Raw genomic sequence first — 288,358 nt, 5'->3', positions numbered from 1 at the left:
GGACTAGTCCCTGCGGATACAAGCTCCAGACCTGCCAAGTGCCAGGCCAGGCCCCATGAGCTAAGGATCAAGACCTTCCCCAGGCCCCAGACTGGCCCAGCACCATGCCAGCCTACACGGCCCCAGGCTTCAGGCCCACCCCAGCACCAGGTTGGTATTTGCAGACCCAGTAGATCAAAGCCCACCCCTATGGCCTCAAGAACCAGGCCAGTACCCTCAGACTCCACCTCCAGGCCTGCCCCAGAGGATACAGGTTCCAAATTCACCCTACCATGCCAGCCCTTGGGTCCCAGCTCCATGCCAGTCCCCAAGGACTCAAGCTTCGGGCCCGCCCTAGACTCCAGATCAGCCCAATGCCAGGCTGACCCCCATGGACACAGGCTCCAGGCCATTCCTTGTGGGCCCACACTTCAGCAGACCCAGAGCCCAGGCCCAGTAGACAATAGCACTAGGAAGGTACCTATAGACCCATCCTCCAGGATCATTTCTGAGTCCCAGTTTCCAGGCTGGCCCCAGTGGCCCCAGGTAGACTCTCACAGACCCAGCCTCCAAGCCAACCTAGAGCTAAGCCATCCCTCAAAGCACCAGGAACCAGCCCAGACATCATGGACCTAGCCTTCCAGCCAGTACCTACACAGCCAGCCTCCAGTCTGTTCCCCATGGACCCAGGGACCAGGACCATCCCCATGAATCCAGGCTCTGGGCCAGTCCCCAGGCCCTCAGGTTCTAATGAACCCAGGGTCCAGGCCCACCATATTAGACACTAGAAACAGCTTGGCCCTTGTTAATTGAGGCTCCAGGGCTATACCTGCAAACCAGGCTGGTCCAGGCCAGCTCCTGCAGACCCAGGATCCAGGTCCACCCCTGTAGACCCAGGCTCCAGGCCTATGCCTATGGACAGATGCCAGGCCTATCCCAGTTTCTGGCCAGCCCCTGCAGACTCAGGCTCAAGACCTGTCTCGGTGGCAGATTGGCCCCAGTGGGCTCAGGATTCAGGAAAGCCCCCATGGACACAGGCTCTGCATCTGCCCTCACAGACACAATATCTAAGCCTGTTGCAACAGACTCAGTCAACAGGTCTACCCCAGTGGACCCTGGTGCCAGACCAGCCCCCACAGACCCAGAATCCAGGATCATTCCATCAGACCCAAGCTCTAGGCCTGCCCCAGTGGACTGAGACACAAGGCCCAACTCTGTGGACCCAGATGTGAGGTCCTCCACCTGCTGATCCAGGCACCAGACAATACTACCCAAGGGCTCCAGCAGTAAGCCCTCTTACAAGCAACACCAGCTAGCCTGCCCAGAATCTCTGGGCAGGCTGACTGGTAAAGGGTTTTCCCTGCCAAAGCCAGTCTGCAAAAACTGGAATAAATCCCCACCTCTTTAAATGCACAGGCATCAACACATGGCCACAAGTATCACAAACAATCAGGAAAAACATGACACCACCAAAGAAAGAAAATAAAACACCAGTAACCAGATCTAACAGAAAAGGAGATTTATAAACTGACTAAAAAATAATTCAAACAATTGTCTTTAAAATGCTCGGTGAGCTACAAGAGAATACAAATAGACAACTAAATGAAATTATAAAAACAATACATGAACAAAATGAGAAGTTCAACAAAGATAAAGAAATTACGGAAAAAAAAAAGATGACTGAACTCTGAACTGATGGTTTCCATAAAGAGTCTTCAACAGTAGGCTCAATCAATAAAAAGAAAGAATCAGGTAGCTTGAAGACAAGTCATTTGAAATTATGCAGTTAGAGGAACAAAAGAAGCAAAGAAAAATAATAAAGCCTACAGAAATTATACAACACTATCAAGTAAACCAATGTAGACACATTCTGGGTGTCCTAAAGGAGCAAAGAAAGAGAAAGGGGCAGAGAAAGAGAAAGGGGCATTGCTATAAAGAACTACCTGAGATTGGGTAATTTGTAATGAAGAGGTTTAATTGATTCACAGTTCCACAGGCTGTACAGGAAGCATGGCTGGAGGGGCCTCAGGAAACTTACAATAATGGTGGAAGGCGAAGGGAAAGCAGACATGTCTTACATGGCCAGAGAAGGAGGAAGAGAGAGAGAATGGGGAGGTGCTACACATTTTTAAACAACTAGATCTCATGAGAACTCACTCACTAATCATGAGAACAGCAAGGGGGATGTAAATCCCTATGGTCTAATAACCTCCCACCAGGCCTCTCCTCCAACACTGGGGATTACAATTCAACATGAGATTTGAGTGGAGACCCAAATCCAAACCATATCAGGGCAAAAAAGCTTATTTAAAAAAATAATGATAGAAAATTTTTCAAATTTGGAAAGAGAAATAAACAACCAGATTCATAAAGCCCAAAGAGTCTGGGTGCGGTGGCTCATGCCTATAATCTTAGCACTTTGGGAGGCCAAGGTGGGAGGAACACTTGAGGTCAGGAGTTCAAGACCAGCCTGACCAACATGGTGAAACCCCGTCTTTACTAAAAATACAAAAATTAGTTGGGCATGATGGTGCACACCTGTAATCCCAGCTACTCGGGAAGCTGAGGCAGGAGAATTGCTTGAACCTGGGAGATGGAGGTTGCAGTGAACCGAGATTGTGCCACTGAACTCCAGCTTGGGTGACAGAGCAAGACTCCATCTCAAAAAAAGAATAGAAAAGAAAAGAAAAAATTAGCTGGGTGTGGTGGCACACACCTGCAGTCCCAGCTACTCCGGAGGCTGGGGCAGGAGAATTACTTGAACCCAGGAGGCAGAGGTTGCAGTGAACTGAGATCTCGTCACTGTACTCCCGCCTGGACAACAGAGCGAGACTTCGTCTCAAAAAACACACAAAAAAACAAAAAATATAAAGCCCAAAGAACCCCAAATAGATTAAATATAAAAAGATCTTAATGTGTCAGCAAGACACATTATCATCAAACTCTCCAAAGTAAAAGAGAGAATTTTGAAAGAAACAAGAGAAAAGCAACTTATCATATACAATGGAACCTCCAGATTTCTCAACAGAAACCTTGCAGGCCAGAAGACAGTGGGATGATATAGTCATAGTAATGAAAGAATAAAACTGCCAACCAAGCATACTATGCCCAGCAAGGCTGTCCTTCAGAACTAAAGTATAGGTAAGGACTTTCCCAGATAGACAAGTTGTAGGAGTTCATCACCACTAGACCTGCCTTACAAAAAATTCTAAAGATAGCTCTTCAAATTACAAAAAAAAGACACTAATAACAAGAAAACATACGAAAGTATAAAACTCCTTAGTAAAAGTAAGTATATAATCAAATCCAGAAAATTTTAATACTGCAGTGGTGGTGTGTAAATCATGTATACCTTTAGTATGAAGGTTAAAAGACAAAACTATTAAAAATAATAATAGTTTTAATAATTTGTTAAGGGATGCCCAACATAAAAAGATGTAAATTAGAGCATCAAAAAAATGTGGGGGAGGGGTATAAATGTGTAGAGACTTTTATGCAACTGATATTAAGTTGTTCTCAGCTTACAATAGCTGTTATAATTATAAAATGGTTCATGTAAGCTTCATAGTAACTGTAGTAACTACAAAGCAAAAATCTATAGTAGACACACAAAAAATGAAAAGTAAGGAATCAAAGCATACCACTAAGGAAAATCATCTAATTGCAAAGAAAGACAGCAAGAGAGTAAGAAAAGAACAAAGGATCTAAAACAACCAGGAAACAATTACCAAAATGGCAGTGATAACTTCCTACCTATTAATAAAATTCCCCAATCAAAAGACATAGAGTGGCTTAAAAACAAAACAAACAAAGATACCAAACTATATGCTGCCTATAAGAGACTTATTTCACCTTCAATGACACAAATACACTGAAAGTAAAGCATTGGAAAAAGACATTCCACACAAATGGAAACCAAGAGAGCAAGTATAGCTATACTTACATCAGAAAACATAGACTTAAAGTAGAAAACTGTAACAAGAGGCCGGGTGCAGTGGCTCATGCCTGTAATCCTAGCACTTTGGGAGGCCAAGGCAGGAGAATCACCTGAGGTCAGGAGTTCAAGACCAGTCTGGCCAACATGGTGAAACCCATCTCTACTAAAATACAAAAAATTAGCCAGGCATAGTGGCATGCACCTGTAGTCCCAGCTACTCGGGAGGCTGAGGCAGGAGAATTGCTTGAACCTGGGAGATGGAGGTTGCAGTGAGTCAAAATCACGCCACTGCACTCTAGCCTGGGTGACACAGCAAGACTCTGTCTCAAAAATAAATAAATAAATAAATATTTTCAGCAAATTAAGTATCGACGGAATGTGCCTCAACACAATAAAGGCCACATATGACAAACCCACAGCTAGCAATAAACTCAACAGTGAGAAGTTGAAGGCATTTCCTCTAAGATCAGGTACAAAAAGGATGCCCGTTTTTACCACTTCTATTCAGCATAGTACTGGAAGTCTTAGCCAGAGTAACTAGGTAAGAGAAAGAAACAAAAGATATCCACAATGGAAAGGAAGAGTTAAATTGTCTGTTTGCAAATGACATGATCTTATGTATAGAAAACTCTAAAGCCTCCCCCCCCAAAAAACTGTTAGAACTAATAAACAAATTCAGTAAAGTTGCAGGGCACAAAATGAACATATAAAAATCAGTAGCATTTGTATACACTAACAACAAACTATCCCAAAAAGAAATTGAGAAAATAATTTCATTTACAAAAGCTACAAAAAATAAAATGCTTAGGAATTAATTTAACCAGGAGGTGAAATATCTATATGCTGAAAACTGAAAAAAAAAATTGACAAAAGAAATTGAAAACACAAATAAATGGAAAGATATCTCATGTTCATGGATTGAAAGAATTAATATTGTTAAAATGTCCATACTACCCAAAGCAATCTATAGATTTAATGCAATCCCTACCAAAATTCCAAGACACTTTTCACAGAAATAGAAAAATAATCTTAAAATTCATATCAAACTATGAAAGACCTCAAATAGCCAAAACAATCTTGAGCAAAAAGAACAAAGTGGGAGACATCATATTATCTGATTTGAAAATATACTACAGACCTAATCAAAAGAGCAGAGTACTGGTATAAAAACAGACACAATTAGTGAGTACATGGTTAACTCCAAGATGTCTAATAACCACTACATTATACCATCTCTATTAAAATTTTAATTAAAAATTTTAAATTTGTATGCCTCATAATATAGTACAGTTATTCCTTCTATGTTATCTCTGACATCGACTTTCTGTGTAGAAATTTCTAGTAATAGAGCATTCTACTTTTCTAGGAAGCTGTAATTTGAAATGTAGGTAATTTTAATGGACTATGTAAGCATCTAGACAGAGGAGACCACATAGATTTAAAAAAAGGTGGGGTGGGCAGAGAAGGAGGATGATGGATAGGTAGGCTGAGGCCACATCAGTAACACCTTATTCATTTAACAGAGGTGGAATATTGAAGGTTATTGGGAAAGTAACGATCCAAGGTATGTTTTAGAAAGACAAATTGAATTGCTATAAGGAATATGGATCCTTTCAAAGTACTGCTCAAGATTGACATCACTGTATCTAAATTATCTTTCTTTTCTTTTTTTTTTTTTTTTTTTTTTTGAGACGGAGTCTCGCTCTGTCGCCCAGGCTGGAGTGCAGTGGCGCGATCTCGGCTCACTGCAAGCTCCGCCTCCTGGGTTCACGCCATTCTCCTGCCTCAGCCTCCCGAGTAGCTGGGACTACAGGCGCCCGCTACCACGCCCGGCTAATTTTTTGTATTTTTAGTAGAGACGGGGTTTCACCGTGTTAGCCAGGATGGTCTCGATCTCCTGACCTCGTGATCCGCCCGCCTCGGCCTCCCAAAGTGCTGGGATTACAGGCGTGAGCCACCGCACCCGGCCCTAAATTATCTTTCATTTGTTTTTAAGATGTTCATCTCAAGAACCAGCATGCTAGTACTCACTTTGTTATATATCACATATTACATTGATCAAAGTATTTCTTTTGGCTGGATCCTAGATTTAGCCTCAGAATTTTCCTCAACACAAGCCAGTCACAGTGGCTCATGCCTGTAATCCCATCACTTTGGGAGGCTGGATCACTTGAGGTCAGAAGTTTGATACCAACCTGGCCAACATGGTGAAACCCCATCTCTACTAAAAATACAAAAATTAGCTACATTAGCTGAGCATGGTGGTGCACACCTGTAGTCCCAGCTACTTGGGAGGCTGAAGTGGGAGAATCGCTTGAACCCACAGGCAGAGGTTGCAGTAAGCCAATATTGCATCACTGCACTCCAGCCTGGGTGACAGAGTGAGACTCCATCTCAAAAAAAAAAAAAAAAAAAAAAAAAAAAAGAATTTTCCTCAGCACAATTCTCCTATTCTTCTAGCAGCAATGATCAATTGAAGAAACTTCTTTGCAGGCCCAGGCACTGTAAAAAAGAACAGGATTTGGCCAGGCGCGGTGGCTCACGCCCATAATCCCAGCACTTTGGGAGGCCGAGGCAGGTGGATCACGAGGTCAGGAAACAGAGATGACCAACATGGTGAAACCCCATCTCTACTAAAAATTCAAAAATTAGCTGGGCGTGTTGGCGTGTGCCTCTAGTCCCAGCTACTCAGGAGGCTGAAGCAGGAGAATCGCTTGAACGCAGGAGGCGGAGGTTGCCGTGAGCCGAGACCGTGCCACTGCACTCCAGCCTGGGCCACACAGCCAGACACTGTCTCAAAAAAAAAAAAAAAAAGGCCGGGTGCGGTGGCTCACGCCTGTAATCCCAGCACTTTGGGAGGCCAAAGTGGGCAGATCATGAGGTCAGGAGATCGAGACCATCCTGGCTAACACAGTGAAACCCTGTCTCTACTAAAAAAATACAAAAAATTAGCTGGGCGTGGTGGCGGGCGCCTGTAGTCCCAGCTACTCGGGAGGCTGAGAGGCAGGAGAATGGCGTGAACCCAGGAGGCAGAGCTTGCAGTGATCTGAGATCGTGCCATGCACTCCACCCTGGGCAACAAAGCGAGACTCCACCTTAAAAAAAAAAACAGGATTTGGAATTAGATGTCCAGCATCAGCTCTACTACCTACGTATCTGTGTGACCTTAAACAAGGTACTGTGCACCCATAAGCCTTGGTTATAAAATGGATTGATAATACTTATCTTACAGAATTATACAACAGAATGTATGTAAAAACCCTAATGAGTACCTGCCCCATAATGGCTATTTAATAAATATTAGTCTACCTTTCCTCTATATAGCTATTCAAACTAGTACATAATATGGACCCAGCACTTTCATAATACTATTTTCAATAACTATAAATCCCAATTTAAAGAGATAAATTTATCTTAGGATGATAGTATACCAAATATACACTTCCCTTAAAATCTTTGCTCAAATGTCACTTTTAAGGCCTACTTTAACAACCATATTTAAAAATTGTGGCCGCGCCTGTAGTCCCAGCACTTTGGGAGGCTGAGGCAGGCAAATCACTTGGGTCCAGGAGTTTGAGACCAGCCTGGGCAACATAGTGAGACTCCATCTCTAAAAAAAACACAAAACTTAGCTGGACATGGTGGCACACGCCTGTAGTACCAGCTACTCAGGAGGCTGAGGTAGGAGATTGCTTGAGCCCAGGAGTTTGAGGCTGAAGTGAGCCATAATGTTTGCAATTCACTCCAGCCTGGGTGGCAGCAGGAGACCCTGTCTCAATAAATAAATAAATAAATAAATAAAATTACAACAGTACCATTCCTAGTACTCTTAACCCTTTTATCCTCTTCTTTTTTCCTTAGCACTTAACCACCTTCTAAGATAACGTATAAATGTTGTTATCTCTTATTATCTTGGTAGAAAGTGAGCTCCACTAGAGCAGGAATCCTATTTCACTGATGTACCCCAAGCACCTAGAACTGTGCCTGACCTACAACAAGTGCTCTATAAGGATTTGTTGGCCAGGCACGGTGGCTCATGCCTGTAATCCCAGCACTTTGGGAGGCCAAAGCGGGTGGATCACGAGGTCAGGAGTTCAAGACCAGACTGGCCAACATGGTGAAACCCTGTCTCTACTAAAAATACAAAAATTAGCTGGGTGTGGTGGCGGGCTCCTGTAATCCCAGCTATTCAGGAGGCTGGGGCAGGAGAATTGCTTGAAGCCGGGAGGCGGAGGTTGCAGTGAGCCGAGATCCTGCCACTGTACTCCAGCCTGGGTAACAGAGCAAGTCTCCATCTCAAAAAAAACAAAAAAGTGTTGAATTAATTATCTGAAAGTATAATATACTTAGGATTACGTTTATCAATAATGGTGAAGATAAATCCGTATTTCAAAACTTCTTGATAATTTTGAGTTTTTGTCCAATTTCTTGACAGATCTAATGATATCACCATTGCATTGTCTTTATTTTGTAATATGTTAGAGAAGAGCTCTAATGAGATCACCGTTATTTTCATCTGGTAATTGTGGCTGAGGAAGAACTCTATTAAAAGGAAAAAGAGTTGGCTTTGCCATTTTATCATTAGTACCATCTGCAAAACAAAATTTCTTTGCAAGAATCTTTTCAAGCTTAAATTATAGGTACAATTTTAAGGGTTATTTTAACTACATATTATAATCTATAAATTTACTTAACCCAAAAAATGCTAACTGCAACTACTGCTCAGTAAGCTGGAAGCAAGCAAAAGAATGAAAGATCCCTGAAAGCCTCTCTGTGTTGTGCAATTCCTACTCTTCTCTCAAAACACTGCATTTATCTGATTTATACTTACCACTACTTAGGAGATTACTACTTTAAGTAACCAATGCAAAATAAAACACAAATTATATAATTTGTCCTTAGCGTTAAGGAAAATGGCAAATCCGGGTACTTTCCCAATTCATGTCACAGACTATTATTAGGTTTTTCTGCCAGAGTAAAGGCTAATTGCATGAATATCCTGTTTAGTCCTGGTAAGGGAGGGGGTGGGTTGCATTCCTGAAATAGGTGTGCAAACTAAATCTGTATATGTGTAGTTGTTTAGCATAGCCCCTGTGGAGATGCTTTTGTAAGTCAGCATTGTTCCCTTCAAATCCCCTGAAGTCACTGCATCCCTTAGGTAACAGTCACCTCGTGCTACCATTCCTACAATTATCGGTCAATCCTCCAAGACTTCAGTAATGTTTATTATGCCCTTCATAATGTCAAAGAGCTCTACCAGTGTTGAAAGGGCTTCTGGCTGTTCCTGACTCCTTTTCCTCTACCCTTCGCTTGAAGACACCTCAAGCTGCCTTGAAAATGCATTTTAACACCCAGTATGATGCCCTTCCTTTGTTACTTTGTAACAAAGTGCTATTCATGTATGTCTTTTGTCAGCTATTACAGGTTTGCTAGAGCACAGGATAAATGGCAGGGAGAGGCTACAGTAGAGTAGATCCATTGCCTAACACACTCAACTCAGGAGTGCAAGATAAAGAGCTCTGAGGATTGAGAGTGGATGGCCAGAGTTCAGATGTCCTGAAAGTTCAAAGACCAAGAGTATACAACAGCTCAGAGAACATGATGGGTGTGGTATGTGTGTGTCAGTGGGGGCGTGGTGTGGGGATGGATACACATACACGCACACACACACACACACCCATATACACACACACATCAGTAACATACATTATGTTTATATGGGAAATATTTCAGATACAGAGATATAGAAAAATCGGTGTTGTTTAAAGCTGTTTTTCTTGCCCTGATGAGTGTTGTCTTTCTTAAACAACATTTTGGAAGGTTATAAACTTATTTTTAAATCCTCAAAGCATTTTTAGAATTCTGTGTGGAAAGGCCTTTGCAGACTAAAGCACATTCTATTGGTCATCCTTAAGGATGAGAAATTGTCATTATTTGATGCTGGCTCTAATTCTAGACAAAAGCCTCTAAAAGTGAGTTGTAGAAAAGTGGATAATTGGCCGGGCGCAGTGGCTTATGCCTGTAATTCCAGCACTTTGGGAGGCCAAGGCGGGGCGGATCAGGAGGTCAGGAGATCGAGACCATACTGTCTCTACTAAAAATACAAAAAGTTAGCTGGGTGTGGTGGCACATGCCTGTAGTCCCAGCTACTCGGGAGGCTGAGGCAGGAGAATCACTTGAACCCGGGAGGCAGAGGTTGCAGTGAGCCGAGATTGCACTATTGTACTCCAGCCTTGGCCACAAGACTGAAACACTGTCTCAAACAACAACAAAAACAAGTGGATAATTGAGCTAGTACTATTTAGGGAATCAAAAGTTGCATGTCACTATAAAGTAATTAGACAGATTTTCTTATGATTATTTATAACATCTCATGAATTTTATAATACTTCATAATAATTTTGGAGTACTTTAGAAAAGAGAACTCAGAAATGACACATGGTACCACAAAGAAAAGATCGTGGAGAAGGAAAAAACGCATTTAAATTATAATATTCATTATTTATGATGATCAAAAACCATTAGTAATAGCTCATTATTTTCAGCTATTGAACCAGTTTTATGGACCTATTCGTTTGGTCCAAAATAATGCAAGATTTAAAACATGTTATATACACATGTTTATATATACATGTATATATAGGATAATGAAAGTTTTGTTATATCTTAGAAAAATATGAAGTTGAGAAAACATTTATATAATTAGTATCATTAATGTTCTGTCTTTTTTTTTTCTTTTGGAGATGGAATCTCGCCTGTCGCTCAGGCTGGAGTGCAGTGGTGCAATCTTGGCTCACTGCAAGCTCCACCTCCCAGGTTCATGCCATTCTCCTGCCTCAGCCTCCCAAGTAGCTGGGACTACAGGTGCCCGCCACCACGCCTGGCTAATTTTTTTTTTTTTTTTTTTTTTGTATTTTTAGTAGAGACGGGGTTTCACCGTGTTAACCAGGATGGTCTTGATCTCCTGACCTCGTGATCCGCCCATCTCAGCCTCCCAAAGTGCTGGGATTACAGGCGAGCCACCGCGCCTGGCCAATGTTCTGTCTTATAGTTGGCCTTAAATACTTACATCTATAATTTTGTTATGTATAAAACTAACCCTCTTCTTAGGATGCCATCTCCAAGAAAGCTTACTTTCCCATTCCCATGAGACCATCTGTACCCAAACTTGTTTGATATTGGTAAATGCTAAAATTTTGAAATAAAAGACAAAAGTGTTTTCAATATACATTTTTAAAACCTTAAAACCTTTTTAAAAATATCGTGTGCATTAGAACGTAACTGCTAGGAACCCTGGTTTGGTATTAGGGTTTACTAACATTATTATTTTTTTTCTCTTGTTACTTGCCCATAGGGTTTACTAACATTTGAAGCGTCTTAACTCTGCTAGTAGTCGGCAAGTTCATTAGGTTAGGCTCCGTTTTTAAGCCACTTAGTGAATTATTTCTGAATGCCAACCAATGTATTATAGAGACAGTGTGGGAATAAAACAGTGGACATTTTCTTTTTTTAATAAAAACTGTATATATTTAAAATGTACATGGCTGTACACATGAGATCAAAATAAAATAAAATGTACAATATGTTTTGATATACATTAGCTTGACTACAGTCAAGCTCATTAATATGTCTATCTCCTCATATAGTTACTGTGTGGTGGGTGGTGGGGGCGGCGAGCTGGATATTTTCAAAAGGGAAATTACCAAAGAAAATGCATGCACTCTTGAAAAGGTGTTAGAATGCTAGATAATAGTAAAGGGAAACAGAGTAGTTTGATTAGAATATTGACATTTCATTTGATACAATAGGTTTACCAAGTATTCTAATTAAGAATTTCTCTGTCCGGGCGCGGTGGCTCATGCCTGTAATCCCAGCACTTTGGAAGGCCAAGGTGGGCAGATCATGAGGTCAGGAGATCGAGACCATCCTGGCTAACACGGTGAAACCCCATCTCTACTAAAAATACAAAAAATTAGCCAGGTGTGGTGGCGGGTGCCTGTCATCCCAGCTACTCGAGAGGCTGAGGCAGGAGAATGGCATGAACCCAGGAGGTGGAGTTTGCAGTGAGCCGAGATCATGCCACTGCACTCCAGCCTGGGTGACAGAGTGAGACTCTGTCTCCAAAAAAGAAAAAAAAAAAGAATTTCTCAGGCGGGGCTCCGTGGCTCACGCCTGTAATCCCAACACTTTGGGAGGCCAAGGCAGGCGGATCACCTGAAGTCAGGAGTATAAGAACAGCCTGGCCAACGTGGTGAAACCCTATCTCTAAAAAAAACATAAAAATTAGCCAGGAGTGTTGGTGCATGCCTGTAATCCAGCTATTTGGGAGGCTGAGGCACAAGAATCACTTGAACCCGAGAGGTGGAGATTGCGGTGAGCCAAGATCGCGCCACTGCACTCCAGCCTGGGCGACAGAGTGAGACTCTGTCTCAAAAACTATATATAATTAAATTTAAATATATATATATACACACACACACATGCATGTATAAAATCTATACTGAATATGTATAGATTTTCTCTTGTCATTATTCCCTAAACAATATACAATATAGTATAATAACTATTTACATAGCATTTACATTCTATTATGTATTATAAGTAATCCAGAGATGATTTAAAGTGTATGGGAGAATGTGTGTAGGTTATATGCAAATACCACACCATTTTATATAAGGGACTTCAGTATTCATAGATTTTGTTATGGTGGGGGGCGGGCCGTGAAACTAATCCACTATGGATACTATATTTTCTATCATAACACTTTTCCTTGTTTATCACGTTTTTTTTGGAGGTGTTGTTTTTTGGAGACGGAGTCTCGCTCTGTCACCCAAGCTGGAGTGCAGTGGTGCAATCTCTGCTTACTGCAACCTCCACCTCCCAGATTTAAGCAATTCTCCTGCCTCAGCCTCCCAAGTAGCTGGGATTACAGACATGAGCCACCACGCCCTGCTAATTTTTGTATTTTTAGTAGAGGCAGGACTTCACCATGTTGGCCAGGCTGGTCTCAAACTCCTGACCTCAGGTGATCCACCCACCTCAGCCTTCCAAAGTGCTGGGATTATAGGCATGAGCCGCCATGCCCGGCCTCTTTATCACATTTTGTACTTTGTTGTTTCTTGTCTTTTATCTGTCTGCTCCATCAGACCCTATGGTGGAGAGAGCGTGACCATGTCTGTTTGGTTACCACTACATATCTAATACCTGGTGTTTTATAGGTTCTCTATTCATTTGCCTAAATGAATGAAAAAAAAATGCCAAATACATGGATTTCAAACTGTAATGTATAAGGTGACTTCAGGATCTTTTTTTGCTTGTTTTTGTTTTTTTGTGTGTGTTTTTTTTTTTTTTTTTGTATTTTTAGTAGAAATGGGGTTTCTCCATGTTGGCCAGTCTGGTCTTAAACTCCTGACCTCAGGTGATCTGCCCGCCTTGGCCTCCCAAAGTGCTGGGATTACAGGCGTGAGCCACTGCGTCCGGTCTGACTCCAGGATCTTAATGAGCTTCAACCTCAAGTACTATTATGTTTAAAACATTGGACCTGGGTTCAAATTCCAGTTTAATTACTTACTAGCTATGTAATTTTGAGCTATTTACTTAAGTCCTCCAAATCTCAAATTCTTCCAAAAGGAGCTAAAAATAGTATCTGCTTCTCAGAGTTGTGAGAACTGAATGATAATATTCCTCCCTCCCTGTGAAGCTATTAAGTACTCAATAAATGGTTGATATTATTATTCATATTAGAATTTCTTTTGTCTCCCACTGGTTATTTGTTCTTCTTTTCTCTGCATCAATTGCTTCACTTAAAGCACCAATTCTAATTTAATGAGGTTATTTTAAATGTGATCTTGGCTCAAAGGTCTTCTAGACAATATGATAAGGAATGCTGACCTTATCACAGCAACACTGTATAACCTTCCATTCCATATGAATATAGCAGCGTCCCTGTTTGGGAAACTTTTAGGAAACTCTATGTATAGATTCACTGAACACATATTTAATGAGTACCAGGTATGTGTCAGGTAGTATTCTAGGAGTCAGGGATATACCAGTGAACGAAATACACAAAGATCACTGCCTTTCTGGAGTTGACATTCTAGTATTATTTGCTATAATGCAAAAGAATTTGTGAATTTTAGAAATTTTGTGAATTTTTTAAAAGGGGATTCCTTTAAATAGCTATAAACTATACTTAAAATGTAGCCGGGTTGGCTGGGCATGGTGGCTCATGCCTGTAATTCCAGCACTTTGGGAGGCCGAGGTGGGTAGATCATGAGGTCAGGAGTTCAAGACCAGCCTGGCCAACATGGTGAAACCCCGCTTCTACTAAAAATACAAAAATTAGCCAGGTGTGGTGGCACATGCCTGTAATCCCAGCTACTTGGGAGGCTGAGGCAGGAGAATCGCTTGAACCCGGGAGGCGGAGTTTGCAGTGAGCCGAGATCACCAGTGAGCCGAGATTGCACCAATTGTACTGCAGCCTGGGCAACAGGAATGAAACTCTGTCTCAAAACAAAACAAAAAGTAAGGCCATTCAGAAACATTAAATGTATCCTAATAAACATTTAATAAATACATTCTCATTAATGTATTTAGATAAGCATTCTAAAGACTCATCTATCACATAAAATAAGTATAGCTACAATAAAAGACTACCTCTACAGCCAGGTGCAGTGGCTCATGCCTGTAATCCCAGCACTTTGGGAGGCCAGGGCGGGCGGATCACGAGGTCGGGAGATTGAGACCATCCTAGCTAACACTGCAAAACCCCGTCTCTACTAAAAATACAAAAAATTAGCCGGGCATGGTGGCACATGCCTGTAGTCCCAGCTACTCGGAAGGCTGAGGCAGGAGAATCTCTTGAACCCGGGAGGCGGAGGTTGCAGTGAGTGGAGATCACGCCACTGCACTCCAGCCTGAGCGACCGAGCGAGACTCTGTCTCAAAAAATAAAAAATAAAACAATAAAATAAAAGACTACCTCTACAATCGGTTTTTTGTTTGTTTGTTTTTGAGATGGAGTTTCACTCTAGTTGCCCAGGCTGGAGTGCAATGGCACGATCTCGACTCACTGCAACCTCTGCCTCCCAGGTTCAAGAGATTCTCCTGCCTCAGCCTCCCTAGTAGCTGGGATTACAGGCATGCACCACCACGCCCGTCTAATTTTGTATTTTTAGTAGAGGTGGAGTTTCTCCATGTTGGTCAGGCTGGTCTCAAACTCCCAACAGCAGGTGATCTGCCCGCCTCGGCCTCCCAGAGTGCTGGGATTACAGGCATGAGCCACTGCGCCCAGCCTCTACAATAGGTTTAAAGCGCATCCGAGGCAGAGGTTGCAGTGAGCTGAGATTGTGCCACTGCACTCCAGCCTAGGCGACAGAACAAGACTCTGTCTCAGAAAAAATAAAAAATTAATAAAAAAAGAAAGTGTATCCGGCAAGAATCTGATAATCATACTCATGTTATGGCTGTTTCATTCATTAACAGATCATTTATTCTATAAGACACTTCCTGGCTGCAACTTCCTCCCCTCCTGAAGCTAGCCCTAATAAAAATCCTTTCTAGGCAACTATGGAGACAGCAAAAAGATCAGTGGTTACTAGGTTTTAGGGAGAGGATTAATATAGGTGGGGTACAGAGAATTGTTAAGGCAGTGAAAATACCTTGTATGACACTATAATGATGGAGATATGTCATTATGCATTTATGCAAACCCATAGAATGTACAACACCAAAAGTGAACCCTAAAGTAAGCTATGGAGTTTGGGTGGTAAGGATTTGTCAATGTACAGTAGCTCCCCCTTATCAGAGGAAGATACATTCCAAGATCCCCAGTGGATGCCTGAAACCACAGATAGTATCAAACCCTCTTTATATTCTTCACAATTTCACAGATAGAAGAGTTATTCTTACCATAGATCCTAGCAACATCAGCATGCAATTTTTTTTCTTTTTTATTAATTAGAGAACTTTCTCCTTTTCACTGAAAGATAGTACTTTATGGCTTCTCTTTGGCATATCCGAATTGCCAGCATCACTACCCTTGCACTTTGGGGCCTTTTTACTTTTTTTTTTTTTTTTGAAATAGGGTTTTTCTCTGTTGCCCAGGCCAGAGTGCGGTGGCACCATCATAGCTCACTGCTGTCTCAAACTCCCGGGCTCAAAGGATCCTCATGTCTTGGCCTCCCAAAGTGTTGGATTACCTGTGTGAGCCACCACACCCAGCCTGGGGCCATTATTAAGTAAAATAAGTGTTATTTGAGCACAAGCCCTGATATACTGTCACAGTATCTCAGCATAATCTGGTAACCGAGACCAATAGGTGGGGAGTGTATACAGCAGGGATACACTGGACAAATGGATGATTCACATCCCAGTCAGGATGGAACAGGACAGCACAAGGTTTCAACATGCTACTCAGAATGGCACACAGTTTAAACTTATCAATTGTTTATTTCGGGAATATTCCATTTAATATTTTCAAACAGCAATTGACCATGGATAACTGAAACTGAGGTTAAGATGGGATTTCTGTAGGTTCATCAGTTGTAACAAATGCCCCACTCTGATGTGACATGGTGATAATGGGAGAGGCTATGCATGTGTGCAGGCAGCGGGTATATGGGAAATCTCTGTATCTTCCTCTCAGTTTTGCTGTGAACCTAAAACTGCTCTAAAAAATAAAGTCGTTTTTTTAAATTGTCTTTCCATCTTTCTTTCTTTTCTTTTCTTTTTTTTTTTTTTTAAGACAGAGTCTTGCTCTGTCACCCAGGCTGGAGGGCAGTCGTATGACCTTGGCTCACTTCAGCCTCCGCCTCCCAGGTTCAAGCAATTCTCCTGCCTCAGCCTCCCAAGTAGCTGGGACTGCAGGCACATACCACCATGTCCAGGTAATTTTTGTATTTTAGTAGAGACGGGGGTTTCACCATGTTGGCCAGGCTGGTCTCGAACTCCTGACCTCAGGTGATCCACCCACTTTGGCCTCCCAAAATGCTGGGATTACAGGCATGAGCCACCTCACCTGGCCACCTTTCCATCTTTCAGTCTGTAAAATCCCAGATCTGAGTATAACATGTGAAGAAAATAAGTAGGTAAAAATGTGGAGGGCAACATAAAGGAAGGGAGGTTTTATTTCGCTTTGGCATTCCCCAAAGTGAATAAGAATATGCTTCTTTAATTCTATTACTTCTTAAAATCTTTTTTTTTTTTTTTTTTTTTTTTTAGACAGAGTCTTGCTCTGTTGCCCAGGCTGGAGTGCAGTGGCGCCATCTTGGCTCACTGCAAGCTCTGCCTCCCAGGTTCACGCCATTCTCCTGCCTCAGCCTCCCATGTAGCTACAGGCGCGCACCCAGCGATTTTTTTGTATTTTTAGTAGAGTCGTGGTTTCACTGTGCTATCCAGGATGGTCTCGATCTCCTGACCTCGTGATCCACCCGCCTCAGCCTCCCAAAGTGCTGGGATTACAGGCGTGAGCCACCGCGCCCGGCCTTAAAATCTTGATAGTGTTTTATCACACTGTTAGTCCCAATTCATTAGTGGGCCATGAAATCAATTTTGTGGGTCTGACTAGCATTCTTTTTTTTACTAGAATAGAAAAAAATGTGGTATTACACGATGTGAATTTTGTCCTGTGAAACTTGTGTTTCATGTATGTATATACGTAGTTACATGTATTTTATATATACTGGGTCATGATATAAAATGTATTTCTCATCATGAGTCATGGTCAGAGTTCGAAATATCACAGAAGCTTCATGTGTTGGGGAGGAGGAAGAAGGGGTCACTCCTATATGCAAGAATGAGAGAATAAGCTGAGTTTTATGAATCAAAGTTCAATATTAAAACTTCTCCAAAATGGTAGTTTATAGATTTCTGTTTTAACTTTTGTTGTTGTTGTTGTTGTTGTTGAGATGGAGTTTCACTCTTGTTGCCCAGGCTGGAGTGCAATGGCGCGATCTCAACTCACTGCAACTTCCACCTCCCGGGTTCAAGCGATTCCCCTGCCTCAGCCTCCTGAGTAGCTGGGATTACAGGTATGCACCACAACACCCGGCTAATTTTGTATTTTTTTTTTTTTAGTAGAGACAGGGTTTCTCCATGTTGGTTAGGTTGGTCTCGAACTCCCAACCTCAGGTGATCCACCCACCTCAGCCTCCCAAAGTGCTAGGATTACAGGTGTGAGCCACCGCGCCCAGTCATGTTTTAACTATTTGAGAGGAGAGCAGGAAACATTATGATCAGATGCATTCACTTTTAATTCAGAAAATCGGTGCTAATTTAAAACAAACTTTTTTTTTAACCTCTTTATATAAGGCAGAAAACGTTTCGTTCAGAAATAAAAGAAATATGGTTATGTTGAGTTCATTTTCAAAGTGCTGTGATTGCCACTAAGATCTAGCAATCCAAGATTCTCTGGGGTTCTCCTTAAGCCTGTCCTCTCCCTGGAAGAGTTGATCCTTCCTTCCTTTGTAAAATAACATGTGAATACCTAGGGCAAGGATAAGCCTCTTGGAAAAACAAAACAAGACAAAGATGTTCCTACCTTAATAGGTGGTAAATTCATGCTTCCCAACTGCAGGTTTCTTCATTCTAGGCTGAAAATTATAAGCAGTACCTTATAAATATTACTTGAAATAGGAGCCCTTAGATCAGGAAAGTCATTTTCTTAGGATATTAATTTACATCCTTTGAATGTTATTTATTTACAGGGCTTTAAAAGTAATTAAGACATTTAGGGAACACATTAAACCACAGATGAATGTGAATTTTTCTGTTGGACTATCTATCATTCAAAGGCTTACCCCTACCCTTTTCCACCCAGGGAGATAAATGCTTCAGAACCAAAGAGGCATATTTCCTTTCTGTCTGGTTTCTTAGAATTCATTTAAACATGCTTATTGAAATCTCCTGTCATGCAATATTTTAGCAAGATTCCCTAAATATATACTGCTTGCAGACTGTAAATATTGCATGACAAGATTGTTACCATGTTTTCTTCCTTAGGCAAACAATACCACAGTCAAAATCCTCTATATAAACAATTCCAGTCAGTATGTACATTAATTTACATAATAAAAAGTAGGTATAGCTGTTTTCCTCTAAGGCTTTTAAATAAGTAGAAGTGAATATTCAAAAACTGTAAATGCCTTGGGACAAGAGGACTGCCTACCTCCAAACTAAATTTCACTTTCTCTAAACAACACCCAAATCAGATCACAAAGAAAACATTTTCCTCTTTAAGGCACTGTCTTCAAAAAAACTTGAATTCCTAAGAAGTCCCAATGGGTTATAGACTGATAAGATCACCAGAAACAGAAGACTCCATAAGCATTTTTGAGACCAATTTCCTATTTCTAAAAAGGAAAGATACTTGTCAAAACTAAATATGATTCCTATTAAACAACTGCATAATCAGGACACTAGTAAACAAAGATTCATCCCCTTAGGTCTCTTGGCCATGGCATGGTGTAAAGTATTCTAGGAAAAAAGAGAAATGTCAGAGGTGGTTGCCACCCTTTTAACAGTTCATTATAGGTGGGGGTGGGTGAGAGGATCTGGGACTGAAATTTTACTCATCTAGCTACCTAAACTGTAGCAAAATAATCGGGTCTGTACGGAGGCAAACAACCGGTTAGAGAAATTAGAATCTTGATCTTGTTTTAAACTTTTGGGTTTCCATTTCCTTCGTTTTAAAGGAAAATAACCATTTAAAATTTGATTTTTTTAAAGCTACAATGTTGACTCCCACAAGAATTACAGCTTTGACCCTAGTTTTCTGTTTATATCCACCAGTTAGGTATATGAACTTAACCAGTTTAACACGGACAGCTAGCAAATTGTCCTTCTTGTGGAAGAGTTCCTTTCACTCCTGCATAGTGGTTAAAGCACAGACTCTGGAATCACATAGGCTTGAGCTAGATGCCTAGTGGCCACTTTTTAGCTGCATAATTATGACCAAGTTGCTTAATCTCTCAACTAAATACTGAGAATATTATCTGTACCTATTAGACAGGGTCTTCATGAGAACTGAATAAGGCAATGCATACAAATAAATGGTAGCTCTGAGACTGAGAATAAGGAAGAGAAGGAGGAAGGGGAAGGGAATATTGAATGAGGAAAACTGAAAGGGAAGAAGACAGGAGAGAGGAGTAGGGGCACAGGGAAGAGGTGGGGATAGTGGAAAGGGGTGAGGGGGGAAAGGAAAGAGAAAAGAAATACCACAATTATAGTCCCCTCTTTGTGAAGGACACCCACTGTACTTGGCAAACACTTAATCACATAACCTTGCTTGTACCTCATTATCCACTTTCTCCATCTTCACCTGAGCAGTTGGCTCACATTCCCCCCAAAAAACAACCATACAGCCATACTGACTAGGTTTCACTTGAAATTCATGTCCACAATTAGCAACTGATTTTTTGTTTGTTTGTTTGTTTGTTTTTGAGATGGAGTTTCGCTCTTGTTGCCCAGGCTGGAGTGCAATGGCGCCATCTCAGCTCACCGCAACCTCCGCCTCCTGGGTTCAAGTGATTCTCCTGCCTCAGCCTCCCGCAACCGATTTTAAAATAAAGAAAATTTCGTTTTCCAGCATTGATTAATTCAGTCGCACAATTATATAATGAAGAACCTAAGTGCTTTCCATCTTTTTCTTCTGCCAGACTCAAAACCATGAAATGACAACTATGTTATGCAGGCATACCAATGTCTACTAGAAGAGAGATGCTTTCTTCCCTGGAGATCCTTTTGTCAGAAAAGAAAACCTTTCACAGTAACCCCTAAACAATCTTCCCCTTCTGTCTCACTGGCCAGATGGCATCACTTGACCAAGTCTTAATCCTTGGCAAGGTGAATGAAACTATCATGTTTGGATTAAATCAGCAAATTCCAACCTCTGGAACTGGAATGGGGCTCATTTCCAACAATATACATGGCCATGAGGAAGACAGGAGATATCTGGAGAATTATATTAGCAGAAGAGAATTACAGTGGCAGAAACACTTACCAGCTTGGACTGAAAGTGACATAGACAGTACAAAATGAAAAGAGACCTCTGGATCCCCCACCTTGAAACTTCTACCAGCAGAAAGCAGGTTAAAAAAAAGCTACTTGGTTGCAAAAACATGTTATCTTTCGTGAAAAAAGAAAGATGACTCAGAGGGTGGAAATAAGAGCCAAGAAGGTAGAACATTATTCTCAGGCTTTGAGACCTAATCATGGAAAAGCCAATCAGTGCTTAACTGAATTTCAGAATTGCTAAGGACCAGTTACTCTTGTGTGACTTCCCTATTCCCCTTTTCTGAATAGGAGTGTCTGTGTAGCAGTTAACTTATGCCTGTCCTACCATTTTATGTTGAGTATGCATGGAGGAAGCTAACTTGTTTCTTTAGTTCAAAGGTCTTCAGATCAAGAGAAACTGTACTCAGGGAGCTGTGCTTATGAAACTAAACCTGAGAAGTCTCATTTACAGCTGAACCTGATTTATACAATGAAATTCTAAACTTTGAAGTGATGCTGCAATTAAATGGGACTTTTGAGAATCTTGGGGGAAAGTGAGTACATTTTGCATGTGAGAGCAATGTTAATATAGGGTAGGTTGTGGAAGCTAGCCTCCAAGATGGCTCCCAGTGATCCTTCTGGTATCCTTATCTTCTGGTATTCACATCCTTATATAGTGCACTCCCACATTGCATCAGGGTTGGCTTGTGTGACCAACAGATGCTACAGAAGTGATAGTACATGATGAAACTAGGTCATAAAAAACTTTGTGATTGCCGGGCGCGGTGGCTCACACCTGTAATCCCAGCACTTTGGGAGGCTGAGGCAGGGGGATCACCTGAGGTCAAGAGTTCAAGACCAGCCTGGCCAACATGGAGAAACCCTGTTTCTACTGAAAATACAAAAATTAGCCAGGCATGGTGGCATATGCCCAAGGCTGAGACAGGAGAATCGCTTAACCTCGAGAGGCAGAGGTCGCAGTGAGCTGAGATCTTGCCATTGCATTCTAGCCTGGGCAACAAGAGTAAAACTCCATCTCAAAAAAAAAAAAATGCGATTTCTTTTTTCTTTTTTTTGAGACGGAGTCTCGCTCTGTCTCCCAGGCTGGAGTGCAGTGGCGCAATCTCGGCTCACTGCAACCTCCGCCTCCCAGGTTCAAGCAATTCTCCTGCCTCAGCCTCCCGTGTAGCTGGGACTACAGGTACTGGTCACCACGCAAGGCTAATTTTTGTATTTTTAGTAGAGACAGGGTTTCACCATATTAGTCAGGCTGGTCTCAAACTCCCGACCTCAGGTGATCTGCCTGCCTCAGCCTCCCAAAGTGCTGGGATTACAGGCGTGAGCCACCATGCCTGGCTAAAAAACTTTGTGATTTCTTTCTTGCGCTTCCTCTTCTATCACTTGCTCTGGCAAGTCAGCTTCCATGTCATAAGGGCTCTTAAGCAGTCTTATGGAAAGATCTATGTGACAATAAACTCAGGCCACCTCCAAAAAGCCAAGTAAGTGAGCCCCAGTCAAGGCTTCAGATGACCACAGCCCCAATCAACAGCTTGCCTGTAACCTCATGAAAGATGCTGAGCAAGAACTGCCAAGATATGCCCCTTCTGAATTCCCGATCCACAGAAACTATGGGAAAATAAGTGTTTGTTATTTTAAGCTGCTGTATTTTGGGGAATGTAGTAATAGATCATAATTATAAGTAGTTACTAAAAATTCTGTATTCATTTTTTCCCCCAAAAACTGTCCGTTCTGAGAAGGCTCTCAAAATGAGTTATCAAAAAATTATTATGAGGCTGGGTGCAGTGGCTCACGCATGTAATCCCAGCACTTTGGGAGGCCGAGGAAGGCAGATCATGAGGTCAGGAGTTTGAGACCAGCTGACCAACATGGTGAACCCCCGTCTCTACTAAAAATACAAAAATTAGCCAGGCGTGGTGGCACTCACCTGTAATCCCAGCTACTCGGGAGGCTGAGGCAGGAGAATCACTTGAACCTGGGAGGCAGAGGTTGCAGTGAGCCAAGATCACGCCACTGCACTCCTGCCTGGGTGACAGAATGAGACTCCATCTCAAAAAAAAAAAAAAAAAAACTATGGCCCCTTTAAAAGAAAAACACAAAATCATTGACACATCTTCATCTCATAAAAAAGCGAAATATCAAATTCTGCAATAATGACTAGATAATAAAGATCTCTTGTTGTTCTTTGTATATCATCTTCCATAATTCAAATAATTAATACTGAAATTATAAAAACAAACAATATTCCCCCATTGAAAGGTTTAATTCAGTTGTAGGTGCCAGTGAGAAAGCTACTGGAGATGAGAAAGGGAAGGAAGGGGCATGTGAAAAGCAAGATGATATTACAAGGCAGTACAAAGTCGTGGTGAAGAGCATAGGCTCTGAAGGCAAGCTGCATTGGTCCAGATCCTGTCTGATGACCTTCCTCATTTGTAAAATGAGAATAATTAGCACTCCTCCTTCGTAAGACTGTCATAAGTAGTAAATAAATACATGTAAGTTGCATAGGAGATCATCTGGCACATAACAAGTGCATCATAAATCACTTTCATCATCTTCATCATCCTCGTGGTGTGGATAGGGTGGGGATATATAGATGTATTTGGGGTCACAAAGAAGATTCAGTCACAGTCTTATTTGGCAGATCTTGCTGATTTAATTTCCCTTCAGAAAACATCAAGAGAGTGAAAAGAGAAGCCCTGACCTAGCTGGGAGGCAGTTAAAACTATAGTAAGTGGTACCTACATTTGTTTCAAGCACTTCCCTAGCCATTAGTATATCCCGATGGGCAGCTTCACAGTTGGGCTCTAAGTGTTGAAAGTTACATCAACGGCTGGTCACGGCGGCTCATGCCTCTAATCCCAGCACTTTGGAAGGCTGAGGCGGGTGGATCACCTGAGGTCGAGAGTTCGAAACCAGCCTGGCCAACGTGGTGAAACCTTATCTCTACTAAAAATACAAAAAATTAGCCAGGTGTGGTGGTGCATGCCTATAATCCCAGCTACTTGGGAGGCTGAGGCAGGAGAATCGCTTGAAGCCGGGAGGCGGAGGTTGCACTAAGCCGAGATTATGCCATTGCACTCCAGCTTGGGCAACAAGAGCGAAACTCCATCTCAAAGAAAAAAGAAAGTTACATCGACTACATATGGGGTAGCCAAATAATTTCTTATCCAAACTGGGACACTTCTGAGAATTAAAAAGGCCATAGAAAAGATTATATTTGAAAAGCAGGCTTAAACTGGAATTGTTCCAGGCCAGTCGGGATAAATGATCCCACTGTGACTGTGGGATAAGTTCATAGAAAAGCAATACACATAGTTTGTAATGAAATTGAACAATAATATTTTACAACTATGCACAGAATGAGGAAATGGTATCTACTCCCAATAACTACCTCACCAGAAGCAATCCACTTATATTTAAATAATTCCTATCATAATAATTTTTAAATAAGCAATTTACTTTACTTAAATAATTCCTATCAGAGGTGGCCAAACCCTTATCATAATATCTATATAAATATCACGTATAGCTGGGCAAGGTGGTGTGTGTCTGTAGTCCCAGCTACTTAGGAGGCTGAAGCAGGATTGCTTGTGCCCAGGAGTTTGAGTCCAGCCTAGACAACAGAATGAGACCCTGTCTCTGGAAAAACAAATTCATATAATAAATATATATCTCAGAGCACCTGACCTTGTTGACTATTCTATCTTCTCAAAACTCCTTCTTCCTTGGTTTCCATGATAATACTTGCTCCCAATTTATGCTCTATTTATTTTCAAACTTTCTTTTACGGGCCTTTCTTCTTTCTTTTTTTGAGACGGAGTCTCGTTCTGTCACCCAGGCTGGAGTGCGGTGGCACGATCTCAGCTCACTGCTACCTCTGCTTCCCGGGTTCAAGAGATTCTCCTGCCTCAACCTCCTGAGTAGCTGGGATTACAGGCGTGTGCTACCATGCCCGGTTAATTTTTTGTATTTTTAGTAGAAGCAGGGTTTCTCCATGTTGCGCAGGCTGGTGTCGAACTCCTGACCTTGTGATCTGCCTGCCTCGGCCTCCCAAAGTGCTGGGATTACAGACGTGAGCCACCACGCCCAGCCATCTTCTTCTTCTTTCTACCATCTCTGATATTTCCTTATCCTTTTCCTTTATTCCACACCCTCTAATTTGCTGAGCTAACACACTCTCATTGCAAGACATATCACACTTGAACACTGATGACTCCCATATGTTTATTTGTAGTCCTGACCTCTCTCTTAAGGTCTGTATCTGAACTGTCCAATGTGATAACAATTAGTTACATGTGATTATGAAACAATTGACATGTGGATAGCTCAAATTGAGATACACACCATATTTCAAAGACTTAGTATGAAAAAAAAAAAAATAGGGCCGGGCGCAGTGGCTCACGCCTGCAATCCCAGCACTTTGGGAGGCCGAGGCGGGCAGATCATGAGGTCAGGAGATCGAGACCATCCTGGCTTACAAGGTGAAACCCCATCTGTACTAAAAATACAAAAAAATTAGCTGGGCGTGGTGGCGGGCACCTGTAGTCCCAGCTACTCGGGAGGCTGAGGCAGGAGAATGGCGTGAACCTGGGAGGCAGAGCTTGCAGTGAGCTGAGATCGTGCCACTGGACTCCAGCCTGGGCGACAGACACAGCGAGACTCCGTCTCAAAAAAAGAAAAAATCTTAAATTTTATATTGATTACATGCTGAAATATTAATATTTTTAGGTATAATAAAAATAAATATTTTTGGGTTAAATAAAATGTATCATTAAAATCAATTTTACTTAGGTTAATGGCATAACATTAGAAAAAATCAACTTTATGTGTTTCTGTTTAGTTTTTTAAAAAAACTTTTGTGGGTACATAGTAGTTGTATATATTTATGGGGTATATGAGATACTTTGATACAGGCATGCGATACACAACAATCACATCATGGTAAATGGGGTATCCTTCCCGTCAAGCATTTATCCTTTGTGTTACAAACAATCCAATTGTACTCTTTTAGTTTTGTTTTTTTGTTTTGTTTTGTTTTGAGACAGAGTCTGGCTCTGTCACCTAGGCTGGCATGCAGTGGCATGATCTTGGTTCACTGCAACCTCCACCTCCGGGGTCCCGGTGATTCTCCCGCCTCAGCCTCCTGAGTAGCTGGGGCTACAGACACGCACCACCACACCTGACTAATTTTTGTATTTTTAGTAGAGAAGGGGTTTCACCATGTTGACCAGGCTGGTCTCAAACTCCTGACCTCAGATGATCTGCCCACCTTGGCTTCCCAAAGTGCTGGGATTACAGGCGTGAGCCACCGCACCCAGCCTCTTTTAGTTATTTCTAAATGTACAATTAAGTTATTATTGACTATGGTCACCCTGTTGTGCTGTCAAATACTGTCTTACTCATTCTTTCTAAATATATTTTGTACCCATCTGTTTACTTTTTAAAATGTGGGTATTAGAAATTTAAAAGTACATGCATGGCTCCTTACCTCCTACTAATTATCTCTACTTAGAAATTCCACTAGCACCTCAAATTCAGTATGTGTAAAACTAAACTCATCTTCCCCCTTTCAGCCCATTGTCCACACTGATGATACAGTGATATTGCTAAAACACATATCCAGTTACATCACTTCCCTGCTCAAAATTCTGTAATAGTCACTTTCAGGAAAAAAAAAAAAAAAAGAAGAAAGAAAAAATCTAAGCCTCTCAGTCTCTACTTTCAAGGGCTTACAACATCTGCCTCTCTTACTCTTCACAAGTAAACTGAAAATTCCTAGAAGGCTGGGACTATGTCTCTTAATAAAATTAAAATAAAAATAAATAAAAAATAAAAAAACAGGGAAAAGCATTACAATCAATTAAGAAAAATTTTTGAGTGATCCTTAATTATGTGCCAACTCTATTCTAAGTGATTTGGATGTCCTTAATCCTTACAAAAACCCCATAAGGAAGATGCTATTATCTCCATTTTACAAGTAAGGATATGAGGCACAGAGAGTTTAAGGAACTTACTCAAGGTCATATAACTGGTAAAGGACGGAGGCCACAGTGTGTCCTGGAAATGCATTATAGTCCCATAGGTCAGGGGCATGAAGTGCAAAGGAAACTAGAAGGTATATTGGAGCCAGATTATGGCACACCTGAAGTATCTTACTAAAGGGTTTGGGTTTTCTTCTACAAGCAATGAGGTAGCATTAAACAGTTTTGCTTTTGTTTTGTTTTGTATGAGACAAGGTCTCTATCTCTCAGGTTAAAGTGCAGTGGCAGGATCATAGATCACTACAGCCTCAACCTCCTGGGCTCAATCAAGCCTCTTGCCTCAGCCTCCCAAGTAGCTGGGACCATGAGCATGCACCACCATGCCCAGCTAACTTTTTACTTTTTTGTAGAGACAGGGTCTTGTTATGTTTTCCAGATTGGTCTCAAACTGCTGGCTCAAGTGATCCTCCTGCCTCAGCCTCCCAAAGTGCTGGAATTACAGGCATGAGCCATCATGCTCAATGTGCATTAAATGTTTTTGATCAGAGGAGTGACTGGCGTGCTCCAACTGACATTTAAGGAAATAATTTGAGTAGTCATGTCTATGACTGAGGAACAAGGGACTAGAGAGTGTTTCTCCATCTGTAGTCTCCTCAATTAATGATAACACCATTTCTTCTAGACATGCAAATTTCATATCTGGGAGTTACTGTGAACTCTTTCTCCCTTAGCAATCAGACACTTAGTTCCATCCATTTTACTTCTTCAGTCCTCTCAAAGTCATCATCATCTCCTCTTCTCCAGTCTCACTGCCAATAATTTAAATCATACCTTCTTCATCTCTTACTAAGATAACGAAATAGCCTCCTTGCTATCTCCAGTCTTTTACTCCCTCAGTTTATCCTTCACATTCCTGCAAAGAATAGTTCCAAAATTTTATTTCAATCATGCCAATCAGTTAAAGACCTTTACTGGCTTCTTAATAACTTTGGGCTCTTCAGCCCAGTATTCAAGAGTCTTTATTATTTTACTCTGGCCATTCCCTTATCTCATTTCAGTTATACCAAACTACATGCTGCTCCTCGTGTCTTGCATAAATCTGTGTCTTTACTCGTGCTGTGTTCTCTTTCTTTTCCCAGAACTCTGTTCCTCTTTTTCTCTACCTAACTGCTGCTTATCATTCACAACAGCTCAAGTATTATTTCCTTTTTTTTTTTTTTTTTCGAGACGGAGTCTCGCTCTGTAGCCCAGGCTGGAGTGCATTGGCGGAATCTCTGCTCACTGCAAGCTCCGCCCCCCGGGTTCACGCCATTCTCCTGCCTCAGCCTCCCGAATAGCTGGGACTACAGGCGCCGGCCACCACGCCCGGCTAATTTTTTGTATTTTCAGTAGAGACGGGGTTTCACCGTGGTCTCGATCTCCTGACCTCGTGATCCGCCCGCCTCGGCCTCCTAAAGTGCTGGGATTACAAGCGTGAGCCACCGCGCCCGACCGTTCAAGTATTATTTCTTAGGGAAACCTTCCTACCCACCTATTCTCTTTCCCAGGCAGAGTTAGTTATGTTTCTTTTGCGCTCCTGTAACATTCTATCATGTATTTATAACTCATCACACTACATTTTAGCTATGGACTTCCCTGAATAAGTCCCCCATTAGAGTGAGAATGTGTCTTACTGATCTGGTTATTCAAGCAATATTTATTGAGCCACACCTCCACCCCTACACCACTAGTACTTGGCTGGAGGCTAGGGATACAACAGTGAACAGATAAAAATTCCTGCCCTTCTGGAATTAACATTCTAAAGGTGGAGTCTATCTTCTTACTCACCTTTGTGGTTCCAGTGTCTGGCCCTTGATGAATACGATAAGGTTAGAAAAACAGCTGGGTCTAACAACTAGCCTTTTGAATATTTTCTTTTCAAAGGATCTTTTCCTTTATCTATGTTCCCTTTTAAATTTCTTCCATGTGTTTGTTAGTCAAATACTTCCATGTAGTCTAAATGTACTATACCTAGACAAAATGTCTAAGCAAATTTCAATTTTTACATTTCCCTTCTCTCTTCTTCCATCCCTTTCTGTTTCCTTATCATACATCTATTGTCCATTTCCCTTGAGACCAAGTACTTTCTGGCTGTCCAGAAGTACCATTAGGCATCCAACTTAGCACTTTCTTTTCCCAAAGTATCCCGGGTTCTAACTTACTTCTCCCCAATCTCCCCTGAAAACCCCTAAAGTCAGAGCTAGCTGGTCAGTAGCATCTTCCGTATTGAAGGCTTCACACTTTCTCTATCCCTACCCAGTGAGAAAGGCCCTCCTCTGCGCTGTTTCCCCTTGCCATGGCACCTATCAACCTGCATGACAAACACTGATTCTCTTGCCTGGTTCTTCCGTAAGGAACCTTGGGTTTAATTCTTCTTTTCATTCCTAGTACTTTCCAGGTCTACAACAGTTCAATAAATTACTAATAAGGAATAAATGAGTAAATAAATATATATTGTATACTTATATATCCTCTCCCCCTGAATTCAGCTGTGGGTATGACTTAAATCCAAGAAATTTCGGATTAAAATGAGAGTTACCAAAAAAGGCAGCTTTGACCCAAGGAAAACTTGTTTCTTTAAAAATGTTAGAAGAATTTAAATTTTTAAAATGTGTTTTGGCCTGGCAGGATGGTTCACACCTTTAATCCCAGCACTTTGAGAGGCTGAGGTGGGAGGATCGTTTGAGGCCAAGAGCTTGAGACTAGCCTGGGCAACAGAGCGAGATCCCATCTCTACAAAAAATAAAAATAAAAAATTACCTGGGTGTGGTGGTGTGCATCTGTACTCCCAGCTACTCAAGAGGCTAAGGCAGGAGGATCACTTGAGCCCAGGAGGTCGAGGGCTGCAGCCATCTACAATTGCACCACTGTACTGCAGCCTGAGACACAGAGTGAGACCCTGTCTCAAAGAAAAACAAAAAAATGTGTTTCGATATCCGCGATCCATGTCACATCTGTTAGTGTACCTTTAGTACATGACTTCTGCATTGTTTGCTAACTGACATTCTGTGTGAATAAAGCGTGTATCACAATGGTGTTTCCGTATGTTATCCAAGTGGGTCCTTTCCCCAGGATGTGAGTGAGCCTTTGGCATGGTCTTTTTAAGATTTTGCCAAGGGAAGACTGGGCTGGAACTAAGGAGCTAACATACCATTGAAATTAAATATCCCGTTGGGTGCACTGGAGGGTAGAGAAGAGGGGATTCCTGCACTCACGCTAAATGATAAACTTTTCCAAGGGCAGGGTCGTGAGAGGTCTTCCAGGTCACCTAGTGTTCTGAGTCATGCAGAAGTAGAAAATGGACACAATACTCCCGGCAGAGAATCCTTCCCACAGGACTGATCCTGTCCCTTCCTCCCCTCCCCCACACAAGGCGGAATCCCCACGCAGTGCACTGCAGGCGCGGTGGCCACTGCCCCTAGAACCAGATCTCTCCCCCAGTCCCGTCCTCTCCAAGCTCCAGATATGTCAAGGATTCTTAAGCAGGGGTTTTCCAATCTGCCCCTTGAGGAACTAACCCTGAGGCAAGGCGGGCAGGCCGAAGCTGCGATGTGGAGAATTCGATGTCCGAGCGACCTCCTCGGAGGAGTGGGTCGAGTTAAATATAACCGCGCGAATGGAATGGCGCTAAAAATAAGGCAGCAGCTGGCCTGTCCACAGCCCTGTCCCGGGAGGGGCGGGGGCCCCAGTGGTCTTGGGCAGGAAGGCCGCGTCCGGCCCAGGGGCGAGGAGGCTGCGGCGTCCGCAGCCAGGGCTGGAAGGCCTGGGAGGCCGCGCTCTGTGGGCCCCGGGGCCTCCACTCGGGCTGGGTCGCGGGCCTGGACGGGGACTGTCCAGAGGCATCCGAAAGCCGGGCCAACTTGCCTGGACGTAACAAGAAGGAAGGGCTGGGCGCTGAGGTCCTGCCAGCCCGGCCGCCAGAGGGAGCTGAGCGCCAGAGGAGGACAAGCCGATCCCTTCAGGAGGCCGGGCGTCTCCGGAGACCGAAGCGCCGGGGGACCCGAGGAGGTCTGCCCTGCGCGCTGCTCTGGAGACTCCCGGGGCGGGTGGCGCTCGGCCTTTCCGCTCCCTTCCTTCCCACAAGTCCCTTCCCGCGCGCGCCCCACGGCCCTGCCCGCCCTCCCGCGTCAGCGCCCCAACCGTCAAGCCAGCAATTGAAACGTTTCCAAAACGGTCTATTTATTTGCTCCCAATAAATCGATCGGCGGTGATTAAAGAATCGATGTGGCCTGGGTGGGCGAGTCGCTTGAGGGGAGGGATTGGGGGCTTTCGCCCGGCGCCTGCAGGGAGGCCGAGGGCGGGCGTGGGCCTGAGGGAGGCGTGTCCCGCCCGGGCCACACCCGAGGACCCGACACCTGGGCTCGCAGGCCCCGGCAGGCAGCGTTCCCTCCGGCGGAGAGGGGCGCGCGCCCGCCGCCTGCTTTCCTCGGCCCCTCTCGCCTTTCTTTCTCGCGCGCCGGGGAGGCTGTGGCCGCCAGTGGCTGCGGAGCTGCTCAGAGGCTTTTGTTGCTCCTCGGCCGGCTGAATGAGGATTTTGTAAAGCGGGGCAGATAAAAATGAGCAGCATCATATTGTTTGACAGAATGATCTCGCATGATGAAGTGTCGGCTCCGAAGGGGGTGAAAATGGTGAATTCCTAAAAACCCAGCCCTGGGCTCCTTCTAGAGCTGCCGGTAGCCTGGAGGGACCCAGCGGACAGCCGGGCCTGGCCGCATCGCTCCAAACGGTGTCAGAAAGACTCCGGCTTTCAATGCCAAGTCATTTTTAAGCCCCGATCCTGTCCAGGACCTTTCTCCTCGTGGATGAAAAGAACAATTTTCGAGAGAAAGGCTCGTTTTGATTAAATCTGACATGCTGCTGATAACTCCATGCTAATGTGAAATAATTAACATAATAGCCATAATTAAAAGCACGCTAACAATGCCATAAATTTATCACACAATTTTACTAGCTTTCTGCCCCTAACTGCTCTCTCATCGTTAATTAAACGTGTTGCCTTTTACAGAATGGATGTTTATATATTTCCAATATAAATAAATTCGAAACCATCCTCTCTCTCTTCCTCTTTCTCTCCTCCTTTCCTTTTGGTCTCTCGCCATTTACAGGCACGCCTTGGCGTGGACCCTGAGTGGCAGACATCTTGAAAATAAATGAAGTTTTGAGATGCAAATCCAAACAAGAACATTAAAATAGCCTCTTTTTTTCCACCCCGAAAAGATCCGGAAAGGTATACAAGGGGGTGGTGGTGGGTAAGAGAGTTGAAAATCCCCCGCTTTGGGAAATGGAAGTAATCTGGGTGGGTTGGGGCCTTGGGTACCACCTCTGCCCTTTCCCACCTTCCTTGGTGGCGGCCATCCAGACAAAGAGGCCGGTAATAGTTTAACAAATCTATGAAGATTGTCAAGAAGCAGCAGACTTTGATTGTTGCGGGCGCGGGGGTGTTGGGGAGAAAGGAGGGGAATTTTTCTAATAGTCCCACCCACGTTTTGCTCCCTCTTGGACAAAGAGTAACTACTCTTGGTGCGGGACGCGCCCTTCACTCCGCGGAACCTGGTCCCAACTCCCCGTATTGTAAGAAAAGTGCACCCGCGCGCGGGCATGATGATTCTATCTCACATCGCGCCAACGATTTATTCAAGCCACTGGCACTGTCTCTGACTTAAAAGAGGAGAAAAGAGGCATATGGGTTCACTTGGGCCTGGTGAGGGGTAGGTGGGCAATTCCCGCCTTCCGCACTCTAACCGTGCCCCTCCTCCAGTGTTGACCACCTAAGAACCCAAAATGAGCTGTAATTAATTTCCCTTTCTCCATCATAAATTTTTCTATCCATTTCTTCCCCCCCATCCCCCCACTGGACGCACACACTAAATCTCCCCTCCCCTGGAGACGTCTCAATTTCCTTCCTATCGATCCGGACTCCATTCTTCTTGCCTCCTGTTGCTAGAACCTAGATCCCCACTCCCCGCACCCCTCATTCCCACCGCGTCCAGGTGGCTTTCCCAGCGGGGTACCACGTACTCTGCCCGCTCCAGAGGAACCGAAGGGGTTTCATTCCATTCTCCTTTGGTTGAAACATTTCAAACATTTGAGCAGGTGAGGCAGCTGGCTGCCATCTTCCTTTTCAAATCTCTCCTGGGAAGTTCGCTTGTTGAGACTCAAAGAGTCACTCAAACTCATAATTGCGTGTGTGTGTCTACTCATTCTCCCTCTATCTCTCCAATAACCCTTTGAGACTCAGAAACTTTTTATCCACATACACCCTTTATCACATTTTCTTCCCCCCACTACATGTGTCTCACTTTCTCTCTGTATCTGTCTCGCTTCTTCCGTCTCTGTCCTACAGCTTGGCGGTAACTGACGACCTGTGAGCTTTTAGCTGCAAACTGCAACTACGCGGCAAACTATTTAGCCCGACATCTAGCCGGTCTCCGGCAGGACCCTGCACCGCGTCGGGATCGGACCCTTCCGCTGGGGCGGCCTCCTGCGTCAAGGCCAGCAGGAACCTTCCTGTCGCCCTCCCCGGCCGCCGCTTCGCCTCCTTCCCGCCCCCGGAGGTTGTGCAGGCGCTATGGTCCGCCTGGAGGGAGAAAGCCGGCGGCCGGTTCCTGAGCCGAGAGCGGCCGCGGAAAAATCCTCTGCCTCCGCTGGAAATCGATATTAGGCCGGCGCGGGCGCGGGACGTCGGGGCCGCAGCCAGTAGGTTGTGCACGTCTCATCATTTAGCTAATCGAGTCGAAAAGTTTCTGTAAGGGCCGGACCCAGCATCAGATGGTAACACTGATTGAACAAGAGATTAGCACAATAGATCTCTAACCGAGGGGAAGCGTTGCTTTTCACGCTACGCGCCGTAATTAATGGTATGAATCAATTAATTTGACTTTTATTGTGTCGAAGGAAAAAAGCGCAACAAATGGAACCGGCAGCTGGGAGTTGTTCGTCTTCCACCCCCTTCCCCAGGGAGGTTCCAAGGAGACACCGGGGAATGGACGGATCAGGCTGGGCCGTGGCAGAGGGAGGGTAGGAGGCAGCGACCAGCGGCGTGGAGGGAGTCCAGAGAGCTAGCCTCTGCGGACGGCGGAATCGAAATTAGGCTCATTTGGAGACTACTTCGAGACCGGTGAGGGGAGCCTTGTAGCCACCATCCTCCGGCGCGCAACCACACATACTAGTCCACGCGGGTCCAGCCACCAAGGCCGCGGCAGGGCCAGCGCTGCGCCCCGGGCCCCTGCCTCTAGGGCTGGGCAACCCAAGCAGAGCAAAGGAGGTTCCTGAATGTGTAAATTTCCGCTTTTTAGCTTTTTTTTTTTTTTTTTTTTTTTGGACCTTCCGACACTTCGGTTGCTGAGGCAGTTGCAGACGCGACCTCTGCAGTCCTGGGCGATGGCCAGCCAGCTCAGCTCGGGTCGGTTTCGCGGAAAGCTGTCTAGACGGCATTGTAAACGGCTCGGAGCCTGCGGGCCACAAAGCTGTGGAGCTACGGAAATCAACTCTGAGATGCGTTTTAGGGCCGGGTGCAACCTCGGGATCATTTAGATAAAGAAAAACTGTGGAGGTTGGCGGGCGTCTCGGGATAGTGTCACCACCCCCTACCCTGCTCCCAGCCTCAGATGAGTAGTGTTATATCCTGGGAAACTGTCTAATGGGGATGAAAGTCAATCTGTGTGTCTCAATGCCTGTAATGAAGCAAGTTTACAGATTTTTAAATTTTTATTTTTATTTTATTGAATTATTTTTGGTGTGTCTAGGCCAAGGAAAGAGGAGATCGTGGGTGGGGAAACAGACTGAGGGAATCAGAAGCACCACTGTCCATCCGGAATTAAATCCACATCCCAGCATCTTCTGCAAATATTTCACTAATTATTTCCTCTCGGAACTCCTCCCCTCGTGCTCCTTCCTCTGGTGAGGCCGGCGCTCCCCTCCCAGGCCGCAGCGGACAGACAGGGATTGGGTTCCGTGTGCCTGCCACACCAGGCAGGCTCTTGCGGCTCCCAACTAGGCGGCCTAAATGAGGGAGGAAAGAGGAGGCGCATCGCTGATTCACCGGGTCAAGAGCACTGACTTTCCTTGGAGGTGTGAGGTCCACGCACCCCAGCCACGCACTTGGGGGTCGGTTTGCGGTGCCTCCCCCTCCAGTCCCAGTGAAATCCCCACAGTTTTTCCTACTATCACTGACTTGCCTTGCACTCCGCGTGCACTGGCCACACATCCTCGCCTCCTCCACCCGCTCCGCCGCCGGTTTTCTTGGAAGTTAAATCTTGGAGGATTTGTCCACACCTTAAGAGAAGAAAATCCACGTTAGCTGGCAGCAACGGAGATCCCAGCATGCTGGCATGCCCAAGTCTGCCCAGGTTCCCCCAAGGCCATGCCCGCCGCCCTGGAAGTCACTGCCCGCACCCCTCACGTTTCTTCAGCCGCCCCTGGGCGCTGCGTCTAACCTGAAGACACCAGGCCTCTTCCCGGATCCACTCGACTTACCCAGGCCGCTGCCAATCCCAGCTCCTTCCCCAGCGCCTCATTTCCGATTTTTTCATATGCTAAGTCGTTTAACAACTCCAAGTAGCCAGTTATGGCTTCTTTATTTGTAGGTTCCCTGTTATTTTACGTCGTTTTTATTTCTCTCGGCAACTATTCTAGTAGATTAATCAATAGCCATTTTCTGACCTTCGGGAACCCCAGCTGATGCTTTTTGTGGCCGCGCGAAAAAATACATACAGGAAAACACGCCCGCATCAAGCCGGGAAAGAGCAGGCAGGACCTGAGTGGTTTGGTTGGGGGAGGGGGAAAAAGACATCTCAGCAGGTGTCTTCCCCGGAATGAGTACTGAGGCCAGAGGGGAATCTGAAATCTAATTAGCAGGAGGGAGCCGGGTGCGCTGCTCTTACTCTTTAAAGCTAAAAACAATGAAACAAAAAGCAAAACAGAGACTAAGTTTTGCTTTTTAAAAGACGATATGGGAACCTCGTTCTAGGTCGCCCAGTCCCTGTCTAAGGAGTGTGACAAAGTGGGGGGGAGAAGGGCGGAAGGGAGAGGGGGCGGGGAAGGCAGGGCAGCGACAGTCGCACAGTCCCGCGGACGCTCCCAGGCCCACGCCCTGACTCGCTCACACCCACCCACACTCACACCCACCCGCTCCCTGGGCCCCAGGGCCCGGATCCAGCCTGGGTGGGGGGTCTCCGGGCGGGCCGCAGCGCCCTCGGTGCCCCGGGGATGCTGGCGCACAGTGCGGAGCGGAGTTGCGCGTCTCTCGTCCCTTTGTTGACAATTCCCTGAACCAACTTGAGTTTGGCCGGCTCGGCCGCGGCCCTGACGTCACGCACGGTCACGTGGCCCCGCCTCCCGCTGGATCTTTAAGTAGAAAGTAATCTATCAGGCCAGTCCTTAAAACGGGACTTTCGACTACCGGGGCTTCGGCGTCCCTGACACCCAGCCCCCTGCCCCCCCGCTACTGTTCCTGCCCGCGCCCTCCCGAGCTGCTCGGCGCCTGGCGTCCCGCGCCCGCCTGGACCGCTCCTGCGCCCCACGCCAGGGCCAGAGGCCGAGGAAGGCGGGTTAAGTGAGGGGGCGCGGCGTGGAGAACCGCCGGGGCCGGGAGCGGTAGCGAGCGCCAGGGACGGCAGGAGTTCGCGGAGCGCGGCCGCTGGGGGCGGACGGCAGAGCCCGCGCCACGCGATGCGGGGCCGCCGAGTGTGAGCTGAGCCCAGCGGGCCCCAAGCCACCTGCGGCCCCCTCCCCTCTCCCTGCCCCCCATCTTTCGGGGGCACTCAAACCCTCTTCCCCTGAGCTCCGTGGCAGCCCCCGACCACCCTCATCGCCCGCTGCCCCCTCCCCGCCGCCGCTACCAACCCCGAGGAGGGATGACCCTCTCCGGCGGCGGCAGCGCCAGCGACATGTCCGGCCAGACGGTGCTGACGGCCGAGGACGTGGACATCGATGTGGTGGGCGAGGGCGACGACGGGCTGGAAGAGAAGGACAGCGACGCGGGTTGCGATAGCCCCGCGGGGCCGCCGGAGCTGCGCCTGGACGAGGCGGACGAGGTGCCCCCGGCGGCACCCCATCACGGACAGCCTCAGCCGCCGCACCAGCAGCCCCTGACATTGCCCAAGGAGGCGGCCGGAGCCGGGGCCGGACTGGGGGGCGACGTGGGCGCGCCGGAGGCGGACGGCTGCAAGGGCGGTGTTGGCGGCGAGGAGGGCGGCGCGAGCGGCGGCGGACCTGGCGCGGGCAGCGGTTCGGCGGGAGGCCTGGCCCCGAGCAAGCCCAAGAACAGCCTAGTGAAGCCGCCTTACTCGTACATCGCGCTCATCACCATGGCCATCCTGCAGAGCCCGCAGAAGAAGCTGACCCTGAGCGGCATCTGCGAGTTCATCAGCAACCGCTTCCCCTACTACAGGGAGAAGTTCCCCGCCTGGCAGAACAGCATCCGCCACAACCTCTCACTCAACGACTGCTTCGTCAAGATCCCCCGCGAGCCGGGCAACCCGGGCAAGGGCAACTACTGGACCCTGGACCCGCAGTCCGAGGACATGTTCGACAACGGCAGCTTCCTGCGGCGCCGGAAACGCTTCAAGCGCCACCAGCAGGAGCACCTGCGCGAGCAGACGGCGCTCATGATGCAGAGCTTCGGCGCTTACAGCCTGGCGGCGGCGGCCGGCGCCGCGGGACCCTACGGCCGCCCCTACGGCCTGCACCCTGCGGCGGCGGCCGGTGCCTATTCGCACCCGGCAGCGGCGGCGGCCGCGGCGGCTGCGGCGGCGCTCCAGTACCCGTACGCGCTGCCGCCGGTGGCACCGGTGCTCCCTCCCGCTGTGCCGCTGCTGCCCTCGGGCGAGCTGGGCCGCAAAGCGGCCGCCTTCGGCTCACAGCTCGGCCCGGGCCTGCAGCTGCAGCTCAATAGCCTGGGCGCCGCCGCGGCCGCTGCGGGCACAGCGGGCGCCGCGGGCACCACCGCGTCGCTCATCAAGTCCGAGCCAAGCGCGCGGCCGTCGTTCAGCATCGAGAACATCATAGGTGGGGGCCCCGCGGCTCCTGGGGGCTCGGCGGCGGGCGCTGGGGTCGCCGGCGGCACTGGGGGTTCCGGGGGCGGCAGCACGGCGCAGTCGTTTCTGCGGCCACCCGGGACCGTGCAGTCGGCAGCGCTCATGGCCACCCACCAACCGCTGTCGCTGAGCCGGACGACTGCCACCATCGCGCCCATTCTTAGCGTGCCACTCTCCGGACAGTTTCTGCAGCCCGCAGCCTCGGCCGCCGCCGCTGCTGCCGCCGCCGCTCAAGCCAAATGGCCGGCGCAATAGGGACGCGCCAATGGCCGGGACCCAGGGTCCGGCGGCGGCCTCGAGCAACAGCTGCACCTCCAGGCTGCGCGCCCTGTCCCAAGCCCGGTCCGGGTCCCGGTCCCGCTGCCCAATCCTGGACTCTGCCTCTCCCCCATTTCCTTTCCCCTGAGCCCCCAACGCCTACCTTCCGCGGCCTCCATCCCCTCGCGCACACCTAAGCTGGTCGAGCAAACTCACCGCGCGCCCGCCGGGGATAGCTTTCCATACAGGTAAAACCGAAAACCGAATTTTCCAAAAATGCACCCCGACGGCGCCAGCTCTTAGTACCGTGGGGATGGGAGGGAAATTCTTTGTATATATTTGTAAAAAAATTATTGACTTTCCTTTTGGGGTTTTTATTTTTTTAAGAAAAAACAAATTCCGTAGATTTAGAGCTCTGAACTTTCATTTTTTTTGAAGGTTCACTCTCCGAAGTTTTATCTGAGAAAAGAATGTATAGAGACGTTGGGAGATTTTAAATATAAAAAATTTTCAAAAAGGCAAAAAGTGTCATTCTATTATAAAAGTCTGTTTATATATGAATGAATATATATGGTATTCTAAATGTTATTCCATCGTGTTGTACACAACTTTGTAAATAAATTTTTTAAATGCCCAGCCTAGTGTTTTATTTAGTTGTCTGAAGTAAATGGCAAGATTTTAAAATGGTATTTGCCTTTTCTCCTCCCCAGAAAATCAAGGAATTTCAAGTAATGACCTTTTCAAACTTTGTAAATTCATAATTTGAGTGTAAGAAAATTTTAATTGGAGAAAGGAAACAGTATGCCTAATTTAAATTGTGTTACTATTTTTCTTTTAGTTTTCACATAAAATCAGGATGTGAGTGATATCATTCATATCAACCCATTAAATCTAAATGACCAGACATTTCTGTAGATAAAGTAAGCTGTCATTTAAAAAAAGAAACCGAAACAACAGCAGTCTTTAAATTTTTTTTAAAAATGACTAGACTTGTATCTTCCACAATGAAAACTTCCCAAATGAGAGAGTTCTTGGTCATTTCAATTATCCTTTGAAAAGTAAGTAAATTCCAAACATCCCTCTTTTTAACATTTAAATCTTAGATTTTTGAAATTATTTCTCTTCATTCCTTAAGTGGAAGTGGTAAATAGACCCAGCTGGTTTTAAAATTTATGTTAAGGCACTTTACATTTTGCAGTGGGATTTTATTTATGTTCATCTGATAGATAATACATAGTTTTGTTTTCATAATATTTTCAAATAAGATATCTCATTTATATGGCAATAATCAATCCACAACATAATTGGATTTCTGAAGGGGTCCTATAGATGCTTCCTCTCCCTCCAACCCGAAGCCTTTCTGAAGGCCAAGGAATGGTGGCCTTAATACCCTTTTAAAAACAGCTGAACATCACCTCTCTCCCCTTTTTTTTCTTTACCTTAGGCTAGGTTAGTGTGAAATGCGACATCATAGGGTAGGAATGGGGAAGGTCCTTGTAGATTATTTTTAATTTGCATTTCAGCTGTTAAAAACCTTTTAAAAGAAAGTATGAAGGTAGAAATGAAACATCTTGATGTGGAAGGCTGGTTCTCACCACCATCAGCATATCCTCAAAAGGCATCAATTCTAATTATTTTGTAATTAATTTAGCTGTTACAATTACTTGTGCGAAATCGCTTTTAAAAACGGGAGCGAGTAGCAGTGCTGTCGGCTCGGCCCTGCGCGCGTCCTTTTGGTTAAACCCGGCCAGTCCCCGGTGTTGTCGTCCACTTTGCCTCCCTGGTGGTGGAGATGCCTCCCCGTCGCGGATCCCACCTCATTTCTCCGCTGTCGACGTGGGCTGGGGGTCGCTTTGAAAGACACTTCCTTGCAAATACACAATCTGTTTTCCTGGTAAACGGTAAACATTATTGTGTCTTGAGTAAACATTCCTTCGGGATCAGGGTCCTAAAATAAAACAAGCTGCCGGGGGTGAGATAGTTTAACTTGATAAACAAGAACCTGATAACCACCGCCGAGAGAGGAGCAATGGTAACCTTCACCGAGAGGAGATTATGGACCACACGGTCTCCGGGCGGGTCCCTTCTAATCTCCTTTTACAAGGAAAACTAAACGGATCTAATTTTGTTTGTGTGTTGCAGCTATAAAAGTAACAAGTTGTTTCACAGTTGTGTCTGGCTAATCGGTTTTTACACAAACAGCAAATGGTACATGATTTGTGCAAACACATAGAGAGGTTATTTCTAAATTTAGCTGACAGCCCCTGGGAAAAGGGAAAGGCAGGGCTTCTTGAATTCACTTTTAGCCTCAAGAAGCTGCTGATCCAAGGCTTCTAAATGACATTGGATAACAGGGGCCTCATTCCATCCCTGATCCTTTGTTACTTATAAAATTACTCGCTCATATTTCCGCGCATAGCAGCAATACCGGCCGAGCCTGCGCCAGCAGCGTGACACTCAGCCACAAGCCACCGCCAGAGACTCGCAGGGCTTTTTCCAGCGCTACATTCATTAGGCGGCGGGGTGAACGGGAGAGACCTGCCGGCAACTTTCCTTCCAGCCAGTTCTTACCCTTGAACGACGGCCTAAAGATGGTCCCCTTCCTTTATGTCGTGGAAGGCAGGAAACTCTCGGACCCAGACCCTCAAGCTGCCAGCGGTTGTTTAAAGTCCTGGCAGATGTCAGGAAGATGGGCCCGGCCGTCGCACCCTCAAAAGCTCTTTTTCGTTTAAGCTTTTTAAACCTCGAAGATTTAGCACAAAAGGGGAAATGCAAATATCATAGACAATGATCGCAAGCACTTAGTGGTGGGGCTGGGGGAAGCCTGAAACCCTTGTTTGATGTTATGGAACGCAGGCACCTGCGACAAACGGCACTGGAAACAGCTCTCTCGTTGAGATTTAAAGTCAACACTACTGATATCCACTTTTTATTCCACTTAAGAAAAAAAAACTAAAGGAAGGGGGGCAGATTTATTTGCAATAAAAGGAGAAAGCGGGTTGATTTTTATGGGGAAGATTTTAGCTTTCGGCTACACACGCATTTAGACGTTTCTACTTTCTCTAGCACTCATTCCTAGAAAAATCAATCCAGCCCTGAGGCCTGTGGCCCCTAGAGCGTTCTCAGGACCAAGGTCTGAGTTGGGACCGCCCGTATCTAGTTCCTCGGAGTGGTGGATCTGGATGTCCGGGGAAAGGCGAATGAAGAGTAGAGCAAAACATGTGCCGGCTGTTGAGGGCTGTCGATGCGATGGCAGATGTGGCCTGTAGGGGGCGACGAGCAGACGGAAAACTTCGCGGTTTGTCTGGAATGGTCCAGCCCCAGCCCCGGAGGCCTCTCCTTCCCTCCCAGGCTCTGAGCCTCCTGACATCCTTGCTTATTCTCAGGCCCCGGAAGCCTAGGTCGAATCTCGAGAAGCTGATTTCCTCCTTTCCCCCGCCTGTGTCCTGGGAGGAACAGAGTCCCGAGGGGAGTTTGTCCTAAAGATTGGGAGGCAATAAAGTTTAGTGATGAGGAAACATTGACTTGGAAGCAATTAAGAGTTATATTTGAGGTTATTTATTTATTTATTTTATGGTTTATAGGGTGAGTCTTGGTAGTGAGAACATGAAAGGCTGATATGAGTGTGTGAGAGGTGGGTATTTTTAACGTGAGTCTCTTGAGAAACTGTCCTGAGGGGTATGTGATCTGAAAGAAAGTGGGTTCCAGAGCCTTGTGTCCCCGGACTCCACCTGTGTCCCCGGTGGTACAAGCTGCAGAATAAAGTAGTGAAGGGAGGAGGTTGGAAGGGCATTCTGAAAGTGCCAGGCTGAACCTTGTGGGGAGCCGTCTGTTTCAAGGGAGGAGGCGACAGGAAGAAGCGGGATGAGAAAGGCCTTGCAGAAGGCGTTCCAACAGGGATTAGGCATTTCCTAACTGTGACTTTGGACAAGCTGCTTGGTTTCTTTCAATGTCTGCATTTCCTCGACCCTACAGTGAGAATGAGTCTGCCTGTCACCTGGGCTTACAGAATTAGGTGAGTTGGTGTCAGTGAAAAATGTCTTATAAACTGTAAAGTGCTGGGGGCATGTACAGTGTGTTTTTTAATGGCTTCTGCACGAAGAAACAACTCTGTTCTAAGCACTGGTACACGGCCAAATACATTGGCTCGGTTCTGAACCATTTGATTTTAGGTATGAAAGGTGGATTTTTCTAAGAGGGGTTGCAGAACCCATCCTAGGAAACTCCCACTCCAGAAGAGGCTTTTAAAAGGTGGAGCTTCCTCCTGGTCTGTAGGCCTTTCACTATGCCTGCGGAGAAGCTCTCGGTGCCCACCCATCCTTCAGCCTGCACCCCCAGCTCCAGGGGCAGGGCATACGTCTCTCTTCTCTCTGGCAGAGCGGCCTACTCTGCTGTTTGCCCCTATGCTTCCACTATCCGAGGCAAGTGGGGAAATCTGAGTCCACCGCTGACAGACTCCCATTAGTGCAAGATGCCGCCTGGGAGGCGAATTAAAGGTAACCAGATCCCAAACTCACTCAAAAGACCACCCTCCCCTTGCTGCCCTCCAACAGTTGGCAGAGTTACACCCAGAGCCAACTTCTCTCTTCGCCACTCCCCCTCCCCTTGCCCTCTGAGGAATGTACAAGCCATTCTTTGCTCCCTGGGGTACACAAAACAAAATTTGAAAAGAAATGTAAAACTAGCCAGGGTGTCTGTAAGAAAGCATAACCATCTCATTTTTATTTCCCGAAGTGCCGTCATATATTAGAATTTTCCTAAATGCAGAATTAAATTGGTCCCCTCCCCCATTTTAACATAAAACTGCTACCTAAGGCTCTTCTCCAGATCATTTGTGCTTTTGCACACAGCTCCATCCCATCAGGGGTGAGGCGGGGAAGAAGAGGGACACCTTCACTCTCTTGCCTGAGTCCTCTGGTGCTGAATTCCGAACCCGTCTTCAGAAAAACAGTCCTAGAATATCGGCATTAGAAGTGGCCTCCGGGGTCACCCTGGAGGCCCTCTTTTCACACAGGCCCACCCAGAAGGTTCTGGGACTTACCCAGGGTCACTCAGCAGCCCAAGTGCAAGCTATGGAAGTACTCGGAGGAGGAAAAAGTGTGCTTTACCCAGCAAGAAGGCGCCACTTGAGGAAACAAAAACAGCAGACTCTGGGGCAAGGAAGATTGGGGAGGGTTGAGAGGAGAAGGGAAAGACAGACACAGACGCGCCGGGCCGGTGGAACTCAGCTCCGGGAAGGCTGTGGACCTGGACCCTGGGACTCCCCGCTGCCTGGGCGCCTCTAGCCCGGCGATGAGCGGTTCTGCGGGGACCGACGGCCCCATTTCCTTCTTGCCTCGTGATGTGGGAGGGAAGAAAGAAGGCGGCAACTGCAGGCCCGAAGCTCCCCTCGCCCAGCGGCCCAACCACAGTGCTGTCGTGTCGGGGATCGGTCCCCAAGGGCGCCCCCAACCCCCTGCCCACGCCGAGATCACCCCCGTGCCAACCTCGAGGGCTCGGCCTGCGGGACTCCAGCTGCCCCTGCCTGGAGGGAGGGAAGGGAGAAGAGAATACGAATTAATTACGAAGGAAACCCAGGTGTGAAAGGCACCCGCCGCGGAGCTGGGCGTGCAGCGGGGCGCGCGGTGGGGCCTCTGCTCCCGTCCCCGTCCCGCGGCTACTCAGTTGCCCGCTCATGGGAGGCTCGCGACGGAAAATAAATCCCCTCAGAGTGAACCTGGGAGGCCGAGAGGACCCAGCCTGGGATCTCTGGGGGAAATAGGGGCAAGTTTACCACGGTTTAATTAAGCCACAGCCCTAGCGTGAGGACCCCGGCGACCCATCCGGGCTGGGGGATGGACTGGAGTGCCCCCCAGCCCAGGCCGCGAACCGGCAGCGAGAAGCACACTCTCCGCCATCCCCGGCCCCGCCGCTCCCGCCTCTGCGGACTCCGCGTTTGCCATGCTCCTTCCCGGGGTCCAGGGACCGGAGCTGCGGTGCACGTCTTATTGAAGGGGAGAGCTTTGGTTCTTTTCCTCCCTGCATCCCTCCCACTTTCCTCTCAACAGATAGTAAGCAAGACTCAATTTTCTCCAAAAAAGCCCGTTACCCCTTTCTGCAAGGGGCGCGTGCCTAGGTTCACAGGGAGCTCTCTTGTCAGCCCCAGAACAACCCTAAACTCCAAATGTTCTGTTTGCTCTCGAGGTACCCCTGGGATGCAGCGTCTCCTCCACGAAGCCTTCCTGAGCCTCCCTGCCCAGACCAGTTGCTCCTTCTTGAAGCTCACCGTGCCAATTAATGAGCCATTGTCATTAGTGTTGCCCTCTGAGTTCCTGGTGAGTTCCTGACCGTCTAGCATTGCTGAGCACAAAGGGGACGATCTAAATTATTTGCCTGAGGAATAACAGCTTCGCACCACGGGAGCGGGGATAGGGGATCTTGAAGGCTGTTAACTTATCAAATCCAGTCTTTCTCAAGAGTTTGGGGAACTGTTTTCTTCCCATTTCTTTTCTTTCCTTCTTTATAATGAATGCTTTTTATAAACACTTAATTTTTTTAAGTGAATGAATTTTAAGTCTTTACTAGAGGTCTAAAAAGCGTAAGACCCGTCAACTATGTATTTTTCTGGCATGTTTTCTCAGTCATTGTGAAATTAGTTGAAAACTTCTCCCAGCCTGAAATACCAGTAGCTGGTTCCACCTCCCACCCTAATGTAGAAACCTCTTCAGAACACCTCGGTTTTCAGCCAGCATCTGTTTCAATTTTTCCAGTGGAAGAGGAAGAGGAACCACTACCTCACAAAACAATCCATTCCACTTAGGGGCATCGTTATTTGTTCAAGGGTCTTTCTTTTCTAGAACTCCTTTATTTCCTTAGTAAAGGACAGTGGATTTGAGAGTCATTTGCTCAGATTTTCATATGAAAAATGGTCATATTTCCATGTGTTGGGTTTCTTTATCTAGAAACACAAATAATTCACTGTGCTTTAGCTCCCACATTAAAACTACTATTTGTGGGGGGAAACTGAGCAAAAGCTAAAGTTTTGAGAAAGCCTCTGGATTCTGTATTCATTACACACAATCCAGGATGGTCCACAGGCCTTCTTTTGAGACCCACTTGGAGAGCCTTGGGTTCAGACTACACTGGTGGTAAAACTCTTGTGGAATGGTTGTAAGAGTTTTGTGTTCCTGGTTTTTTTAACCAGATAAAAAGCTTTTTTTTTTTTTATTATTCTTTTTACCATTTTGTTTTTATAAGCTAAGATAAAAAGTATTTTTTAAAAAGTTAAATCATTTAATTCATCTTTCATTGTTGTATTCCTTGGCATAAAAGTTATGTCTTACCTATATTAGTCATCTAAACCACTCATCATATAAAACTAGGAACTTAGATGTCTTCTCTGGAAAATATTCATGTAGATTCCACTGTTTAATTAGAGAAGCAGAAAGAAGGAAAATCCCAGATATTTGGCCATTGCCTTCCAATTGGAATCAAGATAATGTGTTCTTTTGCATTACCCATCTAATGCATTTTCTGGCAAATTTATATCGCAGTTTGTGTGGTTCCCATTTGATTTAGTCTTTATATAGCTCTGTTAGCTTCCTTCTTTGCCATTGTTACAGATTATACTGGTAAAACTTCTTTCAAATTCTACCAGCTTGCAAATGTAAATGTTGGTTACAAGAGCAAGGTAGTATCAAGATCAGCACAAATTAATCACAACCACTGTGAAACATCTGCTTTATTGATGGTACTTCAACAGCATCATTTTCCACATATATCAGGAATTATGACTTTATGATAAAGTTGCTCTTGTTCCTAGAGGGAATCAAGTGCAAGAGTTAATAGACTGGATTAAAAGACAAGACTAATTGCTAGTCCTAGTCCTGACATTGAATTTAGAAGCCCACATACAGTAAAGATTACTAGTGAAAATTTAGCTGAGAGAAGGAAAGGAATTATAGTATAATAACTATCATTTCAAAGTTTTAGCTTTTTGAGTAACTATTTTAAAAATTTAGTTTTTTTACCTTGATTTTACTTTTATCTTGATTTAAGATATCTGTCATTCAAACCTCCAGCAGTTTGAGAACTTATTTACTCTAATACTGATACTATATACTACAGGTCAGGGTAAGGGATTGAATTATTCTCTGCTACCACCACCTATGAGGTCCAGTGAATAATTTGAAAAAGGCTTACAGGAGATTGTGAGCAGGAATCCGGGCTCAACTTTGGGAACTGGTATTCTAGTGCAGTATATTCAAAATACATACTTAATGGGTCACTTTTTTTTGTTACTTTAAAATAAAATATTCTTACACTAAATAAGATGAAGTTTGAGAAGCATATTATTAGTTGTGAGAGCTAAACACTTATGATGTGAGAGATATCTATATTGTATTTTTCAAACTGATTCCCTTACTTCTTATTTGAGACACAAAATGATATTCTAGAAGGAGCATAGGCTTTGGAATTGATAATCTTAGGGTCAGATCCTGGTTCTGCCATTTCTTAACTATGTGATCTTGATTAAAGTTACTCAGCCTCTCTGAATCTATGTTTCCTTACCTACAAAATGGGGATCAGAATATGAAGATTTACTGTCACGTATTTGGAGTGCTCAAATATGGGGGCTATTAGTACTACACAGTTTTGCTGTTACATAGTGGTCATATTTTCATGAGGCTACCTTAATTTTTACTCTGATATCATATACCAAATAGTTGCCACATTTCATATTTAAAAATGAAGTCATTGAGACCACTGTCCCTTCCATCGGTTTGAGCTAGGCATCATTTTTGTGTTCTCACAACTTAACGAATGTGAGACAATTTACTCTGTAGTGTTGCTTGGTAAATCACTTTTTCACTTTCAGGGTATTTTTCAGTCTTGTGGATGAGAGGTCTTGACAATAGTCATTAAAGATATGATAGCATTTTCACAAGAACAAGGACATGTGCCTTATGTCTCTTTGCTGAGATCCAGTCTGGGTGGACTAATTTTAACATTTTTCTAGATCTACACTAATATTTCACTAGGAGAAGTCACTATCTGCCTAGGTCAGATCTGATTAAGAGCTAGTAAAGACCACCTCAGTTATACTCTCTGGTAATGGGAGGATGTGATGTTGTGTAGTTCAAGGAGGATGGGATAGAAGTCAACCGGTTTGGGTTTGCTGGATGGTGACTTCGGTTAAGTCACTTGAAACTCCAAACTGCAGATTATTATTATCTAGTGGAGACATATTACATATCTGTTTAGCTTACTCCCATTAAACCAAACATCATTTAAAAAGCAGTGTTACAGCTCTTTTAGAATTAGTCTAGCAGGTTTTCCAGCTCTCACCAGAAAACTAAAGAAAAAATAAATAAATAAAAATAAGAGAGAGAGAGAGAATGAAAATCCACTTAAATGTGAAGCTACCCTGAATTCTACTTAATGGGCATGAGATGCAGGGAAGTGAAGCAAGGGTGGCACAAATTGCTGTTTCCATAGTTAGTGTCAGTTCTCTTATCCTTTTCTTTCTTTCTTTCTTTCTTTTTTGAGATGGAGTTTCGCTCTTGTAGCCCAGGCTGGAGTGCAATGGCGCGATCTCGGCTCACTGCAACCTCCGCCTCCCAGGTTCAAGCACTTCTCCTGCCTCAGCCTCCCAATTAGCTGGGATTACAGGCACCCACCACCAAGCCTGGCCAGTTTTTTGAATTTTTTAGTAGAGATGGGGTTTCACCATATTGGCTAGGCTGGTCTCGAACTCCTGACCTCAGGTGATCCACCTGCCTCAGCCTCCCAAAGTGCTGGGGTTACAGGTCTGAACCACTGCACTCGGCTCTCTTATACTTTTTACAATGTGGGTATCTTGCTGCCAAAAGTGTTGGTGTTTAAATATACTACCCTCAATTTTTGTGCAATATAGCCTCTAAATGCAAGTCAGCTATTTCTTTTTTTCTTTTTCCTTCCTTCCCTTCCCTCTTTCTTTCTTTCTTCTTTCTTTTCTTTTCTTTCTTTCTTTCTTTCTTTACTTTCTTTCTTTCATTCGTTCATTTCTTTTGACAGAGTCTCACTCTGTCACCCAAGCTAGAGTGCAGTGGCATGATCATGGCTTACTGCAGCCTCAACCTCCCAGACAAACAATCCTCCCAAGTAGCTGGGACAATACATGTGCACTGCCACACCGGACTAATTTTTGTAGAGACAGAATCTCGCTATGTTGCCCAGGTTGCAAATTAGCTATTACATCTATAGCTCAACCAAAGGAAAAGCTAGCTATTTAGATTAATGGAGATATGGTATGCTTGTATACTGTAAAGGCAAATTTTAAAAATTTTGTGGCTAATTTTTATTATATTTGAGTTTTACCTTACATGTTTCTTTAGAGTCTAACTCCTGCACAAGATGCAATTTCCATTGTAATATCTGCCTTACCAGGGTTGTTCTGAGAATCAAGTGATATATGTTTAATTGCTTTGGAAAACTTAACAGTGCTATGAAATGTAAATTGTTTCTGTCCTCTGGACAAGACTTGGCCAGGAATTCATTCTAATAGATTTGCTCTTATTTGTTTTGTGTTTTCATACAGAAAGGGAATTATAGATAAGTATAGAACAACAGCCATGATGATGATGATAGGAGCTTAGAAGACGAATTGACCACTTACCACATGCCAGAAAATGTGCTTAGTCCTGTAAGAAGATTATCTCAGTTAGATACTTCTTTGTGGGGAGTTCCTCCTCTAGATTTTCTATCATCTAGGCCCTCCTAGAATTACCTCACTCGGATTGGGAAATCTCCAAGTGTGTGTGTGTGTGTGTGTGTGTGTGTGTGTTTGTATGTGTGTGTCTAGTGCTTTTTTATTCTTACAGAGCTGAACTAGTAAGTGCTAGGCAGGGAAATATTTATTTCCGACTCAACATGTTTCCATGGTGAGGAATTTTTATTAGAAGAAGATGTGAGCTTCTTCCTTTCCCCCCACACGCTCCACTGAGGGCAGGAGAGTGACTTATCTGATTGAAGAGTTTGGAAGAGGGAATTGGGCATTTGTGGATTAGCCACTCTTGTACATTTTGGGCATGACTGCTTGCAGAGAGGATACATTCTGGTTTTCAGTCTCCACCATGCTACGACTTAGCAAAATATGCTCTATACCTGTGGGTGAGATATGCACCTGTTTAGTGCTGCCTATGGCTGGGTAGGTAAATCTGACTAGCTCAGCAACTATTAGCAAGTCCACTTGGTTGTATGTCTTTAATTCAACTTTCACCAGAAATAAAGCTAATATTTTCAATCTCTCACTTCTGTGTCTACTTTTAATTGGTTCCAAATTTAGATGGGAAAGAGAAGTGTTATGAATTAACTGCTTAAACACCTGATAAGGGGCAGTATAAGGGAGTGGTGAAGAGCACTGGTGTGGAAATGAAATTGCTGATTTCAAATTCTGGCTCCATGACTTATTAGCTGTGTTACATTGTGCAAGTTACTTAACCTCCTGTGCCTTAGTTACCTTATCTTTAATTAAAAAAAAATTTTTTTTTGAGACGTCTCACTCTTTTACCCAGTCTGGAGTGCAGTGGTGCAATCATGGCCCACTGCAGCCTCAACCTGCCAGGCTCAAGTGTTCTTTCCATCTCAACTTCCCGAGTGGCTGGGACCACAGGCACACACCACCATGCCTAGCTAATAAGACGAGGTCTCATTATGTTTCCCAGGCTGGTCTCAAACTCCTGAGCTCAAGCAATCCTCCCTCCTCAGCCTCCCAAAGTGCTAGAATTGTAGGCATGAACCACCATGTGCAGCTTAATTACTGTATCTGTAAAACAGGGACAATAATAGTCCCTATTTTACCTTCACTGAGTTGGTGAGAGGATTAAATAATTTAAAGCATGTAGAATGTTTCCAACAGTCCTGGGCACATAATAAGCATTAAAAAAAAAACTGTTAGCTATTCTTATTATTATATCAATATTGACAGCCCAAGGATATAATCTAAATATTTGCAAATAATTTGCACTCAGCTTCTTTTTTTGAGACAGGGTCTCACTTTGTCACCCAAACTGGAGTGCAGTGTTGCAATTTTGGCTCACTGCAACCTCTGCCTCCTGGGCTCAAGCAATCCTCCCACCTCAGCCTCCTGAGTAGCTGGGACCACAGGCTTTCACCACCACACCCAGCTAATTTTTTGTATTTTTGGTAGAGACAGGGTTTCACCATGTTGCCCAGGCTGGTCTCAAATTCTTGGACTCAAGCGATCCACCCACGTCAGCCTCCCAAAGTGCTGGGATTACAGGTGTGAGCCACCATACACAGCTGCACTCAGCTTCTAACTTTCTTCCTGCAGTGACTGAATGTTTATGTCTCTCCAAAATTCATATGTTGAAATCCTAACCTAGGGCCGGGCGCGGTGGCTCACGCCTGTAATCCCAGCACTTAGGGAGGCCAAGGTGGGCGGATCACAAGGTCAGGAAATCGAGACCATCCTGGCTAATACAGTGAAACCCCGTCTCTACTAAAAATACAAAAAATTAGCCGGGTGTGGTGGTGGGTGCCTGTAGTCCCAGCTACTCGGGAGGCTGAGGCAGGAGAATGGCGTGAACTTGGGAGGTGGAGTTTGCAGTGAACCAAGATTGCGCCATGCACTCCAGCCTGGGTGACAGAGCAGGACTCCATCTCAAAAAAAAAAAAAAAAAAAAAATCCTAACCCAATTCTGAAGTGATGGTATTAGGAGGTGGGGCCTTTGGGGGGTGATTAGGTCATGAGGATAGAGGCCTCATAAATGGGATTAATGCCCATAATTTGCTTGACTATAGTAACCACTATATATATCACTGTATATTGGCTTGACTATAGTAACCACTACATATATATTTTGGCTTCCCCGGGCCACACTGGAAGAAAAAGAATTGTCTTTGACCACACATAAAATACACTAACACTAATGATAGCTGTTGAGCTAACAAACAAACAAACAAAAAATCGCAAAAAAATCTCATAATGTTTTCAGAAAGTTTACAAATTTCTGTTGGGCTATATTCAAAGCTGTCCTGGGCCACATGCAACTCACAGGCCACAGGTTGGACAGGCTTGATGTATTTCAAAACATCACGTGGTATACCTTAAATATAATAAAAATAAAATATGGCTGGTCAAGCTGGGCATGGTGGCTCACGCCTGTAATCCCTACACTTTGGGAGAGCAAGGTGGGTGGATCACCTGAGGTCAGGTGTTCGAGACCAGCCTGGCCAACATGACGAAACCCTGTCTTTACTAAAAATACAAAAAACAAAACTAGCCGGGCTTGGTGGCGGGCGCCTGTAATCCCAGATACTCCGGAGGCTGAGGTGGGAGAATCACTTGAATCCAGAAGGCGGATATTGCTATGAGCCGAGATTGTGCCATTGCACTCCAGCCTGGGCAGCAAGAGCTAGACTCTGCACCAAAAAAAAAAAAAAAAAAAGGCTGGTCTCAGTGCAGTGGAATTAATTGACACAACCAGTTATTTCTTTTTCTTTTTTTTTTTTTTTTTTTGAGACAGGGTCTCACTCTGTCCCCCAGGCTGGAGTGCAGTGGCATGATCTTGGCTCACTGCAACCTCTGCCTCCTAGCTTCAAGTGATTCTCCAGCCTCAGCCTCCCAAGTAGCTGGGATTACAGGTATAGGCCACCACAGCCAGCTAATTTTTGTATTTTTTTGTAGAGACAAGGTTTCTCCATGTTGCTCAGGCTGATCTCAAACTCCTGAGCTCAAAGCCATCCACCTGCTTTGGCCTCCCAAAGTGCTGGGATTACAGGTGTGAGCCATCACACCCGGCCCAGTTATAGATTTATTTGTTCTGTCTTCACTCCCAGTGATTCACTTGACTAGACTTAAAATATAAATAGGCCAAGGGCAGTGGCTCATGCCTGTAAACCCAGCACTTTGGGAGGTTGAGGTGGGAGGAGTACTTGAGCCCAGGAGGTCAAGACCAGCCTGGGCAACATGGTGAGATTCCATCTCTACAAAAAATGTAAAAATTAACCAGTGTGGTGGTGCATGCCTGTAGTCCCAGCTACTCAGGAGGCAGAGGCAGGAGAATTGCTTGAACCCAGGAGGCAGAGGTTATGGTGAGCCGAGATCGCACCACTGCACTTCAGCCTGGGCAACAGAGCGAGACTCCTTAAAAAAAAAAAAAAAAAAAAAGGCCAGGTGCAGTGGCTTACACCTGTAATCCCAGCACTTTGGGAGGCCAAGGCTGGCGGATCACCTGAGGTCAGGAGTTCGAGACCGGCCTGACCAACATGGTGAAACCCTGTCTCTACTAAAAAATACAAAAATTAGCTGGGTGTGGTGGTACGTTCCTGTAATCCCAGCTACTCAGGAGGCTGAGGCAGGAGAATCACTTGAACCCAGGAGGTGGAGGTTGCAGTGAGCTGACATCACACCATTGCACTCCAGCCTGGGCAACAGAGCGAGACTCCATTTCAAAAAAAAAAGCCAGGCACGGTGGCTCACGCTTGTAATCCCAGCACTTTGGGAGGCCGAGGTGGGCAGATCATGAGGTCAGGAGATCAAGACTATCCTGGCTAACATGGTGAAACCCCATCTCTACTAAAAATGCAAAAAATTAGCCCAGTGTGGTGGTGGGTGCCTGTAGTCCCAGCTACTCGGGAGGCTAAGGCAGGAGAATGGCGTGAACTTGGGAGGTGGAGTTTGCAGTGAGCCGAGATCGCGCCAGTGCACTCCAGCCTGGGTGACGGAGCAAGACTCCATCTCAAAAAAAAAAAAAAAAATGTTGATTCACTGGTTATTACAATAGGGGGATTCTGTGAGCTAAATATGCTTTAATTATATAATTAAATGTAGTTTAATTTTTTTCTCCCATTTCTCTACTTGCCACAATCTGCAAAAATGAGACTCACAGTGACATTCCTAGGGGGCACTTATCAGGCTAGTCCATAGCGATCACCCTTATTTCAGAGTCGCATGGCATTTTGTCTGTCCTACACAATTTAGCAGTTAAATGTGTGCTGTCATATGTAGTAGGATGCTGGATAAGGTAGACTTTTGATAAAAGAATTATCTGAGTGGCTCGTAGGGTGCAAATATGTTGCAGTAGTATTTGGGGAATGGTGCTTAATATTTTATTATGAAAAATTTCGACACAGAAAACATGAATTTTGTTACAAATACCTGTATAGTTACCATTCTGCCATGAACACTCTAATACACATGCTTTTATTTATTTATTTATTTTTAGTTTTTATTTTTTGAGATAGAGTCTTGCTCTGTCACCCAGGCTGGAGTGCAGTGCCCGCAATCTCAGCTGACAGCTGACTGCAACCTCTGCCTGCCAGGTTCAAGCAATTCTCCTGCCTCAGCCTCCTAAGTAGCTGGGATTACAGGTGCATGCCACCATGTCGACTAATTTTTGTATTCTTAGTAGAGATGGGGTTTCACCATGTTGGCCAGGCTGGTCTCCAACTCCTGACCTCAAGTGATGCGCCCACCTCGGCCTCCCAAAGTGCTGGGATTATAGGTGTGAGCCACTGCGCCTGGCCTAATACATATGCTTTATTACATAACCGATCTATCCATTTATCATTTGATCCATCCATCAGTCCATCTTACTTTTCTGATGCATTTCAAAGTAGAGTGTTGCAGTAAAATTTTGAAATGCTAACATTCTTCTCGGTGTAGTGGCACATGCCTATAATCCCAGTGCTGTGGGAGGCCAAGGCAGGATGGTCCCTTTAGCTCAGGAGTTCCAGTCCAGTCTGGGCAACATAGAGAGACCTCGTCTCTACAAAAATTAAACAAAATTAGCTGGGTGTGGTAGCAGGCACCTGTGGTCCCAGCTACTTGGTGGGGCTGAGGTGGGAGGATTGCTTGAGCCCTGGGGGTTTGAGGCTGCAGTGAGCTGTAATCACACCACTGCACTCCAGCCTGGGTGACATAGCAAGACCCTCCAGCCTGGGTGACAGCAAGACCCTGTCTCAAAATAAAAGAAAGAAAAAGGCCGGGCGTGGTGGCTCACGCCTGTAATCCCAGCACTTTGGGAGGCTGAGGCGGGTGGATCACAAGGTCATGAGATCGAGACCATCCTGGGTAACACGGTGAAACCTCGGCTCTACAAAAATACGAAAAAATTAGCCGGGCGTAGTGGTGGGCACCTGTAGTCCCAGCTGCTCGGGAGGCTGAGGTAGGAGAATGGCATGAACCCGGGAGGCGGAGCTTGCAGTGAGCCGAGATCCCACCACTGTACTCCAGCCTTGGCAACAGAGCAAGCCTACGTCTCAAAAAAAAAAAAAAAAAGAAAAAAGAAAAGAAAAGAAAAAAAGAAAAAGAAAGAAAGAAAGAAAAAAATGCTAACATTTGATTCCTTTCTTGGAATTTCTTGTGACTCCTTGATTTCCTCTTGAAAGGCAGAAGCCATATGGTAGAGCAGACAAAGTCTGGAGCCTGACTGCCTGGGCTTGAAATCCAGCCCTGCCACCTACTAGCTGTGTGACTTGAGCAACCTTAGTGTGACTTAGTGTTCTCATCTGAAATGAGAGGATTATAACAGTTCCTACTTGTTGTGGGACTAAATGAGGTAGTTACAGGCAAGGCATCTGCAACAGTGCTTGGTGAACAAACACTTGTAGAATGCTAAGTGGCCCTAGGCACTTTATACGTATTAACTCATTTAATTGTCACCAAAACCTTATGAGGTAGTACTATTGTTATAAAATATAATGAATATTAAGCTATTATTGTTTGTTTTAGCAGAAATTCATAGAGGAAAAAGTATCTACTTAGTTTACAGTGGCACAATTGTCACTCGTTGTAACCTCAAACTCCTGGGTGTAAGCAATCCTCCTGACTTAGCCTCCTGAGTAGCTAGGACTACAGATGTGCACCACCACACCTAGCTAATTTTTAAATTCTTTTGTAGAGACAGGGTCTTACCCAGGCTGGTCTTGAACTCCTGGCCTCAAACCATTCTCCCACCTCAGCTTCCCAAAGCACTGGGATTACAGACATGCACCACTGCACCAAGCCTAGTTTTTTAGTTTTAAAACGGGCATTTTGAAGTTCATGACAAAGAGAATACTTTGGAAAGGAAGGCTTTTTGAAAGAAACGGCTCTTTGCCTGTCAAAAACCAGAGTACCCAGAGTCAAAGTTTATGTCATTAACAATTGATTTGGAACAACAGGTGAAGAGTTTCGCCCTATCAAATTATATAACGATGCCTGGCCTTGGGGAGGAGACAGAGAAAGAACCAGGGAGAGGCTGATGACAGTATCTGGAACTTGCCCTAATCCAGGCTGATTTCCACAGTTGGGATAAAAGTACCTCTGGATTTGACAGCGAAGGAGAATTGTGCTTTCCTGTGACTATTTGGACTGGGGCTTGGGGTTGGAGTAAGGTGAGGTAGCTCTTGATGTGCAATGCTTTTTTTTTTTTTTTTTTTTTTTTCACCTCATCCCTCTCTCCAGTTCAAACTGAAACTTGTCATCCACTGCCTCAGGAAAGGGAGGCCATAAGAAACAAAATAAGTTAATTTTTTGGCTTTTGAGCACTAAAAACTTTTGACCTGGCCAAAAAGTAAAAATAAAAACACCTAAAATCCCAGCACTTGGGGAGGCCCAGGCTGGTGGATCACCTGAGGTCAGGAGTTCAAGACCAGCCTGGCCAACATGGCAAAACCCCTTCTCTACTAAAAATATAAAAAAATTATCCGGGCATGTTGGCACGTGCTTATAGTCCCAGCTACTCGGGAGATAGAGGCAGGAGAATTGCTTTAACCCAGGAGGCAGAGGTTGCAGTGTGCCGAGATCATGCCACTCGACTCCAGCCTGGGCGACAGAGAAAGACTGTCTCAAGAACAAACAAAAACAAATGAAAAACATGTTTGATAGAGTTATTTCTGGTTCCAGAGAAGACAGAAATTCTCTGGACTGAAAAAGTCCCAGGCAAACAGTTGGTCACCCTACTTGGGAGGGTTCTTCTGTTTCCAATTATACTTGATATTTGTAAAATAAATGCAGTATTGTTATGTTATATTAAGAATTCAGCATTCTACTAATAAATGCAAGGCTTGGCAATCTTTTAGTGTCCCTACTACATATGACATAAATAGCTGGAACTTCCAAAATTTTTAGGAGCTGCACTTGCTGACTTGAGTTGACTGTAATTTTCAATAGTTCCCTTTTTATTTTCGAGACAGAGTCTTGCTCTGTTGCCTAGGCTGGAGTGCAGTGATGCAATCATAGCTCACTGCAGCCTCGACCTCCAGGACTCAAGCAATCCTCCCATTTCAGCCACCTGAGTAGCTGGGACTACAGGCATGTGCCATCACATCCAATTAATTTTTTATTTTATTTTTTTTGTAGAGACAGGGTCTCATTATTTTGCTAAGGCTGGTGTCAAACTCCCAGGCTCAAGTGATCCTCCCACTTGGCCTCCTGAGTAGCTAGGTCTACAGGCGGGCACCACCACGACTGGCTAATTGTTAAATTTTTTGTAGAGGTGAGGTCTCACTATGTTGCCCAAGGTATTTGTTCCTATTTTTTGCTTTTTAACTTAAAATTATTATTCTAAGCACTTTATATGAGCAAACTATGTAAAGGATAATTCATACATACCACTTTCCATTTGTTTTGTATAACCATGTTTATTTGCCCCAGGAAACTGGAAGTGATTATAATAAATATAAGCAACATGGAGTTATAGTTAAGAGCATAGGATCAGGAGCCAGACTGTTTGGGTTTAAATCCTAGTCTTGCCCCTTATTAGCTGTGTGATGTTGGACTAGTTCCATTTCTTCATCTGCAAAATGGGAGCTAAATCTTATTATGGTATCTACATAATAAGATGGTTGTGAGGATGAAATTAGTTAATATATGTAAGGTGCTTATAATGAATGATGCCAGGGACATAGTAGGCACTCAAGGATTGTTAGGTGATTTGCAAGTTTTGTTTCGTTTTGTTTGAGATCGAGTCTCGCTTTGTCACCCAGGCTAAAGTGCAGTGGCATGATCTCAGCTCACTATAACCTCCACCTCCCGGTTCTGGGGATTGTCCTGCCTCAGTCTCACGAGTAGCTGGGATTACAGGTATGCACCACCACGCCCAGCTAATTTTTGTATTTTTGGTAGTGATGGGGTTTCACCATGTTGGCCAGGCTGGTCTCCAACTCCTGACCCCAAGTTATCTGCCCACCTCGGCCCCCCAAAGTGCTGGGATTACAGGCATGAGCCACTGCGCCCAGCCAATTTGCAAGTTCTTTTGCCTTACTAAGAAACCTAAAAATTTATCCATAGTTCTTTATTTCCCTAATTAAAACTTCACTAAGAATTGAGAAGGTGAGAATATTTTCTGACATGACACATTGTTTTCCCCTTTAACTTTTAATAGGACTGTCCTATGGACTGAATTGTTTCTTCCCAGTTCCAGCCCCCAAAGTGACTGTATTTGAAGACTACATCTTTAGGAGATAATTAAAGATAAGAGTGAGGCCTTAATATGATTAGACTGGTGGCCTTATACGAAGAGGAGGAAATCTCTCTCTCTCTCTCTCTCTTTCTCTCTCCCCGCCCCCCGCTCCCCATCTCCCCCTCTCCCCCTCCCTCCCTTCCTCCCTCTCTGCATCCAGCAAGGAAAGGCTATGTGAGGAAACAATGAGAAGACAGCCTTCTACAAGCCAGGAAGAGAGCTCTCACTGAGGCCCAACCTTGCTGAATGTTGATCTGGGACTTTTGGCCTCCAGGAGAGTGAGAAAAGTAATTTCTGTTGTTTAAGCCATCCAGTCTATAGTATTTTGTTATGGCGCCAAAGCTGACTAAAATAGATTATTAATTAATAAGTAGTAAAGACCTGGGGAAAACTCTTAGAGTTGCATTTATTGGCCAAAGAATGGCCAAGTTTCTTCCCCTCCCTGAGCTATACAAATGTACCTGATGACTGGGAAGAATGATGAAGTGGAAAGAAGACCTGACTTCTTGGCCCAGCCCTGCCCCTCACCAGCTGAGTCATCTTGGGCATGTCTTGTAACCTCCACTCCTCAATTTTCTCCACAGTATAAAATGAGGCATGAGAGATTAATATATTGATCTCTGTATAAAAGGGTTGAGCTACATGTTTGAATTGATGACAAGGCTGAGATGAAAGAGGAGAAGCAATATAGACTAAAGACCAAGAACTTAGAAGACAAAGTAGTTGGAGCCAGAAGCAACTGCCATGAGAAGCCCCTAGGTCTTTCCAGAGAGGTTGAGAAGGGTACTGGGTTTTCCACAGGAGGTGGAATGGGGGATTGAGTCAATCCCACCAGGTCTTAAGAGGCAGGGAGACCTTGGCTGTCATTTGGGTTACCAAGAGGTTTTGGCTATATGCTTCCTAAATCATCTTCTATCTCTTGGGTTCTGTAATTTAATGATTAAGGGGAAGAAGAAGGGATGAGGAAAGGGGGAAAGAGGGAGGCTGAGGACTCATTTGTGCTAGAAATGAAATATATAGCTGGTCTCCAAATTCTTCTTTACTGCTGCAAAATACAGGGGTCTGTCTTCCTTCTTTCACATATGTATTTCTCTACCTGTCCATGATATTCATTTTAACTTGATTGGGGTGCCCTGTCTGGGTCTTCAGCACTCCCTTGGATAGCATTGGTCCTGTAGGTCACGGGAAAATGCTGTCCCTCTCACCTGTCTCATCTATACCTGCAAGGTATGTGTTAAATGAGGCTAACCTCTCAGATAAATGTCGGGTTCTAGCTCTGCTACCCACTACCATATGCCTTTGAGCAAGTCACTTAAGCACTCTATGCTACATGTCATTTTGTTTTTAAAGTCTATTAGGCAGTGATAAACAAAACACATACCTCATATGGTTTTGAAGGATAGTTAGAAATTCTCTTTAAATTTTGCATCCTGTGGGAACAGGGACCACGTCTTTCTTGTTCTCATGCTTAGCCTGTAGTAGGTTCTCAGTAATTGTTTTTTGAATGAATAAAAATGGCTTAGCCTGGTGCCTGAAGCATAGTAAGTACCCAAGAAAAGGTGTCTCTATATATCTCCTTCTCTAGTGGTTGTCAGTTGTTTTGCCTACCCAAAAGCTAGTGTAAGTTTATTCTATTTTTTTGAGACAAAGTCTCTATCTGTTACCCAGTCTATAGTGCAGTAGGGTAATCACAGCTCATTGCAGCCTCGAACTCTTAGGCTCAAGCAATCCTCCAGCCTCAGCCTTCCAAGTAGCTGGGACTAGATGCAAGCACCACCATGTCAAGCTAATTTTTAAAACTTTTTTTTTTTAGGGACAGGATCTCACTATGTTGCCCAGGCTGGTCTTGAACTCCTGGGCTCAAGTGATCTCCTGCCTTGGCCTTCCAAAGCACTGGGATTCCAGGTGTGAGCACCAAGCCTGGCCTGCCCAGTATCTATTTGTGCATTTTCTAGTCATAAGGCCTCCATTTGCCTTTGTAAAACTTCTCCTTTCTCCTCCTCAGTTGTTGTGATTCTGGGGGCTGACTCCACGGAGCCACTCTAGGAGGTGATATGCGGCCCACACCTGGCCCAATTGAGGCCAGTGAGAGGCCAAATGTTTTTCTGGATCTAATGTGAAAGGGACATTGTCTTTCCATCAAGGTTGCCAAGTTGGTAAAAGGTAGGCCTGAAGCTCCTGGTGGCCATCTCGTCCATGTGGGAGGAATCTGCCCAGGAGTAAAGCCAAGAGAAAAGAAAAGCAGACTTGAGGGAAGGAGGGAAATGGATTCCTAATGATTTCCTTTAGCATCTGAATTCAGCCAAAAATAAGACAGTCTCTGTCCACAAGGAGCTTACAGACAGGTAAAGACGATGTGATCAGGAGGGTCAGGCTGCCATGGAAACACTAACACAGGCTACATAGCCAGAACTTTGGTGAGTGTAGGTAGGCTTCTGGGCAGGCAGGGAGAGACATCTACAAAGAGATGGAAATGATTAATACGAGTTAGCCAGAAATGGGGCAGCATGTGAGAAAGGGGAGAAAGGAAAACAATGCAGAGATGAAAAACAACAAAACAATGGCTGAAAAGCAAAATAGTATGGTGCTTTCAGGGAATTCAATATGACAAAAGCATACACAACATTTTCCCAAATATGATCTCATTTAATCCGACAATTTGAAATCTTGCACAATAAAAACAATGACCAGTTAGAATGTGTTCAGGTGCAAGTTAATGAAAACCTGTTTACTAGTGACTTATACAATGAAGACATTTAATTACTTAGAGGTAGGCAATCCAGAGCTGGTACTTTGATTCTGTAATGTCATTAAGAAACTGGGGGCTGGGGGTGGTGACTCACATCTGTAATTCCAGCACTTTGGGAGGCTAAGGCGGGTGGATCACCTGAGGTGAGGAGTTCGAGACAGCCTGGCCAACATGGTGAAACCCTGTCTCTACTAAAAATACAAAAATTAGCTGGGCGTGGTGGTGCAGGCCTGTAATCCCAGCTACTTGGGAGGCTGAGGCAGGAGCATTGTTTGAACTCGGGAGGCGGAGGTTGCAGTGAGCTGAGATCATGCCACTGCACTCCAGCCTGGGTGATAGAGTAAGACTCTGTCTTAAAAAAAAAAAAAAAAATATATATATATATATATATATATGTACATATATGGGGGCTGGGTGCAGTGGCTCATACCTGTAATTCCAGCACTTTGGGAGGCTGAGGAGGGAAGATTGCTCGAGTCCAAGAGTTTAAGACCAGCCTGGGCAACATAGTGAAAACCCATCTCTATCCCCCAAAAAGCCAAACGAAACAAATTAGCTTGGTAGGGTGGTGTGTGCCTGTGGTGCCAACTACTCAGGAGGCTGAGACAAGAGGATCATTTGAGCCTAGGAGGGGAGACCACAGTTAGCGGTGATTGTGCCACTGCATTCCAGCCTAGGTGGTAGAGTGAGACCCTGTCTCAAAACAAGAAAAAAGAATCTGGGCTCTTCCTATCTTTTTGTTTCACCATTTTTGGCTTTTGGATGCTTATTATGCATTATACATATTACTCGTGGTATATAGAATAATGGCCCCCAAAAATACCCACATTCTAATACCCAGAATCTATTAATATATTACCTTACATGCCAGAAGGGACTTTGTAGATTTGATTGAGTTAAGGACATTGAGGGCTGGGAGCATGGTAGCTCACGTCTGTAATCCTAGCACTTTGGGGAGGCTGAGACGGGTAGATCGCTTGTGCCCAGGAGTTGGAGACCAGCCTGGGCAATATGGCGAAATCCCATCTCTAATTAAAAATAAATAAATAGGCCAGGTGCAGTGGCTCACACCTGTAATCCCAGCATTTTGGGAGGCCGAGGCAGGTGGATCATAAGGTCAGGAGTTCAAGACCATCCTGACTAACACGGTGAAACCCTGTATCTACTAAAAATACAAAAATTAGCTAGGTGTGGTGGTGCGCACCTGTAATACCAGCTACTCAGGAGGCTGAGGCAGGAGAATCACATGAACCCAGGAGGCAGAGGTTGCAGTGAGCCAAGGCGCCACTGCACTCCAGCCTGGGCAACAGAGCGAGACACCGTCTCAAAAAAAAAAAAAAATTAGCTGTGTGTGGTGGTGCATGCCTGTAATCCCAGCTACTTGGGAGGCTGAGGCAGGAGAATTTTCTGAACCTGGGAGGCAGACGTTGCTGTGAGCCAAGATCGTGCCATTGTACTCCAGCCTGGGCAACAAGAGTGAAACTCCATCTCAAAAATAAATAAATAAATTTAATTAATTAATTTTTTTTTTAAAAGAAGCAGAGGTTAGAGAAAGAGAAAGATTTGAAGATACTTGGTGCTAGCTTTGAAGATGAAGGAAAGAGCCATGAGCCAAGGAATGCAGACAGCTTTTAGAAGGTGGAAAAGTTCCGACCTCCAGAATTAAAATATAATATATTGGTGTTTTAAGCCATTAAGTTTGTGGTAATTTGGCAATAGGAAATGAATTTCTCACCAATGGTTGCAAGACAACTGTCACAGCTCCAGGTATTATTTTCATAGCCACTGCAGGAAGAAGGGTTAGGAGTTTAAAAGGCAGATCCACCCCACATTCATTCCTTTTGTCAAGAAAGCAAAAGCATTCACAGGCATCCTGCCAGCTGACTTTCCCTACAAATCATTGAGAACTTGGACAGAATGGCCACCTCTAGCTGCAAGGGAGGGTAGGAAAGTATGTCACTTTCCAGCCTGATTTGTTTGGTAGATGGGTCAGTCCCTTATTAATGAAAGCATAAGCAGGTTGTGCTGAGGTGCAGAACATCGGAGCATGTGACTGCGGGTGCCCTTCATCTGGGAGGAAGGGCTGTGGGAAAGTCTTGGTCCTATGTGCTAAGTGTCATTTGCCCTCGGCAGGCCAAGGCAGAGTGATTGAGTGCCTCAGAAACCGGGCTTTTCATAAGTGGCGGTTTTGGTATTTTTGGAAAGTAAGAATGAATATCCTTTTCTAAGGAGACCATCTGAGAGAGACTTTGGTTAGGGAGGGCTGATGTGCGCCTCCAACCAGAGTCAAACGGTCTCGTGCTCTCTCTGAGGTGATTCCTCCCTTCAGACACTTGTGGAGAGAGTGAAGCCTGCTCCAAAATGATAAGGAGTGAAAGCTGAGAAATTATAACCAGAGGAAGGCTCTAGAGAACACAAAAGAGGGCCAGAACTGGAGTGGAGAGGGAAGACAGAAGTAAAACCATGTCTACTATTAAGGACACAATGCAGAGAAAGCTAGGCATTATTTTTATCAGCATTAACCTGATTGGTAGCTCTCTTGTTAGGGGGCAAGCTCCCATCAGTGAAAGGCAGTGATAAGTTTGGTGATCATAGTCAGAAAGCTTGGGTAGACTCTTTGGCATAGGATAGACATCCAGGCAAAGGATCTGACAATTGCAGCTTTTGACAAAATATCAGAATCTTGCTGTGGTGAATCAGGAGGAATGCACAGCACTGGGGATAGCAAAGAGTGACTTTGGCAGGGAAACAAAAGCTAAACAAAAAATGTAAGTTGCCTTGTGGATAGGGATCACCCTCATTGATACTGTCCAGACCATAGGACTGCCCTGTTGCCCTGTTAGTTCTGGTTGTTGGAGAGAAGTTTGTTTGTTGGGGCAGTTTCTAGAGATCTTTGTGGAGGTGCACCATCCTTGAACCCCATCCCCACCTCCCATGGATTTACTTACATACATGCATAGATATATATGTGCAAAGATGATCACTGCATCAATGTTTAGAAATTTAAAAAAAGCAGAAACAACCTAAATTCCCATTTGAAAGCCTTGGTTAAATAAATTATGCTATATCCAAATAACAGAATTGTCTGAGGCCATTTATGTTTATATGACTGATGTGGAGTAAGTTCCATATTAAGGGACTTTAGCAAGATGCAGAGCAGTGTATAGAACTCAAATGGAACAGCTTCCATTGTGGGGGCTGTTGTCTCTGGAGGTGAGGACCAAGGTTTGGGGGAGGAAGGAAGACATATTTTTGCTTGTTTTGAATTTTGGTTCTTTTTGAGACAGTGAGACAGTCTCCCTCTGTTTCCCATGCTGGAGTGCAATGGTGAGATCTTGGCTCACTGCAACCTCTGCCTCCCAAGCTCAAATGATTCTCGTGCTTCAGCCTCCTGAGTAGCTAGGACTACAGGTGTGTGCCACCACGCTGGCTAACTTTTGTATTTTTAGTAGAGGTGGGGTTTTGCCATGTTGGTCAGGCTAGTCTTGAAATCCTGGCCTCAAGTGATCCACTTGTCCCAGCCTCCCAAAGTACTGGGATTACAGGCTTGAGCCACCATGCCCAGCCTGAAAACAATTTTTAACCAGATATATTGTGCCAGTTATTTATTGCTTTATAACAAATCATCTCAAAACTTACTGGCTAAACTAATATTGTATTTGGTTACAATTCTAAGGGTCAGAAATTAGAGCTGAACTCAGCTGGTCATTTCTCGTGTGCGTGCCTGGAGTCACTAATGTGGCTGTAGTCATCTGGTAACTAGATATGAGCTGAATGGCTTACGATGACCTCACTTAAATGTCTAGCTGTTGATGCTGGCTGTCACCTGAGACATCTGTCTCCTACAGGTTAACCTGGGCTTCTTTGTACGATGCCAGTGTTCAAAGAGAGCAAGAGCAGACGCTGCAAGGTTTCCTGAGGCCTAGACTCCAGAGGAGCTCATACAACACTTCTGCCACATTCTATTAGTCAAAGAAAGTCACAAGGCCAGCCCTGATTCAAGGATTGGCAAAATAAACTGCACTTCTTACTGGAAGGAGCTGCAAAGAATTTGTGGCCACTTTTAATCCACCACTTGCACATGTTGCTTTTTCCAATAAAAGGCTCCACTTAATTAAAAAAAAAAAAAAAAAGCTGGGCATGGTGGCTCATGCCTACATCCCAGCACTTTTGGAGGCTAAGGTAGGTGGATTGCTTGAGCCCAAGAGTTCAAGACCAGCCTGGGCAACATGGTGAAACCCCATCTCTACAAAAAATACAAAATTAGCTGGGTGTGGTGGTGCGTGCCTGTTGTCCCAGCTACTCCAGAGGCTGAGATAGGAGGATCAACTTAGCCCAGGATGATCAAGGCTGCTACTGTATGTACTCCAGCATGGGTGACAGAGGGAGATGCACACACACACACACACACACACACACACACACACACACACACAATGAATGCTATTTGTAATACATTCACAGGATCACAGGCTTTTAAGAATTGGGTAGAACCTTCGAGATTATTGAGTACGAAACCTCCAAAGTTTATAAGTAAGGAAACTGAGGCCCAGAAAGCTGAAGTGTTTTGGAGAAAGTAACACAGTCAGTAGCAGCATCAGGAAGAAAACCAGGTCTTCTGACTTCTAGTCTCGTACTTTTAATTCCACAGTAGAGTTTTCTTTTTCAAACAAAGCTTGTTAGTGATCTTTGATTAAGAAAACTTGACAGCAGTTTTGTAGTCCTACTGTTCTAGTTAATAACTTAAGATTCTATTAACTTCAAAGATTATTTTTATTACTATTATACTTTAAGTTCTGGGATGCATGTGCAGAACATGCAGGTTTGTCATATAGGTATGCATGTGCCATGGTGGTTTGCTGCACCTGTCAACCTGTCATCTATATTAGGTATTTCTCCTAATGCTATCCCTCCCCTTGCCCCCTACCCCCCAACAGGTGTGTGATGTTCCCCTCCCTGTGTCCATGTGTTCTCATTGTTCAACTCCCACTTATGAGTGAGAACTAACTTCAAAGATTCTATCTCAAACAAAGGAAAGAAACTAAAGAAATAGTCCAAGCAATTCTGAGAAAAGCAAAACAGAAATCTATCTTATCTAGTCTCAGTGCTGGTTTTTCTTTTTTTAGGAAATCTAGTCTTAGTGTATCTGTGGAATGAATAATTTACTGAATCATAAATACATTGATCAAAATTGCCTTACAAAATTGTTTAAATGAGTCTAGGTTATTTTTCCTTTTGGCATATTTTTAAATCCAAAATGTACTGTCAAGTATATTTAAGTAATCCTTATTGCTCCCACTGAGAACTTAGGAATTCTCTAACAGCTCTGCTTAGTCTTTAATTAATATAATCTTGATTATTAACTGTTGAATTAATGAACTTAAAGTAATTCAACAACTGTTTATTGTGAACCCACTGATTCAAAATACTGTGCTGAAAACTGTAAAGAATATAGGAAAGAAAACATGAACCCTCCTCTTAAGAAGCTTAAAGTCTAGTTGCAGGCAAACATGTATAGACCTAATTACAACACAAAGAGGAATGAATTAGATTCCATAAGGGAGGTATTAGCAAAGCGGAATGAGGGTATAAAAGAAAGATTATAGTAATGCCAACTGGGCAGGGTGGGAAAGGCTATACCGTTATTTGTGGCAGAAAGGAGGAATGAAAAGACTTTCTATAGTTAGTGTGGTCTGTAGGATTTCCTCACAGAAAGTTAAAGTTGGGGAACTTATACAGCTTAAATACTTAGGAAGCATGTCTGGGCTGTTGGAGCCCTCAGAACAGGTAGTCTCCCGATACCCATCCAAGAGGAGCTATCTTTGTGTTCATAAAATTCTGAATTGAAGAATCTATTTAATTACTACTATGTATGAGTATCTGGATTAGACGGAGCCTACCAAACAATTAAAATCAAAGTTTTGGCATGCCAAGTAGGCAAAAACAGGCAAGGAGTCCTTTGAACAGAATTCTCTTTTAATGAGACTTGCTTCTTTTTGGGTTTGCTGACAAAGTAGGATAGATATGTACTTTCATAAAAGAGAGGAATATACAGGAAAATCATTTCTTAATTTATATACATATATTTATTCATTTTTTTCTCACATTCATTCACTGACACTTTCTTTTGTGTTCAAAAACCACCTTAAAAGAAGGCAAAATGGCTAGGCAGAAGTTCCTCTAAAAAAAACAAAACAAAACAAAACAAAAAAAACCCTAAAATTTGCCTGAATGTCAGTAAGAATGAATGGTAAAATACCTGTTCTGTTCAGTTTGGAATATAGGTCCATAAACTACTTCTCTCATAGCCTTGAAACCCTGAGAACAAGTTGAGTCAATGCAAGGATGGAGTTTTAATCAGCTATTCTTGCTTTCTTGATTTAAATAAGACTCTTATTTTATGAGCGCCTGTGTTATTTTTCAACATCCGGTCACTTATGATATGCAGGTGCTAATGGAGCAAAGGATGTATATCATTGGATAAATATGAACACTATATTTTTCTTGCGGGACAATACATATTCTTAGGACTGTTACTGAATTACATTTTACTAGTCCTAAAATATTTAGAGTTATGTATTTAAAAGATACAGAGCATAGGTATTAGATCCACACAAAGTATTTTAGTCAGTGAATGTTCAATGTAGCAGGTAGAGATGAACTTAGCATGTCTCGTAGACTGAACTGGGAACAGACTCTTCAGCCATAAAATGCACTTAACAGTCTATTTAATAGTGGTAAGGTCCTTGAAAATGCAATATCCATGCTAATCTTGCCTTTTTCTAAATCACAGATGAAAAATAGGTCAGTTAGGTAGAGCCTTCTCTTTCTATTTAAAGTGTGACATTTAATCTATTTAAACAACTACCAAAACTTTATTAATTCAATGTAAGAAAAGTATGCTGAGAAAGTAGAGAACTTTATTAAGAACACAAGGTTTTCCAAAATTTGATTTGGATGTCTTAGATCTCAGGACTCAATAAAAATCTCTACGTGGGGGTTTCGATCAAATCAGTAGCAGCAAGTAAGGACCAGAAAAGAGCAATCCAGAATGTAATTAAATCTCACACTGTGAAACAGCTTAAAGGAACTATTTTACAAAAGGTAAGAGGCAAAAATTAGAAGAGGAGCCTCCGGAGAAAGGTTTTCTGCTTCCCTGATGCCTCTGGGGAAAATTCATTTGGGAAGTGAAGTATACACAACCAGAAAGCTTCCAGCAGAGAACAAACCAAGGAGTCAAATTAGTGTTTAATGTAACTAGATACCAGCTTTGATGCATTTCATTTAAACCACATCGTGCTGTAGAATTCTTTGGAGAAGAAAATGCAGAGTATCTGATGAATTGTAATTACGTTTCACTGGGGTCTATTTTGGAGAATGTTCACACTTTTCCAGCCCCTCTCATTTCTTTGAATAGGATTTAGTACTTTCTGGCCCCGCCCTTCCAATCAGCCCAAATGTTTACCTAGGGTAATGCAGTAGTTCCATCTTTCCCAAGAATAGTTATAAAGAACAAGCGCTCCAGTATTTGAAAAGTAAACACCACAATATTCCACAACAGCTTTGGATAGGGGCTTTGAAAAAAATTTTTTTTTTAATTTTTAAATTTCTTCTCACAGTATACTTTCTGTTTTTAAATTTTTTAAAATTTTTTTGTTTCTAATTTAATAGAGATGAGATCTCACTATATTGCCCAGGCTGGTCTCCATCTCCTGGCTCAAGCAATCCTCCCACCTCAGCCTTGCAAAGTGTTGGGATTACAGGTGTGAGCCACTGTGTCCAGCCATCATACACTTTCCTGGGTTGTAGATTTGGATGCTATAGTTGAAGGGAGAAGATGCTTTCCTCCTCTTAGCTGTCTTCTCTGGATCCTAAAGAAATCCTGGACGAGAAAGGGCACTTAGAGGTTATTTCTTTTGCTTAACTGACTACTGTAGATTCAATAACAGTTTAGTTTTGTTCAGTTCAGCTATTATTCCAGAAAACTAACTCCATCAATTATAGAAAATAACTTTTTATAGATAGAGTTTTTACAAACCTATCTTCACTACATATCCAGGAAGGATTATTTTCCTTTACACCATCAAAGCACCCAGGTTCTTTTCTTCATTTTATGAGAATCATTCCGGTGATATGTAGTAGCTACTATTATTGGGCACATGTGGTATCTCATTTAGATTTAAATCCATGTTTCCAGAGGCAGAGTGCTGTCTTGACAATATCTGCCGTCTCCTTTCTCATTAAAACCAAACCCCAAACCTACTATCAAACAAAATGGTGATACAAAAATCACATCCTACATATTTTGTGTCCTGCCCCTCTCCTCAGCATTCATTTTTAGTTTGGCAATCTTTTATAACTTTGGTGAACAAAAGCAAAAACTCAAGAAAGAAGAAAAGACTTTATTTTGTGTTTTACCCTGTTTCACTGGCATAGACTTTGATCCCTTTCTATAAATAAAAATCTATTTCAAAATCGGACTTTAAATCTTGATGTATTTACTGTAAATTTTACAAGTTGGAACCTCCTACTATCTTGATTTATATGATTTTAAAATGGAGTTCTTACCATTTCCCTCGGGAAGAATTTTTGGTTTGAATAGTTCTTACTGGCAGGTTGCTGCCTTTATGTTTAGCCCAAATTTTCATTTTCAAAGACCGTTTTAGATAAGCACCATGATAGCTCTAAGCCAATGGATCTGTGTGCCACATAATAGAGTGTGACAATCCACTCAGTTGTGAAAGACACTGAAGATAAAGCAATAAAGCAGCATTTGTGTTATCACATTGGCTTTACAAATCTACTTAAGCACTGACCCAACAGTGTTATTCATTATTGGGAATTATGGATGTTTATAATTGTCCAAAAATACATTGGGCTAAGTTATACCATATATCATAGATTTAAATTTAAATTCAAGATCCCGGGCTGAGAGAGATGCAGATTTGTCACACTCCTTGGAGGTTTGGGGGTCCATGAACCAATGAATACATTATATTGTCACATTAAAGAACTCTTTTTATCCATAAAGATGTAACTTTTATGATCCATATAAACAAAATTATTCTTATATGTATGATTATATACATATATATGGTTGAAACATCTGTATGTATGTATATATATGAGAATAATTCCAGCTGGCATCTGAAATTGACAGTAAAAATAACAATGATTATATTCTTCTGGACTGTGTGTAAATTACTGGTGTAAGCTCCTTAAGGGCAGGCTGTTTAGTCAATAAATATTTGTTGAATGAATGAGTATGTTCATAAGTAATTATAAATTTAACTTGATTTGCATCACTTAAACAATAGAAATCAAAACTACTCTATTCACAGTAGAAAACAATTCATTTTTAGGTATGGTGTGGTGGCTCACGCCCGTAATCCCAGGACTTTAGGAGGCTGAGATGGGTGAATCACTTGAGCTCAGGAGTTTGAGACAAGCTTGGCCAATAGAGAAACCCCGTCTCTACTAAAAATAAAATAATAAACTGGGTATGGTGGTGGGCACCTGTAATCCCAGCTACTTGGGAGGCTGAGGCAGGATAATTGCTTGAACCTGGGAGGTGGAGGTTGCAGTGAGCTGAGATCGTACCACTGCACTCCAGCCAGGGCGACAGAGCCAGACTCTGTCTCAAAAAAGGAACGAAGGAAAGGAAAGAAGGAAGGAAGGAAGGAAAGGAAGGAAGGAAGGAAGGGAAGGAAGGAAGGAAAGGAAGGAAGGAAGGAAGGAAGGAAGGAAGGAAGGAAGGAAGGAAGGAAGGAAGGAAGGAAGGGCATATTTCTTAGCTCTTTCCACAGAACGGACTAAAACCAAAAAGCACCCCAATAGCAATGAGCATCCTCAGCACATAGAATGTGGTCTTGAAATACCATTTCCTGCTAAAATGAACCAGGGTTCTTGAAGAAATAGCTAATTACAGGTTTGGAAAATAAACATACAAAAATAAACCTGGAACATCTTGTTATACCAGATAGCAAGGAAACTATGATCCAAGTAAAGACTGCTATGTCATGTCAAAAGGACTCAGGAGCCAACTTAAAGGGACTCCCACTAGCCATGGGACACACTGAGCACCAGTAAGCACAGTAACGACACTGGATCAAAACACATCGAACGTGAATTGTCTGTCACATTCTCCATGAGTTCATGATACATTTTTGAAAAATTGTCACCAATGGGGAAGCTAATAAACCAGCTCATTATTTTGAAACCTCTTCCCCTTCCCTTCCCTCTCCCTTTCTTTCACACACACACACACACACACACACACACACACACACACACACACGATCACCGTTGTTTCAAACCACAGAACAGACTTATAGATGAAAGGAATCTCTTTTGGAACTTCGGAAACCAACCTCATGTTTGGAGGAACCAAACTGGAATCAACTTAAAACTGAATTGGTTTTTTTCTTGAGACGAAGTCTCGCTCTGTCTCTGAGGCTGGAGTGCAGTGGTGGGGTGATCTTGGCTCGCTGACATCTCTGCTTCCCAGGTTCAAGCGATTCTCATACCTCAGCCTCCCGAGTAGCTGGGATTATAGGTGCACGCCACCACACCCGGCTATTTTTTTGTATTTTTAATAGAGATGGGGTTTCACCATGTTGGCCAGGCTGATCTCTAACTCCTGGCCTCAAGTGATCCGCCTACCTCGGCCTCCCAAAGGGCTGAGATTCCAGGTGTCAGCTTACTGTGCCCGGCCTACTTTTAATTTCCTTTCTTCCTCTCTCCCTCCTTCATTCCCTCCCTCCCTTCCTTCTTTTTTCCTTTCTTCCTTCCAGTAATTCTATAAAATAAATCCTGAATGTATATCAATATTTAACTTCTAGGCTGGGCGTGGTGGCTCAAGCCTGTAATCCCAGCACTTTAGGAGGCCAAGGCAGGCAGATTGCTTGAGGTCAGGAGTTTGAGACCAGCCTGGCCAACGTGGTGAAACCCCGTTTCTACTGAAAATACAAAAAAATTAGCCGAGGGTAGTGGTGTGTGCCTGTAGTCCCACCTACTCGGGAGGCTGAGGCGGGAGAATCGCTGTGAACCTGGGAGGCAGAGGCTGCAGTGAGCTGAGATACGCCACTGCACTCCAGCCTGGGTGACAGAGCAAGATTCTGTCTCAAAAAAAAAAAGAAAAACAAAGAAATATTTAACCTTATCTTTCACGTTTAACTCATTTTTCCCATGCCAAGAATCATGGTCTCAAAACACCAGGCATGATAGAATTTGAATAGCATATATATCTTCATTTTCTTTATCCCACTTTACACATAAAGTAGTCTCAGAATAACAATTCCAACCCTAATACACACAATATGATTACTAACAATTATTTAATTATTTTAACAGATTTTTTTTTTCCCTTAAGGTATATCAAACTAGGAATTAACCATCAAATTACTGTGTTTTTTCCTTTTCGTTTCTTTGAGACAGGATCTTACTGTGTCGTCTAGGCTGGAGTGCAGTTGCACAGTCATGGCTCACCTCATCCTCAACCTCCTGGGCTTCATGTGATCCTCCCACCTCAGCCTCCCAAGTAGCTGGGACCACAGGTGTGTGCCACCACACCCAGAAAATTTTTTAAATTTTTTTGTAGAGATGGGATCTCCCTATGTTGTCCAGGCTGGTCTTGAACTGCTGGGCTCAAGTGATCCTCGTGCCTGTGCCTCCCAAAGTGCTGGGATAGCAGGCATGAGCCACTGCACCTAGGCCCTACTGTGTTTTTTCTGTTTATTCTTCTTCTTTTTTTTTAATGGAGTCTCGTTATGTTGCCCAGGCTGGCCTCAAACTCCTGGGCTGAAGTGATCCTTCTGCCTTACAGCCTCCCAAGTAACTGGGATTACAGCTGGGCCATTATGCTGGCTAAATTATATGTTTTAAAGTCACTTGGAACAGTCTCTTTGTGTAGCTGAGCCATCAGCTGGATATATAGTTAAGTTATTTTATTTCACTTTATTTTTGAATTTTAGGAATTTATTTTTTCCATTTTAATTTTGCTTTATCATTAATTTAATCAGCAAATTTCATATTCTGACTTCCTTTAAATAGCCCTAAAAATGAATAAAAGTTAGCTAAGATCTATGTTCAGATACTTATCTGCTGTATCTCTTAGGGAAATTGTGCAGTGTCTCACACCAGCATTTCCAAAAGTGTGTTTCACGGACCATTCTTCAGGGCGAGAAGTGGGAGGTGGGGTGGGTGTGAAGATAGGAGTCTATAGTCACATGAGTCTAAAAATCCTATATTCTCTTGGAGAATCATGATGTACATAACATATAAAAGGCTTTGAAAGCCAGGTGCAGTGGCATGTGCTTATACTCCTAGCTTCTTGGGAGGCTGAGGCAGGAGGATTACCTTAAGCCAGGATTTTGAGGGCAGCCTGGCAACATAGTGAGACCCTGCCTTAAAAAACAGGCACCAAGAAGATCTGAAGTAAGGAAGCTTTCTTCCTTAGATTTGTGTAACCTAGTGTTTTAAAATTTATTTGTCTGGGCCGGGTGTGATGGCTCACGCCTGTAATCCCAGCACTTTGGGAGGCCAAGGCAAGTGGATCACCTGAGGTCAGGAGTTCGAGACCAGCCTAGCCAACATGGTGAAACCTCATCTCTACTAAAAATAGAAAAATTAGCTAGGTATGGTGGTGGGCGCCTGTAATCCCAGCTACTGAGGAGGCTAAGGCAAGAGTATTGCTTGAACCCAGGAGGCGGAGGTTGCAGTAAGCTGAGATTGCGCCACTACACTCCAGCCTGGATGATAGAGTGAAACTCTGTCTCAAAAAATAAATAAATAAATAAAATTTATTTGTCTGTATGAAGAGACTGTCCTCACACCTTTTTTTCTCTTCTTTTTTTTTCTGTTTTAATAAAGTTAAAGAGTAAAATAAAAATTCACAAGCTGCTTCCTTGTCCATCTGCCTACCTCCACCCCCTAATTGCAGTCTTTGACACTGGTTCGTTATCCGTCACCCCATTCACACAGACACTGGATGTCCAACTGAGAAAACAGAACTGCTGTAAGTACACGGAGACATGATGTGAATTGCATCCACATTCAAGATTAAACTGAGTGACTCTGCATTTTCTGGGTTCTAGGTGGTTGCCCTTCATTAGGCAAACAGAAAAAAATTCCCTGGACCAGACGCTTCAAAGCTGAAGCCCCAAGACCACTGAAGAATGCCTTGAAGATACTATTTGCATCAAAATCACCCATATTCATGCCCTCCTTGTCCAGGTCCTGTCCACTGTCCTAGCGAGTCTTTTTCTTGGGATCAGAGAAGATGGTAAAGGCCTCTCCAATTTCCTTGAACTTTCCCTCCTCCTTCTGAACCTCAGCACTGCCTCCACTGTGCCAATCTGGATGGTGCATCAAGGCCCATTTGTGATAAGCTTTCTTGGTCTCGTCCTCAGAGGCATTATTGTCCACTCCCAGAATCTTGTAGTAATCTTTCTTCTTACTCTTCTTCAGTTTCAGCTGTGCATTTTTTAGGAGCTGTTTTTGTTCTTTTGTTTTCTCTGTCTGATACACTTTTTCATAATTGTGCACTGCTTCTTCATACTGTTTGGTGTTCATGTAACACTGAGCTCTTCTCAAGCAGGCTTTTAAATAGGTGTCATTGAGCTTCACTGTATTTGTGCAGTCTTGTATTGCATTATCTAGTTTCCTAAGCTTAGAATTAACCATAACCCAATTATAGTAGAGTTTAGCTTAGTTTTTATATTGTTGGGGTTTATCCCCAGGGGTCATGTGTACAGTTCGTATGCTAGCTTGTAATTTCCTTCCTTAAATGCTTTATTTCTGTCTTCTTTCTTTGCTTTGAGTGCTTTGGGATTTCTGCAAGCAACGCAGGCCCTCTCATGGAGCCATCCTAAGAGCCTATACAAAAACTGAACTGACTTGTCAATACAATCTTCATAATAAAGGCAAAGACCTTATACATACAGAGGATCTGCATTGGTGGACTCCATTTGTAAAATGTCACTGGCCACAGATTGTGCTTCTGGATAATGACCCAGCATTACTAAATATTCTGCTTTGAGGATTTTGAAGCAATGGCAGGCAAGGGGCAAGTGCTCGGGCACAGTCCATGCAGAGAACAACCTTCCTAATATCATGCTTCTCAAAATCTGTTTTTGCTAACTTCTCATATTCCATTATTGAATTGGCATTCTTGAACTCCTGTTATTCCTGAGCATTTTTATGATCCAGTTCTAGGGCTCTCTGGAAACTAACATGTGGCCATGGCATTCTCTAGAGAGAGGGGGCACTTGCCCCCTCCTAGATGTCCCTGAACAAAACTGTCATTCAATCTCAATGACTGGTGTGCATCTCCAAGAGCTTCCTGGAACCTTCCAAGCATAATCGATGTGGCTGCTTGATTACTGTAGTAGCTAGCATTTTTAGGACATATGCCTATGGCTTTTGTATAATAATTATAAGCTTCGTTGTAGTATTTCTTGGCATAATATACATTTCCTTGTTCCTTGAAAGACTCTCCTTCCCATGGTGTACAGTTAGACTTCTAGCTTCCCTAGAAGTGAAGTTCTGATGGGCAGCCACCAAGTCTATCTTGTCTGGTTTCTATTAGCACATGGCTCTGCATCTGGCATAGACAGAGCAGATGCTCAGAAAACATTTGACGAATAAATGATATTGAGTAAAGGAAGCGTTACTTACTATGGTAGCCTTTAGAGAGAGATTTTGTTGGCCTGGCGTGATAGCTCATGCCTATAATCCTAGCACTTTGGGAGGCCGAGGTGGGCAGATCACCTGAGGTCAGGAGTTTGAGACCAACCTGGCCAACATGGTGAAACCCCATCTCTACTAAAAAGACAAAAATTAGCCAACTGTGGTGGCACATGACTGTAATCCCAGCTACTCGGGAGGCTGAGGCAGGAGAATTGCTTGAACATGGGAGATGGAGGTTGCAGTAAGTCGAGATCGTGCCTCTGCGCTCCAGTCTAGGCAACAGAATGAGATTCTGTCTCAAAAAAAAAAAAAAAAAAAGAGAGAGAGAACATTTGGGCATCAGAGACACCAGAACAGCAGTCTGCAACTAGGGAGCCTAGAACCTTCCTGTTTTTTGTGTGTGACAATAGTTATTATCTCACTGAATGAGAGTTCTGTAGAACATGCTTTGGGGAAATGTCACTCTCAAGTTTTCTTATATGTCAGAAGGGGATAATAACACCTGTCCTACCATTGTCTCAGAGTTACTGTGAAGATCAAGTGAGCTGGATATGAAAGACTTTGGCTAATGCCTATACTGAAACATGACAATGTAAGTTTAACTCTAACATTCTGCTACTCAGGTGAACTTATGCCCTACATGGGGCAAGAGTATAACGAGACTTGGAGGTTACAGAATAATGGAAAATGAGTCATTTTGACCCATAAAAGGGTCAATTAAGGAAGAGGTACTGATAAGAAAATAGATTCTATTTAAAAGAATAGTTATGATAAGGTGAATGGCTTTCAGTTAAAATCAGAGAAGATCTGAAACTTATATAGAAAAGGGCTTGTTTTCTTACTGAGTGGAAGTGATCTAGGAAAGGGACTAGAAACTATTATAAAAGTATGATTTGTGTGAGGAAGTTTGCCTAGCTGATTAAATATTGACAGTACCTTCAATAAAGTATATAATAGTTTGTTAAGGTTGCTGTAACAAAATAGCACAGGCTGCGTGGCTTAAACAACAGAAATTTATTTTCTCAGGGTTCTGGAGGCTTGAAGTCAGAGATCAAAGTGTCTGCAGGGTTGATTTCTTTTGAGGCCTCTCTCCTTGTCTTGCAGATGGCCCTATTCTCCTGTCTTCACATGGTCTTTCTTCTGTGTGCATGCATATCTGTGTTCAAATTTCCATTCTTGCAAGGATCCAGGCATGTTGGGCTAGGGCCCATCCTAATGTCCTCACTTAATCTTAATTACCTCTTTAAAATCCCTATTTCCAAATATAGTCACATTCTAAGGCACTGGGGATTAGGACTTCAACATATGAATTTTGAGGGCTACAATTCAGGCCAAAACAAGTTATATGCAATTTGTACCATGAGATTATCTTTACTCTACATACATGAAATGGCCACCAGAGGTTGCTCCTTTTGCAAAAGACATGGCAGAAAGACAAGTAAGTAAGGGGATTTGAACTCTGATTTTTTGGCTGGTGACAAATAAAATTGTTAGTTGGGCTCTTGCCCATTTCTAGTTTCATCCCAACTTTTCTGTAGTGGATTACAGATGGCCGGAAATTCTTTCCTACCTTCCTACTGAGAGGCAGAATCTATTTCCACTCTCCTTGTATCATGGCTAGGTTGCTGTGTGACTTGTAATGCTGGGGTGTAAGAGATCTGCAACTTTTGCCTTTGCCGCTTGGAATGCTCTCTCTGGGAAGTGAGCTGCCGTGTAAAAAGTTTGCGAAACTTTCTGAAGAGAGAAGCCCTGTGGAGAGAGGGCTGAAGCCGTTCACGGATGTTTCAGCCTGAGCTGATCTCCCAGCTGAATGCAGCCTCATGAGTGACCTCAGACAATCCCAGTGGAACAGATGAACCACCTACCTGAACCCTGCCTAGATTCTTGATCCATAGAAACATGAGCAAATAAAATCATTGCTATATAAGCCGCTAAATTTTGGAGTAATTTGTTACACAGCAGTAGATAATTGAAGCCATCCCCTATTAGTCAAACTGACTTTAGAGATTAATAGTATTCATTTCATATTCTTTCCCATCTGCCTTTAAAATGCACCAACTTTTTTTTTTCTTTTTTTTTTCCCAATGGAGTCTCGCTCTGTCGCCCAGGCTGGAGTGCAGTGGTGCGATCTCGGCTCACTGCAAGCTCCGCCTCCCGGGTTCACACCATTCTCCTGCCTCAGCCTCTCGAGTAGCTGAGACTACAGGCACCCACCACCACGCCCGGCTAATTTTTTTTGTATTTTTAGAAGCAATGGGGTTTCACCGTGTCTCCTGACCTTGTGATCTGCCTGCCTCGGCCTCCCAAAGTGCTGGGATTGCAGCCATGAGCCAGCGGGCCTGGGCAACAACAACTTTTTTTTTTTTTTTTTGAGACGGAGTTTTTGAGACACAGCTTTGCTGTGTTGCCCAAGCTGGAGTGCAGTGGCGCGATCTCGGTTCACTGCAAGCTCCTCCTCCCGGGTTCACGCCATTCTCCTGCCTCAGCCTCCCGAGTAGTTGGGACTACAGGCGCCCACCACCATGCCCGGCTAATTTTTTTTTTTTGTATTTTTAGTACAGACAGGGTTTCACTGTGTTAACCGGGATGGTCTCGATCTCCTGACCTCGTGATCCACCCGCCTTGGCCTCCCAAAGTGCTGGGATTACAGACGTGAGCCATTGCACCCAGCCAACAACTTTTAAGACGGATTATGCATTAGTGTAATTTGATTTCAGATAATTTTTTTTTATTTTTTTGAGACAGGGTTGTGCTCTGTCACTCAGGCTAGAGTGCATTGGTGCAATCATGGTTCACTGCAGCCTCAACCTCCCTGGGCTCAAGTGATCCTCCCATCTCAACCTCCTGAGTAGCTGGGACTATATAAGCACACCACCACACCTGGCTAATTTTTATATACTTTTTGTAGAGACAGGGTTTCGCCATGTTGCTCAGTCTGGTCTTCAACTCCTGGGCTCAAAGGATCTGCCTGCCTCAGCCTCCCAAAGTGCTGGGATTACAGCTGTGAGATACTGTGTCTGGTCGTGGTTTCAGAGAAAATTTTCAGATAAGAACAGTAGGCTTCTGGTGGGGATGTAAATATATATATGTATGGGCTGCTATATGGTAGGAGGAAGAAGACACTTCAAAGAAAGGCTATGAAAAAGTGAGCACATGTTAAAGACAAATGATAATAGCTATTATTTATTGATTGCATACTATATGCCAGGCAGTATATTCAAGTTTTATATGCATGATTTCATTTTACTCTCATTAAAATTCAAAGAAGATGACATTATTATTAATTCTTTTTTTTTTGTAGGTGAAGTAATTATGCCAGAGACATTAGGAGACTTTACCAAGTTCACACAGCTAGAAAGTAGAAGAACTAAGTAAGATTTAAATCCAAACCTGTTTGTTTTCAGAGTTAGAGACTAGTTCTTAATCACCTTTCTACACTGCCTCTAAACTTGATCTGCTCTACAATTTTGCTATGGCTTATCCTTTTTGCTTATAGTAAATGCTAACATTCAAAATGCATTTTCTGAACATCTGTTATGTAAAGGCACTGGATATTCACATGTGAAAGATGATACCTATTGAAGATAAAGAGCAGGAGAAGGTATATAGATGGCAGTGGTGAGACAATTCAGCTATGAGTTAGTGACTGTGACGTCTCTTCCGCTATTTATTCATGAACATTTTGAGCATTAACTTTTTGTTAAATACTGGGCCAGAAGCTGTTGGGTTGAGAACCAGGAAGGAGAGATTGATACCAACTTCCATCACTTTAAGATGTATACTTTTTACATATTAATATTTCTGAAATTATATGTTTTACAGTAATTACTAGCTTAAATGGTAGCATTGTTTTCTTCCTCAGTGGTACATAAAATAATGGTGCTTTTTACAAGTGGTGGAACTTTAGATTCAATAAAGTATGATTTTTGGTCTGCCAAACATGGTTCTTGTTCACCAGATGCTTAATATTTATGATCCTGCAATGTAATGGATTTCTCCCTACATTTGTAACCATGTAACATCCTTCACCAATGTGGCTTTCTAATTTGGCCTGAGATAATGCATTTATTCAAGTATGGTTGTTTATTTTCTCTCTATACTGTCTCCATCATTGTTCAGCAAATGAAACACTTTCATCTCTCTATCTTCACCCCAACTTCTTTCCTGGGCTCTGATTCATAACTGACACCTGAGTATTACAACTTTCTTGTCTTTATGTTACCGTGAACTCAATACAATGCACCATCTTTCCCTCCAAGCCAGATTATTCTCCAGGCTTCCCAAGATCTATCACTTCTTGGGAACTGTAATGCACACTTGAAACCTTGGGAGCCATCCTTGATTCTTCCCTCTCCTTTGTTTCACTTGTACATATCTAGTATGCTATTAAGACCTGTACACGAGGCCAGGTGCAGCAGCTCACGCCTGTAATCCCAGCACTTTGGGAGGCCGAGGCAGGCAGATCACCTGAGGTCAGGAGTTCGAGACTAGCCTGACCAACACAGAGAAACCCTATGTCTACTAAACATACAAAATTAGCCAGGTGTGGTGGTGCATGCCTGTAATCCCAGCTACTCGGGAGGCTGAGGCAGGAGAATCGCTTGAACCCGGGAGGTGGAGGTTGTGGTGAGCCAAGATCGCGCCATCGCTCCCCAGCCTGGGCAACAAGAGAAGAAGAGCGAAACTGCGTCTCAGAAAAAAAAAAAAAAAAAAGACCTGTACATGTTTCTTCTTGCATTGATCTCTCCCTTTGCAGTTCCACTATTGCCATCTCAGTCCAAGCCCTTGTCTAATCATGCATGGACTGCTATAGTCTCCCTCTGATTCATCTGATCCATTTTCACCACTTTAAGTTTTCTCTAACACTGTAACTGTACTGTATACTTGACTCCCTGCTAAAAGTCATTTAATAGCCCCTTACTGATCACTGGATACATTCCAGACACCATAGCCTGGTATTCAAGGCTCTCTACAATTACCAGTCCTTTCCAGCTTCATCACCCACCACCTAAACTAGAGGAAATGTTCTACACTTTTCAGCTGCCACAATATTTGGCTTGAACCATTTCCTTTGTCTAGATTCTTACTCTCATTCTCTGGGCTTATCCAGCCAGGCTTTCCTTCAAAGCTCAGCTGACTCCTCCAGGAAAAGCATTTCCTGATGGTTTGCAGTTTACAGTGAACCCTCTTCTCCTAACTCCTACAGTGCTTAGTGCATATGTAAGTAATGTAACATTTAGTATGTGTTTCCTTCTATAGCTTTTTATCCTTTTAGGCATAAAAATGTCTTTCCAATGAGAATTAAATGCCTTGAGGGCAGGGACCTGCCATATTTCTCCATATTCCCAGTGCTGATGGTCTTTTAGATATAATCATATTTTAGACCTGGAAGTTCACCTAGCCCTACTGATTCCTTTCACAGTTGAAGAAACTGAGGCCCAGAGAGAAGTTATTCAGACTCAGTAGAAAGCCATAGTCCTAGCCAAATATTTGCTAACACTTACAAATTATAGGGGTTGGCTTACGTAGAATGGCAAGATTCAGAAGTGGGGAATGAGGGCACTCTCTGAACAAAGGAAGGCAAGTAAAAATCATCACAGCCGTCCATGCGTGATTGGACAGAAGCCTAGACTGAGATGGAAATAGTGGAACTGGAAAGGAAGGGATCAATGCAAAAGGAAAAGTGTGCAGGTCTTACTAACTTACTAGATAGGTATTTTTGGCAAGTTTGGGACCAGGTGATTCAAGCTGCCCGCTGGGGCACGTGTAGTGGCTACTCGAGGGCAGGGCTGTCCTTTTGCACAACGCACAGGCTCTCACAAATGGTTGGATGTTCAATGTTTCTTACTTTAGGGGGCTGCCCAGTCTTCTTCTTCGCAGGCATGTGGCTGGAAGAAAGTGAAGCAGGTTGGCTTTCTGGCTCCTCGAGGGCACAGGCCCAGAGGAAGCCCTACTGCCCGGTGGTGAGGACCGGCCAAGGCTCTCTGCTCAGTGCAGCAAGCCAGGGCCCGCCCCTGACAGGAATCCGTTGGCTAAGCAGCCGCTCCGGCCTTGGCCACGATCCCAGGAAAGAAGAGCAAGGGGCTTTCCATCTGCCCCTAGCCTAACCCGGGGCTGGGAACCTCTCGGGTTCCATCGGCTCTTGCCCCGCCTCCTAAGCCGGCCGCCTCCTGTCCAGGCCAGGTTGCCCGCCCCTCCCCTCACGCTCGACGGGCTCGCTCCCGCACCGGGCGCGCGGGTGGTGCGCGGGCACACGGAGGCGGAAGGCCAGAGGGGCAGTCCGCCGCGGGGGCGAGCGCGCATGCGCCTTCCTGGGACCCACGGCAGGCGCGAATCCCAGCGGCCGGCGGGCGGCGGGGTAAGAGCATGGGATCCCGGGGGTTCCGGACCCCAGGCCAGTGTGGGGAGGTGCCGGGGGCTTGGACGCGCCACGAGGCGGCGCAGAGCTGGCGACCCGTCTCCCAGCTCCGCTCCACTCCCAGGGACGCGACACGAGGCCTCCCCAGCCCTTCCTGCAGGGTCGCTTGTGGGTCGGGTGAGGGGACGCGGTGATAGTGGTGGCACTTGCAGGCTGGGGCGGTCCTGGCACCCTTGTCCTTGCGGTTCTGAGGGCCTGGCCCTCAAGAGGAGGGGCGGAGAAACGCGAGAAGAGATCCCTTTCGCCCCATATACACGCCCGGGATAGCTGCACTCCCCGGTGTTGTGTCCACTGCGGTGGAAGGACCTTTCAGACTAAAAGGAGCAAAGTCGGCTCTGGGATGGGGACGGCGGGCTTGGCATTTGTCGAGATGCACCGTCAGGGCAAAGGAGGACGAAAAGCGCATCTACTGCCTGCCTAGCAACTTCGTGGCCAGTGGATGGGTTAGAAAATTACTGTTTTCTGATTTACAGGTGGAAAAAGTCGCAAATAACCCTTTTTCTGGTTTAAGCAGAAGAGAGTCGTTAAAAGCCTCGCATAATATCTTTAACCACACAGGGCTCAGTAAAATTAGGGTACCTCCCCGCTTCGTACACACAGACGCACACAGCTCCATTCAGCAAATACTTCTTGGGTACCTGCCTTCTGCTAACACTGTTCTACAAGTGGGGAACAGAGAGCAACGACTAAGACAGGAGGATCCCTGCTCACAGGGAGCCTTTAGTCAACACATCCAAGTAATTTCCTTTTACACTTTTTTTTTTTTAATTGAGACAGAGTCTTGCTCTGTCGCCCAGGCTGGAGTGCAGTGGCACGATCTCGGCTCACTGCAACCTCTGCCTCCCGGGTTCGAGCGATTTTCCTGCCTCAGCCTCACGAGTAGCTGGGATTACAGGAACGCACCACCACGCCCAGCTAATTTTTGTATTTTTAGTAGAGATGGGGTTTCACCATGTTGACCAGGCTGGTCTCGAACTCCTGACCTCAGGTGATCCACCTGCCTCGGCCTCCCAAAGTGCTGGGATTACAGGGGTGAACCACTGCGCCCAGCCCCTTTTATGCTTTTTAAATTGGAATATACCATATAGAAAAATACTGTACGCAAATTATAAGTTGTAACTTGTTAATTTATCCTAAAGTCAACACATTTCCTAACCACTACTCAAATCAAGAAGCAAGATTCACAGCATTTCAGAACACCTCTGGGCACCCCTCCCAACCACCATCCCTTCTTTCCTCCCCAAAGGTAACCTCTTTCCTGATTTTTAACACCATAGATTAGTTTTGCCTATTTATGAACCTTTCATGGAACCATATGATATGTATTCTTTGGTGTCCAGCATTTATACTGAAAATTATGTGTGTGAGATTGCACCATGTCATGTGAAAATACAAATCCTGTTAGTGAAAAGAATTAGGAAGCAAATTGAAGGTAATGATACAAACAGTAAGGGGAGGAAGCTTTAGTAGGATAGTCAGGGATGATCTTTCTGAGGGGATGATTTGAGATTTGGCATCAATGACAAAAGATTAGCCATTCCAATCAGTTCTGGAGTTATCCCGTGATGTTTTTATTTTAAATAAGAAAATAATTAGGGCCGGGTGCAGTGGCTCACGCCTGTGATCCCAGCACTTTGGGAGACCAAGGCGGGTGGATCACCTGAGGTCAGGAGTTCAAGATCAGCCTGGCCAATCTGGTGAAACCCGTCTCTACTAACAATACAAAAATTAGCCAGGCGTGGTGGTGGGTGCCTGTAATCCCAACTACCTGGGAGGCTGAGGGAAGAGAATCGCTTGAACCCAGGAGGCAGAGGTTGCGGTGAGCCGATATTGTGCCATTGTACTCCAGCCTGGGCAACAAGAGCAAAACTCCATCTCAAAAAAAAGAAAAAAAAACAAATAACATAAAATAATTTTAGATCATTAGGTGGAATGTACCAATTTTGCCCTAAATTTTTTAGTTGATTTATTATATTTTCTGAATATATTTAAAGTGTATCCTGTGGTTAAAATGGTCCAACATTTTTCAAAGAGAAGAGGAAAATGTCAATTTTGTCGGTTTGCTTTTTATTTTTTTTTGTTTGAGATGGAGTTTCGCTCTTGTTGCCCAGGCTGGAGTGCAATGGTGCGATCTGGGCTCACTGCAACCTTCACCTCCTGGGTTGAAGCGATTCTCCTGCCTCAGCCTTCCAAATAGCTGGGATCACAGGCGAGCGCCACCATACCTGGCTAATTTTGTATTTTTAGTAGAGATGGGGTTTCACCATGTTGGTCAGGCTGGTCTTGAACTCCTGACCTCAGGTGATCTGCCCACCTCGGCTTCCCAAAGTGCTGGGATTACAGGCGTGAGCCACCGCAATCGGCATCAATTTGCTTCTTACTTTAAAACCCCAACCTAAGGAAAACTGTAAAAAAAAAAAAAAAGTAAGTGGTTAATTGAGTTTTACTGCTTTTGTATTTTTTTCTCACGATTTGGGGTTATTCTTAATGATTCTTAAAAAGGCTCATTTCTCTAAGATGGAAAGTTGGTGTGGTTAATGCAAGTATATTTTGGAAGAAAAGTAAAAACCAAACTAGATAAATTGTTTATTGGAAGACTTTCCCAAACTAAATACAAAGACAAAATTCCTCTTTCTCGCTGTACCAAAGATAAATCATGCCTTTGTCTACGGTTGTGGTTTTATATTTACCTGTAGGTGAACGTGTTCTAAATAGAATTGACTGTGTCATTATCTACATATGTGTTGTTTTTCTTTTCTCAGAAATATTCCCTTGTGAGAGTAAATCTTTACTATATCTTTAGATGTATTGAGTCCCATTTAATAGGGAGATCCACCTTTTGATGTATATTCCCAACTAAAGGACTAGGGAATAAGGAACTTAAAATACCACCTTCCTTCACATTCCTTCCCACTACCCCTCCCCTCGAATTCTCTATCCTTCTACTTGGTTTACTGGGTTCATTGTTGTAGGTACTGTACTCAGCTGAATCTTGATATCTTTTTTTTTCCCCTTAGGATACTTCTACATAGACATAATCAAGTTTTGACTATTTGGAAACCAAGCATCATTAAAATTCTCTCAAACTCCTAATTGCGAAGAATTGATAACATTTCAAGAAGTGATAACATTTCTCTGAACAAGAAAAGAAGTGATTGACCACGTTTTAAAAGTACTCTGGCACTGGTGCTGTGTTTTCTTCCCCTCCCTAAATTTGAAGAACTATGGAGAAATGGTACTTGATGACAGTAGTGGTTTTAATAGGACTAACAGTACGATGGACAGTGTCTCTTAATTCTTATTCAGGTAATACATTTTTACTGGTTAAAAAAAAAACGAAATTTTCCTTTGAATAGGTGTTTGTTTGGGGAAAAGTTTGCCATTTTCTGACCAGTACAGAGAAGAATTTCAGGCCTTTTTGATATGGTTGAGAAAATACATTTAAATGTCCAGTTCTAATAGAAAGAATATGGATAACAGCTAAATAGAAGCATGCGCTTTGTGATGTGAGAAAGCAAAAATGTGTTCTAACAGGTAAGATGACAAATTGAGAAATGATTCTGTATTAAACATTGAAGAGGAAAATGAGCTAGCACTTCAAGGGAGGGGTGGAGTCTGTTTAGGGTAGAGAAGCATATTACTGGATTAAAGGGAAGCGATCAGTGAACAAGAATAAAATTGGGAATGAGAGAGGGGGAATTGATGGAGTATGGTCCTGGTGTGTTGGATTGGCTTAAATGTAACTCTGCAGGTACCTATTTAGCACGTCTCATGTTCCCGGCACTGTGCTAGCTTCTAAAAATACAAGATGAATAGCCAATACTCAGAGGGCCCACATTTTATTTTATTTTATTTTATTTTATTTTATTTTTTTGATACGGAGCCTCGCTGTGTCGCCCAGGCTGGAGTTCAGTGGCGCAATCTTGGCTCACTGTAACCTCTGCCTCCCGGGTTCAAGCAATTCTTCTACCTCAACCTTCCGAGTAGCTGGGATTACAGATGCACGTGACCATGCCCAGCTAATTTTTGCATTTTTAGTAGAGACGGGGTTTCACCATGCTGGCCAGGCTGGTGTCGAACTCCTGACCTCGTGATCCACTTGCCTCGGCCTCCCAAAGTGCTGGGATTACAGGCGTGAGCCACCGCACCCAGCCAGAGGGCCCACATTTTAATAGTTAAATGGTCACAACAGAGGGTGATAATTATAATGTAGGAGTATGTGTGAGGTACAGAGTTAATAGAGAGGTAAATGATCAAGATGCATTAGAGAAAACTTCAGGAAAGATGTTTGCATTCAAGATTTGAAGGATGAGTCAGAATTTTCTAGGCAAATGAAGTGGAGAAGGTATTATAGAGTGCAGGAACTTGTGCAACAGACATGGTGTCACAGAGCATGGTTATTATAAGTATTGTATTTGAGTTGCATGAAACATAGGAACAAAAAGGATGAGGAGAGAGTGACCAGAGAGTAGGTTATACAATTAGCTGGGCAAATTATTTAGTTGTAGAAAAATAACTTATGTTAGTGAAAAAGGGTCATAGGAAAAAGAGATAGGTAAAGAGAAAAATGAGACAATAATATTAATAGTTGTAAGAGCTATGATGTATACACAGACACATATATATACACAGACACACATTTACTCTCTACTTACACATTTACTATATACGAAGATACATATATGGAAATTTATATATATGTGTGTCTATATAGTAAATGTGTATATACACAGACACACATATATAGGTATTTTATGCATACCTATATATGTGTGTGTCTGTATATAGTAAATGTATATATACACAGACATATATATGGATATACACAGACACACATATATATAAATATCTGTATATATGTGTGTATATAGTAAATGTGTATGTAGAGAATAAATGTGTATGTGTCTGTGTATATCGTAGCTTTTTTTTGAGAAAAAAAAAGCGCTGTCACCCAGGCTGGAGTGCAGTGGCGCAATCTTGGCTCACTGTAACCTCCGCCTCCCAGTTTCAAGCGATTCTCCTGCCTCAGCCTCCTAAGTAGCTGGGATTACAGGTGCATGCCATCATGCCCAGCTAATTTTTGTATTTTTAGTAGAGACGAGGTTTCACCATGTTGGTCAGGCTGGTCTTGAACTCCTGACCTCGTGATCTGCCTGCCTCGGCCTCCTGAAGTGCTGGGATTACAGGCATGAGCCACCGTGCCTGGCCTGTAGCTCTTACATATAGATGTATACACACACACATACATATATGTTTTGTAAGTCTTTTTTTTTTGGAGACAGGGTTTCACTTTCATCGTCCAGGCTAAAGTGCAGTGGCACAATGTTGGCTCATGGCAGCCTCCGCCTCCTTGGTGCAGTGATTCTGCTGCCTCAGCCTACCGAGTAGCTGGAAATACAGGCGTGCACCATGACGCCTGGCTAATTTTTGTATTTTTTGTAGACACAGGGTCTCACCATGTTGCCCAGGCTGGTCTTGAACTCCTGAGCTCAAGTGATCTGCCTGCCCCAGCCTCCCAAAGTGCTGGGATTACAGGTGTGAGCCACCATGTCCAGCCAATATTTTAACCAGACTATAGTTTCTCTTTTCTCTTAAAACATTTTTTTTCGGGGGGAGGCTAATGTGGGTGGATTGCCTGAGCTCAGGAGTTCAAGACCAGCCTGAGCAACATGGCAAAACCCCGTCTCTATTAAAAATACAAAAATTAGCCGGGCGCACACCTGTAATCCCAGCTGCTGGGGAGGCTGAGGCACGAGAATTGCTTAAGCCCAGGAGATGGAGGTTGCAGTGAGCTGAGATCATCCCATTACACTTTAGCCTGGGCGACAGAGCAAGACTCTGCCTCAAAAAAAAACAAAACAACACACTTTTTTGGGCTATTTTTATTTTTCAATTTAATTTAATTTACATTTTTTTTTTTTTTTTTTTTTTGAGACAGGGTCTCCCCCTGTTGCCCAGGCTGGAGTGCAGTGGCATGATCTTGGCTCACTGCAGCCTTGACCTCTTGGGACTACAGGCATGTGGCTAATTGTCTGGCTAATTGTTTTGATTTTTAGTAAAGATGAGGTCTCACTGTGTTGCTTAGGCTGGTCTTGAACTCCTGGGCTCGAGCAATACTCCTGCCTCAGCCTCCCAAAGTACTGGGATTATAGGTGTGAGCCACTGCGCCCAATTTTTTCAAATACTCTGGCTTAATATAGTTTCTCTTTATTCAGCATGAATTTAAAGGATTTATAGAAAGAACTTGTAAGAACTACTATATTTTGAGTATGAGTATTTTCTTTAGTATTTACCACAACCACTGAAGACAGGTAATATCTTCGATTTACAAATGGAAAATGAGACAACCAATAAATGACAACTGGGATTCAAATATAGTTGTATTTAATTCCACAATCAGTGCTCTTATGACTGTGCTCTGTGGCTTCTGAATGAGTTCGAGGAATATGGAGGAAGTAAAATCACTTAAATGTAGCAGTTGACTTGGGCTCAAATCTTAGCTCTTTCACCTGTTAGTTGCCTGATCTTGGGGAACTTATTTAATCTCCTTGAGCCTCTTCTATCAAGTGGGGTATTAATACATACTTTAAGAGGGTTATTGGCCGGGCCGTGGCTCACGCCTGTAATCCCAGCACTTTGGGAGGCCGAAGTGGGCTGATCACATGAGGTCAGGAGTTCGAGACCAGCCTGGCCAACATAGTGAAACCCCGTCTCTACTAAAAATACAAAAATTAGCCGGGTGTGGTGGCAGGTGCCTGTAGTCCCAGCTATTCCGGAGGATGAGGCACGAGAATTGCTTGAACCCGGAAGGCAGAGGTTGCAGTGAGCCGAGATCACGCCACTGCACCCCACCCTGGGTGACAGAGCAAGACTCTGTCTCCAAAAAAAAAAAAAAAAAAAAAAGGATTCTTGTGAGGATTGAGATAATATGTATAAATTATGTTTGCTTTTTTAATAGTGCAGGGCTATAACTAGCACATTTATAGTTCATAACTCATCTTATTTGATCCTCACATCAGATCATTTAACCCTAAAATGTCTGCTATGCAGGAAAAATAGGTCTTGCTGGTGATTAAGTCTTTAGGCCTGGTCTTTAGGGTGACCAAGAATAATAAATGGTATCTTCCCTAGAGAAGTTTACAGTCTAGTGGATAAGGTGGACATGTAAATATATACTACATAAAAATGTAGGCTGAGCACAGTGGCTCATGCTTGTAATTCTAGCACTTTGGGAGGCTGAGGCAGGGGGATCACTTGAGGTCAGGAGTTCCAGACCAGCCTAGCCAACGTGGTGAAACCCCCTTTACAAAAAGAAAAATTAGGCATGGTGGCGCATGCCTGTAGTCCTAGCTACTCGGGCCTCTGAGGTGGGAGGATTGCTTGAACCCGGGAGGCGGAGGTTGCAGTGAGCCAGAGATGGTGCCACTGCACTTCAGCCTGGGTGACAGAGGGAGACTCCATTAAAAAAAAAAATGTAGTGTGGTATAGGCAAATACTTTGTTTCTTTTCTTTTTTTTTTTTTTCTCCCTAGACTGAATCGTGCTCTGTTGCCCAGGCTGGAGGGCAATGGTGCAATCTCGGCTCACTACAATATCCGTCTCCTGGGTTCAAGCAATTCTCCTGCCTCAGCTTCCCGAGTAGCTGGGATTTACAGGCATGTGCCACCACCCCCGGCATTTTTTTTTTTTTTTTTCAGTAGAGACAGGATTTCCCCATGTTTGCCAGCCTGGTCTCAAACTCCTGACCTTAGGTGATCCGCCCTCCTTGGCCTCCCAAAGTGCTGGGATTACAGGCATGAGCCACCACGCCTGGCCCATTTCTTTTACTTCCTTAAAATGCCTTTGTCAGGTTTGATATCAAGGTTAAGCTAGCCTCATAAAATGAATTAGGGAGTATTCTCTCTTCTTGTAAAATCTGGAATAGTATGTAAGCTTGAAATTGTTTGTTCCTTAGATACTTGGTAGAACTTGATAGTAAAGGTATTTGGGCCTGGAATTTTCTTCGTAGGGAAAATGTTTAGTGATTTAATTTGTTTATTGGTTATAGGACCATTTAGGCTCTCTCTTTTTTCTCGAATTATTTTTGTAATTTATATTTTTCTAGAAATGTTTCCATTTCACCTAAGTTTTAAAATGTATTGACATAAAATTATTCATAATGTTTTCTTACCTTTTACATTTTCTGCTGTATCAATGATTATAGTTCCTTTTTTATTTCTTATATAGTTAGTGGTGTTTCATTTTTTAAAACAATCAGTCTTATTAGGGGTTTATTAATTTTATTAGTACAGTCATGCATTGTTTAATGATGGGGATTCATTCTGAGAAATGCGTCAATTGGCAGTTTAGTCATTGTTCAACCATTGTAGAGTGACTTACACCAACTCAGATTGTACAGCCTACTACACCCAGGCTGTACATTATAGCCTATTGCTCCTAGGCTACAAACCTATACAACATGTTACTGTACTGAATACTGTAGGCAGTTGTAGCACATGGTAAGTATTTGTGTATTTAAACATATCTAAACATAGATAAGGTGCAGTTAAAATACAGTATGATTATCTTATGGGACCATCATTGTTTATACAGTTCGTTGTTGACTGAGATGTCATTATTGTGGTACATGGCCGTATTTTTCAAATAACTAATCTGAGCTTTGCCCATTCTCTCAGTGATATCCTTGGGGTTGTTCTTTTTTAAATTTACTAAATTGGATGCTTTAGCTCTTAAGTTTCAGTCTCTGTAACACTATCATTTAAGCTATACATTTTCTTTAGAGTACCATCCCACAAGTAATATTTTCTAATTTCTAATGTGACATCTACTTTGACCCATGAGTTATTTAGAATTATGTTTAAAATTTTTTAAATATTTAGGCTTTAAAAATTATCTTTTTGATATTTTAAATTTAAGTAGATGGTAGAAAGAGAATCTTTCTGTGTACTACTAATTCTTTGAAAAGCATTGAAACTTGACCTAGTATGTAATCAGTTTTTGTAAATGTTCTGTGTGTGCTTGAAAAGAATGTGTAATCTCTAGTTTAATATTCTGCATATATTCAATAACCCAATATTATTGTTTTGATACAATTGTTTTTTATATTCTTACTGATATTTTACCAATTGATCTACCAGTTATTAAGAGAGCTGTAGTTTCTCTTTGTAGTTTTGTCAACTTGTATGTATATATTTTGTATCTATATTACTAGGTGATTTAGAATTGTTTTTCTTTTTTCTTTTATTTTTTGAGATGGAATCTCACTCTGTTGCCCAGGCTGGACGGCACAATCTCAGCTTACTGCAACCTCTGCCTCCCGGGTTCAAGGGATTCTCCTGCCTCAGCCTCCCTAGTGGCTGGGATTACAGGCGTGCGCTGCCACACCCAGCTAATTTTTGCATTTTTAGTAGAGACGGGGTTTCACCATGTTGGCCAGGCTGGTCTTGAACTCCTGATCTCAGGTGATCCACCACCTCGGCCTCCCAAAGTCGTGGTATTAACAAGGTAGAATTTTTTTGTGTGTGACCTGAATTTCATATCACTGTTGCTTCCCTGTTTGTTTACAGTAATGCTTTTTTGTTAAAGTTTGTTTCCTCTAAAATTAATATAGCCATAATAGTTTTCTTTAGTTTGATTTTTGCTTGTTACATCTTTTTCTGTCCTTTTATTCTTTACTGTATGTTTAGATATGTCTAAGCAATTTCCTTCCTCAATTGCTGTTTCCCTTCTCTATTGGTTTGAAAGCTATACTTTTATTTTCTTCTTTCAGGACTTATCTGGAAATTTTCAGTTGCATATTTAACTTAACAAAGCCTAAAGTTAATATTTATATCCTCTTGAACAATGCAAAGACTTTAGAATGTTTTAATTCTGGTTACAGATCCTCACTTCCCAAGTTAAAATGTTACTGTCTAGGATTTTGTTTATTCCATGATTTTTAATCCTATAAATTAGGCATTAATGACTTGTTTTGTACAGTTAATATTGGTTTATTATTTATTATTTATTTATTTTTAGAGATGGGATCTCACTCTATTGCCCAAGCTCAAGTACAGTGGCATGACCATAGTTCATTGCAGCCTTGACTTCCTGGGCTCAGAGGATCCTCCTGCTCCAGCCTCCCCAGTAGCTGGAACTACAGGTGCTTGCCACCACACCCAGCTAAATATATGTTTTTTTATTTTTAGTAGACATAAGGTCCTGCTGTGTTGCCCAAGCTGGGCTCAAACTCCTGGGCTCAAGGGGGATCCTCCCACCTTGGCCTCCTGAAGTGCTGGGATGACAGGTGTGAGCCACTGTGCCCTGCATATTTATTTAGTTTTACCCTTGTGTTTAGCATTTTCTGTTCACCCTTCTTACATATTGTATCTTTCTTTGAGATCATTTTTTTTCTTCCTGAAGTACACCTTTGGGAGTTTTTTTTGGTGAGAGTCTGTTGGTGGCAAACCCAGTTTTTGTCTGAAAATGCCTTTATTTGGCTTTCAGTCTTAAAGTTTTGCTGGGTATGGAATTGTTTTGATGGTTGTTTTCTCTTAGTATTTTGAAAATACCATTGTCTTTTAATTTGTGTTGATGTTTGGACATCGGCTGTCATTTTAACTGTTATTCTTTTGTAGGTAATTTGCCTTTCCTTTCTTGCTGCAGTTTCACTATGATATATCTTAGTGAATATTAAAACATTTGTCATCCTAGGATTTTCTGTGATTTCTGTCTCTAAGGAATGGTATTTTCTGTCTGTTCTAGAAACTTTTCAGCTACTGTGTCTTCTTATTTTTCTTCCTTTTAGAACTCTGATTAGATATATGTTGGATCTTTGGTTAGGAATTCCACAGATAGTATAGGCCATTCACTATGTGCCAAGGGCTGGTGATGCTGCAGAGAATAAAATAGACAATAATCTCTTCCCCTCATTGACTTTATAGTTCTCAGTTATCTCTTCAAATATTGTATCTTCCTCATTTTTATTCTTGTACAACTCTTGTTAGATGTATGTTGGGTCTTTTCATTCTGTCTTCTGTGTTTCATAATCTCTTGTATTTTCCATCTCGGGGTTTCTTCACAGTGCTTCCTTTATAATCATCAAATTTGGTTTCCTGTTCATTACTTTTTAGCTGTGCTTAATTTGTTTTTGTTTTTTTTTAACTCCCCATTGAATGTTAAGGTTTCAGTTATTATATTTTTTATTTCCAGAAGTTCTCTTTGGTTCCTTTTTAGATCTTGATCATTTCTGATAGTCTCTTGTTCCTTCAGCATACTTTCAAGGTCTTCTTTTGTATTGTTAAGCAGTTGAACCATGCTTATTTTATGTTCCTTATCTAAAAAGTCTCGTATCTGCATTCTGATTTCATAGTTTTTTGTTTCTCCTGACCCTTGCTCATGGTATTTTGTTTCTTCATGAGCTTAGGGATTTTTAATAAAATTGTGAGTTTATGTAATTTGGAACTTTTATCTGTGGGAATTCTTTGAGGCTTGAGTTTCCTGTGCATTTTTCCACATGGGGTTTATGTTGCTTCCTGGTAGGCACCTGGGGCACTATTAACAAAAATCAAACTAAATTAGCAACTTAAAGTTTCTTTGGGTCATGTACTTGGTGTGAATTCAGGCCCCAACCAGGGCAAATGCAGGCATATGGTTAGGAGTTTTCATAGGACTCTTTTTCGTTTTTCCTGTACTACCAGGAGCCAAGGCCGAGATGAGTACTATCTTCACTATCTCCCTAAAGGCATTGTATTTTAAATTGTAGTAGAGGGTTCTCTGACCTTGAATTCCTACCTGTTCAGGTCCCAGGCTTTGCCTCCTTACTGACTGCATAGGGCTCCTGGTAGCCAGGCTATTGACCACCAGAGATCATTGGATATCCTCAAGGCAAAGGCTTACCTCTCTGAATCTACACTTTGCTGTTGTTTCTGGGGCCTCTAAGGAATTCTTACATGTTACTGCTAGTTCAGCCATATATTAAAATTATATATTTATAAAAGTAGGATACGTAATACTATATTATTAATTATATAAAAACAAATATAAATCATACATTATATATAAAACATTATATATAAAACATTATATACATTATTTATTCAATGTTAACTAGGATTTTTACTGGAGATGTTTTTGGACCCTTTGTCTGGCATATTGCTGGAAACTGAAGTGCCATCTATATTTTTAAAAGCTCCATAAATTATTCTAGTGTTTATAGAGGGTTAATAGACATGATGGTTGAAGCCAGGGGTTGAGGGGCAAAAGCAACAGGTTTAAGAGTTGCTTTTGCCCCTCAACAAAAGCAACTTTTGTGCAAGAAGAAATCAGATTTAACCACTAATCATCTCCAGAGAGAAGAGAGAATGATTAAAGGAGACTGAGAAGAAACTGTGTAGTAGGCTTAGCATCTGGAGAGTTTGTTTTTCTAGAAGCCAAGAAACCAGACAACTTTACAAAATGAGGACCGGCCAACAGTGTCCAGCTATAGACATGTCAAAAAGGATGAAAATTTAAAATAGACAAGGGATCTATAGGAGGCCATGTGAACCTCCTGGTTGCCAGACTGTAATGAACTGAGGACTGAATGGTAGTTATCAAATGGACATAGCAACTTTCAGGAAGTTTGTTCATGAATGGAAGAAAGGAAATAGTTTGGTGGCTGAAGTGGGGGAAGAAGGGCTGAGGAAACGTCCAGTTAGAAGTTGTTATATAAAATATGTAACTTATAATATTACTTTTAGTCCATAATTGGTCCATTGGAAAGTCATCCCCTTTTCTGAATTTGGTACTAATTCATGGTGATTATTTAGTTTGCAATCTTTTTTCCAGTTTTCCTTTTGTCTCCTAATTGTGACACATATATTATTTTCTCGTTTATTTTAAGGTGAAGTTGAAAAGAACTAAAATCAGAGTATAGGATAAAACACTACAAATTTTTAAATGATACTATTTCAGTATTGCTGGTATATATAATCAAATGCTTAATGGGAATTCAGGAGGGGACAATTCATCCAATACTTCTCTATTCCTGTGACTTACATATATTACTTAACCTGACATTTCTTTCATGAACTGAATTTACTCAATTACTTTTCTCATCTGGAAAAGAAAACAGGACTCCAGCTACTTATTTTAAACCCTGCTCTTAAATTGTCCCTAGGAAAATCAACAGAATCAGATTCCTTTTGGGTTACTATATAAGAAAAATATTGTTATTGCACATTAGTAGATTATTTGAAGGCATCTTGTAGATGGCTATGATATATTTTTGTCATTTTTCAGATAAGGAAAGTAAATATGCTAAACATTAAGAAAAATGGTGGCTGGGCCCAGTGGCTCACACCTGTAATCCCAGCACTTTGAGAGGCCGAGGCAGGTGGATCGCTTGAGCCCAAAAGTTTGAGTCCAGCCTGGGCAATACGGGGAAACCTTGTCTTTATAAAAAATATAAAAATTGGCCAGGCGCGGTGGCTCACGCCTGTAATCCCAGCACTTTGGGAGGCCGAGGCAGGCGGATCACGAGGTCAGGAGATCAAGACCATCCTGGCTAACACGGTGAAACCCCGTCTCTACTAAAAATACAAAAAATTAGCTGTGCGTGGTGGCGGGCGCCTGTAGTCCCAGCTACTAGGGAGGCTGAGGCAGGAGAATGGCATGAACCCAGGAGGCGGAGCTTGCAGTGAGCTGAGATCTCACCACTGCACTCCAGCCTGGGCGACAGAGCAAGACCGTCTCAAAAGACAAAAACAAATACAAAAACAAAAACAAAACCCCAAAATTAGGTGGGCATGGTGGCGCATGCCTGTAGTCCCAGCTACTGATAGTGGGGGCTGAGGGGGGATCCCTTGAGCCCAGAAGGTCAAGGCCGCAGTGAGCCGTGATCACACCACTGGACTCCAGCCTGGGTGACAGAACAATACCCTGTTTAAAAGAAGAGAAAAGAAGGAAGGGAGGGGAGGGGAGAGGATTCCATTATAGAACTCAACTCCATCATAAAGAATATAACATTTTTAGCATTCATATGTGAGGGACTTATGTGTCATTGGAGGTTGGGAGAATTAATGAATAACATCTGTGATTCTGCTGAGATATTGTTCCTTCTGTTGATTAAAATACTATTTTTGGTATCCTAATTTGTATTGTTTTGTTTTTAAGAAGTGAGTTTTCACTATGTTGCCCAAGCTGCAGTAGAGTGACTATTTACAGGATGTGATCATCAGGCACTGTAACCTTGGGCTCCTGGCCTCAAGTGGTCCTCCCACCTAGCCTCCCAATAGAAATGCATCATTTTTATGTATTGTAAAATATCTCAGCTTGTACCACTGCTCCCAGCTCATAATTTCTTTTTTTGTTGTTTTTTAAAAGTTTTTTGCTTTTAATTTTTATGGGTACATAGTAGATGTACATATTCATGGGTCACATAAGATTTTTTTTAAAAAAATTTTATTTATATTTTTATTATTTTAAATTTTTGTTTTATTATTATTTTTTGAAATGGTGTCTTGCTGTGTCACCCAGAGTGGAGTGCAGTGGTGCCATCTCGACTTACTGCAACCTCTGCCTCCCCGGTTCAAGCAATTCTTCTGTCTCAGCCTCCCAGGTAGCTGGGACTACAAGCATGAGCCACCACGCCCAGCTAATTTTTTGTATTTTTAGTATAGATGGGGTTTTACCATGTTGACCAGACTGGTCTCGAACTCCTGACTTCAAGTGATCTGCCTGCCTCAGCACCCAGCTGATTATTTATTATTTATTATTTTTTTGAGACAAGAGCCTCGCTCTGTCACCCAGGCTGGAGTGCAGTGGTACGGCCTTGGCTCATTGCAACTCTGCCTCCCGAGTTCAAGCAGTTCTCCTGCCTCAGCCTCCTGAGTAGCTAGGATTATAGGCACGTGCCACCATGCCTGGCTAAGTTTTGTTTTTTTTGTTTTTTTTTTGTTTTTTTTTGAGACGGAGTCTGGCTCTGTCGCCCAGGCTGGAGTGCAGTAGCGCGATCTCGGCTCACTGCAAGCTCTGCCTCCCGGGTTCACGCCATTCTCCTGCCTCAGCCTCCCGAGTAGCTGCGACTACAGGTGCCTGCCACCACGCCCAGCTCATTTTTTTGTATTTTTATTAGAGACGGGGTTTCACCATGTTAGCCAGGATGGTCTCGAGCTCCTGACCTCATGATCCGCCCGTCTCGGCCTCCCAAAGTGCTGGGATTACAGGCGTGAGCCACCGCACCTGGCCTAAGTTTTTGTATTTTTAGCAGAGTCAGGGTTTTACCATGTTGGCCAGGCTGGTCTCAAACTCCTGACCTCAGGAGATCCACCCGCCTTGGCCTCCCAAAGTGTAGGGATTACAGGCGTGAGCCACCATGCCCAGCCTGTTTTTATTTTTTTGAGATAGAGTCTCGCTCCATTGCCCTGTGCTCCAGCACAGGCTGGAGTGCAGTTGTGAAATCTTAGCTCACTGTAGCCTCTGTCTCTGGGTTCAAGTGATTCTCCTGCCTCAGCCTCCCAAGTAGCTGGGATTACAGGTGCTCACCACCATGCCTAGCTAATTTTTTTTGTATTTTTAGTAGAGATGGGGTTTCATCATGTTGTCCAGGCTGGTCTTGAACTCCTGGCGATCTGCCCACCTTGGCCTCCCAAAGTGCTAGGATTACAGGCATGAGCTACCGTGCCTGGCCATTATTTTATTTTTTAGATACAGTATCTCACTATGTCACCCAGGCTGGAGTACAGTGGTGCCATCATGGTTCACTGCAGCCTTGACCCCCTGGGCTCAAGTGATCCTCCTACCTCAGCCTTACAGGTAGCCAGGACTATAGGCATATACCACTGCACCTGGTTAACATGAAATGTTTTGATACAAGCATACAATGTGTAATAATCACATTAGGGTAAATGAGGTATTCATTACCTCAAGCATTTATTCTTTGTATTATAAACATTCCATTTATACTTTTAGTTATTTAAAAATGGTACAGTAAATTATTGTTGACTGCAGTCACCCTGTTGAGCTATCAAATACTAGATCTTATTCATTCTGTGTAATTATATTTTTGAATCCATTAATCTTCCCTACCCCACCCACTCTTCTCAGCCTCTGGTAACCATAATTCTGTTCTTCATCTCCAAGAGTTCAATTGTTTCAATTTTTAGCTCCCACTAATGAGTGAGAATATTGAAAGTTTGTCTTTCTGTGCCTGGCTTGTTTCACTTAACATCATGACCTCCAGTTCCAGCTATGTTGTTGCAAGTGACAGGATCTCCTTCTTTTTTATGGCTGAATCCATTGCATATACATTTTATTTATTCATTCGTCTGCTGATGGACACTTAGGTTGCTTGCGAATCTTGGCTATTGTGAACGGTGCTGCAATAAACATAAGAGTGGAGCTATCTTTTCAATATATGGATTTCCTTTATTGCCTGTCGTTTGGATAAAAGCCATTTTACCTGGGTGAGATGATGTCTCATTGTAGTTTTGATTTGCATTTCTCTGATCATCAGTGATGTTGAGCACTTTTTCATATTCCTGTTTGCCATTTGTATGTCTTCTTTTGAAAAATGTGTATTCAGATCTTTTGCTCATTTTTTAATTGGGTTATTTGATTTTTTTTCCTATTGAGTTGCTTGAATTCCTTATATATTCTGGTTGTTAATCCCTTGTCAGATGGGTAGTTTGCGCATATTTTCTCCCATTCTGTGGGTTCTGTCTTTGTTGATTGCTTCCTTTGCTGTGCAGAAGCTTTTAAACTTGATGGATCCCATTTGCCCGTTTTTGCTTTGGTTGCTTGTGCTTGTAGAGTATTACTCAAGAAATTTTTGCCCAGACCAATGTCCTAGAGAGTTTCCCCAGTGTTTTCTTGGAGCAGTTTCATAGTGTGAGGTCGTATATTTAAGTCTTTAATCCATTTTGATTTGATTTTTGTATGTGATGAGAGATAGGGGTTTAGTTTCATTTTCTGCATATAGATATCCAATTTTCCCCCAAAGAGACTCTCTTTTCCCCAGTGTATGTTCTTGGCACCTTTGTCAAAAATGAGTTCACTGTAGATGTGTGTATTTGTTTCTGGGTTCTCTATTCTGTTCCATGGTCTAGGTATCTGTTTTTATGCCAGTACCATGCTGTTTTGGTTACTGTAGCTCTGTAGTAAAATTGAAGTCAGTGTAATGTAATTCCTCCAGTTTTGTTCTTTTTGCTTAGGATAGTTTTGACTATTTGGGGTCTTTTGTGGTTCCATATAAATTTTAGGATTATTTTTTCTATTTCTGTGAGGAATGTCATTGGTAGTTTGATGGAGATTGCATTGAATCTGTTGATTGCTTTGGGTAGAATGGACATTTAATGATATTGATTCTTCCAATCCATGAACATGGAATATTTTCCCATTTTTTTGAATTTCTTTCATCAGTGTTCTATAGTTTTTTATTAAGATCTTTTACTTCTTCTTTTTTCTTTTTTTTTTTTTTGAGACAGAGTCTCGCTCTGTCACCCAGGCTGGAGTGCAATGGCATGATCTTGGCTCACGGCAACCTCTACCTCCCAGGTTAAAGCAATTCTCCTGCCTCAGTCTCCTGAGTAGCTGGGATTATAGGCGCATGCCACCATGCCCAACAAATTTTTGTATTATGTTTATTTTTTTTTAGTAGAAACGGGGTTTCACCATGTTGGCCAGGCTGGTCTTGAACTCCTGACCTTGTGATCTGCCCATCTCAGCCTCCCAAAGTGCTGGGATTACAGGTGTGAGCCACCACGCCCGGCCTTGAGCCACTGTGCTTGGCCTGATCTTTTATTCTTTAGTTAATTCTTAGGTATTTAATTTTATTTGTGGCTATTGTAAATGAGATTTTTCAAATTTCTTTTTCAAATTGTTCACCATTGGCATACAGAAGTACTAGTGATTTTTGTATGTTGATTTTTTATGCTGTGACTTTACTGAGTTTGTTTTACAGTTCTAATAGTTTTTTTGTGGTGTTTTAAGGTTTTTCCAAATATAAAATTATATCATCTGCAAACAAGGATAATTTGACTTCTTCCTTTCCAGTTTGGGTGACCTTTATTTCTTTCTCTTGTCTGATTGCGCTAGCTAAGACTAACAGCACTATGTTGAATAACAGTTGTGAAAGTGGGCATTCTTCTTTTGTTCCAAATCTTAGAGGAAAGGCTTTCAGTTTTTCCCCATTCAGTATGATACTAGCTGTGGGTCTGTCATGTATGGCTTTTATTGTGTTGAGGTATGTTTTTTCTAAACTCAATTTTTTGAGGGTTTGTGTCAGGAAGGGGTGTGGAATTGTATCAGATACTTTTTCAGCATCAACCAAAATGGTCATATGGTTTCTGTCCTTCATTGTGTTGATTTGATGTACCACATTGATTGATTTGCATATGTTGAGCCATTCTTGCATCCGTGGGATTTATCTGTAGGGTAATGATGAATGATCTTTTTAATGTACTGTTGAATACAGTTTGCTAGTATTTTGTTGTGGATTTTTGCATCAATGTTCATCAGGGATATTGGCTTGTAGTTTTTTTTTCTTTTTTTAATATGTCTTTCTCTGGTTTTGTTATTAGGAATACTGGGCTCGTAGAATGAGTTTGGAAGTATTCTCTCTATTTTTTGGAATAGTTTGAATAGGACTGATATTAGGATTTTTCTTTAAATGTTTGGTGAAATTCAACAGTGATGCCATCAGGTTCTAGGCTTTTCTTTGCTGGGAGACTTTTAATTACTGCTTTGATGTCATTGCTTGTTATTGATCTGTTCAGGTTTTGGATTTCTTCCTGGTTCAGTCTTGGTAGGTTGTATGTGTCTAGGAATTTATCAGTTTCTTCTAGGCTTTCCAGTTTTTTGGCATATAATTGCTCATAGTAGTCTCTGGTGATCCTTTGAATTTCTGCAGTATTGGTTGTAATGTCTCCTCTTTAACCTCTGATTTTATTTATTTAAGTCTTCTTTCTTTTTTTCCTAGTCTGGCTAAAAATGTCTCAATTTTGTTTATCTTTTCGAAAACCAACTTTTTGTTTCGTTGATCTTTCAACTTCGTTTATTTCTGCTCTGATCTTTACTATTTCTTCTACTAATTTTCTGTTTATTTTGCTGTAGCTTTTCTAGTTCTTTAAGATGTATCATTAGGTTGTTTATTTGAAGTTTTTCTACTTTTTTGACATAGGCACTTATTGCTATAAACTTTCCTCTTAGTACTATTTTCATGTATCCCATAGGTTTTGGTATGTTGTGTTTCCATTTTCATTTGTTTGAAGAAATTTTTAAATTTTCTTCTTAATTTCTTCGTTGGCACACTGGTCATTCAGGATCATATTGATTAATTTCCATGTGTTTGTACTGTTTCCAAAATTCCTCTTGTTATTGATTTCTAGTTTTATTCCATTGTGGTTAGAAAGGATACCTGATATGATATCAGTGTTTTGAATTTTTTAAGACTTGTTTGTGGTCTATTATATGGTCTATCTGTGTGCCAAGGAGAAGAATGTGTATATTCTCTAGCCATTGGATGAAATGTTGTATAAATATCTGATAGGTCCACTTAGTTTACACTGCAGATTAAGTCTGATGTTTCTTTGTTGATTTTTTGTCTGGATGATTTGTCCAGTGCTGAAATTGACATCTCTAGCTATTACCCTATTGGAGACACTCTCTTTAGCTCTAATAATATTTGTTTTATATATCTAGGTGCTCCAGTGCTGGATGCATATATATTTACCATTGTTATATCTCTTGTGAATTGATCCGTTTGTCATTATATAATGACCTTCTTTGTCTTTCTCTTTTTTTGTTTTTTGTTTTTTTTTTTTTGAGACAGAGTCTTGCTCTGTTGCCCAGGCTGGAGTGCAGTGGTGTGATCTCGGCTCACTGCAACCTCCTGCCTCCAGAGTTCAAGTGATTCTCCTGCCTCAGCCTCCCAAGTAGTGGGACTACAGGTGTGCACCACCACGCCCAGCTAATTTTTGTATTTTTAGAAAAGACGAGGTTTTGCCGTGTTGGCCAGGCTGGTCTTGAACTCCTGACCTCAGGCAATCCGCCTGCCTCGGCCTGCCAAAGTACTGGGATTAGAGGTGTGAGCCACCGTGCCCAGCTTCTTTGTCTCTTTTTATAGCTTTTGTCTTGAAATCTGTTTTGTCTGATGTAAGTATAGCTACTCCTGCTCTTTTTGGTTTCCATTTGCATGGAATATCTTTTTCCATCCTTTTATTTTCAGTCTATGTGTGTCTTTATAAATGAAGTATGTTTCTTGTAGGCAACAGACTGTTCAAGCGATTCTCCTGCCTCAGCCTGTGGAGTAGCTGTGATTACAGGTGCATGCCACCATGCCCAGCTATTTTTTTTGTATTTTTAGTAGAGACAAGTTTTCACCATGTTGGCCACGCTGGTCTCAAACTTCTGACCTCAAGTGATCTGCCCACCTTGGCCTCCCAAAGTGCTGGGATTACAGGCATGAGCCACCGCGCCTGGCCTAAGTGAGGTGATCTTGGCTTACTGGAACCTCCGCCTTCCAGACTCAGGTTATCCTTTCACCTCAGCCTCCCAAGTAGCTGAGACTACAGGCACATGCCACCATGCCCAGCTAATTTTTTGTATTTTTGTAGAGATGGGGGTTTGGCCATGTTCCCCAGGCTGGCAAATAACATCTTATAACTCATTATTTTAAGCTAATGATTACTTAATACTGATTGTAAAAACTAACAAATAAGCAAAGAGAAAATTAACAAAAACTCTACACTTTAACTTTATTCCCCTGCTTTTTAACTTTTTATTGTTTCTATTTATATTTCATTCTGTCTGTGTCTTGAAAAGTTATGGTTATTATTTTTGATGGGTTCATCTTTTAGTCTTTCTACTCAAGATATGGGTAGTTTACAAACCTTAATGACAGTGTTAAAATACTTTGTGTACTTACTATTACCAGTGAGTTTTGTACCTTCAGATGATTTCTTATTGCTTATTAATGCCCTTTTCTTTCTGGTTGAAGAACTCCCTTTAGCATTTCTTGTAGGATAGGTCTAGTGTTGATGGAATCCCTCAGCTTTTTTGTCTGGGAAAATCTTTATATCTCCTTCATGTTTGACAGGTATTTTTGCTGGATATACTATTCTAGGATAAAAGTTTTTTTTTCCTTTAGTACTTCAAATATGTTGTGCCATTCTTTTCTGGCCTGTGTGGCTTTCTACTGAGAAGTCTGCTGCCAGATGTATTGGAACTCCTTTGTATGCTGTTTCTTTCTTCTTGCTGCTTTTAGGATTCTTTCTTTATCCTTAACCTTTGGGAGTTTGACTGTTAAAAAGTCTTGAGGTAGTCTTATTTGCATTAAATCTGCTTGGTGTTCTATAACCTTCCTGTACTTGAATATTGGTATCTTTCTCTAGGTTTGGAATGTTCTCAGTTATTATCCCTTTGAATAAACTTTCTACCCTGATCTCTCTCTCTCTCTCTCTGTTACCTCTTTAAGGCCAGAAGCTCTTAGATTTGTCCATTTGAGGCTATCTTATAGATCTTCTAGGCATGCTTCTTTTGTCATTCTTATTTTTCTTTAGTTTCCACTGACTGGGAATTTTCAAATAGCCTGCCTTTGAGCTTACTAATTCTTTCTTTTGCTTGATCAATTCTGCTGTTGAGAGACTCTGATGCATTCCACAGTATGTCAATTGAATTTTTTAGCACCAGAATTTCTGCTTGATTTTAACAAATTATTTCCATCTCTGTTAAGGATAGAATTCTAAATTCCTTCTCTGTTATATCTTGAACTTTTTGAGTTTCTTCAAAACAGTTATTTTGAATGCTATGTTTGAAAGGTCACATACCTCTATCACTCTGAGATTGGTTGCTGGTGCCTTATTAAGTTCCTTTGGTGAGGTCATGTTTTTCTGGATGGTCTTAATGCTTGTGGATATTCATCTGGATATTGATAAGTTAGGTATTTATTGTAGTCTTCACAGTCTGGGCTTGTTTATACCCATCCTTCTTGGGAAGGCTTTCCAAGTATTCAAAGGGAGTTGAGTGTTGTCATCCATGGTCACTGCAGCCATATTTGCATTAGGGGGCAACCCAAGCCCAGTTACACTGTGACTCTTGCAGGCTCATAGAGGTACCACTTTGATGGTCTTGGGTAACAAATCTGAGAGAATTCTTTGGATTACCAGACAAAGACTCTTGTTCTTTTCCCTTACTTTCCCCCAAAGAAATGGAGTCTGTCTCTCCATGTTGAGCTGATGGGAGCTGGAGGAGGGGTGACAAAAGTACCCATCTGGCCATCACATTGGGACTGTGCTACATCAGACCTGAAGCTAGCACAGCACTGGGTCTTACCCAAGGCCTGCGGCAGTCACTGCCTGATTCCTGCCGATGTTCACTCAAGGCCCAAGGGTTCTTCATCAGCAGGTATTGAATCCAGCCAGGCTTATGCCCTTTCCTTAGGGTGGCAGCTTCCCCAGTCCACAGCCTATGTTGGGTCAGAAATGCTGTCTGGGAGCCAAGGCCTGGAGTTAGGAACCTTAATCAGGAGCCAGGCCTGGAATCCGGGACTCCAGGAGTCTGCCTGGTGCTGTGCTCCACTGTGGCCTGAAGCTAGGGCCTGGAATGTGGGCCTCAGGACTCTGCCTGGTACCTTATTTTGCTGTGGCAGAGCTGGTATTTAAGTTGCAAGACAAAGTCCTCTTTTACTCTCCAGTCTCCTTTCCTTAAGCAGAAGGCATCCTTAAGCCATGCTGCCTGGGGTTGAGGGAGGGGTGATGCAAGCACTCCCTTGGCTGCCCTAGCTGGTGTCTTGCTAGGTCATGTGCACCCCCAGTCCACTGCGTCTGAGTCCAACACAGCACCAGGACTTGCCTAGGAAGTCCTTGTGGTCTAAACTGCCTTTCAAATTTATTTAAGACCCCAGAGTGCTTTAGCCTACAGTGGTGTGCCTATCTGGAACTCAGATTCCTACTGCTGGGATGGACCATTCCCTTCTGGCTAGGACTAGCCTAAATGCTCCCTCCATAGGTACCAGCTGAATTCTGCCCTGTGTTGCTTTCTGCTGTGACAAGCAAGACTGAGTTCCAGTGCAGAGTCCCATAGTCACTGCACTCTCCCTCCCCAAACACACAGATTCTCTCTTCATGCCATGCAGCTGCTGCTGGGGAATGGAGAAGTGATGTTGACAATTCAATACTGTCTTTCTTACCCTCTTCAGTGCCTCTTTCCTTGATATAATATTAAAACCAGGTACTGTGATTGCTCAGCTGATTTTGGTTCGTATGAAAGTACTTTCTTGTGGGGATAGCTGTTGAATTTGGTGTTCCTGCCAGGGGGACAGTCGCTGGAGGGTTCTATTTGGCCATCCTGCTCTGCCTCCTCTGTCATAGTTTGTTTTTTAATATGCTTATTTTAGTTTGCTTTTGGTTTATCTTGTTTTAAGATTGTAATTAAGAAGCACTTACAGGAGAGGAAAAATACATTTTCCTTCTGTCCTTCTAGGTTCTCTAATGTGCCCATGTAACAAAAGACAGATTAACAAGACAAAAACATAACGCATTTATTGAATATAAGTTTGAAACCTTCAGAAGGAAATGAAGACCCGAAGAAACAGTTAAACCTGAGTGTTTTTATACTAACTTTGATGAAGAGGGGAGAGTTGTAGAAAATGTGATAGGACAATAGGGTATGAGTCAAGAGTAGTAAACGGGAAACTTGGCAAAACCTGTTCATTTTGGTTCCTCTGGGTATCCTTTCACCTTTGGAGATAAAGATGCTTCTTTTCTCTGGGTATAGGGAGGGCATCTCTCACATGAGGATTTTATGATCTGCTTCAGGGGATGGTCAGTTCTTCCTGCACCTGCCCTTCCTCAGATTCCTTTAGCTTAAAATATTCAATATGCCAAGGTGCCAGATTTTGAAGTTGCATGTTCAGAACTCCATCACACTCAAGTGTGGAAACTCAGGTTAGCTTGCTTAGTATTAATGCATTATTCCTCCTTTGGAAATGTATGTATTATTTAGGAAAATGGCTTATGTATATTATTGTAATTTGATTTTTTCTGAAATGTCTATCCCTTACGCTTTTAGAGATGCTTATATACATTAATTTTCAGAGACCTAAAAATATTGAATAAATACTGTTTGTTGCTTTTAAACAATCCATGGGGAGTAGAAAAATTTTGATTTTAGTATTGATTGTTTACCGTTTCTTGTAGAGATTCACAGTTCTTCTATACTTGATCCAAAGTGTTACCAGTGTCTTTAAGGCAAATGGCAACACTTGAGCCGGGGAAAGTTATTTTATTTTAATAACTTTTTTTTTTTCCCAAAGCTGCATTGGCTGTTTGATGAGAAAGTTATAGAGAATCAGTTTTTGTAGCACATCATTACTAAAGTATGACTGTGTTCCATTTAACTGCTTAGTTTCTTTCTACTTACCCATTGCTATGGAAAATATAAAAGGATGATTTTTTTTTTTTCTTTCTTGAGACAAGTCTTGCTCTGTCACCCAGGCTGGAGTGCAATGGCATGATCTCGGCTCACTGCAACCTCTGCCTCCCAGGTTCAGTTGATTCTTCTGCCTCAGCCTCCCAAGTAGCTGGGATTACAGGCATGTGCCACCACACCCAATTAATTTTTGTATTTTTAGTAGAGACGGGGTTTCACCATGTTGGTCAGGCTGGTCTTGAACTCCTGAACTCAGGTGATCTGCCCACCTTGGCCTCCCAAAGTGCTGTGATTACAGACATAAGCCACCACACCCTGCCAAAAGGAAGATTTTATTATGGAAAATTTTAGCCAAATTCTCTTCTCTAAAATGTTTAAAATTTTAATTTAAAGGCAGTTAGTAGGTATTGTTAACAACAAAACTACTTGTTTTTAAAATTCAAACATAATTATGAATAGTTCAACAATTAATAAAAGGAACATTTAAGTAGTGCTTAAGCCCATTTTTCTGAGAATGAGACAGAATTGAAGCTGAGTAAATATACATCAGTGTGTTTTCTTTATGTAATTCTGAATCTTATGTAAATGAATTTGTAGAATTAAGCACTGTGGAAGGAATCGTTTTTTGCCCTTCCCAAGTGAAGCTCCCATAGGTACAGTTGGGTTGTCCTTCTGGGTTGCTTTAAGGGCACTTTAGCTGTTTTAAAAACTTAAGTACTAATTTCATAGTCAGTGTCAGCTGAATTTATTGAAGTAGGTCAGACTCTGGATAGGAACTTGTTTCCCAACCCTAAAGAGAGTCATTATCCATTCTTCTATTTGTTAGAGAATGGTAATAAATTCTTCCACATTGACCACAAGTCTAGAGCAATTTCAGAAAATCTAGATAGTTGGATTTCTTCAGGTATAGGAAATTACTTAAGATTCTCTCTGACTTTTATTATCCCAGTGGACCAAAAACAAAAACAAAACAAATAAAAAGAAAAGTCAACTCCTTTCCACCCCCAAAGAAGCCATATTCAATGGTTGTATTCTTTAAAATAGAAACTTATATCCCTCCCTGCCCCCAATCCCGCCACCCAGCCAAAGAATACACATGCAAAAATGCAATTAATTCTTTGGGGAATTCTTTTCTTAAAAAAATTTTTATTATTGTAGGTTATTCTTCCTCTCCAGTTTAATTAAGCAAACTTTTAATGTACTATATGCCTAGCAATGTTTTCTTTGGACACTGGAAAATCAGTTTCTCTGCCTATGGGATACAAAATTCTTATCTGGTTAGCAGTTAAGAAATAGTATAGTCATATGATAAAACATGGGGACTGAAAGTATAAGTATTGTGAGAAGTCAGTAGTTAGTGATCAATATGTTTTTAATTTATGAAGGAAGGCTTCATGGAAGATTTAGGATTTCAGATGATGCTTGAAGGTTGGATATGAGTTGATAGAAATAGATGTGTAGAATATGGAATAAGAAGCATGAACAGAAACTTTGAATTTCAAAGTGCCAGATAGTAACTTAAAAATGTTTTTGGGTGAGAACTCATATATGGCACTGTGTTAAAGCAACCTCGGCAAAATTAATTGGTCTGCCATCACAAATTAATGTTGCAGATCAGTAAGTGAAAAATCAGGGACTCACAAACTCAAGTCTTTTGAACTTAAACGTCCTTGCTGTATTAACATTCACTGATAACCTTTGAGGGTGGCATTGAGAATCTACTAGGTGCTATTACATTCTGAGAATAGAAAACTTATTAAGTTTCTTTCTGAGAGATAGAGAGACAGAGACCCACACACATGCGTGTATACTATGGTTAATTTCTTGTGCAAATCACTCAATGTATATATGCTATAGAAAAGTTAATCTGGGTTTCCCATGATTGTCTCATAGTGGGAATATCTTCTTAGAGATTATAGCGTTTAAAGAATATTGGTATAATTCAACAATTAAATACAAACACTTCATGTAATGTTGTAAAACTGGAGAAAATCTGGATTAGATTTCAGTGAGCAATAATACGTCATTCTTCAATATGGCACACCTTCCTAATGGGTTAATTAGTATATTTGACTGTATGTGATTTTTACCTTACATGCCAGTTTAAAAAGCTGTGATTATACTGTACCTCTTTGGGCCTTCTCACAATTTTGTAGTCAACTGTTAGTTAAATAGTGAGTGGGTGTTTACTCTTTACTAAATGGAGATAGCTTTACATCTTTTTTTTTCTTTCTTTCTTTTCTTTTGAGATGGAGTCTCACTCCGTCGCCCAGGCTGGAGTGCAGTGGCTCAATCTCAGCCCACTGTAACCTCTGCCTCTCGGGTTCAAGTGCCTCAGCCTCCCAAGTAGCTGGGACTGCAGATGCCCACCACCACCCTGGCTAATTTTTTGTATTTTTAGTAGAGATGGGGTTTCACCATGTTGGCCAGATGGTCTCGATCTCTTGACCTCGTGATCCACCCACCTCGGCCTCCCAAAGTGCTGGGATTACAGGCGTGAGCCACCACACCCGGCCACCTTTATGTCATTTTAAATGATTTAAGAATAAAAGCTACTTAACCAACTTATGAGGCATTACAGAATAGGAGCTAAGAGCATGGATTATGGAGCCAGTCTGCCTGGATTCAAATCCAGACTTTGCTGCTTATTACGTGAATGGCCATTGCCTTTGTTTTCCCAGCTATAAAGTGGGTATAATGATAATACCTATTTCTTTTCTTTTTTTTTTTTTTGGATGGAGTCTCACTCTGTCGCCCAGGCTGGAGGGCAGTGGTGTGATCTTGGCTCACTGCAACCTCCACCTCCTGGGTTCAAGCGATTCTCCTGCCTCAGCCTCCTGAGTAGCTGGGATTACAGGCACGCACCACCATGCCCGGCTAATTTTTGTATCTTTAGTAGAGACAGGGTTTCACCATGTTGGTCAGGCTGGTCTCGAACTCCTGACCTCGTGATCTGCTCACCTCGGCCTCCCAAAGTGCTGGGATTACAGGTGTGAGCCACCGCGCCTGGCCAGATAATACCTATTTCATAGGTTCGTTGTATTTGGTATATAGTAAGCACTATCAAGTGTTAGTTATTACAAATCCATTATCCCTTATTTGCAATTTTGAAATTAAAGTAATCAAACCATAAAGCAATAGTTTTTATACAACTTATTTGACAGCAAAGCCTGATCTAATTAATGTCTTTTTAACATATAGTCTGTTTTTGACCCTATACTTGACCTTAAGTTATTTATAGTTTGTAAAAGTCCTTTGTAATGGCTGGGCATGGTGGCTGACGCCTATAATCCCAGCACTTTGGGAGGTCGAGGCAGGCAGATCACTTGATGCCAGGAGTGTGAGACCAGCCTGGCCAACATGGTGAAACCGGTCTCTAATAAAAATACAAAAATTAGGCAGTTATGGTGGCACACGCCTATAATCCCAGCTACTCGGGAGGCTGAATCATGAGAACCGCTTGAACTCCAGAGGTGGAGGTTGCAGTAAGCTGAGATTGTGCCACTGCACTCCAGCCTGGGTGACAGAGCATGACTCTGTCTCAAAAAAAAGTCCTTTATAAAATGCAGATACTCGTGTTACTATTTTATGATACATATTGGGCAGTATAGTTGACAGCCTTATGAAGTAAAAATAAACCTGGATATAATTATTATTGAGTACAGTCAGCCCTCTGTATCCATGGGTTCTATATCTGTGGATTCAGCCAACCATGGATTGAAAATATTCGGGAAATATAAAAGGATGATTGTGCCTGTACTGAACATGTAGATTTTTTTCCCTTGCATTATCCCCTAAACAATACAGTATAACAACTATTTATGTAGCATTTTACATTGTTAGGTATTATAAGTAATCTAAAGATGATTTAAAGTATACAAGAGAATGAGCAGAGGTTATATGCAAATACTATGGCATTTTATATAAGGGATGAGCATCCATGAAGTTTGATTTCTGTGGTAGTGGGGGGTCCTAGAATGAATCCCCCACAGATACTGAGGGATGATTCTAATGTTAATAATAGTGTCTATTTATTGAATGTTTACCGTGTGCCAGGCACTATGCTGGGTATTTTATATCCATTATCTTATTTATTCCAGTAGTCTGCAGTAGGGAAGTTGTATTGATCCTGTTTTTAATGTGCTGAAGTTTAAGTACATTAAGTAATTTGCCCAGCGTCACTCCAGCAGTGTGCCAGCAGTGCTAGATTCAGATTTTATCTCTCTGACTTTCTCGGTAACTCCTGTGTTCTTTCTGTAACCTACACTGCCTCTCTAATTTAGACAATTTTCATAAGGAAATAAAAATCACTGATATGCTAAAGTACATTGTTGTTTTGCTCTTTTTACCTTTGATCTTAGGTGCTGGAAAACCGCCTATGTTTGGTGATTATGAAGCTCAGAGACACTGGCAAGAAATAACTTTTAATTTACCGGTCAAACAATGGTATGATAATTTTAACTTGTTTTTCTTGTTTATCATAGTTAATATAGATTGTTTGAAAATATTAAAGGGACAACACGCTATTTTCTTCATCTTGAACATCCTCATCTCTTGCATGCTGGTGCCACATATGTATTGCCTTGCATTTTGTAGGCCTGTCTTTGAAATTTGATAGTCCTGAAAGTTAATTCATATACTTAGTTAGGTGGGCTATGATGCTGAACTAGAACGTTGATGATAAAACTCTGAATGTGTATATCCTCTGTACATAAACTATGGAAGCACCATCATAGGCTAAAAACATTTCTTCCCTGTTCCCTCATCCACTGTTTCTCTCACTAAAGATCACTATGATTGTAACTATAGATAAAAATAAAAGAGAGCTTTGGCAGTAGCTGATGGCTGAATTTGCAGAGCTGAAAAGGGGACCAAAGGGAGAAGCCTACAATAATAGGACTTGTTTTCAACTCTGAAAATTTCACATGTGTCCTTTTGATTCACCTTTGAATACCCTGCATCTAGTATAGGGCATGGCACATTGTAGACCCTCAATAAAAATCTGTGGAAGGAATGAGTATTTAGGTGTTCATTTTCTCTTTTTTTTTTTTTGAGATGGAGTCTCACTCTGTCGCCCAGGCTGGAGTGCAGTGGCGCGATCTCAGCTCACTGCAACCTCTGCTGCCTGGGTTCAAGCGATTCTCCTGCCTCAGCCTCCCAAGTATCTGGGATTGCAGGTGCCTGTCACCATGCCCAGCTAATTTTTGTAGTTTTTAGTAGAGACAGGGTTTCACCATCTTGGCCAGGCTGGTTTTGAACTCCTAACCTCGTGATCCACCCACCTTGGCCTCCCAAAGTGCTGGGATTACAGACTTGAGCCACCAGGTGCGGTCTAGGTGTTCGTTTTCGTATGGTCTCATTTCCATAGCTTTCTCTTTGTATTATGAAGGAGGAGGTCAGCTCTACCCTTCATTGGTTATATGATACAGTATATATTGAACCTTCTGTTTCTGAAAACTCAGAGAACTTCATAGACATTTTTGTTAATTATTATTGCTCTCTATCATAATTGAGCAGTGGTGATTAACCTTAATTTTGTATACAAATCTACCTGAAATATAAAATAGCAGTAGCTTAGTGGTAAAGAGTGTAGGTGCTAGAGTCAGACTGTCTGAGTTCAGATCCCAGCTCTACTATTTATTAGCTGTGTGACCTTTGGCAAATCATTTAACTTTCTCAACCACAGTTTTATTACTTGTAGAATGAAAATAGTAGACTACATATTTCACTGGGTTATTGTGAGGACTGAATAAAATGATACATGTAAAGCACTTAGGCCAGTCCCTAGCATGTAACGAACTCTCAATAAATGTTAGCTGTGGTTATAGCATCATAGAAATTCATGCCTGTGTCATTTTTATTGAACATATCCTGATAACAGTTGATGACATTATTTATTGACTTACTAGATGGTTGGTAGGTTATTCTCTTAGAGACTGGCTATATAAACTGTTCATATTATATTGTTGACTGCTTTGGCTACTGCTTTTATATAGCTCTTTATCAGAGAGTTTTATGCAACAACTTCATATTGAGTTTTCTACTGATAGGTTGCCTGTTCCCTAGTCAGAGTTTGGAGTGTTTCAAATGGAAGAGGAACTCGAAACACTTTAAATGTCTCTTAGTAGGGGAATGATTAAATAAAGTCTATTTCTTATGTGCTCATTTTTTCTAGGTAGATTCCTAGAAGTGGAAGCTCTAAAGTAACACCAGGATATCTCTTTCTACGTACCCTGACCAACATTTAATAATACCGGACTTTTAAAATTGGCATTTCCTTGAGTAATTGTGACCTGAGCATCTTCTAATGTATTTATTGATAATTATATTTCTTTTTTTTGAGACGGAGTCTCGCTCTGTTGTCCAGGCTGGAGTGCAGTGGCTCGATCTCGGCTCACTGCAAGCTCTGCCTCCCAGGTTCACGCCATTCTCTTGCCTTAGCTTCCCGAGTAGCTGGGACTGCAGGCGCCCACCACCATGCCCGGCTAATTTTTTTTTGTATTTTTAGTAGAGACAGGGTTTCACCATGTTAGCCAGGATGGTCTTGATCTCCTGACCTCGTGATCCGCCCATCTCGGCCTCCCAAAGTGCTGGGATTACAGGCTTGAGCCACCGTGCCTGGCCGATAATTAGATTTCTTTTCAAAATTGCTTGTTCATTTCTTTCCCCCGTCTTTGTAGTGGATAATCATTTTTGTAATGATTTGTATGATTTTTAAATAGTTATACTAATTTTCTATGCTGTGTAATGAATGACCTCAAATGCTAATTGCTTAAACACACATTTATTAGCACAGTTTCTTTAGATCAGGAGTTTGGGCACAGCTTAGCTAGGTATTCTGCTCAGAGTTTCAGGAAGGCTATATTTCAGGTGTCAGCTGGGCTGCAGACTTATCAGAGGCTCAAATGGAGAAGGATCCATTTCCAAGTTCCCTCAGGCTGTTGGCAGAATTAGTTTCCTTGCATCTGCAAGAGTGAGGGCTTCAGTTTCTTGTTGTCTTGGCTCCTAGAGCTCACATGCCATTTGTTGCTATGTGGCTTCTCCAACATGGCCATGCACTAAAATATGCCAGCTTGCTTCTTTAAAGTCAGTGAGAGGCAGTCTGTCTAGTATATCTGCTAGCAAGACAGAATATTACATGTACGTGAAACAGAAGCACAAGAGTGATATCCTATCACATTTACCATATTGTATTAGTTAGATGCAAGTCACAGGACTTGCCTACGCTCAAGGGGAGGGGATTGTATGCACGCAGGAGTCTGAACAGCAGGAGATGGTGTTCTCGGTGGTGACCTTAAAGTCTGTCTACCACGACAGTATAGCAGTACTGTACACTTTAATCATTTTCCTCATGTGTGTGTATGTGTGTATAAAATAAACGTCTTCTTTCTGTTTGTTCTTGTCTTGTTCTGTAATTGGTGTCTGTTGTCTTATAAAACTTTCTACATTTTGATGTATGTAAGTTATTTCAACTATTCTTGCAACTTTTCTGTAACTTTGAAACTGTTTCAGGCTAAAAAATTTTTTTCTTTAAACAAAAATACCAAATATGACTCTGTGGGTTGTCTGTTAGAGAAAACTACATCATAAAGTTAATGGTAACACTCTTGAATGTAATTTTATAATTCGTGTGGCAGCCATTTTTTTTTTACTTACTAAACATCTACTGAGATTACATGGGAATTTAGTGGGAAAATACATTTCAATGTATAAATAGTATTTAGACAACTTTTTGGGTATTGATATATCTAAAGTAAGGCCAGGCGCAGTGGCTTACGCCTGTAATCCCAGCACTTTGGGAGACCAAGGCGGGCAGATCATGAGGTCAGGAGTTCGAGACCAGCCTGACCAACATGGAGAAACCCCATCTCTACTAAAAATATGAAATTAGCTGGGCATGGTGGTGCATGCCTGTAATCCCAGCTACTCAGGAGGCTGAGGCAGGAGAATCGCTTGAACCTGGGAGGGGGAGGTTGCAGTGAACCAAGATCGCAACATTGCACTCCAGCCTGGGCAACAAGAGCAAAACTCTGTCTCAAAAAAAAAAAAAAAAAAATTATATATATATATATATATATATATATATATATATATATATATATAATATATAAAGCAGGAGTATCAACTAATTGCTTTATTCCTACTGATATATTTTGATGCTTTACTTGAAACACTTTTAAGCTATCTTCTCTTATGCCTCTTTGTTCTGCTTTATGAATTTCCATAAGAATGGGGAGCACTGTTATAAATCCTATATTTTTTTCCTCCTAATCCAACCAATGACTTTATTTTTAGTATATATCATTGCATGCTTGCAGCTTACTGTCAATGCCTCTTTTACTCATCTCCAGTGGATCTCAAGGTTAAACTAAATGAAAAAATAGGTTTTGTCTATTTTCAGAAGCTGAACACCAAATCAAGTTGTATTGGACAAAATGTGATTCTTGAATTACTTGATGGTTTTCCATTGCTGTATCCATCTTAGTTGTTTTGTGGCTAGTAGCCAATTGGAACTACTATTGAGCACTTTGTGTCAGTCACTGACCTCACAGCTTTACTTGTTTAACTCAATGCTTCAACAGCTCTGAGGCTGATAAAATAAAACTTTATGCTATATAGTAACACGAGTTTGGAAATGATATAATTGGTGCCTGTCTTCAGGTATCTCTGTCTAGAAAAGTGGGTCCTTTGGTCTCCATTATTTGCCTGGCCCGGTTTCCCAGATTCAAGCTGCCAAAAGGGGCTCCAACTAACCCAGAGATTCTTAGACTCGCTGCTTCTTGGCTTCAAGTCCCAGCCAGACATGGAACCCAAGATTGTTCACATGGATGTTTCTGGAGGGACAATGGCCACCAGCTGGTACCATACTGTAGTACTCTATGCCCAGATGTCTTGGCTGTCTACCATGCCTTGATAATTTTAATCCCCATCTCTTCCGTACAAACCTATGTTTTATATAACTGACACTAAGAATAGACCTTCCGAAGATGATTAATAGGTTATTTGATGGGATCATGTTGAATGCTAATTTAAAGAAATATTTTTAATTCAAAAAGTAAGAGATTGTGATAGTGAGGAATTGTGACCCATTTGAAATAAGTTAGGCCGGGCATGGTGGCTCACCCCTGTAATCCCAGCACTTTGGGAGGCCGAGGAGGGTGGATCACTTGAGGTCAGGAGTTCAAGACCAGCCTGGCCAACATGGTGAAACCCCGTCTCTACTAAAAATACAAAAATTAGCTGGGCCTGGTGGTGGGTGCCTGTAATCCAAGCTACTCAGGAGGCTGAGGCAGGAGAATCGCTTAAAAAAAAAAAAAACCCAGGAGGCGGAAGTTGCAGTGAGCCAAGATTGCGCCACTGCACTCCAGTCTAGGTGACGGAGCAAGATTCCGTCTCAAAAAGAAATAAGCTTATGAACAATGGTTATTTATGGGTTATATAGTTTGGCTTGCACTGTTGTATTCTTATGATTGAGAAAATAAATGGAATAGAAGAAGAAGCTGCCTAGTTGTAAAGGACATGATTAAGAAATTATGTTAACTTAACTTTTAGTTCTCGAGTCATGATAGTTGTACATATTTCCTTCACATTCTGGCTAACCAGAGGAGCCTATCAATTTGTGGACATTAGACCTACTTTTCTTCCTAAAATTCAGAGAGCCTTGCATGTAACGAGGCTCTCGTTACATGTTGGTTGAATTGGTTGCAAACAATCCTATTCTTTTTGTTGCATATTTTTTGTTGTATGACTGTTAGTCATTGATGAAGTCTACTAATAGTAGGATGACAGTAAATCCCAGTTTGCCTAGGAGAGTCCTGGTTTGTGTCTGTTGACATGGCTTAATTATTAATAGCTTAATAATTAGTAAATTACATTATTAAGCTTAGATAAGTGAGGTGCAATGTTAAATTATAAGTCTACTTCTTGAATATTGATTAATGGAATGGTGCTTTCTTCTTTTTTTCTTTTTCAGGTATTTTAACAGCAGTGATAACAATTTACAGTATTGGGGATTGGATTACCCACCTCTTACAGCTTATCATAGTCTCCTATGTGCATATGTGTAAGTTTTTCTTTCTTAATGTAACTCTAAATTTTTATGCCCTTGGCAGATTTAGTAAGAAGCAGTGTGATGGGGCTTTCTTGACTAGAGGAGAGATTGCTTGTAGCTGCTATTGTATTTTTTTTTTTTTTTTTTTTTTTGAGATGAAGTCTCACTCCATCGCCCAGGCTGGAGTGCAGTGGTACAATCTCGGCTTACTGCAACCTCCACCTTCCAGGCTCAAGTGATTCTCTTGCCTCAGCCTCCTGAGTAGCTGGGAGTACAGGTGCCCGCCACCATGCCTGGCTAATGTTTGTATTTTTAGTAGAGACGGGGTTTCACCATGTTGGCCAGGCTGGTCTCAAACTCCTGACCTTAAGTGATCTGCCCACCTCAGCCTCCCAAAGTGCTGGGATTACAGGCATGAGCCACCGCACCCAGCCACTGCTATTGTATTGTGTATTACAAATGGATTTTAAGAAATAACTATTGGCTGGGAGTGGTGGCTCACGCCTGTAATCCCAGCACTGTGGGAGGCCAAGGCGGGCGGATCACGAGGTCAGGAGATTTAGACCATCCTGGCTAACATGGTGAAACCCCATCTCTACTAAAAATACAAAAATTAGTCAGGCGTGGTGGCACATGCCTGTAGTCCCAGCTACTAGGGAGGCTGAGGTAGGAGAATCGCTTGAACCCAGGAGGTGGAGGTTGCAGTGAGCCGAGATCACGCCACTGCATTCCATCCTGGGCAACAGAGTGAGACTCCATCTCAAAAAAAAAAAAAAAAAAAAAAAAAAAAAAAACCTATCAAAGTTTGAACATTTCTATAATTTTTTTGGAGGACATCTAGCAAGAAATGCAAAAAACCTAGTTTTGTTTTGAAGTAGAGATGTTATCCATATGTGTAGACTACTAAGAAATATATCTAATATGTGTTGTGTATAAGAAAGTTTTTTTTCTGGAACAGCTCAAAGTAAATGAAAAATATAGATCCAAATGGTGACCAACTAATCTGTCAAGTTAGAAACTAGAATAATTGTAGTGTTTCATTTGTGATTGAAGATCAAAATGGGAATTCCTCCTCCTTTTAAAGAAATTGAATAGTTATAGAAGATAAGGAACTTCTGTTTTGGTAAAGACCCAGTTCTACTCTGTAGTGGTATTCCATCTTAGATTTGAAGTGTGTCAGCAAAAATTTGAGGAACCTCTTCACAATATCTCGTGAACTCATCTTCCTTGTTTAATTTCTACTTTACAGCCCTGTGTCACTTCACGATGGGGATACATTCTGAGAAATGTGTGGTTAGGTGATTTCATCATTATGCAAGCATCATAGAGGGTACTTTAGTAGGCAAAATGGTATAGCCTATTATATCTAGGCTGTATAGCATAGCCTATTGTTCCTAGGCTACAAACCTGTACAGCATGTCACTGTACTGAATACTGTAGGCAGTTGTAACACAATGGTATTTGTATATTTAAACATATCAACACATAGCTAGCATAAAAATATGGTAGTACAATCTTATGGGATCATTGTCCTACATATGGTCCATTGTTGACTGAAATGTCATTATGCGGTGTCGTTATGAGTGTATTTAATATTTGCAAAAATAAGCTTCATGGATTGAAAATAAACTCCCAAACATCATCATTATAGTATTCAGGGTAATTGTAATATGGTTGAAAATTTCATTTAACAATTGTGTTTAGTTTTATGCAGTGATTTATGATTATTATAGCTGTTTATTGTAGCCAATTGTTATGATAACTAAAATATTATAAATTGTAAAGATGATCCTCTGATCAACACTAGCATATTGCTTTTTATAAAGTATGTGTTTGGTAAATGAAATGTGACACGCCAGATTGTTTTTACACTGGAAGAACTGTGAAGATAGGGCTTGTAGTTATACCTTACATAGTTTTGTTGGAAGGTAAGCAATGTAGATGCTGTTTTATAGCTTAAGTCAGTTTCACATGATTAAATAAAAAGAGTAAAACTTAAGCATTGACTCTGTTGCTTTATAAGAGAAATGGCCAATTCTCAAAATATTAATACATTCATACATCCTTCAATATCTTTATTGCTAAAAGTGATGAGGAATGAAGTATCTGTATATATGCTTTGATTTGCAGGGCAAAGTTTATAAATCCAGACTGGATTGCTCTCCATACATCACGTGGATATGAGAGTCAGGCACATAAGCTCTTCATGCGTACAACAGGTAAAAGAGCAATGGGTAGTGAATGTAAAATTTGATTTTTAAAAAATTTTGGACAAACTGGTAAAGGTACTATTATTGTTCTTACTGACTTTAAAATTGTGCAATTACACATACACATATATTTACAAATATACATATTTGTATACATGATCCAAGACCAAATGTATATGTAAGCTGAAACATGAAAGAGTAGAAAGGAATAATTCTGGGTGCTTTACATTTTTTATCTGACTTAATTCTTTGAACACCTAAATGAGATAAATACTATTATTCTTATTTTAAGCTGAGGAAACTGAGGCACAGTTAAATGAAGCAAGATAGCTATAAATTGAATCTTTAGTTTTTTAGGGTGCTGCTTTAATATCCTAATTCTAAATTTCTTTCATTTTTTCTTAAAGCAAACCTTGCAGTTGTCATCTTATACATTGTATTGTTGTGCAGTTTCTAAATTAAATAATCCACACAACAAATGTTTATTGAGCATGTGTGTGTGCTGTTGTAGGAGCTTGAAAGTAATAAGCTTAGATTTCTTTAAAAGCTTTACATGACTTATGCTTTAATGCTTTAAAAGCCCAGTCCTTTTCCTTAATTAGTCTAAATGTAGTCAGAGTTTGTTCTCCTTACAATTCATCCAGTCATGGAATCTTAGGCCCAAGAGATAACCTGTTTTTCCTGTCTTTCCCTCTCCCACACCACTGCCCTTCCCTCTCCAATGCTTTAATCCTTTCTGAACCACATACACACCATGTGATTATTTGGCTTCTGAACCAATATCCATACTTGCAGGGAACTCACAACCTTTAGAGACAGTCTATTCTGTTTTCAGAGAGCTCCAGTCATTAAAAATTACCTTTCTAAATTGAACTTCCACCAGTCATTACAGATTATGTTTTCTAGGGTTACAGAGAACAAGTCTGATCCCTTGTATCCCTAATATCCTACAGGAATTTGAAGTCACCTCTTCTCTAAGTTAAAGATTCCTATATACTTCAGCTATTCCTTAGATGAGCAATTTGTTGAATGTGATTATGGTTTTGAGGACTCTGACCACTCTTTTGGGTGTGTTCCAGTTTGTCAGTGTCATCTTTAATGTGGTATCTGGAGCTGAACATATTGATAGATTTCAGTTGATAGATTGATAGTTTACTGTCACCTTTTTCTTGACACTAAGTGAGATATAAGAAAAAAATAAGCTCTTTAGACAGCTATGTTATACATTTGAAGAACTTATGTATTTATTTTTCTTTGTTCTAAAAGACTGCATGTTCAAAATTATGAATTGCTTTTCTTTTTTTAGGATTTTTTTTTTCAGTTTTCTCCTCACCTGGGTTTCTCAAGCTCTTTATATGCATTAATTAGCAAAAGTTTATATTTTTTCAATAAAGACCAACATTTAAAAAAGATTTTCTTACACATCACTACATTTCAGTTATTCTTTATACTAGAAAATTTAGAGTATATAGATTGAGGAAAAAAATATTTCCTTGCTTTGAATATTTTTAAGTCCAAGTTAGAGCAAAGAGAGAATGTTAGATACATCTGATTGATTAAATGTGTGAATTTGTTAGAGAAAATTAAGAGACTCCTTTGCAATACAGCAATTGAAATTAGTCACAGGTAAAGGGATTGAAAAGTGCTGACTGTGTAAAGGACTTGTCCATAGTGGGGCAAGAACCTTGTGTTAATGAATTCTCAATGTTGGAGGAAGGGAGGCAGTTAATGGGTAGCTGTAAATCCTGATGGACTCATGTTTAAAGTTATTTACTTGTGTTTTCAGTTTTAATTGCTGATCTGCTGATTTACATACCTGCAGTGGTTTTGTACTGTTGTTGCTTAAAAGAAATCTCAACTAAGAAAAAGGTAGGTTTTCAAGCAGCCTGACAGTTCGTCTCTGAAATGTATTCTTTATTAGTCTAACTATTAAGTATAGACCTTAGAGAAGCCATGCTTTTGGAAAGAGAGTAATTAGGAATATTGTATCTTCTATCAATTTTCACTTCAAAAGCATCAACTTATCTTACAGTAATTAATTATTTTAGTGTACTACTAAGATACACTGAATTTTGGAAGTTATGTACTGTTGAACTACATGCCTTGCTGAATTTGTTACTTTACTGGTAAAGCTGAATTTTGAGCTGGCTTGTGAGATTGACCAAACTGAAAGGCATTTTGAAAAGTTGTTGTATATTCTTAATTCATAGTTATCAAATATTATTTTTGATCATTTTAGATAGGTTAACATTAGATTGACTTCTCCAGTTTGTGTATCTGAAAGTACTTCCTCTGACAAAACCTTTTAGTGGTTTTGTTTTTCCTTTTTATGGAAGTGTCCAATGTCACCTTCATGAAAACTTCATTGTCTAAAGAGTTGTATTATAAAAATTGAATATTTTATGAAAAGAAAGTGTGACACCTCTGGAAAAGGGGAACATTTGCTAATGTGTTAGATAAAAACCACACTTTTACCCTGCTTGATTTGTGTAACAGATTACTTTCTTATCTCACAATATTTTTCTTTACAGATTGCTAATGCATTATGCATCTTGCTGTATCCAGGCCTTATTCTTATAGACTATGGACATTTTCAGTATCCTTTACTAATGCAGAAATGAAGTCAGTTGCATATTGTGAAATCTAGACTCAATGTGTACATTGCTGTCGTCTAGTAATGTCTTATTTGATAGAGTGCTTGCTTATATAAACTATTTCACAATAATATAAAAGAATCTCTTCACTAAGCTTTTATTTGAAAGGTAAAGTACAGATTTATTAAAAGTAGAATTGCTTTTTCATGTTGTTTGGGAACAAAATGTTGGTAAATGATTAGCTCTTTCTGGGGTGTTGGAAAAAGAGTGCCAAGTATGGTTATACTCTAGTAATTCTAAAGTGTAACATGTCTTCTATCCTTTGTAAATGTTATCTGACATGAAAAAAGGAGAATGATCTTACAGTTTTATGAGTTAAAAATTTTTTTTTCTATCAGATAGTAGTAGCTAGAAGCTTCAGGAAACTAAAACTGATAATCAAAATATGGCTTTTATATGTGTATTTTTTTGATGCCTAAAATAAGGAACATTCAAACAAAGCTTAGATGAGAATAAATTGATAAAAATCTGTATATATCTATCTAATTTGTCTTATAATATATTGAATGTTATTACCTGTCTCCATCTCTCTTAAAGGAAAAAAAGACGACATTACACAGCAACATGATTATTTAATTAATAGCTTTTCCTTTTGATGCCAGTCTTGTTTTAGTTATAATAACACTAATAGGTATATCTATCAAAGGACTTACAAATAAAAGATATTCAAGTCTGTAGTTGTTTTTATCATATATTTTATATTCTGTCCACTTTACTAATTTAGTTTTTAAAAAATTTTGACATTGTTTATGGGATCATGGCTATCAGATACTCTGATAATATCAAGAACAGTGATAGAAAAGGAAAAAATGTTATCTACCAGAGTTTTAAAACTATATTTACTTTGAAATGTGACACTCATGCAGAAAACTATGCAAAATATAAATGTACAGCTCAGTGAGTTGGCAAACTACCACTCATGTCAAGAAATAGAACATTACTAGTATCCAAAAACTACCCTTGTACACCTCCCCATCCTTCTCCCTCCTCCTTTCCCAATGGTACCCCTGAACTAACTACTAATCCTATAGTTTTCCCCTTTTTTGAATTTTATATGAAAGGGACAGCATAGTAAGTATTCTTTTGTGTTTGACGTTTTGGGCTGAACATTTTGTTTATGAGATGTATTCATGTAGTTGTGTGTAGCTGCAGTTTGTTAAAAAACTATGAAAGTGAATTCAGTGTTCACTTTCATTGCTTTACGATATTCCATTGCATGAATACATGTAATTCTATCACTGAGAGAGTAATTTGGGTTGTTTCCCAGTTTGGGCCATGACGAATAATGCTGCCATGAACATCTTATAAATATCTCCTTGTACATATATAAACATTCCTCTTATGAGTGGAATTGTTGAGTTATAGAGTGTGCACATGTCCATTTTTAGATAATCCCAAGTTGTTTTTAGCAGCATGTACCAATTAAGACTCTCATAACAATGGTGTAAGAGTTCCAGATGCTCTACATCTTGACCAACTGTCAATGGTTTTCGATTTAGCCATTCTGGAAAATTTGTAGTAGTATGTCCCCTGTGATTTGAGTTAAACTCTGAAGGCTTTCAGGCATATGTTATCTTGTAAGGATACATTTTTTTCTTTTGAGATGGAGTTTCGGAGTTTCGCTCTTGTTCGCCATGCTGGAATGCAATGGCGTGATTTTGGCTCGCTGCAACCTCTGCCTCCTGGGTTCAAACGATACTCCTGCCTCAGCCTCCTAAGTAGCTGGGATTATAGGCATGTGCCACCACACCCTGTTAATTTTTGTATTTTTAGTAGAGACAGGGTTTCACTGTGTTGGCCAGACTGGTCTCAAACTCCTGACCTCAAGTGATCCACCTACCTTGGCCTCCCAGAGTGCTGGGATTATAGGTGTGAGCCACTGCGCCTAGCTGTAAGGACACATTTTTTAACCATTATGTACTTTTCTCATTTGCAAAATGTGGATAATAGAAACCCTGACTTTGTAAGCTTAGTTTGATAATTAAATGAATTAATATTTGTAAAGCACTTAAGACAGTTCCTGGGAGACACTAAGCATTATATAGGCATTTGTTGCTATTACCACCATTTTTGTAATTTATTTTTGTGGTTCTGAAATTTTACAGTGATTTGTTTAGACGTAGGTGTTTTTCACAATTGTTTTGGATATCCAAACTGTATATGGGTCCATACGTTTTGAAGACTCATGTTCTTCTGTTCTGCTAAATTCTGTTATATTATTTCTTTGATGATTTTCTCACTTTTTTCTTTCTTGAGCCTATTAGTCAGATGTTTGATCTTTTGCATCCCTTTGTCTTTTGTTTTATGGGTTGGGTTATCTTGAGTTTATCCCCAACACTTCTATCGAATTTCATTTGTATTGTTAGGTATATTTTTAATTTCTAATTAGAATTTACTACTTTTTGTTTTTTTTGGTAAAGTTCACTACTGTTCCCTGAGTGATTTTAATTCTTTCACGGTCATTTAGTTTCCCTTTCATTTCGATTCTTTTTCTGTCATAGGTTTTCTATAAATGTTTATTTTATCCTAGTGTATCTATTTTTATTTAAGAATAAGGCAAGAACACCTGCATGTGACTTCTATATATCATTGGTCCACTGTAGGATAAGTGGGGAGCAAGCTGGCCACCACGCATTGAGATGCTTAAATGTCAGAATGTGGAGGGGTTTGCATTATAGTGCTAACCTCTACACTGGATAGTTTAGTTCATTTCTTCAGAAAAATATGCCCTCTTTTGTTGCCTTGGGGTAAATGTTTGGTTGCCAGATAATCTTTGCATGGGAGTGGGGTAAGATAAACTCTAGGGATTTTCAGTTAATCTCTTGTTTTCTTCTGCACATACTACTCAAAGACTGTAACCTACTTGGTGTTTCCAAAGTTCTCTAGGGTCTTGCAGGGTGGATTGGCTTTTTGCTACCCTGAGTCTCCTCTATGTATACTCTAAGCTGTGGCTTCCTTCATCCTATTTTATTTGTTATCACTTCTGTCTTCCAGAAATATGTTGAAATCTTTATCTATTATAACAGATCCTCCCATTCTCTTTATGGCTGTGAATTTATACTTTTTGTTTGTTTGTTTTTGTTTTCTTGCTCTCTTGCCCAAGCTGGAGTGCAGTGGCATGATCATAGCTCACTGCAGCCTCAACTTCCTGGGCTCAAGCAGTCCTCCTGCCTCAGCTTCTTGGGTAACTAGGACTCCAGGCTTGCACCACCACACTCGGCTAATTTAAAAAATTTTTTGTAGAGATGGGGTTTTGCCATGTTGCTGAGGCTGGTCTCAAACTCCTGGCTCAAGCAATCTTCCTGCCTTGGCCTTCCAAAGTGTTGGGTTTACAGGTGTGAGCCACGACTTCTGGCCTGAAATTATACTATTAAATTCCTTTTCTTATTATTTTAAGAGTCTCTCGGGAAGGAGAGGAGGTAAACATTAGTGCCTAGCTCACCATTTTGAACTGAAAATCTAATTGTGATATTGTTTTAATTAACAATGTTGTTAGTTGCTAATTAAGTACATATATTACTTTATACTATTAATATATATAATAGAGGAAGTGTAGTGATCTCAGTAAATTTTTTTTTTAATTTGCTGTTGGAACATTGTTTTATTCTCTAGATTTTGGTATAATAATATTGTGAAGTAATCTAACAGAAACAAAGCTATGTTTTAAATCTTTAGAGCTCTTTTAAACCAAAACAAATCAGTTGCTGCTTAGCAGTAGATTTAATGTATTTGATGCTGTTATACATAATTTCATGTTTGTTTATCACTTCAGTACTTTGAATTTCTATTGGGAAATAGCTTTCATTGTATATGTTATTTTAAAATCACATAAGAGATATGCTATGAGCTTGCATTTCATAGAGCATATCTCTTGTGTGATTTGCTTTTTAAAAGCTCTATCTTTATAAAGATTATTGAGATAATTTCCTTGACACAGGAACATATATAATTCTGTGAGTCTTGGCTTTGCTTTGTGGGGTGTTCTTGGAGTATCTTGTGACTGCGACCTCCTAGGGTCACTGGCATTTTGCTTAGCTATAAATTATAAACAGATGGAACTTTACCACGCCTTGCCATTTTTTTGCTTTTTACTTGGCAAATGTTTTAAAAAAGGCCTCAAAGGAAAGGGGTGAGTGACTTTTGAACACTAGAATCCAAAAATTTACTTCAGATAATTTTTTTGGCATACTTACTTGCAGTAAGATGATCTTTCACTTTGCCTTTTGGTGATTTCTTATAAATATTTTGGCTGTAGGGTATGTGGGAAGAGAGAGATGAAGTCATGTTCTGTATTTTATTTTAAATTTTCCTAACTAGAGAAATATTTCAATTCATGTATATTTACTGGTAGTGTGGATTGGGTAGTTAGAACTTTGCTGTAGGATTTTATCACTTTAGAGCTTACTACATTATATACTTATTAGAAATACATCCCCATTTGATATTTTTCTTCATGAATGCACTCTCTTATTCCTATAGGAATGGCATCTAACATAAATGTTAATTAGGATGGTGATAACAGTCCTTTTGTTGAAGTGCACATCTTAGCTGTTGTGAATTTTTTACCTCTGATTTGAGCACACTCCCATCTTAAGCCTATATTGGTAACATAGATTTGGCATTACTATACATGTGCATGTATTATGTTCAGTGAGACTCAGGTTGATTTTGCAGAATTACTGACCTTTCCCTATCTTACTGCCTACCTTTGTTTTTGTTTTAGGTTTGTGTTGCTAGTTAAGCTAGCTTGTATTGTTGTGGCTTCCTTCGTTCTCTGCTGGCTGCCATTCTTTACAGAAAGGGAACAAACCCTGCAGGTTCTAAGAAGACTCTTCCCGGTTGATCGTGGATTATTTGAGGCATGTTTAAACACTTTCCTCTCCTTTCTGTTACTGTACCTTACCTGTGACCTTTAGGGGTTTCATGTAGAAGGTACAAGGAATAGGAACTTCAGCTACTTTCCTCCTGTAATCATTCCTTGCCAGTTATTGCTTGATTGATTAATTGATTGGTTGAGACAGGATCTTGCTGTTGCCCAGGCTGGAGGGCAGTGGCCATTCGCAGGGGTAATCATGGTGCACTACAGCCTTGAACTCCTGGGCTCAAGTGATTCTCCTGCCTTTGCCTCCCAAGTAGCTGGGACAACAGGGTGTGTGCACCTTGCTAGTTATTTAATCCATTATATAACCCCTAGCTCAGGTGGCATTTTTTAGTATGTTACATCAATAGGTAATATTCATGCCATCATCAGATCCATAATTCAATTATATGTTTTTGTAATGAAATAGGGTTTGTAATGAAAGACAGCATGAGAAGTTTCAGCTACTTAATTTTAACAGCTGTGTAATTTTTTGGTGTATATTCTGTTTTTAGTCTTAGAAAATTATTTGTAAAACTAATAATCATGTTGCTTCAGGAAGATCTCATAATTTCTTATGAGATATATAACCTTCATCCATAGTAATTTTTAATGAGAATCTGTCATTTCATTTCATTTAATGCTAGTTTAATCACTCTTGTTAAACTTTTATTATGTGAATAATTTGATCATTTAGATTTGGTAATTAAATTAAACAAACCATTTTTCTGAAACAAAAAGGCCTTTTAATAAAGTTAGACAGAAACAACATATTTATAGATAATTTGCTAGCATTTCTTTTAAAAATAATTTTAAAAGCATATTTTCCTAAGTTTTGAATATATAAATTTCTATAGAATATCTTTCAGTAGACTTATAGGAAGATGGAACCAGCATTTTGAAAGCGACTAAGATGGGAGTTTGGTGTTGTGAAGGAACAGAAATGTGTGACTGTGTGTCAACAGGATGATGGTAGTGATGATCTAAATAATCACTATTGTTACAACCACCACTTAGCAGGTGCCAGACACTTCCATGTAATTTTATTTGATCTTTACAGTAGCTTTGTGGTAGCTATTGTCTCCACTTTACAGATTAGAAAACTGAGGTCAAAGATTCCTATAACTAGTATGTAGCAGAACTGTGACTTGAACTTGGAAAATTGTTTTCCTAACCTCTTCTTTATATAACCTCTAACACTTACATAAAGAAAAGTTTAACTCTCTATGTAAGCTGCCTAATTATTTGCCTTACCTTCCATTTCAGAAATGGCATTTATCATGATAATTATAAAAATGAGTATCAGACATGTTTGATGGTGTTGCCAGTCTCTTCCATTCACTTCTTGCCTTCAAAATCTGAAAAGCATTTTCTTTGATCCAGCAGAGGAAAGTGGGATGATATAGTTGTCAGTGATAGTTACTTTTTTGATGTTAAGTCTGCACAGCTGTAAGTCAAGCAGCTGTGTAGAGAACGGATTTCACCACCAGGAGAGCTGTAGTTACAAACTTAATTTTGAAAGTGATCCTAGCACAACTGCTAATGTCTTTAGACTTTTTGATTTATTAGCAATTAGCTCTTGTCATTGCTAGTAGCTAGCAGGTTACTCTGTTACTCTAAGTAAATTCAGTTGTGTGATAAAAATGGGTCAAATGTAATATGTATTCTATAAATTGTAGAAAAAACATTTCTTAGAAAAATTTCCCAAGATGAATGACTTCAGTATTCAGGGATAGTGCGCTGCTCTTTGAAAACTATTAAGTATTTGGGAATGTCTGGATTATGGTGGGCCAATGCTTTTGATCAACTGCCCTGCACAAAAATGAAAAATGCTTGAGACAGTGTATGCGTATATGTTTATTCCTAGAGGATTTAATCTATTTAGTTATAATTGTGACTAAAAGTTTCACATCTCAAAAAGTTTATTAGAGATTATGGGCTGTACTTCATGGGTTTTAATATTTATTTCAATTATACCAGAATGTAAAGCTAACAAATCTCTTTTAAGGATAAAGTAGCCAATATCTGGTGCAGCTTCAATGTCTTTCTGAAGATTAAGGATATTTTGCCACGTCACATCCAATTAATAATGAGGTAAGAGAAACAAAGTTTGTATGTAGTATTTTATAAGTTACTCTTTAAAAGCATTATGGTATTATTTCATTTATTTGGCATCATTAGGCAATGAGGTGTTTTTCTTTTCTTTTTTTTTTTTTTTTGAGACAGAGTCTGGCTCTGTCACCCAGGTTGGAGTGCAGTGGCTTGAGCTCGGCTCACTGCAGTCTCTGTCTCCTGGGTTCAAGTGATTCTCCTGCCTCAGCCTCCGGAGTAGCTGGGATTACAGGCGCCCGCCACATGGCCAGCTAATTTTTGTATTTTAGTAAAGATGAGGTTTCACCATTTTGGCCAGGCTGGTCTCGAACTCCTGACCTCAGGTGATCCACCCACCTCGGCCTCCCAAAGTGCTGGGATTACAGGCATGAGCCACTGCACCCAGCCAAGGTGTTTTTCTTTAGAGGATTTTCCACATAAAAGACCTATTGCTCTGTACAATAAAACTCTTCAACTTGAATTATTTTATGTGAAAATTTCTGAATTGTTACCTTGTTCTCTCCTTGAACAGAGAGTACATTAAATACGATTAATATTATGTTGAAGAGTCATGATATTCAGTGTGTATCAGTCAGGATCAATCCAAGAAGTAGGAGTAGGAGATCACTGTGTACTGTGTGTGTGAATTCGTGACAAGGAATTGGCTTATGCAGTTGTAGGGCCAGCTAAGCAAAACAGAAGTCACAAGGCAAGCAGTCAGGAGGGAATATCTAGGGGGGAAGGAAGAGCAATTCAGACCCAGATGCTGTTAGGGAAGGCCTCAGCCGTCTTTTAAAGGGCTTTGATTTGATTAAGTTAGGCGCCTCAGGACAAGATCCCTTTTGATTAATTTAAAATCAGCTGAGTAGGGGTTTCACATCTGCAAAATTCTTTCACAGCAGATTAGTGTTCAAATAGCTGGGAGATGAGATGGGTGTGGCTTCTCTGTCTTCCAAATCTTATGAGAATTTCCCTTGTAGCCCACCCTAACAAAGGCATACAGGAAGGGAACTCTAGGGACATTAGTTCAGCCTAGCCAAGTTGACGAGTCAAAATCTACAACTGGGAAAAATCAGTTATTGTACTAGGTTATATACTTGTTTTCAGGGCTTTCAGGGGCTATTTCCCATAGTACTAAATGGTTCCAGGCCACTTTGCTTGTTGAGTCTGTCTGCTTTTTCTAGTTCTTTTTCCTCCCACCCATTAGCCATCATTAGGAGAAGCTCTAGTAGCTTCCTGCTCCCTTTCCACCTTGTTCTTTATGATTTACCATGGGCTTGAAAATCAGATAATCAATGTTTGTGAAATGAGGGCTAGAGAGACTCTTTTGTGAGTAAAGTTTATGAATGTTTGTGTTACAGATATAGCATTATCTCTTATACTTCATTATGTTTTCTTATTTTGAGTGTTTGATAATTGACCTTCAACTATGTATCTTTGTATATTTTCTATACATGATATTAAATACTAAAATAACAGAAGCAATATTTAGTTTTATCATGTTTGGTCTATATTATGTAATCGTGTATAAAAGTATATATATATCAATGTGTAGATTTTGTTTAAATGTTATTTCATCTTTAAATTTAATAAATAAAAATATAGTTTGAAATAAACTTAAGTTGATAAATAATATGATCCTTATATTTAAAAAATATTTCCTTATTTAAGCTAGATTTATACCTCTACAAAGAAGACAAATATTTGATTTGTATTAATTTTTTAGCTTTTGTTTTACGTTTTTGAGCCTGCTTCCTGCATGCATAAAATTAATACTTCAGCCCTCTTCCAAAGGATTCAAATTTACACTGGTAAGTTTTTCATTACTTTAGATACTTAATTCTTGCCACAACTGATCTTTTAAAAATTATTTTCATGGTCTGCACAGGATTTATTGGGTTGGGAAACAAGACATTCATTTATTTGGCAGACATTTATTGGATGTTTCCCATACTTAGCTTCTGTGTTAGACACTAAGCTAAGCAATCAATACTCTTTCAGTTAATTCAACTATTTAATTTGTTTCGTATTAGTTAATGAGGGACTACAAAGTAGAAAACAGTGGCAATGAACTTAAGTAGCTTAAATAGTTATGCTATAAAACAGATGGTATTAAGTTCTATCAGGTACAAATGAAGTCCTATGATGGTGTGGGAAAGGGAGATATTATCTCGGGGGGAGATTTTAGAATGCTGTTTAGGGCAAGTGGGATTTGAGCCCAAATTTGAAAGTGGGGCAAGGTTAGAACAGCAGGTTATATAGCAGAAGAGAAGTTCAAAACAGAAGGAAGAAGTTGAAGGTCCAGAGATGGGAAAGGACACAGGATATTCTGGGAATAGCTATTAAACAATATAACTTGTGTGAGTTTTGTGTGTATGTGTTGAGAGTAGGAGAGGATATAGTGAAAGATAAGGGTAAAAATTGACCAAATTATTGAAGACCTTGAAAATCTTGGTTGAAAAGGTTTGGAGTTTGATTTGTGTGCAAGAGAAACTAAAAAATATTTTTGAGAAGGGGAGGGGGCAGATCTCTGTTTTAGGAGGATGACTTGTGTCAGTTTGAAGATGGACTAGGTGCATTTTCTACAGTTTAGGGTTTTTCTGAGTAGCTTTACAAAGTCTTCTTGGTTGTGTTTCTATGGCATTTAAAATTTTGTTCCTGTGTGCCATGGTCTATAAAATAACATTTAAAAAATACCTTTTAAACTATCAAGAACATTTAGTTTCTGAAAACAGTAAGTCCTACTGGACTTATGTGAGGCAACATTTAGAAATTAGGGTTCCAAGTCTGGGACTGCCATGTAAGTACGTTGGATAAAAACAAGCCAGAAAAGAACATAACAGTGAAATACTTCAAAAGTGCATCTCATTACCACAATGCAAAAAGGATAGCTTTATGTTCCTCTTTTCTTTTTAATTATCTTTTTATTGATGATTTGTGTTGTTTGATTCTGTGAATGAACTCTGAGCATACCAAGTCATCTGTTGTTAATATTCTATTGGATAGTTAGAACAGAATGGATATGGTGTAATGCTCTGATGTCTTCACTAGGCTTAACCTGAAATATCTTCCAAGCTTGTGATAGATTGTTGTTTTTCTAGGAAGTAGAATGCTAAATAAATGTACAGTTCAAAGATAATAGAATAGAATTTCAGAGTTTGGGTAACTTTAGCAGTGTTAGAGATGATTACTTTTAGGATTATAAGCCAGAAAAAACATTTTCTTTTTCTTAGTTTTGTAATTTTTTTCAGTTTGGTATGTTTTAAAAGAAGCCATTGTGTTAAAACTTTTTAAATGTAGGATTTTTGTTATTTTGTTTTTGTTAATCATGCTTTGAATTCTTACTGTATACTTCTGAGAGTTTTAAGAACATTTCCCATTATAATTGTTTTAAAAGTATTTTCCTTTCAATCATGTTTGCCTGAATTATATCTCAATATAAATCTATAATTGAGGTAACTGATAGCATGAATACTGGTGTATGTATAGCAGCAAAAGGATTTATATTTAATTTTTCAGGTATTGAGTGCCTTCTCATATGCCAGGTCCTCCTCTAGGTACTGGCATGTAAAGGAATGACAGATGACATCCCTGCTCTCTTACTTGGGGCCTTCCATGCTAGTGGCAGGAGAGGGACAATAAACAAGATAAATCCATTAACAAGAAAGCATCTGGGAGTAATGAGTGCTATGAAGAAAGTAGTGTTGGCCGGGCACGGTGGCTCACACCTGTAATCCCAGCACTTTGGGAGGCCGAGGCAGGTGGATCACCTGAGGTTGGGAGTTCAAGACCAGCCTGACCAACATGGAGAAACTGTCTCTACTAAAAATACAAAATTTGCCAGGCGTCGTGGTTCATGCCTGTAATCCTAGCTACTGGGAGGCTGAGGCAGGAGAATCGCTTGAACCTGGGAGGCGGAGGTTGCGGCGAGTGGAGATTGCGCCACTGCACTCCAGCCTGGGCAACAAGAGTGAAACTCCATCTCAAAAAAAAAAAAAGTAGTGTTATGTGAAAAGAGAGCTGATGGAATGAGGTTAGGGGACACTTAGATTGAGTAAAGGAAACCTTTCTAGAGAAGGTTTCTATAGTTTAGGGTTTTTCTGAGTAGCTTTATTATTAAATATTAAATTTAATAATTTAATATTTAATAAATTATTAAATTATTAAATAATATTTATAAATATTAAATATTAAAATAGTATTTGAGCCAAGAAGTGAATGACCAACCAGAAGGAGCCAATCACAAGAAGATCTGGGCCCTGACTTGATAGAATCATATTTTTCCTTAAGGCAGGAACACATTTGGCAAAAGGAGATGAATGAAGTGGCTGCTGTAAAATGAGTGAGGGAGATACAAGAGATGAGTTGGAAGGGAAGGCAGGAACCAGATCTTGTAGGCATTGGGATTTTTTTCTAAGTATAATAGGAAGCTATTGGAGGATTTTAAACAGGAAAATTACATGATCTGATATAGTAGCTGTTTGGAGAATGGACTATCAGGAGGCAGGAGTGTTACCAATTAGGAGATTATTGCACTACTACAAACATGGAGGGTGGCTTAGACCACTCCTCTGCCACCCTTAGCAGAGGGGAATGGAGAGAAGTGGATGGATATTGTATTTAGGAGGTGTTGTAGATAGCATTTGCTGATGGGTTAGATGTGTAGCATGGATAAGATTCAAGGTTTTTGCTTGAGCAACTGGATAGTTATCCATATCTAATTTGCAGAATATAAACTTCTCAAAATAGATAATTTTTTTAAAACTCTAAATAGCACGTTATTAATTTATAAAACATTAATATATTTTATTGAAGTGCATGTTTTAAAACACCAAAATAGAGTTGTTTTGCCGGTTTTAGATTCTGACCTTCTTGTCTTTCATGCTTTTAAATTTAAGTTGTCCGAGATTCCAGGGGAGGATGAATGTATGATTGTTGTGTCTGAGGTATTTACTAGTTCTGTTTATTAATAACTGAGTTGTGATGAACTTAGATGGTTAAATAAAGCTTTATAATCATTGTTTTTTGAAAAAATATGTCAATTTTTTAATTTGATTAAAATATGCATACTAGTGTTGTTTGTATTTTACTTCTAAATAGAGCTTTAATAAACTTTTTCATTTGAAATGATTTTTATTTAGATTCTATAATTAACTATATATGCTATTTCACAAGTTGTTATATCTCATTTCCCCCCCTTTTTTCTTAAAGGTTAGCTGTGCACTATCATTCTTTTTATTTTCTTTCCAAGTACATGAAAAATCCATTCTCTTGGTGTCACTGTAAGTAGAAACATTTGAAATATGTGTTTATTATGTGTTTATAGTATAACTTTATAATTTACATACAAATATACATTTGAATGCAAAACAAAACTACACAAATGTTATCTTTGCATAAAATGATTTCATAGTCATTTTTTTCCAGAATTTTTGATTTTCTTTATAAAATGTATTTTAAACTGAAAAATTTTGGTAGAATATTATTGACATAATAGTAATTTCTTCCTGTTCCTTCACTTATATTTTCTACATGCTAATAAAAAATATATCCTTCAAAGAGGTTTTCATCAGATTGGAGCCTGTTTGTCATCTTTGCTTTTTCATTTCATTCATTTCCACATCTATTCAGTAGCCTTCTTCTTTCCATTTACTTCCATGGGGTCTTTTGTATGTTGCCTTCTTTCTCTTTTTTGCCACAAGCTTAGTTTAGGCCCTATTGGCAATCTGTAACCAGACTACTTTGTTTTAGAAGCATTAAATTTTTTTCCTGGTGTTCATAGAAAGCAGTGGATGACAGCTGGGAGTATGATATCCTAATATTAAAATAGTATTCACATAGAACCCTTTGGAATACTGAAATCCTCCTCTAGGTCAATCCCAACCCACTACTGCTCTACCCCTCACCCTATGTTCACTAGGATCCTGTGGAAGATACATGTACAGAATGACCAATGACAAATGGCAGGCAGTATTGCTTTTATTAGGTGGAGCTTTGGACTAAAACCTTCGTGCAGAGCTGGGCTGGCCTGTGTGGAAGGCTTCTTGGCTCTAAATAAAACAGTCTCATATCATTGTAGACTGGGAAGACTGCTTAATGCCATCCTCTGAGGCCCAAACCTGAGTTAGAGCTTACCACTATTATATGAGGCTAGGCTGACCCTACACAAATCACTGGTACCAGGGGATGAAACTGTGGAGAGGCATTACTTTCAAACATGTATTAATATATTTCCCCAGAATTTATACTCATAGAAAGGCAGCTCATTCAGGACCTATAATCTGACCAGATTAGTTCTCAGACACTGAACTTCTAGGGGTTCATTTTTTACAAATGCACCTAGATTATTTGTAACAGTGCATGGCTTTAATCTATTTTTGGTAAATGGTTTTACAGTTTGCATTAAAAGTTCCTTTTGGGCTGGACCTGGTGGCTCAAGCCTGTAATCCCAGCACTTTGGGAGGCTGAGGCAGGCGGATCATGAGGTCAGGAGATCGACACCCTCCTGACTAACACGGTGAAACCCTGTCTCTACTAAAAATACAAAAAAATTAGCCGGGCATGGTGGCGGGCACCTGTAATCCCAGCTACTTGGGAGGCTGAGGCAGGAGAATTGCTTGAACCCAGGAGGTGGAGGTTGCAGTGAGCTGAGATTGCACCACTGCACTCCAGCCTGGGCGACAGACTGAGACTCTGTCTCAAAAAAAAAAAAAAAAAATTAAATAAAAGTTCCTTTTGACCTGGTCCCAGCTAATCATATCATTAAACAAATATTTCATTCAGTAAATATTTATTGAGTGCCTTCTATTTATCAGGCACTGTTTTGTGCACGTGGGATATATTCCAGACAAAAATCCCTGCCTTCTTAGCTATCATTCTTAAAGATAGACACTTATTAAAAAAAAAAGAAGTGAGTGTGTTAGAAGGTAATAAATACCATGATGGAGAAATAAAACAGAGCAAGAGTAATTAGGAGTACTGGAGGATGGGATGCAGGTAGAGGTTGCAATTTTATTTTATTTTATTATTATTATTATTTTTGAGATGGAGTTTTGCTCTTGTTGCCCAAGCTGGAGTGCAATAGCGTGATCTTGGCTCACCACAACCTCCGCCCCCCTAGTTCAAGCGATTCTCCTGCCTCGGTGATCATTAAAAAGTCAGGAAACAACAGATACTGGAGAGTTTGTGGAGAAATAGGAATGCTTTTATACTGTTGGTGGGAGTGTATATTAGTTCAACCATTGTGGAAGATAGTGTGGTGATGCCTCAAGGATCTAGAACCAGAAATACCATTTGACCCAGCAATCCCATTACTGAGTATATACCCAAAGGATTAGAAATCATTTGACCTAGCAATCCCATTACTGGGTATATACTCAAAGGATTATAAATCATTCTACTATAAAGACACATGCACATGTATGTTTATTGCAGCACTGTTCATGATAGCAAAGACTTGGAACAAACCCAGATGCCCATCAATGATAGATTGGATTAAGAAAATGTGGCACATACACACCATGGAATACTATGCGGCCAAAAAGAAGGATGAGTTCATGTCCTTTGCAGGGACACAGATGCAGCTGGAAACCATCATTCTCAGCAAACTAACACAGCAACAGAAAACCAAACACCACATGTTCTCACTCATAAGTGGGAGTTGAACAATCAGAACACATGGAAACAGGGAGGGGAACATCACACACTGGCCTGTTGGGGGGTGGGGGGCTAGGGGAGGGATAGCATTAGGGAGAAATACGTAATGTAGATGACAGGTTGATGGGTGCAGCAAACCACCATGGCACGTGTATACCTATGTAACAAACCTGCATGTTCTGCACATGTATCCCAGAACTTAAAGTATATATATATACATATATGTGTATATATATAATTTATATATAAATATCTATTTATATAGATATTTATATGTAAATATCTATTTATATAGATATTTATATGTAAATATCTATTTATATAAATATCTATATAAATAAATATATATTTATATAAATATATAAATATAAATATATATAAATATATAAATAAATATATATCAAAATATATATTTATATATAAATATATATCTATATAAATATAAATATCTATCTATATAAATATAAATATAAATATATATATAAATATATATATATAAAAGAAGGTGTGTTAAGGAAATGAGGTGGTAAGTTGCATCAGATGCTGCTTATAGGTCAAATAAGATGAGGGCTGAGAATATATTATTTGCCTTAGCAATAGGAAGTCACTGGTGACTTTAGTAGGGCGAGTGTTGGTGGAGCAATGCACGGAGAAGCCTGATTAGGTAGGGTTAAGAAAAAATGGGCCAGGCACAGTGGCTCATGCCTGTAATCCCAGCACTTTGGGAGGCCCAGGCGGGTGGATCATCTGAGGTTGGGAGTTCAAGACCAGCCTGACCAATATGGAGAAACCCTGTCTCTACTAAAATTACAAAATTAGCTGGGTGTGGTGATGCATGCCTGTAATCCCAGCTACTCGGGAGGGTGAGGCAGGAGAATCGCTTGAACCCAGGAGGTGGAGGTTGTGGTGAGCCAAGATTGCACCATTGCATTCCAGCGTGGGCAACGAGAGCAAAACTCCATCTCAAAAAACAAAGGAAACAAAAATAGAAAAAATGAGAGGAGAAGAACTAAAGACAAGTAGGGATAATGCAATTTTTTTTTTTTAAGGCAGGGTCTTACTCTGTCACCCATGCTAGAGTGCAGTGGCGTGTCTTTGCTCACTGCAGCCTCTGCCTCCCGGGTTCAAGCGATTCTCCCACATCAGCCTCCCCAGTAGCTGGGACTGCAGACGCACACCACCACGCCCAGCTAATTTTTGTATTTTTGGAAGAGAAAGGGTTTCACCATGTTGGCCAGGCTGGTCTCGAATTCCTGACCTCAACTGATTCCCCTGCCTTGGCCTCCCAAAGTGCTGGGATTACAGGCATGAGCCACTGCGCCTGGCTGATAATTCATTTTTTAAAAGAAATATTTAAAATTAATTTTTAAAATTGTGTTAAAGTACACATAGCATAAATGTTACATTGTCAGTACATTCACACTGTTGTGCAAGCATCACCACTATCTACCTCCAGAACATCTTCATCACCGCAAAAGGAAATCCCATACCCAAAGCAGTCCCCTCCATTTTCCCTTCCCCCAGTCCCTCTAACCACTAATCTGCTTTCTGCATATCTCTGTGGATTTGTCTATTCTGGATATTTTATATAAATGGAATCATATTATATGTGGTCTTTTGTGTCTAGCTTCTTAATATTTTCAAGGTTCATCCGTGTTGTATCAGAACTGTATTCTTTTTTATGCCTGAATAGTATTGCATTGTATCGATACACTACATTTTGTTCATCATTCCTCAGTTGATGGACATTGGGTTGTTACCATGTTTTGGCTGTTGTGAATAGTGCCACTGTGAATATTCATGTACAAGTTTTTGTTTGAGTCTATACTCAGGAGTAGAATTGCTGAGTCACATGGCAATTCTGTATTTAACTTATTGAGGAACCACCAGACTTTTCCATAGTGGCTGCACCACTTAACATTCCCACTAATAATATATGAAGGCTTCAATTTCTCCATATCCTTGATAGCACTTGTTATTTTCCATCATTTTGATTATAGCCATGCTAGTGGATATGAGTGGTATCTCATCGTGATTCTGATTTGCATATCCCTAATTACTAATGATATTGAACATCTCTTTATGTGCTTGTTGGCACAATATGTCTATCTTCTTCAGAGACAAGCCTATTTAAATCCTTTGCCTATTTTTTTTTTTTGAGATGGAGTCTCGCTCTGTCACCCAGGCTGGAATGCAATGGCACGGTCTCAGCTCACTGCAACCTCCGCCTCCCGGGTTCTCCTGCCTCAGCCTCCTGAGTAGCTGGGACTACAGGCGCGTGCCACCACACCTGGCTAATTTTTGCATTTTTAGTAGAGATGGGGTTTCACTATGTTGGCCAGGCTGGTCTTGAACTCCTGACCTCGTGATCCACCCGCCTCGGCCTCCCAAAGTGCCGGGATTACAGGCATGAACCACTGCGCTCGGCTGTTTTGCCCAATTTTTAATTGGGTTGTCATTTTTTGAGTTTTAGGAGTTCTTTATGTATCCTGGGTACTAACCTTTATCAGATATATGATTTGCAAATATTTTCTCCCATTCTTTGGGTTGTCTTTTTTACCCTCTTGATAGTGTTCTTTTGATGCACAAAAGTTTTTAATTTTGATGAAGTCTAATTTACCTATCTTGTCTTTTGATTGTAGTTTTGGTATATATCTAAGAAACCAGTGCCAAACTCAAGGAAATAAAGATTTACCCTCATTTTCCTTCTAAGAGTTTTATGGATTTAGCTCTTATATTTATGTCTTTGATCCATTTTGAGTTAATTTTTTTTTTTTTTTTTGAGACAGAGCCTCGGTCTGTCACCGAGGTTAGAGTACAGTGGTGCAATCTTAGCTCACTACAACCTCCACCTACTAGGTTCAAGAGATTCTCCTGCCTCAGCCTCCCAAGTAGCTGGGACTATAGTTGCCCGCCACAACAGCTGGCTAATTTTTGTATTTTTAGTAGAGACAGGGATTTAATTATGTTGGTCAGGCTGGTCTCGAACTCCTGACCTCAAGTGATCTGCCTGCCTTGGCCTCCCAAAGTGCTGGGATTACAGGCGTGAGCCACTGTGCCCAGTTGAGTTTTTATATATGGTGTGAGGAAGGTAGACTGTTCCTCAGAGGAGTTTTGTTGAAAAAGGAAGCAGAAAAATAGGGCAATAATTGGTAGAGAAAATGGGGTCAAGATAGGTTTGTTTGTTTAAGAGAGGAGCAATAAAGGCAGGGAAATGATCAGCAGAGAAGGAAAGCTGATGGTACAGGATCTCAAGAGGAGGAGCTGCTGGAGCACTGTCATTGGGAAAGGGAGATGGGGTAGGATCTAGAGCACAAATGGAAGAATTGGCATTGGACAGATGTGTGAAGAGTTCCTCTTTAGTAAAAGGGGTGAACAGGCTATATTGGTAGAGATGCTGGGAAGGGAGTAAATGTGATGGTGGGCATCTGTGAAAGTTCTGTTTTAACTGCTTCAGTTTTCTTATTGAAGTGAGAGGGAAAGTCATTAGCCAAGAGTGGGTTGAAGCTGTTGGAAGTAGGAGGGAGAAGTGTGAAACATTTTCTAAGGAGAGACAGAGTGTAAACAGATCAGGGAAATACATAGTAATTGCAGGGCACTTGAATATCATGATCATGTATTTAAAGTGAGACCAGTTAGTATGGGTAGCTGTTTTTCTCTTGAGCAGTTGTTCAGTATAGTTGGAGTAAGCGCTGGTGGAGAGTTGGGTATTTCCAGGTTTATGGTTTTGTCTGGTGAGGATAACTCCCTTGCTTGAGGGCTTAAGAGTGAATGTATGGGAGTGATTATAATGATTGACCTTAGAATTTAAGGTAGGTAAAAAGGGAAAAGGCCATCGAAGCGATGAGGGACAGTGAAAACGTGGTAGGAACAATAGATTGAAGATCTCGGTAGGGTCAAAAGATTGTTGGAGTTGGAATATCCAAAAGGCAGGAGATAGTGGTGAGAGTCATGGAGGAGGTGCAGTCTAAAGTATGACCGTAAGGGACAGGATTAAAGATGAGATCACTAGAAGAGAGGCGTTCTAGCAAATGAGAGGGAAGATCTATGTATATGTTAAAATTGCCAAGAACTAAGTCAGTTTGTAGAGAGTGATAGTGAGAAAGGAGTTGAAATCTTTGGGTAATGGAGGAAGCGGCCCTGTGGTTGGTCAGTATTTACAAGATGGGGAATAATCGGGGATAAAGTGTGATGAGAAGAGTTTCAAAGCTGGAGATTATTAGGGTGGAGAGAGGGAGAACTGGTAGGAAAATAGTGAGGAAGATCAAGGAGGTTACTTCCCACCACCAGGCCAAGTCACTTGAAGACTGTGGAAACAACAAAAACAGGCACAGTTGAGAGGGCAGAGGGCAGTACTGTCCTCAGAGGAGAGAGCCAGGCATTGTTTCAAACAAGGTGGTAAAGGGAGGGGTTCAGAGAAGAGGTTGAGGATGTAGGGCATTTCACTGTTTGGTGATGAATTGTAAGTACTTTGAGGTTAGGAGCTGAGTTATAATCATCTTTGTATTCCTTTCAGAGCAGTGCTTATATGTAGTAAGTTTTTTTAAGAGACAAGGTCTCACTTAGTCACCCAGGCTGGAGCACAGTAACATGGTCATAGCTCACTGCAGCCTCAGACTCCTGGGCTCAAGTGAGCCTCCCACTTCAGCCTCCCAAGTAACAAGTACCCCAGGCGTGCGTCACCATGCCAGGCTAATTTGTAAATTTTTTGTGGAGGTGGTGTCTTGCTATATTCTCTAGGCTGGTCTTGAATTCCTGGGCTCAAGTGATCCTCCCACCTTGGCCTCCGAAAGTGCCAGGATTACAGTTGTGAGCCCCTGTGCCGGCTGTAATACATTTTTTGTCAATGCTTGTGTTTGGTAAATAAATATTGAATGCATAAATGGGAAAGAATTAAACCAGAAAGAGAAAACAGTATTTATTGAGCACCTTCAATGAGCTTGCTATTAATATGCGTCCATTCTCAAGCAGTGAAATGGAAAGTCCTCTAGTAATTTCTTTCTTTGAGATGGAGTCTTGCTCTGTCATCAGGCTGGAGTGCAGTGGCACGATCTCGGCTCACTGCAACCTCCGACTCCCTGATTCAAGCAATTCTCCTGCCTCAGCCTCCTGAGTAGCTGGGATTACAGGCACGTGCCACCGCGTCCAGCTAATTTTTTTTTTTTTTTTGTATTTTTAGTAGAGACGGGGTTTCACCATGTTGGCCAGGATGGTGTTGAACTCCTGACCTCGTGATCCGCCTGTCTCAGCCTCCCAAAGTGCTGGGATTACAGGTGTGAGCCACTGCGCCCGGCCTAGTAATTTCTTTTAGTAGTTTTCAATCAGTTTATAATCCCAGGGTTTAAATCTCATATATTAGTTGACATAGGAAAAAGTCATCCTTCTGGGAAAGGGGGAGAATGCCCAAATCTTTATAGAGCACTTTTTAAAATAAAGAGATTCAAAATAATGATAACAATTATTCAACAACCACCATCATTAGGAAAGTTTATTGTATTTTAAAAAAGTAAACACTGGATGATACCTGCAAAGAGTTCTTTCAACTATTTAAGAATACAGGGTATTATTATTATTTCCATTTCCACTTAAGAAAATAGATTAATCATTTGCTCAAGGTCACACAGTAAATAAAGGGCAAACATGGGGACCAGGACTCAGGGCTTCACACTAGCAATGCTCCTTCTTTGAGCATTGCCACAATTGAATCCCGAAGGTACTGGAGCAGGAGTTGTGGTAAGGAGGTCACAGGGCTTAGAGCTCTGACCCTAAACAACTTTTTTTTTTTTTTTTTTTTTTTTTTTTGGAGATGGAGTCTCGCCCTGTCATCTCACTCTGTTGCCCAGGCTGGAGTGCAGTGGTGTGATCTCCGCTCACTGCAACCTCCTTCTCCCGGGTTCAAGCAGTTCTCCTGCTTCAGCCTCCCAAGTAGCTGGGATTACAGGCACACACCACCAAGCCCAGCTAATTTTTTTTGTATTTTTAGTAGCGATGGGGTTTCACCATGTTGGCCAGGCTGGTCTCGAACTCCTGACCTCAAGTGATCTACCAGCCTTGGCCTACCAAAGTACTGGGATTACAGGCCTGAGCCACTGTGCCTGGCCCCTAAACAATTCTCTGATAAAGCCAGTGGTTCTGTTTATTGGCATTGTGCTTCCTGTTCCTATACTATTTCCCTTTTTATGTAGCTCTTCCTACTAATTTCTTCCTCCTTTTAATTTTATTATTATCAATTTGTTTTCCTTTATCCTCTTGTCTCTCTTGTCCTCTCCAGTGGCATGATGATGTTGTCTGCCATATCTTTAGTTTTAACTTAGCGGAGTAATATGTAACATGAAAGAACATAAAAGAGATGTTAGAAAACAATACTGGGAATTCATATTTACCAAGTACTACGAAATATGTGACAAAGCCTTCTCAGATTTGTTTATCTGATCCTTTTCTTAAGCTACTTGTTTGTATGATAGAGCAAAAAAGTTCCATTAACGGCATACTGGAAGCAGCAGTTTTCCAATTATTATGAGGAGTTGACACCTCTGTGCCTGTGTCTAGGCTAATTTAGTCTGGACTGTTAACAAAATGAATCAGTAGTCCATATGAAGACCTTCCTGGCTGTTTTTAAGCTACCGCTGAAAATCAGACAGATAAAATGTATTTATATTTTTTACAATTAGGAGTCGAAGTTATATTCTGTAATATTAAAATATTTTTTTCTTTACCATTTTAGACCAGTCTGCTTAGTTTTAAGTGAAATTCCTTTTATGTCTACTTGGTTTTTACTTGTGTCAACATTTAGGTAAGTCATACCAATTTCCATATATTTTCAGTATAATTCTTGTAAACTAATTTAAGACTTTTTTATAAAGTGGTTATGGTTTGAATTGATAATTCTCTTGTGATTTTTAAAAATTTTCCTTTACAGTATGCTACCTCTTCTATTGAAGGATGAACTCCTAATGCCCTCTGTTGTGACAACAATGGCATTTTTTATAGCTTGTGTAACTTCCTTTTCAATATTTGAAAAGACTTCTGAAGAAGAACTGCAGTTGAAATCCTTTTCCATTTCTGTGAGGAAATATCTTCCATGTTTTACATTTCTTTCCAGAATTATACAATATTTGGTAAGTTCAATTTTTAAGAAATGACACATTTTTCAGCATGTCACTATTTTAAAAAATTATTGAAGTAGTGATTTTCTTTTATACCTTTTTGAGATATAATTCACATAAATCCACTCATTTAAAGTATACAACTTAGTGGTTTTAAGTATGTACACAGATTTGTACAACTATCACCGTCATCTAATTTTACATTATTTTTGTCACTCCCAGAAGAAATTCTGTACCCATTAGCATTCATTCCCAATTCTATTCTCACTCCTAACTCCCTTCCTTGGACAGCCAGTTTCTGCCTCTTTAGATTTGCCTACTTTGGACATTGCATATAAATGGAATGTATTAGTCTGTGATAGCTGCCATAACAAAATACAACAGAAATTTATTTTCTTACAGTTCTAGAGACTAAAAGTTCAAGATCAAGATCAAGGTTCTACCATCAGGGTTGGTTTCTGGTGAGGCCTCTCTTCCTGGCTTGTAGAAGGTCTCTGCTTTATGTGTCACACATGGAGAGAGACCTCTGTTGTCTCTTCCTTTTCTTGTAAGGACACCGGTACTACTGGATTAGGGCCCCATTCTTATCATCTAATTTAACCTTATTTACCTCCCAGAAGGCTATATCTCCAAATACAGTCACATTGGGGGTTAGGGCTTCAACATACGAATTTTAATTCAGTCCATAACATGGGATAATAAAATTGTGGTCTTTATGACTCAGTTCTTTCACTTAGTGTGTGTGTGTGTGTGTGTGTGTGTGTATTTATTTATTTATTTTTTTGAGACAGAGTCTTGCTCTGTCACTCAGGCTAGAGTGCAGTGGCATGATCTTGTCTCACTGCAACCTCTGCCTCCCGGATTCAAGCAATTCTCCTGCCTCAGCCTCCCTAGTAGCTGGAACTACAGGCATGCGCCACCATGCCCGGCTAAATTTTGTATTTTTAGTAGAGATGGGATTTCAGTATGTTGGCCAAGCTGTTCTTGAACTCCTGACCTCATGATCTGCCTGCCTTGGCCTCCCAAAGTGCTGGGATTACAGGCATGAGCCACTGCGCCCAGCCACTTAGCATATTTTTGAGGTTCATTTGTTATAGCATATATCAGTACTTTATTCCTTTTTATTACCAAATTATATTCCATTATATGGATATACCACATTTTGTTTATCCATTCATGAATTAATGGACATGAAGTTGTTTCTACTTTTTTAGTGTTATGAATATAATAATGCTGTTGTGAACATTTGTTTACAAGGTATTGAGTGCACATATGTTTTCATTTCCCTTATGTGTATACCTGGGAGTAGAATTGCTAGATCATATGGTAATTCTATGTTTAACATCTTCAGAAACTGCCAAACTGTTCCAAAGTGCAGCACAATTCTTCATTCTCACCAACAATGTGTGAGGGTTCTAATTTCTTCACATCTTTCACAGCATTTGTTGTCTTTTTAATTATAACCATCCTAGTGGGTGTGAGGTGGTATTTCATTGGAGTGCTGACTTGCATTTCCCTAATGACTAATGATTTTGAACATCTTTTCATGTGCTTATCGGCCATTTGTATATCTTCTTTGGAGAAATGCCTATTCAAATCCTTTGCCCATTTTAAACTGGGTTGTCTTTTTGAGTTGTAAGAGTTTTTTAAATATATATTCTTGATATGAGTTCCTTACCAGATATTTAACTTGCAAATATCCTCTCCTATTCTGTGTGTTGCCTTTTCACTTTCTTGATGGTATCATTTGCAGCAGAAAAGTTTTGATTTTGATAACATCCAGTATATCTATTTTTTTCTTTTGTTGTGCTTTTGGTGTCATATCTAAGAAACCATTGTATAACCAGTGGTCACAAATATTTACCCCTGTATTTTCTTCTAAGAGTTTTATAGTTTTTAAATCTATGCCTTTGAGTCGCTTTGAGTTAATATTGTATATGGTGTGAGGTAGGAGTCTGACTTTATTCAATTATTTCAGTTCCATTGAATTGTCTTGGCACTCTTGTTGAAAATCAGTTGTTCTTAAATGTAAGGGTTTATTTCTGGAATCTCAGTTCTGTTCCATTGATCTATATGTCTATCCTTATGCCACTGCCATACTGTCTTGTTTACTGTAGCTTTGTAGTTAGTTTTGAAATTGAAAATGCAAGTCCACTGATTTTGTTCTTTTACAAGATTGTTTTATCTATTTTACATCCCTTTATTTTCATATTATTTTTAGAAGTTCATCAGTTTTCTCCCAAAACTCAGCTGAGATTTTGATAGGGACTGAGTCGATTCTGCATATCAATTTGTGGAATATTGCTTTATTTTTTTGAGACAAGGTCTCACTTTGTTGCCCAGATTGGAGTGCAATGGTGTGATCTTGGCTCACTGCAACCTCTGCCTCCTAGGCTCAAGCAGTCTTCCCACCTCAGCCCCCTTAATAGCTGGGACTATGGGCGTGTGCCACCACACCCGGCTAATTCTTTTAGAGACGGAGTTTCACCATGAATATTGCCGTCTTAATATTTAGTCTTCCAATGAACGAACACAGGATGTGTTTCCATTTATTTAGATATTTAATTTCTTTCAACAATGTTTTGTAGTTTTCAGTGTATAAGTTTTGGACTTCTTTTGTTAAATTTATTCTTAAGTATAACGAATGATCCTAAAGCATAATTCTTTATGATGCTATTGTAAAGGAATTGTTTTCTTAATTTCATTTTCATAATGTTCATTGCTACTATATACAAATATATTTTTGTATATTCAACTTGTATTCTTCGGCATAGGTTTTTAATGGATTTCCTACAGTTTTCAATATACAAGATAATGTAATCTGCAAACCATGAGTTTTACTTCTTCCTTTCTAATGTGGATGACTTTTATCTTTTATTTCTCTTACTTGCCTAATTGCCCTAGGACCTATAAGACAGTGTTGAATACAGGTAACAAGAGTGGACATCTTCTCTTTTACTTGATATTAGAGGGAAAGCATCTGGTCTGTCACCATTAACTATGATGTTAACTGTGGGCTTTTAAAAATAGATGTCTTTTATCTGGTTGAGGAAGTTCTCTTCAATTCCTAGTTTACATGTTTTTCTCATGAAAAAATGCTGGATTCTGTCTAATTCTTTTTCTGCATCTTTGGTCATTTTTTTTTTTCTTTTATTCTATTATATGACATATTTCATTGATTGATTTTTGTATGTTACACTAACCTTGAATTCCTAGGATAAATCCTACTGGATCATGGTGTATAATTCTTTTTATCTGCCACTGGCTTCAGTTTGACAGTATTCTGTTGATGATTTTTGCATTTATATTCATGAGACACTAACATGTAGTTTTCATGTGACGTCTTTGTCTACTCATAAAGTTCATATATTTAAGGCTTATCACATTACATTCAAGGCTGTCTAAAATGCTAGATTGCAATGTATTTGAGGTCAAGAACTCTGCATTTTATACATGCCATTTTATCTGTAGCATCTATCAGTGCCTCGCAAAGAATAGGTGCTCTGATTTTTGTTTGTTGAATGAATGTTCATCTAATTATTATAATGAAAAATTAGAGGCAGCTCAATTATCCAGTAGTTGAAAAATGATACATGAATAAGTATATAAGCTCCATGGAATATTTGGCAACTACTACAAATGTTATGAAGTTGTTGTTGTTGAGACAGGATCTCAGTCTGTTGCCTAGGCGGGAGTGCGGTGGTGCATTTTTAACTCACTGCAACCTGGAACTCCTGGGCCCAAGTGATCCTCCTTCCTCAGCCTCCTGAGTAGCTAGGATTATAGGCATGCACCATCATGCTTGCCTAATTTTTATTTTTTATTTTATTCTTTTTGAGATGGAGTTTCACTCTTGTTGCCTAGGCTGGAGTGCAATGGCACGAACTTGGCTCACTGCAACCTCAACCTCCTGGGTTTATGCAATTCTTCTGCCTCCGCCTCCTGAGTAGCTGGGACTACAGGCACGTGCCACCACACCCTGCCAATTTTTGTATTTTTAATAGAGACGGGGTTTCACCATATTGGCCAGGCTGGTCTCGAACTCCTGACCTCGTGATCCACCCGCCTCAGCCTCCCAAAGTGCTGGGATTACAGGCATGAGCTACCGCGCCCAGCCCAACAGGCTATACTTATTTATATTTTTGAGTACTACATAGAGGATTGCCCAAAGTACCCAGATAACAAAGAGAAAAGAATGACTAACTCTATTAGGGGAGTGTAGGGGAAGGTTTCAAAGGAGATATTTTATATTTAGATCTTGTAGGAAGACAAGGCAGGTATTCTCAGGGCAGAGTTGAATGGGTGTCCTGAGGGTTTTGCACTTTAGGTAATGACCATGGAGGATAGTGGTGTGGGAGGTAGGAAGTTAAGAGGTGAACAGGAAAGACAAGGAGAGGATTAACTTTACTCAGGGGTTCAAATGGAAAGTAGATATAAAGTTCATTTTTTGTTAGTATAGGCCCAGATTCCTGAGTGTATGTCAAAGTCTAGCCCTATTGTGATATTCACAATCTGGTCCAGTAATCTTAAGGTGAGGACCGCTATGGGCTCCCAGATTTATTTGTTCTTTAATAGTTTTTGAGCACTTACTATATGCAAGCATTGTTCTGGAGGCTGAGGATACATGACCAAAACTAACAGAAATCCCTGCTCCCATGGAGGTTGCATTCTAGTGGAGAAATCCAGCACCAGCATATGTAAAATATATGGCATGTCAGAGGGTGATAAGTGCTATGGAGAACAACAAAGCAAGGGAGAAATCGATATGATATGCAGGAGGGATGAATGCAATTTTAAAGTGGCAGGGCTTTCTTGAGCAAAGAACCAAAGGAAGTAAACTGCAGATAATTGAGGGTAGAACATCCTAGAAGAGAAAAACTGCAAATGCAGTGAACATCATGGAGGTCATGGTGATTGGAGCTGGGTGAGGGAAAGAAATAATAGGACCTAAGATTAGAGAGGTAACAGTGTAGTTTCTTATAATGGGACTAGAATCTGACTTACATTTTTAAAAGGTCCCTATGGTAGCTATGTGGAGAACAGATTGTGGATAATGGAATCCATGAGATGATGGTGCTGTGGACCAGGGTAGCAGTGGAAGTGGTTAGAAATGGTCAGATTTTTGATATATTTTGAAGGTAGAGCCAACAGGAATTGCTGGGGTTGTGAAAGAGAGGTGTTCAAGATGACTCCAAGGTTTTTGGCATACATAACTGAATGGGTGGGGTTGCCATTTACCGAATTGGAGGAAGCATGTTGAAGGAACTTTGTGTGTGGTGGGGGCAGTCGGGAGTATGAGGAGACCAAGAGTTTTTTACATGTTTAGTTTTAGATGCCTATTAGATATCCAAGTAGAGATATTAAGAAGTACCTGGATATATGAGTCCAGAGTTTAGCGCAAGCTTGTCCAATCTGCAACTGAGGCTGGCTTTGAATGCAGTGCAATACAAATTCATAAACTTCTTAAAACCTGGAGTTTTTTTGCGATATTTTTTAAAACTCATCAGCTATCGTTAGTGTTGGTGTATTTTATGTGTGGCCCAAGATAATTCTTCTTTTTCCAGTGTGGCCCAGGGAAGCCAAAAGATTGGACAATCCTGGTTTAGGGGAAAGGGCCAGGCTGGAGACGAAGTTGAGTCTTTACATATAGTTGGTAATTAAAGTCATGCTACTGGATGACTCACTAAGGGTATGAGTATAGATTAATAAGAGGAATAGGTACGAAGCCCCAGAATGCAGACGTAGGGGACATGAGGAACCAGCAAAGATGTCTAAGAATTAACTGGGTGAGATAGGAGAACCAGAAGAGTATGATGTCATGGAAGCCAAGTGAACGAAGTGTTTCAGTGAGAGGAGAGTGATTTCAAATGCTAATGAGAGAATCAAGTAAGGCAGTAAGAACTGACCATGGGATTTACTACACTGGAGGTCATTATGGATATTTGACTATAGCAGTTTCATCGTGATTAGGGTGAAAGCCCAATTGGTATGGGTTCACTAGTGAATGGGATGAAGACTGGACACAGCATGTTTATAGGCAACTGTTTTGGGAAACAAGTGTAAATAGGAGCAGACAAATGGGGTAATAGTTGGAGCAAGAGAGGGTTTTTGTTCTGTTTAACACTGACTCAAGATCGTGGTATTATGACATTTCAACCAGTCCCATATTTCTTAAGTTTGAAACTTTTATTTTAAAGATTTCATTCCAGATGTTTGCACTTCCCACTAAGGTTGCCTCAGGAATTTTTCCTTTAACGACACTGGCAGCCTTTGTTTGTATCTGCTTGTAAGCTTTCTTGGCGCCTATCCTCACTTTTCCATTTGGAATGATCACTGCATTACTCTCTATTTAGATCTTACCAATACTGTCATAATGTAGCCAGCAGTTAAGGCATCCTTTAGGGTTCTGTGTCCCACCCACTTCATGGAAGTCACTACTGTTTCTCACTGCTTTCTACATTTATTTATACTGCTTTTGTATACCTGTGTACTGTGCTAGGGATAAAATGAGTAAGATCTTGCTGGTCTTTGTCTTAAAGGAGCTCACAGTCTAGAGTCACAGTCTGTCCAGTACGGTAGCCACTAGACATATATATAAATTTAAACTTATTAAATTTAAATAAAAATTCAGTTCCTCAGTCACAGTAAGTACATTTCAAATGCCCAACAGCCACATGTGGTTAGCAGCTACTATACTGGAGTGCAGACAAAACATTTTCATTACTGCAGGAAGTTCTATTGTATAGCACATTGGCCTACAGAAGACCACACTAACTGATGACCACACAACTACAATAAATGTGCTAATTATTTGTACTACTCACCTTGGTATTTAAGCCAGTGTGACTTTGTGATTTTATTTAACATTCTCCTCAGTAGATGGAAAACTCTTTGAGGCCAGAGGACCTCATTTTCTTTCATGTGCCTTCATGTGCTTTACTCATTGAAAGCATTTAGCGAATATGAAATGTAATTTTCCATTTGCCATGGAAAACTTTTTCACAGATGGGTTCTCAAGATTAGCTTAGAATTTTAAAAATTGATGCAGAATAGATGTATATATTTTGGGGGTATATGTGATAATTTGATTCATTTATTCATTCATGTAATGCATGAAGATCAAATCAGGGTAACTGGGCTATTTATTACCTTAAAAATATGTCTTTATGCTAGGAACATTCAACTTATTATTTTCTAGCTATTTTAAAATGTACATTAATGTTAACTATATTCAGCCTACTGACCTGCCAAACACTAGGTTTTATTTCTTCTAGCTACCTATACATTTGTACCCATTAGCTTAGAATTTTATATCCTGTTGGGCCCCAGGGGATGTTATAAATTTAACCCTGACTAGCGTTAATATTTGTCCCAGATACCTTTCTTCAGTGCCTTGGTGGTAGGAAGTATAAGAAGACAGGGGTCCTCAGGTTTTGGCTACACATGGGAATCACTTGGAGAGCTTTAAAAAGTACTGAGGCCTGATTTAATTGGTCTGGGGTGTGATGTGGGCATTGAGATTTTAAAAACCCCTCATATGATTCTAACAGGAAGTCAAAGTTGAGATACACCAGAATAAATTAGACCCTGAACCCTCACCTTTAATTCTGCTCATTTCATAGCTACAAGTCAATGTTTCCGGTACATTTAAATTTCACCTTTTATACTACTCAGTAATCCTTTTTTTCCTTGCAGTTTCTTATCTCAGTCATCACTATGGTGCTTCTGACGTTGATGACTGTCACACTGGATCCTCCTCAGAAACTACCGGACTTGTTTTCTGTATTGGTGTGTTTTGTATCTTGCTTGAACTTCCTGTTCTTCTTGGTATACTTTAACATTATAATTATGTGGGATTCCAAAAGTGGAAGAAATCAGAAGAAAATCAGCTAGCTGTATTCCTAAACAAATTGTTTCCTAAACAAATGTGAAAATGTGAACAGTGCTGAAAGGTTTTGTGAACTTTTTGCTATGTATAAATGAAATTACCATTTTGAGAACCATGGAACCACAGGAAAGGAAATGGTGAAAAGTCATTGTTGTCTACACAAAATAAATGTATATGGAGACCAAAGACCAATGGAGGCTTGTCTAAGTACTGCTTGGCCAAAACATGTGGTTTTATTATTCACAGCTATTCAAGTGGGGAAAAAAGAGAAACATGTCCTTAGTCCCATTGTTTACTCAGGAAATGCACTTTTTAAATGTCTTGAAAAAGCTGAGAAATATTTCTTGATATTTGCTTTGTCTAAACCTACTTCCTTCATCAGACCATATAGTGAGCTTCATGGGAGAATTGAGCCCCTTCTTTTTAATGGAAATCACTAATTTTGGTATTCAAACTTACATTTTAGAATGCAAGTAGTGTGTATTTCACTGTTTAGAAGTCATATCTTAGGGAATTAAATTTGTGATAATCTTTTTAATTACTGAGAAGGCAACTTAAACTGCTTGAAGTTTGAATATGCCTTATTACACATGCAAATTTGATTTAACAAGGCAAATAAACCATAATCTTTTTATTTCCAAGAATGCATATTTTAATACAATTAAAAATGAATTTTCCTGAATTTAAATGTAAGCTTTAACTTTAAGTGGTTTGAGTGAAGTCTTCTTAATTACACATAATCACTGGTTCTAAACCTCCAGAACCATTCTGTTTAATTAAACATTATATTATATATATATTATTATTGACATGGTTCAGGGTTACCACTGCCAGAGCATTGATTCATGTTAACTTCATCCTATTAATACTGTATCACCCTGTATTAGCAGAAGCCCATATTTATTATAGTATTCAACTGGTAAAAATAATACATGATATCCATGTTGCAGTTTCTCATATAAAGATATGTTTTCTTTAGCCTCTGTAATAAAGATAATCATTTTCCCATCAACATTTTTTAAGGAATATATTTCTTTCATAAGATAGCCATTAAACTATATTAAGTGGTGGTATATTTTAATATAGTGCAAATCAAACCACATACACACACAAAAAAACTGGTTCTAGACATCGACAGTCACAGGCTGATATAAGAAGGTATGTATTTCTAAGTCTGATAAAGGAAGTGGGTTTAGACAAAGCAAAAATCTAGAAAGGTTTCTTTCTCAAAGCAAATGTGCATAAAGACTCAAAGGGCAGGTCAACGCAGAATAGCAGCCTTGAATCACTGCCGAATCAGCAAGAACATTGCTGTCCATGGTCACCATCTGTAATCACTGTGCCCAAATGTCAGCATCTTGGCTGGCTGGTGTAGCTTTATTTTAAAAAATATTTTTTGTAATAGTACACTTGTGTTTAACATAGAATGCTGACTTAGATAAATGATGAGGAAGTTATAAATAATTGGAGTAGCATAACTTTATTATTTGGAAATAAAAGTATTATGTACATATATTAGTAAAATGAAATGCACCTGATTCAAGGTATCATCTAGGTAAATTCTGTAAGGTACCATATAGGTAAATTCTTAAATCATTCTTCAGATGATTTAATCTAATCATACTGAGTTGCACTATAGTTTTTATAGAGACTTGTAGCAGTTATCTTTTAAGTATCCCTCATATCTATTAAAAACCGGTTTAAGAGTTTATATTGAACTTAGAGGGATTAGGTTCCAAAATACTAAAACAAAATACCAGAAACAGAGGCCAGGCACAGCGGTCTGTATTTGAGAGGCTGACACAGGATGATCGCTTGAGACCAGTGAGACACCATCTCAAAAAAAAGCAAAATATCAAAAATATCCAGTGATGAATTATCACAGAAGTAGGCAATTCCAAAGCATTTCTCTTAGCTAAACTCAGGGCTATAGGGATGTTTTCATGTAAATACATTTAGGTTATGCAAAAATATTAAAGATAGATTCCTCACTTTCTTCATTAATATACCTGTCAAAAAATAAGCCCTTCAAAGTTATGTTCAAGTACATTTTAGATGGAGGAGGTATTTCTGAGAAATGCAGTTTTCTCAGCTGCCAATAAACTTAGGTTTGCTTCTTAAAATGAAGAGAATAGGGTGTATGTTCATGTATCATATATGAGGCATACAGAAGTCATTTTCCCTTGAGGACTTAGTGGGGGCGAAAAATCCCCAATGTAGCATTCTGTCCAAATGATAAACCACAACAAATTGAGTGAAACATTTACAAAAGTCAAGGCAGCCAAAGGAACCTCTCTGTTCAACAGAGATGGATAGGATATAACTAAATAATGGTTAAAGTAACGCAATGGTTTCAAGTCTCAATTGGTCTCTCTTCTGTTATGTTCATTGGAAGATCAGGGCAAGTATATCCCCTGCAACTCCCCCTCCCCTCATATAAACATTAGTTGTGTGTGTGTATCTTTCTGCTTTGTCCTTCATGTGGCCTCCAAGGGTGATAAAGTGAGAGTCATCTGATCTACAATGAAAAGAACTGGGAAATGATTCTCAGCAGACCCAGCTGTTCTAAAAGGCAAAAGCTTAGTATATCAAGAGGTCAAACATACAGTAACTGGTTTAACAGCATTAAGCACATACCTATATAACTTGGATTATATATGAAACCAATCTACTTCTTAACCCTGTATTACCTGACTAACATAGATTACTTTATAAAATGTTTTGGCTTATAACCTAAGGTTAGTTTTCAATGCTATAATAATCCTTTTTTAGTATATTTTTGGTAACATCCTATTATAAGCACTGTATCAGAATAAATTTCTTAAACAGTATGAAGAACATAATGAAGGTAATTTATATAATTTATAGTAACAGTTTTTAAAAACCTTTCATTTTAAAAAGGTGAATCTAAAATTTCTCTAAGTGGAAAGTGAATTATTTTCTTTTTTTCTGAGATAGGTGTCTTGCTGTGTTGCCCAGTCTGGTCTTAAACTCCTGGGCTCAAGCAATCCTCTTGTTTCAGCCTCCCGAGTAGTAGCTGGGATTAAAGGCTTGTGCCATTGCACGCAGTGGAAAATTTTCAACCTTAATTTGTTATATTTTGTTTCAGATTTTCATGTAGTTTTTATTTTTCATGATATATTCAAATGACATGGTAATATTTTCTACTAATTTTGTTAAAACTTAGGGCAAGTACCAAAGGAGTAGCAGTTTTTCCTTACAGAAATGGTCAAGAAAAGCATAGGTTTCACTATCAAGATAACATACTCTGTGATTCCCTCCTCCCCTTTATTTTGGGAGTGACAACAAAAACATGATGATGACAGAAAACACCACAGAATAACTGAAATTTAATATTTCAAAATAATTTGGAATGGATCACATATTGCCCCTTAATAAAGATCTTTTCTTTAAATTCAGTACTCTTTGTAGTTTAGTTCAAAGAAAACTTCATATTTTAAACATTTGTACTGAAAAAATACATTCTAATATTTTACAAATGGTGTAAAATTTTAAAACCTTGAAAATGTTTTTTTCTCTATAAGCATAGGAAAATAAAAACTCACTCCTGAGATAGTGGCTACACAATAGACTAGATAAATCTTTAAAAAAATTTCTACAGAATCTATAAATTAATAAGCAGCTGGGGCTTTAAATGGGAAAACTGGTACTTAATTCCACTCATCATTACATTTAATCTGAATTTTCAGGAAAACACAGAGTTCTACCAAAGGTGCCACTTTTATACATGCTTTATTAAGTCTACCCACAAATGCTAAAAGTCCACAGAAGTGTATGTGGTACAGAATATAAGTCAAGATCTTCCTCTCCATGTTGGCTTACATTAAAGAGCCAAGAAGAAATGTATTATTTACATTGAGATTATCTACTGGTGCGTGTAGAAAGTTTAAATTAGCTGCAAGAAATTTTATCTAGACATGCACCTGCCAACTGCTACGAGCTGGTATTTACTGGGCAGATTAATTACAAATATTTCTCTGTTCCTTTAAATATGATCAGGCAGATGCAGAAGTTGGTGCTCATGGTGAGTGCATTTCTTCTTAACGCCTGTGAGATATAAAAGATAATTATATTATCAAGAATTAGTTAACATGCACGTCATACATGACTTAAGAAGTGATTTTAACACCCAATAACAATCTAGTTTGGTACCTAGTTTAGTTAGATGCTGCTGGCAACCTCTCGTTTGCTTTTTTCTTTTGAGACGGAGTCTCACTCTCCCCCAGGCTGGAGTGGAGTGGCATGGTCTCGGCTGACTGCAACCTCTGCCTCCCGTGTTCAAGTGATTCTCCTGCCTCAGTCTCCTGAGTAGCTGGGACTACAGGTGTGTGCCACCACATCCAGCTAATTTTTGTATTTTTAGTAGAGACGGGGTTTCACTATGTTGGCCAGGCTGGTCTCGAACTCCTGACCTCGTGATCTGCCCACCTCGGCCTCCCAGAGTGCTGGGATTACAGGCATGAGCCACCGTGCCCGGCCTTATTTGCTTTTTGATTATCTTCACTAGTAACTGTCAATATGACTACTCTGACATAACACTCAGTATTCTTTACCTTATGTGACCATACTTACATGAGATACTTCTCAGAGAATTTTAAAACTCCAACAGGGCCTACAGAAAACTTATTTACATGCCTTTGTCTATAAGCCTTAGGGGCCTTTCAGCAGGTGTTTCCTCCAACAGCTGCCCCCCGCCCAAAAGACAGTATTTACTATGACAGATTCCTATTCAGAATATGTCCCTCTGGGGACTCCTAGTGGTGGTAGAGGCTCATGTCTCTTCAGCCTTAGAACCCTTCTGTGAGAGAAAGCCCTTGAAGGAAGCAGCCTTTGGCAACTAATGGCATACATTACCACAGGGCATGTGGGAAAAGATCTTTAAAAATGACCTAATAAGGCTGGGGGTGGTGGCTCATGCCTGTACTCCTAGGCCAAGGCAGAGGGACTGCTTGAGCCCAGGAGGTCAAGGATGCAGTGAGCTATGATTGCACCATTGCACTCCAGCCAGGGCAACAGAACGAGACCCAGTCTTTAAAAAACAAAAACAAACAAACAGATAATCCCATCCTGAGGTGATCTGTCTGCTGTGAATTCCCATAACACTGCTTATTCATTTGGTACTTACAGTAGAGAATAATGTTTATACTTCTCAGTCTGAAGGGGAAGAAACTTCTGTCAACTCTTCCTCTGTACTCCATGGAAGTGTGACAAATTTGATTGGCCAAAGTCCAGAACATTCATTGGTCTACATTTTACTAGTAACATTACACAAATTCTTCCCTCCTTGTAGTTTCCCTATCACTGTCTACTCTCAATCCCAGTGGACCTTTTTTATTATAATACTTCCTAATTTCATGTAGTAGGGAGACCAACCCATTCTATTGTGCTGACCTGCAGTCAAGCATGTAAAAGGCAGGCTTGTGGTCTTCACAGCATTAACAGTCACACGGACTTGGGGGTCTATTTAAAAGATCCAGCTTTTAGGTTCAGTAAAGTGCACAGAATTCAAGATTTAAACTTAGTGTGAGAAAGAAGAGGTTGCATTTCTGCTTTAAGGCAATCTACCTTAGTTACCCCAAGCTTCTACTAGAGAGCCTGCCATGTTGGGGGTTATCAATTCCACCACCAATCAAGTTGATACTTTGATCCTCATTGGATGCACAATCCTTGTCTGTACTTGTTATTGGCCAGAACTTAGAAGAGTCTGAACTTGTATCATTTATCATAACTTGACTTATATTTTGTGTCCTTATTAGGTTTCAAACTGTCATAATACACAGCGCTTTGTTCATACTAAGCCTCATCCTTGTGTTACCCAAGTGATTCATCCACATTGTTACTAAAGTATCCCAATATCCCGTTATCATTAGCCAAAATGTTTTTCTCTTCCCATCTTTTGATGGTCTTAGCACTCTGGCTGTGGCCTCTGGGTTGCTGTCACCCTTACTTTCTCTCTTATTCTAGCATTGTTTCACAAAGGCTTCACTTTTTAAAGGCTCTGGGAGTGAATTTGTATGGGACAGTCCTCCCCACTGAACAATTACAGGTCAAGAGGAATAATCACTGAAGTGTGACAGAGGGCTGGAGCAGTTGTGCAGGTAGGGAAGTTGGCCACGGTGATATCAGGAGTACTGTCAGGTTTCTAGGGCATAAGGACAAAATCAGGAGTTTCATTCACATCCTCCCTTACGCATACCAGTCAGGCAGCTACGACAAATATACAAAAGAGCAATGAGAGAATATGGGGGAGAGGGATTTGGGGAAGCTTATGCAGAAGATGAGTTCTAAGCAGGTTTTGAAAGACAGGTAAAATTTTGACAATAATGAGGGAAAAGGCATGCTAGGTTGAGCAGACAAGACCAAAGGTAAGGACATGAGAAAGGCACTTACTGGGGAAGGTGTCTGGGAAATGGCAAGTAATCTGGAATGAATAAGGCACAATGAAGAAACTGGAAAGGTAAGCTGTGGGCAGATCAGGGAGACTCCTGAATGTCAGTTTAAATTTGGATTTTATCATATATATGGTAGAGTGATACCTTCTAAAGCATACATTTGTCCAGTAGCAGGATAGGCTGTAGGGGAAAGGGACCAAAGTGCAGACAGGTAGGTTACAATAGGGACAATGATAATCTGGAAGAGAGGTAATGGAGAAATAAACTGGTACAGTGGGTGTGGAAAGGAGAATTAAGCATTCTCAGAAGTAATATAATCTGGCAGCGTTTGGATGTGGGGACAAAGAGAATTTGACCAATGGAATGATATAATCCCTAGAAAGGTAGAAGAAAAACATCTTTGGAGGGGAAATGATGAAATCAGTATATTTGGGGGACATTGTATGGCAGCTGAGATTGTGGGTTTATAGCCCAGGAGACTATAATAATTTGGAAACCATATACACTAAAGTGAAAAGTCAGGGAATGAAGGAGATAATGAAGGAAATGCTCAAAGTGAGAAGAAAACATGGTGAAAGGCAGAACTGAGGGAAATGCCTCAAAGGTGAAGTCACTTAATTTCACCGTCATTGCTCTTTTGCTTCTCACTGAAAGGGAAGTTGACTGGTAGCTCAACCTTAATTCTTTGCAGTTTCTTGAAAGTATTACTCAAAGACTCAAAAGAACACCCCAAAATGTGGTTATCTTTACTAAAACCCATTAACACAAAGCTATTCTCAGTACTCTGAATTCCCTGTAAGTTTATTACAGAGATTATCAAACACTAAATGTTGCACGTTCATTTACTAAATGTGTAACTGTGACGATGTATCTATGATCACCACCTAATATGTTCTCTGTTGGATTTTCATGGGTCAGAAATTTTGTAAAATGGTAACCTTATAATGAATGAATATAGGTGTATGTGGATGGATATATGTAAGATATATATATCCTATATATATTACATATAGGATATATATATCCTATTACATATAGGATATATATGTATATATGTACATATATGTAGGATATTACATATAGGACATATATAATCTATTACATAATAGGATATATATATATCTCCTATTACAATATATACATATCTCCTATTACATATAGGATATATATATATCTCCTATTATAATATATATATCTCCTATTACATATAGGAGATATATATATATATCTCCTATTACATATAGGAGATATATATATGTATCTCCTATTACATATAGGAGATATATATATATATATATCTCCTATTACATATAGGAGAGAGATATATATATATATCTCCTATTACATATAGGAGATATATATATATATATATCTCCTATTACATATAGGATTTATAAGGATAATATTTATATATTATCCTTACTTAACAGGATATAAAAACCTTGGCCAGTAGTGAAACCTGACATTCACAGATTACTACTGGGTAGTGGCAAGAGCATAGGCACTGGCACCAGACTACTCAGTTTAGTATCCTGGCCCTGTTTTAGGTGATTCTGGGACAAGGTACTTAACCTCGTTTGTGCCTCAATTGCCTTACCTATAAAATAAAAGTAATAACTGTATTTGCCTCATACGGTGTTGTGAAGATTAAATGGGATACGTATAAAGTGTTTATAACACTGCTGGCACATAGAAATTACTCAGTAGGGCTGGGCACGGTGGCTCATTCCTGTAATTGCAGCACTTTGGGAGGCCGAGGCAGGCAGATCACTTGAGGTTAGGAGTTCAAGACCAGCCTGGCCAACATGGTGAAACCCCATGTCTAATAAAAATACAAACAATCAGCTGGGCATGGTGGTGCTCAACTGTAATCCCAGCTACTCGGGAGGCTGGGGCAGGAGAATCACTTGAATACAGGAGGTGGAGGTTTCAGTGAGCCGAGATCGTGCCACTGCACTCCAGCCTGAGTGACAGAGCAAGACTCCATTTCAAAAAACAAACAAACAAAACAACAGAAAGTACTCAATAAATATTAGCTATTATTATAAGCTATTACTCACTGCAAACAACAGAATATAAGCTATTGTTTACTGCATACAACAGAATAAACGTTTTCATAAAAAACAGACACAATTTTCTATATAAGATGCTTTGCAAATATTAAGACTAGCTTGTCAGGAAGCTAATATTAATCACTTGAGATACCATTTCCAAATAAAAGTACCTTGGAGGTAGAATATAATTCTTTAATTGTGCTTTGATTTTTTTCCCCTAAGAGATAGCAGGCAAAACACCTGGTAAGCTAAGAATTCTTTTTTTTTTTTTTTTTGGAGACAGGGTCTCGCTCTGTCACCCAGGCTGGAGTGCAGTGATCATGGCTGACTACAGCCTCTACCACGTGGGCTCAAGTGATCCTCCCAACTCAGCCTCCTAAGTAGCTGGGACTACAGACATGCGCCACCATACCCAGCTTATTTTTCTATTTTTTTGTAGAGACATGGTCTGTCACTGTGTTGCCTAGGCTGGTCCTGGGCTCAAACGATCCTCTCACCTTGGCCTCTCACAGTGCTGGGATTACAGGCATGAATCACCATGCCTAGCCCCTAATGCCAGTTTTTGTTGTTGTTTTTTCCTGAGACAGAGTTTCACTCAGTCGCCCAGGCTGGAGTGCAGTGTCGTGATCTCAGCTCACTGCAACCTCCGCCTCCTGGGTTCAAGCGATTCTCCTGCCTCAGCCTCCTGAGTAGCTGGGATTCAGGCGCAAGCTAGCCGGCTAATTTTTTGTATTTTTAGTAGAGACGGGGTTTCACCATGTTGGCCAGGCTGGTCTCGAACTCCTGACCTCGAGTGGTCCACCTGCCTCAGCCTCCCAAAGTGCTGGGATTACAGGCGTGAGCCACCATGCCCAGCCAAAGTCAGTTCTTAATGTGAACCTTCAGTTATAGGTATGCTAAACACTAATATATCATGACTCATATTGCTTTTAGCTTATTTGTTATAATAAGCTATTTATAAACACATCATTTTTACTTGTATTGCTGAATCAATAGGAATTGTTCTGAAGGCAAGGTATAACTAATAAATATAGAATTATTTACTTAATTTAGCACATTTCCAAATTTAACAGACTAGTTATACCTTGTTCAGTCAGATGTGTCCTCCAGAAACTATAGTCCACTTGTCAGCATCTATTTAGCTAGTCTATTTAGCTATTTATATGAAAGATGCTTAATTAAGGACCCTTTTACACTCAGTTAAAAATGTGTCCTCTCTGACTTTTAAAGTTAGCGTCGTCAGCTCAACAGTTCTTTCCAATCAGCCTCTAACTGATGTCAGATGCCCTCCTGTTGTTTATAAGACTAGATTAATATAAGTTCAACTAAAGCTCCAAAGTTCATATCCCTATTTTCTTATAGGAAGACAATACCAAATCTGATAATGTAAATAAAATGTTTCCACCTGAACAAAACACAGTGAAATTTCACAAGGTTAAACTAAATTAGAAAGGTGAAACAGTACCTCAGTTTAAAATGGCTTTAAGGAATTCATAGCTGTCAAGATGACGTGATTCTATATGAAAGAAGAAAGGTTTTTTTTTTTTCAGAAAACAATTCAAAGCAACTTGCCGCAGTATATGATGCAGAATAAATGTTGAAGCAAAATGAAATTAAAACAACCTGAAGTCTTGTTTTATACTAATAGCAGCTCTAAGGCTATAAATTCTCATTTCAACATGCTATAGTTAGCCTGATTCTATTTCAGAATATACATTTTCAAATTTATTACGAAAACTTCCAAGACATTTATTATAATACATGCTTATTACCATTGTTAGTACACTCTTTATGGTTACTAAAATGACTGTCATTTGTGCTAGATTCTATATCCCTGAGGGCAGGACTATGTCTGCCTTGTTTGTCAGTGTGTTCCCAATGCTAGAATAATGCCTGGGGCATGGTAGGCACTCAATAAACATTAATGAGGTAAGAAAATAGCAATTTATAAGTATTTGAAAATACTTAGATAATTCTTTAAAAAAAGTTCTTTTCATTCATCACACATTGGCTGCACTGCATGTGGAACTTCTTTCCAGGCTCTATCCAGGCACTGTGCTAGGCTCTGGAACTATCGTACATAGATAAGACTTTTTGTTTGTCTGCCAAAGAGGAGCCCAGAAAGAGTCCTGTAACCAGGCAATTACAATGCACTACAACATGATACATTTAAAATGTTCAGACAAGTGTTGTGGGAGCCTCAAAGATGAAGCAATTTAGCTTTACCTAGGAGAGCTGGGGAGAGCTTCACAGAGGTTGTGACATCTGAGGCTGACCTTAAAGGATGAGCAGGAGTTTGTAAGACAGAGAAAAAAGCAATCATTAAAAAGTCAGGAAACAACAGGTGCTGGAGAGGATGTGGAGAAATAGGAACACTTTTACAGTGTTGGTGGGACTGTAAACTAGTTCAACCATTGTGGAAGACAGTGTGGCGATTCCTCAGGGATCTAGAACTAGAAATACCATTTGACCCAGCCATCCCATTACTGGGTATATACCCAAAGGACTATAAATCATGCTGCTATAAAGACACATGCACACGTATGTTTATTGCGGCACTATTCACAATAGCAAAGACTTGGAACCAACCCAAAAGTCCAACAATGATAGACTGGATTAAGAAAATGTGGCACATATACACCATGGAATACTATGCAGCCATAAAAAATGATGAGTTCATGTCCTTTGTAGGGACATGGACGAAATTGGAAATCATCATTCTCAGTAAACTATCGCAAGGACAAAAAACCAAACACCGCATGTTCTCACTCATAGGTGGGAATTGAACAATGAGAACACATGGACACAGGAAGGGGAACATCACACTCTGGGGACTGTTGTGGGGTGGGGGGATGGGGGAGGGATAGCATTAGGAGATATACCTAATGCTAAATGACGAGTTAATGGGTGCAGCACACCAGCATGGCACATGTATACATATGTAACTAACCTGCACATTGTGCACATGTACCCTAAAACTTAAAGTATAATTAAAAATAAAAAATAAAAAAGCAATCTAGGCAGAGGGAAAGGTAGCAAAGTGTTCTGGGGTCCTGAAAGAGAGGTTCCAGAGGGCTGAAGCACTTGGTGTGAATAGTAGGAATAAAAATGACGACCCTCCTCTTATCTGAGGTCTGAACTGGAGGAAAAATCACCTAATATTTAATAATTACCAAGTCCTGCTTTTAACTATATAACTAGTTATATAATACTATAAACATTTGCTTTATTGTGTTTAAAATATGTAAACCACTTAGATAATTTATCTAACTCTTTTTTTTGTGGGGCTTTTTTGACTACTCCGAGAGTAAAAAATGGGAAAAAAAAGTTCACCTGTCAGGTGACACAAAACCAATTTCTACTAAATGTGCCAGAATAATTTTTCTCCACCTCAAGAATAGTCTTCAGTCTATTCATTACTGTCTTTTTACAGTATTTTTATTTAATAAAACCTATTAAGACTACCATACAAATCTCTTTACTTATGCTTTTATCTTTTAACTGATCAATTTTTATATTGCTGACATCCCTTCTTCACCATTTGCTCATTTAAAAATTCATAGTATGTGAGATATGTCTCTGGGGAAAATGTCTATAAAATTTGTTACAGCTGGCAAATGCGTATGAGTCAGTGATAGCACATGACTAAATGCTTCACAGAAAATAAAATTTGTTTCTGTAGTAAGCAGAACTGTTTAAATGTTATTTATTTTTATGTTTCAAAGAAAATATATTGTGAAGTGCTGCATTGATTTAATACGCAACAATGTCTGTGTACACGCTGTAGAAGGAAAATTTATGAAACCTTTGCACAACTCCTTTAATTGAATTTTCCAAATCTCTCACCACACACAAATAATCCATATCTTCTGCAGAGAAAACCAGTCAGAATTATTACAGTCTTTCTTTTCAATTTTGTTGTCATCAGCACATACAGAGCACCTGGATATTTGTAATGTCTGACAGCAAGTTATTTACACCTCTTAAACACCTAATTGCTATTAAGTGAGTCCAAATCTATAGTTTAAAATTTTTTCTACTGATTTTATTTGAAAGAAAAATTATCATACTTCTGTTAAAGTATAAAAAATTTAAATCATGAAAGAAATTATTTAAAAGGCTTTGAAAAGTAATAAATCAGTTTATTTTTACTTAAATCCTAGACAAATCTCAAGTAAGCATTTTTAGCAGCTGAAATGCATACCCCAAAACAATGACGAATCGTGTAAAACAAGAGCATTAACATTATTAATAGGAAAGGTTATGATTCACATATGGCATACATGATAGCTGAATCATTATAAAGAGCTGAGGACTATAGTTGTACATTAATGTATATTTGTGCTATCAAAATTAATGGCTTCATTTTTTATCTCCAGATAAACCCAGAATGTTAAAGCATAGGGGGAATTTCTGTTGTTTCTCCTAAAAGTCGTCATGTCTAAACTTCAAACCTCAGTGCTTTTAAAATTGAAGTATCTGTTTGAAAAAAATATATTGTTTAATGTTAAGATAAAATAGAAAACTAAAAGGGTAGTAGTCTTCTGGGAGTGAAATTATTCAGCTGATATGATGAATACTTTTTCAAGCCTGAGTTGGGGAAAGAACAACATATTTTTATGTTTAAAAAATACTTCAGTGGGTGGTTAGAATGAAGAGGCAATATCAAACTATTTTATAGTGTTAGAACAGAAAGAGTTTTAAATTTGTCCTGTTGTCTAAGAATCTGATAACTTTAAAATCTATAACCAAGATGAATTTTACTATGTAAGAATACAGAAAGTTAACTAAAGAATACAGGAACATTGTAGTTTATGCTTTTTAAAACAGACCAAAGTTGGAAATTCTGAAATACTTTCTATTACAAACAGCTGAAACACTGAACAATGTAAAGTTCAGATGGTTCCATTTCATTTAAAATATGCATACTGCAACCTACACAATTATTCTCAAAACAGATAAAATATGTTTTGGACTGAAGCTAAGTGTCTAGATTTCATATCTTGGCAACTGCTCTACAATTTGCTTACATTCTTTTCAAAAACATTTTGTTTATTGGAAGTACTAGTCATAGACTAACAATGATGGTATTTTTAATTATCTTCAGAAAAAACTGAAAATATTAACTACTATATAATGCCATCTATTGACTAAGGAATATCTGTAACAAGTTGTTTTAAGTAGAGGTTGATTATGTAAAGTAAATAAATTTCATGCCTCACCATGTGATGATAATGTGACATTTCATCTGTATCAGCCCACTGAATGGTCATATGTCTTAAGTCTTCAGCATAACAAATTTAAAATAATTATGAAAATTCACATCCAAATCTTACAGAAAAAGAACCTTTCATTTCATTATTTTCCTAATAGTCATAAAGCCAGTGTTATTGAAGACAGCAAAATTAGGCTTATTTCCTAAGTAACTGAAGAAAGAAAGAAGCCTTCCTTTGTTTAAGAAATCTGTGTTTAGCAGAGGAGATCCTCTTTTATTCATATACTCTCATCAAGGCATCCCCTGATTTACCAGGTCCAGTTCTTATGACACTATGAAAATCTCAGTGTGCCTTTTAATTTTATTGTGTATGTTTTAAATTTCTCTTGAATAAGTTATATAAAGCCTTAAGAATGTGTGTCAGATGTCTATTTATTTAAAACACTAGAGTGTTATTTTTATAATTCTACTCTTCCTGTAATAAAGACTGTAACTGACGTTAACTGAAATTCCCACTGAAATGAAAAAATAAATATTACTAGAACTAAAAGACCAATTAGAAGAGGCAATGATAGCATAAATATTGAAATTCTCATGGTATTGTCTATTTTAACTATTCCAGGAAAATTTTTTAAGAATCTGAAAGACCAAAAAACAAACAAACAAAAAAACCCACCAAAAACCCAGAAGAATCTGAAGGACATTCTTTTGATAGTGAAACAAGTAATTGGCTTATTCTAATTTTCATAATTACCTTAATAAATCCTATACATATTATAGGGATGATTTTTATTTTACTTATTTTCTAATATTATGACAAACTCCTAAAACATTTTAAAATTTAAACAATTCTGTGTAATAGCATAATAAAAATAAATAAATAAAAGAAAGTGGAAATTTCAAGGCCAGATTGCAAAATGAGGGACATATAAAGCAAACTAGTTTGAGATGTCAAAAGAATTAGCAAAATCCTCTTAAAATGAATGTATGAGCAGAAAAGGGTAAAAGTTGTTAGCTTAGTACAAAAAATTTGCATGTGTGTGCACGTTTGTGTGTATATAATCATTAACCAAAAAACAAAACAAACAAAAAACCCCCAAAACTAATATGTATGTTAGGAACCAGAGAAAGAGGTAGGAAAAGCACTCAGGAAAACTATATAGCTCAAAATCAAATTACAACAAAAATAAGCTTTAATCTATTTTTTAGGCAATATGAATTTCCCAAAATTAGTTAAAAAGCTAATGAAGTTTTTAATACCTCAGGAAATATAAAGAGCTAATGTAGCTCCTGCCAAGAAACAGAATTGGACAATGACTACGTAGAATAGAATATAACACACAGTAGTATATAACATACTTATATAGATACTATGTATTATATATTTTTTAAACTGAGTTTTCATTTAAATCAATGATTATTAGAAATTTACAAACATGGTTTAGTGATAACAGTCTCCTCTATGCAGGAACTCGGTCCTTTGGGAAAATCTGGTAATGGGCAAGTCAGCCTTAATGCCTAAAATAATAGAAAACAGTTTTAAGGCTGATCATGCATAAACACACAATGAAGTGATGTATTTTAGATGTCCATAAGGAAATGAAAAAAGTTTCCCCTGGAAGGAAAAATATTTTAATGAAATATAAATTTAAAAAATTTTTCTTTACATTATTAGCATTGACAGTTCACTTATTTATTCCAGAGTTTTCCTCTTCCTTATTTCTCAAAGCTGTTTGCAAAGGCCAACTATATTAAGCCTAATTCTAGTTAGTTCTAGGAAGTTACAGATTTTTAAGGAAATCACACTATTGGTGTAGAATATATAGAAGCAAGATTTCTTCCAGTTGGGAAATAATAAACATTTTGCTTTCCTATTGTGATCCTCTAAAACTTGTCAACTTAGGAGAGATTGAAACCACTGAAACCCAGTTACACATTCTAATCAAATTACACAACTAAAGTAACAGACAAGAGGCCAGGCGTGTTGGCTTATGCCTGTAATCCCACTTCACTAATCATCACTTCAGTCTGGGTGACAGGGTACAATCCTGCCTCTAAATTTTTCTTTTTTCTTTTTCTTTTCTTTTCTTTCTTTCTTTCTTTCTTTTTTTTAAAAGATCCCAAGCCACATCCAAGAAAAAGCCACCTTTCATGTTCTTAAATTCTTGGCATCACAGTAGACGTTAGTTGTTCAACTGAAAAGCTCAGGAAGCCTATTCAGCTCCCTTCCCACATGAGCTTTGGAGGAGTCTTGCCATGGCTGCAGCCCTGCCATGACCCAGCTGGCCTTTAGATCTGACTGGCTGGCAATCCCAGCACTTTCCATTGCCAACCCATCACTGGCTTATGAAAGGTTCTAAACCCAGGCTAACATACCAGATTGGCTAAAACAGTTTCAATTATGTGCCATGTTTGAATCTAAAAGCTAAGATGATTGGATGATTTCATTTGTTTTAGGAAGAGATAACACAGAATAATGAAAAGACCAGAGTTTTTGAGGCCAGACTGGTCTTTGGTTGGAATCCTTGCTCTGTTACCTAAGTAGAAGTCTTGGGCAAGTTACTTAATATTTTTTGTGTCTTCGTTCCTTGTCTATAATGACAATGATAATACAGTGTAGCTATCTTTCCACATTGCTGTAAAGATTTGCTGATCCTAGTATTCAGAATATTTGTAATTATAGTTACTCAATAAATGGCAGTCATCGGTATTTAAAAGTGGTAGGCTGAAAACACGGCCACCCATTTTAAGGCCTAATTCCACTTGCAGAAATTGCTAAATGGCATTCATGTAGGTACTATTAATCACTCCTGTATTAGTCTAAAGGTTTTGGTATTTTACAGTTCATGATTACTTTGCTTATTGAGGTGTGAAGGTGTGAATGTGTACTTCCTATGGAAACCTAAAAACTGTTTATTTAGTTTTCCATACTGTGAAATGCTCAGACATAAGAGTTCATAGTAGAACAAAGCATATTAATGATCTGAAAGTTTCCAGAATACTGGTTAGAAAGTAACTTTCAATGCTTCTAGTGCAACACTAAAAACTGCAGTATATTAATGCATTGTTGCTCCTATTTGTATTCTCAAAAAGAAATTTTAATAAAAAGACAAAATTCAAATCTTATGTTGAAGATTGCATTTCAAAAGACATTTAAAAAGTTCAATCATCAGAGAAGTTGATCTCATCAGATATCATCTTCTGCTAAATGCAATATAAAGCTTTTCAAATGAGATTCGTGATCTTTTAAAGGAACATACTTCAGAACAGGGATCTCTGAGGAAAAAAGAAAACCACTAAAAAGGATTCATGATGATTAGTTTTAACTGGCAAAATGGGATGAAAGCATCTTTATGTAATAAACTAAAACACAACTACTTACCTTTGTGAGGAAGTCCTGTACTCTTTTCAAACAGTTTTTGTTTATTCACTTTTGTCACTAAAAGAAGTAAAAATCCCATGTCAAGAATTAACATAGAATATGGATAATTTCTCAATACTTGCAACAAACAACTTCATGAGAAAAAATAATTCAAAATAATACATATTTATAAGTACCAAATATAAAATATAATACCTTATTATATATTATAAAAATGGGCATTACATTTGAAATGCCTACTACCAGTTTCCAAGGTGCATTCTTTTCATTCACATTCAAGAAGAATCCCCAAAATAACACAACCTGATAAAAGACATGTGGCTTCTTATTTAAAGAAGGTAATAGTATTTTTATCACATGTCCAGTAATGGTATATATAAAGAAGCCTATCAAATGTAAATGAGACAAATTAATAGGTTTATCTTTAAAATTACTGTCATTGAAAACTCAAAAATTCTTACTTAGTTCTTTGGTTTTCTGCATTTCTCTTTTTAAGAAATGTGATGCACAGGAGATTCCAATGAGATTTTCAAGCTCTCTACTGCCCTCCAAAGCCTACAAGAAAGTCATCTTGAATGAGTTAAGTTCTCTACACACATGAGATTACTGACATGTCTAGTGAAAATACAGTATATTGTTTCCTTCATTTGAAAAACTTAAACTTTATGTTAGGATATTTAACTGTTTCTGGCAGGCCAACTATTTCAAGCCCAAAAATGCCTGAAAAAAAACAATTTATAATTAACTAAAAAGACTAAACGTAATCTATAAATTTATGTTTAAATGTGAAAAGCAAGATATTACTAAAATATTATGGTTAAATAGTGTTCTCCTATTAAAAAAAAATTCCCATGAAAAGTAAATTAATCATACTCTATGCAAACTCTTTCCTGGATTGGATTCTCCAATCTGGGACACTTCTTTCACTTTATCCTTTTCAAACAGGGTAGAAGTATGAAAAAATGCAAACCTGTATACTACTTAAATTTTGCATTATCTCCATGATTTCTTCTGACAATTTCTCAACTTTTGATAGCAACATCATGAATCTAGTAATAAAGAAAAAGACAATACTTAGCAAGGGGAAGCATTTAAACATGGCAAATCATTTTCAGAGCTTTAACTTTTTTTAAAGGACCTTAGACTTAGGTTCTTTCATTCTTTACAAACACAATATATATTATCAACTGTCCCCTCTTTTGGAGTTTTACTTTCCGATTCCCACTGAGCAGTGGGATGGAAGACATAGTTGGCTGTTCCTTTCTCCACAATGCCACATTGAGAACACTAATACACCACCATTCCTTCATTTACCTTGATCTGAGTCTACGAATCAGTATCAACTAGTAACTTCTTTTTAAAATAAAAAAAGTTTTATGACTTTATTTTAAGTATGAAAATAAAGAAAAGGAAAAGAGGAAAACATCACTTGGAATTCAATCTTCTGAACATATCTCCAGTTAGCTTTTTGGAAAAATGCTTCTAGTTTAAAAAAAAGAAATTGTGTAACTTTGTTATCATACTTTTTTTTCCTTTTTATAAAGAAATGGGGTTTACCTCTGTTACCCAGGCTGAAGTGCAGTGGTGTGATCATGGCTCACTGCAGCCTCAACCTCCTGGGTTCAATCGATCCTCTTACCTTGGCCTCCCAAAGCACTATGATTACAGGTGTGAGCCATGGTGTCTGGCTGTGCTTTCTTAATACAATATTATATACATTTTGGGGGGCCACATATTGAAGGCTGCACAATATTCTATTTAGTAAACATACTAAAAATGATTTAAACATTCCCTTATTGTTAAAATTTTAGTTGCTTTTCCAATTTTAAGACCCCACAGCTGTTTGTGATAATCTATATCAACACAGTCTGATAGAAAAATAATGTAAACCATATATGTAATTTAAAATTTTTAGTAGCCACACTAAAAGGAATAAAAAGGTAAATTTTCTTTAATAATTTTCATAATGTTTAAGTATTTAAATCAATATATTCAAAATATTTCAACATATAATGAATATAAAAATTATTGAGATATTTTATACTTTTTTCAAATCCAGGTATACTTTACATATTAACAGCACATCTCATTTCATACTAGCCACATTTCAAGTGCTCATTAGCCATGTATGGCTAGTGCGTACTGTTTCAAACAGCATAAATCCATATAGATTTTATGAGAGAAACCAGAAATTCTATTTAAATGCTTTTTCAAGATTACATCAGTGTTAGTCATTGACATTTTTGTGTTATTAAAAATAAGACAAATATGTTAAAATTTTGATCTACAATGTATACGTACAGTAAGTTTCAACTAAGTAAAATTTTATCTAAGTATGTGAACAAGAAACAAGAGACTTTTGATAGCATTATGAAAAAGCTAAAAATTATGAGGACAGTGGAATTTTGGGTGTTTTTTTTCTTTAAAAGTTTTCCTTTATTACGTATTTTCAATCAGAAGTGATCTGTCTGAGGCCCTGATTGCTTAACAGGAGAACCTCAGTTTGAGAGATGGTATCATAAAGGAATTCCTGCTTCTTCAAATTGGATCCAAAGACCTGAAGAAACAAGGACTTAAGGGACTCCCACCAAGGCTGGATCCTCTAGCTTCTCATATATGATGCCAAAGCCTACTGAGTGCCCTAGGAGTACAAAGTGGAGGCAAATAAGTTACTTTGCTACGAGAAATGATCTGAGGGGCTTGTTGCCTTATACCTTGCATCCCTTTCCTGGGAGAACTGGAATAGTAGAGCCTTTTCAAACTGTCTTACCCTATCTTAATGAGCTGATGGTACTCCCTGTTAACCCGTAGGGAATTGTGTGGGAAGGATTAGGTCCCGCAGGACTGCCATCTTGAATGTCTCCAAGGGGCTCTGTTCACATAGAGTTAGATGTAAATGGTGCCCCCCAAAGTTGTATAATGTAGCATCCCCAAAGGACCTACTAGCAGCTCTCCTAAATTAAGATAGTAATTGAGGCGCTAAGCTAAAACAAACTGTTTTAACAATCTTGGAGACTTGTATGGATTAAATATCAATTATCTGGGGAAGTTGTTTTCAAAACATCTTTGATATGCTGAAGGTGCTTTCTCAAGGACACTTGTATCCATTGCAGGATCAAGTAGTAGGACTAGTAGACATGCCATTGCTCTTCTTATTACTATTTTGATTCCCTTTCCTCTCCTCCTCCTTTTCTTCTGCCTAGACGAAATCACCTTTTTCCCACCTTGAAGGCAACCAAATTCCCATGAATGGTTTTTTAGGTGTTATACAACTGTTAAATCCTGAAAAATTCTTTTTTTTTCAAGGCATTCTTTTCCACACTTTCTGAATCACTGAAGAAGCCTTCATAATCTTTGGAGATAAACTATTTGCTGAGCAGATTTTGGGAGAAATAATTCTACCACTTTCTTCATCCTAGACAAAATGGAATTCTCATAAACATCCTACTTGTGCTGAAAAGTAGATATGCATTGCTACTGAGAGCCCTTTTCTGTATTTTCAATGCATGGTTCAAATTTCACTTTGTTGCCCTAACATAGCATTATGGTTTGCATACAGTCCCTTGGTTTTTAATATCATCTTGATGTTCCTTTACTAATTTGTTTATTCCTGAAAACCAACGATCTTTCATTTCTTTCAAGCTGCCTGAAGAATATATTTCTCAAGTTCATTATGGTACAAAATTTCAAAGTTATTGTGGCTCTTTCAAGTTGGTGAGTAAAAGTATCATCATTGGGTGCCATTCATATTTTGCAGAATACTATTTCTTTCTCAAATAGATTTGCCTCTCGCTAGACTAAATTGGACCAAATCCTTTATCTTATAATGACCCTTTGAGCCATCCAGATGTCAATGGGCCACTACATCCAGGTATCCAGTGACTGTTGCCAGTTTTACGGCATCCTTACAAGATTTAATCAAATCTGCATTGTGGTCAAAGACTACTGTAGCACAACCTAAGAAATCTGAAGTCTTGGTCCTCCTTGAATTAACCTTCTTTTTCATCGTAGACTAAACCCCAGCAGCATTTTTTTAAAGCATCTCGTAGTTTTTCTCTTGAGGGAGCTACATGTCAAAATTCAGGATTTTCAGTGCAGTTTTCCAATTTGCTTAGAAGAGTTGCATTGTGAAATTCAGAGTTCTCTCACATTCCTCAAAGAAAAAGTCCTTATTCTGAAAAACAACTGAAATTAGGTGCATCAGCCAAATAAAATCCATGAGAAGCATTGGATGTATCCATTAATTCTGCTTTTCCTTCCTTCTACATTAACTTCTTCAGTCTCAAGTCAGGTGTAACTTGACTTTCAAAACTATCATTCTGTACCAGTTCTTGGTTTTTCCTATCTTGGCCACTTTCAATTCTTTCAATTATTTTCCATTCTTAGCTTCAAATGTAGTTTCATCATTTACTTTTTCTCTATTAAGTTCCTCAGATGTATTCTGAGGAGAGAACTAAAAGAACAAAGAGAAATTGTATTAAATTGGTGCTTCTAATTCAGATTTATTGAAGCAGGTGTTAGCAAGCATTAACTCAGCTCCTGCTGTGCCATCCTAGATGTGAAAGAATGAGAAGCAAAGGAGTAGAGCAGATGAAAAAGGAACCCAGTGATTTATAGATTCCCTCGGATGCAAGCCATGGTATCTACTGTACTGTGTAGGCATTGTGGATATAGTGGAAGAAGAGTGAAACCCTGTAAAAGCCATGATAATGGCCTGAAAAAATTTTTGATTTCCCTCCTTTTTTGTAACTTCCAATTGTTTGACATAGGTCTCCCTTACCATATTGTAAGTTCCGTGAAGGCAAGGGCGGTATCTACCTTATTTACTGTCACAACCTGTGTTAACTAATAAGGTGCCTGCAGTTATGGGAGGGACCCAGTAACTATTTGATGGATCAATGAACAGAATAAAAAAGACCTGGTCCAGTGACCATCCATCCCTAGATTCAAGTGAAGTATGCCCATCCTGCAGTTTTCTCTTTTTTTTACTTCCTTCTCATATTGTCTTATATGTTTTCCATGATTCATCAGTTATATTGCTGACAAAGTTAATTAATTCAGTTCCCTAACTTTCCACCACATATGTCTTTCTCACATGTAACCCTGGATGTCCCTATTTGTTTTCATTGCTCCTAGTCTAAGCTGTGAGTACTATGGAAAAAAAAAAAGTCTCACAGTAGAATTGACAGTCAATATTAGAAGTATGATTTTGCTGAGCACCCAATGCTGCTTAACTCTCCATTTACCTAATTTAATGAATCTTCTTTCACAAATTTCTGCTCAACATGACAGCCTAACCCAATCTCCACTTCCTCCATATTAAAATTAAACTCTTGTATTTAGATTTCTGCCTTACTATTCTAATACAGCATTCTCAAAGGCCACAAATACACTACTAATTAATTCTATTACTAAAAGCTATTATCTGAAAGTTATTACCTCTAAGAAATTGTACTTTTATAAATCTCAAGACTTGTGCATTAAAATGTACATAACAGGGGTGAATTCCTTAGGTTTTCTTTATCTTTACAGTACTATGATTCACGCAGAAAAAGGTAAATAGGTCACTGAATCTCCATCTCCCTTGACCTAAACTGATAATTTTGGATGACAGTTGAATTATGAAAACAATGAAATATATTGTTAACATTTTTTTAATGCTTTCTTAGTTTAAGGCACTATACTTACTACTTTACAAACTATATCTTACTTAATTTTCAAAACAACTGTCTGTGGGAAATACTGTCTCCATTTTACAGCTATGAAAACTGAAGTACCAATAAATTATTTAATTATCCAGGGTTTTATAACAAGGGGCACAGTCAGGACTTGAACCCAGGTGTGTTTGACCTATGTTCTCAACCATTATATAATATTTCCAAAAGTGTAATTCAGTTACAACTGGCATCAGAATTCCTTGGTAAATGGTTAAAAATACAAATTTCTGGGCTGCATCCAAGAAATACTAACAGAGAAGGTCAGAAATATGCATTTCCAGGCAATTCTTATGCACATAAAAATTAATTAAAAACATTTTTCCTGAAGACTGATCACAAAAAAATCTGGTCAATATAAATAAAATTGACATTCTTTGTCAAAAAAAAAAATTTCCCCCCGTGTTTAGCTCTATTTATTTCATTACATTTTTACAGGCTGTCTCAAGGAGCTTTTCTGCATTCCGTTCAGCTTAAAATTTTTTCTAAAAAAATTTCTTATTGTGATAAACTATATACAAGATTTGTCATTTTAAGCATTTTTAAATGTACAATTCAGTGACATTAATTACATTCACAATGTTGTGCAACCATCACCACTATCTATTTCCAAAAGTTTTCTATTACTACAAACAGAAACTGTATAACCATTAAGCAGTAACTCTTCATGCTTCCCACCTCCAGCCTCTAGTAACCTTTAATCTCCTTTCTGTCTCTTTGAATTAGTCTATTCTAGACATTGCATACAACTGGAATCTTACAGTATTTGTCCTTATGTGTCTGGCTTATTTCACTTAGCATAATGCTTTCAAGATTCTTCAATGTTGTAGCATGTATCAGAACTTCATTCCTTTTCATAAATAAATAATATTCCACTGCATGTACATACCACACTTTATCCATTCATTTGCTGATGAACATTTGGGTTGTTTCCTGTCTTTTGGTTATTGTGAATAATGATGGAATAAACATTGGTATATAAATATCTGAGTCACTGTTTTCATTTATTTTGGGCATATACCTAGGAGTGAAATTGCTTGGTCTTATGGTAATTATATGTTTAACTTTTTGAGAAAAGTGCCGGACTGTTTTCCACAGGAGCTACAATGTACAAGGGTTTTAATTTCTCTATATCCTTGCCAATATTTGTTATTTTCCATTTTTATTGTTTGTTTAAATAGACATCCTCGTAGATGTAAGGTTTAAGATGTAAGGTCTCACTGTGGTTTTGATTTGCATTCCTTTAATGACTAATGATATTTAATATATTTTCATGTGTTTATTGGCAATTTATATAACTTCTTTCAAGAAATATCTACTCAAGGCCAGGCGCAGTGGCTCATGCCTGTAATCCCAGCACTTTGGGAGGCTGAAGTGGGCAGATCACGAGGTTAGGAGATCGAGAGCACTCTGGCTAACATGGTGAAACCCCGTCTCTACTAAAACTACAAAAAAAAAAAAAAAGAAAAAAGTTAGCCAGGCATGGTGGTGGGTGCCTGTAGTCCCAGCTATTCAGTAGGCTGAGGCCGGAGAATGGCGTGAACCCGGGAGGCAGAGCTTGCAGTAAGCCAAGATTGCGCCACTGCACTCCAGCCTGGGCGACAGAGCGAGACTCCATCTCAAAAAAAAAAAAAAAAAAAAAAAATCTACTCAAGTCTTTGCCTATATTTAAAATTGGATTGTCTTTTTTCTTGTTGAGTTTTGGAAGCTCTTGATCTACTCTGGACCTTAAACCCTTATTAGATATATAATTTGAAAATATTTTCTCCCATTCTGTGCTTTGCCTTTTCACTTTCTTGATGGTGTACTTTGAAACACAAAAGCTTTTACTTTTGATAAAGTCGAATTTATTTTTTCTTTTGTTCATTGTGCTTTTGGTGTTGTTATATAAGAATCTATCAACAAATTCAAGGTCATGAAGATTTATCATTATGTTTTCCTCTAAGATAGTTATAAATGGTTTTAGCCCTTATATTTAGGTCACTGATCCATTTTGATTTAATTTTTACATATGCTGTGAGGTAGGAATCCAACTTCATTCTTTTTTATAAGGAAATCCTGTTTCCCAGCAACATTTATTGAAGAGACTATTCTTTCTCCATTAAATAAACTTGGCCTCCTTGTCAAAAATCAACTGGCCATAGATGTATGCATTTGTTTTGGACCCCCAATTCTATTCCATTGGTCTCTATGGCTACTGTTAACGCCAGTGCCGTACTGTTTTGATTACTGTAGCTTTGTAGTATGTTTTGAAATCAGGAAATATGAGTCTTCCAACTTTGTCCTTTTTCAAGATTGTTTGGCTATTTAGGGTCTCCTGTAGTTTCATATGAATTTAAGGACAGGTTTTTCCATTTCTGCAAAAAATGCTGTTTAATCATTCTGCAAAAGAAATATAGGAATTACAGTGAATCTGTAGATTGCTTTGGGTAGTAGCATTAACATCTTAACAATATTAAATCTTCTTGCCCATGAATACGGAATACCTTTCCTTTTATTTAGATCTTCTTTAATTTCTTTCAAAAATGAATTGTAGTTTCTAGTGTACAAGTTTTTTACCTCTTTAGTTAAATTTATTCCTGTGTATTTTATCCTTTTAGATGCTACTGCAATGGACTGCTTCCTTAATTTCCTATTCAAATTCATTACGGGTATATGGAAACTGATTTTTGTGTGTTGATCTCATACCCTGAAACTTTTTTTGACTCTGTTTATTAGCTCTAGTAGCTTCTTGTGCACTCTTGGGATTTTCTCTATAGAGAATCATCTTGTCTTCAAATAAAGATTGTTTTACTTTTTCCCTTCCAATTTAAATGACTTTTATTTCTTTTTCTTATCTAATTGCTCTGGCTAGAATTTCCAATACAATGTTGAACACCAGTGGTGAAAGCAGGTGTCCTTGTTTTGCTCCTGATCTTTAGGGGAAAGCTTTCAGTCTTCCATATCTAAAATTTTAAACAGTTGAAAATAATTCTCTTTTTAAGACTGGCTTTCCTCTTAGCCTTTGCTCACCTACAGAATAGGCCTAATATGGAATATAGGCTTATATCTTCATCCTAAGATTCTGATAAACATTTTCAACTAACTTATCCCTAGAGACCATCATTTGAGCAGTTAAGAGGAATTTAGAATACTGACCAGTGGTTGTCACAATTAAATTGCATACATAATGCAAAACAAAACAACAAAAATTTTTAAAAAACCAGTTCTGGCATAACTCACTACTATTAAAAAGATTTTATTTGGGTTAGTGCAGTAACATCTAAAAAAGTTACTCTTCTGCCTATAAGAGAGAATGAGCTAGTGACTAAAAATAAGTCCTAGGCTGGGCACAGTGGCTCATGCCTATAATCCCAGCACTTTGGAAGGCTGAGGTGGGTGGATCACCTGAGGTCAGGAGTTCAAGACCACCCTGGCCAACATGGTGAAACCCCGTCTCTACTAAAAACTAGCCGGGCATGGTGGTGGCGTGCACCTACAATCCCAGCTATTTGGGAGGCTGAGGCAGGAGAATCACTTGAACCCAGGTGGTGGAGGTTGCAGTGAGCCAAGATCATGCCATTGCACTCCAGCATGGGCAACAAGAGCGAAACTCTGTCTCAAAAAAAAAAAAAAAAAAAAAAAAAAAGTCCTATACAACAAGTGGGATCCTCGCGGTGATGGAACTGTTCTGTAACATAACTACAGTGGTAGATACAAGAATCTACACGTGATAAAATTGCACAGAACTAAATACACACACACAAATGAGTTCATTGCAAAACAGGAAATATGAATAAGATCAGTGGATTGAGTCAATGTCAATTTCCTGGTTGTGATATTGTACTACAGTTTTGAAAGATGTTATGTTGGGAAACTAGGAAAACAATACACATGATGTCTCTGTTTTACTTCTCACAATGGCAAGTAAATCTACAATTATCTGAAAATAAAACTTACAGGACAGTCACCATTACTGCATTTTCATAGCAATGCCAGCTACAGCAGCAGCAAATTGCCAAGAGGAAGAAAAGCCAATCGCAGTAAATTATATATATTCCTTGCAAAACATAAAGGATACGGAAGTTCACATAAAATATTAACGTGTAGCTGTTTTTTTACAAATGGGTTATTGACATGCCATTAACTACTTGTTTTGTGAAGAAAAAAAATTTTTAAACCTAGAACATGGAACTGTATTTTCCTGTTGAGAGGATTCTTACATTTAAAATTCTCCAAATTGATCAATAGGAATTGATTTCAGGACGTATTCATCAGTAAAAAAGGCAAAGTGAAAAGAGTACATATGGTGTGCCACCTTATCTGTATAAAAAAATAAGAAAAAATAAATGAAACTGCTTAATTTTATGGAAATAAACATAGGAAAGGTAAATAAGAAACTAATGAATTTGGTTACCCACAAGAAATAGGTAGAAGGAATGAGGGAGGGATTAACACTACTCTGAGTATCCTTTTTTGGCAACAGTTTTGACTTTTAGAACCATAATGATGGCTTATCTCATTTTAAAAAGTCAAAAAGGATGAGAAAAAAGTAAAATTCACGAACAAGAAAACCTATTTCAAATGAATACTTCTTCAAATGAAGAACTAATCCAAATAATTTTTGAAAACAGTAATTTGACTATATATCTTTAGAGACAAAAAACTGCAAACAAATCTTGAATGCTTTGCAGGTTTGTTTTTAGCAGTGCTGTGAGCATGGGAATTCTGCAAGTATTTTGTGTATGATGTAGGATTAAGCAAATGTGCAAATTTATTGCTCCTCTTAGGAGACAGAGATTTAGATTTGAGATGGGATAGAAATATGGAAAAGGGGAAGTCAAGGAAAAACCTTGTATCACTATGAACAGATGAATTTTTAAATGGCCAACCAGCAGAAGGTCAACTAATAAATATAGATATGATGGAGTTAGAAAATTATGACTATGGCAATCATTACAGTAATAACTGACTCAGGCAAGAATCATCAATGTATGTTAAAACTACTGGGTGAAACATGACAAAGTACCTCCCCACAAAATATTTATTAATTACAAAGGGAAAATGATTACTTTTAATATAGATAAACCTGCTGAACATCACTGTAATCAAATGATTAAAATTCATCAATAATAGGACAAAATATCTCTTGATGTAATTCAACATTCTTCTATATTTTTGCCCCAAAATACATAACATGAATAATGACAAAATATCAGGCAAACACAACTGAGGAATGACGTACAAAAAACAGTCTACACTATTTAAAAATATCACTGTCAGAGAAGACAATAAAAGGTTAAAAAAATTGTTCTAGATTGAAGGAAACTTTAAGAACTATTTATGTAATCTTGGATTGAATCCTGCATCAACAGAAAAATTGCAATAAAGAACATTACTGGGAAAATTTGAATTTGGACTATACACTATCTAGATAACAGTAATTATATCAATGTTAAATTTCCTGATTTTAATATTTTTACTATGGTTAAATAATATTATTCTTAGGAAATACACACTGAAGGATTTAGCAGTAAAAAAGGATGTCTGCAACTTCTCAAATATTCAGAAAAGTTTGAGTACCTATGTATGTGTGTGCACATGTGTGAAAGAGAGAATGAAAGTACATGTGACAAAATGTTAACAATTTGCGACTCTGGGGGAGTGTTCAGGAATTCTTTTTAATATTCTTGCAAATTTTCTGTAAATTTAAAATTATTTGAGAATCTAAAGTTAAAAAAAAGTCTCTAAACTGTTAAAAGCTTACAAAAGGTATTTATAGATATTTTACCCGTGGGATTTTTTTCTTTTTTTTTTCTTGATAGGGTATTTTTCTGTCTCCCAGGCTAGAGTGCAATCTGCTGCGCTGGAGTGATCCTCCCGTCTCAGCTTCCTCAGTAGTGGGACTACAAGCGTGTACCACCCAGGCTTGCTAATTAAAAAAAAAAAAATTTGTAGAGATGGGATCTCCCTATGTTGCTCAGGCTTGAACTCCTGAACTCAAGTGATCTGCTTGACTTGACCTCCCAAAGTGCTAGGATTATAGGTGTGAGCCACCACATCCAGCCCCAGTGGGAAATTTTGTTTGCAGTTCTTAAGCATCTTTTCTCCATGAACTCTACTTCATAAATTTTGTGTTTTTAAGGGTCTCAAGATTTTGGTTTGAATAAACAAAACTATGTATTTGTAAAAATGATTTGAGTCATGTTTCTATTCAAATTCGTAGTTTTACTGCATTTAACATTTATTTTTTATTTATTTTAATTAAATTTTTTTTTAAGATTGGAAACCATCAACTTGTATTGACACCAATTATGACTTTTCTCTGTAGCCTATAAGAGTGGACAGAGTGGGCTGACCCAAGATGTTTTATCTGTAAGAATGACTAACAATGATGTACACACTTCTAAATAGCCAACTACTTTTTCCTCAAATGCAGCTGAAAGGATTCATAATGGTAACAAATTAGTGTTACAGATAGATATTTTAATATGTATCTACTATCCATCGCCTTCCATGGAGCCATGGCATTGATCCAGGAGCTTTCACCTTTTATGTGAACTTTGGTACTGTCAAGACAGAGACAATTTTGTTTACATTTACCCAGATACGTTTCATTCCTAAGAAAAGCCTCTTGGCAATACGTTTATTCAGTTCTGAGAAATGGTGACATTTTGGAAACTTCTCTCAGAAACAGCAGTCACACATGTGGAACACTGGATGAAACTACATATGATGACAACATACGGTTAGGACATCCTCCCCCGACCCTACACATTTCTAAAGGAAAACCCAATTTTAGAATTTTGTACTTGCCAAACTTAAAAAACCCAGTCACTTGAAAGTTAGCCAGCAGGGCATTGCCACCAACCCCAATAAAGCTGTACGTTTCATCACGTGCACCAGACATATCTACAAGGCTAGTTTCAGTATTCTTCTTTTAAAGAATTTATTTTAAACCTATTATATCACACAGCATGTTTCAAACACTGACATATAATTCCCTAATAAGATAAAACAAAGGCAAAAAGTTTTATCTTATTAGAAACAAGATACACCATCACTTATAGTCTTCAAATATCATTGCACTTTAACTTCCATAATTTGACAAAGCATTCATGAAACAAGCTACAGACTAGTTTTAACAGACAAAAAATACCTTACTTGTAAGCAGACATGCCTGTCCTAAATGTTTTATTAGGTAAGAATTTTACAAACATTATTTATATTAGTGGTAATGGAGTATTGCGCCTTCTCCAAGCTGCAGGGTGAGAGCCACCAAGAGTGTGGTGGAATTTATGGCCCTTCCAAGGCCATGGCTTTTTCGGCCTGCAGATGTCAGCCTCCACCTCCTGGGCTCAAATGATTCTCCAAACAGCCTCCTATGTAGCTGGGTCCACAGGTGCACACTACCATGCTCGGCTCATTTTTTTAGTTTTTGTAGAGATGGGGTCTCATTTTGTTGCCCAGGCTGGTCTCTAACTCCTTGCCTCAAGTGATCCTCCCTCCTTGGCCTCCTAAAGTCCTGGATTACAGGCCAGTGATGGATATTGACTATTCACTAGCTTTTGCAAATAAGAAAATTTATTTAGAAACTTGTTTTGTAGTAGTTTATAATCATTAACATTTAGTGTTCTCATATCAGAAAATAGATTATTTGTTCTAACTGGCTAAGAATGTATTTTAAAAGCATCTTGCTTTCTAAATTATAGTTATTTTCTAGGGTTTTTTTTTCTTTTTTTGAGACAGGGTCTCGCTCTGTCACCCAGGCTAGAGTGCATTGGCATGATCACCACTCACTGCAGCCTCGACCTCCTGGGCCCTAGTGATCCTCCCACCTCAGCCTCTCGAGTAGTGGGACTACAGGCACACCACCACATCCAGCTTGCTTGCTTGCTGATTGATTGATTGATTGAATGTAGAGATGGAGTCTCGCTATGTTGCTCAGGCTGGCCTTGAACTTCTGGGCTCAAGCGATCCTCCTACCTTGGCTTCCCAAAATGCTGAGATTACAGAAATGAGCCACTGTATCTTCTAGTTTTATAGACTCTATTAGACATATCTATAGGTCATACTGGCCATCATAATACCACACTGTGTTCTAACAACTTATCTAATGGGTAGGGGCCAAGGATGTTGTTAAGCAATCTATAATGTATAGGACAGCCTCTACCAAAAAGAATTACCCAACCCAAATGTCAACAGTGCTGAGATTGAGAAACCCTGAAGTAATCTTACATACTGTATCTTCTTTTATTGGTAAATGACTGAAGGTAAACATATTTATCTTTTAAGACAAAAAGGGGGCACTTATTGGAGGGATACTAGAGTATCTCCCATAATCAAAGGGAAGCTGAGGTTGAGCAAGGCTTAAGGAGCAACAGAAAGAAGCCAGAAGACAAACAGGACCCTGCCTAATGCCTCTCTTCTCTCTGGCTATGGGCTTCTTTCTCTCTCACTGCAAACCAGTTCATCTATTAATACATGGTAAAAAACATGGCTGCCAGTATCATCTTTGCTTGAAGATCTCCATCTGAGAAGTAGTCTCTTTTCCTACTTCCAATTTTATAAATTCTGTGAAATAACTGACTGACTGTGTTTAGGTCAGGTGCCTACCCCTGGACCAATCAACTGTCCAGGGTAGGGTCATGTAAGACTTTGGTAGTCTTTAAATAAAGAGCCACATTATTGGAATGGGGTAACGAGTGATTTAAAGAATGTTAATTCCAGCAGGAAGAGATGCTGGGCAGACAAAATAAGACAGTAAACCATAGTGTCAGTTACTCTAGTACAATGATTAAAAGAAGTCTGCAGCTGGGCACGGTGGCTTACGCCTGTAATCCCAGCACTTTGGGAGGCCGAGGCAGGTGGGTCACAAGGTCAAGATATCGAGACTATCCTGGCCAACATGGTGAAAGCCCGTCTCTACTAAAAATACAAAAAATTGGCCAGGCGTGGTGGCTTACGCCTGTAATCCCAGCACTTTTGGAGGCCGAGGCGGGCGGACCACCTGAGGTAGGGAGTTCGAGACCAGCCTGACCAACATGGAGAAACCCCATCTCTACTAAAAATACAAAATTAGCCAGGCGTGGTTGCGCATGCCTGTAATCCCAGCTACTCAGGAGGCTGAGGCAGAAGAATTACTTGAACCCAGGAGGTGGTGGTTGCAGTGAGCAGAGATCGTGCCATTGCATTTCAGCCTGGGCAATAAGAGCAAAACTCTGTCTCAAAATAAATAAATAAATAAATAAATAAATAAATAAATAAATAAATAAGGTGGGCGTGGTGGTGTGTGCTTGTAGTCCCAGCTACTCGGGAGCCTGAGGCAGGAGGATTGCTTGAACCAGGGAGGTGGAGGTTGCAGTGAACCAAGATCGTGCCAGTGCAACCCAGCCTGGCAACAGAGTGAGACTCTGTTTCAAAAAAAAAAAAAAGTCTGCCCAACATAAAGCTTTGTGAGCTTAAGCTGTTATTTTACCTCTCTAAATGTCAGTTTCTTCACCTTTGTTAGGGCAATAACATTATCTACCTCACTGGATTGTTAAGACGATTAAATGTGATAATATATGCCTAAGACATGGCAAATATTCAATAATTACTAGCTATTATTACCCATGTTTACTTACTATGCTTTGTAAATCCTTAAGATGAAGATATCTCCTTTACTTATACCTATTTGACCATAAATTATTATTATTATTATTATTATTATTTTTTTTTTGAGACAGAGTCTTGCTCTTATTGCCCAGGCTGGAGCGCAATGGCACGATCTCGGCTCACCACAACCTCTGCCTCCCGGGTTCAAGCAATTCTCCTGCCTCAGCCTCCCGAGTAGCTGGGATTACAGACATGGGCACCACGCCCAGCTAATTTTTGCATTTTTACTAGAGACGGGGTTTCTCCATGTTGGTCAGGCTGGTCTCGAACTCCCGACCTCAGGTGATCTGCCCGCCTTGGCCTCCCAAAGTGTTGGGATTACAGGCGTGACCCACCATGCCTGACCCAAAATTATGTTTTAACCCCATGAACACTTATGGGCATATCTAAAGATACAAATGTCCTATAGAACACAGTTTGGAAAATGTCCCAGGCAAGGCCATGCAGTCCAAAAGTTAAAAATCTACTTAATCATGTAACATGTCTGAAAAAATTGCTGGTGTTGTTCAAGACTGTTGGGAACAAGCCCCCCAAAATCTGGCCGTAAACTGGCCCTAAACTGGCCATAAACAAAATCTCTGCAGCACTGTGACATGTTCATGATGGCCGTAACGCCCACGCTGTAAGGTTGTGGGTTTACCGGAATGAGGGCAAGGAACACCTGGCCCGTCCAGGGCAGAAAACCACTTAAAGGCATTCTTAAGCCACAAACAATAGCATGAGCGATCTATGCCTTAAGGACATGCTCCTGCTGCAGTTAACTAGCCCAACCTATTCCTTTAATTCTTTTAATTCAGCCCATCCCATAAGGGATACTTTTAGTTAATTTAATATCTATAGAAACAATGCTAATGACTGGATTGCTGTTAATAAATACGTGGGTAAATCTCTGTTCGGGGCTCTCAGCTCTGAAGGCTGTGAGACCCCTGATTTCCCACTTCCCACCTCTATATTTCTGTGTGTGTGTCTTTAATTCCTCTAGCGCCGCTGGGTTAGGGTCTCCCCGACAGAGCTGGTCTTGGCACAAGACTTCATTTACATGAGAGTTTGGGAGCCTATTAGTATAGAAATAAAAGAAGAGACAAGGGTACACATAAGTGTACAGCTCATTCAATTGCAGTTAGTACCCAGATCACGAAAGAGAACACTGACAACATCCCAGAAACTAAGAATAACTACTAACTTTTAGCAGTATTGATTAGTTTTGGTTATTTTTGTACTTCATACAAATGGAATTATACACTATGAAACCTTTTGTGTCTAGTTTTTTCCACATCCAACATTATGTTTGTGATATTCAGCCATTGTTGTTAGCTATAGATAATTTTCACTGTAGTCCATTAGATAAATACCATAATTTGTTTATCCATTTGACTGTTGATGGACATCTGGATATTTTCAAATTTGAGGCGACTAGGAATTAGACTGCAATGATCATTATGGTATTTGTCTTTGGGTAAATATATGTATACACTTCTGTTGGGTATATACCCTGAAGTGGAATTTCTGTGCCATAAGGTATGCATATATCCTGGTTTAGATGTTGCCAAACAGTTTCCCAAAGTGGTTTTCATCTACTTATACTCCCACCAGCAGTTTATTTGAGTTCCAGTTGTTCCACATTCTCACTCCAGAAGATCTACCCAGTATTTTCCTTCTTTTCTATTTTCAGCATTCTAGTGAGGATGTAGTGGTGCTTCATGGAGGTTTTAATTTGCATTTTCCCAGATGACACTTTCCAGCTGAGTACCTTTTCATATGTTTGCTGGTTTACATGAAAATCTGCTCTTGTGAAGTGCCAATTAAAGTCTTTTGCCCATTTTTCTATTGGATTGTCTTGCAAATCTTTTCACACTGGGCTGTACTTTCACACTCTAAAAAGTTTCTTTTTATAAAAAGGACTTTTAAAGCTGTTTAATTTATCCATTTTTTCCCTTTTATTGTTGGCATTTTGCCTAATCCAAGGTCCAGTCCTCTAAAAGTTTTTTTTTTTTTTTTGAGACGGAGTCTCGCTCTGTCACCCAGGCTGGAGTGCAGTGGTGGCGCGATCTCGGCTCACTGCAAGTTCACGCCATTCTTCTGCCTCAGCCTCCCAAGTAGCTGGGACTACAGGCGCCCGCCACCATGCCTGGCTATTTTTTTATATTTTTAATAGATACAGGGTTTCATTGTGTTAGCCAGGATGGTCTCTATCTCCTGACCTCATGATCTGCCCACCTCAGCCTCCCAAAGTGCTGGGATTACAGGCATAAGCCGTCGTGCCCAGCCCCTAAAAGTTTTATTCTTTTACCTTTCATATTCAGACTTCCAATCCACCTGGAATTGATTTTTGTGCATGGTGTGAGGGTAAGGGTCCAGATAAAATTTTTCCCATACTGATAACAAATAACAGTGCTATCTTTTGTAGAGAAAAGGATATATACAACTAATTCAGCTAAATGAAGGTATCTGTTAAAACTTCTTACTCCCTTAATTCTACTTCTTAGATTGTGGAATATCTTTAAATAACTCTTTTTTTTTTGAGATGGAGTCTCACTCTGTCACCCAGGCTGGAGTGCAGTGGCACCATCTTGGCTCACTGCAAGCTCCGCCTCCTGGGTTCAAGGGATTCTTCTGCCTCAGCCTCCTGAGTAGCTGGGACTACAGGTGCAAGCCACCACGCCTGGCTAATTTTTGTATTTTTAGTAGGGATGGGGTGTCACCATATTGGCCAGGCTGGTATCAAGCTCCTAGACCTCGTCATCCGCCCGCCTCAGCCTCCCAAAGTGAATAACTTTTTTTTTTTTTAAATCTGAACAGACTGACTTTCAGAAGAGGCTGTCCTGAGAAAACTACTGATATCAATAAAGTTCTCATAATAAATTGGCATTTCCATTATTTTTCGGTTTGTCCTAAGGCTGATTAGTATTCATTAATTCCTTATGCTTCAACATCTCATGGTGAGTTTCTAAATTTGTATAGTGTAGGACCAAACACTGAATCTACAGTGACTCCATCAAGGTACTGAAGCTACAGGAATTATTCTAGAAGCAGATGCCTTGCTTCGTCTCTGGTATCTCTCCTAGCTATGATATTTTTGCAAAGAAAAAAAAAAGAATATTGCCAAAACAAAACATAAAATGTTATGATCATTTAAAACTGATCCACAAATGTGAAATGTTGTTTATTGATTGATTCACTGATTGATTGAGATGAGGTCTCACCCGGTCGCTTAGGCTGGAGAGTAGTGACATTATCACAGCTCACTGCACCCTCAACCTCCGAGGCTCAAGTGATCCTCCCACCTCAGCCTCCCAAGTAGCTGGGATCACAGGTGTGCACAACCACACCCATCTAATTAAAAAAAAAATTTTGTAGAGACAGGGTCTGGCCATGTTGCCCAGGCCGGTCTCAAACTCCTGGGCTCAAGCAAACTGCTTGCCTCAGCTTCCCAAAGTGCTAGGATTACAGGCATGAACCACCATGCCTGGCAATATTCCATTTAATTTGAGATTTACAAAATCCAAGTCTTCAGGCTGAGGCAAGAGGATCGCTTTAGCCCAGGAGTGCAAGTTCAGCCTGGGCAACATGGCAAGAAAACATCTCTACAAAAAAATAAAAGAATTAGCCAGGGGTAGTAACATACCTGTACTTCTAGCTACTCAGGAGGCTGAGGTGGGAGGATAACTTGAGCCCGAGAGGTTAAGGTTATAGTGGGCTATGATTGTGCCACTGCACTTCAGCCTGGGTGACAGAGCATGATTCTGTTTCTTAAGAAAAACAAAAAATCCAAGTCTTTATGCAGTGGTTTTAAAAAATAAAAGAAATCTAAACAAATGGAATAAAGAACCTATTACTAAAGATAAAAATGGCTTTATTAGCTAGAACTGAGTTATTTTAATGAATGAAAAAAACAATCAGAAATGCATCCTGGCCAGGTGCGGTGGCTCACGCCTGTAATCCCAGCACTTTAGGAGGCTGAGGCGGGCAGATCACCTGAGGTCAGGAGTTCGAGACTAGTCTGGCCAAGAAGGCAGAACCCGGTCTCTACTAAAAATACAAAAATTAGCCATGCATGGTAGCGGGTGCCTGTAATCCCAGCTACTAGGGAGGCTGAGGCAGGAGAACAGCTTGAGCCCAGGAGGCGGAGGTTGCAGTGAGATGAGATTGTGTCATTGCATTCCAGACTGGGTGACACAGCAAGACACTGTCTCAAAAAAAAAAAAAAAAAAAAGAAACGTATCATTTTCTTTTTTTTTCTTTTTTTTTTAAGAGATGGTCTCACTGTGTTACCTAGGCTGGTGTGCAGCAGCTATTTATAGGAGGGATCACAGTGTACTACAGCCCTGAACTCCTGGTCTCAAGCAATCTTCTTTCCTCAGTCTCCTGATAGAAATACTTTTTTTTTTTTTGAGACAGAGTCTTGCTCTGTCACCCAGGCTGTAGTACAGTGGCACAATATCAACTCACTGCAACCTCCCCATCCCAGGTTCAAGTGATTCTCCTGTCTCAGCCTCCTGTGTAGCTGGGACCACAGGCGCCTGCCACCATGCCCAGCTAATTTTTGTATTTTTAGTAGATAATAATGGGCACCTGGCCTATTATTTTTATATGTTGTAAAATGTCTCAGCTCTTACTTAAACTCACTAATTATAACACCAATTCATGGAGTGATATACTTAAATAACAGAGATCTTTAGAAACAAATATGGAGAGAAATTAATAAATTAAGTAAACATAGGCAAATTCCTATGTGACTCATAACAATGATTCTTGCTCTTCCCTTGCTCCTTGAAGCCCACTGCCATGGGAGCTATTGTTTTAAAAGTCTAAGCTCTAAATAAATTGATGGGTTTACAAGAAGAAAGAAGGAAAGACACTATTAAGTTTAAGTGGAGCTGATTCAGGGAGAAAAACAACAGGCTTGATTATCTGGTATCACTTTTGTCCAAAAACATTTCCTCCTTTGCTGCCTATTTACATTTTATATAACTGCACCAGAAATTAATTTGGTTTAGCAGGCACCTGCTGTCAAATACAAGATTATCTGTAATTTTTAAATTTTTACTTGCTACTTGCTTTCACTGTACATCCTTTTGTATAATTTGAACTTTTTCCTGTGTACATATATTTCCTATGTTAAAAAACATTAAATAAGTTAAACAAAAAAGAATGCTTTCCTGTTAATATCTAGTTGAGATCAGTTCACTGAGGAAACAAAAGCTTTGATTAGGAGTAGGAAGAAATAATTTACAACAAAAATATTTGTGGGGCAGAAAAGACTGAAACACGCAAATATTTGGAGCTGGAGGAGCAGCATGTCGAGGGAAAACAGCTATTAAAAGCAAACAGAGGACAGATGTAGGAGATGCCAAACAATGAGGCTTCTTTGAAAAACTCTTCTTTTTGTCCCTAAAGTATTTTAAATGGCACTCAGTTTCCACATCTTTTAATCTGGACTACTACCAAAACTATATAGTTCAGCTATATTATGAAATAAATAGATCTGTGCCCTGACTTGGGGCTGTAGCCACAGATTATAACACTATTTGCATGGAAAATGCATTCTGAGTTCCATGTAAATGACTCCAAAAACATTCGTAAACATAACCCATTTCTAAATTGAGGAAGGTATATTAACTTACAGCATAAGATCATAAGCTCCCAGGCTGCATGCAGTATCTCACACCTGTAATCCCAGCACTTTGGGAGGCCTGGGCGAGTGGGTCGCTTGAGCCCAGGGGTTCGATACTAGCCTGGGTAACATGGCGAAACTCCGTCTCTGAAAAAATACACAAAAATTAGTAGGGCGTGGTGGCGTGGACCTGTAGTCTCAGCTACACAGGAGGCTGAGGTGGGAGGATTGCTTGAACCCAGGAGGTTAAGGCTGCACTGAATGGCGATCACACCATTGTGCTCCAGGCTGGGCAACAGAGTGAGACTCTCAGGGAAAAAAAAAAAAAAGATCATAAGCTCCCAATGGGGAAAACTTCATTTTCCTTATCTTTACTCTTTAGTGTCCATTGGTGTGGTACATAGAAGATACACTGAAATGGTAAATGAGCTAAACATATGCACTACTTTGAAAATTTAACCCCTGTTCTGCTTAATTCAATCCTTCCAGGAAGAACATACAAATACAGCTGTCCCTCAATATCTGTGGAGAATTGGTTCCAGGACTCCTGCAGATACCAAAATCCATGGAGGCTCAAGTCTCCTATATAAAATGGTGTATCTGCATATAACCTATGCATATCCTCCCATATACTTTAATCATCTCTAGATTACTTATAATACCTAACACAATGTAAATGCTATATAAATAGTTGTTATACTATATTGGTTTAGGAAATAATGGCAAGAAAAAAAATGTTTGTATATGTTCAGGACAGATGCAACCATTCTTTTTTTCTCGAAATATTTTCAATCTGTCATTGGTTGAATCCACAAATGTGTAATACACAGACATGGAGAGCCATCTGTATTCTTCCCAGATTTTTCCTACGTAGACAGTAGCTTTCTGCAGATAATGTCTTCATTCAAAGGAACCACCAGCAGGACAATTTGAAAATGATTGGTTGCTTGCATGTAGGCCTTCCAGGTTCCTCTAGATCTCTCACTCTGCTGGCTTCACTGTTTCTAGCTCCATCCTGAACCAGCTATTTGTTAAGACACTTTGTTCCTAAACCACGCATTACTTCTCCATCCATGTAAATCTGAAATAAGTGTCTTCCTCAGTTTTACCCTGCGCTGGTCTATTACACATAGGCTCGGAGAACTGGGCTCAATGAGTATTAAAATTAAGGCATCATATATAACCATTATAGAACATCACAAACCACATCACAACTAAGGTATTCTACTTACTTAAGAAAGAATATTTCAGGTCAGGTATAAACTATTAATTTCTACAAATAAATGCTTTTAAACGGTCACTTTAACAAATATGAATGTCTTTCTGCAAGATACACATATATAATTTCAAAAATAACAAACTTACTCATCATTGTCTTTTGTTGTAGATTCTTTGCTTTCAGTTAAACTGGGGTGATTCAATTTTTTTCTCTTTTCTATATATGTGTAATAAAGAAAAGGACATAAAGTTAAAGGAGAAATCATCAAATTTTAAATAGAATTTAGTTTGTCAAATTTTAAATAGAAAGTAAAAAGGACAAATGGAAGGGAGGTGGGCAAAGAAAAAGTATCCTATTTTGTTTTTTTCATTTCCCATTTTCCTAATTTCTTACTCACAATACCATATAAGAAAAAATAATCTTTTGAATAAAATTTCCACTGAAGGTTGGTATATTAAAGAGAAATCCAATATGATTCTATAATTAGGTTAAAATGCATTAGTAAACTTTATTAGATAAAGGATACTTTCATCAAATATTTTAATCAATGATATCATATAAAGGCTTCCAGTTTGCATTATTCCACCTTTATTTTTTTTCTCAAGTTAACAACAAGGGATTGGTGATACCGATACTCAGAAAATAGTTAAGTTCCTCGCAATATCATTGTAAAATAAATTTGATTTTAGGGGTAAAAGTACCTTTTAATTTTATTTTTAAACTGACACAATATTTACAGTGTATAACATGTTCTGAAATATGTATATATTGTGAAATGGCTAAATCAAACTAGTTAACATATCTATTACCTTACATGCTTATCATTTTTTATGGTATGAACACTGAAAGTCTACTCTCTCAGCAATTTTCAAGTATATAATATGTTGTTATTAATTACAGTCAATTATACAATAATTGAACTTGTTCCTCCTGTTTAGCTGAAATTTTTTATCATTTGGTCAACATGTTCCCAATCACTCGGCCCTCCCGACCAGCAGAACTTGGTAGTCACCATTCTATTTTCTGTTCTATGATTTTGACTTTTTTAGATCCCACTTATAAGTGAGATCATGTGGTACGTGTCTTTCTGTGCCTGGCTTACTTCCCTTAACATAATATTCTCCAGGTTCATTCATGTTGTCCCAAGTGGCAGGATTTCCCTATTTTTAAAGGTCAAGAGCATTCCACTGAGTATATATACCATATTTTCTTTATCCATTCATGTGTTCATGGGCACTTAGGTTGATTCAGTATCTAAGCTATTGTGAATAATGGTGCAATGAACATGGGAGTCCAGATATTTCTTTGACATACTGATTTAATATCCTTTGAATATATACTCAGTAGTGGGATTGCTGGGTCATATGGTAGTTTTATTTAAATTTTTTGAGGACCTGAATCTTTAAATGCGTATTTATTTAGTAAATCCTTGGAAAGATCTAAGTATATCACTCATTATTTATTTAAGATAACAATAAAATAAATAAATGGTTACCTTCCATTTAAAATGCCATGTAGTTATCCAAGGTCATGGCTTATCTAAACTTTTACAAGTTTCACAAATTGACAGATGCACACGTGAAGACACAGGATGTAACTAAGTCATAATCCTTCATATGCCCACTGGGTTGAAATGTAAGTTTGTTTGATTTTATAGCTCTAGTAGAACATAATGTTTGTACTTATCAATGGTCAAGTATATAACTGTTTTATGAGCTATTTAGTTGTTTGTTCTAGAGTACTTTATACTACCATATACACTATGTACTTTAAACACATTTGATATATAATTAGCAAGTATTTGAGGACACATATTAGTAGAGTTAAGATTTTCAGTGTCTTAAATATACTGGCTTTTGATGTTTATTGAATGAATGAACAAGCAAATGAATGAATAACCCAAACTGTTCACCACTAATGAAAAACAGTCAAACGAAACTCAATTTCATTGAGTCCACTGGTTCAGAAACTGATTAATAATAATTCTTCTCATTGTTACTTTGGACCTATGTCTTCCTCAAAACAAAACAAAACAAAAAAAACCCTATCACAATTAAATTGTTACCCCAAAATAGTCTCTAATGGCAAAAGGAGAAAAAACTTACAGAAATTTTGTTAAAGCACTAGTTATTTCTCTTGTTTATGAACTATGCCTTATTTGACAAGTCTTTATCCTTAAGTTCCAAACAGAATAAATTAATATGGTTAAAAATTTAGTAAAGAATGTAAGGGGAAAAGAATAACAATATATTATGATTTTAGAGAGTTTTGGAGTAATAAATTAAAATCTGTCTCTAAAAAAAAGCTGAAAATGAATGTTTTGTGGAAAACCACAAATGAAAACCCAAATTGTACCTTAAACCTTTATTTCAGAAAATCTTTGCCTAAAGGTCAATACTAGTTTCCTGAATTTTGTACTATGCTGTTTGCATTCAGTAAGGCTCAAAAATTAAGTATTAAAATTACTTTGCTCCTTTAACTTGTAATTCATTTTCACATTTCAGCACTAATAGCAAAAAATGTTAGGTAATAAATAGTAAAGAATGTTATTTGAATTTTCACTAGGTATTCAATGCCTTTCTAAATATTTTTATTATAAGAGAACTAGTCAAATATCTCACCCTGTAAAAATGTGGATCAATAGTATTAACCTCAGTCTTCTCATGGAAGGACTTATGATTTTAAATAATTTTCAGCTGTTAAATATGAAGAGTTTTAATATTTCTAAGAGTAATACTTAGATCAGTTACTAGACTGTTGAGTAATATAACATATTGAGTAGCAAATGTAGTAAATGAGGTTTCCAGTTACTTAATAATTACTTTCCTTTATTTCATTCCATTCTATTAAAAAAAGTAAGCACAATGAAAATATACAAAAGCACTATAGAGTCTATATGGTATTTTTCTTGTGAGATTATATGTAAAAGTGAACAAACACTTGTGTATTTGACTCTCTTCAAGTGCAGTTTCACAAAACATTGGTGATAAATGTACCATCACTGAATCTGAACTACATTCATAATTGTATTTGAGCTTTCTGGTAAGGCTCCAGGGAGCTCTTTCCCTAACAAATGAAGATAGCTTTCAACAAATTGTTAATATTTGGAAGCACAATCAATAGTGATGACAACGGCTAACACATGGTATTAATTAGGGCCAGGCATTGCTTTAAATATGTTACATATGATATCTAATTAACTTGCACAACTCTGACATAGTCACTCTTGTTCCCATTTTACAGATGAGAAAATAGAAGTACAGAATGGTTACAAACTTATCCCAGCCCATAAAGTTAGTGAGTGAGGATTGAAACCCAGACATTTAGCTGAAGACTGCTCTTAACCATGATGCGATGCTTATTAATAGATTAATGTAGGCTGGGTGCGGTGGCTCATGCCTGTAATCCTAGCACTTTGGGAGGCTGAGGCAGGTGGATTGCCTGAGCTCAGGAGTTTCAGACCAGCCTGGTCAACACCGTGAAACCCCGTCTCTACTAAAATACAAAAAATTACCGCGCCTGGTGGTATGTGCCTATAATCTCAGCTACTTGGGAGGCTGAGACAGGAGAATCACTTGAACCTGGGAGGCAGAGGTTGCAGTGAGCCGAGATCACGCCACTGCACTCCAGCCTGGGTGACAGAGTGACTCCATCTCAAAAAAAAAAAAAAAAAAAAAAGATTAATGTAAAGCCCAAACAGGTTTAGGCTGGTATCATGCTGCTTCTAGGTACCCATATTTTATAGTTGATAAATACTATAGGCAATCATTTTGGTCTCAAACCAAAAGTTAAGAGTTGGAAAAACCTTGATCCACAGAGGTTCAAGTGATTTGTTCAAGGTGGTCAAACAAAAGTTAGTAACTTCTTTCTAAAAAGGTTACTTGCATGTAGATCAAGTTGAGGCCTGTAGGCAAAGAGGTGAATGAGATACTGATACAGTCCTGCTATTCTTTTAATAAACCAAATTAATATTAATAGAGTGGAGGGTAAATAACCTCTTTGGAGGATCAACTCACAAAAAATAACAATGTTAATTTTTTTTTTTTTTTTTTTGAGACAGAGTCTCACTTTGCCAGCCCAGCCCGGAAAGCAGTGGTGCGATCTCTGCTCACTGCAACCTCCGCCTCCCGGGTCCAAGTGATTCTCTTGCCTCAGCCTTCCGAGTAGCTGGGACTGCAAGCGTGCACCACCACGCCTGGCTAATTTTTGTATTTTTAGTAGAGACTCGGTTTTGCCATGTTGGCCAGGCTAATCTCAAACTCCTGACCTCAGGTGATCTGCCCGCCTCAGCCCCCCAAAGTGCTGGGATTTACAGGCGTGAGCCACTGCGCCCGGCTCAATGGTTCTTTTTCACTCAAAATGAAAATACCTTTATTAAGTCCCATAGATAGAAATATAATAATATTCTCAAAATATTACTTACATTATTGAATAGAAGGTTATCGCTGAGAAAATTGAAATCACTTTTTAATCTACTAAAACAGTAATATTTGGGAAGCAGTAACAAAAATACAGGTTTTTACATCTTTCATTCAGATTACTTTGTGTTGACTGGGTACTTGACAGTCTGATAACTGATTTAAGTGTTATTCTTAGAAATATTAAACCTTGTCATATTTAAAAGCTGAAAAGTATTTAAAAGCATAAGCCCTTCCATGAAAAGACTGAGATTAATATTATTGATCTACATTTTACAGGGTAAGATATTTGACTAGTTCTTTCACAATAATAAAAATGTTTAGCATTTGGCCCACACCTCAGATTGCTCATCACAGGTTTAAGGAGATAGTATATTAGTTTATCAGCTCTTTTACATATTGTTTGCTCCTTCTGCTACTTGAAAAAAAATCAGTCTTGCCAGAGGGCTAACATTTCATTAGACTTTTCTAAGAACCAGCTTTTGATTTGTTGCTTTTCTTTATTATTGCCCTGTTTTCAATTTATAATTTATCTTCATATCATTATTTCCTTTCTACTTTGGGGGGTTCATTATGTTGTTCCTTTTCAGTCATTCTGAGTTGAATGCTTGACTCAATAGTTTTCAATCATTCTTCCTTTTTAAATACAGTCATGAGCAGTATAACAACATTTTGGTCAGTGACAAACCACATATATGACAGTGGTCTCATAAGATTATAAACACCATATTTCTACTGTACCTTTTCTACTCAGATATGTTTAAATACACCAATACCATTATGTTTTGATTGCCTATGGTATTCAGTAGTCCACTGTATAGGTTTGCAGCCTAGGAACAAAAGGCTATACCATATAGCATAAATGTGTAGTAGGCTATGACATCTAGGTTTGTGTAAGTACAATCTATGATGTTCATACAATGACAAAATCACCAAACAATGCTTTTCTCAGAAGGTATCCCCATTGTTAAGTGACACAGGACTGTATATGCATTTGTAAGTACAGTTGGCCCTCTGTATTAGTGGATTCCACATCTGTGGATTCAACCAACCATGGATCAAAAATACTTTGTTTAAAAAAAGGATGGTTGCATCTGTACTGAACATATACAGACTTTTCCTTGTCATAATTCCCTAAACAATACAGTATAACAACTATTTCCATAGCACTTACATTGTATTAGGTATATAAGTAATCCTGAGATAATTTAAAGTATATAGGAGGGTGTATTGGTTATATGCAAATACTATACTATTTTCTACAAGGGACTTGAGAGTCTGTGGATCTTGGAAACTGAGTGGGATCCAGTAACCAATCCCCCAGATAGGAAGGGACGACTGTATAAAGCTTCCACCAAGAACTGCTTTAGTATAATGTAGGTATAAATTTTTCCTCTAAGTGCTGACATGTTTTCATTATCATTCAATTTTAAATATTTTATACTTTCCATTATAATTTTTCTGATCAATGAATTATTTAGAAGTTTCTTGGTTTCCAAACATACAGGTTAAAATTTTTGGAGGGCTGCCTTTTCATTATTGATTCCTAATTGTATGAAATTTTAGAGTGTGAGCTGTATGACTGTAATTTTTAGTACAGTGAGACTTCCTCTGTAACTCCAAGCTGGTTACATTTTTGTGAACGTTCTACATGTGCTTTATTATATGGGTATTATATCTTTTTGACCACAGCTCATTAGATAAACTTGCTAATTGTGTACAACTTGTCTATATCCTTCCTTTTTAACCGCTTCATCAGTTTCTGAAAGAGGTAGTTTAAAATCTCCTACAATGACTGTGGATTTATCAGTTTCTCCCTTGTTATCCTGTCATATTTCATTATGTTTTGAGTTTTTTAGATGCACATATGGCTCAGGATCCTTTTATTTTTGTAGTGGTGAATCTTTCTCTATCTCTTATGTAAAGAGCCTCATTATTTTCAATAAATCCTTTCAGGCATAAAGTCTATTTCAGCCTTTCTATTTTTGTATCAACTACTAGCTTTTTTTAAAAAGCTAGTATTTGCTTTGTTTTCTTTTTCTATTCCTTCAGATTTAATTGTCTTATGTCTTTTCTTAAAGTCTAATTAATAATGCTATTAATGAAAATGGCTAGAACAAGTATGGAACATATACTATTAATATACGTCAAGTACCATTCTAAGTGCTTTCTGTGTATTAATTCATTTAATCCTCACAATTCTGAGGTAGGAATTACTATCTTCCCCATTTTACAGGCAAGAAAACAAAAAATACAGTGAAGAAGTCAACTGATAGGTATCTCGTCTGCCTGAAAATATGAGGACCTTAAAATATTGTCTAAAACATCGTAACTCTTATCTGTTGCCTCCTCACCTTCCATGATAGTTTTTCACCCGCCCTCCAACTGTTTGTTTTTAACCTGCCCTCCAATTTTTTTTTCACCCGCCCTCCAATTGTTTGACTTTTGCTTTATAGTCAGCAAAACTTGTAATTAGATTAACATGTTTGCTAATTCACTTTTTCATCATTGCTTTTTGCAATTCCACTCCTTTATCTGAGGTTCACTTTACCTCTTAGAGAAGTAACTTATTTTGTAGTTATTTTACGAGAATCTGTGAGTGGCAAACTCTCTGAGACTTCGTCTGAAAAACTGTATTTCATCCTCACTTCCTGGAAAAAACTCAACTGTGATTCTTAATTGATACTATTATTGCATTTTCTGCTGGAGTCTACTGATATAGATAAGTTTATCAGTCTGTTACTCTCTTGTAGGTACTATCTTTTCTCTGGTTGCCCTTAAAATTTTGTCTTTGATGTTCTACATACAGTTTTATCATGATATAACTAGATGTGGATCTGTTTTACTTTACCCTGCCCAGACTTAGCATGCTACTCTAATTTGCAAATTCTTATCTTTCCTTAATTATGAAAAACTGATAGTCCTTATATCTTAGAATACTGCCTATGGACTATTCTCTGTATTTCCTCCTTGTAGAACTCCAATTTGGCAGATGTTGGAGAGTCTTATTCTGCCTATCATTTCACTTTATTGTTTTATCACATTCTCCTTTTATCTCTCTGTACTGTTATATTGTTATAGTCTGAGTGATTTTTACAGATCTATTGTCCAGTTAACAAGTACTCTCTTTGACTATGCAAATTTGTTGTTTATTCTTCTACTTTCATTATTAAATAACAAGTCCGAAGTGTTCATGGGAGGAAAGGGGAAAAATTTTCTCTTTCTTCTTTTCTAAAATGCACACAACTGACCCTTGAGGAACTCGAGGGTTAGGAGTGCCAAATCCCCCATGTAGTCAAAAATCCAAGTATAACTCTTACTCCCCAAAAACTTAACTACCAATAGCCTATTGTTGACCAGATGCCACAAAGTCAATTAATACATATTTCGTGTGTTATATGTATTATATTGTGTATTCTTACAATAAAGCTAGAGAAAAAAGTTATTAAGAAAATCATAAGGAAGATAAAATATTTACAGTATTGTAAAGTATTAATACCATAAGTTTGTCATCTGTTTACAAGATGAACTGTCAGAAATGGTGAGGAACTACAGCTGCAGACCTTAATCTACAGTACATATCAAGTAATTCATCTTTTTCTTGTAATGTCATGATTTTTCTCTGCTCATTGGGAGCACTTCCAGCATCACTAGTGGCACTTTATGTGGGTTTCATGGTGTTAGTCAAGGTTTCCAGCATAGCCCTAAACATGATGAAAAACATAAGAGAACCATGAGATCACTTTTTACTGCAATACACAATTTACTTGAGAGACACATTGCTTGTGCAGAGATTATCAGCATCACATGGTCAAGCAGATACTTGCAACACTTGAGCTCACTACAATAGCAACAGGAGGTAGCTATGAAATTATTACAGTAGCACAGTATGTACTAGAGTTAATTTTATGCAGTTATGATTTAGTACTGCATCTTTATATTCATTTACATTTCTCTCAGCTGCAAATGGGACTGTGTAGGGTCTAAGTGTTTGTATGCATTAGTTTTGATAAATTTTATTTTTTTATAATAAATTTGTGTATGTTTTATGGTAAATGATAGACTAGTAGCTACATATATTTTATGCATCCATGGCATAGCCAACTTTTTTTTTTATATTTACAGTCTATAAAGTTTGTCTGCAGGGTTTTACAAATTGTCACAAAACTCCAAAAAATTTTCCAGTATGTTTATTTGAAAATAATCTTCATGTAAGTGGACCTGTGCAGTTCAAACCCATGTTGTTCAAGGGTCAACTGTAATAGTCTGGAGAAACTTGCTATGGGTTGGAGGAGGGCAGCAAAATAATGTACATACAAATTAAAAAATACATAAATGATACATAACATACACACATACATATAGAGTTATGTGTCACTTAACTATGGACATACATTCTGAGAAATGCATCATGAGGTGATCTCATTGTTGTGCAAACATCGTAGGTGTACTTATACAAACCTCCACTGTATAACCTACCACACACCTAGTGTATAGCCTATTGCTCCTAGTCTACAAACCTGTACAGCATATTACTGTACTGAACACTGTAGGCAATTGTAACATATTGTAAGTATTTGTTTATCTAAACATATCTAAACATAAAAAAGCACAGTAAAATACGGTATTATAATCTTACAGGACCATCATTGTATGTGGTCATTTGTTGAACAAAACATCATTATGTAGTACACGACTATATCATGTACTACATATAATTGTACATGCTACACTTTTATATGACTAGCAGCGAGCTAGGTTTGTTTACACTGGCATCACCACAAAAATGTGAGTAACGTGTTGTGCTACAATGTTATGACGGCTACCGGGCAACTAAGCAATAGGAATTTTTCAGCTCCATTATAATCTTGGGGGACCCCTGATGTGTATACAGTCTGTCACTGACTGAAATGTTATTATGTGCTGCATGAACGCATCTGTTAAATGTATAAACTAAAGAGTTGAAACAAATCCCATGTTTGGCCAATGTAGAATCTAAGTAGAAGGAAGACATAGAACTAAATTTTTCATCCTTTTATAACTACAAATGGATTTAAATATAATATTAAGTCTTCTGTTCACATAGTACATGGTTCAAATGTACATAGAAAGTACATATAAATATCTGGAGGAAGATTATTCCAGGTGGAGAGAACTCCAAGACCTTGTGGCAAGAAGGGGCTCAGCATGACTGACAAATAGCAAGAAGGTAAGAGTGGCTAAAGTAGTGTAAAAAAGGGGTAGAAAATGAGGCAGATGAGGTGTTTGGGTGTTAGATAGATATATGGCCTTCCATGTCATGATAAGGGTTTTGGATCTTATCATAAGTGTGATGGGAAGTGAGTAACACCAAAAATGTCCTTGAAAATGTAATTTAAATTTTATATTATGTTTTTTATAATATTTTAAAAGTGGGAGTTGTTAAGAGATTATGACCTCATTTAGAATTTAAATGACTTCATACGTCATATTTTCTCATTTATTTTGAACTTAAGTTACTTCATAAAAATCAAGCTTTTTTATTTTTAAAACATGTACAAGATGACATATTAGGATAAGCAATGTAATGATTACAAATGACATAATCTCATACAGAATTCTGGACAAAATTCTGTTTCGAGACTTCTATATGTGAGATATATATATTACAGCACATATGAAACATGTATGTGCAGTCTGATGAATAACTAGAGTGAATCAGTGTAACCACTATGTAGGTCAAAAAATAGAACATTGCCAGCACCTCTGAAACCCTTGCTATCTGACTTTTTAAAAAAGAGCTTACTTAGGACTATAATCTGTGATAATTATCTACTTAAATGTCAACTGAAATCATGTGACCAATCTTTTTATGGGCAAAAGGAATGTCCCCTTAAGTCCATACTTAATTTCAATATGGAAATTGAGTACATATCAACTTAAAATCTATTCACATTTCAGTATAGGGATGTACAATCTCTAAGGCATTTATTTTTAATTAAAAAGATATATCATGCATATAAAAATAGAACTATGAAACTTAAAGTGTATACATTTTCATACATTTTAGGGAAAGAGAACCTAATAGTAACAGCTTTAGGATAAAAAGCATTTGATTAAAGTAAAATTAAAGACATTCAAAACTTTAAGATCTCATTATGTGTTACATTATAACAAATCAGGTAAAATGAGACTTCTTTTTTCTGGGTAGCTTCTAGTGTATGCTTAGCACTCATTAAATGTTAAACAATAAAATGTGAATTAGGCTAATCACAGTATATCTAAAGGATACACTATTAAATTTGAGCCTATTTAAAATTTTAATTATAAAACTACATGTCACTGATTCATAACCTTTCTCAAAAAAAAAAAAAAAACCCACGAAATCGAGATTTGTGTTTTTAAATCAATATTTTAGCAATGAACTACCAGAGGACAACAAATATGTATGGTCAAAATTAAAATTAAACTAATAATATTTTAAAATAAAGAATTTCATATTAAAATTAGATTTTTCTCTATGGAAAAATTCTACAAACCTTTTGTAAATACATTTGAAATAGTCAAGAAAAAGAAGGGAATGAAATATAATAAATAAAGATAAGCTATATAAAGATATACTAAATGTGGGTAAAACTCAATGGAAATCATGGATAAAAATAACATTTAGAAGTATCACTCTTAAGTTGTAGTGCAGCAGCACCTGAATTATGCTCCCTTTAATTTATGCACATGATGGACAGCTTGTTAAGGGGCATATCTGTAACCATTATAATTGATAGTAGCTGAAGGCAAGTCAGGCCATAATTTCTATTTAATGGATGGGATAGTAAGGGAACAAAGCCTGCAGCTGCATTTTAAAATAAGTGCCAAAAGTTTACATTTATGTCCAAAGTAATACCTATATTAAGGTATTAAATTATTTGAGAGAAGAGAAAAATCAGCTGTAGCAAGATCCATACATAATTAAATCACAATTTTGATTTGGCCAATAACTAGAAAAACCTTACAATAAGTAGAAAAGAATGTTCAACTAACCATTTGATAGTCCATTTCTGTGCTTTTGCTCTTCAGAACTTGTGGGAGAAGCAAATAGACTCATTTGACAAGTTCCAGTTGTTGGAGAATAAGTTATAACACTTTTCTTCCTTGTGATTTTTGAAGGATCAAATGACTGGAAATAAATAATAATTAAGGACAGAAATAGCTATGTTTAGTTATAGATCTTTGACATTATATACCATTAAAAAATCAGCAAAATTCAAACTTGTTTCCTTGCTCTTGCTTTTCAGATTACAAATATACTCAACTATCACTCTCAAAGTAAACACTATTCTTTCAAGGTAGATATTTCAGGTCTCTATAATAACTAGAACATCTCAATTTGATATTTACTAAATTTTAGCATTAAAGGGTTACTACCTTCTGAGATGGTATTTCCAAACAGGTTAGAGATGGCCAACTCTCCCAACCATACCCCGACTTTTGCTTTCAGCTGAACTTGAAGTATAATTATGGGGCCAGGGCAGGAAAACTCTCAGAGGTGCCTATTACTAAGCCTCACACAGAAACCTTAGGAAGGATCACTGCTGTCCTACAGCTTCACAAAGTGGTCTGATGTAGCATCTTGCTTCAATAATCACCAAAATAATGTCCAAACAGTTGAGTCAGGCATTTAAGGCCTTTGAGGATTTGGCCTGTCTTACAAATTTCCTCTTAGCAGCTTCCTCCTTTGTGTTTCCATAGGTGTTGGGCATACCTCTTATTTCAGGTAACATATTTTAATAAGTTCTGTCTGTTCCATTAGAATTTGCTCCTGAAAATAAATATTATCTTTTCATCTTTATATCCTAGAGAACTAAAAAATGTGTGAGGAACGAATGACTTACAAGGAACAGTCCAGTAAATTTGGCCATCTTGCTCTACTCAGAATATACTAATTTGTTCACTGGTTCATTCATCCAATTATTCACTGTTACCTACAGCTTCAGTCACTAGGCTATGTGCATTTGGGCCTCAGATCATTTTGTGATCTCAGCTTGGAACATCCTCTTTTTTATCTTCCCCAAGACCTAGACTTTCTTTAGTTTAGGTCCTCATTCATGATCCCCTTCCTTCAAACATCCATTATCATACTATTAATTGTTCCCTTTCCTGAATTCCCTTAAAACTTGCTTTCCATAAGCTTACTGATCACCCACCAGCACTGCTAAATGTGTACTAATGTGTACAAAGAAATATAACAAATTGCTCTGGCCTTAAGAAGTATCTACCAAAAGTTAGAAGAACAACAAAGAGGTTTTAAATTAGTATGTATGCTACGAAATTCAGAGAAGAGGAAAAATTCAAAGTTGGCTGCAGTAGTCTGTCACAGAAAAAGGCATGAGAAATCTGAAATAAGAGGTGGAACAGACAGCACAGGATGGATCTGGGGGATATAGGAAAGGTCTGATGGCTCATACATTGCCAACATACTGGATATAGCTTGGTAGAGGATTTGAAATAGTTCCTTAACTCTGCCTGGTCAACTATCCTTTATTTTTAAGAGACCTATGGAAGAAATAGTGGCTGTGTCATCTTTTTTAGTAATCTTAATATTAGTTCCAGAATCTATAGCATTCAAAAAAAATTTTTTTACAGTTAAGATTTTAAATATTAGGAAACAATATTTAATTATATTGAGAAACGAAAGGCATTGTTTATTTTATGTATCCATAGTGGCCACAAATGCAATGAATATCTTTTAAAAAATCAAACTATAATATCAAGTTATAACTCTAAAGCAATCTTTTTTTTTGTACAGTGAAAGGGTTTTAAGTCTCTTTATCGGGTGGTTATTATTACCTCTCCATCTTGAGTTTTTACCTGTTTGTATGTATTCAGTCATAAACTATGACATTTATCCAATCCCTACTCTACTTTTCCAAGAATTTATTGCCCAGAACTACTTCACTGTGTATGTACAAGAAATGAAAGTCACTACCCTAATGTACATTTATATCAATCTGTTTTTCTATTTTCACCAAAAAATTATTTTATCCAATTGCCATATGTCTAAACACTTTAACTGTAGATCATACATTTCTCCTCGGAAACAATTTTCCAGCTTTCAGAAAATAACTCTGTGAGTGTGCTTGTGCTCTGTGTGTGTGTGTGTGTGTGTGTGTGTGTGTGTGTGTGTGTGTATTTTTGCCTCACTTTAAAAATACTGAGGCTTCTCTCTTTTTTTATTTTTTTGGTCATTTGTGTTGGTTAAAAAGAAAAATGTCTATCTACAACTACTATACACAGAAGGAAAATTGAAAAGCTACCCTTTCCCTACTATACCACTAAATATTCTTCAGTAAATATGCACTTTTGTTTATCTGCCCTACTGGTACACACAAAGGCATAACCCTACTTCCCTAAGTTTTCTTTCCCTCAAGGTTGTACCAAGTTCCTCTAAATTTTAATCTCTGAAGAGGTTTAAAAGTAATCCTAGAATCCATCTGAGAATTTCCATTCTGCCAACTCCCAAACTTTGAAGATCTTGGCCTACTCATTAGTCTCCCACAAAAGGAAGAATTAAGAATACTGGGATTTGAGAGAAGACTGAGCTACTAACTGAGAAGTCAGCAATCCTTCCATTCAGCAAGGATGAGTGCTACCTATGAGCCCTTTAGAAAAACAGGAAGAAAGAGTAAGAGGGCTAGATTTGGCTAGAAAAAAGCTAGGACTCAGGATGTAACAAAATGAAAAAAACAAAACAAAACAAAAAACAAAAAGAAAGAAAGAAAGAGAGCGATGTCAGCTGGGCAGGGCATTTCATGCCTGTTATCCCAGCACTTTGGGAAGCCAAGGTGGGAGGATTGCTTGAGCTCAGGAGTTTGAAACCAGCCTGAGCAACATGACAAAACCCCGTCTCCACAAAAAGTACCAAAAAATTAGCTGGGCATAGTGGTACATGCCTGTGGTCCCAGCTACTCTGGAGGCTGAGATGGGAAGATCACTTAAACCCAGGAAGTTGAGGCTGTAGTGAGCTGTGGATCACACCACACACACACACACACACACACACACACACACACACACACACACACAAGAAAATAGATGTCACAACCACTTCTATAATAATTTACAACTGCTGGCAGCTCATGCCTGTAATCCCAGCACTTTGGGAGGCCAAGGTGGGTAAATCACTTGAGGCCGAGTAGGAGACCAGCCTGGCAACATGGAGAAACCCCGTCTCTACTAAAAATACAAAAATTAGCCAGGCATGGTGGTGCGCCTGTTGTCCTAGCTACTCAGGAGGCTGAGGCACAAGAATCACTTGGACCCAGGAGGCAGAGGTTGCAGTGAGCCAAGATCACGCCACCGCACTCTAGCCTGGGCGACACAGGGAGATTCTGTCTCAAAAAACAAACAAACAAACAAACAAACCTGCTTGTAATAATTCCTGACTCCTTAGAGTTATTTAACACCATTTCTAAACAAAAGAAATGCCACATTCTAAGATGCTGCAATCAGCCCCGCCCAAATGCTACTGTACTTTTTATAAGGAGGTCTAATCTTGTACATTAGCAAAACTAAAATTTGGGCATCGATTTTTCTGCCTGAAAAAAAAATCAATGTTCTCTCAATAATTTCAAATAGATATGATATTTTCCTTTCCTTCCTTCAATTTCTTTCACAAATTGTAGCTTACTTTGTCACCTTGTTTAAAGCATACACTACCAAAAAGGTGCCTATATTTTACTGATTTTTTTAAACCTATTATAAACAGTCTAGAGAGTACTAACTAAAAATTCTTGCAGGATAAAATATGGGATTTAAAGGATACTTTATCACTATTTTGAACTGTCAGCCTATGCTAAAATATTTAAAATACAGATACTGTAGTGTCTGGTCAACTAGAAACAAAAGGGCAGCTAGAAGGAGATAATTCTTCATAAACTTATATTGGTTATTTAGGCTATTGGAGTGTCTCACCTAAGATATAATTAATATGCATTACTAGTACTAATTATGAAATTTACATTAGAAAACTCTAGCATTAGCTGCCTCAGAGACGTTTCACAATTTGGGCCTAAGGTTCCTAGAAGAGTACTAGATACCAACCAACTACCTTCTTTTTTTTTTTTGACACAGAGTCTTGCTGGGTCTTCCGGACTGGAGTGCAGTGGCACGGTCTTGGCTCACTGCAACCTCTGCCTCCCAGGTTCAAGCGAAGTAGCTGGGATTACAGGCACCCACCACCACGTCCGGCCAATTTGTGTATTTTTAGTAGAAACAAGGTTTCACTATGTTCACCAGGTTGGTCTCCAACTCCCGACCTCAAATGATCTGCCCGCCTTGGCTTCCCAAAGTGCTGGGACTATAGGTGTGAGATACCACAACCAACCCCAACTACCTTCTTATCAGCTACTACAATTATCAACCTTAATGGTTCTAAAAATGTTGGGGTTTTGTTTTTATGGTAGCCATGGAGAACAGAAACATTTTGAACTTATCTTAGTGATCTTACAGGGATAGCAAGGAAAGAATATGACCAATATATTAGAGCTATGATACTGAATTATACATTTGCTAAAACTCATCGAATTATACACTCGAGATCTCTGAAATTAATAATATGCAAATTTCACCCTGACAAGAAAAATAAAATACTGGCTAAAAACGTTGATGCACTGGTTTTTCTATTTGTAGTAATTATTTTTTCACAATTTAAAGATATTAAGATATTAATTTTAATAATAAAAGTATCATTACTGTCATTCTCTTACACTGTAATTTTGTTTTCCTAAGAGACAAAGTCTTTCTCTGTTGCGTAGACTGAAGTGCAGTGGCACTATCACAGCTCACTGCAGCCTTGAACTCCTGGGCTCAAGTGATCCTCCCACTTTACCCACCTGAGTAGCTGAGACTATAGGCACGCACTACCATGCCAGCTTATTTAACAAACAAGATTTTTTTAGAGACAGGGTCTTACTACATTGCCCAGGCTTGTCCCAAATTGCTAGCCTCAAGCAATTCTCCCACCTCAGCCTCCCCCAAAGCTGGGATTACAGCCAGAAGCCACCATGCAGGCTTCTAGAGACTTTATGGTTTGGCTTTACTTTAGGCCTATGATCCTTCTTGGAATAAATTTTGTAAATAAAGTGAGATATGAAGTGCATATGAATTTTGTATATGAAGTGAATTTTTTTCTAGATGGTTACCATTTATTAAATACTTTCTTTTTCCCCAATGAATTGACCCAGTATTTTAAAACGTTTAACAAATTTAGTCAACTGCTAAAGATAATATAAAAATATGAACCAAAAACAGTATTAGAAATAAGATTTTCCAAAGAGAATGAAGAATCATGAAGTCTTTAAACAATTACACTAAAGGAAAGATAGCTGTGGTATACGGAAGGAACCACAGACTTAACATTGGAAAGCCTGGGCTCACATAATGGTTTTGCTGCTCCCCAGCTATGCTATCATGGACACACCACTCATCTGAATTTCAGTTTCCTCACTTAACTAATATATTCCCTCACTCAACTAGCAAAGAGCAAAGAAAGTAGGATGGGGCAGGTAGGGGGCAGCTGGCACTACCATGTATCTCAGGCCAGGATCCATGGCAATCACTCTCTCTTCCCTTGTGGAGGAAGGTGGGGGTGGGGGTGAAGGCAAATTAATTCTAACCATGCTATTCAAGCAAAAAAAGTGAGGGCTTTTGTGGAAAATCTCCCTAGAACCAGGATGCTTTATCTTAGGCTCCACCCTAGGCAACCCCTTTTCCTTTTAAACGAGGATATATAATAATATTTCCTATACCAGAATGAAAAGATTCAGCATGAAACCAGATTCATGGACCCAACCAAGAAGCCACAACATTCTGTGGGAGGGAATCTCTCAGGTAGATTAGGGCAGGGCTTTTCCATGTGTCTACTCATAACCCATTCTTGAGATAGGGAGCCGGGAACTATTCCAAGCAACGGGTATGATTACGGGCAAAAGGGGCAGTTGAGGAAACAACTGCAGATTTGCAACTCCTAAGCTTACTCCTACCTCATTCTGGGCCACTACAATTTTTTTTTTTTTTTTTTTTTGAGACACAGTCTGGCTCTGTTACCCAGGCGGGAGTGCAGTGGTGCGATCATGGCTCACTGCAACGTCCGCCTCCTGGGCTCAAGTGACCCTCCCACCTTAGCCTCCTGAGTAATTGGGACGACAGGTGCGCACCACCATGCCTGGCTAATTTTTTGTACTTTTGGTAGAGACAGGATTTTGTGATGTTGCCAGGCTGATCTCAAACTCCTGAGCTCAAGCAATCTGCCAGCCTCAGCCTCCCAAAGTGCTGGGATTACAGGTGTGAGCCACTGCACCTGGCACTATAATTTGCTCCTTTGAACAACTGTACCTTGGTTCTTACTTTCTCCAGCAGGCCAACTGAACTTGATGTGTGCAAATGATGTATCTTGTGAATTTTAACTTTTTTCCTTAATAAAAATATTTTTATATATTTTAATCTAAGGTCCTTATTTTTATACTTTGTTGTGAGGTACACAGGCAACCTCAAGGATAATTTGACAGCTGCTCCAGGTCTGCACAGCAGGAATACTTTTTGTTGTTGTTAAATTATCACCACAAAAAACAACTACTTGGAGTATACAGCCTATTGGACTATCTCATTTATGTCAATAAGGGCTGGCTTTTCTACTGCAATGTCTTCTTAAAGCTCCTCCAGCTTGATAATGTTTCTTGGGATACTTGGTTTTAGTTGATTTGTCCCATGACTTGATCTCATTTTACTGGAAGATTGGACATGAATATGAATAGGAAGGTGGTGCTGAAAGGTTAGAGCCTGGGCCAGGTGAAAGGCCTAGAGAGGAACAAGGTTAGATGAAGTTGTCTACATATGCAATAAAGGATTCCTATTCCAAGTCTCTAATCCTAGAGTACTAGACTTGCTTCACACACCAGATCTATCCTTCACTGAGATTAAACTAAATCTACCATGCACATTAAGATGTGTGTGTGTGTGTGTCTGAAAGTATGAGCTGGTAAGCATAGGTTTTTTAAATGAAATGCCTGTACCCATCTGTGTTGCCCAGGAATAAATGTATGAAGCAAAGACAAAAATTCTTAATTTTTCTAGCCAGGTGTGGTGGCATGTGCCTGCAGTCCTAGCTACTCGGGAGGTTGAGTTGGGAGGATCACTTGAGTCGAGGAGTTCGAGGCTGCAGTGAAACATGATTATACCACTGCACACCAGTTTGGATGACAGAATGAGATCCCTATTCTAAAAAAATAAAATAAAACAAAAAATCCTTAACTTTTGAAAATTCTGGACTTAGAGACCTAGACCCATTACCAAGGGCTTTTGTTAATAGTATCTGGAGCCACTGTCCTGCATTGTTGCAGTAGTGATTGTAGAGTCATAGTAGCTAAAGAGAAAGGGAGTTTCATTTACCTGCCGTAAGAGCACTATAAACTTACATCCCTTTGTTCAAACAGGGCAAATAGAATGTATTGGGTGACATGTGTCTCATCCTGGAGGGAAGACTAAGAAAAGGAAGATAAATGTATCTAAGTCACTCAGGAGCTTTTATATAGGTGCAAAAAATGTATGTCAAAGTGGCCACAAGACTGATTAATAAGAGAAGGACAAACGCAGCTCGATGTTTACTGATAGAAACTAAAGCTTTGTGCAAAAGTCTGAATTCATGAAGAGGGAAGGACAGAAGGTAGGCTGAGTGTGTACCTGTCTGTTCTTTTTTTGATCCCTTCCCCGTCTTCCTGAACTGCAGGAGACTGAGCTCCCCTGGACTCTGATGACTTTATCACTGGGGTGTGTTTATCTGATGGTCAATTTGCTGTACTGGGCACTTCTTTTCTGTTGCACTATTGTAACACATGCTTTTCCTTTCCCCCTCTTTTTCTTTTTTCCAAGAAAATACAATGAATAAATACTTATTGGTATTGGGGAAAAAAACAAAAAACAAAAAAAGATATACAATTATAAACATAAACATATCTAACAGGAGAGGCCCAAAATACATAAAACAAAAACTGGCAGAATTGGAAGGGAGAGATTGAAAATTCAACTATAATAGTTGGAAACTTCAATTCCCCGCATTCAATAATGAATAGAAAACCTAGATAGAAAATCAGCAAGGAAACAGAAAATTTGAACAAAACTATATACCAACTAGATTTAACAGACATCTATAGAACCCTCCCCCAACAACAGCAGAATACACATTCTTCTCAAGTGCACATAAAACATTTGGCAGGATAACAACATGTTGGGCCACAAAACAGGTCTCAACACATTTAAAAAGAGGAAAATAATACAATGTTCTCATAAAGAATGTTCTCTGGTCACATAGAATGACAATAAAAATAACAGGAGAAAACTTAGAAAATACACAAATATGTGTAAATCAAACAACATACTGCTAAATAACCAATGGGTTAAAGAAGGAATTTTTTTAAAACTTAAAAAACACATGAAGAACAAAACGCAACAAAACATAGAAAAACTTAATGGGATGTAGTGAAAGTGGTACTCAGAGGGAAATTTATAGCTGCAAATAACTATGTTAAAAGAGACAGCTCTCATATCAATAACCTAAGCTTCTACTTTAAGACACCAGAAAAAGAAAAGCAAACTAAACCCAAGGCAAGCAGAAGGAAAAAAAAAAAAGACAATTAAAGAGAAAACAAATGAAATGGAGAAAAAACAACAGAGATTAGTGGTGGTGATTCCAATAGTCAGTATTTTGAGAAGATCAACAAAATTGGTAAATCTTCAGCTAGACTGATGAAGGAAGGAAGAAAAGGAGGGAGGGAGGGTGGAAGGAAGGAAGGGATGGGGAGTCAAATTATAAAATCAGGAATGAAAAAGGGATGTTACTACTGGCCTTGCAGAAATAAAAGAAATCATAAAGGGCTACTATGACCAACTGCATGCTAACAAATTAGATAATCTAGATGAAATAGGCAAATTTCCAGAAACACATAACATACCAGGATTGAATTATGGAGAACAGGAAAATCTTAATAAATCAACAGCATGAAGAACCAAGAATGGGCTGCCCTTGGGAAAAGAGGATCTAGGATCCAGTTGGTGCAGCTTATGGCTTGTCCCTGTGTGTATAGTTGTTAAATTATTCTTTTATTTTTATTTTTAAGAAGTTATTCTTTAGATAATAATAGGCATGTAGCTTAAAAGGAAACCTCAAAAGACACAAAGGATTTGTCTCATTTTAAATTAAAAAAATACTGTATCAGTGTCAAGTAATTAAACATTTGTTGGAATATCAAAAAATAAAAAAATAAAAAATAAAATAAATCAACAGCATGTAAAGACATAAGAGTTAATATTCAAAAAATTTACAACAAAGAAAAGCCCAGGACCAGGTAGCTTCACAAGTGAATTCCACTAGCGTTTTTTTTTTTTTTTTTCTTGAGATGTAGTTTCACTCTTGTTGCCCAGGCTGGAGTGCAATGGCGCGATCTCGGCTCACCACAACCTCCGTATCCCGGGTTCAAGCAATTCTCCTGCCTCAGCTGGGATTACAGGCATGTGCCACCATGCCTGGCTAATTTTGTATTTTTTAGTAGAGAAGGGGGTTTCTCCATGTTGGTCAGGCTGGTCTCGAACTCCCGGCCTCAGGTGATCCACCCGCCTGGGCCTCCCAAAGTGCTGGGATTACAGGTGTGAGCCACTGCGCCCAGCCTTTCTACTAATATTTAAAGAAGTGACACCAAGTATTCTCAAACTCTCCAAAAATATGAGGAAACACTTCCTAATTCTTTGAAGCCAGTATTATCCTGATACCAGAACATTACAGACCCAAATCCCTTATAAATACAGATGTAAAAATCCTGGCAAATTGAAATCAGCAGCATAAAAGAATTATATGTCATACCCAAGCAGAATTTATGCAAGGAAAGCAAGGTTGGTTCAACATACAAATATCAATCAATGTAATACACTATATTAAGAGAATAAAAGAAAAAAGCACACATGATCATCTCAATTATGCAGGAAAAGTAACTGACAAAAATCTAACATCCTTTCATGATAAAAACACTCAACAGACTAGGAATAGAACAGAATTTTCTCAATCTGATAAAAGACATGTATGAAAAACTCAGAGCTAACATCATACTTAATGACGAAAGACTAGATTCTTTCCCTCTAAGATCAGGTACAAGAAAAGAATGTCTGCTCTTGCCACTTCTACTTAATATTTTTCAGGAGGTTCTGGCCAAAGCAATGGGCATGAAAAAGAAATAAAAGGCGTAGATTGCAAAAGAAGAAGTAAAACTATCCCTACTTGCAGATGACCTGATCTTATATATAGAATACCCTAAGTAGGGCGGGGGGGCTGTGACTCACGCCTGTAATCCCAGCACTTTGGGAGGCCCAGACAGGCGGATCACCTGAGGTCAGGAGTTCGAGGCCAGCCTGGCCAATGTGGTGAAACCCTGTCTCTACTAAAAATACAAAATTTAGCTGGGCGTGGTTGTGTGCACCTGTAGTCCCAGGTACTTGGGAGGCCGAGGAAGGAGAACTGCTTGAACCCAGGAGGCGGAGGTTGCAGTGAGCTGGGATCGCGCCATTGCACTCCAGCCTGGGCAAAAGAGCAAGACTCTGTCTCAAAACAAAAAAAAAGAAAATCTCCAAATTATTAATGCTAATAAATGGGTTCAGCAAAGCAGCAGGATATATGATCCACATGTAAAAATCAGTTGTATTTCTATACATTAGCAGTGACTAATCTAAAAATGAAATTATAAAGCAATTCCATTAATAGCATAAAAAGAATAAAATAGGAATAAATTTAATCAGAAAACTATAAGACTTGTATACTGAAAACTATGAAACATTATTGAAAGATAATAAGCGAGATCTAAATAAACAGAAATATATCTCACATTCATGGTTTGGATGACTTACTATTATTGTTAAGATTGCAAATTTCCCAACTGAATCTGCAAATTTGATGTAATTCTTATCAAAATTCCAATGCCTTTTTTTTTTCCAGAAGTGGACTAACTGATCCCAAAATTCATATGGAATTACAAAGGATATAGAATAGCCAAATCAATCTTGAAAAAGAACAACAAAGTTGAAGGACCCATACTTCCTGATTTCAAACTTACAATCAAAACGTTTTTTAATCTTAGAAACTTACAGTAATGAAGACCGCATGGTAGTGGCATAAACACATATATATAGATAGACAAATGGAATTTATCTGGGAATTCTGAAATAAATCCATACATTTATGATCACTTGATTTTTAACAAAGGTGCCAAGGCTGTTCAATAAAGGAAAAAATAGTCGTTTCAGCAAATGGTAGGGACTAGATTCATTTTTTTACATGTGGATATCTGTTTCAGTAACTGGTTATACACATGCAAAATAATGAATCCAGTCCCTACCTTGAACCATGTACAAAAATTAATTCAAAATGGAAGACCTAAATGAAAGAGTTAATACTATAAAACTCTTAGAAACGTAGATAAAAACCTGTGTTTCCATGGGTTACATGTTTCTCGGATATGACATCAAAAGGACAATCAAAGAAAGAAATAGGTAAATTGAATCTTGAAAATGTTATGCTAAATGAAAGAAGCCAGACACAAAATTATGAGACTCCATTTATATGAAATGTTCAGAAGAAGATCTACACAGACAGAAAGTAGATTAGTGGTTTCCAGGGGGAGGGGGAGAGGAGGAAATTGAGACTAACTGCTAATAGGTATGGGGTTTCCTTTTGGGGTGAGAGAAATGTTCTAGGATTGGAGAGATTAAGTTAGGCAATGGGAATAATCTGACTTAGAAGTGTCTTACTGCCAGGCATGGTGGCTCACACCTGTAATCCCAGCACTCTAGGAGGCCGAGATGGGCAGATTGCTTGAGCTCGGGAGTTTGAGACCAGCCTGGACAACATGGCAAAACTAAAAAAAAATAAATACAAAAAATTAGCTGGGCATAGAGGCCTGTGCCTGTAGTCCCAGCTACCCTGGAGGCTGAGGTAAGACGATTGCTTGAACCCAGAAGGTTGAGGCTGCAGTGAGCTGTGATCATAACAATGTACTCCAGCCTGGGCAACAGAGTGAGGCCCTGTCTCGAAAAAAAAAAAAAGTGTCTTACTAATAAGTTATGGAGTACCCTTGACTGGATATCTATATATAAATCAGCAAACCTCCCCAACAAAACCTGCACCACTACTCCTCTGGCAGGAAGCCTATTGAGCTGGCCTTGGTAAGAAGTATGCTCTTCTCTTCCCAACCGTAGCATCTTCTATTCTCTCTCTGAAGTGGCCTGAAAAAGACTGGGTCAAGCTGGCTTGGTATATGGCCAGGTAGCCAGTTGTCCATATAAATTCATCTGGACTGCCATCGGCAACAGTTTGTAATATATAATTCATCTTCATTCCTGAAAATCTATCTAGGAACAATGCTTGGAGAGCAACAACTCAAGCAGGCCAAATACAGTAGATGATTATAAATTGGAACTTTCTTCACCTCCTTACAACACCCAACAATTTGTGAGGTTTAGCAAATTGTGGTACTGGCAGTATACATCCCGTATATTATAGGAAGAACACAGGGTATGGTCCATATCTCTGCTTCCCTCATTAGAAGAGGTATATTAGTCTGTTTTCGTGCTGCTGATAAAGACATACCCGAGACTGGGAGGAAAAAGAGGTTTAATTGCACTTACAGTTCCACAAGGCTGGGAAGGCCTCAGAATCATGGCGGGAGGCAAAAGGCACTTCTTTTTTTTTTTATACTTTAAGTTTTAGGGTACATGTGCACAACGTGCAGGTTAGTTACATATGTATACATATGCCGTGTTGATGTGCTGCAACCATTAACTCGTCATTTAACATTAGGTATATCTCCTAATGCTATCCCTCTCCCCTCCCCCCACCCCACAACAGGCCCTGGTGTGTGATGTTCCCCTTCCTGTGTCCATGTGTTCTCGTTGTTCAATTCCCACCTACGAGTGAGAACATGCGGTGTTTGGTTTTTTGTCCTTGCGATATTTGCTGAGAATGATGGTTTCCAGCTTCATCCATGTCCCTACAAAGGACATGAACTCATCATTTTTTATGGCTGCATAGTATTCCATGGTGCATATGTGCCACATTTTCTTAATCCAGTCTATCATTGTTGGACATTTGGCTTGGTTCCAAGTCTTTGCTATTGTGAATAGTGCTGCAATAAACATACGTGTGCATGTGTCTTTATAGCAGCATGATTTATAATCCTTTGGAGTATATACCCAGTAATGGGATGGCTGGGTCAAATGGTATTTCTAGTTCTAGATCCCTGAGGAATCGCCACACTGACTTCCACAATGGTTGAACTAGTTTACAGTCCCACCAACAGTGTAAAAGTGTTCCTATTTCTCCACATCCTCTCCAGCACCTGTTGTTTCCTGACTTTTTAATGATCGCCATTCTAACTGGTGTGAGATGATATCTCATTGCGGTTTTGATTTGCATTTCTCTGATGGCCAGTGATGATGAGCATTTTTTCATGTGTCTGTTGGCTGCATAAATGTCTTCTTTTGAGAAGTGTCTGTTCATATCCTTTGCCCACTTTTTGATGGGGTTGTTTGTTTTTTTCTTGTAAATTTGTTTGAGTTCATTGTAGATTCTGGATATTAGCCCTTTGTCAGATGAGTAGATTGCAAAAATTTTCTCCCATTCTGTAGGTTGCCTGTTCACTCTGATGGTAGTTTCTTCTGCTGTGCAGAAGCTCTTTAGTTTAATTAGATCCCATTTGTCTATTTTGGCTTTTGTTGCCATTGCTTTTGGTGTTTTAGACATGAAGTCCTTGCCCATGCCTATGTCCTGAATGGTATTGTCTAGGTTTTCTTCTAGGGTTTTTATGGTTTTAGGTCTAACATTTAAGTCTTTAATCCATCTTGAATTAATTTTTTTATAAGGTGTAAGGAAGAGATCCAGTTTCAGCTTTCTACATATGGCTAGCCAGTTTTCCCAGCACCATTTATTAAATAGGGAATCGTTTCCCCATTTCTCGTTTTTGTCAGGTTTGTCAAAGATCAGATGGTTGTAGATATGCAGCATTATTTCTGAGGGCTCTGTTCTGTTCAATTGGTCTATACCTCTCTTTTGGTACCAGTACCATGCTGTTTTGGTTACTGTAGCCTTGTAGTATAGTTTGAAGTCAGGTAGCGTGATGCCTCTGGCTTTGTTCTTTTGGCTTAGGATTGACTTGGCGATGCGGGCTCTTTTTTGGTTCCATATGAACTTTAAAGTAGTTTTTTCCAATTCTGTGAAGAAAGTCATTGGTAGCTTGATGGGGATGGCATTAAATCTATAAATTACCTTGGGCAGTATGGCCATTTTCACAATATTGATTCTGCCTACCCATGAGCATGGAATGTTCTTCCATTTCTTTGTATCCTCTTTTATTTCATTGAGCAGTGGTTTGTAGTTCTCCTTAAAGAGGTCCTTCACATCCCTTGTAAGTTGGATTCCTAGGTATTTTATTCTCTTTGAAGCAATTGTGAATGGGAGTTCACTCATGATTTGGCTCTCTGTTTGTCTGTTATTGGTGTATAAGAATGCTTGTGATTTTTGCACATTGATTTTGTATCCTGAGACTTTGCTGAAGTTGCCTATCAGCTTAAGGAGATTTTGGGCTGAGACGATGGGGTTTTCTAGATATACAATCATGTCATCTGCAAACAGGGACAATTTGACTTCCTCTTTTCCTAACTGAATACCCTTTATTTCCTTCTCCTGCCTGACTGCCCTGGCCAGAACTTCCAACACTATGTTGAATAGGAGTGGTGAGAGAGGGCATCCTTGCCTTGTGCCAGTTTTCAAAGGGAATGCTTCCAGTTTTTGCCCATTCAGTGTGATATTGGCTGTGGGTTTGTCATAGATAGCTCTTATTATTTTGAGATACGTCCCATCGATACCTAATTTATTGAGAGTTTTTAGCATGAAGGTTGTTGAATTTTGTCAAAGGCCTTTTCCACATCTATTGAGATAATCATGTGGTTTTTGTCGTTGGTTCTGTTTATATGCTGGATTACATTTATTGATTTGCATATGTTGAACCAGCCTTGCATCCCAGGGATGAAGCCCACTTGATCATGGTGGATAAGCTTTTTGATGTGCTGCTGGATTCGGTTTGCCAGTATTTTATTGAGGATTTTTGCATCGATATTCATCAGGGATATTGGTCTAAAATTCTCTTTTTTTGCTGTGTCTCTGCCAGGCTTTGGTATCAGGATGATGCTGGGCTCATAAAATGCGTCAGGGAGGATTCCCTCTTTTTCTATTGATTGGAATAGTTTCAGAAGGAATGGCACCAGCTCCTCCTTGTACCTCTGGTAGAATTCGGCTGTGAATCCATCTGGTCCTGGACTTTTTTTGGTTGGTAAGCTAATAATTATTGCCTCAATTTCACAGCCTGTTATTGGTCTATTCGGAGGTTCAAATTCTTCCTGGTTTAGTCTTGGGAGGGTGTATGTGTCGAGGAATTTATCCATTTCTTCTAGATTTTCTAGTTTATTTGCGTAGAGGTGTTTATAGTATTCTCTGATGGTAGTTTGTATTTCTGTGGGATCGGTGGTGATATCCCCTTTATCATTTTTTATTGCATCTATTTGATTCTTCTCTCTTTTCTTCTTTATTAGTCTTGCTAGCAGTCCATCAATTTTGTTGATCTTCTCAAAAAACCAGCTACTGGATTCATTGATTTTTTGAAGGGTTTTTTGTGTCTCTATTTCCTTCAGTTCTGCTCTGATCTTAGGTATTTCTTGCCTTCTGCTAGCTTTTGAATGTGTTTGCTCTTGCTTCTCCAGTTCTTTTAATTCTGATGTTAGGGGGTGTCAATTTTAGATCTTTCCTGCTTTCTCTTGTGGGCATTTAGTGCTATAAATTTCCCTCTACACACTGCTTTGAATGTGTCCCAGAGATTCTGGTATGTTGTATCTTTGTTCTCGTTGGTTTCAAAGAACATCTTTATTTCTGCCTTCATTTCATTATATACCCAGTAGTCATTCAGGAGCAGGTTGTTCAGTTTCCATGTAGTTGAGCGGTTTTGAGTGAGTTTCTTAATCCTGAGTTCTAGTTTGATTGCACTGTGGTCTGACAGACAGTTTGTTATAATTTCTGTTCTTTTACCTTTGCTGAGGAGTGCTTTACTTCCAACTATGTGGTCAATTTTGGAATAAGTGTGGTGTGGTGCTGGGAAGAATGTATATTCTGTTGATTTGGGGTGGAGAGTTCTGTAGATGTCTATTAGGTCTGCCTGGTGCAGAACTGTGTTCAATTCCTGGATATCCTTCTTAACTTTCTGTCTCGTTGATCTGTCTAATGTTGACAGTGGGTTGTTAAAGTCTCCCATTTTTATTGTGTGGGAGTCTAAGTCTCTTTCTAGGTCTCTAAGGACTTGCTTTATGAATGTGGGTGCTCCTGTATTGGGTGCATATATATTTAGGATAGTTAGCTCTTCTTGTTGAATTGATCCCTTTACCATTATGTAATGGCCTTCTTTGTCTCTTTTGATCTTTGTTGGTTTAAAGTCTGTTTTATCAGAGACTAGGATTGCAACCCCTGCCCAAAAGGCACTTCTTAATTGGCAGTGACAAGAGAAAATAAGCAAGATGCGAAAGTGGAAACCCCTGATAAAACCATCAGGTCTAGTGAGCCTTATTCACTACCACGAGGACAGTATGGGAGAAACCACCCCCATGATCCAAATTATCTCCCACCGGGACCCTCCCACAACAGGTGGGAATTACGGGAGTACAATTTAAGATGAGATTTGGGTGAGGACACAGGAAACCATATCAAGAGCCATAAGCAAATGGCATTTGAACCTTGCCCAAACATCATGAAGCATTAATCTCCATGAAGATCTGTAGCTGCATTAGGAACACTGGGAGTTGGGAGTTCCAAATATCTCTGGATATGGCCATTGCTTAGGATGAACAGGCTCCACTTCAACCAACTGGCATATAAGGGCCATCTCTTTCCCTTAGAAACCAGAGCCTTCCCCCTTCAGCAACATATTGGTAAGGTAAAATGACCACAAAGTTACTACGAGTTCCAATATAGCTTCACAACAATTAAGTACTCCTAAAATTGTAGGTATATATTTTGAATGTCCAACTTCCTTTTGCATGGGCTAAGGCAGCCTCAATGGGGCCATAGGCCATGTGAGTATATAATTGGGAGCCAGGTTGCTTCAGGGCTAAGTTGTTACTAGAGTAGATGAAGTGTGTATGTAGCCATGGAGAGAAGCCCAGACTTAACACCAGAACAGAACAAAAGCTGTTAGCTCTAAGATGTAAATACAGAGCTTCAAACAAATGATAAGGCAAGAGGACAAAGCTGAAAATACCAAAAACTGGTCAGGAAATAGAAATGCCCAAGCTAGTATGCTAGGAACCTCCTTCGGGCAGATGTGGTCATGTAGTACCAAGCTAAATCAACTGGTACTACTAAATCAGTTGGTACAAGCTTAAATCAATTTAAGTTCTGTTGAAAGGTACAGAACTGGGCCAAACATAACAATGTATTTTTCTAATACAGGATGTCAGCTGTGGCACTGGCTACCTTGACACATCCTCATCTGAAGAAAAAATACAAAGAAGGCCTGCCATGATGACAATTTACTTCATGAAGAGAATGGGTTCTGAAACGGTCATTCTTTTCCATTTAAACAATGTTACCATCTCCCAAAGAACAGCTTTGGGGTAGGAAAGAACAGTATTTCATTTCAAGCTGGACTACTCATCTACCAAAAAACCATTCTAACCAAAGAAACAGATGCAGAATTATAGTCACAGCTGCATTCTGCACAGAACAAGTTGGATAATGGTATTCTAAATTGCTAATTATACTGTTAATGATTTTTTAAGTGTCATTGCAGTACTTTGCCACCTTTGTTTAAAAATTTTTAAAAAGCATGTAGCAAGTTTTCTAAATGGTAAATTTCTGTTTTGTTAAATACCAGTGTGTCTTCCAAAGAAAAATTCCATATAAAACCCATTTATTGAAATGGCATTCATATGTGAATTTGGAGGAGCCTACTTATTGACTAGCTATTTGTTTCAATTTACTTTCTCACCAATTTACCTGCATTTAAGATTACTGAGGTCATAAGTATCTCAGTATTAGTGTTTCTATCTAGATCCATAGTTGGTATGAAAAGATAATAAACTAACATATGTCATGATATGCTGGCACTGGGAATGTGCTACAACTCAATTTACAAAAAGTAATGTACAATTTAATTTTCATTGTGATAACTGTGGTGCAATTTATTACAGTGTTAGTATTATGCTGTTTAATCCATGCCAGCATAGCTGAGGAAGGTAATTACATTTTTGATATAAAAATGCTACTAATGTTTTCATTTCATTTTAGCAGATTATAGTATGCAGATTAAAAGTACTGCCATTGTCCCATATTGTTTCTTGTACATTTAAGTGGCAGACTATTTTTTTCCACAAATAGTGAATTAATTTCTACTAAATTATTTCATTAAGGTTTTTAAATAATTAATTTGCTTCTTAACTGAACACCTCAAGCTGGCCAGGAACTTCCACATATTAGATTCACAAAAACTAAAATATCTTATATGCAGAAAATGGTGTACCAATCACAATTACATCACACTGTGATATAATTAAAATTATCAAGATAATTTTAATATTTAACGAGATAAATCAGTAGTTAAAAACTGAAAACACAATCTTATTCAATGACAAACTTTTAAGCAAATACTTACATTTTCTTCTAACAGACCATCCAACTTCAGTGATCTTTTAACACTACAAACAAAAAATTTAAAGAAATTTTAGATTTGACATGCTTTATTTAAAATAGCCCAATAATTAAGGGAAAGATATATAAACAAAGATTCTTAGTTCTACCAACCAATTTGTATATTATGTATTAAAGCAGAATACCATATGAAGAAAGCAATTATTTATGATGACAGGTTTGATTCTAATTGCATATCTCTAAATGGGATCATAATTAAATATTTAAATGAGTTTCTTTAAAAAATATATGCAGTTATATATACAAGGACTACCGTACAATTTAAACATCAGTCCTATATTATAAAAACTCTTATAAAAGTTACTATGTTTGTCTGCTTTAAAATACCACTATTACAATATCATATATAAGAGCAAAATAATTTATACACTTTCAGTGGAGATGTTGAAAGTACAGTACAGAAACAGTGCACTAGGTGTTAAAGGTATGAGCATGGTGAAAAAAAGTTTTGCACATTATTCTAGCTTTAAACATGATTCAGTGCAACCAGACTATGACTTAACTGAGGAACAGATGCTCTATGTCTTTATAAGTCCCCAATCCATAAGAAACTATTTTTTGTTTCCTTCACTAAACTGATTCAGGAATATGCCAGGCTCTCTGTGTGCAAAATCTATTCTGCTAAACTGGATGCCCAGCTGTTGGTGACAATGCTTAGAAAGGGAAGCTGAATATTTATAATACTTTATTTCATACAGCTGTCTTCTAAAGAGCAGTCATCAACATTTTATTGAATGCAGACTAAATGTTCAAAGGAGAAAAAGGTCAATATAAATTAAAACTAGTTTTCTCAGTGACAAATGCAGTGTTAAAAGTATCTTCTTGATTCTTGAGAAATAGAAATAGAATTAAAATATTAAAGAATTAGAGCATAAAGCAAAAAGATTGTACTATGTTATATTACAGAAATCCCCCAAAAGTTTGTATTGATCCTAGAAAATGACTATTCGTAAGTAACTATTGATTTACAAAGGACAGGAATAAGAAAAAATAGAAGAGATGGTCAATCTAAGAAAATCATTGAACAGTAAATATTCAGTACAGAAATTTAATCTATCTAAAAGATTATTTTGCTACTATATCCACATTACCCTATCACAACATTATTTCTTGAGATTAAACTGGTTTAAAGAATTATTTATGCTTTTAGAAATCTACTTAATATCAATTTAATCTGATTTCCCAATGAGGCAAGAAGAAAACAGAGGTACAAACAAACTAAAATGCAGATAATTTTTTAAAATTTATATTTAGCCTTGGAATACATATTGCCCTATTTGGGTATGTAAGATGTTCTGGTATTTATAACACTTCAAAAATAGAAATTACACCAGGCGTGGTGGCTCATGCCTGTAATCTCAGCACTTTGGAAGGCTGAGGTGGGTGGATCACCTGACGTCAGGAGTTCGAGACCAGCCTAACATGGTGAAACCCTGTCTGTACTAAAAATACAAAATATTAGCCTAGCGTGGTGGTGCGTGCCTGTAATCCCAACTACTCCCAAGGCTGAGGCAGGAGAATCGCTTGAACGCGGGAAGCAGATGTTGCAGTGAACGGAAATCGTGCCATTGCACTCCAGCCTGGGCAACGGGAGCAAAACTGTCTCAAAAAAAAAGAAAAAGAAAATAGAAATTAAAAAACTAAAGTTAAACAGTACAGCATTTCTTATCCTTTGTTTCTAAATGCTATTAAGATGCAATAGTATCTTTTAGAAGGAGACAAATTCCACCCTGCTATTAACTGTTCAAAATATTGCTTTGTTATCAATGGTTAATTCTTAGACAAAGTAACTAAATGTTTGCTTTTAAAAAGTTGACAGATTAGGCCCCAGGTTGATCTAAGAAACCCAAGGAAATACGTAAAAAATAGTAAACAAGAAAGTAAGCTGAGTTAAAATAGGTTGTCATCTCCCACTTTATGTTTGGTGACAATCTAAAAATATTATTTACTGAGGGTAGTGTACTATTCAGATAATTCGGACATCTAATAACCAAAAGTTATAATACTTAAAAGAATCCTTAAAAGATATAATAGACAAGACTAGAAGAAATCTAAGAAATCACTTAGTTCAGCCAATAGGGAAAACAGTTTGTGCAACTTGCCTACTGTCACACATCTTGAGGGACAGAAACTCAGATCTCAGGCCCTGCGCATAATAAATCTTTATGGAATTGAGGGGAAGGGAATTAAAGAAGGGAAAAGAAGAGCAAACCCACTACAGAGTTTATGACCATCTATTCTTAATATTATATTAGAACTGGGCCCAACCACTCTTTTACAACACAATGACGAGAATATACTAAATTGATTACTTTACTGTTAGTAGGAATAGAAGAGACGGATGAAACATATGAAGGAAGAATAGGTAAAATTTGATTAGATATATGGGATATTTTCCTAAAATATTTACTCTTTTGTTACCAGTATTAGCTAACAAAAGTGATATCTATCTGGTAGTTCTGTAAAGTTATAAGCAGCTCCTGTGGCTACTATCTTGGTTTAAAAAAGTGGGTACACAAAATTGGACAAAGGACTTGAATATACACTTCTCCAAAGTGATATACTAATGACCAATAAGCACATGAAAAGATGCTCAACATCTCTAATCATTAGGGAAATGCAAATCAGAACCACAATGAAATATTACTTCACAACCTATTAGGATGGCTACTATTAAAAAACAAAACAAAACAAAAAAAACAAACAGAAAATAAGTGTTGGTGAGGATGTAGAGAAACTAGAATCCCTGTGCACTGCTGGTGGGAATGTAAAATGGTTTAGCAGCTATGGAAAACAGTATGGCAGTTCCTCAAAGAATTAAAAATAGAATTACCATATGATTCCATGATTCCACTTCCAAAAATAATTGAAAGCTGGGACACAAACAGATATTTGTACACCAATGTTCACAGCAGCATTGCTCACAATAGCCAAAAGGTAGAAAAGCAACCCAAATATCCACTGACAAATGAACCAATAAACAAAATGTGATATATATATAAAACAAAATCTTATTCAGCTTTAAAAAAAAGAAATGAAATTTGACATGTGCTACAACATGGATGAACCTTGAAGACATTATGCTAAGTAAAATAAGCCAGTCACAAAAGGACAAATATTGTATTATTCCACTCATAGGAGAGTAGTCAAGTTCATGGAGACAAAAAATAGAATGGTGGTTGCCAGGGGCTAGAGGGAGTGAGGAATGGGAAATTACTGTTTAATGGGTACAGACTTTCAGTTTTACAAGATGAAAAAAAATTCTAGAAATGAATGGTGGTGATGGTTGCACAACAAGGTAAACATTCTTAATGTCACTGAATTGGACACCTAAAAAATGATTAAAATAGTAAATTTTGTTATATATAATTTAGCACAATTTAAAAATAGATAATTTTTTTAAAGGATATCTACTTATTGTGTCCTAATTACCTCCCTTTTACAGGTAACCTCTCTGTGGGTGACTTCTAACTTCCAACTTACCCAAATTTCCACCTATGCCCGTAATTTACAAGTTATATTATATTTCTAGGTATACTAGGTTTAGATTCACTGGGATCAAAATTCTGGTTGCTACCAGAAATACTGCTGTCGAGAATTTTAAAAAGATAGAAAGCATTTGACATGCAATTTTATAGAGAGAGTAACTATGTTTGTATAATTATATTATTCTCTAAGACTGACCTCCTCTTTTCTATTTAGCTTAACATATGGTAGTATCCTGAATAGGATTCTCTGGTTCATCAGAACAGAAAAAGCAGATGAGTTTTATTACACAATGTTATTGACTAACATCAGTTACAGTATTAAAGAAATTATTCTAGGAAAAAAAAACCCTATCATTTGATTCCTAATAAAAAACCAGGAATGACACCTCAGAAAATCACAAAATTTTATGATTTGAGCTTCTCTTATAGAACTTTTAAAACATTAGTTTAAATACAATTTTGAATAACAGGACTGAGGGGAAGAATGGGGGGTAAAGAATAAACTTAGTAAAGCAGTTAAGACTCAGGGAGCCTTCATGCTATGCCAAATTCTTCCCTAAGGTTGGGCAAATCACATAATCTCACTAAGCTTCATAAAGTTGATAATAACACAGGCCTGTAAAGTAGTAAGAAATTTCTGAGTGGAAGATAAAAATATCACTGAGTATTTCAGTGCTTCCATTTACTCCACACTATAATAGAGATGATAATATTGCCAGCTACAACTTCACAGGAGTGTTTAGAGTATTACTGAGTATGCTTGTGAGATTCTTAGAAATCCTTTGATGAAAGGCAATGGCCAAATTCACATTCCATGTGACTCCTTAAATGTAAACTGAGATATGTGAAATGATTTATTTTCCATTCTATGTATGGGAATGAGCAAAGATGGGAGAAGAATCTATTATCCTTTCTGCATTCTCCTTTTCATTCAAGCCTATGTTTTTTGTGTTCAAATTAATAACAGTATTAGCCACTAATACTGTTATTAATCATTCATTTAGATGCTTTCATATTGACCATACTGTTATTAAGTACTGCCACATACCTACATATAAAGGAAGGACATAAGTATGTCCTTTGAAAGAGTCTCTATTGAAAGCACTCAGGTGTATCAGAATTAAAAATGGCAGATGGGTAATAGACTTTTTTCTGTATGAATTTTATTTCACAACATAAACATAATAACAAAAAACTAACACTGAAATCTACCATACCTTTAAGACTCCAACAGAATCATCTCTAAGAAGTTTCTACTGACACTGACCTGTTTGCACTAGGGAAGCTTCAACTCTACTCAACAGCACTTGTGCATGACCCTCTCACTAAACTTATGCTGAAACTATTTATGTTCGTTTTTCTTCCCCAGACTAAAATATTTATATCATCAGCACTGTGTCTGCTAACTGGTAGGTTACAAGTTCTAAAAATGCTTGAACTATATCTTCCACTAAAGTTAAAACTCCTAGATAACACAGTATCTATTAATATTTGAATCCCCAAAGCCGGATACAGTGATTGGCATACAAGTGTTATATAAACTAACGATTTGTCTAATTAATTGCATTTATTTTTTAGTTTGAAACACCAATCTCAAATTCAAGAATATATTTAGTTCCTTCAATTTTCTATGATGCTCCAATTTTGTGGACTAAAATAATTTTGGTTTAAAACTCCTAGATAAGACTTTTTTTTTTTTAAAGATATTCCCATCAACCATATTTAAGTTTAAATACAGAGCCTGGCACAGTGAGTTTCGCCTGTAATCGCAACACTTTGGGAGGCTGAGGTGGGTGGATCCCTTGAGACCAGGAGTTTGAGACCAGCCTGGCCAACATAGGGAGATCCCAACTCCACAAAAAAATACAAAAAAATTAGACAGGTGTGGTGGTGCATGCCTGTGGTCCCATGACTTGGGAGGACGAGGTGGGATCACTTGAGTCCAGGAGGTCAAGGCTGCAGTTAGCCACAATCACACCATTGTACTCCCAGCCTGGGCTACAGAGCAAAACCCTGTTAAAAAAAAAAAAAAAAAAAATTCCCAAACAATATCATCTGAACACAGTTTTATCTCTAAGGTAGTCCTTTATGTTGATTTGTCTTACCAGTTCTGAAACAAAAACTAAGCCATATTTCTTCAACTATTGCCTCTCCTTCATTCTATCTTTCTGAGACTCTATTAAGAAATAATTTTAGACTTTCTTCTTCTTTAACATCCCTAAACTCCTCTTTCATTTCATTGTTCTCTAAGCTGCCTTTTGGGCAATTTCTTCAGATTTATCTTTCGATTCTCTAATTCCTTACTCAGCTGTGCCTAATCTACTGTGTAAAACCATCCATTAATTTTTTAAAACAATTCAATACGTTTTGGAGTAACTTTTAATTTTTCTACAATTATAAACTTTAAAAAAGCTCCAAGAATAAAAATTCTTGTTATCATTTACCCAGATTTACCACTTGCTTACATCTTATCTCATGTGCTTTATCATTCTGTCTATACACATATATATGTTTATTATATATGCTTATTTTTCTAAACCATTGAGAACTTGGAGACATAGTATACCCTTACTCATAAATATCTCCATATGTTTTGCTAAGAACAATTACATGAACACAATTATCAAAATAAAAAAATTATCATCAATACATTATTATAATAAGGAGTCTGTAGTCAAATTTTATCACTTGTCCTAATAATGTCCTTTATAGCAAATTTCCACCCAAGTCTAGGATCCAGTCCTGGATCACTCATTGCATTTGGCTGTCTCCCTCTAGAACAGTTTCTCAACCTTTTGTTTTCCTTGACCTGGACATTTTTCAAGACTGCAGGCCATTTTTATTTTTATTTTTGTAGACTATCCCTCAATTTGGGCCTATCTGATATTTCCCCATGATTAGGTTATGCATATTTGGCATAAATATCACAGAAGTGATGTTGCATCCTTCTGAGAGCATAACTTGAGGTACTTGATCTTGATGTATTGTAATATCAGTGATATAAATTTTGACCATTAAGATATTATCTTCCAGTTTTCTCCAATGTAGTAAATAAGAAATCTTATAAAGAGCCACTAATGATCATTCCTTTTATATTTATTAGTTAGCATTACATTCCAAGAAAAGGCTTTCAGTTCTCCTTCCTTTATTCATTTATATCACTACAGTGTCACAGATTTTTATGTTAGCCAATGGATTTTAAGCCATTCCTATCATTATTTATTTTGATGTTTAACTGTCCCAAATTTGGCAATGGGACCGTTCTTCCCCTTCACCCCAGCTCCTGTTTAACCTATGTACCCATAACGCTTTGAGCACTTCCTACCTTTCCAGCATACACAAAAAGTTTTCTCTGCTCCAGCTTTGGAATCAGCTTTTTCTCCAATGAGACCTAGCTCTTTTTAGTGGACAATGGTATTTAGACACCAAAATCTGGGCACTAAATGTGTTCACTGTTACTTACGTCATCGCTTACAGTCTCTCTCAGAGGACAGAGCTGGAACACACATCACACACACAAAAACATTTCTATCTACCTCTATCTTTAATATGTATATTTTTAAAAACTATGATTTCATATTGACATCTCCAATGCCAAGTCAAGAAATTTGAAATTCCTCCATCCAAAGGTGAGAAACTGGCTCCCATCATCCACAATACACTTACTCATTTGACCAAGCCTAGAACACATAAAAACTAGTTTCAGAAGTGCTAACACATACTACCATGGAAAGCAAATCTCTTACTCAAGTTCAGTATTTGCCTAATATTTTTAATGTAAAATTTACATATAGCAAGCAGCACAAAATTAAGTGTATAGATGCGAGTTTTAACAAACATGTACTATATCCCTGAAACTCACATCCATATCAAGATATGGAATATTTGAATCATATGAGGAGGGTACCTCAGGCTCCCTCCAAGTCCATAATCTATACCATACACAACTACTTTTCTAATTTTTTCCAGCATAGATTACTTTTGCCTATTCTAGAATTTCATATAAATAGAACTATACAGTATGTACTTGTGTCTATTTTCTCTGCTCAGCATAACTGTGAGATTCACCCAGGTTGTTGCACATCAGTAGATCATTTATTTTTAATTAATATTCTATCTTAATAAACCATTTATTTGTTTTCCTGTTGATGGACACTTGGTTTTAGTTTTTAGCCATTATGAGTAAAGCTTCCAAGAACACCTTTTACAAGTTTTTTTGTTTTGTTTTGTTTTCCTTAGCTATACTGCATTCAGTTTTCTTGGATAAATAAATACCTAGAAGTAGAGGTGCTAGATCATTGGGTAGGTGTATATTTATTTAATTTCATAAGAAACTGCCAAAATGTCTAGCAACATGTTACGGTTCATTTGTGTATCTTCTTTTATTAACTATTGGTTCAAATCTTTGGGCCATTATTTTAATAACATTTTTGTCTTTCTACTGTTGATTAGTAAGAGTTCTTTCTTATCCTAAATACAAATCCTTTGTCTGATATATATCTGTTACATACTTTCTCCCAGTCAGTTGTTTGAAAATTTACTTTTTTTGGCTGGGCATGGTGGCTCACACCTCTAATCCCATCACTTTGGGAGGCCAAGGTGGGCAGACCACAAGGTCAAGAGACTGAGACCATCCTGGTCAACATGGTAAAAGCCCATCTCTCCTAAAAATACAAAAATTAGCTGGGTGTGGTGGTGCACACCTGTAGTCCCAGCTACTCGGGAGGCTGAGACAGGAGAATCACTTGAACCCAGGAGACGGAGGTTGCAGTGAGCCAAGATCGTGCCACTGCACTCCAGCCTGGTGACAGAGCGAGACTCTGTCTCAAAAAAAAAAAAAAAAAAAACAACAGAAAATTTACTTTTTTTAACGGTATCTCTTGATGAGCAAAAGTTTAAAAGTTAGATGAAGCGTAATTTATCATTTTTTCTTTTATAATTATTGCTTTCCGCGTCTTGCCTGAAATTTCACCTACTTCAGACTGTAAAAATATTCTCAAATATTTCCCTCCAGAAACTTTCCTTTTTACATTTAGGACTAAAATGTATCTCAAATTAATTTTTGTATGTAATATAAGGTGAAGGTCAAGGTGTTTTGTTTTTTTCCCCACTGGGTATGCCAGCACCACTTGGGAAGAAAATCTTCTGTTATCCCCACTGAGCTGCTTTGGTACCTTTGTGGGTCTATTTCTGGACTTTCTATTCTATTCTATTTACCTATTTCTCTATATGCCCAAACCACATTGAGTTCATTACCAACACTTTATGCCATGTCTAGTTAGTGTACATACTCCAACTTCATTCTTTTTTTTCAAAATTGTTTTGGCTACTGCAAGTCACTTGCCTTTCCATACAAATTTTGAAATCAGTTTTCAATTTCTATAAAATGTTTGCTTGAAGAACTAAAAATAGAACTACCATTCAACGCCAGGCATGATGGTTCACGCCTGTAATCCCAGGACTTTGGGAGGCTGAGGTGGGCAGATTACAAGGTCAGGAGTTCAAGACCAGCCTGATCAATATGGTGAAACCCCATCTCTACTAAAAATACAAAAATTAGCCAGGCATGGTGGTGCATGCTTGTAGTCCCAGCTACTCAGGAGGCTGAGACAGGAGAATCACTTGAACTCGGGAGGCGGAGGTTGCAGTGAGCCAAGATCGCACCACTGCACTCCAGTCTGGACAACAGAGCAAGACTCCAACTTAAAAAAAAAAAAAAAAAAAAAAAAGAACTACCCAGCAACCACCGCACTACTGGGTATCTATCAAAGGAAAATAAATCATTATATCAAAAAGACAAATATACTTGTACATTTATTGTAGCACTATTCACAACAGCAAAGTCATGGAATCATCTTGTGTCCATCAATGGATGACTGGATAAAGAAATGTGGTATATATACACCATGGAACACTATGCAGCCATAAAAAAGAATGATACCGTGTTGTTCTGCAACAACATGAATAGAGCTGGAAATCATTATCTTAACTGGAATAACTCAGAAGCAGAAAATTAGGCCAGGCATGGTGGCTCACACCTGTAATCCCAACACTTTGGGAGGCTGAGCTGAGCAGATTGCTTGAGTCCAGAGTGAGCCTGGGAGGCAGAGGTTGTGGTGAGCAAACTGCACCACTGCACTCTAGCCTGGGTGACAGAGCAAGACCATGTCTCAAAAAAAAAAAAAAAAAAAAAGAGGAGAGGGGAGGGGAAGGGAAGCGGAGCGGGGGAAGGTGGGGGAGAAGGCGGGGGGAAGGGAAAAGGAAAGAAAAGAAAGAAAACAAGAGAAGAAAGAGGAAAGGAAAGCAAAGAAAATCAACTGGGTGTGGCAGTGCTCACACCTGTGATCTCAGCATTTTAGGAGGCTAAGGCATGAGGATTGTTTGAGATCAACATGGGCAACACAATGAGACTTTGTCTCTACAAAAAAATTAAAAATTAGGCCAGTGTGGTGGTGTGCACCTGTAGTCCCAGCTACTTGGAAGGCTGAGGCAGGAGGATCACTTGAGCCCAGGAGGTGAAGGTTGCAGTGAGCCATGTTCATGCCACTGCAGTCCAGCCTGGGTGACAGAGTAAGACCTTGTTTCATGAAAAAAAAAAAGAAAAAAGAAAAAAAAAGAAAAGCAAATACCACATGTTCTCATCTATTAGTGGGAGCTAAACAATGGGTACACATGAACATACAGAGGGAAATAATAGACACTGAGACTTCAAAAGGAGGAAGTATGGGAGGAAGGTGAGGGTTGAAAAATTATCTTTCGGGTACAATGTTCACTATTTGTGTGATGGGCACCTACGAGCTCAAACCTCACCATTATGCAATATATCCTTGTAACAAATCTGCACATATACACCCCGAGTCTATAAAAAATAAAAACAAATAAATTAGGTATAAATGATCATACTCAAAAAAAGAAAGTACAAAGAAGGAAAATTAGATTACATGAAAAATGAAATATAAAACAGAAAAGATAAAGATAATACTAAATACTATTATACAAGTTTTCATCCACTTAACTTTTTTTTAAAAAGATCCATTTTAAACAGTAGAAATAAAAAAAGAGCAAAACTTAAAAAGAAATGTTTGTTAGGATTATGACAGGGATTACATTAAATCTAAACATTGGTGAGAACTAACATTTTAATAATACCACATTTATCATTTAAAAATACTCTCACCAGCATGGCACATGTATATATATGTAACTAACCTGCACATTGTGCACATGTACCCTAAAACTTAAAGTATAATAATAATAAAATAAAAATAAATAAAAAATAAATAAAAATACTCTCATTTATCTTCATCTTTAATTTCTCTAAGGAACATTTTGTAATTTTCACTGTAGAGGTCTTGCATGTCTTATGCTAAATTATTATATGTTTTTATGTAATTATAAATGAAAAATCTTAAACTTCAATTTCCAGGTGTTTATTCCTGAAATATAGAAATATATTGATCTTTGTACACTGATTTTGCGTCCATCCTTGCTAAATTGTTCTGAAAATTGTTTTATAGACTTTTTAGGATTTTCTTCATACATGATGTCATTGTTGAATCATTAATTTTACTTTTTCCTTTTTTGTTGTTGTTGTTTTTGTTTGTCTTGAGACAGGGTCATCCAGGCTGGAATGCAAGTGACACAATCACAGCTCACTGCAGCCTTGACTTCCTCGGCTCAAGTGATCCTCCTGCCTCAGCCTCCCAAGTAGCTGGGACTACAGGCACGTAACGTCACACCTTGTTAATTTTCATATTTTTTCGTAGAGACAGCGTTTTGCCATATTGCCCAGGCTAATCTTGAACTACTGGGCTCAAGCAATCTGCCTGTCTCAGCCTCCCAAAGTGATGGGATTACCGGCATGAGCCATTGGGCCTGGCCCCACTTTTTCCTTTTTAACATTATGGGTGTTTTTCTGTGTGTGCTTTTTTGAATAGAGGTGGTGAGAGGGCACATTCTTGCCTTTTTCCTAATCTTAAAAAAGTTTTCGATACTAAACATATTATCTATAGGTTTTTCAAAGAAATGAGAAGTTGCCTCCTATTCCTAGTTTGCTGAGGGTTTTATTTTCTCACGAATGGGTATGTTCTCTGTACAATTAACCAATGAAATCGTCTGGGTCTTTGTGGGAAGATTCTTAGTAACAAATTCTATTTCCTTAATTATGCAGATTTTCTATATCATCTTATGCCATCATGCTAAGTTGTATTTTTCAAGGAATTTGTCAATTTTGTATAAGTTGTCAAGTTTACTGGAATAAAGGCTTTAATGATATTACCTCTTTCAATATCTATAGCATCTTTAGTGGTATTCTGCTCTTTCATTTTGGATATTGATAGTTTATGTTCTCTTTCATCTAAGTACAATTTACCCTTTCATTCTGGATATTGATCATTTGTTTTCTCTCCTGTTAGACTGTTATATCTACCTTTCCCTTTCCCTTTCTTTTCTTTTCTTTTTTTTAACTTTCAACTTTGTTGCTTATAGACAGTAAAGAGTTAGGACTTGCTTTAAAAAAAAAATCTAGCCTTATAATATTCTCTACCTTTTTCACTGATGTCTTTACTGCACTTAAACTTGATGTAATTATCTGGTTGGGGCTACCATTTAGATAGTTGTTTTCTATTTGTCCCATCTGTTTTTGTTCCTTTGTTCTTTTTTACCTGCCTTCTTTTGAATTAACATTATTTTTAAATATATCATTTCAATTCCTCTATTTGTTTTTTAGGTATGCCTCTTTGCATTTTCAGAGGTTACTCTGGGGATTACAATATGCCTTTTTAACATACCACAGTCTATCTAGAGTTATAATAATACAGTACTACTTCATGTAAAAGAGAAGAATCTTGCAACATTATAGTCAACTCCCTCTACACTTTGTGCCACTGGTATCATATATATTATGTCTACATATAACCCCATAATAGTGTTTAATTTTTGCTTTAAACATTCTCACCTTTTTAAGAAGTTGCAAGCAAAAAATATATAGATGCTCCTTGACTTACAAAAGGATTATGTTACAACAAACCCATTGTAAATTGAAAATGTTAGTTGAAAATGCATTTCACACATTTAACCTACTGAACATCACAGCTTAAACATGTTGAGAACTCTTAAATTAACTTATAGTTGGGTAAATCATCTAACCCAAAATCTCTTTTAAAATAAAGTGTTGAATATCTCATGTAATTTATTGAATATCGTGCTGAAAGTAAAGAAAAGAATGGTTGTATGGGTACTTAAAGTAGTTTCTACTGAATGCATATTGCTTTCACACTATTATGAAGTCAAAAAATTCTAAATTAAATAGACAGGTGAGAGCCACCACGCTCAGCCAAAAAGGCTCTATTATACCTTCCTCTATTAGACTTTACTGACTTTTACAAGCAGGAAAGAATTGCATTTAAATTTCATATTTTTCTTATATCAAGTACTAAAAATTTCACCAATCTTCTTTTAAAATGCAGGACACTTTATTTATAAAAGAAATTATATAACTTTGAATATCTACTATAATTCAAAGGATGTTTATTTAATGGTTAACTTTTACTTGGCCTGACACATCATTCCACCCACCTACTTCTTTATAATCAACCCACAAAATAAAAATCATTGTACCTGGCAGTAGCATCAAAATGATTACAGCATATAGGCACAGTAAAGATCCAGAATATGTTTATATTCATTTTCCCTTATCTTGGAAAAAATATAGCACATTTTAAAGTTCTCTCAGAAAACTCTCAGACTATAAATACAGCAGCAGAATGGCCCCCACTGTTACTGTTACGAATAGTTTTTCTACAACACTAATGCTATTCCAACTTTATAGCTTTAGTTCAGTCATAGCTTGGAACAGAATAAAGTTAACTCTGGTAGAGAGTATCTTTGGCTGAATTAGCATGATGATGTACACTAATTAGAAAGACTAAGCAAATGGTACTTTTTAAAGGAAGCTTTATAAAGAAAAGGTAGAAGAAGAAAAAAGGTCTAGAATGGGATTTGATTACTTACAGCAAGAGTTACTAAAAAGACATGTATCTGTCTACATAGAATGAAATCTTTCCAAAGTAGCAACTTTATCATTCAATTAATAAATACTTATTGAGCAATTATTTTATCAATGAGGACACTGAGTAACAATCTAAGGAGCACACAGCGGGTTAACAGACTCAAGATTCAAATCCTGGTTTGTCTTACTCCAAAGTCCATGATTTTTCCACTTCAAATCTTTAAAAAGTGAAGGTTTCAACCTAGATAGAGAAATGACTGTGCCACTAATTTCAGAATGTACACAGAAAGAGGAGCATGATTGGAAGGGAAGATGATTAGCCTAATGAAACCAACAGCAGCATTTATCTAATTCATCTGTTTCCTCCAAAGGATCAAAGAGAAGGCACAGAAAGCTACACTTAGGGAGGACTTAAGATAGGTAATCTCTAAATCCTTTTAAAAAACATTTTAAGTAGTACATACTAAATGAATAAATGTAATACTAATGAATAATGGATACTAATGAAAAAATGTAAGCTGTGCAAGTTATAAAACATTAGAAAATAAGCACCCATAAACTCACCACATAATTTAAGAACTAGATCATTACCAATATGACTGGGTATACATGCATCTACTTGCTTCCCCCAAAAGGCATCTATTAAACTGTATTTATCATTTCTCTGCCTTTTAACAATAATCTTATCATATACATATATAACCATAAGTAGCTTATTTTTGCGTGTTCTTAAGTTTTATAAGGATAACAAATGTAGTCTCATACAAATTGGTTATTTCACTCATTATGTTAAGATTCATCCATCCGCTCTATTGTCACTGAACATTTGCTGTTTCTTATTTATTTTAGATTCATTTGGACCATATATATTTTAACAACTACTCATTGTTGTATTGAAGTTTTTTCCGCTCAAGGTTCTAAGAAATTAGAAAAAAGACAGATCACACCCTCCCATAAGTTATATTACACATTTAGTCTTCCAAATACATACCAAATAGTCACCATTTCAACATCACTTAAAAATGAATCCACCTTCATATGTAACTTGCCAAGATAACTATTTGCACCACTCATTTATGACCTCACCAGTAACCACATTAAAAAAAAAAAACACTTAATTTACTAACAATGATGGAGATTCTCTACTAACATGCCATTATGTTTTATGCATTACTTAACTGTTGATTTAGTCTTAAATCACTTTGCTAAAACTTAGAAAATTAGCAAAGTAATTGCTAGTTTCACATATATATTAGCTATATATGTGAGATGTTAACCTCAACTTTAAGGTTGTGTATTTATTACCAGAATATACTTATCTAAAAGCCTAATATAACATCTTGTGTGCGTATGTTAGGAAGACAGTTGTCAAAAAGGTCCACTTTTAGGCCTGACACAGTGGCTAACTCCTATAGTCCCAGCACATTGGGAGGCTGAGGTGGAAGGATCACTTAAGCCCAGGACTTCAAGACCAGGCTGGGCAACACAGGGAGACACTGTCTTTACAAAATAAAAAAATTAGGCATGGTGGCGTGTGGGAGCCCAGGAGGTAGAGGCTGCAGTGAGCTGTGATCACAGCACTGCACTCCAGCCTGGGCAACAGAGCCAGACTCTGCCTCAAAAAAAGAAAAAAAAAGTTCCACTTTTCATAGTTTTTTGGTTCCCCACTCCTATACACAGATACACACAGTTCAGGAGGTATTACCACTTGTTTGGCAAATACACCTCTGTTTTCACTGTATTCTTAGGGATTCTGTGTGTGTGATTGTGTGACATTATCTTTGCAGCTTTGTTTATTTGAGAACTGGATGATTTTTCTAATGCAAGAGTAGGGAGACAAATCTCTTTGCTTAATTCTGGGGAAAGGAAAACCTCCTCAATAATCCATAACTTTTAAGGGCATCAGTAAAACATGCATTTATTGGCAGCTGTGTTGAACACCCTATTAGGTGATGGGTTTCTTTATCTGTAAAGATAATAGCAGCCCCCATCCCCTAAAGTATTTTAGGATTCAATGAAAAAACGTAGATAAATTGATTAACACAGCACCCACATTGTAATTCAAGATTCAATAAATATAGGTTATCATTTCTGTACAGCTTTCCCCTTTCATGTCAATTCCTATTTGATACAAAAATTTCCCCAGCTGTGTTACTTTGCATTTTACTTAATCCTGAAATAAACTAAGGAACAGGTTACACTAGAGGGGGTACCTAAATCAACCTGAGGACAAGGACGGCCAAGGAGAAATTACAGGTGTTTGATATCCACCCCACTCCCCCAACCTTTAATGGCTTTTTTAAGTTTCTATAGGGTAGCAACTATTTTATGCATCTCAATATAGGATGGATGAAGGATATGAAAAACAGATGAATATTATCTAGCACAATGCCTATTCCCACTATGGTCATTCTCAATAATCAGATTATTGGTCATAGATGGGAATTTAGAGATCATGCAGTACAAACTTATTTGTGTAAGTAAAAAAAACGAAGCTCAGGGTCGATAAGTGACTTGCCCAACAGTGAAAGAGTCTTATCTGGTATCCAGGTATCTAGACCCACTCAGTCCATGAGTTCTCCCACGGGTTTACACGAACGCGCCACATTAATGAAGGCAAGGGACTGACAAACTACGAAGGCGTGTTTTTATCTACTCTGTCCCATCCTGTGTGTCAACCTTATTTATGTTATTTCAAGTTAGACATCACCTAAATACAGCCCACAGTTTACGAAATCTGTCAAAAGCATCGTAGAAACAGAAAGCGAAGGAGGACTATCGTATGAGTACCTCTGGAGGAGACGTAGAGTTGAGGGTACCAAGCGAAGAGAACTGTCTGTGGACAGAGGAGACAAGCTCATACTCCGAAAAAATAGGAAAACGAGAAAGGCTATTGGGCCACATAATGTCTTCTCTTCTTGCAGAGGGCCCCCAAAACAGCAATACCTGGGGAGGAGATACCTACGGCATTCTGAGATTCGGGAAAGCACCACTGCCGCTGAATAAAATGAACCCAGCAACTTCCGAAAACAGAAAATCCGCCAAAGGAAACGCCAAGGCATGAAAAGCGCGCGCTGGACGTTGCGTCAAGCCCACCGCGGCCGGGCGGAAACATCCTCCCCGCGACGAAAGATCCGGGTGTGCGCGAGCAAAGGAGCGGGCGGGGAGTCTAGGCCCAGGACAGCACCTATTTCCTGCTGGTGTAACAGAGCACCTTCTCTCACTACTCTGGCCATACCACCCCCGCGATAGAGGAGCAACACAGCTGTCTCTGTGCGCTCTGGATCAGCGCTTCCTAGATTTCTAGCCGGATCGTTTGGAGAAGGGCTCTGCATCTTATTTCCGGTGGCGGTGAGGTGCAGTTGCCATGGTGATTAGAGAAAGGCCGAGATCTGCCCAGCTGCGGTGAGAGGAACGCTGAATCGCCGAAGAGAATTGGCTGCGCTTCCTTGTTTGTGAGCTAGAATTAGGTAGCAAACAGCTCGCTGTCTCTGTCTCTTCGCTCCCTCTGTCCCTCTCTGTGCAGCTGCTTCTCCTTCCTCTGCTTTGTCTACTTCTCTGTCATAAACATTTGGTCCATGTATGTACCTAAAATGTACATGTAAATGCGGTTTTATTTCCAGAGGAATACAAAAATAGAGAGATGGTGCCCGAGATTACCTGTGACGGTATTTCACTGTGTAGGGACGGTGACTGGATGGCTTTCTGTTTTCACTTGGCCCTGTAGAAGCCTTAGGCGCTTGTTAACAGTTTATTTTTCTTGCTATTGTGTGGCTGGTTATTTATGGAGCCGTTTGCTGCAATGTACTCTCTAGGCCCCTGTCTCAGTCTCGGGCCGGAGTTTTAAGGAAGGGAGGTTTCCAAGCCTGCGGGGGGTGCAATTATATGTTTATTTAAGCTTTAGTTTGGTTTCTCGTCACAGAAAGGAAAAGAATAAAATTCTGGCACATTTCTGCCTTGGGATTTCCATGTGAGGGAGTTGCCTTGTTTGGAAAGAATATTTGAGGACGATCCTAAAATATACTTATATTTTAAAATTGCTTATTGCAAAGTGAAATTCATTCTCCCTTACTTCTTGAAACAGTTTTCTTTCACATTTGTGAGGAGATGCATGCACACATATGTGTTTAGAACTCTGATGCTTAATTATAGTATTACCAATTTGCAGTAACCAGACTGTGACACCACATCCCTGTGGGGTCCTTCTAAATCTGGTGTAATATGAAAGTGTCAGGCAGGCGGCCTGCGTATTATAAATAGGGTACTTCATCCATGATAAGCAATTATTATCTTTCTTTCCCAAGTGTAAATGATCTATATAATTCGAAAAGGTGCAAGTGATTTAGGCCTCCTGAGTAGGAATGCAATGAGTCCTGAAGGGGACCCTACCTGTGTCATCTTATTATTGAACTTGAAATATTCAATTTATTAGGTTGGAGATCTATTTTTAGAAGTCAAAGCTGGGTAGAGTAATATTGGAAGCTGTTAGACCACCAGTAGAATCTAATACCCCATAGTAACCATTGTTCAGTACTATATCCACATTAACAAAGAAGAAACTGTTCGTGAAATACTGCTAGCTGGGTGACATCGCTACCCCTCAATTTCCTCATCTGTAAAACGGACAAAAAAATACCTGACCACTGTAATAGGGATAAGACAAGATGTATGACAGTTCTTTAAGCTCTTATGTACAGAGGTGCTATATAAACCCCAAATATTGTTATAAATAAAGGAACACAGTAAAACTATGATAATGCTATAAGACTTTTAAAATATAGCTATTTGAAATGTGGGGCTGCATTATTGAGATGTTAATGAAATGATCTTGTTGATCCTGCTGTGGAAGATGGGTGTCAACTACCACTCATATCCCGATTCTCATTCTGGAGTTTCTCATTATCTGCAGTTTATTTAGCACTTACTACGTGTCAAGCAGTATTGTATATGCTTCACATGTATTAACTGATTTGCTCCTCTTAAAAACCTGATGAAGACTGTCATCTGACTTTTGTATTTTGAGAGAATAGATGTGTGCTTTTCCTTTGTTCAGTGATTCTTCTTTTGTATATATCTTTGTTCTTTTGGCTATTATCACATATTTGAACAATTATATATATACATATGTATATATCTAAAATTAGAAATTAACTGCCAAGGGCTTATTCTTGTTTAATATATAATACGTCCATATACAACTATAATATTCGTCTTTTACTTCCACATATAAAACTTTTAATATCTTGATCTTTTCATATATGTTATAAATTTTCTTCTACGTATAAAATCTTGATTCTCCTCCCTGTATTTGAAAGACATGGTGACATTTGTGTTTTAGTGACTCACATTGACAAACACATTTTTAAATTATTTTCCAATAGAATGGCGATCAGTCCACGAAGCGATGCAACTTTCTCCAGTCAGAAGTCAACACGTTCAGAGAGTCCTCGAACAAAGAAATTTCCACTAACTGAAGAGGAAATATTTTATATGAATTGTAGAGCTGCCTACTTAACTGTCTTCAAAAGCAGCTTGGAAAACATTATTTCTAAAGATCAACTTTACTTAGGTAAATTTTTAAAATTTGTAAATCTTTCACCTTTTTGTTGAAAGTTAATAAATAGGTCCGAAAGACTGAAATTAGAATTACCTTGTTGAATCATCCCAGTTTCTTAGTGAAGCTTGAGCAATGGAACTACAGTAAGCTATTATGTCATATTATATAGTTACATATTCTAGGAACTAAAAAATAAAACTTTCAATGTTTATACAAACTAGATGGGTAATTGAAAGCTTCTATCAATTACTACTTGCTTAAGATACTTTTAATTCTCATTTTGGTGCTTTAAGATTTATCATAATAAAATTAAAACACTTTTGGCCTCTTAAGTCACTAGCCTGAATTTGACCCATACTGAGGAAAGTGTAAAGGATGTGTAAAAATGGGTGGAATGTCTGAAAAAGTGAAGTACTGAGAGATAAGTGAACTTTTAAAAGAGAATTGAGTTGGGGTTTTTTTATTTCTTATTTTTATTTTTTGTTTTGTCTTTTATTGCTTCTGTCCTTTATCACATTTAAAAATTCCTCTCATTACAAAGGTCCCCAAAACCACCAAATTTGGTTCTTTCCAGGAGTATCAAATGATTTGGACATCTTTAGTCATAAGAGAGTAGTAAACAACAGTACTAGATAACACTGACTACTCATGTCAGTTTCATCAAGGCTAATAACTTTATGGGTAGAGAAACTGAGTTATTTTGCCAATTTTATAATGAATTTTCTTAAACCAAAACCCTGACATATTTTTGCAGCAGTGTCTTGAGTTTGTATCCAATAAGATCTATTTGAGGAAATGTATTTTGAGGAATACAAGAATTGACAAGATTAAAATTTATTTGATGTCTAAATAAAATACATTATTTGTAAAGTAGTTTAAATGCAAATGCACATGACTGACTTTTAAAGTCATGTTTAATTTTGATTTACATAATTTTAAAATTACTAAAATGCTCTATTTTGAATTTTAAGTATTTGTGTTTAATTCATATACATTAAATGTTTAGGCAGACATCCAATATTTTTTTTTTTTTTTTGAGACGGAGTCTTGCTCTGTCTTCCAGGCTGGAGTGCAGTGGCGCGATCTCGATTCACTGCAGCCTCTGCCTCCTGGGTTCCAGCGATTCTCCTGCCTCAGCCTTCTGGGTAGCTGGGATTACAGTTGCACGCCACCATGCCTGGCTAATTTTTGTATTTTTAGTAGAGACGGGGTTTTGCCATGTTGGCCAGGCTTGTCTCAAGCTCCTGACCTCAGGTGATCCGCCTGCCTCGGCCTCCCAAAGTGCTGGCATTATAGGCGTGAGCCACCACGCCTGGCCAATAAATTAAAATTACTTCTACTTTGCCATTATTTCTAAAATATCCGAGTTTTTTTTTGTTACAGTTTTGAAAATATACTAAGAGAAGGAATCTGCTAAGTTTAAAAGTTTAACATGCCTTCCACTACTATGGCATTTAGTTTGGAATCAATGTGTATGTATTACTAAGGTGCTATCAATCTTATGAAATTATCTGGGAGGATAACTATGCAGTGTTTGTCTCTTCAGTGTTATATACACTTTTGGTTTTAGGGTGGAATACTCTCTTAACGTTGTAATAATTGATTTTAGATAAACTATTTTTTAAAAAGGAGTAACATGAACCAGAGCTGCTGCTTCTTGCTACACCTTTCATCTATATCCTTCTGCCACTTATACATATAACATGTGCATTTCCATTTTAAGGTCAGAGACAGCAGTAGCATTACTATAGCTTTAAGTTCCTTTTTTGTCAATTTATAAATAATACAGGCATTATAGATGCATGTCAGAACTTTAAAGTAAACCCTGGCAAAAGATCCATATCATGGTGTCAAAATTTAATCATCTACAGCTACGTGATATTTTTACTATCATCAAACTTAATCATTAGATCCAGCTAATTCTAAACCTAGAGATTAAAGTTAGTAGGAAATAGATTGTATCAATTTCTTAGCTATGGGGACATCTGCTTACTGAGTACATGTTTTGGCATAATTAATTTTATTCTGAGAAAGTTGTTCTTTTCTAATTACCAGTACATTTTTTAAAACAGTATTGTCTTTGTTACTAAAGATAGCAGCAAGCATATGCTAAGCTACCACTTGTGAGAAAAAGTTACATAACTTTTTTCTCAAAACTGAACAGAAGATATAATTTTCTTTCATGTGGACTTCAAATGCTGGCAAGGATGTGGAGAAAAGGGAACCCTCTTACACTGTTGGTAGGAATGTATATTAGTACAGCCACTGTGGAGAACAGTTTGGAGGCTTCTCAAAAAACTAAAAATACAGCTACCATAGGATCTAGCATCCTACTGCTTGGTATATATCCAAAAGGAAATCAGCATATTGAAGAGATATCTGCACTCCCATGTTTACTGCAGCACTATTCACAATAGCCCAAATTTGGAAGCAACGTAAGAGTTCATCAATAGATGAATGGATAAAAATTTAAAAAGTGGTACATATACACAGTGGAGTACCATTCAGCCATAAAAAAGAATGAGATCCTGTCATTTGCAACAACATGGATAGAACTGGAGGTCATCATGTTAAGTGAAATAAGCCTGGCACAGAAAGGCAAACATCACACATTCTTTCTTATCTGTGGGAGCTAAAAATTAAAACAATTGAACTCACGGAGATAGAGAGTAAAATGATGGTTACCAGAGGCTGAGAAAGGTAGTGGGGGTAGGGGGAGAAAATAGAAAATAGAAAAATAGAAAGAATAAGACCTAGTATTTAGCTAGCACAACAGGGTGACAGTAGTAAAAAAAATAATTTAAGTGTACATTTTAAAATAATTAGATATAATTGGATTGTTCGAAACAAAGGATAAATGCTTGAGGCAACAGATACCCTATTTACCCTGATGTAATTATTGCATACCTGTATCAAAAAATCTCATATTATACACCTACTATGTACCTCCAAAAATTAAGGATTTAAAAAAAAGAACCTTAGAAAAAAGGCACTTTAGGCTTAACAATAAGGAAGAAATTTTGCAGGAAATTTTATATAATATTCATTGTCATAAAAATAATTTAGTAGTTGTGTAAATGCGTTCTGTATATGTACCATGATTCAGTTAACCACTCCTTGATTCTTTGAACATTGTTTCCTTTATTATTAGTAGCAGTAGTGTAGCAATATGATAAACATCTTTGCACACTAAGCCTTTTTAAAATAAAAATATTTTAGAGGCAAAAAAAAAATTACAACTTCATTTACATCTACTTGTATTCCCAGCTTTTAAAGGGTAGGAGCTGGCTGGGGTTGGAATCCTAAAACACATATTGCCATTTCTTTGATTCTGTGAACAGCTGAATTAAGGAATAGTTCATTTACACACTAGGCAAAATACTTACTTACCTGTTGTTGCTAGGGCAGCATGGTAATCAGGGCTTTTGTCGACATCCAAAATAAAACTGTGGGAATAAAAACATTTATATTATCTCCAATGCAATGAATTTCCACAAGGCCTTTATAGGTATATGGAAGATGGCGGTTACCACAACTACAACTTCTGTTAGCTCTGAAAGTCACTGGCATAATCTAGAGGAGAAGAGAATTTTATTTATGGATTTTTAATATGTTACAACCCATGAGTTATGGCCATAGATAGCAATTTTACACTCAGATGTAGACTTCCTATTTAGATTATAAAATTTCTTGCCAGGCGCGGTGGCTCATGCCTATAATCCCAGCACTTTGGGAGGCCGAGACGTGCGGATCACCTGAGGTCGGGAGTTTGAGACCAGCCTGACCAACATGGAGAAACCACGTCTCTACTAAAAATACAAAATTAGCTGGGCGTGGTGGTGCATGCCTGTAATCCCAGCTACTCGGGAGGCTGAGGCAGGAGAATCGCTTGAACCCGGGAGGCAGAGGTTGCAGTGAGCCGAGATTACACCATTGCACTCCAGCCTGGGCAATAAGAGCAAAACTCCATCTCAAAAAATAATAATAATAATAAAAATAAAATAAAATTTCTTTTTTTGAGATGCAGTCTTCCTCTGTCACCCAGGCTGGAGCACAGTGGCTCAATCTCCGCTCACTGCAGTCTCCGCCTCCCAGGTTCAAGCGATTCTCCTGCCTCAGCCTCCCGAGTAGCTGGGATTACAGGCGCAGGCCACCAGGCCCGGCTAATTTTTGTATTTTTAGTAGAGACAGGGTTTCACCATGTTGGCCAGGCTGGTTTTGAACTCCTGACCACAGGTGACCTGCCCACCTCGGCCACCCAAAGTATAATTGTAAACCCAAATTACAGGTGTGAGCCACCACGCCAGTCTAGGATATAAAATTTCTTTGGAACTAAAAAGTTTGTATTGATGAACAAAAATCACCCTATACTATACTTGTGCACAATAATGTTCAATATAACTGACTCACTTATATCTGTATTTATTACCCTGATCTGGTTTCTATTTCCATGAGGATATTTCTTTAGTGAAATTGTTTTATACTTACTGGTCCTTATTACATTAAATTGTACAATATCCAGATTATCATTTTTTGATGCTGATTGGTGATGCCCAGATCTTGTGAATTTCTATAAAGATAGTTGGAACTATCCAATATAAGATTTTGTAATAGAATTTGGCAGTACAATTCAGGACAATTGTATCTTTTAAAATTATGTTAATTCCTTCTGTGGTGCTTAGGAAATTTATCATTGGTTCATTTTAGAAAATGTTATATTTCAGTATGCAGAGATTTATTTGCAAATTACCAAGTTACTTCTATTCAACTGTTCAAAATATCTGCAGTTGCTTTAACCATTTTATTTTAGAGTGATATGACATACATAAATATACAAAGCTTTTCTCACATGTACTTCTTTGCTCTTCATAGATAGAAGGATATGGTTAAAAATGAAGAGTAGTTTGACCATAGCATCTCTATAATAATCTTCTCTCACAGTATATTGACATTCTCGATTTTTAGCAGGACCATACCTGCAAAGGGATACTTTATGTGCATATATTTGACGTTTGGAACATGATTAATGTTTTTGAAAGCTTAGTACCTAGCAAAGATGAACATTTTAGATATCGTGCCTTATTGACATTGGTGTTCTTAAATGAATGATTTTCTCATTTCATTAAGATATTTGTTTTTTAAATTCACACATTGTATGTATTTATGGGGTACGATTTGACATTTCAATACATTTATATGTTGTGTAATGATCAAATCAAGGTAGTTAGTATATCCGTCGCTGCATGCATTTATCTTTTCTTTGTGGTGAGACCATTCAAAAGCCTCCCTTCTAGCTATTTTGTAATATACAGTACCTTAATGCTAACTATAGTCACCATACTGTGCAATAGAATAGCAGAACCTATTTCCCACTATCTGATTGTAACTTTGTACCCATTGACCAACCTCTCCCCATCCTCCCCTACCCCCAGAGTACTTAGATAGTACTTAAGTTCCCCTTCCCAGTCTCTGGTAACCACTGATCTATTCTCTACTTCTAGGATATTAACTTTTTTTTTAAGATTCCACACAAGTGAGATATGCTGTATTTGTCTTCAGCGTCTAGCTTATTTCACTTAACATGTTGTCCTCCAGGTTCATCCATGTTGTTGCAGATGACAGGATTTCCTCCTTCTTTATGGCTGAATAGTCATTAAGGTATTTATTTAGCCAGAAAAAGTACTAATTTATACTTTTTGTGTTATCCTTTTGTCCCCCAAACAATTAAGTGGATGGTTGTTTTTAATCTTGTATTTCCTTTAGAAGCTTTTAGAAGCTCTTAAGTAATCAGATATTGTTAGTTATTTAAACCATGTAGGTTGAGAACCAAACTGTCAGAATAAGGAAAATCTATTTAATTCTGGTATTAATAATTAAAGAATGTTTAGGTGGTGGCATAAATATTTTTGTTTTTCAAAGTCAGGCCTATCTTGGTATCACTAGATAAATCAACACCAAAGTAATGTACTGGTATATGTATAGTGTTTTTTAAATATCATAATACATAATGATTTGAAGAAAAAAATGCGCTTAAGTACAAATTCCAGGTGTTACAATCACAAGTAATACTTGTCTTGTTGGGCAGCTCTTCAGCATGCAGGAAGAAATCCATCCCAAAAGACCATTAATAAGTATTGGACTCCTCAAACTGCCAAACTGAATTTTGATGATTTTTGTATAATTTTAAGGAAGGAAAAACCTACTTCAAAAGCAGAACTACTAAAATCATTTAAGCAATTAGATGTAAATGATGATGGCTGTATTTTACACACTGACCTTTATAAATTTCTAACAAAGGTAAGATCTGTAAAACTGTTTTGTAATGTGCATATTTTCTAAAACAGCTTGGAATCTAGCTTTGACTACCAAGGTCCACATTAAAAATAAGTATTTCATTGAGAGGTTAAATGAATTACTTACATGTTATTTATAAAGTACTTAGGAATCCTTCTGGATGAAATGTTCTTTGTAAATAAATGATAAAGTATGAAATCGAGCTTACGTTACCATCCCCTTGTTCTCCTATTTAATTGGTTCCTGTCCAGAACTCTTTGAAAATCAGTGATAGTTCCATATGTGATAAGTAAAAGGAAAACCAAATATAAATGGGATTAGGAATGCATTCTGTTTTTTGATACAATGTTAGAAAATATCATTCCCCTAAACTCAATAGCAGTTATAACTGACTCTATACTATTCAGTTGTTAGTTACTATTTAGTAAACTGAAATTCAGCACACTTTCACAAAATTTAATAAAATTGTGAAATTTATATAGCCACCTCATTCTTTCTTTATATATAATACTCATGATTTATAATGAAGCAATACATTCAGACTTACTTGTGGAAAAGATTAAAATGTGCTTCCACTATCCCCATGAATAACAAAGGAGTAATCATGTTGCTTTAAAATAAATCTTGTTTTTTTTTTTTTCAGAGAGGTGAGAAGATGACTCGAGAAGAAGTAAATGCCATAATAAATTTGGCTGATGTAAATGATGATGGCAAATTTGACTACATCAAGGTACATAAGCTCACATTGATGTAAATTTACATACTGTGTTGGAAAAGTGTTTTTATTTTTCCCCAGCTTTATTAAGGTATAATTGACATTACAGTGTACATGCAATGTTTTGATATATGTATACATTGTGAAACAATTAAATCAGTTAACATGTCAACTAATTAACATGTCAGCAAATTATTTTTAAAGGGATGCATCTTTTTAATATTGGCAATGACATCCTTAAATATTGTGCATGAAATTTAATTTTTCCAGTTCCATAATTGCAATCTGATGACTACATTAAAAATAATATAACCAAGTTAAAAAACATATGTGCTCACACACACAGACAGATACACACATAAACATAGAGACTCTACTCAGAAATGTACCTTTTCTGGGGTGGAAGAATCATAAAAATTATTTTGAACAAATGCAAGCCTACACATCTTGTAAAAAAAAAATAATAAATCACCTCTCCTTGTGTAACATTTTATTTTCACTCAGAGTATGAACTCCTCATTGAATCACGGCTACATTTCACTAGGTCACTTGAGGCTGGTCAATCTGATTCAAAAAAATAAAATGCGTAACCATCAATAGGAAATATATTCCATCTATCAGTCTATTCCTTGCCTACTAATGTGCATTTGCTTTCTCCTCTTCCCCAATGTATGATTGAATGTTTTACCCACTGGACTTTTTTTTTCCTGTAGTTTTGTAAATTATATATGACAACCAACGAGCAATGTCTCAAGACTACACTAGAAAAACTAGAGGTTGACAGTAAATTGATGCGTCACCAGTTTGGAAACCACATCAAAGGGTCCCCTGAAAGGGACCCATCACCAGTACCAAAACCATCACCTAAAATCACAAGAAAAACTGATCCAGAAACATTCTTAAATAAAGGTATTTACTTTTAACACTAAGAATTTCTTGATCAGAAATGAAGAGTCATATTCAGATAAATTTTTCCTTCCATTTCAGCTTATCAGTGATAAAACAAATGAGAATCTAACTTTTGTTAGCTACTATTTCTAGACTCTTTTAGCTGTAAAAATCTATTGAAGTAAAATTTTATTATGGAACTTGACTTAGCTATGCTCATTATATTTTATTAAAACTAAAATTTCAGACTGAAAGGTGACATATTGAAATAAGAATTCTATTAGAAGCCCATAAATTAGGGATCATTAAAGCCTGATAAATATAAAACTTCTGACTTTATTTCAATAGGGAGAACAAAGAGAGTCAAAGTAATACAGTAGATCTTTTATACTGCACTGTGTTTGGAAAAAACTCCTACTGACAGCTTTTCATAATGTGAGACCAAATAATCATTACTTGTTGCAGGTGACACCAGGAGTTCTTTACTGTCAGCAACCAGGAAGTTCAAAACATCTGTTTCCTTCACAGTTACCATGGGGCCTAATGGTAACCGAAACTCAAAGTTAACGGAGCCAAATTTAATAAAGGTATAGTATTTTAAGTTAACAGATGACTTTTTCTGAAAAAAATTTGACATTAAGTTTATTAATAACTGTGCAGTGTCTACAGGGAACCAGTAAAGTTTGTGAAGTAATTTGAGGTTTTTCTGTGTAATTTCTACCTGTAAGCTAGTGTAATACTTTTAAATTAAAAATGATGAATATTATTATAAGGTCTTCAGTTTGAAAATGGTAACACTCAAGTTTTATAACCTGATGAGTAGATTATCAAGTTATATACTTTGGGAAGCAAATTTTTTGTTGTGTTTAACAAATATTCACCATAGGTGTTTCGTATAAATAAATCATTCATTCAATTTCGATTCCTGTGAGAGAATGACAACAAAGTCACTTTGCTAAGTCAATATTTGTAGAGTGTTAATATTGATCTTCTTTCTTTGTTTTCCCTTTCTAGACTCAACCTTTACTAGTTTTCTTTCAACAGAAAATAATAGCTACAGAAATATAAAACATTAACTGGAAACTGCTAGGATACATTAAAAATGTGCACCTAGAGACCTCTGTAAAAGGGGAAAAAATGGTTATGACCACATACTATAACTGCTGTTAGAAAACTGAACTGATTGTTCTCAAGAGCCACATTTTTGTTTCAAATAACAACTCTGTATTTGTTATTGAACTCTGAAGTCCCTTATATCTTTAAATTGCTAGAGAGTGACATTTGTTCTATATTAAAATTTTAAAACATTATCTCCAAGGAATTTTGTTCAGACTGTTTAGGAATCTATACAACCTAAGCAATTTGGTGTGCATGTCCAACATGTTCATACACAATATTTAGTGTTCCAACAATATTACTTTCCACCAATGGAACCTTTTTGTATTTTGCAACTAAATTAATTATTAATAAAATTAACTTAGTTAAATAATTATGGTTTACCTGATTCAAAAGCACAAATAAATGTAATTTTAGCCACTGTAAAGAGAGATATAAATAAATATTAATGTGGATTATGTTAAGTTATAGTAAGACTTTGTGTCATTAGTTGGGCTCATACCAATATAATTTTTAAAATTTAGTTCAATTCAACAAATATTCACTAAGCATGTAATGTGTGCCAGTTATTTTGCTTAGTGTAAAATATGAGCTTGAATTTAAAAATATAAATTTTCATTTGACTATTAACAGTATACCAAGGACTACCTTGGTATATGCTACACTATAGCATAGTATTTATTCATTCATTTATTCAACAAATATTTATTGAATGACTACTGTGTGCCAGTGTTCTAGATGTTGATTAGATTAGTGATCTAGAGTTTTGGGTAGAGATCTACCTGGGCTTGAATCTTAGCTTTATCACTTAATAACTGTGTGACCTTGGGTGAATTTGTCAGCAGCCCTTCAGAGTTTCAGTTTTCTTACCCGTAAATAGGGAGTAATTATATTTAGTGTGCTTTGGAAAGATTTAAATCGTATGTAAACATATGTAAAGCATTTAGCACAATGCCAAGGACATTAATAAAGAATAGTGTTAATAATGTTAATACTATTTATTATATACAAAGGACATTAATAAATACTAGTATTAATATTATTATAGAACTAAGAAATAACTGGATGCTTGTATGGGAACGACATGATGAAAGTATAGTTTAAGAAAAGTTAATCTACTGTTGTGTTATATATAGAGACCTCAGAGACACCATCTAAGAGGCTGATAGAGTTTTCCAAATATAAAGTGATGATAACTTGGCCTAGGATAGTACTTAATGTAATAAGGTAGGGGCAGGTGTAATAGAAAAATGCCAAAAGTAGTCTGTAAGTCATAACAATTATTTAACAAAGAGACTACAGTTTTGTATGTAAGTCAAGAGCAGGGAATGGTGTGGATGATAATTGGGAATTAGGTAAAAGGTACTAAGATAATTTAACGATTAAAAGAAAAGGGCATACTGTCAACTTTTTAATACTGTGAGTTTCATATAAAATGTAATGTCTTTTGGAAATAATTGATAGCTCTGTATATCTTACCTTTTAATATCCTGTTTCTGATCTTGATATTGCCCACTGTTGCTTGCTATCTATTTCTTAGATGAGCTGAAATTATTATTTTTTTAAGTAAGTGACCCTTTTGTTATTCAGCAGCATTCAGTTCTTTGTTTACATTTTTCTTTTCTTTATTTATTTATGCATTTTTTTTAAGACAAGAGTTTCACTCTGTCACCCAGGCTGGAATGCAGGTGGGATCTTGGCTCACTGCAACCTCCACCTTCCAGGTTCAAGTGATTCTCCTCCCTCAGCTACCCAAGTAGCTGGCATTACAGGTGCATGCCACCATGCCTGGATAATTTTTGTGTTTTTAGTGGAGACGAGGTTTCACCATGTTGGCCAGGCTGGTCTCGAGCTCCTGACCTCAAGTGATCCATCTGCCTTGGCCCCCCAAAGTGCTGGGATTACAGATGTGAGCCACCACGCCTGGCCACATTTTTCTTTAAGTCTTGTTTCTTCCTGGAGGGTTTTCTGGAAAAACAGAGAACCTGCTAGACAAATTCTAAAAGAACTGTAATACTTGAAGTTTTCTTTTTTTATTTCATAAATTTCATATATTCCTGAGGTTTTATAAGCATTCTGAAAAGTACTTGGTTGTGAATGTACAGAATAAATTACTGAAAGGATTGTTAAATTAATTTTCCAGATACTTTAAATTTATTTTAAACAAGTTTGGGTATCTCAACTTCATGTGGAACAGAAAAGTATGGAATTGGGACAGAGAAGGAGGGACTTTTCAGAAATTAGAAAATTGTTGTGATAGATAAGCATAAGCCATGTTTTAAACCATAAAACCACACAATTGGTAAAGGACTTGAATTACAAAAGGAAAATAAGATCCTTACAGGTACTATACGCATATTACTTTCTATTGGCCATACTTAGTTACTGCATTATTATTCTTTTTAAAATCCCGAATTCTATCCATTTACTTAGGTTCTGTGATGGTCAAGGAATGTCAGGAATTTTCCTTTCAGAGAGGAATAGCTTCACCTTCCTTGCTAAGACCAGTCATGTCTAGAATTAGAGTAAGCCCCAAACTATCAGTTGTAAACTCCAGAGATGCAATACTTCCTATATTCAGATTCTTAGAGTATGCCTACATTTATGTTTTATACATATATAGTACAACATATGCACACACATCACACACATGTTGTACAACCTATATATTATAAATGTCAAAACATATATAGCATCTACATTGTATACCATTTATATGTTATATGTATGTCTATATATGGCAATACAAATAAAAACATTTGAAATTCCAAATGGTTCATTATCTGTTTTTTGTGAAAGCTCCAGATAATAATTTTCTTATAAGTTTCTCACATTTTCAAAATGTTGATCAATTCAACCTGTCAATTAGATTTCAGGCCACATCAATTTTACCCTTCATAAATTATCTATTTAACCTTTTATTTTTAAGTATGTATAGTTTACAATTATTTAATAACAAAAAGTGCAACAACTGGTTACCTACCTGTCTTATCATACCCCAAAGCAAATAGCTTCCTAATAAGTATGTGACATAGGAAATCTTTATAAAAAGCAGTAGTGATGATAATGATAGTGATGAGTTCCTCCTCTCACTAAATCTATGGCAGATCTACTGCTTAATAATTCTTTCTCACTGAAAATTTTAATAATACAGAATTTGTATGTTAAAACAAATCATTTTCATTCACTACAGTGTTCCAAGAAAAATGTGACTATACTGATGTATTTGTTTTCATAACAAGAATTTTTTGCTTTAGTATTTGTACTTTTGTACTTTTCAGCATTTCGTTATATATTATGAATGAAAATAAGTAAAATTTGTATATGACAAATAAAGGAAATAACAGTTCAGTTTGCACTTATATGAATTTACCTGAATTGGTAGAATACAGCACCACCTCATGCCCTATATAAGAATTACAAGCTATTATTTTATTTCTGCTTTATAATGTCAAAAAATTATATCATACATGGAATTTCTTACTCTTATTCTAAAATTATTTTCAAAACTCAACCTTCTTTCATTTTTCTCTTAATACTCAAACTGTCAGCTTAATCTATAATCCTTTCAAACTGATTTATTTGAATGAGCCAGCCAATTTGTCAGTAATTTTTTCTTGTAGTTCATAACATTTTAGTCTAGGTCCTAGAGAAAAAGCTTTGTATGATTGAAAGTCTATTTGTTTGAAAGGGTATTTTTTTTTATTTTTATTTTTTTTTTGAGATGGAGTCTCACTGTATTGCCCAGGCTGGAGTGCAGTGGCACCATCTTGGCTCACTGCAACCACCGCCTACCGGGTTCAAGTGATTCTCCTGCCTCAGCCTCCCGAGTAGCTGGGGCTACAGGTGTGCACCACCACGCCTGGCTAATTTTTGTAGTTTTAGTAGAGACAGGGTTTCACCATATTGGCCAGGCGGTCTCGAACTTCTGACCTCGTGATCTGCCCACCTCGGCCTCCCAAAGTGCTGGGGATTACAGGCGTGAGCCACCGCACCCAGCCTTGAAAAGAAGTTTTAAGTTGAATAAGCATTGTATGTTTAATAACTCTGGCAGATCTTAAGTTGAATGTTTCCTTTTGAACAGTAGGAGCTATAAGTTCTCCTAGTGAAGTTATTTAAAATTCAGATTGATCTGTATATTACACTGAAGTTTGGTTGATATAAATAATGTGGTATTTGTCTTACTTTAATAACTGTTGTTCTACCATTTTCCAGCTATATTAATCCATATTTAATGTTATAGTATGTAGTTTGGCTGTCTTTCCGAAGAAACTCACAAATTCTCTTCTATTATAGCATTATTTTCTAGACATGGTACTTAGGAAAGACTTATAATAAAAATGTTTAACTTGTTCCCCAGTTAAATTTTATAAAGCCATGTCCTGTTAATCTGTGGCACTGCCCCAGAGGTAGCATCAGCACATTGAAAAATTCTTCCGAAATCTTTGAGTTTCCTAAATGGCACAAATTATGTTTACTACCAGTGTACCAGGCAAAGTACATTATCTTTTAAAGTTTAATTTAACCATTTTTTTAAAGCTGGGGGTAGGGCTGCTGTGCTGATGATTACAGTACAAATTTAAGAAATTTTGCAGCTACTAAATTCTACATTTTTAAAGTAAGAAAACCGAATAATTAAGTTTATCTTAACCCTTAAATGTATGGAATCCCGATTGATAATGCCTTACCATACTTTATTGTAATGATATATTCATAAAGTTTATTTTAAAAACTGGCTTAAAAAATCACTGCAGATATTTAAATGTGAAATAGAACAGAACTTAGAATATAACTTACACACTGGAGAGAAAGTAAGGAGACCTAGCTTTTGGTTCTAGTTCTGCAGTCAATTGAGAACTATAGCTGTTCACATATATCACTTTATTTTTCAGACTTTTTTGTCAATCAAAAGAGAAGTCTGGACTAGACTGCTTTTTAGATTTCTTCTACTTTTATAAGTCTGTAATTCTAAAGTATTATCCTTTACCATTCCAAATAGGTAAATATAAAAAATATAAAATATATTGGATGAAATTCCATCTGATGCTATAATCAAAACTGATTGAAAGCATTTAAATGTTTTCCATTTAATGTCAGAATCATAATTCAAACTGTCTCAAAGTGTAACTTGTCTAAATGCTGTATAACATTTCTTTCATTTCTATTCTTTAGCAGTCATCACCATCCAAGGTCATGTTGATTATATTAAGGGCAATTGGGTCTGAGGTAATGCCAGCATCTGTTGTTAGTCCGTATGTATATGCCCATCCAAGAGATTTACAGGGAAGCTAAATGAAAGTCTGTGTATCATTACTCATCATTAATAGTTGAACTTGGGCCAGGCGCAGTGGCTCACACCTGTAATCCCAGCACTTTGGGAGGCCGAGGTGGGCGGATCACTTGAGGTCAGGAGTTTGAGACCAGCCTGGCCAACATAGTGAAACCCCGTCTCTACTAAAATACAAAAAATTAGCTGGATGTGGTGGCAGGCCCCTGTAATCCCAGCTACTCGGGAGGCTGAGGCAGGAGAATTGCTTAAACCTGGGAGGTGGAGGTGGCAGTGGGCCGAGATGGCGCCACTGCACTCCAGCCTGGGTGACAGAGTGAGACTCCATCTCAAAAAAAAAAAAAAAAAAAGTTGAACTTCAACTTCTGCCACAAGCCCAAGTTTGAACCTCATTGTATCACAGATAATAAAAAATTTGAATTCGTACCCTGAGTACATTTTCTTTTAGAAACATGGTCTAAATGTAGAGGCCAAATGTCTTGGACTCTAGACCTAATATTGCTACAAACTCCTTATAAAACTCTGAACCCATATAATCTCTGGCTACCTCAATTTTTCTGTTTATTAAAATGACTTAATTCATATCTACCCCATACTGCCTCATAGTGATGTTGTTGAAATATTATATATAATGACTTCTTTCTGTCATGGGCAATATACTTAACAAGATAAATTTCAGTAAGTTAAGGTCACATCTTAATTTCTTAGAATTAAAAATACACATATCTTGTATACCCAAAAGGTGTGACAGTGCAGGTGATTAATGACTGACTGAAAGCTTGAGTATAGTTCAGTTTATAATGATAAAATCTTAAAATGCAGTTTAAGAAGAAATTTCCAAAGAAAAGATAAAGATAAAAATAGAAAACTTGTATAAATTGAGAAATAACCAAAATGAAAATAAAAGGAAATAGAGAAAATACATTCATTAACACTCACAGAGTGGTTAATATCTAAAATAGTCAAAAGAATTTATTAAAATATGTAAGAAAAATGCTAAGTCTGCAACAGAGTTATGAGAATAGGAGAATGGGTAATTTATACAAAATAAAAAAATAAACACATGAGGGAAATGTTCAGCCTTGGTATTAATAATCAGAGAAATTCAAATTAATGCAAAAGTTACTACAATACCATTTTTACTATCAAATACTTGAGGCATATACAAATATATGGAATACCATAATGAATGCTTTATGTACCCACACCTTGCTTATGAAATCATCCCACATCACCCAATTTTTTTCACAATAAAACAATACTAACCAAATAATGGTAAAATTATTACATTATATACCATTGGTGGTATTGTAAAATTGGCAGTACTGTTTTATAAAGCAGTATGGGAACACATGTCAATAGCTTTAAAAATATACATACATTTTTGCCTAGAAGTTCTCAAGGAAATTATTCATCAGAAGAAAAGCATTTAGACAAAACAGTATTCTATTAATATTGTGATAAGAAATTAGAAATGACCTAAATGTCTAACATTTTAGAAATAGTTAACTAAATAATGGTATACCAACTCAATGTTTTTGTTTTTGTTTTTGTTTTGAAACGGAGTTTTGCCGTGTTACCCAGGCTGGAGTACAGTGGCACGATCTCAGCTCACTGCAACCTCCGCCTCCCGGTTTCAAGGAATTCTCCTACCTCAGCCTCCTGAGGCTGGGATTACAGGTGCCCACCACAACACCCGGCTAATTTTTGTATTTTTAGTAGAGATGGGGTTTCACCATGTTGGCCAGGCTGGTCTTGAACTCCTGACCTCAGGTGATCCACCCACCTTGGCCTCCCAAAGTGCTGGGATTCCAGGATTGAGCCACCATGCCCAGCCCCAACACAATTTTTAATCATAGAACCATTTAAATTGAAATTTTGAATATTGCATAGCAAAATGGTTTTTCCTGTGGTAAAATATACAAAACATAAAATGTACCATTTTACTCATTTTTAGGTATACAGTTCTGTATCACTAAGTACATTCACACTGTTGTACAACCATCAATACCACCACCATACATCTCCAGGACTTTTTCATCTGGAACTCTATTCATTAAACAATGACTCCCCATTTCCCCCTCCCCACAGCCCCTGGCAACCACCATTCTACTTTCTGTCTCTCTGAATTTGAAGTGGTCAAATTCACTTATACCTCATATAAGTGGAATCATACAATATTTGTCCTTTTGTGTCTGGCTGATTTCACTTAGCATAATGTCTTCAAGACTCATTCATGTATAGCATGTGCCAGAATTTTACTCCTTTTTAAGATTGAATAATATTCCCTTGTATGTATTTACCATGTTTTGTTTATCTATTTTTCTGTCAATTGACAGTAGGGTTGTTTCTACCTTTTGGCTATTGTAAGCAGTAATGCTATGAACATTGGCATACATACCTGTTTGAGTCCCTGCTTTTAATTCTTCTGGTTCTATACCTAGAAGCTGGAATTGCTAGAGCATATAGAATTCTAGATTTGCTTTTTTGAGAAATTACCATACTGTTATTCACAATGCTTCACCATTTTATGCATTTTATGTTCCTATCAACAGTGCACAAGGGTTCCAATTTCTCCACATACCAACACTTGTCGTTTTCTGTTTTTTTGATAATAGGTATCCTAATGGGTGTAAGGTGGTATCTCATTGAGGTTATGATTTGTCTTTCCTTAATGATTAGTGATGTTGAGCATCTCTTCATTTGCTTATTGGCCTTCTATATATCTTCTTTAGAGAGGTGATCATTTGATGATTCCTTTGCCCATTTAAAAAATCTGGTGGTTTGTTTTGTTGTTGTTGAATTGTAGGAGTTCTTTATATGCTCTATATATTAATCCCTTTTTGGATATGTGATTTGCAAATAATTTCTCCCATTTCATGAATTGCCTTTTCATTCTGTTGGTAGTGTCCTTTGATGCACAAAAGTTTTTAATTTTGATGAATTCCAATTTATTTGATTGTTGCTTGTGCTTTTGTTGTCATATCCGAGAAACCATTGCCAGATCCAGCGTCAGCTTTCCCCCTATGTTTTCTTCTTAGAGTTTTATAATTTTAGCATATTTAGGTCTTCAGGTTGAGTTAATTTTTATGTGTTGCATAAGATAAGAGCCCAAATTTATTCTTTTGCAGATGGATATTCAGTTTTCCCAGCCTCATTTGTTGAAAAGACTGTCCTTGCCCTCAATGAATGATCTTGGCACCCTTTTTGAAAATCATTAGACCATATAGGCAAGGATTTATTTCTGGGCTATCCATTCTATTCTATTGTTCTGTATGTCTGTTTTCATGCTAGTACCACACCCTTTTGATTACTGTATCTTTGTAGTAAGTTTTGAAATCAGAAAGTCTGAGCCCTCTAGCTTTATTCATTTTCAACAGCAAAATATTTTGGATATAAAATTAATTTTTAAAAGCAGAACATAAAGCAGTGTTTATTAAAATGTAAAAAATAGGTTTCTACATAAGGTCAGTATTAGAAAGGATTACATGAAAATCTAAGTAGGGCATTAGAATTATAGAGATTTTTAATAAAATATGAAAATAATTGTGACATGAAATAGAAAAATGAGATGTAAGTATGTTAGGATAATTTAGTCTTCTTTTAAAAATGTGAGCATGAAACCGATCTCAATGTAAATTATTTTTGCCTTTGCAGTGCCATAATAAATCTTTCTATAATGAATTAGAAAACATTTATGATGTTATTGTTATACAGCTAGCATACACCTTTTCAGTAGTTATCAATATTATTAAAGCCTTGAACTTATTATTTAAATATTCTTACCTACATTTCAGGTAGGCTTGTAATAAAGTGAAAAGCATTTTTGCACATAGCTATGGTAATGACACAATTTTCTCGTAACTTTAAAAAAGAATCTTCTACTTTGTGTCCAAGATGCCATTTTCAAGTTTTATTCTTTTCTTTTTTTCTTTTTTCTTTTCTTTTTTTTTTTTTTGAGACAGAGTCTCACCCTGTCTCCCAGGCTGGAGTGTAGTGGCATGATCACGGCTCACTGCAACCTCCATCTCCCAGGTTCAAGCGATTCTCCTGCCTCAGCCTTCGGAGTAGCTGGGATTACAGGTGTGCGCCACCACACCCAACTATTTTTGTATTTTTAGTAGAGATGGGGTTTTGCCAATGTTGGCCAGTCTGGTCTTGAAATTCTGACCTCCAGTGATCCGCCCGCCTCGGCCTCCCAAAGTGTTGGGGTTACAGGTGTGAGCCACCGTGGCTGGCCAAGTTTTACTCATTTCTAGTTATGAGATCCCATATATGAATTCAGACAAGAAGGGATTTGGCTAGACCAAGAAATGGTAAAGCCAATATAGAAAAGTCTTTCTCAAAAGTGATATTTTATATTCATCGGCATTGTTCTGTAGCTGTGAAACTTTTTTTTTTGAGACAGAGTCTCGCTCTGTCACCCAGGCTGGAGTGCAGTGGCATGATCTCGGCTCACTGCAACCTCTGCCTCCCGGATTCAAGCAATTCTCCTGCCTCAGCCTCCTGACTAGCTGGGACTACAGGCGCACGCCACCGTGCCCGGCTAATTTTTGTATTATTAGTAAAGACGGGGTTTCACCATGTTGGCCAGGCTGGTCTTGAACTCCTGACCTTGTGATCCACACGCCTTGGCCTCCCAAAGGGCTGGGATTACAGGCGTGAGCCACCGCTCCCGGCCAGCTGTGAAACTTTTATTCAGCATGCTTCTAGTTATCTACACTTGAGCAATTATTTTGCTCTTACATTTAAAGTCATTTTTCCTTTCAATATATTTCTTTTAGCAATCCTTAATTCTTCCTTCTTACTGTGCTCCTAGCACTAATCTCATTCTATTACAGCAACATATTTATTTATTACTTTTCTTCAATACTTCATTTTTCTTTTCTTTTTTTTTTTTTTTTTTTGAGACGGTGTCTTGCCCTGTTGCCCAGGCTAGAGTGCAATGGTGCGATCTCGGCTCACTGCAACCTCTGCCTCCCCAGTTCAAGTGATTCTCCTGCCTCAGCCTCCCAAGTAGCTGGAATTACATGCACTCATCATCATGCCCAGCTAAATTTTGTATTTTTAGTAGAGACAGGGTTTCACCATGTTGGCCAGCCTGGTCTTGAACTCCTGACCTCATGATCCACCCACCTCAGCCTCCCAAAGTGCTGGGATTACAGATGTGAGCCACCGCGCCCAGCCAACTTTATTTTTCTTACTTCTTCTTTACCTTATATCTTTTCCTAACTTTTCATTATTAAAATGCTATCTATTCTTCATGATATAGTTCATCAGTTGCACACTCAGTTTACATCAGTCCCCCAACCCCAATCAGTTAGACAGTAAATATTTGTTGAGCCAATGTGTTAGGCACTATTTTAGGAACTTAGATTATAGTAAATTCTTTTGCATGTATAATTATCTTTTTGTGTTAACCATATATTGCTGCCAATTATAATTGGATTTTTTTGAGATGGAGTTTCGCTCTTGTTGCCAAGCTGGAGTACAATGGCGCGATCTCGGCTCACTGCATCCTCTGCCTCCCAGGTTCACGCAATTCTCCTGCCTCAGCCTCCTGAGTAGCTGGGATTACAGGCATGTGCCACCACGCCTGGCTAATTTTGTATTTTTAGTAGAGACAGGGTTTCTCCATGTTGGTCAGGTGATCCGCCCACGTTGGCCTCCCAAAGTGCTGGGATTACAGGCGTGAGCCACCATGCCCTGTGTATAATAGGATTTTGTTATGTCTGTTTTTTACCTCCTAACTATGTTGCACATTCCTGGAGAGCAATGATTATATTTGACATTTCTTTTATATCCCCCTGTGTTTTCTCATTACTATGCATACTGGAAACATTTAATAAATATTGTTTGAAATAATTTTTTCCTTCATTTCAGGACTGGCAACACATGCAATCAAAAGGTTGCTTCTTCTTAGAAGAAGATGGTGAAATCATTAGTCATCAGTACAGGATGCAAATAGCTCAGAGGTCCATGGTTTATCTAACAATTAAGCCATTAAACCTGAGTCAAGTTGAAGGCAAGTTTAAGTTTTTTGTATATTTTTAAAATGTCAATTTGTACCCTCCTTGAAAGTACTTAATGTAAGTATTCCATAGTCCTAGTTAGGGAAGAAAATAACCTGCCTAAGTAAGAATTTATGGTTACATTTCAAGAAAGTGTTGGCTTATACATGAACTGTGTTAATCATATGAAAAGCAAGTAGATTGCTTTATATGTTTAAAGCATGTTTTATTAAAAATAAGAACTTTTTCCAAACTTTTCTACAGCTAAGATAGAAGAAAATAAAAGAAAAAAAATGTTAACTGGTTTCCTCATGATATAGAACTAATTTTTTTTTTTTTTTTTTGAGACGGAGTCTCCCTCTGTTGCCCAGGCTGGAGTGCAGTGGCTTGATCTTGGCTCACTGCAACCTCCGCCTCTGGATTCAAGTGATTCTCCTGCCTCAGCCTCCCCGAGTAGCTGGGACTACAGGTGCACACCACCTCGCCCGCCTGATCTTTTTGTATTTTTAGTAGAGACGGGGTTTCACCATGTTGGCCAATCTGGTCTCAAACTCCTGACCTCAGGTGATCCACCCGCTTCGGCCTCTCAAAGGGCTGGGATTATAGGTGTGAGCCACCGTGCCCAGCCAGAACTAAGTTTTTATTTGCTAATTAATCTTAGCTTTTTCCATTTGTCAATTTTTAAAATTAATATGTCAAAGAGAAGTACTGCAAGGGGATAATTTGGAACAATATGAAGCTGAAAGTATTTTTAAATACCTTCAAAACCCTTTGTCTGCGACTTAGACAATATTTATTAATAATCTTTGTATTCATGGTAATATTCTAGATAAAAATACTTTTCTAGTGTCTAAAATGGTTATGTAATTTTTAAGCAATGAAAGATATCTATCTATAAGGGTGATTTCCCTAGATCACCTTTTTTAATGTTGGCTGTTCTAAATCAATATTTATTTTTCTTTTATAATGTTTACATACAAGCATTTTCTTACTAAAGGATTCCCACCCCCCCATTCTTTTTCCCTTCTAAAGTAGAGATTTTGAAAGTTTTCACTGCATCTCTTGTGGGATACGTACAATGTTTGGCAGATGATACTTTTAAATGACAATAACAATAGTTATTTTTCAGAGAGAGGAATCAAGATAGCCCTGCAAATTCAGTGTAGTTGTTAATTCTCTGTATTCTTATTAACAAGATTCCTTTATTCATTTATTTATCAAATAGTTATCGAGGGCCTTATATACCATACATCAATTTAGGTGTTTAGGATACATTAGAGTTAAAAAAAGACAAAAATCCCTGCCCTCGTCAACTTAAATTTTAGTGAGGGAAACAATACATAATAAACATAATAAATAGTAAATGACATGGTATGTAGGAAAGTGATAAGTGTTATGGGAAAATCAGAGGGAAAGGGGGTTAGTGAATGCTGAGGGAATGTGAGTTGCCATTGAAATGGAGTGGTTAGTATATGCTTCATTAAGAAGGTGTCATATGAATAAAGACTTTGAAAGAGATGTATGAGTTACCAACTGCTACATAAAAAACTACCCCAAAACTCAGTGGCTTAAAACAATTAAACATTTGTTCACTCGTGAATCAGTAGATCTGTTAGTTCTTAGTCTGAGCCAGGCTTGTTTTTTCTCTATAGGGCTTGCTCACACAGTTATGGTTAGCTACAGGTTAGCTGGTGGCTGGCTTTGCTAATCTTGGCTGGGTTCTTTCTTATGTATGAAGTCCCAGCTGGGACAACTTGACTCAGCCTCATATGATCTTTAATAATCCTTCAGTAAACTAGCCTGGACCTGTTCTCTTGGCACAATAGAATCTCCTGAGGTTTGGGCTCAGAACCAGCACAATGTTACTTCGTTATATTCTGTTGCTCACAGAAAGTCACAAGGCAAGTCCAGATTCATAGGCTGGGGAAATAGACTTGATCTCTTGATGAAAAAGCTGCAAAGTCACATTGCAAAAGGCTGTAGATACTGAGGGGGACAGCCATTTTTGCTGTCTTCCACAGAAGGCAAGGGAGTAAGCCTTGTGGGTGTATGGTGCTGGAAGGGATGGGTGAAGAGTGGAGGAGGTGGCAGAGTATTCCAGGTAGAGAGAATACTCTGTGCAGAGGCTCTGTGAGAGTGTACTGGTGTTAGAAGAACAGAGGCTAGAGTGTCTCAAATGGAGTAAGTGAGGAGAGAGTTGTAGGAGATGAAACCAGGGAGAAACAAGGACAAAATCAGGAAGAGGTTTCTTTTTGCCATAATTAGGACTTGGGCTTTTGATCAGAGAAATGAGGTTTCCCCCTTGTTTTTTGTGAGTTTTATTCTCCATATATAAGGTCAAGATTTTATCTTAATCTTTCATTTTCAGCAGTTTGACTGTGTGTCTAGGTAGTTTTTGTTTTTGTTGTTGATGCTGTTGCCTGGGTTTTTTTGTTTTTTGGTATTAATCCTGCTTGGGGTTCTCTGAGCTTCTTGGATATGTGGCTTGTTGCCTTTCATTATTTTTAGGAAATCCTCTGCCTTATTTCTTCAAATATTTCTTCTGCCCTCTTTCTTCTTCTTCCACTTGTATGGTACCTGACATCTCTTCCTTTTCTGCTCCACCACAGGTAAGCCAGTGCTTGCATCTCTTCTCTCCTCGGAAAGATCTGTCTTTCCTTGGATTTTAAGCTTATAGTTGCCCTGTAACCCCAGCTCTGATGGGATCAAGAAAAGTTATGATTTTGTAGTTCATTAACTTTTTCTTATTGTTAGGAAAGGAGCAATATTCTCCCCACTCTGCTCCATTAGAGGGTTTTGAGTAGAAGGCAGGACATAATCTGATTTATATTTTACAAGAGCAGTTAGGTTACTGTATTGAAAGTAGGTAGAAGGCAGGGTTGGCTCTAACGAATTTGAATGAGGAGCCTCAGCACTTTTCGGCGCCATTTTCGAGTGATGCCTGATCTCATCAATCTAGCGGAAGAGACAGGATAACCTATCCAAGAGTATAGCGCCACTATGACTCCACCAGAAAAATTACTTTAAAAATCGCCAAAAATTACTTGGAGCAAAGGGCAGTCGGCGGAGCTTCGCCAAGGCTGGCGCAGTCGGTTTTGACCTGTAGCAGAGAACCAATTCTGGAGAACAGCCTCACTTCTTTGATTGAATACTCACATAATGCTTTGGAACAACATGAGATTAAGGTTTAATAATGATAGAATGAAGACCATAATAAAAGAGACCTCTACTTACCTCAGCAATTCTTACCTTTCTTACCTATTTGATGAAGATGTCTTTTGAAAGGTGTACTGCAAGGAACAAAATGTTTGTAAATTCTGCCTTTACCAAGGTTTCTTTTTCAATTGATGCCAAAGAGTTCCAATATTGAACATCTTAAGTCTGTTACTTGGAGTATGGATTGAGTTTGGAGCTTACTCAGAGGACTACAGGAGAGTATCCAGGAGGTGGATAATTACTGTACCTTCCTCATGGAAAAAGTTTTATTTAAAGTGTTATTTCTCATTGAATACTATCAAAAAGGAAAAAAAAATGACCTAAACTTTTGAGATAGATTTGGCTCTAGTAAGTATTTAGATATATCGCTTGCATATCTGGGAGAAGAAATAAGAGACTATCATCAATACATTCCCATCTACTAAAAAATTTTATTTTACACATGTCAAGGGATTACTTATAACTTCCATTGTCTTTTTTTTTAAGCCTATATGCAATGAAAAATATATTGGCAAAATAAATGTTTAAACCTTTTATGTTAAAATTACTGTGAAAGATGACAAGTTAGCTGCTGTTTTTGTCTACATTATACTGAAATTAAATGTTTATAATTTACATTTTGGGTTTATTTATTTATAAATCATGGAATTTATGCAAAAACATGAGTAGTACAGATTCTCTTCTAATTCTGTAGAACTTTGAATAATGTGATATTTTTCTTATAGTTGGACCCTTGTGTTTTGAAGAAATGCCAACTGCTTGAAGAATTTCCTTGTTATTTGTATTATTTGCTATAGGGTTAGATGTTGAGAAATTCTTCTGACAAAAAATTTTAAGCCAGTTTTACACTAAATATTCCTCAGTCTGATTAATTTGTTATTGGATGTATTCTGTATCTTTCTTTTGTAATTTGTAACTTTTATCCACTTAGCACGAATGGTTCTATTGAAGAAAATCTTTAGGAAGTGGTAGAAACTTTAAATCGCCCCATAGTTTGCCTGTTTCCACATTTTATTATCTTATAATCTTTGGGAGTGCTTACACTTATGGAGCTAACATTTTCAGAGATACAGTTTCTCATAGTACCACTAAAACTTTTTTCCTCTTTGGACTGAATACCTATGATTATAACTATACAGTAGTTTAAGTTTCCTTGTGATTAGTCAAAAATACCATTTTAGTATGAAGCAATGAAGTCTATTATTTGTTGTCCCATAATTGAGAAAGCTTAGATACACCTTTTATTAAGAGTTTGTAAATTCTAGCTTAGTCTACACAGATTTTTATATCAATTTGTTTGTATTTTTATTAATGTCATTTCTGGAATTGTGAAAATGTTAATGTTCGACAAGCAACATTAAAAATAGATTTGAAACATTAAAAAAAAAAAAAGAAAGTAGATGGAAGGATATGCAGGAGAAAGCAAGGAATCCAGCTGGGACATTATTGTAGAATTCTAGAAGAGGACTGGCAGTGCTTTGAACCAGGATGTTGGTGGGAGATGGGGTAGTAGAGATTCTGGGTATATTTTGAAGGCAGAACCATAGGATTTCCTAAGGATTGGTCTTGGCATGTGAGAAAAGAAAAGAGTTAAAGAAGATTCCAAGATTTTTGACCTGAGCAACTGGAAAGACTGAGTTACCATTAACTGAGATGGGCAGCGTTTTAAAAAAAGACTAGGGAAGTCTAGTTTTAGAAATAGAAATCTCGGTAGAAATGTTAAATACACAGTTATATGGGTCTAACATTCAGAGGAAAGATCCTAAAGATATAAATTTTGGGGTTGTCAGCACATAGATGTCTGACATCTCTTCCTCGTGTGCTCTACCACAGGTAAGCCAGTACTTAAATCCTATTTTTTTTCTGAAAATGTCTGTTTTTCCTTGGATTTCAGGCTAATTGGTTGCCCTGCAACCTCAGCTTTTGATGAGTTCAAGAAAAGTTATGATTTTTAGAAAGTGAGTATATAGAAAATGTTTCTCACAAGGTTGCTGTATTTAGGTTTGTGCCTTATTGCAAATGCTATCATGTTTACACATAAAAATGGAATATGGGCCAGGTGTGGTGGCTCATGCCTGTAATCCCAACACTTTGGGAGGCCCAGGCAGGTGGATCATGAGGTCAGGAGATTGAGATCATCCTGGCCAACGTGGTGAAACCCCATCTCTACTAAAAATACAAAAATTAGCTGGGTGTGGTGGCACATGCCTGTAGTCTCAGCTACTCAGGAGGCTGAAGCAGGAGAATTGCTTGAACTCGGGAGGTGGAGGTTGCAGTGAACCAAGATCGTACCACTGCATTCCAGCCTGGGTAACCGAGTGAGACTCCATCTTGAAAAGAAAAAACATGGAATATGTATTTCTAAAGAAAATATCCAAGAAGAAACTAGTAACTTATTTTTTATATAGGAAAGAATAGATAGTGATTGCTTATTTTAAGGTGTTTGGGCTTTTTTTTTTGTTTGTAGGAAAACCATCCCCTTGGTTATCCGTTGATACTGCCTTGTATATTCTCAAGGAAAATGAGAGTCAAGCAAATCTACAGCTTGTGTGTTTTACCGAACTACGAAATAGAGAAGTATACATATTTATTTTCTAATGTTTAATTTTTAAATATAGTATGAACTGCAGTTTGGGGAAAGTATGTTTCTATATTTTAGTTTTTAAGCTTTCATATACCTTCCAATTAAGGTATAAACAGCACTTAAACACTATAGATATTATGTGTTTTTAATTTAATCATATTAAATTAAATTAAATTAAATAATTATAAAGATTTTTTCTTGTTTGCTGCGATTTCTTAAGAATTAAGGATAGGAGCTGGGCATGGTGGCATGCACCTGAAGTCCCTGCTACTTGGGAAACTGAAGCAGGAGGATTACTTGAGCCCAGGAGTTCAAAGCCGTATTATTCTATGATTGTGCCTGTGAATAGCCACTGTACTTCAGCCTGGGCAACATAACGAGACCCTGTCTCTAAAAAAAAATTTAAATAAAGAATTGAGGATTGGTTGGCAGTCTTGAGTCTTGGCTTATACCTTTTAAGTTGTATAATATTGTACCTTACTTTCATCTTTTCTAAATGCCCTGATGCCTCATGTGTGAACATTTGATATACTCAATAAAAAAGGTTGATGCCAGTACATTTTTTTTCCCTAAATGCAAGCAATTCAAGACTTTGGAAAAGCTGCTGTAGATGTTTGTCTTACTTATACTACTACTGCAAAACAGAAAAACTTAAGATTACTATCCTCAGGCTTGACTTATTTTATAGGGTTCAAAAATAGATTGATATGAAAAAATGCTTTTAAATGTTTTTATATGTTGCCCATGGGGTTGTTCTGATCTTTTCTAATAGTATATTTACTCAGAGGCCAAGTATGTGAAGCCGATACATAAATGTGGCTATTTATTTTATGAGGACTACAAAATACATCTGCTACACAAAACAGAAATAATACTATTTAAGGGCTTACTGCAATATCATATTTAATCTTTATATAGGCTCAATGACACACAAACATTTCCCTGATAGAATGTTATATAAAAGTCTTTTCTGTAGGCTTCCTTACAGACAAGAATAGGCAAGAAACAAATAAAATTGGCTGAAGTTAATGTTTTGACTAAACTCTTCTTCAGAACTGACTACAAAGTTAAGTTCAAGATAAAGCATTGTCTAAGGTAAAACAGTAGCTGTTTCCACTTTGTTTTGGGTAAAATTACTCTCTTATGAGATTGCATGTGTAAAAAAATTAGTATATAGCAAAATTATAATAGAGTTTGCATGAGTTTCTATTTACCTCTTTATAGGCTTCTGTTTATCTGTAATATGTTATATTTACAAAGGATTTTTTATTTGTATTTATACTTTCACAATTATTTTCTTGTAGATGAGTTTTGTGCCCATGAAAAAACTTTCCATTTGTCATCCACAGTGGCAATGCAAGGTTATGTGTGGAGATAAGGAAGGATCATGGGATAATATATATTAGGAAGCAGCAAGATCTGGTTTTCACTCCTGAGTCTACATCTAGCCAATTTCAAAGGTTATGCTTTTCAAAGGATGGATTTGGTAAACATTTCGGGTTTTTTTGTTTGTTTTTTTTGAGACGGAGTCTTGCTCTGTCGCCAGGCTGGAGTGCAGTGGTGTGATCTTGCTCACTGCAACCTCCGCCTCCCGGGTTCAAGTGATTCTCCTGCCTCAGCCTCTCAAGTAGCTGGGACTACAGGCGCGTGCCACCATGCCCAGCTAATTTTTGTATTTTTCGTAAAGACAGGGTTTCATCATGTTGGCCAGGATGGTCTCGATCTCTTGACCTCATGATCCGCCTGCCTTGGCCTCCCAAAGTGCTGGGATTACAGGCTTGAGCCACCAGCCTGGCCAACATTTAGTCTTAAAAATGACTTTCGGTTATATTGGATTTCTTCTAGTATCAAAATAGGACCTGGTGACCTTAAGAAGATTATGATTTCTCTGAGTTGCCAGGGCAGAAATGGAACTAAACCCAGAACTTAGATGAGCAACATTATTGCATATATGAGTCTCCAGAATGACCTAAAATATACCTAAGTTGTTTTTTGTTTGTCTGTTTATTTATTTAGAGATAGGGTCTCACTCTGCTGCCCAGGCTGGAGTGCAGTGATGCAATTCCCTGTAACCTTGAACTCCTGGGTGAAAATGATCTTCCTGCCTTAGCATCTCAAGTAGCTAGGACTATAGATGCATTATTATTATTGTTGTTATTTTTAGAGATAGGATCTCGCTATGTTGTCCAGGCTGGTCTCCAATTCCTAGCTTCAAGCAATCTTTCCACCTTGGCTTCCCAAAGTGCTGGGATGATAGGTATGAGCCACCGTGTCTGGCCTTATACCTGGGTTTTAAAAGGAATTTTTGGACATAATACGTGAAAGGATTCTCTTGGGTTAGTCTGTGCTGAAGGGCACTTAGCTATTACACACAACTAAGAATTGTTTAGATTTAATATATTTAACAGAGACAGCTGCTAGCTTTTATAGGAAACCTTTGGGCTCCAAAAAGCTCTTAGGAGGTACATAGAGAGATAACATTTGCTTTCTTTCTTTTGTTTTTTGTTTTTGAGACAGAGTCTCATTCTATCACTCAGGCTAGAGTACAGTGGCACGATCTCAGCTCCCTGCAACCTCCACCTCCGGGTTCAAGTGATTCTCCTGCCTCAGCCTCCCAAGTAGCTGGGATTATAGGCGCCCGCCACCATGCCCGGCTAATTTTTGTATTTTTAGTAGAGGTGGGGTTTCACCAAGTTTACCAGGCTGTTCTCAAACTCCTGACATCAAATGATCCACCCACCTTGGCCTCCCAAAGTGCTGGGATTACAGGCATGAACCGCCATGCCCAGCCTGCTTTCTTTTATAGAACTGGAGAATAAAATGTTTTCCTATACAAATGTTCTGGTACCCATGATAAATATCCAACATTTGATAGGAAACAGAATTTCATATAAAGCTGGTTTATTTGGGATTCTGTGTCTTGTTTTATAGTCCATATTACATTAAAAAAAAGTGAAGTTCCAGTGCTTTCATCCACATAATTGAGCTCTTACAAATGTGATTAATTTATACAAATAGTAAACCATTTCAAAATATATTTAATTTTTATTTTATGTCATTGAAATCTGATTTAGATATCATATATTTGAATCAAATTAGGAAACCATAATCTAGAATATTATTACTTTTTTTCAAAGGAGCTCAGTATTTGCATTAAAAAATGACCCTACGATTTATCTTTGCTTCCTGTTGAAGGTATTTGCATCACAGATATTTTTGAAGATTGTTGGGGAAGATTTAGAAGATATATAACTTACCTATTACAGTTTTAGGCATTTGTTTCAAAAATATATAAAGAACTGCTGTATCTAATGATCTCATAATGGGATTACCATTAACAAAAAGAATTTGAAACCTGTAAAAAGACTGATAGGACTATAATAGAATTTGTAAATATTGATTTAAAAATCATTTCTAATGTGTCCCTTTCAGAAGAAATATTAAAAGCTTTAAATTAAAAGATGAAAAGATGAAGACTGATGATTGTTTTATTTCATTGTTTTGAGAAAAGGTGTTTGGATGGACTGGTGAACTAGGACCTGGAATTTACTGGTTAATTCCTTCCACAACTGGCTGTAGGCTGAGGAAAAAAATAAAACCAGTAACAGATGAAGCCCAACTTGTATATAGAGATGAAACAGGGGAATTATTCCTTACAAAGGAATTTAAGTAAGTTTTGTTTATTAATGTTAGAATTGTAACATCTAGACTGGATAGATATTAATAGCCTGTGTTACTCCCTTTGGCCAGCTCCCACCCCCATCCTCAGATTCTAATTCACCAATTCAACTCTTGTGAACAACCTGTATGAACTTGGAGGATGTTCTGCTAAGTTAAATAAGCCAGGCACAGAAAGATAAATACTGCATGATCTCACTTATATGTGGGAACTTTTTTTTTTTTTTTTAATAGAGACAGAGTTTTGCTCTGTTACCCAGGCTGGAGTACACTGTCACAATCATTGCTCACTGAAGCCTCAGAATCCTGGGCTCAGGTGATCCTCCCAGCTCAGCCTCTTGAATACAGTAGCTGGGATTACAGGGGCTTGCCAGCATGCCTGGCTAATTTTTTTAAAGAGATGGGAGTCTTGCTATGTTGCCCAGGGTGGTCTCAAACTCCTGGCCTCAAGCGAGCATTCTGCCTCAACCTTTCAAAGTGCTGGGATTATAGGTGTGAGCCACCACACCCAGCCTTATATGTGGGATCTTAAAAAGTCAAACCCATAGAAACAGAGAGTAGAAGAGTGGTTATAGCAGCTGGAAGTAGTGTGGGGGTTGGGGATATGTTGGTGAAAGGATACAAAATTTCAGTTTGATAAGAGGAATAAGTTCAGGAGATCTGTTGACAATATGGTGATTATAGTTATATATTGTATCCTTGAAAATTGCTAAGAGAATAGATATTAAATGTTCCCACTAGAAAAAAGATGATAAATATATGAGATAATGGCTATGTTAATTAGCTTGATTTAGTCATTTCACAATGTCTACATATATCAAAAAATCACATTGTACACCATAAATATATATATCAAAACAAAACAACTCATTCTCTAGGCATCTGAAAATGTTCCTCCATTTGCAGATCTGGGATTGTCATTTACTTGTGGGTTCTACACATTTGGCAAGTCAACTTCAGTCAAACATCGACAATTTCTCCCTATTGGTAGAGAGGAAGAAGAAAGTAGATTGGAGAAAGGAAAAAAGAAGGGAACGACTACTATTCATTGAGTTCTTACTGTGTGTTGAGATACTGTGGTTGTTCTAGAAGCTTTTTTATCTCATGTAATACTGGACTGAGCCCAAACTGTATTTGGATACATTAACTTTATAGTTTACAGAAATTGTGTAATGCTATATTACTTCCTTTTGAATGTTATCCTCATAGAACCCTTCTTCAGCCAGGCACGGTGGTTCACGCCTGTAATCCCAGCACTTTGGGAGGCTGAGGCGGGCAGATCACAAGGTCAGGAGATCAAGACCATCCTGGCTAAAATTTTTAGTAGAGAAACCCCATCTCTACTAAAAATACAAAAAAAAAAAAAAAAAAAAAATTAGCCAGGTGTGGTGGCGGGCACCTGTAGTCCCAGCTACTCAGGAGGCTGAGGCAGGAGAATGGCGTGAACCCAGGAGGCGGAGCTTGCAGTGAGCCGAGATCACGCCACTGCACTCCAGCCTGGGTGACAGAGTGAGACTCCGTCTCAAAAAAAAAAAAAAAAACCCTACAGTGTAGTTGCCTTAGTGACAAGAAATAACTAGCTATTTTTATAATTTTAGGTCTACTTTATCAGATATATTTGAAGTAATTGATTTAGATGGAAATGGTCTTCTTAGCCTTGAAGAATATAATTTTTTTGAATTGAGAACAAGTGGTGAGAAATGTGATGAAGATGCTTGGGCTGTCTGCAGAGGTAAGCACTTTTCTTTTCCTTAACAGATGTATAAAAATATATATATAGCACCTTTTCATCTCTAAGAAATGAGAAGTCAAACTTCTGCATGAAATATTATTATAGCATTTAGGACAGTTTGAAAGTAGTATTGTTTGTAGATCATAAAAACTTAAACATTTATTTTTCTTAAACCGATAGTTGGTATAATACTCAAGTTAAAAGAAAGTGTGAATTACTTAATCATAATTTTAGTTTTGAGTCTCTACTCTTTGGGGTTTAGAAGACAAAAAACTTGTCCTTGCGCTTGATACCACTGGGCCTGAAGTGGTCAAGAACCACAAACTGTGACCAGGAGAGGGCAGCAAAAAGCCAAAAAGCTAGAGTTTTACTCACAAATTAAGGTTTCCAGGAAGTTGTTTATATTATACATGTTAAACATTCTTCAGTGCTTTTCGTATTTGAGTTGAATTTAAAAAGTCCATTTATGGAAATATTGAAGCCAAAAATGCCAAGATGGACAAAGAAAATCACTGAGAATGAGGCAAAGTCAGTTATCACTTAGAAGGAGTCTGGGAAGACATACTTGCATATTGGTCAGAGGGAAAACCAAAAAGCCGTAGCCAACTATAGATCACAGAACAAGAGGTATGAGGAGACCAGAATGCAGTCAAGAGAGATTAACTCATGTATGCTTTCACTGGGATAGCTATATGTGGGTCTTAAAATGGTCTAAGCTTGGCAAAGTGAGCCAGGTTGGGAGTCTGTTCACCTAGACAGCAAGTAGGGTAGAGAAGTATATTATTTATATAAAGGAATCTTTCAGTATTTCTATTTTAGCTGAAAGTTAATATAATCAACAGCAATACATGTATATTGATTTATAATATTAAACTTTGATTAATAAAATTCATAATATACATAATAGAGTATTACCTATAGGAAGATGTAATTATCTTATAACTTTAATGATATAATCTTTTAATTGGCACTAGAGAACATTCCATAAGAGTGAATTTGTGGCTTTCTGATGGTAAAGTTTGTGATAAGTAAAATTCTAATTTAAAATTTTAATTGAATTGGCAGAGTTGACAGTTAACATTTTTTGATAGCTTACCATCTACCATGTACCAGCTGCTGATCTATGCACTTCTACACACCAACTCTATGAAGTAGTACTTTATTATTCTCACTTTATAAATCAGGAAATAGAATTAGAGGTTAAGTAACCTGACCAAGGCTACACAGCAAGAAAGTTTCACAGATAGGCTCCAGAACTTTGAACTCAATGCTATCAAAAAGTCTCCAAGAGTTATTGACTTGAAAAATGATTTGGAGGAATGTCTACTTTACCAACATTAATAATATTGCAAAGAAATGAGAGCTTTTAAGGTTTTAATGTTTCCCCTGAATAATAAGAAAATGTACTGTTTATCTGTAAGATTATTTTAATAAACTTTTTTTACACTTAAAGATGCTTTATTTTTATTTTGTTTATTAATAAGCTTTATTTTGTTTATTTATTTTTTTTTGAGATGGAGTCTCACACTGTTGCCCAGGCTGGAGTGCAGTGGCGTGATCTCGGCTCACTGCAAGCACTGCCTCCTAATAAACTTTATTTTTAGAGCAATTTTAGGTTTACAGAAAAACATAGGCTGGGTGCTGTGGCTCATGCCTATAATCCTAGCACTCTGGAAGGCTAAGGCGGTAGGATTACTTGAGGCCAGGATTTCAAGACCAGCCTGGACAACAGAGCAAATTGTCTCTTAAAAAGAAAAAAAAAAAAAAAATTGGCCTGTAATCCCAGCACTTTGGGAGGATGAGGTGGGTGGATCACTTGAGGTCAGTAATTCAAGACCAGCTTGGCCAACATGGTGAAACCCCACTTGTACTAAAAATACAAAAATTATCCAAGTGTGGTGGCAGGTACCTATAATCCCAGCTACTTGGGAGGCTGAGGCAGGAGAATCACTTGAGCTTGGGAGGTGGAGGTTGCAGTGAGCCAAAATCATGCCACTGCACTCCAGCCTGGGTGACAGAGTGAGACTCCGTCTCAAAAAAAAAAAAAAAAAAATAGAAGTCTTCCATATATTCCTCCTCACCCACAAGTTTTCCCTATTATTAACATCTTGCATTTGTATGGTACCTTTGTTACAATTGATGAGTGAATTATTGATACATAATCATTAACTAAAGTTCATAGTTTACATTAGGTTCACTCTTTTTGTTTGTTTACGATAGAGTTGCTGTTAGCCTAGGACGGAGTGTAGTGGTGCAATCTCAACTCACTGCAACCCCTGCCTCCAGGCTCAAGCGATCCTCTCACCTTAGCCTCCTGAGTAGCTAGGACTACAGGTGTGTGCCACCACACCTGGCTAATTTTTGTATTTTTTTGTTGAGATGAGTTTCACCATGTTGCCCAGGCTGGTCTCAAACCCCTGGAGGGTTCACTCTTGTCTTGTACAGTTCTATGGGTTTTGACAAATATGTAACATCATGTATCCACCATTACAATATCATTTACAAAGGACTATCCTTTCTCCATTGAATTGCCTTTGCTCCTTTGTCAAATATCAGTTGAATATATTTATGTCGGTCTATTTCTGGGCTCTCTATTCTGTTCCATTGATCTATTCATCGTTATTTCACCATTACCACACTGTCTTGATTGCTGTGGCTTTATAGTAAGTCTTGGAGTGAAGTGTTAATTATTTTTTTTTTTTGAGATGGAATCTTGCTCTGTTGCCTAGGCTAGAGGGCAGTGGCGCGATCTCGGCTCACTAGCTTCGCCTCCCGGGTTCACGCCATTCTGCCTCAGCCTCCCGAGTAGCTGGGACTACAGGTGCCTGCCACCACGCCCGGCTAATTTTTGGTATTTTTAGTAGAGACAGGGTTTCACCATGTTAACCAGGATGGTCTCGATCTCCTGACCTCGTGATCTGCCCGCCCCAGCCTCCCAAAGTGCTGGGATTACAGGCGTGAGCCACTGCGCCTGGCCCAAGTGTTAATTTTTTAAAAATTAATGAGGATTGAGAATTTTAAGTTTTAAAAAGTAGATTCGTTTTTGATAGTCTCTATAGTACAGTATCTAGATAGGTTTCTTAATGTATTTGTATTATATATCAAATAATTTTTTCATCTTTTCTACATGGTAGCTCTAACCTCGATTTTTGTGGCTACCGTTTCTCTTCATGATTGAATTTAATCTGCATTTATTTTTTCCCCTTGAAAAAGTTATGAATAATTTTAAACTCTTAACTTTTTTTTTTTTTTTTTTTTTTTGAGACAGAGTCTCGCTCTGTCACCCAGGCTGTAGTACAGTGGCACGATCTCAGCTCACTGCAACCTCCCCAGGTTCAAGTGATTCTCTGCCTCAGCCTCCCAAGTGGCTGGGACTACAGGTGCATGCCAGCATGCCGGGCTAATTTTATTTTTTGTATTTTTAGTAGAGATGGGGTTTCGCCATGTTGGCCAGGCTGGTCTCGAACTCCTGAGCTCAGGCTATCCACCTGCCTTGGCCTCCCAAAGTGCTGGGATTACAGGCGTGAGCCACCGTGCCCGGCTTCTAAATGTTTTAAGCTATTAATCAGTCAACCGGTTTTACACAGTTATGTCTCTGCTGCTTTTCTCACAATAATGCACACAAAAGAGATGCCACCTCAAATAAGACTACCCATTTCCCTTGGATATATTATAGATGGAAGTTAGGAAATAAAATCTTCCCTGTTGTAGGATAGCTAACAAAATATCCATAATAAATAACTACTTATTATCCATGTTACAGACAAATTCAGGAATTATGCATGTCTAGATACTTCTAGGTAAATTTAGTTTTGCTCATAAATAGTGTTAAAACGGGCATAGACTTACCTGGGAAAATGTAGTTGATTCGTGGATTCCGAAGTGCTCCCCATTATCTGTCAGTCTTTCAAGACTTGGGGACAATTTAGCTAAAATTAGAGGAATCAGGTATATAGTAATCTCCTTAAATATGACACTATTCCCGTTTTTCTTTCTGAAACTCAGTAGTTTGGGGAGTATTATATCAAATTCATCTAGTTTCTGCTGGCTTTAAGTGGCAAATACATATGAAGCATTTTAATTCTTTTGAAATATATAACAACGTATGCTCTAAATAACCAGGCAGATTGGAATTTACCCAGAAATATTACAGTTTCCTCTAATTTTAGAATATATTTGCACTATTTATAACTTTAGGATTTTTTGAAAAATGAAATTGTGTACTACGACGTATCTATGCTGAGTTATGGGAAATTAGAAGAATAGCTCTCAATAATGTTTTGAGCCATTTTTATTCCACTTTTATCCTGCTCATAGATTCATAGGCCTCTTTTAAAATAAATATCTATAAATAATAATATATCATAGACATTTTATTAAGGTTATGAATTTTTAAATTATGTAAGAAAAAACTTTTGGTTGTTTAAACAGAGAATTTTGATACAAAGAGGAATGAACTAACGAGACAAGGATTTATGGATTTGAATCTAATGGAAGCTAATGATCGAGAAGGAGATCCTTGTGACCTTTGGGTAACTCTACACTCTATGGGCTACAATAAAGCTCTGGAGTTGACAGAGGTAAAGTATTCTTAAACTTTTGCCAGTGGGTTTAGTGTACATAATATTTTACTTTATGAACATTTTCCTGACATATAACTTTCGAATTGGGCACCCAAATCTTTGAACTTTAGTATATGAATGAATCCTGGGTGCAACAACATGTTTCTCTTAGTTTATACAAGTTCTTGTTCTCACCTGAAATTTAGTTACTGCCAACATTAAAATAATTCAAAGACAAAAGAGTCTAAGCATATAATATGCAAGAAAAAAATTTGGTATTAAAAAAATTAAAATTGGAAAAGGCAGTTTGAGTTACTAAAGTCTCATTTCTATAGGGAAACACTTTGTCTTAACAGTTTAAAGGCTCTCTTAGAATAAGGAGAATGTGTCTGCATTAGAACTTGGATTTCTGATATTTTTATAAAGGGTACTTTTGGGGTTAATACTTGTAAAACACTTGGAACAGTGGCTGGCTCATACAAAGCATTGTGTATGTATCAGCTATCATCATCATTATTATCATTAACATGATAGGTATAGAAGTTGAACAGGGCTCGTAATAAACCATAGGGGTAATAAAAATTTAAAAATTAGGCCTTCTTAATTTATATATATATATATATACATATATATATATATATACATATAAAAAACTTTTTTTTTTTTTTTAATTTGAGACAAGGTCTTACTCTGTCACCCTGGCTGGAGTGCAGTGGCACAATCATAGCTCACTGCAGCTTCAACCTCCTGGGCTCAAGTAAGCCTCCTGCCTCAGCCTCCTGAGTAGTTAGGACTACAGGTGCATGCCCCCACGCCCAGCTAATTTTTTAAATTTTTTTTTTTTCTGTAGAGATGGGGGTCTCACTGTTTTACCCAGGCTAATTTCTATATTTTATGTCAGATTTAAAATATAGAATTTAAGAGTTTCAGTTTCAGGCCACAAGTTACATAACAGTACATTTGTTTATACTCTTAAAATTAAAAATAGTATTTGTCCTTTTTCCATACTTGAATCAACTTAGGAGGGCAATACTAACTTTGACAAATTTTGTTTTAGATACATTTAGACTTTGGTTTAATTCCTAGTTTTGACATCATTCAAAACCTTCATTAACCTGTTTGGTGAGAGGTTCTCTATTCTTTCCCCATTTTTAGAAATAGGAGGTGAATAGTTACGGTAACTATTTATATCCTACTTGAGCCTAACAGTCAGAGACTCCCACATTTTAACCATGTGTAAAATCAGCATCTAATCTAGGAACAATATTGATTGTGCTACCCATGTTGTTGCTTATTAGGGAAATTAGTTAAGAGCAATTTAAGACTTTTTACCACAGTTACTGATGTCATTTACCTTTGAAACTATAAGCAAGAAGGATTTCTGAGCTAACATTTAATTTAATTTAAATTTCATTTATTTATTGAGTAGGTTATTTGTATCATTTAAATTCAAAAGGTAAAAAAAATACAGTATACATTGGAAAGTATCAATAGATGATGAGACTGCCACTCAGTAACTGAAATAAAAAGACAAAGCTGAATTGATTGCTTACTATAAAGGAGAGCTATGCTGGTCAGGCACAGTCTTTCCACTGAGAGCAGAATGCTCATTTATATAGGGTTTTGGGGAGGTATGGAATTCAAGGATTGCCTGGCTTTTAGAGGCATAAATGAGTTAATACTATCTGGGGAAGCATGGTTACTTGGATGAGACTGTTGATTGGTTGGCACTAAGCAGTGTATTTACTGATGTGAATCCATCGCTGATTGCCTGACTTTCAAAACTGAGGAGCTGACACTGGTTGCCTAACGTAAGGGTGTTAATTGAAGTGGAGCTGTTCCTCATCAGTTGAACAGATTTCAAATCTTTTTTCTTACTAAATTTCTTTATTGTTTCTTATTAAATTCTTATTACTTATTTCTTTATTTTTCCTTATTAAATTCTCTAATTTAGGCTGTAGAATTACAGATTACACATTCCCTGTATCAGCCTGTGAAGATCCTCTGTTAAAGAGCAATATAACTTCTTTATAAGGGCATTGCCCCTATATACTGTAATTGAATAGTTGCTCTTTTACTGAATTTGAGAAGTAAAACTTACATGTTTAGTTTTGCCCCCCTTTTTTTTCTGTTTTCCTTTTTAAAATAGAATTTCATGATATTAATTTCTTTCTAGATTCAGAACTGGGAAAATTTACTTTCTTTTTAAGAGTTTAAGCACTACATAACTTTTTATTTCCCTTTTGTATGGGTTAACAGGTAGTTGAGAGCTAAATATTGTGCTAAATTTAAGTAGCATCCCATAATCTAGGTTTTATTATTACAGTCTTCCCCATCTTCCTTATCACATATATTGTTAATAATTTTACAATGAATAATTTACAGTTAATAGTTTTCTTGCTTGTTGTTTGCTTCCTATATTAAGTTAGTAGGATAAAGAAAATAAGTAAATAAAAGATCAAGCCCATGAAAAGAAAAAATAAAACTATAGGGCAGCTCTTTTAGATGTGATAAGATTTTAATTAAAAAAATTTAGAATGTGCAGAAATCACTAGTATTCCTATACACCAACAATAGTCAAGTCAAGAGCCAATTCACGAAAGAACTCCCATTCATAATTGCCACAAAAAGAATAAAACACCTAGGAGTACAGTGAACAAGGGAGGCCAGCAATCTCTACAAGGAGAACTACAAACTACTGCTCAAAGAAATCAGAGATGACACAAACAAATGGAAAAACATTTGATGCTCATGGATAGGAAGAATCAATATCGTTAAAATGGTCATACTGCCCAAAGCAATTTATAGATTCAATGATATTCCCACTAAAATACCATTGGCATTCTTTACAGAACTAGAAAAAAAATTTTAAAATTCATATGGAACCAAAAAAAGAGCCTGAATAGCCAAGGCAATCCTAAGCAAAAAGAACAAAGCTGGAGGCATCATGCTACCTAATTTCAAACTATACTACAGGGCTACAGTAACCAAAACAGCATGGTACTGGTACAAGAACAAACATATAGACCAATGGAACAGAATAGAGCACTCAGAAATAAGACTGCACACCTACACCTGTTTGATCTTTGACAAATCTGACAAAAACAAATAATGGGAAAAGGATTCTCTATTCAATAAATGGTTGCTGGGATAACTGGCTAGCCATATGCAGAAGATTGAAACTGGACCCCTTCCTTATACCATATACAAAAATTAACTAGGGCTGGGTGTAGTGGCTCACGCCTGTAATCCCAGCACTTTGGGAGGCTGAGGCGGGTGGATCACAAGGTCAGGAGATCAAGACATCCTGGCTAACATCCTGGCTTTATCCTGGTGAAACCCCGTCTGTACTAAAAATACAAAAAATTAGCTGGGCATGGTGGCAGGCGCCTGTAGTCCCAGCTACTCGGGAGGCTGAGGCAGGAGAATGATGTGAACCCGGGAGACGGAGCTTGCAGTGAGCCAAGATGGCACCACTGCACTCCAGCCTGGGCGAGAGTGCGAGACTCCGTCTCAAAAAAAAAAAATTTAAGATAAAGACTGAAATGTAAAACCCAAAAGTGTAAAAACTCTGGGAGACAACCTAGGCAATACCATTCAAGATATAGGCATGGGGAAAGATTTCATGGTGAAGATGCCACAAGCAATTGCAACAAAAGCAAAAATTGACAAATGGGATCTAATTAAATTGAGCTTCTGTGCAGCAAAAGAAACTATCAACAAAGTAAACAGACAACCTACAGAATGGGAGAAAATTGTTGCAAACTATGCATCTGACAAAGGTCTAATATCCAATATCTATAAGTAACTTAAATTTACAAGAAAAAATTCCATTAAAAAATGGGCAAATGAACAGACACTTTTTAAAGAAGATATACCTGCAGCCAACAATCATATGAAAAAAAGTTCGACATCACTGATCATTAGAGAAATGCAAATCAAAACCACATTTCACACCTGTCCAAATGGCTATTATTAAAAAGTCAAAAAATAAAAGATGCTGTTGAGATTGTGGAGAAAAAGGAATGCTTATACACTGTTGGTGGGAGTGTACATGAGTTCAACCATTGTGGAAGACAGTATGGTGATTCCTCAAAGACCTAAAGACAAGTATCATTCAATCCAGCAATCCTATTACTGGATATACACCTAAAGGAATGTAAATTGTTTTATAAAGACACATACACATGTATGTTCATTGCAGCACTATTCACAATAGCAAAGACATGGAATTAACCTAAATGCCCATCAGTGGAAAACAGGATAAAGAAAAAGTGGTAAATATACACCATGGGATACTATACAGCCATAAAAAAGAACGAGGTCATGTCCTTTGCAGGGTCATGGATGGAGCTGGAAGCCATTATCCTTAGCAAACTAATGCAGGAACTGAAAACCAAATGCCACATGTTCTCATTTATAAGTGGGAGCTAAATGATGAGAACACATGGACACATAAAGGGGAACAACACACACTAGAGCCTATCAGAGGGTGAAGAGTACGAGGAGGGAGAGGATCAGGAAAAATAACGAATGGGTACTGGGCTTACTACCTGGGTGATGAAATAATCTTACAACAAACCCCTATGACACACGTTTACCTATGTAACAAATCTGCACATGTACCCCTGAACTTAAAAGTGTAAAAAAAAAGAAAAAAAATTAGAGAATATGTTTTAACATGGACCTTTTAAGATGTTTTGCTTTCAGTGAATATTCAAATATTGATCCTCTTTGGTTGAATAAAACTGATAGCCATGACTTAAAAAATGGCAGAATATTACCAGAATTTACCAGTACTGAACAAATAAACCTTTAAAAATGCCATACTCATAATTATTATAAATAATCTTTAAAAATTTTTACAAAGGTGATGTGTATGAAAAATAAACCCAGGTCTTCTACTTTTTAGTCCAATGATTTTTCATTCTATTTCTCTTAAAAAGACAAATTTATTATTGCCAAAGGTTGAAGTGATTAAAATATTTTTATTATACAAATATTTTATAATTATTTTATTTTATATTTATTTATTTTATATTATTAAAATATTTTTAAAAACAAAAATTTCTGTTTATGTTCTACTAAAATTAACTTCAGACTTCTTTCTTTTATTTCCTTAAAAGATGACCACCAATTTGTGAATTTATTCAGTTATTCAACAAATACTTATTGAATACCTACTATGTGATAACTGCAGGAAAGAGGCACTGAGGATACAAAGATGAATAACATAATCAAAGTTCCTGCCCTTATGAAATGTATATTCCATGAAGGAGAATGATTAATTAATTAAAATAAAATTATATCAGCCAGGTGCAGTGGCTCACGCCTGTAATCCCAGCACTTTGGGAGACCAAGGCAGGTAGATCACCTGAGGTCAGGAGTTCAAGACCAGTGTGGTCAACATGGTGAAACCTTGTCTCTACTAAAAATACAAAACTTAGCTGGGTGTGGTGGTGGTCACCTGTAATCGCAGCTACTTGGGAGGCTGAGGCAGGAGATTCACTTGAACCCGGGAAGCAGAAGTTGCAGTGAACTGAGATCACCCAACTGCACTCCAGCCTGGGCGACAAGAGCAAAACTCCATCTCCAAAAAAAAAAAAATTATTTCAAAGGTGTTTTGAAACAACTCAAAGGCTGAAGTAGAGAACAGAGAACAGTGGGGGAGTGAGGGAGATTGGGGGGCCAGAGCAGATCCCTCTGCAGAGGTGGCACTTAAGCTTTAACCTGAAGCAGGAAGACAAGGTACCTATGTGAAAATACATAAGGATAATCTTCCCAGTGGAGAGAACACTACGTATGAAGGGCTTCATTTGCTCTAGGATCTGAAAGATAGGATAGCTGTTGCATAGAGACACAGGAGACCAGGTTGGATGGAGAGGCAAAGGCTCTTTACCACATTGGCTTTTTACCACATTGTAGGCTGTGGTAAAAAGACTAAGGTAGATATTAGAAAAATTTCATTCCGAATGCAGAAAATATTTTTAAGTCTCATATTTTAAAGGTGTTTTTAGACTAAACGTTTAGTCAGTGCTCTGTGTCCATGCAGTAAACTTCAATTGTAAATGTAATAATTTCTGTAGAAACCTTTGATGAATTATTTCTGTAACCCTCACCTTAGAAAAGAAAATTAAATAACATGGTATTTGTTAGCATTGAACCAAATGAAGAGATGGTATTATGGTTTAAAGAAGGTGGTATATTACTGATTTGCTAGAGGTTGTTATTTTCTTTTATTTTCTATGAACATTATCAGTTAATATGTCAGGATTTCATGCTTGCTTATTACTCAATTCATAGTACTAAAATTTTCCTCTAAAAGTATATTAGAAGGACAAGCTAGAAGGTATAGCATATCTTCTTATATGGTAACATATTAATAATTTATTTAAAATTCTATCAAAAGGCTGAAACAAGATTTTTTTTTCCAATCAGGCATGTCCATTTGTCATTGATATCTATGCAGAAAAATGCAAGCCAAAAATTAAAGCTGTCCATATGGAGGCATGTAGTGGACAACTTGAGAAGGCCATTTGTAAATCTGTTCTTAGCAACGGTGATGCTAAAGTAATGGATGGCTATGAAAATATAATCGTGCATACTTACAGTTGTGACACCTGGATAACGTCAGTTATTGAAAACAAGGTATCAATTATGAGGTGGTTTTCCTTATTTTGCTACAAAGCTTACTAATATATTTCATCTTATTCCTTACTCTATTCGTATGTGGTAATTAAGTATCCCATCACATTAATAATGTTTATAATGCATAATTATTTTTTCTCCTCAGGTTTCTAACTCAAACTGGGAGTGGTAATTTTTATATGATTTTTAAAGGTTTCCAATTTTTTCTCTTAAAATATTAGGAAAATTAAACATTTGGATATCAGTGAATATAGAGCACAATCTGGGTACAAAGTATTTTATTTAGTTTGTTTCTAAAAGTTTTTATGTATACATAGCTATTTTAATAATAGATATCATGTTTTAAAGAAATATTATAAGCAAAGGAAAAAATTTCAACCCAGCGTTTTACACTAACATTGCAGAGATCCTATAAATTATTATTATTTAATATAACAATGTATTCTACTGTCCCAAGACCAGCTTTCATCAAGCTGATTATTTCTACATTTGGCTCTCTTCCCTGCTGTTAATACTATTGATATTACAGGTCAAGAGAATACGAGCATAAATTCTTAGTCAGAAATATCCAGTTCTCTAGAAATTATAAACTTTCATAAAACTTTATATAAGATGGCTAGGTGCTCAGTACTGTTGACTTATTTCTTTTAGGTCCTAGGTGAGACATATTTTTATGCCTGCCATAAATTTCTTAAAATACTTAAGATTTGGCAGCGTTTTTAGTCAACCTGAGAATATATTATGTAACTATTTTAGTCACAATAGGAGCAACCAGAAAGTGTAAAACTTGATCTCTGCGTTCAAGGAGTTTATGGGCTATAATTGGAAAGACAAAATTAATACTCTTGAAAGACATCAGAGAATAATTAAATGTTACATAATGTAGTACTGTTTGTGTGTGCGATAGGGGTTTTATTCTGTTTCTCTTGTAGTTGTTGTTAATTTGGACCATAGAAGTTGGGGAAGGATTTGTTATGAGGGGCAAGGGAACTGTGATAAGGGATTTGAGCACTGAAGGATGACTAGGATTTAGATATGCAGACAGACAGCCTTTAGAAGCAGGGGAAACAGTGTAAGGAGAAACAAGGCGAAGGGTATATATGAAGTATAAAGGAAAGAGTGAGAATATCTGCTTTGCAGCAATAGACAGCTTTATTTGGAGGAGGATTAGGAGGTAAATAACATACAGCATGGATCCAAATTATATATGTTATCTTGAAAACGAGATAGAGGAGTTTAGACTTGATTAACTAAGCTTGGGTCCCCACCTAGTAGATTGCAGTTTTCAAATGGACCAATCATGCCTCAGAGGGTGATTCCTAAGATGCATCATGGTTCCCTTTCTGCCCTCTATGTTTTATTAGGGTTAAAAGGGTGAAGGGAGTTACTACGTTACCCCAACCCCTCTGTTCTGCTATCACCTATTAGTTCTCAATTCTCTGCCTCCTTTTTCCTCAAGGAAAATTCAACTCTCTTCACCAAAATGTGATAATAATGTGAACATTTTAGACCTTATTGTTTGCCAGGCATTTACATATATTAGAGCATTTACTTCTGACAACAACCCTATAACATAAGTGCTATTCTCATTTTACAAACAGGAAACTGAAGCACAGAGCAGTTAAATAACTTGCAAATGATTACACAGCTAAGTAGTAGAAGAGTTGACAAATAAATTCAGGTAGTCTAACATTATACTACCCCCTTTGTAGTCATTAGGGTATGATCGCGGATTCTTAGTAGGGGAATATTTTTATTCCTGCATTTTCTCCATTTATCAGTGTCATTCTGCTTTCCCTTGCTCCCTATCCATCCTAGAGGCCATTGTCTATTATCTCAGTTGTCACTTCTTCCATAAGGTCTTTCTTGAAACCCCAGTCCAAGCTAATGTTCATCTTCTGTGTTTCTGTAGATCCTTCTAAATACCTCTGTTACAAGACTCAGCAAAGTGTTTTGTAATTGTCATTTTATTTGTCTGTCTCCCCTAGAGTGTGAGCTAGGAGTCAGTAATTCTATCTTTTATCTCAGTGCACCTAGACCCTAAAACAATGCCTGATACAAAGTTGATAATAAATATATTTGTTTATATATTGTCAATGAAGGAGTAAAAAGATGTTTTAGACATATTAGTTGGAAGGTAGTATTAAAATGAATGGAAGTTGAAAAAACTAGAGATAACAACAAAAGAAATAGACACTATTGCTATCATAAGTCAAGGATGAAATAATGTGACCCTAGTGTCCATAATACCCTGGGAATGAAGATTAAAAGGTAAGTAAATTTAAGTCACATTTAAAAGAAAAAGTTTATATAAATGGTGACAGATTGGAAAGAAAATGAATGAGAAAAAGTAACGAAGTTGAAAGAGGTAGCCAATTTGTATGAATTTGTAGTGCACTATATGATGTTAAAACAGAATTTCAGGGTTTATTCTGAGGCTTATATTTGTCTGTAATTATTAAAGAAAGGACTAGCAGCTTATGAAATCTTTTTTTAATAGTCAGATGAGAAAGTGATTATTCACATCAACAATGAGCTAAGTAAAAACTGCATAAACAACAGAGGACTCAACATATTTGCAGTAGAAGTGGGACCCAAATCTACAATGGTAATGTATTATTTTCTAATTAAAGCCTTTTGTTTTATGTCTTTGAAAAAAATTTGCTATTAATGCTATGAGTAAAATGTAGATATAAAATGGAGTGGAAAATTATTTTAAGTATGATATTTGTATCAGTATCATTCTATACTCAAGAGACAGGAGACTTTGGTTCTAATCCAGTTCTGTCACTGTTTGGTTGAGTGACTATGGGAAGTTCATTTACTTCTATGTTCCAGTCTCTCTAAGTGTAAAATTAAGATAATATCACTAGGCCGGGCACGGTGGCTCACGCCTGTAATCCCAGCACTTTGGGAGGCCGAGGTGGGTGGATCACCTGAGTTCAGGAGTTCAAGACCAGCCTAGCCAACATGGTGAAACCCCATCTCTACAAAAATACAAAAATTAGCCAGGTGTGGTGGCAGACGCCTGTAATCCCAGCTACTCGGGAGGCTGAGGCAGGAGAATCTGAACCTGGGAGGCGGAGGTTGCAGTGAGCTGAGATCACGCCATTGCACTCCAGCCTGAGCGACAAGAGTGAGACTCTGTCTCAAAAAAAAATAATAATCCCAGCACTTTGGGAGGCCGAGGCGGGCGGATCACGAGGTCAGGAGATCGAGACCATCCTGGCTAACACGGTGAAACCCCGTCTCTACTAAAAATACAAAAAAAATTAGCCGGGCGTGGTAGCGGGCGCCTGTAGTCCCAGCTACTCGGGAGGCTGAGGCAGGAGAATGGCGTGAACCCGGGAGGCGGAGCTTGCAGTGAGCCGAGATCGCGCCACTGCACTCCAGCCTGGGCGACAGAGCGAGACTCCGTCTCAAAAAAAAAAAAAAAAAAAAAAAAAAAAAAAAAAATAATAATAATAATAATAATATCACTAGTTTTATGTACTTCACAAAGTTAAAGTAAGGATAAAAATAAAATGATGTATGTACATGAAAGTACTTTTTACATCATATAGAAATGTAAAGTATTAATAGTAACAATAATTTTGATAACCCAAAATGCTTTTATCTGCATTATTAAGATTTTCTAAAGTATCCTGAGAGGGACAATGCCTCTGAGTTTTAAATAAGGAAGTAAGTCAAGAGCTAGAAAAAGCTGTAGTTCTGGTGTTAGCAGAACTCTGGGTTTCTGATTTAGCCAGGGGTTCAAAGGCAGGGACAGATCAATAGAGCTACCTACTGGGCAAGTGAAGGGAGAAAGGAAGAAGCTTCCTATTCTTACCCTTTCTTTCTCCATACTGTCCATAAAATCCTAAAACATTCCAGAACAGGATAAAGAGATTATCTTTTCTGTTTCTCCAATTAAGATTTTAGAAAATGCTCTAGGTTTAGCAAGGAAAGGATATTTTCTCCTCTTTCCACCACTCTTCTTTACCCACATTCACACACACCAACTGACAGCTACTATGTTAGGGTAGAATTTAGACTGGATTATCCTGTTAGACCTCAGAACATAGATTGCTAGTCTCTGCTAAGGACAAATATTGTAGAATTTTATCTGTACAGGGATATTCTTATACAAGGCCTAGAAATGTTGTCCTATTTAAAAATTAGCCAAAAGTAACAATATATAAAAAGAGAGTAAAAGCTTTCTATTTTTATGTGCAGGTTTGTCAACATGTAATGCCTCTGAATGAACGACAAGAATGGATATATTATTGTATATATTCTCTTATTTCTTAAATAATTATACTTAGAACTTACCAAACTAAGAATTATTTCAGATTTAGTCTGTTATTTATTAAACAACTAAATGCTACTTAACTGATGTACCTAAATAATAATCTATTCAATATATATGCATTTTCATTTTATGTCCATGTTATGTACTTTATTATTAAAATATAAATAATGCTTTCATTGTGTGGTGTTCTTATTTAGTAGGAAATCTTTTTCTTTTTTTTTTTTTTCTCAGCAATAAGGCTATTTATTTCACCTGGGTGCAGGCGGGCTGAGTCCGAAAAGAGAGTCAGCAAAGGGAGATAGGGGTGGGGCCATTTTATAGGATGTGGGTAGGTAAAGGAAAATTACAGTCAAAGGGGTTTGTTCTCTGGCGGGCAGGGGCGGGAGTCACAAGGTGCTCGGTGGGGGAGCTTTTGAGCCAGGAGAAGGAATTTCACAAGGTAATGTCATCAGTTAAGGCAGGAACAGGCCATTTTCACTTCTTTTGTGGTGGAATGTCATCAGTTAAGGCAGGAACCGGCCATCTTGATATGTACGTGCAGGTCACGGGGGATATGATGGCTTAGCTTGGGCTCAGAGGCCTGACATTCCTGTCTTCTTATATTAATAAGAAAAATAAAACAAAATAGTGTTGAAGTGTTGGGGCGGCGAAAATTTTTGGGGGTGGTATGGAGAGATAATGCCGGGTGATATTTCTCAGGGCTGCTTCGAGTGGGATTAGGGGTGGCATGGGAACCTAGAGTGGGAGAGATTAAGCTGAAGGAAGATTTTGTGGTAAGGGGTGATATTGTGGGGTTGTTAGAAGAAACATTTGTCTTATAGAATTATTGGTGATGGCCTGGATACAGTTCTGTATGAATTGAAAAACTAAACGGAGTAAGAGAAGGAGAAAAACAGGTATTAAAGGACTAAGAATTGGGAGGACCCAGGACATCCAATTAGGCAGTGCCCAAGGAGGTTCAGCATAGCCCTGCCAGCAAAGATTATTTGTTTACTTTAAGAGGGAGTTAAGAGTGGCCATTTGGGGATAGCACCAGGAGACATCAGCTGTGATGGCTTGGCGAAACAGTGTAAACCGGCAGTGTAAACAAGAGTAGGGCATTTATGAGTAGAGAACGATGAATAGGAGTATGACTAGACAGAAGATAGTAGGGATGACAAGTTTTTTGGGGCACAGTCCAAGTTGGTCTGGTGTCTGGAATGAGACTGAGGCCTACTAAAAAGGAGCATCCATACAGGAGCTCAAATGGGCTGTACCCTGTAGCATTCCCAGGACAGGCCTGAATTCTGAGAAGGGAAAGTGGTAAAAGGATTGTCCAGTCCTTTTTAAGTTGGTGGCTGAGCTTGGTGAGGTGTGTTTTTAAAAGACCATCAGTTTGCTGAATACCAAGAGCCTGAGAAACTGCTTGGGTGATTTGACTAATAAAGGCCGGTCAGTTATCGGATTGTATAGAGGTGGGAAGGCCAAACCAAGGAATTATGTCTGACAGAAGTGAAGAAATGACCGCGGTGGCCTTCTTAGACCCTGTGGGAAAGGCCTCTACCCATCCAATGAAAGTGTCTACCCCGACCAAGAGGTATTTTAGTTTCCTGACTCGAGGCATGTGAGTAAAGTCAATTTGCCAGTCCTGGGCTGGGGCAGATCCCCGAGCTTGATGTGTAGGGAAGGGAGGGGGCCTGAACAATCCCTGAGAGGTAGTAGAATTGCAGCTGGAACACTGAGAAGTGATTTCCTTGAGGATAGAGTCCCATGATGGAAAGGAAATGAGAGGTTCTATGAGGCGGGCTTAGTGGCTTGTAACCTACATGGAAGAGGTTATGAAATGATGACAGAATAGAATGGGCTTTTGAGACTGGAAGGAGGTATTTTCTTTGGTCCAAGAACCACTTGCCTTGTGTGGGAAGAGATAGGTGGAAGTTTCAGTGAGGGAGTAGGTGGGAGTAGCCAGATGAGAAGGAAGAAAACTGCCATGAGGGATAGAAATTGGAACGCTAGCTGCTTTTTTTAGCTATCTTATCAGCCTAAGCATTGTCCTGAGCAATGGGATCTGATGCCTTTTGATGGCTGCTTTTTTAGCTACCTTATCAGCATAAGCATTGTCTTGAGCAATGGGATCTGATGCCTTTTGATGGCCTTTGCAGTGAATGACTCCAGCTTCCTTTGGAATTAAAGCGGCTTTGAGAAGAGTTTTTATTAAAGAGGCATTAATGATGGAGGACCCTTGCATAGTGAGGAAATTTCTTTCTGCCCATATAACAGCATGGTGGTGCAAGATATGGAAGGCATATTTAGAGTCAGTATAAATATTGACGCGTAGTCCTTTTGCGAGAGCGAGGTCTCGAGTTAAGGCAGTGAGTTCAGCTTGCTGAGAGGTAGT

General features: G+C 38.7%; 5 protein-coding genes, 2 non-coding genes and 2 pseudogenes across 23 annotated transcripts in view; 5 read left to right on the top strand and 4 right to left on the bottom strand.

The window, feature by feature from the left end:
* The window catches only part of LOC134809788 (small ribosomal subunit protein uS2B-like), a 25,431-nt pseudogene extending 24,254 nt beyond the window's left edge, over positions 1-1,177 (top strand).
* The window catches only part of LOC129138325 (uncharacterized), a 155,903-nt gene extending 124,385 nt beyond the window's left edge, over positions 1-31,518 (bottom strand). Inside the window, exons 1-4 of the mRNA XM_063808751.1 lie at positions 31,289-31,518; positions 30,467-31,067; positions 29,709-29,847; positions 18,455-18,506 (exon numbers count right to left, since the gene is read on the bottom strand). Of these exons, the coding sequence (XP_063664821.1) occupies positions 29,767-29,847; positions 30,467-31,067; positions 31,289-31,518 (912 nt within the window). The 3' untranslated portion in view covers positions 18,455-18,506; positions 29,709-29,766. The remainder of the gene's footprint in view (positions 1-18,454; positions 18,507-29,708; positions 29,848-30,466; positions 31,068-31,288) is intronic.
* Positions 31,519-36,192: 4,674 nt separating this feature from the next.
* Positions 36,193-41,110, top strand: FOXD3 (forkhead box D3). Its single transcript, XM_513453.6, has one exon. The coding sequence runs from the start codon at positions 36,803-36,805 to the stop codon at positions 38,237-38,239; it is 1,437 nt and encodes a 478-aa protein (XP_513453.2). The 5' UTR covers positions 36,193-36,802; the 3' UTR covers positions 38,240-41,110.
* A 6,409-nt stretch (positions 41,111-47,519) lies between these two features.
* On the top strand, positions 47,520-47,581 carry LOC112207108 (U7 small nuclear RNA). The gene has a single exon (XR_002941579.1). It is a non-coding gene; the product is annotated as a U7 small nuclear RNA (small nuclear RNA).
* Positions 47,582-73,529: 25,948 nt separating this feature from the next.
* Positions 73,530-74,801, bottom strand: LOC469341 (dnaJ homolog subfamily C member 7-like; annotated as a pseudogene).
* Positions 74,802-81,345: 6,544 nt separating this feature from the next.
* On the top strand, positions 81,346-150,619 carry ALG6 (ALG6 alpha-1,3-glucosyltransferase). The gene is made up of 15 exons (XM_016919768.3): positions 81,346-81,467; positions 84,545-84,833; positions 110,275-110,359; positions 115,887-115,976; positions 118,095-118,183; positions 119,961-120,043; positions 120,706-120,770; positions 124,772-124,957; positions 125,552-125,687; positions 127,695-127,780; positions 129,504-129,588; positions 132,989-133,059; positions 142,158-142,226; positions 142,353-142,551; positions 150,235-150,619. Exons 2-15 carry the CDS (start codon positions 84,752-84,754, stop codon positions 150,430-150,432), a joined length of 1,524 nt encoding a protein of 507 aa, XP_016775257.2. The 5' UTR covers positions 81,346-81,467; positions 84,545-84,751; the 3' UTR covers positions 150,433-150,619.
* Positions 150,620-154,163: 3,544 nt separating this feature from the next.
* Positions 154,164-236,554, bottom strand: ITGB3BP (integrin subunit beta 3 binding protein). 16 transcript variants are annotated; one of them, XR_010153712.1, is made up of 10 exons: positions 236,193-236,549; positions 219,850-219,892; positions 201,110-201,245; positions 189,821-189,890; positions 168,462-168,540; positions 167,953-168,046; positions 167,492-167,548; positions 161,121-161,170; positions 160,360-160,410; positions 154,164-154,495 (listed from the first exon to the last, which is right to left on the bottom strand). XR_010153712.1 is itself a non-coding variant. In XM_063801208.1 (10 exons), the coding sequence occupies exons 1-9, from the start codon at positions 236,462-236,464 to the stop codon at positions 160,361-160,363; spliced, it is 918 nt and encodes a 305-aa protein (XP_063657278.1). In that variant the 5' UTR covers positions 236,465-236,553; the 3' UTR covers positions 154,164-154,495; position 160,360. The 16 variants fall into 16 exon arrangements, 14 of the variants coding, with proteins under 14 accessions (XP_063657278.1, XP_063657240.1, XP_063657269.1 ...); XR_010153716.1 differs by having other exon boundaries at positions 236,368-236,509; XM_063801208.1 differs by lacking the exon at positions 161,121-161,170 and adding an exon at positions 221,388-221,504 and having other exon boundaries at positions 236,193-236,553.
* A 2-nt stretch (positions 236,555-236,556) lies between these two features.
* Positions 236,557-286,157, top strand: EFCAB7 (EF-hand calcium binding domain 7). Of its 2 annotated transcripts, none has more exons than XM_063801147.1 (14): positions 236,557-236,872; positions 238,784-238,971; positions 245,045-245,256; positions 245,897-245,983; positions 246,682-246,877; positions 247,322-247,443; positions 259,143-259,284; positions 264,954-265,063; positions 268,582-268,739; positions 270,347-270,480; positions 274,912-275,060; positions 281,481-281,690; positions 284,191-284,298; positions 285,906-286,157. In XM_063801147.1, exons 2-14 carry the CDS (start codon positions 238,785-238,787, stop codon positions 285,978-285,980), a joined length of 1,890 nt encoding a protein of 629 aa, XP_063657217.1. In that variant the 5' UTR covers positions 236,557-236,872; position 238,784; the 3' UTR covers positions 285,981-286,157. The 2 variants fall into 2 exon arrangements, with proteins under 2 accessions (XP_063657217.1, XP_009458009.3); XM_009459734.5 differs by having other exon boundaries at positions 236,559-236,807.
* Positions 249,932-249,991, bottom strand: LOC112207104 (U7 small nuclear RNA). The gene has a single exon (XR_002941575.1). It is a non-coding gene; the product is annotated as a U7 small nuclear RNA (small nuclear RNA).
* Positions 286,158-288,358: the final 2,201 nt, after the last annotated feature.

This window comes from Pan troglodytes, chromosome 1, assembly GCF_028858775.2.
Source record: "Pan troglodytes isolate AG18354 chromosome 1, NHGRI_mPanTro3-v2.0_pri, whole genome shotgun sequence".
NCBI lineage: Eukaryota > Metazoa > Chordata > Mammalia > Primates > Hominidae > Pan > Pan troglodytes.
This window is presented reverse-complemented; position numbering and strand designations above follow the sequence as displayed.

Excerpts from the sequence above, each read along its gene's own strand:
- FOXD3 (XM_513453.6), top strand. The coding sequence starts at position 36,803 with ATGACCCTCTCCGGCGGCGGCAGCGCCAGCGACATGTCCGGCCAGACG.
- ALG6 (XM_016919768.3), top strand. The coding sequence starts at position 84,752 with ATGGAGAAATGGTACTTGATGACAGTAGTGGTTTTAATAGGACTAACA. Across the intron at positions 120,044-120,705 it reads AAATCTCAACTAAGAAAAAG|ATTGCTAATGCATTATGCAT; the intron begins GTAGGTTTTCAA and ends TTTTCTTTACAG. Across the intron at positions 120,771-124,771 it reads ATAGACTATGGACATTTTCA|ATATAATTCTGTGAGTCTTG; the intron begins GTATCCTTTACT and ends ACACAGGAACAT.
- ITGB3BP (XM_063801208.1), bottom strand. The coding sequence starts at position 236,464 with ATGCCTTGGCGTTTCCTTTGGCGGATTTTCTGTTTTCGGAAGTTGCTG. Across the intron at positions 219,893-221,387 it reads GGGAGTAGTTGGGATTACAG|TGTTAAAAGATCACTGAAGT; the intron begins GCACGCACCACC and ends TTTTGTTTGTAG. Across the intron at positions 160,411-167,491 it reads TACAGGACTTCCTCACAAAG|AATCACGTCATCTTGACAGC; the intron begins GTAAGTAGTTGT and ends TCTTTCATATAG.
- EFCAB7 (XM_009459734.5), top strand. The coding sequence starts at position 236,770 with ATGGTGATTAGAGAAAGGCCGAGATCTGCCCAGCTGCG. Across the intron at positions 236,808-238,783 it reads CCGAGATCTGCCCAGCTGCG|AATGGCGATCAGTCCACGAA; the intron begins GTGAGAGGAACG and ends ATTTTCCAATAG. Across the intron at positions 275,061-281,480 it reads AAGCTCTGGAGTTGACAGAG|GCATGTCCATTTGTCATTGA; the intron begins GTAAAGTATTCT and ends TTTTCCAATCAG.